We start from the raw sequence: 267,440 nt of genomic DNA on the forward strand, positions 1-267,440 counted from the left end.
CCAAAGCACTGATCTACTCCAGGCCCCCAGAGCAGCAAGCCCACCCCTGCAACCAGGAGGGCCACGCATGAAGGGAGAGAGGGTGAGAGAGGAGAAGCAGTTCTCCTCCAACCCCTTCTCTGAGCGCAGGGTGCCTGGGCCAGGACAGTGCCACGGCTAGAACTAGGCAATGCGTAGGAAGCAATCCTCCCTCCAGCTCAGTGTCTTCCAGGGAGTAAGAGCTCCCTCTAGAGTTCTCAGCTAGCATAGCCCCTTCCTTACCCTGTCCCCATGCAGTGCATCGGACAGAACATCCCCAACTTCATAAGCTCTGGAATAGTGAGATCCCGGGGGCACTTCCAGACATGCTGCTGCCATGCCTCCTCTCCACAGGCATCAGTGAGCTATGTTCTTTGCAGGGGAAAACACCCGGTGCGATCAGCTCACCCTAGCACAGAGCGGGAAATAACACATGATGCTGCCAGGCCTTGCGCATGGTACGAGAGGGAGCAGCCGTAGAGCAGGGGCCTCGCTCTGCTCGGGGCTGCACAGGTCCCTCTGCGCTCCCCACCTGCTCAGCACCTTCAGCCAGGTTCAACGCCCCACCCAGGCACACTGCAGCATCGAGCCCTGAATGCCACCGCTGCAAAAATTGCACATAGCCCCAAGGCAGCTTCCCATTGTTCGGAGGAGGCTGGCCATGCAGGGTCTGGAATCTGCAGGCTGTGGGCAGGTGCTGCTCGCTGTGGTTGTGAGCGAGGGCACGTGCCTCATTCAGAGCCCAGGGTGCAGCGATGCCAACCCTACAAGGGCAATAGGCCACCGGGGAGTTAAACAATGGGCAAATCGCCGGGGCTTGGCTCTGCCTTCTGATATTTTAACTTTTCCAGGAATGCTTCCTGCCCTCAATTGACACATGATCTTTGCAACTTACACACCAAGCACAGTCTCTCTGCCTGCTGGTGCAAGGGGGCTCTTCCCATGAGCGGGATAGCTGCCGTTCTACCCCTCTTCTTCCCTTGCGGCCTCCTGCCCCTGCACTGTCCCCTGCTCTCCCTCTCTTCTCAGTTTGGGGCACCTAGCTTTTGAATCTGTTGGCTTTGCTGCACTGAGATTCTCAGATGTTAATGTTCTCAGGATATCAGCAGGAAAAGGACATTTCCTGAAAGCACCGTGGCTGGTGGGTGTGCTGAGAAACCGTGAATGCATCAGGGCACTGCCTATGTAGCTACCCTCTGGCCCTCTTTGCTGTAGTATCTGAGAGCACTTGCTTGGTATGTCCCTGAACCCCAGCAGCACCAAAGAAAGGGACCAGCTAGTGCAATGAGCCGTGTCTCGGGGCAGTTCTAGTGTGTCAGATGATCTCTAAGCCTGTGTCCTTTCAGACCGGGACAAAGGACATCATTGTGGTGACCTGGGTGCTATTCCCTTACAGGAAAAGAAGCACTTCACATGGGTGGAAGGTTCTTCCCAGTCACCTAGAATTCTTTATTGGTTAACCACTTCCCTCCACCCGTGGTTCAGCCATGCCTCTCGCTCAGGGTGATGGGTCCAGGCCAAATTGGGGATCTCAAGCCACAGCCGTTTTTCATTATCTAAAGGACCCAATACATTTGACCCATGCGTATAATTGAGAAATGGGTGAACAGAATTTGGGTCAAGACAGAGCAGGTGCCATTTCAACCCCAGAGGAAAATGCAGTAAGAAATGGCTGCATATGGAGTTCTCGGGGCGCTGGCTCTTTGAATATATCTAGCTATATGGTGACATAGGCACTAGCAATCCCCATGGGGATGGGTGACCAGCAGAGGTCAAGGTTCTTGCCACCCTCAAGAGATTTTACAAGTATTCGCTGAACTAGCAGAATGAGGTTGGGCCGAGTACGCGATCCCATGGCTTTCAGTGGTGATGTGATTAAAAACCCCAGGGAAACAGCACAGCAAGACCGTTGAAGGCTGCATGCACATTACTGCCATACCCAGTGCTGCAGTACGGCGGGGCAGTTCCAAAACAGCTGAAGAGAGCTGGGCTAATTGCCATCCAAAGAGAATCTGCTGGTTGCCCACTTCTGCACTCGGAAGCGAGGAAAGGCCATCACTCAGACAGCACTAGCGCTGCCCCATGTGCATTGCAATCGTCATTGATTACAGGATCATCCACTAGTTATCAAGCAATGCAATGCAACCTCCGAGAATTCCTTCCATTGGCTTCGCTATGCATGTGCAGCCTCCCACCTTACCGGTCTGATTCTTCTTTATTGAAAGGAAGTTTGCTGTCAGAAGCCTGGCCTGTAAGATGGGAGGCGGGCTTGTGGTTAAAAGACTCCAGCCATCTGGGTTCGGCACCTAGCTCTGTCACAGATTCACTGGCGAAGTTCCTCCAGCTCTCAGGCACGGCTGTGAAACGAGGGGGGATATTTCATTCCTTTTCCCCACCCTGTGTGGATTGTGAGGTCTCCGCCAGCTCTCACTGACTGTAGGTATAGCACCTAGCACACGGGGCCCTGCAAGGAGACCCTCCGGGAGATTTCCTGCCATTTAGCCCCTCCCGTGTCTTTATAGTAAGATGCCTGAATGAAGCGCCCCTGAGGGTGCTGAGCCTGTAGGGACTGAAAGAATTCCCGCTGTCCTTTGATCCCAAGCCCCTCCAAGTAGCAGCACGTGGCCACGGTTGCTCTTGGGGGTGTGAGGCAACACACCTCTTTCCTCATGCCAGAACTCAGTGTTTCTCCCTCTGTCGATGGTGGGGGGACGGGCTGGAGTAAATCCGTCCTTTGCCAGAGGTTTAGTTCATAAGGTTGGTCTATTTACAGGGTAGGCCCAAAGGTTGGCCAAAGAGATTTCTTCAGACAACAGCAAACAACAAAGATTTCTGAACTCCCACTGCCAGCCCCCGGCTCTAATCCACTCTGGGCCCAGCCACGCTGGGAACCAAGGCCCCCAAACAGATGTAAACACTAGCTGTCCCCTTGATAGAAAAGGGGAGTTCTTAACCCAGAGAGGCCTTTCCCCCTGGCTGCACACAACCCTTCTGCACCTTGCTTCTCATCCCTCCTCTCCCGTCTCGCTCACTGGCAGAGGTATTGCAAGGTCACAAGCAGCCCTGAATTGGACTCAGGTGCCCATATTAACCCAAGGTTACCTCTTGCAGTTCACAGGAAAACGGGCTTTCACCATTCTACGATGGACGTACCGGCCTTCGACCGCCCCGCCAGAACTGTCAGGTCTGACTTTGTCATACGGCCCTTGCAGCGTCTTGTCCAAGCACCGCAGTGGGTGAATTTCTCCTAGGATTCCCTTCCCTGGGGCGCTTGTCTGGTGAGCCCAGCGCCCACTGTGTGTGTGTGTCTCAAAGGCCTCACCCAGTGCCCCGCAGCACCACCCAGGCCGAATCAGATGGAATATAAAATCCTTCCAGCCTCTGATGGGGTTGCTCAGTGAAAAATAATCTCCACGAGAGCATCAGTGATTCCCAGATGAGAGCAAAGCAAACGCCCTCTCTCTGGACCGCACGCAAAGCCCCAGCACTAGGTGCCAGATTCTGCCACTGCCGCGCTAGCTGAACCTTCCCGCACAGGTGGCAGCTTCTGACCCTACGTGAATTGCCTGAGTGACGCCTCTGTGCCCAGTGCCACACGGCTACAGGCGGGATCTGTGGAGACCCCTGAGCTGGAGCAGCCCTGGTGTAGACGGAAGGGGACCAACACAGGGTGGTTTCCATGAAGGCACGTGGAATGTGCTTCCCTCCCTTGGCCCAGCCCAGATCTATGAACAGGCTTCAAGACTTGCTTTGGCCGTGGGGGGAGGGGCAAGATGGGTTATTTTACTGCGGGTGAATGTGGTGGGTTAGAGATATCTGGGCAGGCTATTGGTATGTTATTGTACTGTGTCTTAAGTGCTGATGGTTATAGTTTAATTATGGTGCATATGAATTGTTAAGGCGCCGAGAGCTTTGGATGGGCACTTTGATTCGTTGTATAGTTAAATGCATACAAGTAATTAAAAGACAGAACACACAACATACGACAGGTTCAGAGTAGCAGCCGTGTTAGTCTGTTTCCACAAAAAGACCAGGAGGACTTATGGCACCTTAGAGACTAACAAATTTATTAGAGCATCAGCTTTCGTGGGCTACAGCCCACTTCATCGGATGCATAGAATGGAACATATAGTAAGAAGATATATATATATATATACATACAGAGAAGGTGGAAGTTGCCATAGAAACTGTAAGAGGCTAATTAATTAAGATGAGATTATTTGGTTATTAACACTTTAATTCATTGTCACTAGGTGGCAGCATTGTCCCCTAGAAGAGTGACCCAGAACACAGGAGCCTTTGGCCGCCAATCTTCCTCCACGTTTCGTGGTCTTCACGCAGCCTCAAGAAGCGCTGTAGAGCATCCTGTCCAGTCAGCCACCTCCTGGACCCACGCTCATCGCGAGTGTCCCCTGCTCCTGGCATGTGGCACCAGTCCCTGCAAAACTAGCTTCAGCAAACTTCCTCCGCTCATCCACCCGCCTGGCCCACAAACTCAATTTTCCTTCGTCCACTCGTCCTGACGATGTCAGGTCTCCCTCTGGGTATGCTGTAAAATCGGGCGATTGCGTGTGTGAGGTAGAGCTAACGCGCAGCAACCACCTGCAGCATTTCAGTCACTTTCTAAGTGACGTTCAGCGTCCCTCGTAGTCACGCTGCCCAGATATTCCACGTGCTCAGCGCACCCAGTGCCTCCTCAGATTTGGGTAAGAATATCTTCGCCTTAGATGTGACCATTGTCTTTGTCTATTTGTGGGATATCATTAGATCTAACTTCTCTGCTTCCACTGCTAATCCTTCTTGCAGTTTTTGCACCTAATGACTAATGTCATGCATAGGTGACTAATTTCCCCCGCAACAATGGGTACACCCTCCTGCAGGTTTCCATCTCTGGCTCTCCTGTCTGACACCTGCCCTCGATTCCGACCGACTACGAAGCTCACACCCCACAAACACTGAAACATCATGTTCCATAAAGATTTTGTATATGCCTTATTGCATTGGACCAGCTCCACCCAGACATAGGATTGCCCCACCAGGTTTGTGCCATATGCTGTCAAACGCCTTAGCAAAATTCCCCCAAACAGGGACCGCCTTCCCATCATTCCCCAATGTTTTCTCACTGCACATGCAGATGGAATATTTGCTCTGCCATACCGCTTTTGGGTCTAACCCCAGCTTGCCCTTCAGCCAGGACGTTCTCTCTCCTGGGTGCCATTCTCTTCCAGCTGACGCACAGCACTGTGTTGCTGGGGAGTGGCAATAACGAGACTGTTTGGTAATTGTCACAAACAGCGAGCTCCCCCTTTTTGTAAACAGGAATCATCAGGGCCTGTGTCCAAGGCTGGGGCATCTTCCAGACTTCACAGGGATTGGGAGCTCGTCCCCAACCCCAGCCTGGACATACCAGCTCTTTGGGAGGTGAATCAAGATTGGAGGGCTCTCCAAGATAGGCTCCAGCTCAGCCAGACATGGGCTTCATGCTGGGCTTCCTGGGTGGGGCTCTCTGGCATGTGCAACGCAGGACTCAAGAGTAGATGATCACACAGGTCCCTCCCGACCTTACACTCTATGAATTAAGACCCTGGGAGCTGTGCATGGTGGGGCACATGCATCAACAGCTCCTCCAACAGCTGGGGTCTAACAGCAGAGGAGCAAAGGCCAGGGAAGCAGTCAGGGTCAGGACCGCGCGCCCATGTTCTGACTGAAGGAAATACTCCAGCCCATGTTTTCAGAAGTGGGCAGTGCCATAAGTGCCATAAGTGGGTTCCCCGCTTATGACAGACTTGGGCCTGACTGTCTGAAAACCAGGCCAGCGGCAACTCGGGAAAGGGAGCTGTTCTGTCTCCACCAAGGGATACTCATCAACACACATGTCATGAGGTTCTCTGTTCTCAGTCAATCTGTCTCCGTGCGATGACTGGGCAAGGGACACCACCTCATGGCTTTATCCAGGCGAAGTGCCACCCTCTGGGAGGCTGCCAGGCCTAGGAGGTCTGTGGAAGTCTCCTTGGCTTTCCTGTGGGGGAACAAATAACATATTTCAGTCTCACCAGCTGGCCTGAGAATCCAGGGCAGTCAGCACCCTGGAGTCATGCTGGGGTTGGGGGCAGCCACCCCTGGCCAGCCCATCTTGTGGTGTCCACAGTGCAGTGAGGATGCTGATAAACGGAAGAGGGCTCAGAGCTGAGCCACGAGGATGACTGCGGGATTGGAATGCTCCCCCTGCAGTGAGAGGCCCCAGGAGTTTGGTCTCAGTTCAGGAGCTGACAGCTAAGGGGTTTATGCCCATACGTGTAAGGACAGGCAGGGAGGCTGTCTCAGAGCAGGGACTTGAATGGGGCTCTCCTGAGTTCTAGGCCACGTCTTTAACCACAAACCCACCCTACCCCTCTGGCAGCGCCGGGGGCGGATGCTGTATCCATGCTAAATCTAGTAGATCCATCAGCAGCCTTGGCATAAGCTGTGGCTCTCAGGCCTATGGGCTGGGTCTGCACCTGCAGAGGACCGAAAAGACAATCTTTTCTTCTTCCTCTGCAGTGTCCTCCAGAGTCAGAGATGGGCCCTTGTTTTTCCCCATAAAGATGACCTGAAAGGCTTTGTTAAAAAATCTCGCCCGTTTTAACCCTTAGACGTATCAGGAATGCCGAGTTTGGGGCTCCCTGGTTTTCTGGGGACACGCCGGGCTCTCACAGGGACCCTTTCCCCACTAGCTCAGGTTGTGCTGCCTTTCCTCCTCTTTCCCTTGGGCTTCCTTCTCTTTCAGTTCCACGTTTTGGTGGTGTGCTTCCTCCTGCTGTTGTTTTTCTGCCCCTCTCTGTCCGTCCCTGAGTCAGCTTCCCAGTTTTGGTGTTCACGTCCTTTTTCTCTTTGTGCAGCTTCCCAGCTCAGCCGCTTGCTTGGCTTCTTGTGCTATATCTTTTCGAGCAGCCTCTAATCTGGCCAGTTCTAACTTTGTGGTTGCTTCGCTCTTGCTCATTTTATAGGTTTGTTTGTTCTGTTTCCTCACCTGAAATAACCAGACAACCACAAACTGTAACCTTTTCTGTTTCCAGCCCGTCACATTGAATTACGTAAGGATTTAGTTTAGCAGTGCTTGAAGTGTGAACCTCCCTCGACCAGCAAGCTGTGTGTAAATTCTGCTGACTATGCCACTGTGACATCATGCTCAGGGCACCCAGAACCAAGAGTCACCATGTTACAGTCATGGGTGTAGTTTGACTTCTGTATTTGCGGGGACAGCTCCAGTCAGGCCACAAGGGCTGTTTGTGGGGGGAGGAGGGGAATTCCGCACCTGCCTGAGGCTTGCAGTTTGAGGGGGCAACACCCCCCTAACACCCTCCAAACTATGCCCACGGTTACCATTCTGCCTTAGCTTCTAAGCTGCATATCAGCTCCCTTACACACCAGCCTGTCTGCTTTGCCAGCCAACTCCTCGGGACACTGCCCGTCCAAACCTTGCCTTGCCAGTGACAATCAGTGAACCCCAGTTCCTGAGTTCCCCCGAGATGTCTCCCTGCAGTGTCCAGCCCCTCTCCCTGCAGCACTCACAGGAATGATCAAGTTCACTGCCTCCAAAGAGACAGAGCACTCCCCAGCCTCTTAGGGTCACTGAAAACTCGCACTCCACTTCAGTACAGCAGCACTGAGATGGTTTACAGTAAAACTAAGAAAATGTTTATTAATGAAGAACAGAGATTTAAACGATACAAAGCAAGAACAAAAAAGGCGTGTCTGGTTACAAACAAAACAAAATGCTTTCTAGCAAGTGAAACATAATTTTAGCAAGTTACAATCTTTGCCTAACCAGTTTCCTTACTCACATCAAGTTACCAGCATCCCTAGACTGCTAGACTAGGGGATCCAACTTTCACAGGCTCAGAAGGTGCTGTACCCTGTGTGCCCTCCGATGGATAACTAAAGGGTTTTTTGCTCCCTTTTTATTACCCAAAGTCCATTGTCTCCATCTCAAGAGGCAGGAGGCCTTCCTGGGGTGCAGATTCTGTCCTCCGGTGTGATTGTTAAACAGTCTTCTCTCACACTCATTCAGCCTGATGGCTTTGTTTACCTTATATGTAAATGGACTTTCATTGTCTTCTACATGCAGCCATGCCAGTCAGACAGGTAAATACACATTCCTTTGTTTAAGGCAGGCGGGGTTCATACTCTGCCTCCCACACTCATTTCAAGAACATATTTCTAGCACAACACGAAGAATAAATAAAAATGATAATAACCGATTATAATACACAAGAAAGAACTTGGGTAAGAACCAGCAAGCATAGAGCGATTACTTCTGGAAGCACACAAGCATGAGATGACCTTTCAGCTGCAGATAGCATGTTAACTAGGAATTGCAGGTGCAGTATCAAAAATGTGATGTGCTCCACTTGATGAAACTCAACCCGAGGATCTGGAACAAGCAGTGACAATAAAGGTAAGCATGATAAAGGCATTGCGAGGAATAGGCGATGATAAATAGCTATGAATGAAATGCTAAAGCAATAAACAAGCTCTAACTGATGTACACGTCCCATCTGCCCAATCTCACTACAACAGTGAGCTTTCAGTGATTTAAGGGGTTGTGATGGGGTGTACTGGCCAGAAGGGAGTAACGAAGGTCTGTAGGCCCTATTAACCCTGCCCTGCTACATCTGCCATACATGTAGGTCAGACAGGAAGGAGAACAGAACATATCTCTGCCTGATTACAGCCAGGAACCTAAGTCCACTCGCCAGCTAGACACACGTCTCTCGGGCCCAAGAAACTGGGCCCAGGGAGACTGACTGGGTGACTGTTTGTCCAAAGACAGGCACTGAAGGGAAGCGTGGTGTCCTACTCTGATGAAGTAGGAATTTTCTGCGATATTTTTATAAATCCTTGGTTTGCCTCAGTTTCCCTCTGCACATTGCATTGTTACCCAGTGGGTGCAAAAGTGTTAACACTGCTTCTGGACCAGCACAAGAGACAGAGGGTTGTGTATGTGTGTGTGAGACCTCGCTGTCTGGGCGGAAAGAAGAGAGTTATTAAATAACTGGCTGAAACCAACCCAAACCAACAGAAGGTCCAACAAGACCAAGGGACACCCCAATGACTAAACAATCAGCACATAAAGACTGCAAGCAGGGCTTGGGAACCAAGCGGAAAAACAAGGTGTCAGGGGACTGGAATGAGGACTGCCCGTCTGGAGGGTCTCAGGAGCCTGCGGCCTTGGGGAGATGGAGAGGATGGAGAGAGAGCCAGAGACGGACTCCATCACAGCTTGGCTGGCTCCTCATGACACTGGCTTGACCAGGATGGTCTCTGGCATAACTCTGCCTCTCTGTGCTAACCTCAGGATGTTCAGAGTCTGTAGCCAGGTGACTAAGAAATGGTCCCCTTGTTTGGAAAAGGCTGCCTGTAAATACTCAGTGAGAGCACTGCACCCTGGAGGGGCCCAAAACAAGCGTCTGGCTGTGCTGCATTCATCACAGGGAGAGACAGGGATGGCTGGGGCTGAAGGCCCCGTCTTGGAGTTGTGGAGGCCACAGGCCTGCCTCGGTGGGACTGTGTGGGTCCTCGGGATCTGGCACATGAAAGGGGTCACTCCCAAGAGACTTGTCAGAGCTGGGCTATAGACCGGACCTAGGACCCCATGACACCCTCTGAAGACTCACCAGGCATTTCTCTTTGGAGACCCTTGTTGTAACTTGGCTTTGGACTTGGCTACCCTGGAAAGACTGGAACTGCCGTGTGTCTTAGCCAGAGGGCTACAGCTCCACAGCCCTGCTCCTGGCACGTCATGGTGACCAGGCATTGGAGTCCCGTGTGAGTAGCACCATGTTGGTCCCCAAGGGACTGCCTTTAAAGCAGACCCTGCTACAGGCCTATTTGGGAAAGGAACAATAACCGCGTTCCCTCAGTGCTAAGAAGGGAAGTGGTGGTGAGAACACAGGAAGGGCACCTTGGAATGAGCCAATCCAAAGGAAGATCGGGATAAATCGGATTTTGGCCACAGATGAACAGTGATATTGATAAAAATGGCGAGCAAGAGTGGAACCCACCTGAGGTTCAGGCATGCCCAACGGAATGAGTTTGTGGCACAGCATAGACAACCTAGAATTTCTTCCCTGGGTCAGAATCTGAATTGATTTGTTTGCTCTAGGAAAATAGCCTATCTGGTCATAATGGACTATAAGCCCTGGTCTATACTAGGACTTTAGGTCGAATTTAGCAGCGTTAAATCGATGTAAACCTGCACCCGTCCACATGATGAAGCCCTTTATTTCGTCTTAAAGGGCTCTTAAAATCGATTTCCTTACTCCACCCCTGACAAGTGGATTAGCGCTTAAATCAGCCTTGCCGGGTCGAATTTGGGGTACTGTGGACACAATTCGACGGTATTAGCCTCCGGGAGCTATCCCAGAGTGCTCCATTGTGACCGCTCTGGACAGCACTCTCAACTCAGATGCACTGGCCAGGTAGACAGGAAAAGAACCGCGAACTTTTGAATCTCATTTCCTGTTTGGCCAGCGTGGCAAGCTGCAGGTGACCATGCAGAGCTCATCAGCAGAGGTGACCATGATGGAGTCCCAGAATCGCAAAAGAGCTCCAGCATGGACTGAACGGGAGGTACAGGATCTGATCGCTGTATGGGGAGAGGAATCCGTGCTATCAGAACTCCATTCCAGTTTTCGAAATGCCAAAACCTTTGTCAAAATCTCCCAGGGCATGAAGGACAGAAGCCATAACAGGGACCCGAAGCAATGCCGCATGAAACTTAAGGAGCTGAGGCAAGCCTACCAGAAAACCAGAGAGGCGAACGGCCGCTCCGGGTCAGAGCCCCAAACATGCCGCTTCTATGAGCTGCATGCCATTTTAGGGGGTTCAGCCACCACTACCCCAGCCGTGTTGTTTGACTCCTTCGATGGAGATGGAGGCAATATGGAAGCAGGTTTTGGGGATGAAGAAGATGATGATGATGATAAGGTTCTAGATAGCTCACAGCAAGCAAGCGGAGAAACCGGTTTTCCCGACAGCCAGGAACTGTTTCTCACCCTGGACCTGGAGCCAGTACCCCCCGAACCCACCCAAGGCTGCCTCCTGGACCCGGCAGGCGGAGAAGGGACCTCCGGTGAGTATACCTTTTAAAATACTATACATGGTTTAAAAGCAAGCATGTGAAAGGATTAATTTGCCCTGGCATTCACGGCTCTCCTGGATGTACTCCCAAAGCCTTTGCAAAAGGTTTCTGGGGAGGGCAACCTTATTCCGTCCTCCATAGTAGGACACTTTACCACTCCAGGCCAGTAATACGTACTCGGGAATCACTGTACAACAAAACATTGCAGTGTATGTTTGCTGGCATTCAAACAACATCCGTTCTTTATCTCTCTGTGTTATCCTCAGGAGAGTGAGATATCATTCATAGTCATCTGGTTGAAATAGGGTGCTTTTCTTCAGGGACACTCAGAGGAGCCCGTTCCTGCTGGGCTGTTTGCCTGTGGCTGAACAGAAATGTTCCCCGCTGTTAGCCACGGGGCGGGGGGGAGGGTTGAGGGGGTAGCCACGCGGTGGGGGGAGGCAAAATGCGACCTTGTAACGAAAGCACATGTGCTATGTATGTAATGTTAACAGCAAGGTTTACCCTGAAAGAGTGTAGCCACTGTTTTATAAAATGTGTCTTTTTAAATACCGCTGTCCCTTTTTTTTTCTCCACCAGCTGCATGTGTTTCAATGATCACAGGATCTTCTCCTTCCCAGAGGCTAGTGAAGATTAGAAAGAAAAAAAAACGCACTCGAGATGAAATGTTCTCCGAGCTCATGCTGTCCTCCCACACTGACAGAGCACAGACAAATGCGTGGAGGCAAATAATGTCAGAGTGCAGGAAAGCACAAAATGACCAGGAGGAGAGGTGGCGGGCTGAAGAGAGTAAGTGGCGGGCTGAAGAGAGGACTGAAGCTCGAATGTGGCGGCAGCGTGATGAGAGGAGGCAGGATTCAATGCTGAGGCTGCTGGAGGATCAAACCAATATGCTCCAGTGTATGGTTGAGCTGCAGCAAAGGCAGCTGGAGCACAGACTGCCACTACAGCCCCTGTGTAACCAACCGCCCTCCTCCCCAAGTTCCATAGCCTCCACACCCAGACGCCCAAGAACACGGTGGGGGGGCCACCGGCCAACCAGCCACTCCGCCACAGAGGATTGCCCCCAAAAAAGAAGGCTGGCATTCAATAAATTTTAAAGTTGTAAACTTTTAAAGTGCTGTGTGGCATTTTCCTTCCCTCCTCCACCACCCCTCCTGGGCTACCTTGGTAGTCATCCCCCTATTTGTGTGATGAATGAATAAAGAATGCATGAATGTGAAGCAACAATGACTTTATTGCCTCTGCAAGCGGTGATCGAAGGGAGGAGGGGAGGGTGGTTAGCTTACAGGGAAGCAGAGTGAACCAAGGGGCGGGGGGTTTCATCAAGGAGAAACAAACAGAACTTTCACACAGTAGCCTGGCCAGTCATAAAACTGGTTTTCAAAGCTTCTCTGATGCGTACCGCGCCCTCCTGTGCTCTTCTAACCGCCCTGGTGTCTGGCTGCGCGTAACCAGCAGCGAGGCGATTTGCCTCCACCTCCTACCCCGCCATAAACGTCTCCCCCTTACTCTCACAGATATTGTGGAGCACAGAGCAAGCAGTAATAACAGTGGGAATATTGGTTTCACTGAGGTCTAAGCGAGTCAGTAAACTGCGCCAGCGCGCCTTTAAACATCCAAATGCACATTCTACCACCATTCTGCACTTGCTCAGCCCGTAGTTGAACAGCTCCTGACTACTGTCCAGGCTGCCTGTGTACGGCTTCATGAGCCATGGCATTAAGGGGTAGGCTGGGTCCCCAAGGATAACTATAGGCATTTCAACATCCCCAACATTATCTTCTGGTCTGGGAATAAAGTCCCTTCCTGCACCTTTTGAAACAGACCAGAGTTCCTGAAGATGCGAGCGTCATGTACCTTTCCCGGCCATCCCACGTTGATGTTGGTGAAACGTCCCTTGTGATCCACCAGAACTTGCAGCACTATTGAAAAGTACCCCTTGTGGTTTATGGTGGTGGTGGGAGTTAAGGAGAGCTTTGAGCCACTTTTGCCCTCCCCCTATTCTCGTGCCATGCAAAGGTCTGTCTGGACCAAGTTGTAATAATAGATACTCTGCAGAGGAAGGGATGCTTGAAAGTACCAAAGTTTCAGCTTGTGATGGGTTCCCCAGGGTGCAACCTGGAACTGGGGTAGTGCTGAGCCCTCTGGCATACCAACCTGGGCTCCCTCTCACACTGTGATGCTGTGACAAGCTGCAATCCTCTCCAGGTAATTCACTTACACAGCCATCCATAGGCAGGGACAAACCCACTGCATTACATGAATTCTTCTCCTAGCCACTCATGAACTATCAATAGAGAGGCTCAAGCCAATTCCCCCGAGCTCCCCAACCTCGGACCCCAGAGCTGTACTGTCTTGCCTTGTTCAGAAGCCTGACCAGTGTACGTTTCTTACCCAGTCTGCCCCTCCCTCAATGTGGAGAGGACAATGCACCAGCCCCTGTTCCTGAGCAGATTTCCCTTTGCACTTCAAACAACACACTGTTTTAGATAAAATATATAACAGATTTATTAACTACAGAAAGATAGATTTTAAGTGATTATAAGTAAGAGCAAACAGATCAAAATTGATCACCTAAGAAATAAAAGTAAAAATTCAATCTGAGTTCTAAAAACTAGACAGGATTCAATCAAGCAGTGTCTCACCCTGATGGTATAGTCCCTTAATACATAAGCTGGGATTCTCCTTTCCAGCCTGGGACCACCTCCCCAGCTCAGTCTTTGTTCTCTAGACATGTTTCCAGGTGTTGAGTTTTGGCGGGGGTAATGCCAAGCAATGATGTCACTTTCCCGTTTTATAGCTTCTTCCAGCTTGCTGGAAAGATCCTTTGCTATGACATGAGTCAAACAGTCTCCATTGCCTACGTACTCTCTCTGAGACGTCTCCATTGTATAGGGTAGCTCGGACAGTCCTTGTTAGTGCGTATTTCCCTTAATGGGCCACCATCAGTTTCTGGCTGCCCCATTGTTGTACCTGAAAGGCTGGTTGTGGGTGTTCCCAACCTCACAACATATTTCAGTAACATACACATAGCAAAACGTCATCACTTCACATACAAGGACAGCACATACAATCCAACAGGATATTAATGTTCAACAGATGAAGACTTTTAAAATGATACCTCAGAAGGCATACGTTGTACAAAGCATATCATAATTATATGACGGTGTCGAATAGGGGGTGCCAGGGTGTTGCTTTCGGGTACAGAGCATCACACAGCTATGGTCAGGCCTACTAAATATATGTTTGTCCATCATGGAATTTTAGGAACTGTAATAAGAAACAATGGACCACAGTTCCATAGTAGGGAATCCATGGACTTTGCTAAAATTTATGTAATTCAGCAGAAGACATCTAGTTCTAGGAATGGAAAGGAATTAGCAGGATGTGGAGTCTATCTTGCTTAAAAAAAACAACTGATGCAAAGGAAAAGTAATATTTAGCTCAGTTACAGAACACCACTGCAATGTGGAAATTCACTGATATGAAGTCACCAAAGAGTGACAAATAACTGTGATTTGGCAAAGAGATTAGCCAAATCAAAGCAGATACAACATTATACCAGAGATACAAGACCTTTAACACAGTAAAACAACAAGAACAAAAAACCCCACTGTTAGAGTTTGGTCAGAGCATGGCTGGCAAGAACAAGCTACACTGGATAAAGAAATGCCGCCTTGTTCATATTCAGTGACATTTGTGGATCAGACACATTTTACGAAGGAACCAGAAACAACTGAGAATGGGACTGAGAAAGAAAATGGGCAGCTAGCAGAGAAGGGGGAAGCGAGAGCAGATGCACCAGAAGAGCAAAAGGGCCATGTCTGGGACTATGTGAAAGAGATGGAACAGATGTGGGAAGGAGCAGACACGCCTCAAGCTGTTTTAGGGTAAATCCAGACGATTCCCATCAAGTAAGACTGGATACGGCCTGTTGTGTTGGTACTGTACTAATACCATAAAAGATGGCGGTAAGTTGAATCACTGTATTTGTTAGCATTTGTTCAGCCATGGGATTTAGAAGAAGCATTGTGAGGGAATGTGTGAGCGACAGAGCCATGCTTTTGGGGGAGGTTTAAAAATGCCCTGTGCCCTGCAGGACACTGTGCAGTGCCCTCTCACCCAGTGACAGAGAACACAGCCAGGTTGATCCCAGCAGGTCAGCACTGTGATTGCTTTGGCAGGTGTTTCTCTTTGTTAGTTAAACACCCTACTTTTCCAAGAAGCCCCATCAGTCTGACTGAAATGTTAGCCTCTCACTCCACTGTGAATGCCCTGGGACCAATTAAAATGCTGGTGGACAGGTTGCCTCCCTCCATTCTCCTCCAGCTTGGTTTTGATATTGCTGAAGCTTATTTCACTGGGTAACTTTGATAGGGTCTCAGAAAAGGCCTACAAGAATGATCTGAGGCCTGAAAAACCTGTATTGTAATGGGAGACTTTAAAAAGCTCAGTCTATTTAGCTTATCATAGACAAGGTTAAGAGGGAAGTGATCGTGGTAGGTAAATACCTCCATGGGAAGAAGAAGATCCCTACAGACAAATACATAACACGATCCAGTGGCTGGAAGCTGAAGCCAGACAGATTCAGCTGAGAATAAGGTGCAGAGGTTTAACACTGATGGGAAATAACTTGTGGAACAACTTACCAAGGGTTGCAGTGGATTTTGCCCCAATTGAAGGCTTTAAATCTAAACTGGGTATGTTTCTAAAAGATCTGTTTTAGCCCGGCCAGAAATTATGGGCTTAATGCAGGAATCACTGGCTGACATTTTAAGGCCTATGTTTAGCCAGGAGGTCAAACTCGGTGAACACAATGCTCCGTTAAGGCCTTAAACTCCATGAATCTATTAATTCTGGAGTCACAGGACCAGCCACTTGCCCTGGGTCTGGAAGAGTGGTGGTAGGAACTCTGTAGCGAACACTGATTTTGAAACCTTTCATAACTCAAGTCAGAAAAACTGTTCCTCATGTTTTCAGATGTCCAAGGTTAAGGCTCATTGGCAACTGGGTCATGGTCTGATAATGTTGAATCAGAGCCGGCACTAGTCATAAGCAGAAGCATCAGTTGCTTTTTATTATGATTATTATTTTCACAAGAACTTGTGTTGTGGAGGTGGGGGGAATATTCCTGCGTAGGGCCCCCAGTGGGTTAGCACCACCTCTGCTGAACACATTAATTACTTTTTGAGATTAAAAAGATTTCAACATTGAAAAAGTTTCAGAAAGGAGCCAAATGTCTAACTTTCTCCGTGGCCTGCTGCTTACCCAATGAAATTGTATTACAGCACAGCATTTGAATCACACCTGGAATTTGACAACAGGTGACACAAGAGGCAGTTTTGAAGGGCAGAACAGTAATATTTTCTAAATTGACATCATTTGAAAACTAGACCTGATTCTCCATCATTCAAGCTGAGGAGAAATAATAAAGCCAGTGGAAGCCCCCGTCATCTGTGAATTCTTCCAACAACCAAAGCAAAGAGACTGAGGGAAACCCTGACTGTATCCAGTGCATTGTCAAGGATCAGTTATTTTCACAATAATTTCAAGGTTGCCGCGGTACACAGATATAGGTTTCCAGTCACACTTTGCTTGGCCAACTCCACTTGCTCTTTAAAGGTGCCCTTTTTGAGTTTGGGGCAGGGTGAGAGAGGAACAATCTTATGAGTCTCCTCCTGGTCCATGAAGATCCATTTCTGTTTGCTTTACTTTTGTCAAAACCTCTATTTTCATGATTTTTTAAATTTAAAATAGTGGCTCTGACAGCCCCTTCCCTGCCCAAAAAAGAAAATGAAAGAGATTTAGTGATGTCACCTCTATTTGTATGCCAAGCAGATACAAATAAAATTCCACTCTACCTCTGTCTGTCATATTCTCACACATTGCTAGATTGCTGCTTTCTAGCATAGTGTGTGTGAGGAGGGAGGAAATGCCCAGATTACGAGGAATTCACATTACTGCCCTGATTAACATGTCCATAGAGTTTGTGAGGTTTCTTCCCAACACAGAAAACAAAGCTACATAAGTTACTGAGGCCAAAGGCAAACTTCAAGGAGAAATAAAAGACAGATGAAAAATTGCTGTTCTTGTTTTTAAAGAATTAGTGGGATTTACAAAGACAGATGCTAACGGATGAGTGTGGCAAGACAAAAAAAACCACCTGACCTTTGCAACAATATACCCATCTGCAGAGCCCTTCACTCCATGTATGTAAAATATTACACCCAAAAAGCTACACTAAAGGAATGGTCTTAGGTTGCAAATCAAGCCCTTGAAAGTTAGGAAATGCCAGATTTATAGTTGCCAGTGCAATGTTAGTTCTACCCCTTATGTGTCCACCCTGAATGCGACTGGGGATCTGATCATGTCATTAATGATTGTATCACAATGCATAGGCACCAGGGAGCAGGTCTGGCATTGCTCAGGCAACCTAAACTCTGCTTTAACCTAACTTTTGAGTGCTTCATCTTGCAACTTAAATAATTTTGTTAGTGTTTCAATGGAATGTTTACCCCCCCCCCCGAAAAAAAGGTTAAAAACACATTCTATGATGTGCAACTGCAACAACTTCCCCACACTATCAACAGGGCTTCAACCCCGAACTGTCAGCAGTGCAGCATAGACTATTACTCTTGAATTGCAGGACATTAGCTAGCAGCTGCAGAAGGCCCCAATCCTGAGGTCAGGGTGTAGGGTTGCCACTCATCTGGTTTTCGACCAGAACGCCTGGTCGAAAAGGGACCCTGGCGGCTCCGGTCAGCACTGCTGAAAGTCACTGAAAGTCTGGTTTGCCGCCCGCAGCGGGGCAGGCAGGCTCCCTACCAGGCTCTGCGTGAAAGTGGCTGGCATGTCCTCTGGCTCCTAGGACAGTAACGGGGGCTCCCCTCCCCAAGCGCTGGCTCTGCAGCTCCCATTGCCCAGGAACCGCGCCCAATGGGAGCTGCAGGGCGGCGCCCGCAGACAGGGGCAGCGCACGGAGCCAAGACATCCAGTGCCTGCAACCTGAACCCCCTGCCCTGAGCCTCCTCCCGCACCCAAACTCCCTCCCGGAGCCCACGCTCCCCACCCACTCCCGCACCCAAACTCCCACCCACTCCCGCACCTCACCCCCCTGCCGCAGCCCCGAGCCACCTCCTGCCCTCCGACAGGCTCACCCCCAGCCCCTTCCTGCCCCCCAACTCCTCATCCCTGGCCCACCCCCCAGAAGGGGAATTGACAGGCCAGGGGCGGGGCCTCGGAGAAGGGGCGGGGCGGGGGCGGGGCCTCATAGAAGGGGCGGGGTAGGGGCGGTTTTGGGGTGCCCCGCCCCTTCTCTGAGGGTTTTGGGGTGCCCCGCCTGGAGGCGCGACGCTGGTCTCAGGTTCGCTTTTACACGGGCGCAGGGAGCGGGCGCAGCCAACCCCAAAGAACGCCCCCCCCCCCCGCGGCCCTGGGGCCCCGCCCCGCGGACAGGCAGCCCCGCCCCGCCCTGTCCTCGAGCGCCCCGCGAGCGCGCGCACCCGCTCCCCAGCCCACGGCACGTGCTTCCCGCGCGCGCGCGCTCCCCCTCCCTTCTCCCGCCTTCCTCCCCTCTGCCGGAAGCCCCTCCCCCGGGCGCGCGTCATCTCCGCCCGCTCGGCTCCGCAGCTCCAATATGGCGGCGCCCTGTGGCTCCTCGCAGCTCCCGGCCGCCGAGTCGCCGCTGAAGATCCCCAAGATGGAGGTCCTGTCGCCGGGCTCGCCGGGGGCGCTCAGCGACGGCAACCCCAGCCTCTCCGACCCCTCCACGCCCAGCGGCGCCTCCCCGCTGGGGCCGGGCGGGCCGGGCTCTGCCAGCGCCGCGGGGGCCGGGGCGGGGGGCGCCGGGGCGGGGGGCCGCGGCGGCGGCGGCGGCGCGTCGCCATCCGTCTCCTTCTCTCCCGGCGGCGGCGGCGGTGCGGCGGCGGCCGCGGCCGCGGCCGCTTGCCGGGGCATGTCGTGGACGCCGGCCGAGACCAACGCGCTGATCGCGGTGTGGGGCAACGAGCGGCTGGTGGAGGCGCGGTACCAGCAGCTGGAGGGCGCCGGCACCGTCTTCGGCAGCAAGGCCCCCGGGCCCGCCATGTACGAGCGCGTCTCCCGCGCCCTGGCCGAGCTGGGCTACGAGCGGACCCCGTCCCAGTGCCGCGAGCGCATCAAGGTACCCGCCGGGCGGGTGGGGGGCGCCCCGCGGCCGGGAGGGGCTGGGCAGCGCGGCCTCGCCCCGCCCCGCCGGCCGGCCGGGGCAGGGGCCCGCGCCCTGCGCGTCCCGGCCTGACCCCGTGGACAGCTCCCGGGGCCGGCGCCGGCAGCTCGGTCACGGGGCTCGGAGGGGGGTCCGTCAGGCGGGGCCGTCCCGCAGGCGGCTGCTTCCGGTGGGCCCCGCGGCGTGACACCGGGGAGCCCTGGTGCCGGGCTGCGAGCCGGCCGCTACGCAGACGGCGGAGTCATGTCTGGTTTGTGGCCGTCTGAGCGATGGATGGAGGGACGGACGGACGGACGGATTTTTGCTTGGCGGGGAGGCAGTGTTCCCTCCTTAGGGCTTTTCTCCCCTTGTCTGGGACTCTGGGGCAGACAGGGGAATGGGCATGCACATGTAGCGATGAGCGAGACTCCAGAGGCAGGCTGGGTGTCTTGCTTCGGAGCATCCTGAACTTCAGATAACCATCCTATTCTCATGGGGCGGGAAATCTCTTGCAGGCTACTTTTCTTGAAAGACTTTTAGTCAGGTCATAAATATGGTGAAAATAGCTGTGTTTCTTGAAGCAGGTGCTAGTTTTATGCTTCTACTTGGTCATTTGATGCACTGTAAAACTTCTTTAAGTCCCTTGTCCTTGGGCATCTTCCAAGGATTTGCTGTGTAAATCAACTGGACTTCCCTGAAACATGTGCATTTCTAGTTTTACTGTAGTTACTAGACGTGGTGAAAAATTAATTAAAACTACTCCTCGCTAGGGCTTCATTGTTTGTTCAGCTTTCTTTCATGACAGTCTTCCACTGTGTCTAAACTTAAAACGCTACAGCGTTAAGTATAAACACTTCCTATAGCAATGGGAGGGATTCTCCCATTGCTGTAGGTAGTCCACCTACTTGAGAGGCAGTAGCTAGGTCAAAACAAGAATTCTTCAGTCGGCCTAGCACTGTTTACACAGGCGTTGGATTGTCTTAAATACATCTGTGAGGTGTGGATTTTTCAGATCCCTACAAGACATAGCTATGTCAACATAATTTTTCAGTGTAGACCAGGCCTTGGTTGCTACAGGATGTGGAGGGAACCTTAGGCAGTGACTGCGGAAGACTGTTGGATTAATTCAGCTGTACTAGTTACACACTCTGGAGTAAATGTAATGTTTCCCAAGAGCATTACGTAGTAGGTTCTGTGGTGAAAGGCTGTCACATTTAGTGGCATTTGGGGCATTTGGTTTGGGTGAGCCTGTTGGTTTGAACAGGTCAAAAGATTGCCCAAAAAAAGTGTCTGTGTACCAGAGTGAACATTTTAATGATTAAGTCCATTCATGTACACTGTTCTAAGCTTATTTCTAGGAAGAGTCTCCGCCGCCCCTTCCAATTAGACTGAAAGTTTTGAACAGAATTTTGTTAGCCTGAAATGATCAAAGTTAGCAAAGTCAATGAATTAGCTACATTATTTCACGCTTACGTATCACAGTGATAAGCAGTTGAGAAAAACTAAAGGTTTTCTGGTATCAGGCTTGGACTTGTCATGTAGCGATATCTCCAGCAGCATCACTTAGCATTTTTGTCAGATACTTGTCTACAGACCCTTCTGGATCAATCTGATACATTTATAATGAACTGTGTAGGCTATTCTAAGCATTAGAAAGTATCACTTAAGGCCCTGTCTACACTGCCACTTTACAGCGCTGAAACTTGCATCGCTCAGAGGTGTGAAAAAACACCTCCCTGAGCGATGCAAGTTTCAGCGCTGTAAAGTGGCAGTGTAGACAGTGCACAAGCGCTGGGAGCTACTCCCCTCATGGGGGTGGGTTGTTCTTCGTTTTTTTACAGTGGTGGGAAACCTCTCCCACCGCTGGTGTCGCGACTACACAGTCATGTTAAAGAGCTGCCGCGGCAGCACTTTCACGTTGGCAGTGAAGATATACCCTTAGTATCTGTTAAAACCATTTGATTTATCCTTTTTGTGAGAATGGTTCCCATTGATACACTTTCTGTGAGAGGCTAAGCCTAAGGCTTGCTGCCAAAATGGACAGGTGAAGAACAGCAGTTAAGTGTTGCTGCTGTCCAGTAATGTGACTCAGCTGCTGCCCCTTACTCCACGACTATGACTTTTTTTGGTGCATTCTTATTACATCTTGAACACATTCCATAACGGCGCTTAATGCGTGACAGTGAGATCATGCCGATACCTAATCTTCTGCATATCCTGGAACCCTGCTGTTACGATGCTCTTCAGTACAGTCATCTGGGAGGATGAGAGTCTCATATGGAAAACCTGTTCAGAGGACCGTTCAGGATAGTGCTGGGGTGCTCAAAACCAGAATTTTCTCACTAATTATCCAGTATCAGCCAAGGCTGGCATTTTTTTTTTCCAAAGGAGCCAAGTGTTGGTCTTGATGCAGAAATTACGGGGTGAAATTCTCTGGACTGTTTATGCACAACACCAGGGTAGATGATCACAGGGATTCTAGTTTTCCATGACATAATATTAAAAAAAAAAATTTCTGATGGAAAAAACAGTCTGAACTTTAGTTTTCCTAGCCACGCTATATTAGTTGAACATAATGTTTTATTGATACGGTGGAACCCCATTTATCTGATCTAATTGGAACCAGGCCCAGCTCAGACAATCAAAAATTCAGATAACCCGGAGAGCTAAGACCCAGGTGACGGGACTCGGGCTCTCGGCCCCAGTTCAGTTAATACAGAGAGCTGAATAATGGAGGCTCAGATAAACAGTGTTCTACTGTATGGATTTTTTTCCCCCACAAAATGTAAAAACTAAAGATTCTCCGTAAAAACACACATTCTGTGTTTCGTGTCGTCACCCCCCCCCCCCCCGCCCCCGGGGCAGTCCAATTTCTAGGATCCCTGATTATCACAATTGTACTTTCTGGCTTTAAAATACCAACTCCCATGGAATTCCAGTGAGATGTGGATGCCTGGCTCCTTTGGAAATGTCGGCCTAAATTAATTAAATGAAGTTATAGCTGAACCTCCACATTGATTTTTATAATCTATTTTGACTGGTATCCCTTGACATGCATTAAACAAAAAAACTAAAATTAATGATGTTGCAACTATAGTGTATAAACATAAAATATTTGGGATGCCACTTTTCTTAAGTCAAGATTTATGTTTAGTGTTTTTAAACAGGTTTCAGAGTAGCAGCTGTGTTAGTCTGTATTCGCAAAAAGAAAAGGAGTACTTGTGGCACCTTAGAGACTAACCAATTTATTTGAGCATAAGCTTTCATGAGCTACATGCATCCGATGAAGTGAGCTGTAGCTCACGAAAGCTTATGCTCAAATAAATTGGTTAGTCTCTAAGGTGCCACAAGTACTTTTTCTTTTTGTTTTTAAACAATAACTTTATTTTGGTTTTCCTCAAACACTTAAATTCCATGGAATCTATAGAATCTTGATTCACCTCCACCCACGAACTCATTTAGCCCACTCTTCTGAAGAATAGTGTTTTCCATTTTTCAGTTGTATCAGATACATGCATCATGTTTGAATTAGGGTAAAATGCAAAGCATGATCACAGTTCAAATCGCCTGTCTTTTAACATCTGCATATACTTTTCTCCACATATGCACATGTGGCCTGCAGTCTAGGAAGTTCTCTGGACCAATCAGCTTGGTAACCACGAAGCACAGAAAATTCAGATCTTAGTTTCCAGATCAATGATATCCCAAAAGATTTTTTTTGAGCACGTATTTTCCCTATTCTATAAATGTTAAATGATATCCTTAATTTTATCATTTCTTGGTTATTGATACTTTCTACTGATTGTTCAATTCAAATTGCCTGTGGTCTCATAGTTCATGTTAACAGAAGAACTATTTGCTAAAATACATGTGGTTGTTGCCCTGTACTACCGTTACTCTTCACTTGTATGTGAACAAAAATTATTCAGTAGAGAAACCAGGCAAAGTGGTTTACATGGCGTTGGCCTAGCTACCCTGGTGCAGTAATGTGAAGAGAGAGTCTCTGTTTGATTTTGATTCAGAATTTAAAAAAAACTTTCTCCAGAATATAGCTATCACAAAACATCCCACATCCTGCATGAAGTACAAATTCATTTTTTAAGACTATGTATCTTCCCTTCACCTAAAACTCTCTCTGCTTTAGAGAGTGAACAAGAGCTTAGTTCTTAACCTGAATCGCAAAGCACAGAGATTAACTACATAAAAACTGAGCTTTTATACAGTGCTCTGCATTGTCAGACTGATGTATGTCCAATAATGTGCAGATCAAAAGCTGATGTGTTCGTGAACGTGGTGTTCCTCAGGATTAGTTATAACTGAGTTACAATACTTGGGTTATGTGGTCTCATCCCAGTCCTAACATTTAAGTGCATCACTGAAAACAATACATATAGATGCACTGTGACAGTGGGCACAGTGTGTGAAATCTTAGATCAGTCAATCTCCTCTGGCCAAAACAGCAGAAACGTTCAAAGGTTCTGCTTTTAGACGTCTTTAGAAGGGAAAAAGAGTACTGTTAAATAGTATACCTATATCAGTTTAAAAAAAATACTTGCAGTAATCTTATACATCTTAAAATCCTTTTAAACAATTTCTCCTCCAGTAACATTTACACTCTTCAGCAAAGGAAAAATTGTTTATCTTGTGCATTTGACAGCACTGTGTTTATAAGTTTGACTCGGACAGAATTTTCATGTTAAGTTGTGTCAGTTTATCTGTACCTACTGTAGCGACAACTGTCACCATCTTTCAGATTAATGTGCCTTTCCAGGTGGACAGTACCCTTCAGAGTTGCAACTTAACATTGTATTGATGCTGGTAATTTGTTTGAATTTGTCTCAGTTTTTTAATAAATGGACTATTTATCTGCCATTATTGTATTCAGTGTTGCCATGTTGGTCCCGGATATTAGAGCAGGGGTGGGCAAACTTTCTGGCCTCAGGGCCACATTGGGGTTCCAAAGCTGTTTGGAGGGCTGGGTAGGGAAGGCTGTGCCTCCCCTAACCCTATCCACCCCCTTCCACTTCCTGCCCCCTGACTGCCCCCCTCAGAAATCCCGACCCATCCAATCCCCCTCTACTCCTTGTCCCCTGACCACCCCCTCCTGAGACCCCTGTCCCCTATCCAATCCCCCCTGCTCCCTGGCTCACTCGTCCCCTATCCACACCCCTGCCCCCTGACAGGCCTCCCATGACCCCACTCCTTATCCAAACCCCCGCCCCCAAAGCCCCTTTCAGAATGGGGCCCTGCGAACATGGGCGGAGGACTCGGGAGGAGAAGGGGCAGCTGCGCAGCCGGAGAGAAGCGGTGGCTTCCCCTTCAAAGCGCTGCTTCTCTCCGGCTGGCTGTGCGGCCGCCCGATGCTCCTCCTGAGTCCTCCGCCTGTGTTCGCCGCACTCCCACCGCCTGCCTGCTCCCCTGTGGCTGCAGGTGAGCCTCCCTTCCTGCTCTCCCCTGCCCCCGCAGTGCAGCCCCCTCCGCGCTGGCGCACAGCAAGCTGAGGCTGCAGGGAAGGAGGGATAGCAGGAGAGGGGCAGGAGGATAGCCTCCCCAGCTGGGAGCTCAAGGGCTGGGCAGGATGGTCCCGCGGGCCAGATGTGGCCCACCTCTGTATTCGAGCGACATGGTAGGTGAGGTAACGTCTTTTATTGGACCAACTTCTGTGGGTGAGAGAGACAAGCTTTTGAGCTACACAGAGCTCTTCTTCAGGTCAGAAGAAAGCTCAAAAACTTCTCTCTCACTCACAGAAGTTGGTCCAATAAGATGTTACTTCACACTGTTTGGCTTCAGCTAGGGTGTGAATCCATTACAAAATACTGACGCTATATCTATCCACTGTTGTGACTGAGCCCTGCGTGGCCAACCTAGTGTTGATCTCTAGCTGTATAATGCTGATCTGAAGGAAGAGAACTTATGACCTAATCATCACTTGAGTTGTATTACAGAGTAACTACCTCCACTGATCTGTCCACATGATTCCCATGATCTTAGCTGAATACTTGTGTCTAGCAATCATACCTCGCACTCCAAACTGTTTGGTGGATTTCTGCTGGTCTTTAGATATTCTCAGCAGACATTTTATTTTTTAATTGTAAGAGTATCTTTTAAACAGTTTTCCTATGATTGATCTATTTAATCTCCAGATGTGGTTTAAATCACAGAAGAAAAAAACGCCCAGTCTGGCGTTGGAAAGTCTTCTGCTAGATGACAGAGAGACACAAGTAAGGGGGAAACAACAATCTGTATTTGAATATTAACCTGAAGTGACCAACACTAACTCTAGAACACATCTCTTGGGCATCCCATTTTAAATTAAAGATTTCAAATCATGATCCTGCACATCTACTATTGAGCTGTTCCAGTGGCGAGTTATTCACTTTTAAAAAATTTGAAACTTGTTTTCTGTTTTTCTAGCTTCAACTTCCAGTCACTGGCTCTTACCCCTTTTGTCTGATAGATAAGAGCCCTGTATCGTATCCTCCCTGGGCTGATACTTATAGACCATGTTCAAGTTACCTCTTAACCTTTTCTTCAATAAGCTGAATAGATTTAAATGCCTTAAGTCGCTCAGTGTGAGACATGTTTTCCGGGACTTGATTGTTCTTGTAGCTCTCCTCTGAATAATCACCAATTTCTAAACCTCCTGTATCTCTGAATATATGAGAATAGTTCTTCCTGGTGGCACCTGTAAGGTGGGGGGAAATTACAATAGACAAATACAACAATGATTGGGATGAGTTTTGGAACTTCCTTATGAACATCTTTTTGAACTATGTTGGAGGAGCAGCTCCTGGAGATTGCAGTGGGCTATTGCTGATAATTGTTGTATGTCCTCAAACTGAGTAGATCCTGTTTTTCAGAACTCTTAATATTAAGGTTTTCAAAGTATAAACTTCTCCAAGGTGACTGAGCCGTGTCTGTTTACCCAAATATACAATGGAGGAATCTTTCTTCTGGAAATTGACTACAAGAATATTGAAATATACAGGGTAATATGCACTAGTCACTTCCAAGTGGATAGTATAGTCTGTCCCAGGTGGCAAAAATCACATGAATAATTCCATAAGTGTTGGTCTATTGGCACTTAGTTCACTTTTTTAATTGTGTGCTTAACTGATTAAGGCAGACTATTATTTGGGCCTCCTGTCTTTGACAATGATGTTCCGGATTACTTTGTTGGTAGGTAAAAATCTGAATGGCCAAGATGCAATAGTTGCTGCTGGAAGATTGAATGTTTCTGTTCTGTCATCTTCTACATTCTGTTAAGTGTTTCAGAATTTACTGGATGCACCTGAAACTAATGAAACCCACAAATTCAGAGCAAAGTTAACTGTGGTACACTGGAATTCTGGGTTTCTGTTTATATGGCTAAATGTACATCTACATTAGTTTCTTGAGCAAGGATGGCTAAGACTGTGGTCTTGCCTGTTACCTTTTCCTGTCTAACTTTTTGGTTTGGGGCAAGATTGAGAAGGTGGTATTGGTGTAATTTCTTTCATTAACTGAATTCCCCACATTTCCATGATCTCGGACAATCTGGTTTCAGATGTGTATGTTCTCAATGGAGGCTAATAGCTCTCTAGTGATGCCTAAGGTCAAAGTGTCAGTGCTCATCCCAGTATGTCAGCAGCTCTTGATGGTGTTGACTAAATTCTAGGTTCTTCTAAAGGTGGATGAAAGAGCCTCATGCTGGAGTGAGGCCTTCTTTCAGAGGTTAACGCTGGTCTACTTACTTCCAAGAGCCATGAAATGCATGGGTTCTATTACATCTGCTCTCTTTGGCTTCCTGTGAAGCTACACGTGAGACACAACAGGATGTAGTGTCACCTAGGCATTAATATTGAACAATGTCACCTCCCCATCATTCCTGCTCTCAGCAGTCTCTTTGCTCTCCAGTGCTTCATGGACTGTGATCTGGATGATGAACCAGCTGTGATTCAACCCAGGTCAGAAACAGCTGATCTCATGTTAGAGAGAAGCACTTAGAGGAATGGATGGAAGCAACATCTGCAGAGGATTTCAGCTTTTTGCCAAAGTGGCTTCTGCTCTCATGGTTCTATTTGATCCACCACTTCTCAATTCTTAGACGATGCTGGCCCTTACTGCCATATATTCTGCTGCTAGCCAAGAGGCTTGACCTATCAGCAGTGCTTTTTGTCACTTCTGTACTGGGAGCTGCCCTAAATCTGCCTGCATGACCAGACCGAAGGAATTTGATAGGAAGGTATAAAGGAGGCCCTAATACAGTCTAGGATGAGGAATGCATCTGAAAAAGTAATCCTTGATGGCCCTTGAACAGTATGGAGGGTGTTTTCCTTGAAGGCAAGCAAATCCACTCTGGGATGCCCTTATTCATTAAAGATCACCATTAGTGCTTTTTAAGGACTGTTAAGTAGTCTGCAAAATGTCTTGGTCAGCAGGTGAGAGTGCAGTAGCAAAGATCTGGTGAAGAAAGTAATTGTCCCCTCCAGCTCGCCCCAAATGCATGAGCGAATGCACCATGGCTTTGTTTTTGCTCAAGGAGCTGTATCTTGAGATCTTGACGCAAGGAAGGAATGCTTTTAATAGTAGCTGTGTTGAAGTTCAAGTAATTCATTGATATGGAGTCTAGTTTTTTCCCTTCCTTTTACAGTCACATGCTCAGATCTAGATCTGTTTAGTGCTTGTTGCCATGATATTGGTGCCTAGATGGGTTCCTCATACCAAGTTTGAAGTATTTGTACTCATTAATGCCTCCATTAGTACCAGTAAGACTTTCTGTTGTCTGTCTTCAACTGTAGCAGGAATCCTTCCCCTGTTACTCCACTTCAGGCTTTGCCACCAGAGCCTTAGCACTTAGGAACCCTGATGGTTGTGTTGCCATGAGGGGTGGCACTGACAGTCCATGCCAGACTTCTTTGGTGCCTTGACTAAGTTGGGACTTATTCTACTTGCTCCACTGGGCTGGATAACAAGCAAGGGTCTCTTCCCTGAATATGCATCTGCCCCATCTTTGCCCTTTTTTTTTTTTTCTAAAGCCTTCTGTACTTGTGGAGATCTTCCAAACTGCCTCGTCCTTATGGAGCCATGGGTCCTCAACTTTTGTGGAAATGGACTAGACAGAGGTCTCTGTAGATCTCCATCCTCAAAGGAGATGAGGTCTAGCTGCTATTCTGCTGCTTCCAATTTGGCTTCTCCGGAGCTGTCATCTCAGACATGACAGGTTAGTAAGTAGACACTTCAAAACTTCCTATCATTCTAATTTTCTTCAGGCATTACTGTGGACTTCTCATTGCTCCTTAGCTGACAATGTCTCCACTAATAATATCAAGTCCCTCAGAGGATAGGAATGGTTTTACTCCGCAGCGGCTCTGGCTACTGCTGCTGCCACTAATGGAAAAAATCAAGCCAGTTGGATCTCCTTGGGGTCTAAAGCATGTGCCTCAGCCATTGCAGATGAGAATCACTAACAAACTACTGCTTTAGTTAAATGAACTGAGGATGGAAGAAAAGTTCAGCATGTCTGAGGGCTAGCTGGTGGCCAAATAAGTCCTAAGAGCAAATCAAGAAGTGGTGGATCTGAGGTGGTCCAAAATATGTCAGAGCTGTCTCAGTTTTCTATCTTCTTGTGTGCGGGTTGTTAGTCTTAACTTACCATACAAATGACCATTTTTGATGGGTTTGAGCTGTGTTCCCATGGACTGCATAAAGTTCAGATCTCAGGACAGAGGCAAATGGAGCTCATGAGGTCATTTTCCCCTTATCTCTTCTATCTCTGTAAAGACAGCATCCTCTCCGCTATTGTAGTAGATAGCGGACATCCCTTACACTGTTACATTGGATAGAGTGGTCCCGTTTCCTCACCCCAAATTCCTGTCTCAAGTGATCTCTGGTGCTGGACATCAACCTGCTGGTTTTGTTCTCCAAGCCTTAGTAGCATTGAGGGAAGTGTTTTTTCACATCAGGGTCCCTAGTGTGGACAGAAGACTCTTAGCTATTTAAATGAGACCAAAACAATCCAAACATCCTTGGTCACTCTGGCTCATAGGGATAAGAGATAGGGTCAGTCCTGCTCAACCCAAAGGGTGATTTATTTTCACAGTCTGTGTATACTTGACTGTTCCGACTTGGCACATGTTCAGCCACCTCTGGGGATTGGATCACATTCAGATAGGTGTAAGGCAGCCTCTGTTACTTGCTTTTTTCAAAATCTTTCTTGCTGAACTATGCAAGGCTGCTCTGGTCCTTTGGAACTCTGGTCCTTTACTCAGCATTATAACTTGGACTTGGTGGTCTTATGGCAAGTTCAGGACACTCTTAACTAAGCCCTGCTTGCCTGCAGAAGGTTGACTACTGCTTATTTATTTGCTGAGAGAGAGTCATATGGCTAGCTCTCAAAGGGTCAGCAAGGATTCCTGAATTAATAGATGGAACTGATGGTGGTTTTGGCATCTGTCCCTTTTGTGCCTTATAACTCCAGAGCAATGGGGAGGAGGCAAGTGTCCCCAATAGACACTGCTTGCTTGAAGCTTCTGAGCTGAGCGCACACTTCTATCAAGAATGTAGATCTAGATGAACAATTTGAAGAATCAGTGTTACAACTTCTTGTTCTGCCAGGATGGTTTTCAACTGGATTTTGGTATTTGCTCCCTATAGGCTCTAGTGACAATTTTGAGTAAGCATGTTGGACTCTGACACTAATTCCAGTCTCTTGAATCATCCTCTCATTAAAAAGTTCTTCAGGGCACTAGTTACTGAAAGCATTTCTAGTAAAGAGATGTTAAACTCCAAACCCTTTCAGTCCCCTCTGTGTTGCTTTGCTTGTATCTGCTGCCATGGCAAGAGGACTTCTGAGATGGGAACTTTAGTAATATAAAGATGTTTAATGTACCATTCATTCTACCCACCGTTCCGAACTTTATACCAGAAGTAGAGTTTACTGGTCTCAGAAAACAATTCCATTCTTTCAACCAAACTGTCTTTTATTAAAAAAAAATAAAATAAAAACCTGCTTGCACAACCCGCCTGAGCAGAACAAAAATTCAGATCATCCATGTTTTTCATCCAGTATGTAGATTTTTTTCAGGCCTAAAGGGACCATTATGATCATCTAGACTGACCACCTGCTTAACGGAAGCCAGAGAATTTCACCCAGAAATTCTTGCATCAAGCCTGTAATTTCTGCTTGGGCTAGCACATATCTATGGCCCTTTGTTTTCAGTTGGGTGTTTTGTTTGTTATTACAAAATTAAAGGGAGTTTTCTGGATAAATATTCTTCTCCTGTATCTTTTGTTTGAAGTTGTTGTTGTTTGTTTTAAACTTCCATGTTCTGAAATGTAACTGGATAGCTTTTCATTTTGAACCCATTTTAGCACGGAAAGTAGTTCACTAACATTTCATTTGCTCTGAATGCTGATAGCACGGATAACCATCTCCAACAGTGGTAACATGTATGTGCTGAGCACTGGTGTATGTATTGTTTTCAATCCAATGCTCAAGTCATTCTGATACTTCTGAATTGGCTCCCCCAAAGTCTGGACTGGCTCCTGGCTCCAGAAGGAGAGAGACCAGTTAATGAGCTACCATCCCTCCTTCCAAAGTGGGAAGCTGTGTTCAGAGAGTTCTGGCACTTCCAAAATATGGGTGAAAATCAGTAAAAACTGAATAATAGCTCTGGTAAAATCTGGGAAATTTTCAGTAAAAATCAATAAACTGAAAACAAAGGGTCATAAATCTATTTTTGATCAAGATCTGGAGTATTTCACAGCAAAGATTTGTAAGACCATTTCCTGGTCATACATAGACTTTTAGTAAGCACTACAAAAGACCTTCCCTTTGAATTTTTTCCCTTTAATTGGAGACGGTTGTTTGCTGTTGGAGAAATAAACAAGAAGCTGAGGATCACCGACTTGTATGAGATTTTATCTGTTAACACTTTGAGCATGTGTGGCAGCTCCTCAGCCCATTGCCCTTTCAGTCTTTTCCATGGAACTTGTCACTTTTGCTTAGCTACGCTGGTGATTCATAACGAGGTCAGGTGAGTCAGGTATACAGCTTCAGAAAACATAGCTGCAGTGGGAAACTGACTGGTGGGGATAAGGACATCAGTGCCCATATTGACTGGTTGGAAGCTGTAGCTGCTGAGGAGGGCTTGGTTCCAGCGTTGGTGGGTAAACTACGGGAGGTACCTGTATGCTACAGCAGCGGCGAGGGGTGACCTGTTTCCAGTGTGGCTGAGCATGTAGTAGAAGCGTCTCTGGATTTCCTAGTGTCACATTTTCTGTGTATGGCTTTTAAGTTATAAATGTTGAGCAGAGATGGTCTTTATTTTCTGAGCATAGGGCCCCCAGTATTTGTTTAGTAATAAAATCTGAGAAGGCATCTGATGGTTAGCACCAGACATTGAATAGTTATCTTTTTTCCCTTCTGAAAAGACTTATGATGATATAAAGGTGCTGATAGGACGCTATATGGAGATGCATTGTTAATGCCCTTGAGCAGGAGTCCAGTTGCATTCTGGGAGGGACAGAGGGACTACAACGCTTGAAAAAGCCACTCTCCAGTGATAACACAGGAATTCTTATAGATGTAGGGAGAGTTAAGGCTTCATTTTCAAAAACACCCCCCCCCCCCGCTTCTCGTTATAATAATTATGCAGAAAATCTGCAGAATGTCTTGATGTTGTGCTGCATTCTTGAGCCTGCAAACACCTGCAGAGTGAAATGAATAACTCTTGTTAGCGTCAAGGTGGTCATGCAGAATCACGTGGGGCAGCAGTGAACCAGACCAGAATATGCCAGTTTTAGTTCAATGCTGTTAAAGCCATGTGCTGTAGAGGCACAGAGATATCCATGATGAAGAGAATGGAAAATGCCTGTGTGGAGCAGAAAATAGTGGAAGTCCCCTCTCTCCAGGGAAAGAAAATAGAGGTCCCACCAACCGTTTTTAGCTATGGGTTGTTGGCAGGAGGAGGGAACCTTTTCTTTCAGAAGCTAGTGGGGTTGTAGAAAGCTTTGAATTTATCAGACCTCTACTAACCAGAGGTGGATATGAAAGATGGAATCATCCAAGCAAGGTCCTGGGTCCTTTTGGCAGTAATCTCAGCATATGCTTTCCATCCTACCAGAGTATCTGGAGATGTCTTCTAACCAGGGCACTGCCTCCTTCATCTTTTGCATTGGTCTCTGCTGAGTAGGTGCTTGGTGAACTTCTGCCATGGTCTTAGCAAAATAACATTAGAGTGAGGGCTGAATGAAATAAATGGCTGCTAATAAGATTGCCTCTGCTCAAGTCTTAAATGGATAATTTGGTAACATCCGTGCAAGGGAGAACTCTTTTGAAACATAAAATTGAGTTTTAAGCATTTGAGCCAATGTTTGCAGATGTTGAGGGCTCCCAAAGGACCTAATCAGAGAATATGGACGCTTCTCAGTTAACTTTGCTGGAGACAACACTGTTTATTTAGATTGGCTATTAATAAAGCAGTTAGAATCTCTTGGGCCTTAAAATTGAGACAGCTGTAACATTGTGGCTCAGTTGGATAAGGAAATATTGTAAGGCTTGTAAGAACATAAAATTGTTAGGAAAACTGTTTTAAAATTTGAGTACACTGATTTCTAAGAATGATATGCAGCGGTGGAGTAGCTGTGTCAGTTGTAGGATCTTAGAGAGACAAGGTGGGTGAGGTAACATCCTTTATTGGACCAACTTCTGTTGATGAAAAGAACAAGCTTTTGATCTTACACAGAGCTCTTCTTCAGGTTACAAATGATATAGTAGTTTACATTTTACCCTGTGAAACTGTAATAAATGAGGTGGAACATTAGTCTAGAGTGAGACAAAGTATCTATCTGAAAGTGTACTTCTGCTCTGCAAAGTGACTGTTTAAAACTGGTACTTCCTACTCACGTATTCTCCTTGTACCTGGGTATTACCTGCTTGGTCTAAACACTGACCTGTTTAGTGTTTACTTCTTTAGCCTTGCAGTGCCTTCTTGCCCTGCCGTGCCCCTCAAAAAAAAAAAAAAGAGGGATGCAGTTCTCTCATGGATCATCAACAGATTTAAGCATCAAATGCAGGGTCTAGTTCTACCCACAATTACTCATCCAGCCCCACTGAACACAGAGTTGTTAGACAGGTAGAAAGTGATGATCAACACTTGAAAAATTTACGAAATGGAGGACTCTGCTTAGTAACCAGCAGTAGATATGAAAGACACAGGTGGAAGGGGGACAGTAATCCTGCGATCAGTACCCCATTGAGAGGCCCAATGCCTCTGCCACCTTTGCTCGTATTTCAACTAGAATATTGTCCTACAACCTTGCTTGGGAGAGAGGGGGGTTATAGCTCTGACACTTTAAAGCACCTCTTTCCATTTATGGAAGAAAAGGAGTTTCTCTTCCAGTCAGGTCTCCGGGCTGTTGCATCTTGGGTGGGATGCACTCTGCACTGTCACAGTTTCCATTTTTTGACTCTTCACCATTGAATAATGGTGTGCCTGCTGTTGGTGCTGTTTGTAGCTTTCCCAAGCCGCAGCATGGAACTAGCATGAGTTTTTGATAGCTGCACTCCTTCCCTCCAGATTTCTGAATATCAGCCCTGGAACTGATCAGAGTTATTCGTTTCCCACTGCTGTGGCTAGAGCAAGCTAAGAGCCACACTGGAGCTGTCTTGAGAATCAGGAAGAGACATCAGTTTACATTCTTAGCTTGGAAGGTTGTTTTTGCAACCAAAGGTGCTAGAAACTTGGTGGCTCTGTAGAAGGTGACATAGTAGGGCCTGTCCTCTGCCCAGGAGTGCATCTTTCAAGCCCTAATGGTTGCTTTTGTGAGAGAGAACACAGCTTGATTTTCTTATTCAAGGTTCAGTTTGAAGTGATGGCAGTTACAAGAAAAATGTTTTGTAAATTGAGTACATCTGATAGGAAGTCCTTGAAATACAGTAAATATGGAATCCTACAAAGCAATTTTTAGTCACTTTTCAAAGTAGAACCACACTTTGAATTAAAAACATTAAGGGATATGAATAAAGACTTTCTAAACAGCTCCTCCTTGACTTGGAAAATTGGAAGCAGATGCAGAAGAGTTAGATTTCATACTGTATTTTATAATAATGCATAGTACTTAGCCACTAGAATAAGAAATCAAATAGGTACAAAAAACCTGGTCTAAACTTGGTGATATGTCTTTATTGGAGGCTTCAGAATCTAGACTGGACTCTGTTGTAATGGATTATTAGATGTGGCCATCTTAGTATTGTTTCTTGATGATTTGATGTTTGAGTCTGGGAATTTGGAGCATTATTGATTTGACCTCTTTTAAATTTCAGCAGCTTCCCAAGAGACAGAGTGAGTTAGTAAGGAATGCAAAATATGTAAGTAATAAATTTTACTAGCTAAATAGTTTAGGCAAACATTTTTTACCTTGTATCTTCTTACTAGAATAAGGAAGGTTGGACTGTCTTTGCTTTTGGGGACTCTTCTTTCTTTCTCTCCCTCCCCCACCTTCTCCAAACTGTGGGCACAACAACAGCTGTACTCTCTCCTTCCTGTAGAAGGTGTGCATTCTACGGGCTGGCTGGTATATTGGATGGGATTTGTGTGTGTTTTCCTGTAATATGTAGCAGATTTATGTATTCTCTCCCCTGCCCTCAAAATCCCCAACTTTGAAACTGGTGAACCTGTAGATGCTATACAACTTTGTTCTTTGTAATTGATATTCAAGCTAAAGCATCGTGTGTCAGGAACATCAAAGTTGTGATGCTTCCTGTCTTACAAAGGTTAATTTGGCAGTTTGGTGATTGGATTATAGTACTTGAACACATGTGACACAGATTGAGCAGTATAAGTAAAAATAAACAGATTGTCTAGCATTCTTATTCTGTCTGCACGTGAGTGTGTGCCGTTCTGGAAAGCTAGCACCACTTGAGTAACACAAGGTTTTGTGTCTTAGACCCTTCGCAGGTGTTACAGTCGAGTGAAAGAACATGGTGTGGGGAAAAGGAAAAGCAGCTACACATTTGAACAATTGGAACAGGTGTTTGGTCAGGGAGGATGGGACTCGCAGCCCTGCCAACCTGTACTCATTAATAGTAGCGGCTTGTACCAGGAGCTGGAATCGGATGGCAGCACTATGGAGGAATATTCACAGGAGGATTGGGGGAACCACAGTCAGGATCTTCACTGCTACCAGGGAGGAGACCCGGAATTGGGTAAGAAATTGATTATTGATCCTTCTGTATGTTTTGGTTCTGCCTGTGCTTGTAGCCACCCTAGTCCATAATACTAGTCCATCCTGTGCCATGATGCTGCTGTACCTACTTCTGTGTCTGTCTTATACCTGCTGGCTTAAGACTTGTCACAAGCCAGAACGGTTATTGGGAAGTAGGGGAAACGAATTCTTATAACTTGTATAAATCTAAGGTGCATAATTTGCAGGGCTCCCTAAAGCTGTCAAACACCTTCTCTGTGTAACTGTAAATTGTGGACTGAACTGATTTACTGCTTGTAAATTCTACCAAGTAGAATATTTGAAATAAGGAGACTTTAACTTGTTTGCATTGTTTTATTTTAAAACAGGTACAGTAGCTCTTTTGTTCCTGACAAGATGCTAGAGTGGCCCTTTGTTTAAAGTTTGAGATTTGAGTTTTAATTTGAATGAGGGGTGGGAGGGAAGAAAATATGAACTGCTGAACTTGATGTTAATTGATCTGTACTGCTGATGCTCATGGTCACACAACAACAAAAATCTTGCAGGTAGATCTCGGTATAAACTCATAATTCGTTAGGAGACATAAAAAGCTAGCAAGCCACATGCCACAACTACTTTTATGCTGTGCAAGCAAAATTGCCAAATTTTTACCTTTTCCAAAAAAAAAAAACCTCCCTAGTCTTCCAAATGTTGTTGTTGCCCAACCGTGACAGATAGATATTACAGAAAGATCTACTTTCCTGAAAATATGCTTACATTTAACATCTGAGTGAGTATTTTATACAGAGGTACATTCTTGCCTACAATAAATAGGAGGGAAAAAGGTTTATGTATTGACTGAGTCTATGGAAGCTTATCAAAGTTAATTTAAAAAATGATTCCAGTGGGATTGTAAGAGTGAGGCAACATTTACAGGGGAAGATGAATAAAGGCACTGTTCTTGCTTTTTCTATCCTATGTGTAGGTTAAATTGGGGGGTGAGGGGAAAGGCACACAAATATACCTCCATCTGTAGCTGTATTCAGCCGACTGGTAAATTCTGACTTTCACCAAGAGATGGATTAAACTGTATTTTCAAATGAAAATAGCAGACCTCCTCAAACGAACTGAAGTATGAGAAAACTAGGAATGTTAGCTCTTTATTTAAAGAGGATCAGAATGTATGGGGGACTTGGGGAGAAGAACGCATAAAAGGGAGCTACTTGAGATAAAAGGGAAGGAGTTTCTTAAACCATGTATTTTAAAATGTACATAAATGAGGACTGTAATTCCATATAGGGGTTCTGGTGACTCAGGCTTTGCTCTGATGGTTTGTCACCATTATCCTTCAGAGGAATTACGGCAACAGTTACATGCAGTTGGGGCTCACAATATTCTTTATGTTCAGTGAATGGTTATGAGAAAGGTACTTAGCGTGCACACAGTCTAAATGGAATACAGATACATTTGTTCTGGTGCTTGCTCTTCAGATGTGCTATTGAAAGCAGAATGCCCTTTTTCAGAATGTAGTTTACAATGAAATCAACTTGTGACTTAATAGCAGGAATTACTCTTGTCCTTGAACGATCTTGCACATGTGAAGCCAGGTTTTGATCCTGTAGCTAAAAATTCAGTCATGGTGATGTAGCTTACGTAGTAGCTGGTTTTAAGAGCTGAAGCAGTGTTCTCAGAGTGTGACGTCAGAATTTTACTGGAAAGCACGAAGTGAACAACTTATTACCTTTCAAAGGAAAAAGCTTTGGGAAAGTTTTAAATATATAACTGTCTGAACTTTGCTTTTCAGATGAAATGCCTGCCACAAAGAGAACATTAAAGATAAAACAGGAATCTTCAGAAGAAGCACAGTAAGTAACTTATGAATGCTTTACTATTGAGTGCATTTCCCTAGGGGTGCTGCGCGGGAGGAGAGATGTTTGAAACTTCTGACTATAATTATAAATACATTGTGCAAGACTATTGAAGAATCTGCTTTTTGCATCATTCCAGTTACCTCAAAACATGTGGAAAGCTTCACAACTCAAGTCTCTTTTGGCTCTGTTATACAGCACATGAAACAGAACTCTCTTTACATGAATGCAAGAATTTGAACTGTGTAAAAGACACATCCTAACCTTTGGGGATGTGGGCGGGCAGGTCTTGGGGTGCGCTGGCAAAAATCATGACTCTTGGAACTATTTGTAATTTGGTTTCCATCTGCCTAAAGTTTTGTCTCTTTGGGCATGTAGGAAAAGGAGCATTTTAAATGTAGGTTTCAGAGTAGCAGCCGTGTTAGTCTGTATTCGCAAAAAGAACAGGCGGACTTGTGGCACCTTAGAGACTAACACATTTATTTGAGCATAAGCTGCATCCGATGAAGTGAGCTGTAGCTCATGAAAGCTTATGCTCAAATAAATGTGTTAGTCTCTAAGGTGCCACAAGTCCGCCTGTTCTTTTTATTTGAAATGTAGATGTTCATTAAAGTGTGTGGGTATTCCCACTAATGAGTATAACTATAGTAGCTTAAAATTAGTACCCAGACATCTATCTAATACCAGCATAACACTGGAGAATACAGAAAATAGCTTAGAAGAGAGGGAAAAATCAAGAAAAGGAGGAGAGGGGTATTGCTAGTTGAGCAATGTACATTTCTGTTGGCCTTGAGCCTTACTTGCCTTATACTTGAGAACAGGCAAGTAAAACATTTAGCATTATAAGGGATGGGCAAGTTTACTCTGTGCCTAGATGGTAACTTTTTCTGCAGTTTTGCAAAGCTAGATTGTAATCTTTTGCTGCATTGGTTTAACCTGGCAAATGGTGGGACGTTTAATGTGTCTTTGCTCTTGCGGGAAACACATGAATCTCACTTTCTCCACCACCCCTATTTTGGGGGGCAGGGCGCACATGCTATGTGTGGATATTCTTTGCTGGAGAATGGGCCAGTGTGGAATAATAGTTTAATCTTATTTTGGGGCAGCATTTTTATGTAATGGCACGGTGCCTAAGTGATAACTGCCTTACATATTTCTCTACACACTTAACTGTAGAGGTCAATGCCCGTCCTATTAAAGTAAGTACCATGATTTTCATTCTACTACCCTGTTTTCAGTCTCTAATTTTTCAAGCTTTCAGGCTGGGATTTTCCAGACTTGGTCTATGCCTCAAAGTGAACTTCAAATCTGATCAGAATCATTTTAGCAGATTGAGCGTGAATTAGGAATTTTCATTTTTCCCCATGTAAACATTTGTGGCCTCTTTTTGAGCCGCTCTGCAGCTGGAGGTCAAAATTTATATTTAAATAGTCCCAAGAAGTGTCATTTCCTTAGAAAATGGACTTTCATTTTACTATGCTCAGACTTTGAAGGACATGTTCTGCATGATAACAGTACACTTGACACTGTTCATACAAGGCTGGGAAGATTGATTTGTTCACAGATGCATGGCTAAATTACACAGTGGCTTTACATCCTTCATATCTTAAGATACCTTTTTATAAAAAGCAGAGGAGCTTTCTCTGAAGCCCTGCAAACTTTGCAAAGTGCATAGGAAGTAGACCTGCACTGAAGCACTTCAGGAGCTCCACAACTGAGAGGTGTAAAGCATCTTCCATAGCCAGACTTTTCCTGAGATTGTGGGGGAGTTTGTTTTTTTTCCTCTCGCCAAGAGGCCTTTTAATTATGCTTTAATTCTTTATTTAAAACAGGTTTAAATAAATACAGAGTTAACAGGATTTGCAACCTTCGCTGGAATTTTGATAGCATTGCATTAAGCAATCAAATTCTGAATGAACATCCTTCACTCTGTCCTTTGTACATATGAATACGATGTAGGCTGTAATTGGGTTGCTAGAGATGATCATAAATGGGTGTGCATGTAGAGTTGTAGAAAAACAGGGTCTGAACTAGAGGCTGTAGCATAATGCTCACAGCTACACTAGGGCAGCATGTACATTGTCCATTTAGCCTTAACTTCCACATTCCTTTTCTCCTGAGGGCTAATTAGTGCTATATTAGAATTGGAAAAGGTACAGAGAAGGGCAACAAAAACAATAAGGGAATAGAATAGCTTCCATATGAGGGGAGATTTAAAAGGCTGGGACTGCTTGGCTTGAAAAAGAGACGACTAAAGGGAATATGATAAAGGTCTATAAAATCATGAATGGTGTGGAGAAAATGACAACTAAGAGAAAGTGTTTGTTTATCTCTTCGCATAACACAAGATCCAGAGTATCCAATGAAATTAATAAGCAGCAGATTTAAAATAAACATAAGGTAGTACTTTACACAATGCAAAACCAACATGTGGAACTTGTTGCCTTGTTGTGACAGCCAAACTACACTGGTGTTCAAAAAAGAACTGGATAAGTTAATGGAGGCTAGGTCCATCAATGGCTATTAGCCAAGAGGGTCTGGAATGCAACCCTATGCTCTGGGTGCCCCAGCCTCTGACTGCCGAAGCTGGGAGTGGACAACAGGGGATGGATCCACTTGATTGCCTGTTCTGTTCGTTTCCTCTGAACCACCTGGCATTGGGCATTGTCAGAAGAAAGGATATTGGGCTAGATGGACCCAATATGGCCATTCTTATGTTCTAATTTTACAGCAGTTGCAGTTCAAACATATTTCATATAAAATAATGCAGAACTGTGAGATAGCTTGTCTACTTGTAAAGCTACTAGCTAACAAAGTTAAATTGCATATCTGCAGTTTCCACTGTAACTGTTGCACGGCTTTCTCATGATCACACACGCTAACCTTTTTTGTATTTGCTTATGTATCAAACAGTGTCTCCGCTTTCTTTTTGGAAATAAGACAATAAGATAAGCTTTCCAGTTGGAATGGTTAGAGCAGAGTCTGGGCAAATTTGGCCTAACATGTAGAAATGCCAGGTTTCAGAGTAGCAGCCGTGTTAGTCTGTATTTGCAAAAAGAACAGGAGGACTTGTGGCACCTTAGAGACTAACCAATTTATTTGAGCACAAGCTTTCGTGAGCTACAGCCTGACACTTATCTAAAAACGTGTATAATATTAAAGTGTACAGTGTGTTAAACTCTTCTCTGCAATGTTAGCAATGCTGTGCTAATGCATGAGAATTTGTGAAACTGACTAGAAACACAAATGAGATTAGTTTTATTTGCATGGTCCAAAATGAGATTGCACAAAACAAGCTACATAAATAGAAAACTAGAGAATGTTATTTTTAATCATGTATTAGGAATAGCCAGTGTTCTTAAGCTGTATGGTTGGTAGAGCATTGGGGCCCTGAGTCAGCAAGGTACTTAGGCTCATGCCTGATTTAAGCAGGAGTAATTCCATTGAAATCATTGGACTTAATCACATGTTTAAAGATAGGCATATACTTAAGTACTTTGCTGAATCAGGACATAGCTCAAACCTTTTTTTAAAAAAATGGGTGAAATAGGGTCCTTGGGCCACTTACTTAGTACCTAAGTATATGTTTAGGAGCCTAATTCTTGGCCCTAGCCTCTCTTCCATTCCACAGGTCAGCTTAAAGTACCCAGGTAAGGAAGGGAGCAAAGCCAGTGTAGTATGCTCCTTTTTCCCCCTAGCTCAGAGAAGACCTGTGTCTACTCTGCTCCTCTGGGATTGCCCTGATTTTAGGAAAGTGGGACTGGGGGGATGTTCCCCTGCAGACCCTGGAGGTTGAGCTTGAATTTCAGGTACATGTTAATTCTATGATTGCTGCTTTTATCAGAGACAGGTAGGACAGGGTAGGCATCCAGCAGTAGCATACTTCCATGGCCAAAGGCAGCTGTAAGAGTAGCGTGGAGGAGCTGATTCTTTGCTCTGCAGATCTAGAGGGCTGTGCCATATCTATGCACTTTTCCTTTAGGGAAGCTTGGGGGAAAATTCCACAGGGTATACCTTGTGTGGTGTCCTAGGGCCTTTATACCCCTTCTGCAGTCCTACAGTGAAAGGACATACCATACCACATGTGGTGAGGTTTTTCCGACAATGGCCCTTTGAAGTGGAGGAAATCAGTGCAGCTAGCGAGGGGCAACTTTCTAGGAGACTTGTCACTGAACCATGCATTGGAATTAGTATGGCATTTTCTGGACACTGGTGGTTCTGACTCAGCCTTTGTGGCTGCACACGTACATACATGAAAACACCATTCCCATCAACCGCCTGCAGAAGCAAGGAAAATGGTACATCGCTTCTACCCTGTTCTGTGAATTAATGGAACAGCTCCACTTTGGGCACTGTTCCCATAGAGGGACCCGGTGCATAGGTTTAATACATAGTCTCTCTTCACTAAACCAGTTGTGTAAATACACGACTCATCACACTGACTCTGCTGCCTCTCTTGACTTAAGAACGGCCAGACTGGGTCAGACCAAAGGTCCATCTAGCCCAGTATCCTGTCTGTCGACAGTGCCAATACCAGGTGCCCCAGAAGGAGTGAACAGAACAGGATCAAATGATCCATCCACTGTCACCCATTCCCAGCTTCTGGCGACCAAAGGCTAGGGACACCATCCCTGCCCATCCGGCGAATAGCCATTGATGGACCTGTCCTCCGTGAATTTATCCAGTTCTTTTTGAACTGTTATAGTCTTGGCCTTGACAACATCCTCTGGCAAAGAGTTCCACAGGTTGTCTGTGTTGTGTGGAAAAAATACCTCCTTTTGTTTTTAAACCTGCTGCCCGTTAATTTCATTTGGTGACCCCTAGTTCTTGTGTTATGAGAAGGAGTAAATAACACTTATTTACTTTCTCCACATCAGTCATGATTTTATAGACCTCTGTCTTGTCCCCCGCAGTCGTCTCTTTTCCAAGCTGAAAAGTCCGAGTCTTACTAATCTCCACAGCCATTCCAGACCCCGATTCATTTTTGTTGTCCTTTTCTGAACCTTTTCCAATTCCAATCTTTTTTTTTTTTTGAGACGGCGCGACCACATCTGCACGCAGTATTCAAGATGTGGGCGTACCATGGATTTATATAGAGACCATACATTTTCTGTATTATTGTCTATCCCTTTCTTAATGATTCCCAACATTGTTTGCTTTTTTGACTGCCACTGAGTGGATGTTTTCAGAGAACTATCTACAGTGACTCCAAGATCTTTCTTAAGTGGAAACAGCTAATTTAGACTATCTTTTGATATGTTAGGATGTCAAACAGTAAATGCCTCCAAGCTCTTATGTGAGATAGGTAATGATAATTTTCCCCCTTTTATAGAGGTGGGAAGTAGGGAAGTGAAGTGGCTTGTCCAAGGTTACACAGCTAAGTTAAGAACATCTATGATAGAATTCAGGAGTCCTCCCATAGTCCCTTGCTCTGTCAGTAAGCCATTTTCTGTCTCTTCCAAACTTAGCTTTGACAGTTGGGCCTATAATATCTTTACCCCAAAATGTACTGAATTTATGGCATAGCGTGCTTGTGCTTCTCTTGCTAGACCAGTATAGTGCCTAGGACTGGCTTCCTAAATTTTTCTGCAGTACCTACAACAGGATCACAGGGTAGGAAGTGCACATGTGATCGTGCAGCGTTAGCTTTCTGCTGTGCTGCTTGGAACTCTGTATGTGAAGTCTGACGTGCAGTGAGACCCTTTCTTAGTTGATATGGGCCCAACCATCATAGGAATTGGAACTTATTAACTCCATAAGCTACTGTCTCAGAATAAAATGAAGGGGGAAAATATTTAAGAATTTGTTCTGCTATTTTTATTCTCTTGTGAGACAAAATAAAGAGCTTTGAAACATGTTGGCTCCTTCACTGAAACAGCTGTGCTAGCCTCTGCTGCTTGGAGTCTGATTTGTACAGAAATGGTTTAAAATTCCCACCAAGCTTTGAATCACCACTCATTTGAATCATGTAAGATTTCAGCAAGACCAAGGGAGCCATTCCATCATCAGTGGTCAGTGTCCTAGCTGCAGCCATGCAGTTGGGAATTCCAGCTCTACCGGTAACTTGCTGCGTGGCCTTGGGAAAGTTTACTGAACTCCTATCTGTCACTGAGTGGCCTACCTCACTGGCTGTTCGGAGGGTTAATTCATGGTTATAAAGTGGTTGGGGAAGCAGTTGCAGTGTAGCATACTTTTCTCTGTTTTGTGTGCACATGTGGTCACTGTTACAGTATCTGAAATTCACAGGTAGTTGGTACAGTACAGCCTTTTAAATTGCATGATCCCTATTTATAACTTCCCTATTGGTTTGAAGACTTCAAGTCAGACTGAGATGCTGGATATAATCGTAGAAACCCTGAGTTAGAAGGAACCGCTGCTGAACCATCTGAGCCTCAGGGAGATGTCAAACTTTAGATGTCAAAATAGTTTCCGTCATCCTTGTAGCTTTCAGAGTGCTTGGGTTGGTGATTCTGTCCTTGGCAATCCTTGCGTCTTCTCTAAAGCTCCTCTTTACCTATCACTATCCTAAGTGAAGTCACGCCGGTGCCTGCCAGCACTGGCCTATTACAAGAGATGTTGTTGTTGTTGTTTGTTGTTTTTCACCAGGAGTCTCCGTTTGAATTCATCTGAAGTTAGTTTATTAATCACCTTGTGTAGTACTATTTTACAAGAGACTTTATTCTAAGCTGTCTCTTCCACTGTTCAGTTGAAAATTACAAGTTCTGGTTTATCAGGTTTTGAACAGAACTGTTTCTCTAAGAGAAAATTGAGGCTGTCAGCTGCCTTTTAACAAACAAATGTATAAATGCTGCTGCCAGCATAACTCTGTACTCAGACAGCAATGTACTTAATAAGACAGCCAATTATAATGTCACCTTGTCTGTCTTGTCCCTAGAAGATGATGAACTTACAGTCCCAAATGTCTAAAGTGAAAGTTTGAGATGGCATATTCCAAGCTGTAAGTGACACAGTGCTGCTCAGCATCTCTGAGGCTTGGAATCTGAAGAACCAACAGCAAAGCCATATATAGAAGGCTGTCTTTCCATCTTTATCCATTGCAAAAGTACAGGCTTGTATGCTATAGTCTTTCATGTGTAAATGTAAATGTGTATCTTGTATAAATACTTAGGAATATTGTAAAGGTGCATATCTTTATCCTCCTGTTCCATGCTGCTAAACCTGAGCAGTTCCAGGTACTCCCCCAGCCGGTTTAAATAAGAAGCCACCATTAACAGTGCTTCTAGCCTGAGAATGGGAGCACTGGCACAACAGGTGTTCTTAGCAAACGGCTGGCTGAGTCATAACTCTGCTCCTGTGGGTTCTCAGCCGGTTCTTTCAATGGCTTTCGAGTAATTAAGTGCAGCTGAGTAAAATGTTGATTAAAAAAACTGTCCAGAAATCATAGTGCGTTTATGGTATAATTACTCTTGATGTGTGGCTGAGACGCACTGGATGTTAATGACAAAGCCACTGCTGTGCTGGCTATTAAGTGCTCTGTGAAGTGAGTGATCTGACTACTCTTAGTAGAGCTATTGCATCATTAAATCCTCCACCAAAATTACACCATCACCCTCTTGTTCATAGTCTCGTCAAGGCTCCAAGGCTTGAATGGAGCTGGGCACACATTACCCTCTCACCTGGAATTGGCCCCCGTAGGTCAGGGGTGGATACTGTGGGGAAAGCGCCACTCCCGTTCACTAGAGTGTGAACTAATGCTTGACCTCCAGGGCTATCAGCCAGGCACCATTCACTATTCTAAAAGTGCAAGTGGCAGAATCAGCTGTTGCACCCATTCCCAGCTTACATCCCCTGTGGAAGGAGTCCTGGCTGACTTGTGCAGCTTTAAGGCTCACATTTACAAATGCTTACTATGACATCCATGAACAGTGGTTATATAATGTCTTTCCTGTGTATAACCTGAGCATTGCAACTATTTGAGATCTTCAGTAGAGGCGTGTGCATTGTGTTTGGTAAAACATTCAATGAGTGCCTATCCAAGGCTCCAGTTTAGGTTAAATGTCAGTGTCCCACTCTTACCTAATGGAGTTAGTTCTCCAACACCCTCTAGCAAACTAAGGGAAGCCTGTCTCCTCATTGCCATGTCATCACTCCCACCAGTGCAAAGTGCCATAAATGCATTTGCTTTGCACTGGTGTAAATGACACAAGGTGTAGGCCAATGGTGAATTGGGTTCCCACTACCCTTCATCTTGGGCATCGTGCTACCCCTTCAGCCTGTGACTCATCCTGTCCCCAAACGTCTGGAGAAAAATATGGCCTCTGTAGCTCGGGCAGACGTTGGCAAATCTGGGCTCTGGTGGTGCAGAAGAGGAGAATTCCAGAGCTGCAAGGTTCCATGGAGATTGGCTTCCTCTTGGTTGTATAAGGCGGGCTATAGGTCAAGCACCGCTGCTGATTCACCTGTGGCAGTGTGCCATTGGGTGAAAAGGGGGGCCTCAAGTAACCTGGGCCCAGTCCACGTAGGTCTTTAAATGTTAGAAGCACCACCTTGAGTTTCACCCAGCTGCACTTGTCTGCGGCTTGTGGAGTAATGCTCTCTTGGCGTGTAGGCCTACTTAATAACAGGCTGCTGCTTGTCACCTTCATTTCCACTTCTAAGCGATCTTGAAACAGCCCCAAATTACAGATGTTATGAGAATCTGATCTTGAGGAGTGTAGTCTTCAGTGGAGTGATCTCCATCCTGGAGAAGAAAATAATAAATCATTGCGGAGTTGGCCCAGGCTCAGAATAAAGAGCCTGGACCAGCTCCGCAATTGGTGTAAATTGGCATAGCGCCACTGATTTCACTGGAGCTATGCTGTGGTTTCTGACAGCTGTACTCTAACCCTGAATTTCCATGCCAGTTACCTTGGTGGACACAGCCTGCATATATGGTATTTTTCTTTTTCAACAGAGTACGTATGAAGCTTTCAGGGAGGCAGCAGTAGCTCTTTAAATTCTGAAATCTGTGGGATACACGAGGAAGAAACTGCAAAATAAATGAGTTTTCTGGTTTTTATGTAACTAGTGGCCAAATGTGGAAAATAGCAACATTTTAAAATGTACTGCTGGAGGAAATGATTGATCGGGGACTCTGCCGTCTCCTTTTGAGAGCTCTCCTGAGCTCAGGGTAGCCCTTTCCCACTGCTGAAATACCAGCTTCAGCTATAGAAACATTACTGATCCGCAGCCAGAAAACACCACCTAGTCCTGTTAGTCTATGCAATATGGAATGTCTGTAGTCAGAGACGGCCTGGGTGAGGACGGAGTACAGAGCATGTTACTAGGTGTACATGCTGAGTTTGAAATTCAAAACAAAGTGGTTAGCAAGTTATCTAAATACAAAAGATTCTTTGTGTTTAAATTCTCAGATATTTTTTTAAATGAAAAAGTACAATTGCATAGTGCATGTCCAAAGGACTGCCTAAGGCGAGGATTTGGTTTCCTCCCCATGTCCCCTTTCTCTGTCTATCTCAGGCACTTACCTGGCCCTGTTGTTGTTGTATTTGGATGCCCCACAATTTTCAGCATCGTCTTAGAGAAATGCTCTTACCCCCATTGTATAGATATGGAGCTGAGGCTGCCTCATTTCACCATAGCTCCTCCACCACCCAAGTTGGTACAGGGAATCTGTAGCAGAGGGGGAATTGAACCCAGAGCTGCTAGGGCGTAGCCTAGTGCTCTAGCCACTGGCCTGTCAAGAGTCTCCCTTGCTAATTCCTCTCCATGACACTTCACAGCACCAGGTTGGCTTTTCCAGAGTCGGTGCTGCTTCTCTTAGATGCAGGGGCATAGTTTCATAGAGTATCAGGGTTGGAAGGGACCTCAGGAGGTCATCTAGTCCAACCCCCAGCTCAAAGCAGGACCAACCCCAGCTAAATCATCCCAGTCAAGGCTTTGTCAAGCCAGGCCTCTAAGGATGGAGATTCTACCACCTCCCTAGGTAACCCATTCCAGTGCTTCACCACCCTCCTAGTAAAATAGTGTTTCCTGATATCCAACCTAGACCTCCCCCACCGCAACTTGAGACCATTGCTCCTTGTTCTGTCATCTGCCATCACTGAGAACAGCCGAGCTCCATCCTCTTTGGAACCCCCCTTCAGGTAGGTGAAGGCTGATATCATATCCCCCCCCCCCCCCACTCTTCTGCAGACTAAATAACCCGTTGCCTCAGCCTCTCTTCATAAATCGTGCCCCAGCCTCCTAATCATTTTCGTTGCCCTCAGCTGGACTCTCTCCAATTTGTCCACATCCCTTCTGTAGTGGGGGGATCAAAACTGGATGCAGTACTCCAGGAGTGGCCTCACCAGTGTCGAATAGAGGGGAATAATCACTTCCCTCGATCTGCTGGCAATGCTCCTACTAATACAGCCCAATATGCCGTTGGCCTTCTTGGCAACGAGGGCACACTGCTGACTCTCATCCAGCTTCTCATCCACTGAAATCCCCAGTTCCTTTTCTGCAGAACTGCTGCTTAGCCAGTCGGTCTAAGTTTTTTCTGATCAGATTTTGCTGTCTCCTTCCCTTCTAATGCTACTTTGTTTCATTTCTCCCCTTCATTTCTTATTCTCACCTTTCTCTGCACCTGTTTCCAAGAGGTCCTTTCCCCTTATCCCCAGCTCTGTAGTAACTAAGGGACACGTGTGCAAGGCCTGCACACCAGAACGCATTGTTGCAGTGCCTCCCTTCTCCATAGGAGGTGGGGCAGAGACTCCGTGCTTTGTAGGAGAAGGGAGAGCACTTCTGGGCGAGCACTCTTGGGCCCTCCAGAAAGAGCACTTATTCTCTGCAAGTTTGAAGATTCAGAAGAGAATTTCCCCATGGTGGCGGAGAAAGGAGATGGCCACTAGATCCAAAACACACACTCTCCTGCTTGTGCCCAATTGTAGGGGACCAAATACAAATTCACTACAGCTGATCAAAGCATGAGAAGAGTTAAAATGGCATGTGTTTTGCAAATGGGATTTAGCGGACTGAGATGGATTTCTCAATTACTAAAAGAGCAGTAATACCTACTTGTGGCTCTGATATGTTAGCTTGTTCTTTACTACTGATACAAATAGAGTGCCTACCCTGTGTGAAGCTGCTTACGCTTGCATCAGATGTGTGCAAATAGACTTGGCTAATTAGTTATAAAAGTACAAATTCTCTTATTGGTATTTGCTTTGATGTTGTTAGCTAACAGGGTGGATTGATTTTAATCAAATTGATTTAAATCACCAATTGTAACCATGATTTTGATCAGTAAGCAGGAAACATTGATTTTAATCATGGTTTGCATTTGTATTTTGTAGTTTTTCTACAGAAAGTTTGATAACCATTAAAACATGATGATTTCCAACTAAATATAGTCTTTACGGTAAATTTGGTGTTTCTTTTTACTAATGAGGAGGACACGGTATATCTATATACACATTTATTTAAGCAATTATATAATTTAATTTACATTGATTTAGATGGTTAATTTTTATTATTTTTAGAGGATGGTGAATGATGCATTTCTTAGATTACTTTTTTACTTGTGATTTGTGAGAGACTATTCGGAAATTCAAAATCAATCCACAGAAACCGCATGTAAAATTACCTGAAGTGTGCTGGAAACATAAGAAAAAAGTTTATAAAAGTGTTGCAAAACATGTTTTGTATTTAAAACTAATGTTAATTAAACAAAGTAGTTATCTGTAGCAAAATTTAATTGATTACATCTGGTCACTGTGTTGTTCAAGATTTTAGTACCAATAGAGCTTGTCTTCTTGCATCTAAGTTTTGTGTGGGAGAGGAAGAGGAAAACTAGCTATCCTGCTTTTAAGGGTTCCAATTGGTTTCTTAACTGAATGAAGTAGTCACTGAATTGAACTAGTTGAATAAACTGAAATGAAGATTTCATATTTAAATCATTTACATTAAATAAAAAAAATTTGAAAATTGGTAGCAAATATGTACTAAGAAAGTCAAACCACTGAACCAGAGTTTGTTGAAGCGTTAAACCAGCTTTTGACAAAACAGTAGCGTCTTCTACAGGGCAGAGAAAATATTTTCTTCATTTCAGTTTATTCATCTAGCTCAGTTCAGTGACTAGTTCATTCAAAGTCAAGAAACCAACTGGGAGTTGCAGAAGTAAAAAGATATTTGTTCTTTTTAGAAATGATTGATAGAAAAATATATCCAAGTACAATCACTGAGAAGTAAGAACCTAAGATAATAGGAAAGGCAGTGTATTTATGGTAAGACAGGCATTTGAAAATTTTCTTTAATCCTGGTTATTTGGAATATTCTCAAGCTTTCCATTTTGGCTGAAATGTCCCACATGCTTAGTCTTGGCCCAGAAATAAACGCTCTTTGGAACACTTGCGCAAAATTCATTGTTCCTTTTGAATTATGGGAGCATGAAAAAAATCTTTTGGTTTAAGAAAAAGTTCTGTTTGCTTTTATAAGATGAAGTCAAATTGTTGAACCTTCACAATTCCATACATATGGACCTCAGTGAAGAAGTTAGAAGGCTAAATTTGGGGAAAGCTTTGTACCTTTGAAATTACTGTGTTTAAAATTACATAATTGAGCATGCGCAAATAAGTAAAATCTTAGTAGACTGTGGTGTTGAGTGCGTAACTCCCGGGCCATAGCAGCAGAGGAATGTTTGCTCAAAAGCACTGTTAGTCAGTAAAGTTAAACTGTGTTCTTGCACTGCCCATTTGCATTGTTGTCATGAGAATATGATGGGGGGTGGGGGGAGATGAAGTTTTGCGTAAAAGTGGAACTTGAAATACATCAGTAAGGGGAAAATGCACTTTTTTCTCTACCGATTTAACTACCGTTCAGCTTTTGCAGAAAATTATGCTTGTCAGCAGAGACTCTAGTTTGCTTTTAAAAAAAAAAATTCTGGGGTCTTGGCTTGTGTGGTGTTTTGGTTTGTGTTTTGGGGGAAAGGGAGGACACATTAATCTTAACACTGCAGTAAATTTATCATTTAAACAGATACAAAAGTAATATTCATACTGCAACATTAACTTGGCCTTTTCGCACAGAATGTGTATATGATGTGTCACGGGGCTACATTTTTAAAGGTAGTTAGATGCCTATCTCCCATTGGGTTGGGTTTTTTTTCCCCATAGATTCTAAGGCCAGCTGGGGCCATTATGATCATCTAGTCTGAGCTCCTGTATGACACAGGCCAGAGAATTTCCCCCAATAATTAATAGAATCATAGACCATCAGGGTTGGAAGGGACCTCAGGAGGTCATCTAGTCCAACCCCCTGCTCAAAGCAGGACTAATCCCCAACCAATTCTAGAGCAGATCTTATAGAAGAAGATTTTAATGGGAGTTAGGTATCTAACTGATGAAAGAGCATTCTAGAACACATGTATGTTGTGTGTAATATGTGTAGGTTAAATGTTCCTGTAGGCTTCTGAATTTTAGGAAACTATAAATGCCCATTCTTGTCCTTGTATTAACATAGAATAATACTTATCTGCTTCACAAAGCTCTTGAAGACATTTCTAAAGCATTTTGAAAGAGTTAAATGCTAATGATGAATTCTATAAATTAGGGCTAACTATGACATTTTTGATGGCTACCTTTTCTCAGTTGGCTACCAGTATCTCAGATCATAGATGCTCTTGCTTTGGTTAATGTTTTCTGAAAGTTGATGTGCTCTTTCAAACTTAAGCAAAACTTTAAAAAAAAATCTCCAGTCTGAGCTGAGCTCCATCTTATGGTTTACATTTGTGTTAATTTTTCTAGGAAGCAAGACGTCATGCAGAACATTGTGCAAATCTTGGAATCCGTCCAGTTAAAATGGGAGCTGTTTCAGAGCTGGACAGATTTCTCCAGGCTACATCTTTCTAACAAACTAGCCATTTTTGGCATTGGTTATAACACACGCTGGAAGGAGGATATTCGCTACCACTACGCTGAGATCAGTTCCCAGGTGCCTCTTGGCAAACGGCTTAGGGAATATTTCAATTCGGAGAAGCCAGAGGGCAGGATCATCATGACGCGAGTACAGAAAATGAACTGGAAAAACGTTTACTATAAATTCCTAGAGATTACTATTAGTGAAGCAAGATGCCTGGAGCTGCATATGGAAGTTGACTGGATACCTATAGCTCATTCTAAGCCAACTGGAGGAAATGTTGTTCAGTATTTATTACCAGGGGGGATTCCCAAAAGCCCTGGCCTGTATGCCATTGGTTATGAAGATTGCCAGGAGAAACCCCACTCACCTCATGTAGACCGCAGAGGCCCAGATCCTGGGAAAGAGACTCAGGGGGAGGTAGATGTCCCTTCACCACAGGCCTCTCTCAGGGTGGAGATGGAGTCTGCCAGAATTATCTATTGTTACCTTGGCATTGCTGAGGTTAGAACTCTCCAGCAGTGCTTGTTTTTACATTTTCAGGCCAATACCAAAACCTTCAGCAAAGAGTGGGTTGGAATCAATGGGTTTTTATCTCAGAACTGCATCGTAGAGCCAGGGGTGTCGCCTAAATCCATCTACATCAAATTTGTGGAAGTGGAGAGGGATTTTCTTTCTGCTGGCTCTTTGGTAGAGTGCCTGGAAAAAGCCATTGGATACCCATTGAAGTTTAACAACTGAATCTCGTCCTTCATAAGGATTAGGGCTTCTGCCTCCTTTCCATGTTGCTAGCAGACGCTTACAGATCCTGTCTGTTCACAGTGGGGCAAGTAAGACTTTCAGAGTGAAAATGAACTTCAGAGTGAAAGATGCTTGCAAATGATTCAAAACAACTTGTCCTGAGCAAGTGAAATGTACAGCTAACTTGCTTGGCAGGTCAACTGGTTTTATAAAGAGAAGAAGGCGAGCCTTGTAAAAATGACTGTAGGTACATTCCACATTGGACAGAGCTTATACTTTGCATTTCATATGAAAAGCTGTTTTTTCCACAATGTTTCATTTTTACACATCTGTCTCTATATAAAGTGTTATTACCGATCTGAATAAATAAGCAATAGATAATGGCAAGTTAAACCTTGGGTCACATTAAATGAGACTGTTTTTCAATGCCACCCTTAGCTACTATTGTATATAATTTAGAGTTTCACTTTTTTCACCCATCAAGTGTTTTACTATTTCCAACCAGTGTTGCCTGCGAAGACTTTTGTTTCTGTGATGTATCCCACTTCACTAGTAGTGTTGGCATATCAGCTCTTTTTTACCATTAAAGTAATTCCTGGCCTTTTTGAGTTCTAGTTAGCCTCTTTGTGGCAGTGAGAATAACCTGACAGCTGGGAAACATTTTGTCAAACCATGCTTATCAATACAATCAAAGCTGTGAGAATTTTGGGGGGGAGGGAAGGGCGGGATGAGGGGAGGGGAGGGTTATGGATGGAGGGGGAGTAAACATTTAATGCCTTTTCAGAACTGTTACTATATAAGCCCCATCCTCCTGCTGGCTGGTGCTGGCATTTTGATTTTTCTAAGACTCATTGATCAGTGGAAGTTGTGACATACAATGAATGTGTCAGTCCTAATAAAAAAACCAAACGCCTATGGACTTCTAGAAATGTGTTTCTCTTACTAACCCTGATTCCCCTGGACGGGTTTGTAGTAGAGATGTGCATGTTGAGTTCATTTGAGGTCACAAATCTTACCTGTGGAACCTTGCACCTGGGCTTCGTTCCATGGGCTGGAGCGGTCCTTCCGTCCTGGGTGCTGGTTTTCTTTTATCTGTGGGGAGGAGGAGGTAAGATTATAAATCTGTCTGTACGTGATGCTGTAGAAAGCTGGGCATGTGTAAATCTTACGTACGCCAGCAGGGCACTTGCAATTGTGTTGTTGAACTGCTAAATCTAATCTGGACCATAATGGTCCATTTAGCTACTGGATCTTGATTCAGAATTACCACTCATTCTCTTTCAAATGTGTGTGTAGGAGGGAATTTACTGTGATTCTACTAGGCCAGTGCCCATGAAGGCAACAACATAGCAGTGTGTGTGAGTAAGCAGGGGTGATGGTTTTATTCAGCACTATTAAGAGACTGAGTTTTTGATAAGTACATTCACCAGTTGTTGTGAGTTTGAGTGCATCTTTCATTAATCTTGAGGTCACTGGGGTTTGAGGTGTGAATTCAGATGCTGGAGGAGCCCAGGTGAAATGAGACAGTGTGGTAAGAGGCCAGGTCAGCCTCTGAAGCCCTGTCTGCATTAGAATATTGGTGGCCCCCATCCTGGTTGAGGCACGTGGAACATTGTACAGCACTTGGTGCACCGAGCATCGCGCAGATATTCCACGTACTGGTGCTACGGCACCATCTCAGTGCTAATCTTGGAGACGCCTCTGCCCGCATCACTTCAATTCAGACGGTTCTGGCAGACTGGAGAACAGCCAATGGCAGCACTGAGGCCCAGCTCTCTACCTGGCCCCTTCAATTAGTGTCCCTAAGCAGTACTCGGGTGCTTTTAAGTTCCACTCAAATCCTACCTTGCTGCCCTGTCGTCTGCACACACACCCCTCCCTCCCCCCAGCCTTGTTGCAGCAGTCCAGCTAAGACAAGAGGTTGTGTGTTTGCATGGTCTCTCCTTCCCCCAGCGTTGCCCCTTATGAACAATAAGCAAAATGTATTGATTCAATCTATTTTAGTTTTAAAATAATATGACGCTTGCTATGAAATGTTTGTGTAGCTGGAGAGCTTGTAACCAACTGTTTTTAGTAACACTTGCCTTTTTATTGACGGATTCTCCTGCCCTGTGTGTTTAGGTATGTATACATCAGCCGTGTGGAAATCACGTAAACTTGCATGTGGCCCATGTGCCGAGCATCTCTTAGGAGTGGGCCTTTCCACTGCATCTGACTGACAGAAGAAAAAAAAACTTACCTTCCTGCAATGCAGGGTTGGTGTTGCAGCTGGCAGAAGAATCTGCAAAGTGCCAGATGCCACAGAGATGTAAGATAACAGTAGCAGGCTACGCTGAAGCACCAGGTAACCGAAGTCACGCCCCAGTAAATCTGAAACCTCAAACTAGGTTTATCAATCATGGCTTTCCAGCCGCTAATATGTCTCCCACATGTGCAGGAGTGGTAAAGCTGCAGTTGTCGTTGGCAGCTGAGGATGTTGACTGGGGCAGAGAGTTGCTCATCTGGACCTGCTTACTTCAATCCCTAGTCTAGGAATTAGGGAGGAAACACATGAGTAGAAAGCCGTGCAATGTGAAAATGGGTAAAGTCTTAAGGGGGAAAAAAATGTGAACTACCTAGCAATTCATTTGCATGCCCCTCCTCCAGTTTGTGGAGGTAGATTCTTGCATGCGAGGCCCAGAGTTGGAAATAGACCCATAGGGATCCCTGCCATCATGCTGTTGGCTTGTGAGCGCATAGCACCTTGGATGTATGAGCAAGTTCTCGGGCCACAACAAATCAGTTCACTAAACCAGGGTTCCCAAACTTTATCATTTGTGAGACCCACTTCTGAGTGTCTCATTGACACCTGTCCTCCCACTCACCACCATACAGACCCAGCTCCACCCCCCAAAGGCAACAGAATAACATCCCTGTGGCAACTAAATCACTTGCTTACATGGAAAGGTAATGTTAGGGAATTATGGTGGTTTTAGCTCCTTTTAGTGCACTTTTAGGACATGGAAATGAGGTGAGTTAGCATCCTGTGACCAGCAAGCTCTCTGGACTTCTGTGGGAACCACTGGCCTAAACCGTTGGGACTACAAACCACTAGAAACCAATACAATGCATTTTAAATATGGGATTAAAAGATGTGTGTTATAGGCTTGCCATTGTGCACCTTTTCAGGGGAGCTTTGTGGGGATGGAATAGAAGCGTCCATGTACCCTTTTCTATGTTCACAGCTTTCAAGGTCAGCAGGGGCTATTAGGTCAGCTGGTCTGGCCCCCTGTATAGCACAGGCCACTGAATTTCACCAGTTATCCCTGTGTTGAGGCCAGTAATTTGCATAAGTTGTGTTTTGGCTAAAGCCTCTTCCAGCAGGGCTGCCAGGCTCTGTCTGAAGACTTCCGGAGATGGTGACGGCACCACCAAAGGCTTGGTTCAGCAGTTAATCACCCTCGCTGTTAAAAATGGACCTAATTTCTAATTTGCATTTGTCTGGGACTTCAGCTCCCAGCCATTGGTTCTTATTCTGCATTTCTCTGAAAGATTAAAGAGACCATTAGTACCTGGTACAGTAACTCCTTGCTTAACGTTGTAGTTTATGTTCCTGAAAAATGCTATGTTAAGAAAAATGTTAAGTGAATCTAATTTCCCCATAAGAATTAATGTAAATGGGGGGGGTTAGGTTCCAGGGAAAAAATTTTTTGCCAGACAAAAGACATTATATACATATACAGTATACGTTTTTAAATTTTAAACTATTTAATACTGTACTCACCAATGATTGTGAAGCTTGGTTGATGCGGGGCATAGTGGGGTCGGGGCGCAGGGCCTTGCCCCACTCCGTCCGTCCGGCGCTCCTGTCCGGGAACGGGGTCGGGGGCTTGCCCGCTCCCCAGCTGGAATGCCAGTGGGCGGAGCGGGGCAAGCCCCCGTGCCCTGACCCCTCTCTCTGGCAGGAGCAACGGGTGGAGCGGGGCGAGCCAAACAACTTTATAACAGAACGTTGCGTGACTTTAAATGAGTACGTTCTCTAATAGATCAGCAACCTAATAACAAAACAATGTTAACCGGGATGACTTTAAGTGAGGAGTTACTGTATTTAATCAAATCACCTCTCAAACGTCTTTTTGATAAACAGCTTGAGCTTGCACTACCTATGCCAACGGGAGGGGTTCTCCTGTCATGATGGGTAATCCACCTCCCCGAGAGGCAATAGCTTATGGAAGAATTCTTCCGTCGACCTAGCACTGTCTACACAGGGTCTTATGTTGGCTTAGCTACGCCACTCAAGGATGTGGATTTTTTTTAAGCCCCTGAGTGATGTAGTTAACCTAATTTTCTGGTGTAGACCAGGCCTTGGTGTCTCACTGTAAGGTATTTTCCCCAGCCCATAAATCATTTTTGTGGCGCTCTGCTGCACCCTCTCCAGTTTTTCAACATCCTTTTTAAAATGTGGACACCAGAACTGAGCTCAGGGTTCCAGTATTTGTCTCACCAATACCATGTACCGAGATGAAAATCACCTCCGTATGGCTACTCACCCTCTTTGTATGTCCAAGGGTCTTATCAGCCCTTTGTGGCATGGCATTGTACTGGGCACTCACTTGTCCCCTGTGTCCCCTAAATCCTTTTCAGAGTCACTGCTTTCTAGGATACGGCCCCCTCCCCCATTCTGTGTTCCTTGTTCCTAGATGTGCAACTTTGCTTTTGGCTGTATTAAAATACATTTGTTTGAATGGGCCCAGCTTGCCAAGCGCTTCAGATCCCTCTGTCGTCTTCATTATTACAGTCCACCAATAGAAAGCTGCAGTTTCAATGCAAAAGCCTGGCAAGGTTCAGTCCTCCAGCATCTACTAGGTGGATTCTGCAGACAGACGTTCTTGAGGAAGCCACGTGGCTTGATGCTGGCAGGTTCCAACAGGAAGAAACATCCTTGAAGGGAAACGCAGAGGCTGGGCTGGAGCATGGTTATGGAAGGGCCCACAAGTTGCACTTGGAGTGCGTACAGCATAATTGTAGGGCTGCGTATTTCTGAGTGCTAGCTGGTCCTAGTTGCGGACCAGTTGTAGGCACTGGAATTACAGCCAAAGCTTTAGAGACAAGCCTGAGAAACCAAATTGGATAAGGGCATGGGGGGAGGGGGAGACTGCAGATGGGGTTGATGTAGAGGAGGAAGAATGTGAGAATGAAGACTAGAAATACTAGGGGGTCATACACATCGCAGCTCGTGTTGGCTGATCTCATTGCACCCACCAGGGGGCGTGTGCACGCAACCCTCCATTCCCGCCTCTCTGGGTCCCGCCCCCCTATCCCCCCTGTACTGCACGGGCTCTCTCTTACTCCCACCACTCCCTCCTTCCCTCATGCCTGGGGCTGTGTACCCATTCTCCCTTCCCCTGCCATGGCAGAGTCTCGCTGTGCCCTCCACTCTTCCCACTGTCACATGCCAGGGTCCCCCAATCGCCCCTTGCCAGGGGTTCTGTGTGCCCTCCTATTCCCCCTTCCTCCCATAAGTCATCCATTCTCCTCCCCCGTGTGCCAAAGACTGCGTGCACCCATACCAGGGTCCCTCAATTTCCCCTTGCCCCCCCCCCCCCGGCCTGCCAGGGGCAGGGCACATGTCTCCCTTCCCCACCCAACATTATTTGTCTCCTTTCTCTTTAGGAGCTCAGACACTCAGTGTGTCCATGTATAATAACTCTTGGGAAGCTGGACAGAGCTGAGATTGGGGTGGAGGTGGGGGTAATTTTTATGCTGGAAGGCAGTAAAGGGTGCCATCAACTGCTCTTTATAGGCAATTGCAGAGCTTCTTGAAGCTCTGGCCATGTTAAACAGAGGCCGAGGCGCTGTGCGTACCCCATTTCCCCCTTTCCATTTTCAGATTTCCTCCTGAATCAATAGGGGTCTGCCCACTGATGCCTAGAACATTCCCTGAAATTCTGAATTGATGGGGTGCAGTGTTTGAAAAGTGATGGCATGACAGACGGGCCACAAGTTGGGCGTAAGGCCTTGCAAGCTTGGCCTGCTAAGAGCAGAAGGGGAAAGTGGAGCTATACAGCCCTGCAAGAGCTAGTCTGACCTTGCCAGGATAGAGGAGGACAGAGAGAGGTCCAAGTGGGGGCGGGGGTGGTGGTGGTAAGTAGCCAAACCGAAGAGGCAGTCATAGATCATAGATCTAGTCATAGTGATCCTGAGCGGCACCTCCTGCATGGATGGGGAAGCTGACCTGAGAGATCTGACGCAGATAAAGAACACCATAAAATCTGGCCTCCTGGGAGCCTGGCTAGATGTGATGAGACGGGCGGAGTGTACCGGAGACGCTTGCACCATCCGTCTCTGCAAGGACAAGTGATGTGAGTATTGTCGGTTACCAGCAATTTGTTCAGCTCATGTTCAGTGTTGCGGGTGATTGGGCTCCTGCTCTTTCCCTGAGCTTTTCCTAATATCCAGCCTGAACAATCCCTTTTCTCTGCCTCTCATTACCCCAGTTCGAACTCTTTCCCTTCCGCTAAACAGTTCCTCTCCTCCTTGGCTTTTGCCCTTTCCCCTCCCCATCCTTGGCTAGCTCATGTCCAATCCACACTGATTTAGTTCTTACGTTTCCTCATCCTTCCCCCCACAATCACTTGTGGTGTTGCCCTTAGTCTGTCAGCCTCTTCAGTGAGGCGCTGAGAACTTAAGGGCTCAGTTCGGCAAAGTTCTTGCGCCTGGAGACCCAATGTCTGTTCTGCCTAAGGTCTGCCAGCCGCAGTGTTCCCACTGGTTGCAGCTATCGTAGTGGCCTGGAGAGGGGGAGAGAAACTATCTCACGCCAGCCCTTGTCTGTTAAGGGTTTGAAAGGCCCCTGAGACTGGTGCGGTATCGATATGGAACCAGGGCAAAGAAATGGTGCCATGTGCTCCCGCCAGGCCAAAAGGCAGCTGCAGGGTGTTCACCCAGCTGTTTCCTAGTGCCCTGCCCAGCTAACCCAAGGCTCTGCTGTTGCAGGAGACAGCTTGGAGCAGGGAGGTGCCAGTATCACCATGGAAGATCAGTCTTCTGAAGGGAGCGTGTTTCTGGCCATTGTGTCTGTACGAGCAATGAGCTCAATGAGACCCAAACCTCTGTGCTTCCCCGAGGGCATCCTCCTCCTCCTCCAGCCTCCTGGGGTAAGATCACCACCAGTTACTCAAAACTGCCCTCATCTTCTGGCCAGCATCCTACGATATGTCCTGCTACAGGTACTGTGGGAAAGCATTCATTCTCTGTATCGTATCTGTTTCAGGCACCAGACACTACAATGCCAAGCAAGGCACAACTTTCCGAAAGGCTCTTGCAGGTCACAATTACCAACACACTGTGGCCTGGTTCTGTTTTGGGAGAAGTTTGGACGGTGTCTGTTCACATCTCACTTGCTGTACAACTTGTGTCCTCACAAGAGGGTTTTTGGATTGTTTGCTTTGCTCTTTAGACTAATCAGTTACATAATGTAGTGCCACAGAAGTGCTTCTGATTGGGGTGGAGAAGTGTCTAACCGTTGTGGCAAGCGGAACAGGACGAGTTTGGAGGAGAACAAAGAATGGAACGTGCCTTCACCGAGTGGCATTTAAATTAGGCAAGCAGCAAGGAGACTCATGTTCTGTACAAAATAACCATTTGCTTCGTAAGTGGGGAAATACCTCAGGGCTTGGAGTTCTGCAGAGATTCACTCCTGACCTTAGTCCTGCTGAAGATGATGCACTGAACCTGTGCAGTTTACCCTCTCTCTGCATCTGTTGGACAGGATCATAAATGAAAGGTCCTGTCTGCTCTCTAGGGACAGGAAAGATGCCGTATCACTTCTTGTAGGTCAGGGTTTGACCTAGTATCTTTGGCCAAATCGTCCCCCCACAGTACTGTCTGTCTGTCCAATGTACGCAACCTGCATCTCATAGTCCATTGCTCCTCCCTTACCCCACCCCTGCCAAAGTCAGAGGCACTGAATGCCAGAAGGGCTGTTACTTCTCTGAACTGCACTAGTGTTTGTGTAGGGGTGGATGTTCTGGGCCACATGCAGAGGTGATGTGTATCCGGGGGGCGGGAGAGAAATCAGCTAAGACCAAGCTGCTCTAATGTCCCATTTTCATTTCACAGACAGCAGGACTGGGCCCTTGGTTTGCAGAGACCTTAGTGGGGGGTTTCACATTGTAAAGTAAACAGAAGTTCAAACTAGCACCTTGAGAATCCATCTAGTACACAAGCCTCATCCAGAGGCTTTTCTAGCAGAGCCAATGGCCAATTGGCTCCTTTAGTTTCGTTGAACGCCATTGCTTCCCCTAAAGAAGAATCCTTGGTGGAGGCAAATTTGCATCCCCTTCTCTGCCCTGCCCCTGGCTGCACTTTGACAGGTCACAGCCCCCCACCATCAGCTCGCTGAGCCCAAAGAGGCTTAGACAGGGGTGTGGAGCTAAAAATCCTTTGAACTGGCTGGGTTCAGGCATCCTGTGTTGAGGTTAGGGTAGAATGGGGTTTGGAGAGCGAGTTGACAGCGGGAGCAGAGGCGTCAGTCCGCAACGGGATACTCTGGGGAGTGGAAGTGCCCATTCAGGGTCCACCAGGCAAGGCTGCATACACATCTGGGCACATCCAGCCCCTGCTCCTTGCGTATACAGAGCACCCACAGACAGTCGTCTGTGTGCATAGTGCCCCATCACACCCAGTTAGCACTCCCTACGCATACAGGGCACCTAGGGACTCTGCCCCATGTGCATGGAGCACCCATCACACCCAGGGACTGCTCCTGGGCCTACGGGGCACCCAGGGACTGAGCCATGTGTGCATGGAGCACCCGTCACACCCAGAGACTGCAACATAAGCACAGCGCCTAGCAAACATTTATGCTGCTGTAAACCAGCCCTTCCATGTGCAGATCCTGAACCCCTGCACTAATGACCTGTTGTGGTGTGTAATGAGCACTGGACTAGCTCTCCATGGCACTCAGGCTCCCAAATGAGTGCTGAGACTCCCAACCTTGCCCAGCAGTCCTCAGACCAAGTGATTCTGTTAAGCTACCATTATGGCCAGCAGCCTCTGTGCCCAGCATGCCACCTGTGCACCCTCCCCATGCACTGCCTCTCCTTACCCTTGCACATCTCCTTGGTGCTGGCACCAAGCACCCGTCTTCCCTAGGAACCACTCCATGGCACCCAACAGCCATGGCTGAGCACCCGCTGCACCATGTGAGCTGCATGGGTATGCTGAGCAAGCTCTCAGTGCATGCCAGGCTGACCAGTGACCCTTTCATGAGTGCAGCATGCCCTTAAGGGTCTGCACCCTCCATACACACTCAGCATCTCCTTTCCTTCGTGCTTAGAGGCTGAGTGATCCATTTCCATCAGGAGTGAAGTGTCTGCTCTGCCCAGAGACCTTCCCATGTGCACCCAGTGCATTCAGTGTACACAGACTTGGATCTCTGTGTGCATCACGCGACTGGCCCACCTTGCAACAAGCAATGCACACTGACCTCCTGTGTGCGCACCAAGAGACTGTCACATCAGTGACTCCTCCCCAGGCACCAAGACCTACAGTCAACCTCTCCATGAGCGTTGAGAGAAGCTACAGTAGCCACCGAATGACCTCTCAGGGCCCCAAGATTCACCACTCCAGCCAGTGGCCTCTGCCTGCACCTTCCATGCGTATCTGGCTTGGCTTGTTTATGCATCCCGGATGTGGGTGAGCGCATTCTCCTGCTCCTCCATCATGAAAATGTCTCAAATTTGGGAACTAGCCAGTGGGAGGAGTCACACCCAAAATTCTGAGACCAAGTCATTGCTCCATAGATGGGCAGCTGCTTGGAAATCAGCTATTCCATGTGTCACTCACCAGTGTGGCCTCATTAATATTCTGCCGTTATTACACTCATATTTAAAATGGCTATAGCCCATTTAACTCAAAAGATCCCAGCATGCCTGACAAGCCACCTAGAGCAGTGGTGAGTAAAACTTTAACACTGAGGGCTGAAATGGCAACTTGTCAGGAGCCTGAGTGTCACAACTCTGGAATATATTTACATACATTTGCATGATTTTATGTCTAGCCACGTTCCCCCTTGATGCATTTAGAATAAAGGAGCTCAATCTGTTTAGCTTAACCTTCTCTTTGTTAAGGGGTGACTTGATCAGTCTGTAATTATCTACATGGGGAACAGATATTTGATAATAGGTTCTTCAAACTAGCAGATAAAGGTATACCAAGATCAGGTGGCTGGAGGTGGAAGCCAGACAAATTCAGCCTGCAAATAAGGTGCACATCTTTATGTGAGGGTAATTTAGCCATTGGAACAACTCACCAAGGGCTGGGGTGGATTCTCCATCCCTGGCAATTTTAAAATCAAGACTGGTTGTTTTTTCTCCCTAAATGATCTGCTCTAGTTCAAATAAACAATTGAGGGAAATCCTTTGGCCTCTGTTTTAGAGGAGATCAGACTAGATGATCCCAGTGGTCTCTTCTGACCACCTAAGCCATGAATCTAGATTTTAAAGCCAGAAATGATTGCAATGATCATTTAGTCTGACCTGCACCACGCAGGCCAGAGAGTTCCATCCAAGCACAGGAGCCAGAAGAGATGAGTGTAGCAAGGAAAACCAGCTGATAGGAGCTGGTGTTCCAGTAGTCCCCACCCAGCTTTAAACTCACCGGCTCTTCCAGCTCATCACTATACAAGGCTTTCTGCTGGGCCTGGGAGGTGCTGAGGGCCTCTGCCTGGCAACCTCCGCTCCTGCTGAGCTCAATGGAAGGGGTAGGCAGCCAGACTGGATCCTGCATGATTTGTGCTGGCTCCAGCAGAGGGAGCCCGGCTGCAAAGAATGATCTGTCTCTGCCTCTCACAAAGCTTAGGGGAGCCAGTGCCGGATCTCGTTCAGGTTTAAACAAGCACCCAGCTGTGCTACAGGCTTACGTTGGGCCAGAGCCTGGTCTCAGCTGCACCAGAAGAAATCCATTGACTTCAGGAGTTAATCTGGATTCACATCCGTAGACCAGACCAGATTCCAGCCCTGTGCAGCTCATCAACTGTTACCTTGCTGGAGGCCAGCAGCATGGGGGGCACTGCACAAGTGAGATGGCTAGCACTCTAGTGAGATGGCTGGCAACCACTAAAAAACACACTTTGTCTGTTCAAATATTCCAGGACAACTTGTTCATCTGGTGTTTTGTACCTAGTTATCACAGGGCCAGTGTGGAATGAGGTCAGCAGAGGCTCCGGTTTGAACGGTCACCCTCTGTGCGGGTGTAAATCACATCTGTTGGGGAAAGGCCTATGGCTCTAAGGAAGTTGGTTTCCCATTTCCCATCCCTTATCCCTGCGCCTGCATGCATGCACACGTCTGTCCTAGCAGCTGTCTGTCCTCTCCGTACAACTCCCCGCAGAGTAGCTGCTCCGGTGCCTTGATGCTCCGGCCCTGGGGAATACAGCTCCCTTGGCAGGGCACCCTTCTTCAGGGTGTTGGCTCCTAAATACCGTCAGCTGCACTAAATCCCTCCCAGCTGGCAGTGCCTCCCTGAGTTCCAGATGAGAACCCTCCAAAACCCAGGCCACTGGCTGGCTTGGTGGAGCCACTTCCTGTGGACAGTGCTGGGGTGGGGTCCCTTCCAGGGTGTGCCCAAACACCCCATCTCGCTAGAACACTCGATTACCTGGTTTCTTCCATTGCCCAGGCGTTATCAGACCGATCCAGGTACTGACGGGGGAGCATTGTGCCTCCTGCTGAAGGAAGGCCCAGGGCCATGAAGGCTGCAAGGTAGGCTGTGCCCATGATGTCTGGCGTAAAGCTGCACTGAGTTTGTTGTGTTCCTTGGCTGTGCAGAAACGGGGTGGGGCGTGACCTGAAATCGCCCAGACCAGGGTGGGCTGTCTGACTCCACCTTCCCCTGGGTTCTCTGGTTCAGCTGGAATGATCTCTGGCTAACTGGGGCCAGAGACATGGATGGGTGCAGGAGGACAGGAAATAGATTTCTCTGCAGGTATAAAATAGATTAATCTAATCTACTGCTGGGGCCCCCACACAAATCTAATCGGTTTGTTCATATTTAGGGCTTTGGTTAAGTCCTGATTTGATTTAAGAACATGTTAAAGTTGTTACTTTGCAGTTCTAATCTGATTAAGCATCAAGCTAACATTGCCCATGTTCATCTGGAGGTTTATTTTCCTAACTAGTAATTATTTGGGGCATATTCATTCTCCCAGTGGTAGGGAAGCTGCAAAGCGATTACTTTAGAGAGCTCCCTAGACCAGTTCACATGGGGTGAAATTCACCCATCCGTGCCTAGGCCTTCTGCTAGCCCCGGGCACAGATGGATGTCTGCTCATCTCGAGCTAGCACGGGCGCTCTGGATGCGGGTGTTAAACCCCAACGGTGATGGGGGTGGGATCTGGGGGTCCTGCCCACCAGTCGTATTTCTTGGCAAAACGTGGCTTGGGGCAGTCGGTATCTAGACAGCGAGGGAGACTCCCAGAGCGGTCAGAGAAATGTATCCTTTTTCCTCTGTAGCTCAGCTGAGAAGTGCCTTCTCTAGTTTACTCCGAGGCGTATAAATCTACACTTGTTAATATCATAGAATAACAGAGTTGGAAGGGACCTCTGGAGGCCATCTAGTCCAACCCCCTGCCCAGAGCAGGACCAATCCCAACTAAATCATCCCAGCCAGGGCTTTGTCAAGCCTGACCTTAAAAACTTCTAAGGAAGGGGATTCCACCACCTCCCTAGGTAACGCATTCCAGTGTTTCACCACCCTCCTAGTGAAAAAGTTTTTCCTTATATCCAACCTAAACCTCCCCCACTGCAACTTGAGACCATTACTCCTTGTCCTGTCATCTGCTATCACTGAGAATAGTCTAGATCCATCCTCTTTGGATCCACCTCTCAGGTAGTTGAAAGCAGCTATCAAATCCCCCCTCATTCTTCTCTTCCGTAGACTAAACAATCCCAGTTCCCTCAGCCTCTCCTCATAAGTCATGTGTTCCAGTCCCCTAATCATTTTTGTTGCCCTTCGCTGGACTCTCTCCAATTTCTCCACATCCTTCTTGTAGTGCGGGGCCCAAAACTGGACACAGTACTCCAGATGAGGCCTCACCAATGTCGAATAGAGGGGAACGATCACGTCCCTCGATCTGCTGGCAATGCCCCTACTTATACAGCCCAAAATGCCATTGGCCTTCTTGGCAACAAGGGCACACTGTTGACTCATATCCAGCTTCTCATCCACTGTCACCCCTAGGTCCTTCTCTGCAGAACTGCTGCCTAGCCATTCGGTCCCTAGTCTGTAGCGGTGCATTGGATTCTTCCGTCCTAAGTGCAGGACTCTGCACTTGTCCTTGTTGAACCTCATCAGATTTCTTTTGGCCCAATCCTCCAATTTGTCTGGGTCCCTCTGTATCCTTTCCCTACCCTCCAGCGTATCTACCACTCCTCCTAGTTTAGTGTCATCCGCAAACTTGCTGAGGGTGCAATCCACACCATCCTCCAGATCATTAATGAAGACATATATAACCCAGGCTTCCACGGTGTGGCGCGCGCGCTCCCCCCCACCTCCCATGGCTCAACCCCTCGGCCTGTGAGTGGGTGTGAGCCACAGGGGCTGGGTCTCTGCTCAGGCAGCAGAAATTCACACTTGGTGATCCAAAGGTCCCAGGTTCCATCCCCTGCAGTCTTGGGTACATTAAGCAAATGGTTTCTTTTCTTTTTAATTCCATTGTCTGTTTGTAATAGCTCTTCTTTTTGTTAAGATTTCTTGTGTCTGGATAACTTTGCACAGACATCCCCAAGGAGAAGAGAACCCTGCAGCCTTTAGGAGAGGTGCTGAAAGGCGGAGAGTCTTTGTAAGCTACAACCCCTGTCCATTTCAGGGCTTGTCCACCCAGGGGCGTTGTCCGCACTAACTCTAGTTAGTCGGTGTGAAAATGCCTGTGTGCACACAATGTAATTCCTTAGAGCGCTGTGTGTAGCATGAATAAGGCTGCGTGTCTGTCATGGAAGTTACGCATTCCGTGACTTTCCGTGACTTCTGCAGCAGCTGGTGCGGGCTGCCCAAGTCGGCCAGCCCCTGGGGCAGCCGCAGTTTGGGTGTGGGAGGGGGCTCAGGGAAAGGGGTTGGGGTGCGGGGCAGTGCTTATCTTTGGAGGGGGGGGCTCCCTAGCTCCCATCGGCATGTCCCTGCTGCTCCTAGGTGGAGGGGCCAGAGGTCTCTGCACGCTGCCCATGACCACAGGCGCTGCCCCCACAGCTCCCATGGGCTGCGTTCCCGACCAATGGGAGCTGCGAAGCGGACACTTGTGGCGGGAGCAGCGTGCGGCGCCCCCCTGGCTGCCCCTCCCGCTAGGAGCTGCAGGGGCATACCAGTTGGAGCCGGGTAAGGAGCCTTCGAGCCCCACCAACCCTCCCTCCCAGCACCAGCAGGGGTCCTGGACCGCCCTCGCAGAGCACCCTCAGCCCCCCAGCCCAAGTTTGTTAGGGATATATAGTAAAAGTCATTGGCAGATCACGGGTTGTGAATTTTTGTTTACTTCCCATGACCCGTCCATGGCTTTTACTAAAAATACCCGTGACTAAAACGTAGCCTGAACCATGAGTACACGCTGATGGACATTGAAAGAGGGCACAGCAACCCCATGCACACAGTACTGCACGCCAACCAGCTAAGCCCTCTGTGTGGACAAGGTCTCAGTCAAGGACCCTGGACAGAGGAGTGCTGAGTTGCCATGAAGCCAGGGATGGGGGAGCCAAAGGCCTGAGGTGGAGGGGATACAGGTCACCACTCCCATCACCGTCAGAGGGGTCCTTGGAGGGGCGGGCGACAGAAGTGGCTTCAGGACTCTGGATTCTGTCGCAGTTGCTGGGAGGAGCCAGCCGATGGATTTCCTGCCAATGCTGCTGCTGCCTATTGCTGAGAAGGGAACGCATGGTGCAAGAATGTGTTTGTCACCATAACCCCTGCCCCATCTTGCATGGCAAAATGAATCACTGACTGCAAACTTCTGCCCGCTGAGCCCAGTCTGTGCAGCTGATGCGAAGATAGGCCCCGCTCCTGCTACTGAATCCACACTTGCAAACCTTTGTGCCTCTATGGAGTCTGGGTGAAATCAATGGAGTGTGCCTGTGTGTGGCTCCAAGTGCAGGATTGGGCCCCAAAGGAGACCACCTGGGAGATGAGCGGGGTTATGCTGCACTCCTCACCATTGCTGGTGAAATGAAGAAAAATGCCCTGTGGGTGGGAGAAGAAGCCTGCCTGCACCTGGAGCTCCCATAGTCCTTGATTCCACAGCCTGGAACTTGCCACAGAATCTACCATTTCATATTTTTAAAAAGTACACTTCTAATCCTCGTGTGGCTATTGAGTAACTAGTGTGATTGAGTGTAACCAGGGCTGGAGTCTGAGGCAGCCTGAAATGATATAATGTGGACACAAGAACAAATGGATATAAACCGGCCACCAGGAAGTTTAGACTTGCAATTAGCTGAAGTTTCTAACCATCAGAGGCGTGAAGTTCTGTAACAGCCTTTCAAGGGAAGCAGTGGGGGCAAACAACTTATCTGGCTTCAGAACAAAGCTTGATAAGTTTATGGAGGAGATGATATGATGGGATAGCCTAATTTTGGCAATTGATTGATCTTCAACTACTAGCGGTAGATATGCCCAGTGGCCTGTGATGGGATGTTAGATGGGGTGGGATCTGAGTTACTACAGAGAATTCTTTCCTGGGTGTCTGGCTGGTGAGTCTTGCCCACATGCTCAGGGTTCAGCTGCTCGCCACATTTGGGGTCGGGAAGGAATTTTCCCCCAGGGCAGATTGGCAGAGGCCCTGGGGGGTTTTCACCTTCCTCTGCAGTGTGGGACACTGGTCACTTGCTGGAGGATTCTCTGCACCTTGAAGTCTTTAAACCACGATTTGAGGACTTCAATAGCTCAGACATAAGTGAGAGGTTTTTCGCAGGAGTGGGTGGGTGAGATTCTGTGGCCTGCGTTGCGCAGGAGGTCAGACGAGATGATTAAAATTGTCCCTTCTGACCTTAAAGTCTATGAAAGTCTATGATAGCAGGGAGAGGTATGTGAACATACCAGTTCAGCTCATTAGGGAGACAAGGTGGGGGAGGTAATCTCTCTCATTGGACCAACTTCTGTTGGGGAGAGACACAAGCTTTTGAGCTACACAGAGCTCTTCTTAAGAGTGGAACAGATTATTTAGCACAAGCAGTTAGCACATCTTATAAGGGATCGTTCAAGGCAGAGGGGCCTTTTAATACCTCTGCAGTCATAAGGCAATCTGTTCCACCTTGCAGTTTGAAGTACCTGTCTCAGCCCTGAAGAAGAGCTCTCTGGAGCTCGAAAACTTGTCTCTCACCAACCGAAGTGGGTTCAGTGAAAGCTGTTCCCTCATCCACCTGGTCTTTCTAATATCCTGGGACCAACATGACTACAGCAACACTGCATGCGGTTGAGATCACTGTATTGCAACTTCTGGATCAAGGCATGTTTCTGCTTTGGCAGCAGCTGGGGGAGTTGCCATAGATGCAGAAGGTGTAACGTCTTCACTGGGGATCAGGGACTTGATTTGCTTTTTCATGCTAAAGTTGTGGTGTTTATGAGCGAGACAGATCCCTGTGTGCTGAGTAGGTCAGTGTTAAGGGGAAGCTGGGCCAGACTCTGAAGTGCTCGTAGGTCCTGCGTGGAGGCATTGCAGAAGCACTAAGCTTTATTCTGGCTGGCTCTATTTAGCTGTTTCCCCTTCTCTGTGCTGTTGAGTTTAGTCTCAGGTTGTTTTGTTTTGTTTTTAATTTAGAGTAAAACTTGCCAGACTGAGAACACAGCTCCAAGCAGCGTGTCTACAAATGAGGTGGGAATGCGAGGCTGGTGTGAGGACAGCTGCTCACACCTTGGAGCTACGTACACTATGTGTCAGTCACTAAGGAGAAATTGCATGCACAGCAACTCCAGGTGGGATGGGCAAAAGTTGGAGCCCTTTGTGTAAACCTCCCCCTTAGGAACATAGGACTGAATTGGACCTTCTGGCTCCTCACATCCAGCCCCATGTATTGCAGGCAGCTCAGTCATATAGTTCTCTTCCTAAATTGACCAAGCTCCACCTTAAAATTAGCTAGGTTGTGTGCCCAGGACTGAGAGTCATCTTGTTACCGCCTGCCTCCAGGATGCTCCTGTGTAACACAGGGCACTGGTACTGAAACAAACGAAGGGTTAGTTAAGGAAAGACCGAGATTCCTCTAGAAACAGGAGAGTGTGCTGGAAACAAATGGCTACACTACAAACCAAAATCATAAAATGTGAACTAGGACTGACACTTATTAACAGTTCCCTTTCCTAGCTTGAACTTTGGGGCAAAACCTCCCTTTTAATCTGTTGCAGAGCTGGCTGGCTTCACTGGAACCAGGATCCAATCTTCCATGAAACACCCCTCACAACACGATCTCTCAGTTCCCCTGAGCATCCTTGCAGCCCTTCTTTGGAGTCCTCTTTCTTGAACACGGGTGCCCAGAACGGTGCATACTGATCCAGCTGAGCTGCCCCCACGGCCTGGTACAATGGCAGCAGGCTCAAGAACCCTTCAGCTGCCAGCACCTGAAGGCTACTGACTATTGACTCTGATCCTACAATAGGATCTCACAGGGTGTTTGTGGCAGGACCAGGGCCTAGGCCAGCTAGGGGTGAGTGAATTGTTGTTCTCCAGATGGGGACAAGGAGAGGCTTGAACGTTTGGGCTGGGGAAAGGATAGGGGCAGCTGGTGTGGGTGAAAGAGAAGGGACAGTTGTGGTGGGGGGAGGGGAGTTAATGTTTCACACTCGCCCTCCCACTCCTGTAAGTCACAAAGTTCAGGCCTGCCAGGCCCAGTCCCTCAGCTCACCTGCTATACCCCTCCCCTGTCTCTCTGGGGTTGTATTGTGTGGGGCAGGGTTTCCCGAGAAGGGCAGCCATCAGCCAGGACGGGGGAGCCAAGCCCCTGAGCTAGTGTGGCTGGGGGTGAGGGGTTACCTCCCAGCCAGCATCCTGCAGCAGGTACATTATTAGGACCAGGTGTATAATGTGGGGGTGCCAGCGGTGCTTCGGGCTGAGCAGGGAGGCAGTGTGCCAAGCCCTGCACCCACGCTGAGACCCCCCTTGCCCTGAAGAGCTCCCCCGCCCCCCAAGAAGGGGAGAGGGAATGGAAAGTTGTTCTCTGCGTTTTGCAGCTGGGAACTGCTGGGGCTGCAGTGACTGGCCCAGGGACCCACAGAGGACTAGAGCCCGGCTCGATCTGAGTCCCAGCCCGGGGCCTCCTCTCAGCTTGTGTCTGATGGCGGGGAGGGGGGACAAAACCAGGAGACGATCGAGCAGGCTCCGGCTCCCGGGCGCTGCTGGCTGGGCAGTGCCAGAGCGGGGACCCCCTCCAGCGCCGGGATCAGCGCTTCCCCCCTCCCATGGGCTCCCCCGGGACACAGGACCAGCCCCTCCCCCGCCTGGGGAGCCGCCCCCCGACCTGATCGGCTTGCCCCGCCCCCACCGCTCCCCCCCACCTGCTGGAGCCGCCCCACCTGGGTAGCGGGCCCCGCCCCCGACTCCTCCTCCCGCCCCGGGCTGCGCGCCGGCACCTGCCGCGCTCGGCTCTGCTCCGCTCCGCTCCGCCGCGGGATGAGCGCGGCGCTGCAGCCGCCCGTGCTGGGAGCCGGCGGGATGGAGCCGCTGCCGCTGGCCCTGGGGCTGGCCGCGCTGCTGGGTGAGTGAGCCGAGCCGAGCCGGGCGCGGAGCGGGGGCAGCCCGAGGGGTGGGGATCGCGAGCGGCCGGGCGGCCGGACTCTGCCCTGGGGCAGGGACAGGAGCGGTCTCGGGAGGGGAGCCTCTAGCGCCGAGCTCGCCCGGCACCCCAGCAGGTGCGAGGCGCGGGGAGGGGGCGGGCGTGGCTCAGCCCCCGGCCCCCCCCCCAGATCGCGGGGCTCCGCGCCTCCGTGGGGTGTCTTGGCGCTTCCCCCCACCCCCGGCACGGGCTGGCTCCGGGCGCAGCCCCCCTCCGGGCTGGGGGTGACCGCTCCCCACCGGGAGCCCCGCAATCGGCCCGGGCAGAACCGACCCATTTCGCAAGTTTCCAGCCCCTGGGCAGCTGGAGGCGCTTCGCCAGGCTGCCGGCTCAGAGCCGGCCGCGGAGGGCCCCGGACCCCCTGGGCGGCGGGGAGAGGGGTCTGCGCCTGGAGGAGCCAGCCCCGGACACTGCCGCTCTGGGCCAGCCTGGGCGCCCTCTCGTCTCATGGCTCTGAGCGGGGCCAGCCCCGGGCGCTTCAGCTGCAGGGCAAAAACCCGTGAGGGCGCCAGGGGTGGAATAATGGATCCCCAGGGCAGTGCCTCCCTGCCCCCAGGCTGCCCGTGGGTTTTGGAGCCCCAGAAATATCAACCAGAAAGGAGAATGTTTTGGAAAGTTACAAGCAACTGAAAACAGGGTTTGAATGAGAACCATTAGGGAACCTTAACTGTCTTAGTCCTAGAGACCCTTCCTGAATGAGAGATTGATTCCAAGCAGGACAGTGGGTGTCCTTGGCGTTTTCAACACCTGGTCTAAAGGTGGCTGTGGATGTTCGCCTTGCCTGGGCCGGAGGACCCAAAATACAGGGGGTAAGGGAAGGGCTGGGTAGCCAAGCGGCTTCCTTACTGAGCATCACTTGTGTGCACAGCATAGCCTGCCTTTACCACCCGCCGCCCTGGAAAGGGTTAAACACTCTACCCCTGTGCGCTGCACACAAGAAGTACACTGGCCCTGGACCCCTACCTGGGTCCAATTGAGCCGAGCTTTCATCAAACACGCCACAGTGTTTCTCTGCACAGGCTGTCACCCTGGCCAAGTTGAGCTTTCTACTCCCAGCTGTGGGTCAAACTTTTCTATTTAAGTCTCCGTTGTTTGTAGTGCGGTGAGTGTGCGTTGTCCCTGTTTGTTCCCTGAACTGGGTTTGTTCAGACCTTCCAAACGGAAAGTCAGCTTTATGGAAAGAGACCGAGCCCCAGAAATATCAAGCAGAAATGAGAATGTTTTGGAAAGTTACAAGCAACTGAAAACAGGGTTTGAATGAGAACCATTAGGGAACCTTAACTGTCGTAGTCCTAGAGACCCTCCCTGAATGAGAGATTGATTCCAAGCACTGTTAGGATCTGGTCTGATCTCCTGCCTAACCCACAAAAGTTCACCCAGAGTTTCCTGCATCAAGCCTGTTACGTCCTGTCTGATTTAGCATGGGGTTCGGTGTGCTCTGTACCTGGTGTATCTCTGAGGTCCAGTCATGGAGTTGTCAAAATGCTTTTCTGGGTTTGACTGCCAAAGCAGCCTAGGTCTTCCAAATCAATCTGCTTCGGCCGCTGTCTCAAGCAGCGGGTGAGATTTGGAAGAATGAGCTGCATTCTAGGCTCGTTCGACACGAGCAAATTGCAGTGGTGTAACCGCGTCCGCCAGCCGTATGAAAAAGCGACCCCCCTGCACGGCGTAGTGACGCCGCCCTCGGTCCCTGTGTAGACAGTGCTATGGATGGTGACGGGAGGCCCCCGTCCATCAGCATAGGAAGCATACACTGAAGCGCTGCGGCACCGCGATTCTGCTGCTGTTGTGTGTTAAGCGTAGACAAGCCCCTAGTCTGCCTGGGCAGCCCACAGCAGACGTGCAGTGTGTGCCCCTGGATATATCTTCTTGCTGGCGAGGACAGGCGGACAGAGACCTTGTCTGCACTGCAAATGTATGTCGACCTAAGTTACATCCGCATACAGCCGCTGCGGTTATTACATGGCTGGTGCATGTGCACACTGGACTCCTGGTGTTGGTGGTGCCCGTCCTCACCAGGAGCGCTTGCACCGATGCAGTCTGCTTTACTGACATCCGTGTGAGCTGGTCAGGCATGATGCTCACCTCTTTAAGATGCAGGACGGTTCAGAAACCTGCAAGCAGGGACATTCTTTCCTATTGGTGAATTACCTTTGGGAATGTTGAAATGCTAATAGCCATCGTGGGAAAGCCAGCCTGTCCCTTGATCCCCTGGTTCACGAAGCCGTACACCGGTCACTTCGACAGCACCAAGGAACAATTCACATACAGATTCAGCGGTGCAGAATGACAGTCAAATGTGCCTTTGAGTATTTGAAGGGTTGCTGACCGTGGGCGGCAGGTATTGTAGGCAGGGGGAGGCTGTGCCTCCCCAAACAGCCTAGTGTAGTCATGCTTTGCCCCCTCCTGCACATCCCAGTGCTCTCCCCTGGCTGGCCTGCCTCCCACTCCCTCAGGGACTTAAAGCAGCTGGGGCCGGGCCCACGCCGCCTGGAACACTGGGGCTGGGGATGGCCTGGCTGCCCGGAGCACTGTGAGCACTGCGGCCGCACCGCCCGGCCTCCCAGAGCACCGGGGCTGGGGGCACGACTGCACGGCACTCCTGGGCTGGCCGCCCAATGCACCAAAGCTGGCCGCTGCTGCTGGGGTTGCGGTGGGGGTGCTACTGCGAGGGAGGGGGGCAAAAGAGAAGGATGGGCAGAACAGGAGGGGCCAGAGGCTAGCCTCCCCCAACAGCTGTGTCACTGGCTGCCCATGTTGCTGGCGTTGTTTGCTTACAAGATTGGCCTTCAGTGAGAAAAATATCCCAATGGTTATAGCTGCCAGCTGTGTTCTGCATAATATCTGTGAAGCTACAGGGGAAAAGGGTGGCGGTGGAGTGGCTGTTTGCTGAATGTGAACAGCCAGATACCAGGGCTATTAGAAGAGCTCATGAAGCTATATGGTTCAGGGAGGCTTGAAAGACAATTTTAATAGTGTTCCAGAGTAGTGTGTGTTGCTGCAGGGTGCTCTGCCTGGCCCTGCTCATTTGCAGCCCGGTATGAATCTTGTAGTGAGTGCTGTGTACGTAGGACTGTAACATTGTCAATGCACCTATAAATAATGTCTGTGGATGATGTTATGGGTTCTGTGACAAAGTGAAGTAACAGGAAATTGGTGAGTGTCAGACCTGCTCAGCACCAGACAGCAAATGTTGTGAACTAACAAAGGTTAATTTTGTTCCAAAAATATAATTTTATTCTGTAACATGAACCAGGAAATTAAAAAAAAATACAAAACTTAATCAATTAAGGGAACAGAACTTTTGAAGGGGAAAGAACACTCATTTCCATTTCAGGTACATATAAACCAACTGTGGCTTTCACAGGTCAGTGTATGTGATGCTGTGAATGTCTTTAATGTCTCCCAAGGTGGAGTGGCAACGGTAGTGCACTGACCCCTGCTGCCACCTGGGATGTTGGGGGCAGGGAGGTATAGGGCGGTCCCGATATTGAATTCTCAATGGGCTGCAGGCGGACGCGAGCATGGGATTGTTGAATCTGCAAGTCTGCCAGAGTCTACAGCATCTCAGTTTGCACAAGCACCTCCTCTTGCTCATTCCTCTCCTTTACCTGCACCTTTCTCCTCTCCGCTCCGTCCTTCTGCAGGCTGTCTGCAGTGGTGATCCTCCAGGCCCTGTGCTCCTTCCCTGATGCAGCATTGGCTTGCAGAATCTCCTGGAACATGTCACCCCGAGTCCTCTTCCTCCTCCTCTGTCAGCACCATGTCGCTTGTTGGCCTCCCTGGCCTTCTGGTACTCCTGCTGCAGCTCCTTGGCTTTCACTCAGTGCTGCTGCGGGCCCCTGTGGTAGCCGTTCTCCTGCCTCCCCCAAGCAATCTGCTCGTAGATGTCCATGTTTCTGTGGCTGGGTCAGAGCTCTTTTTGCACAGCCTCTTCTCCCCACAGGCCCAGGAGATGCAGTATCTTCTGTCCGCTCCAGGCAGGAGCGCGTCTGCAGCGTGTAGCTGGCATGGTCAGCTGGGCGGTTACACTCAACAATGGAGAAGTGCCAGGTGCTTACCACACTAGGCAACCAAAGATTTCAAAAATACTCAGGGCTTCAACGGGGAGGGCAGTGGAGTTCACAGCTGTGACCAGTGTGGTCACTGCGGGGCATTGTGGGACAGCTCGTGGAGGCCAATAGCAGCCAGTGTAAGTAACACTGTGTCTACACTATCCCTGTTGACCAAACTACATTGATCGTGACTCTCCGCTGCTCTGGGTGGTGATGTTATTAAGTCAGCGTACCTGGGCACTTACGTCTGTGGGAGCCAAATGTAAGTGAAGACTAGAGGTGGGCAAACTACGGCTCGCGGGCCACCTCCGGCCTGCGGGACCCTCCTGCCCAGCCCCTGAGCTCCTGGCCCGGGAGGCCCACCCCCGGCCCCTCCCCCGCAGCCTCAGCTCACTGTGCCGCTGGCACGATGCTCTGGGCGGCGGGGCTGCGAGCTCTTGCCGGGCAGCGCAGCTGCAGAGCCGCGGCCTGACCCGATGCTCTGGGCTGCGCGGTGCGTGGCTGGCTCCATCCGGGCGGCACGGCTGTAGGACGCCAGCCACCAGCGCTCCAGGCAGGGGGCGGGGGGCGGGAGGCGGGGGGTTGGATAGAGGGCAGGGGAATTCAGGGTGGTGGTCGGGGCGGGGAACGGGGGTTGAATGGGGGCAGGGGTCCTGAGGGGAGGGAAGGCAGGAAGGAGAGGGGCGGTGGGTCCGGGGGGCAGTCAGGGACAGGGAGGGATGGATGGGGCAGGGGTCCCGGGGAGGCCGTCAGGGAACAGGAGGGTTGGATGGGGCAGGGGTCTCGGGGGGGGGGGCAAGAAGCGGGGGGGGGTGTCGGATGGGGGTGGGGGCCAGGCCACGCCTGGCTGTTTGGGGAGGCACAGCCTCCCCTAACTAGCCCTCCATACAATTTCAGAAACCTGATGTGGCCCTCAGGCCAAAAAGTTTGCCCACCCCTGGTGTAGACACATGCACAGCTAGGTTGACTTACACTGCCTTGTGTCGACCTAACCGTATAGTGTAGACCAGGCCGCCTGGAGAGCAGATGGAGGCTGCAGTGATAGACGCCATTTCTGCTCTGCCGCTTTTTACTATGCTTTGCCTTTTGCCATTGTGGTTCCCACAATCCTCCCTTGCCTGAAATGTTCTCTTGTCTTGGTTTGGCTTGATCTAATTTAGATGGCAATCTGCAGGACGTAGCATGTGGTTAATCTGTTTGTAGGGCACTGTGTAAGTGTGTCTGGGCCTTTATAAATGATTTGTGACGATATAGCTTATAGAGTCCGTGACAGCGCTAAGCCCATTAAAAATGCTACCCTACAGATTCCCACCCTTGAATTGCTGAAATCACCGAGAGCTGGGAAAGGAAGTTACTTATTAGTAACTGAAAAGTTTTGAAGCTAATTTTGAATTAACCGCGCTCACATGTGTGATGATCACAGCATTGGCAATCTTATTCCGTGTGGGCTCGCTGGGGAAACGTGAAGTCTGTCGCTTTCCTTCATTTGGCACGGCTGGTGAAATCTGTGCGTGTACTGGAGTGGGGTTTCTATCTCGCTAGTGTAAAGAGGTGAGTTCTCAGGCAGCCCTACCTCCTGCTGGCTTCTTTCCTTCACCCCTGGCCCTCGACACCAGGCCTGTCCCACCAGCTCTCCAGTGTTGCAGGGCCCGGGAGGCAGGCTATGTCCTGGACCCAGGCTGATGATTGGTTGCCGTAATCTTTCCAGTAACGGTCTGGACCATTGCAATGATCTGACTGTAAAACAGGAGCCAGCCTTCTGAGGCTGGGGTGGGTATGCAGTGTAACCCTCCCACGAGGTTTAACGCCATGTGACTGGCCCGTGGTAACTGATGCTGAGCTACCCTACTTTAGCTATCGCAGGAAGGACCTTTCGGAGCCTCTCTGGCGCTGGAGGGGGGGTTCTGCTCTCCGGAAGGGACTGCCTGGTTCGATGCATTGTTGCAACACAGGAGAATTGAACAAGAGAATCAGGAAACTCCTCCTGAGAGCCAGCTGCACCAGGCTGTGGAGTCCCCCCTCCCCCAAAGGACGTGGCAGTAGCTTAGGATGTTAACAAGATTGTGCTGTAAGGAACAGTCCTGCACTGGGCCCCGGGGAATGGGAGTGACTGTCTATTTCCAGTTCTAATTTCCATGATCCTGTTGTAACGCTCTGAGGCACGTCCAGAGCCATTGCGCAAAGAGCGTGTAAAGTTCCAAGGTTACAAGGTTTAACCCGGGGGGGGGGGGGACAGAGAGGGGGGACAGAGAGGGGGGTGGTTGTGACAAGGCAGACTCCATAGCCAGAGCCCTCCGTGGGTTGGGGGTCTAAAATTTCAATGAGTTTTCTCCCTGGCGAAGCCTGATCCATACTTTCTAGCAAAGGGGCAAGACCCGCACGAGATGAAACTTCAAAAACAGACTCTGACGAGAGACCACTGAATTGGAATTAATTTGCAAACTGGATACAATTAATTTAGGCTTGAATAGAGACTGGGAGTGGATGTGTCATTACACAAAGTAAAACTATTTCCCCATGTTTATTTCCCACCCCCCCACTGCTCCTCAGACATTCCTGTTAACTGCAGGCAATGGCCCACCTTGATTATCACTACAAAAGGTTTTCTCCCCACCCCCCACCCGCTGGTAATAGCTCACCTTACCTGATCACTCTTGTTACAGTGTGTATGGTAACACCCATTGTTTCATGTTCTCTGTGTATAAAAAATCTCCCCACTGTATTTTCCACTGAATGCATCCAATGAAGTGAGCTGTAGCTCACGAAAGCTTATGCTCAAATAAATTTGTTAGTCTCTAAGGTGCCACAAGTCCTCCTTTTCTTTTTGGGGATACAGACTAACACGGCTGCTACTCTGAAACCTGTTTGGAGTTATTTCCTTGTGGCACTGTTTCTGGACCCTTCCTGCAGCTAGCACTGCACTAAGGACAGAAGCTGGCAGGTGCATCATCGATGTAATGGGTTTTCAGCTTCAAATATAAGTCTCTCTAAATGACTCTAAAAGCTCTTTTCAGTCATCTCTAATGTACATGCAGTCAGATCCCAGGGACACCCAGACCCTCACCAGAGGCTGCTGTTTCTTCCAAGAGCCCCTCTCTTCATGGTCTTATTTGCAAATTGAAGTCAGTTACCTGGAAACCAGATTGACACTGGTTGTAGTACCTGCAAGGCCTGGGATGGGGGCTAGGCATTGCATTATATCTGCAGCGTATCTGTGCTTAACTGGAGCCTAAATTCCACCCCAATGTAAAAATATTGAGCTAAACCAGCTCCCTGTGCAATGAATGCCTAGCATAAAGTCATTCCCCGCTCCGCCCCCCACCCCTGGCTGGGGCGCTAGGTGCCATCGTAACAAGGGACAGTTCTTTATTGTTTGAGAACCCCATCACCCCATCCTGTAGACTTGTGAATGCTGATTCAAAAGCCTGGTCTGTAGAAATGTTTTCATTTTTCTTTTAAATTCCCTGGAATAGAGAGAGATTGTGAATTCATCCATCTGCAAAGGGGGAGGGACCAACGCAAAAGTGGAGTAAGGGAAACGGGCATCTCTTCTGAAGCTGGCCTGCCTGAGAGCCTAGATTCCAGATGAAATCGTCCCAGTGCTTCACCAATTTCCTCGTTCTGGAAATACAAGGAAAACGCAACAACAGAATTAAACTTTGTGTCAAACTAATTGTCTCTTTCTTCCATTCGGCGCAGCAAGAGTTAACGCAAGTCAGCCAACTTCTATCTAGAGTAGAGAAGTCACATTTTTCATGAATTTTACTCTCTTGAGTATAAAGCTCCTTCTGCCCCAGGGTCGTGAGAAATGCAGTGGGGGACTTTCTCAACATGCACTGCTCCTAAGGCCAGCTCCTCATATCTTCATTTATAAATAGTCACTGCCCACAAACAGCCAAACTTTCTACGCCCCTGAGTCAGGGAAGGGAGGTTCCTGTTAGTGCATATTCCTCTTCTTAAAGGCTAATAACGGGGTCCGTTCCAGCAAAACATCACTTTGGCCTCCCTCGAAGTCCCTTTTTTTTAGGATTTTCCCCCACTTCGGTCTCCCGTGATGCTCGCTCCTGAGCAAGGGTCCATCATGCTAATACCGGTGCTTCTAGGAGAGCGCTTGTCTCTTGGTTTAATTTCTGTCTCGGTTTCACATCGCGTAATCATCTTAATCCTATAGAGCGAGGTCATCAAAAGAAATCCGTCTTCATCCTTTAATTCCCAAATGTTTAATAGCTTATAGGGTGGAAATCTGATTGGGGGGAGTGCACTCCGGAATTAGGAAGCACTGCAAAATGTCGGAAGTCTCATTTCTGTGACCTTTCCAGTTTTATGGGGTGAGGTTTTTGTTGGACCTTGAAATATCCCGACTGGTCTCAGGACCAGAAATTCAAAGCACGATGTCCCCGTTTAAATCTTGGAGGAGGCTTGCTCCTACCGTTCAGCCAGATGGGGTCAGAGCTGGTTTGTTAACTAATCCTAGTTTCACTTGCAACTAAATGATACGCCTAGTGTGATACGTTATATAATCCACACACACGCATCAGTGCAGTTCCTCTTATGGATACTGGTAACTAACCCGGCTAAAGGGCATTGATCACTACTGCACTGGCCACTCAAACCCAGACCCTGTAAAGCAGGAGTCAGTATCGTCGGGCTGTAATGAAACTAGTACCCCAATAGCTCACCCTCTCCCCTGGCTTTTATTTAATTCTGCTTAACTTGGTAGATCATGCACTTTGTCTTTAAGGCTGTTTCTGGCTCTGTGGAGGAGGAGCGCTTTGCCCTGGGCTCCTGAGATTCTCCATATTTACCGGAGCATCGTCAGTAGCGTGTGATGCCAGGGGCCGTGGCCACAGCCTGATGCTATGCTGTGTTTTGGGTTTACACGTCCTTCTCTCTGTCATTTCCTGCCTGCCCTGCAAATGCCCATTTCCATTGGCTGGTGGCATCTACCCTCTGTGCCCTCCCAAGCCTGCTGATGCCCTACAGCGGCCATAGCATGAGCTGGAGAGCATGTGCCTTTCTTCTGGGCATGTCGCAGCTTGTGCCAGACAGGTGTCCTCAGTGCTGGGGGCCTGGATGCTGTCTGTGAGGGAGGAGGGAGTGACACTTTTGTCTGAAATGCCAGTGGCTGCCTGGGGCTCTGTTTGACTTCCCCCGCATGCTCACCCCAGGCCAGCTGCAAACTCTGCCACACGCCCAGACCCTGAGCGGGGTTTGCCCTGCAATGGCAGCTCGTGCCCCTGGCGGCTGCTGTGGCACCGAGGGCAGGGAGAGTGACTCCTCCGTTCTCAGCACTGGGCCAGGCAGCATGGAGCTGGCAGGGGATGGGAGAGGGAGTAGGCTGGGGAGGTTGCTACCTAGAGTCTCATTCTCTCCCTCCCTGTTTGACCTTAGAGGGCCTCAGAGGCCACTGCGCCCCTGGATGAATTTGTGTTTGTGCACAGCGACTAGGAGCTCTGTCCTATTGAAACACCTGGGGCCCTGGACAGCTACTTGCTGTCAGTATATGTGGTTATCAGCTGATCTCTGTGGATACGACCCCAGGGCACAAGGAATGCAAGAGGCTGAGGTTTTTGGGGACCTGGCGGTGAGAAGTCTAACCATAGAGAGTTCAGTCTTAATTCTAGCTTCTCCTGTGGCATTACGTGCAGTCTCTCCTCTTGTAAGTGTGTCCTAGAGCAATGGCCGGAGCTTCGCTCTGTGCTGTGTGACAGAACTGGCCCTGGCCCTGGCCCCGAGACGCTTTCCTGGCACATTGAGAAGTGTGACAGCTGCCACGTTGGCTGACACTGGGGACTGAACCAGGGACCTCCAGAGCTGAAAGAAGGAGCCTCTCCAGCTTTATTTAAAGAGCCAGGCTCTGTAGCTGCAGCACTGCATCCCGTGTGGATTGGTTCTTGGGGGCGGGGGGGGGGGGAAACACTTGCTGACCAACAAGGTACCTTGCACCACCCAGGGGCTGACAGATGCCTGGAGTTCTCATCACGTCTGTAATTCTGACTTTTAAGGAAAATAAACCCAGCAGAGAGAGACTGAACAGAATCTAGCCCGTGTTAACTGCTGTAAAAACGCTGCAGTCCAGTCCAATCCCAGCAAAGCAAATGCACACTGCGGGCAGGGGAGGCCCCTGGGGTGAGTGCCTGGGAAGGAAGGAGACCAAGCTGTGCATCGTTTGTATAGACCTGTATTTTCCAAAGCATTCAGTGATTTGGGGGCTCCAACTTGAAACCCCTGAAAGGGGCCTGATGTGCAGAGCAGAGGTGCTCAGCACTTCTGGAAAATCAGGTGCAATTAAGGTGTAAAATTGGGCTCCCAGAATCTCTGGTCACTTGAAAACTTGGGCCATTTGCCTCTTGCGGGTAGAGGCAAGTAATATAGCGGTGGGGATTCCCCATCTGTCTTCACTGCATGCAGTTCAGGCCAGGGGTGCCCCGTATCGCCAGGCACTAATATTGGGTAAATCTGTATCCGTGGGTTCTGTTGTTTTGATTGGACTAGGCCTGGCTGAATCCAGCAGGGATTGGAGTTGGCCATCCAAGATGGTACCAGCGCTGCAGCTGGTCTGAGAGAGGGACCTCAGCAGGGCTTTGCCTGCAGGCAGCCCCCAGCTGCGACCTTAGGGCTGCCACTCCAGAGGCATTCCTGCCTCTACTGACCTCGCTGCCCCCGCTGGGGTTACCCTGTTCTGGCTGGTTCCAGGCCCTCCGAGGGAGGGCAGAAAGGTCTTGCGCACAGAGGCTCTGCTCAGGCAGCTTGGAGGCCAGGTGCCCGAAGAACCATGGCTGGGAAGGAAGGGTTTGAGGCAAGGTGGAGTGGGATGGGGATTTCTCCTCCCCCTGGCTGTAGGTGAATCTGACCTGGGCACTCGAGGTGAAGTTGGTGCTTGGGAGAGAGTATCTGGGGCTCCCAGCAACAGCCTCTGAGTGGGGAAAAGGTGCCACAGCTGGGAATCTCCTGTCCTCTACAGGCAGACCTGTCTTCCTGTCAGGCCCCCCTTCCCTCCGGGGAGAGGGGGAGACACCCTGCAGAGAGAAGTGGCATAGGAGCTCCTGGGTGCTGAGCACTTGTGAAAATCTGGGGTGACTCTCTGGGCTTCATCTGTGAAATGGGGGTGATGGCTCTTCCCCCGCTCCACCTAGGCCAGGTCTGTTTAGAGCGCCAGTGCCCAGCCCGGTTCCCTGGCAGGGTGGCCACGTGCTGCTGTAGGGCCCAATAGCACAATGAAAAGGGGATGTGCCGAATCCATGAAGGAAACGGGGCTAGAAGGACATCAGCCTGGCTTTAAAAACCAAGGTGTCTGATCTCTGTGCTGTCTGCTCGCGGTGCAGAGAAGGTACCTGTCTGCTGTCTGTCTGTCCAGCCTTCGCTAAAGGTTTCCCATGGGCCAGGCAGATGCTTGATTGGTAAGGTTTGCCTACCCAGAGAAGTTAATTCAGACTGAGATAGTGTGTGCATTTAAAGCAGAATTCTGTGTGGACGCTCTTATTCCAGAAGGAGAGCGTCCACACAGGGACGTCGTCAGGAATAACTCCCCTGGCAACAAGCCCTACCTCTCTGGGTCTGGAGTACAAGTCGCACCAGGGAGCAAGGGCCGGGCACGCGTGTTGTTCTGACTGCCTTGACTTCGCTGAAGTCAGCAGTCCAAAGTGTGCTCTGCTGCACCTCGGACATAATTCACACTGTGAACTTTTTAAAGCTGTATTAGTTTATATGGGCATAAGCAAATAACCCCTGCAAAGAGCTGCCAGAAGTCCCCTATGGGCGGCATCACCAGCCCCAAGGGTTCAGACATTGAGTAAGCTCCTCAAAATCACAAGGCTTCAGAAATAACCCTTGAGCGCTGCTTGTCTCTGTGTTGAAGCCTTTAGGGTCATTCACACTTGAAACTTTTCTCTGCAACCGTGATATTCCTGTTTGATTAAGGAAAGCCAAGAGTCTCCCCTAATCCCCTGACTCCAGGAGCTGGGGCTCCAAGGAAAAGGCCAGATGTGGCGAGGCTCCTGATGAAATGGGGAGAGTTGCTGAGGCTGTGGGGTGCCAGGGCTGCCGCTGCCCCACTGGTTTGGCTGTGTTTGCAGTGACCCCTGTTGCTGACACTGTGAAACTGAAACTCTGACCCCTTCCCAGCAGTGCCAGTGCCAGGAAGAGGGCTTTAAACCAGCAGATGGGCTGGGATGTCAGCAAGGTCAGTGACTTGTCTGGGACATACAGCTCCCGAGGCCGGATGTGAATCAACCCTGGGTTCTCCCCAGGCCCTCAGCAGAGTGTGCAGCTAGGGGCTGGACGGTTAGCTCTGCTACTCCCCTTCCTGCCCAGCACTTACAGCCACGGTCAGGCACAGGGAAGGGGAGAGTCCATTGTTGTCCCCTCTCCTGGGAGAGAGTAACACAGTCCTCTGCCCCTCTGCAGAGAGAGAACCACAAGGGTCATCGAAACTATCCCCCTGCCAAGGTGCAGGATTTGTTGTGTCTAAAAAGCTAGCCCATGGATGGAGTAAGTCCATCTTTCCAGGCCCCCTCTGAACCCTGAGATGTGAGGGGCAGGGCTGATGGCGGGGGAGAGGGGACCCGGGGGAGGTATTTCGCAGAAAGGAGAGGTTGGCTAGAAAGGAGTGGGGATCTCCAGAACAAAGGGGGTGAAATAGTCCGGCTAGTATCCAGGGCTATTCCTCCTGCCCTGAGAGGTTTAATAATTCTTCATCGTATTTAGATAGTCAGATGTGCATCCTAGTTAGTGACTGGGTCTATTTCTACCAGTGCCTCATCCGTACAGTGCAGGCAAGGCCTGTGTTATCATTAAACTCATTCAGACTGCAAGCTCTTTGGAGCAGAGATCATCTCACTGTGTTTGTACAGCCCCTAGCACAATGGGGCACTGTGCTTTGTCGGGGGAACTTCTACCCACTACTGCGATACAATACCCTGGAGCTGGGGACACGACGTGTTATCTACAGTCGTATGCAAAATTGTATGAGAAGTAGCATGTGAGCTGTACTGTACGTGCAAGCTCACAAGGGGCAGAATTACGGCTGACGACTGGTAAAAGCTGGATGAAACCTTGGTATGGGTTGAGTGAAAACCTCATTCAAACTGATGTGTGAACGAGACCACTGAAGAGAGTTGTTGGAAGGCAGGTAAGGGGCCACACCTAAAACAAACCTTCGAAGCCTGCCCAGAAACTAGCTCCGGGTGGGCAGAGAGTTGGGCTGGGTATTGAGTGCCCAGGAGAACGGACAAAAGAGAAGTGACAAGAACACAGGGAGAGGCAAGAAAGCCGAGCAGGAGCCTGGGAGCACAGTGCAGCCCTGGAACAAGCTAGAGAGCTCTTGGCTCTGGTGTTGGCTCAAGAGCCTTGGGGCTGAAGCTAAGAAACGGGTCCTCTTGTTCCTGGTTCCTTCTGCATTTGGAGGCCCAGGACTTTGTACGTTCCTTGTAAATAAACAAGCTTGCGTAAAAGAGAATACCAGACTCTTTCAGTTTCTCCTACCAATGGGAACGTTCGGGGCCCTGAACTTCAATTAGCCGCTTGGGTCACAAAGGGGCCAACAATTGGACTAGTGAATACTGTGTTTCCTGGCTTTTGAGTGGCTAACGTTCCATTCAAGTCTCTCTTGGCCTGGATTTAATAAGATTTTTTTCCAGCATATCCGAGGCAGGAGTGGAGGTGAGGGATTCTTTGCAGATGTGACTGTGGCAGGAGCTCTGAGGGGAGCGTGAGATCAGTACAAGGTTTCAGTTGGTTTTTGTTAGATGCGCAAACCTTGGTGGGGGAGCGTGTGAGCGGCAGCCTGGGAGTTCTTTGCTTGTCACTGCTTCCTGCCCTGCGCCGGTCTGGAAACGTGACGCTGTAGCCAGTAGAATGAGTGTCTCTAGTCCCTCCCTCCAGAGGGACTGCCACCACCACCACAGACTGAGATGAGGGGCTGGGGACTCCTGGTGGAATTGGTGGGGATGCAAAGCGTTTCTTAACCTACATCCATGGAACGCCCTGTGAGGTTCACCCTCAGTGAGGCTGGGAGGAGCTGGGCTCAGCAGAGTGGGGCTGCAGTCCTGGGAACTGCCCTGCCCCCCAAATTCCTCTTCCACCCAAGTATGGTGGGCAGCCCACCAGAAAGATGAGGAGGGTGAGATGGGAAGGAGAGGCAGGCTGGGGGAGTGGAGGGAACTCGGGAGAGTTGGGGCACATGAGCCATAGGAGCAGAGAAGGCTGTGACTCTGGTGAGGGGACCCAGGGACTGGTCGGTCTCAGGGTAGCTGGAGTTTTTTGCATTGCTTTTTGAGCAGATAGGTCTTGGAACTAGGCCTGCTCTTTTTGAAGTCTTTGGCAAAATTCCTGTTGCCTTTGCTGGGAGAAGGGTTGGCCCCTAGGAGTCCATGGAGAAAGGAAAAAAATCCTGCCCTGCCCTTGTGTGGCCCTCTCCAGCATGCAAAGCTACTCCTGAGCATCAGCATTCTGCCCGGGTAGCGTTGGGAACCCGCCGTACACAGGTGCGAACAACAGGAGGGGATGGCAACCTTCTGGTTCTGGAGCTGCTAGATTCCTCTCAGGGCATTGTTCCTGGCTTTTCTGTGAAACCAGGATGGCTAAAAACTTACACTTTTTTGAAAACAAAAACCAAGAGTCTTTCATCATCCCCTGACTCCAGGAGCTGGAGCTTGGGGAAAACCTTGGCTATTGTGAGACAAGGCACCCCTGAAAGGCAAGGGAGAATCTCTTGACAAGTAGCTCACTGTCACTCGACAAGACTGTCCCTCTTTGAAATAGAGAGAAAGAGGGAGAGAACAATCTTCAGCAGCTGACCTGGCCCCTTTAACACTGAGGCAGTTTGGGGACTTGCAGTCTGCTTCCTTCTTGTGAAGGATAAAGTGTCCATATGGTCACAAGGAAAAACAAAGTGAGATCAGGGTGGTCAACTGAGGCTAATGCGAGGCTAATGTCATCTTACTGTGTCAGGCGAGAAGCAGTGTCCGGGCAGCACCTGTTCCTGCTTTCAGGGAGAGCCGTTTCCCCAGTGGTGCTCTGGAGCCCAGCAAGATGCCCGCAGTAGCTGCGGTTGAGGTCCCCGGCTGGCTAGCTCTGCAATCCCCCCTGGATTTATTCTGGATGCTGGAATGAGTTTTTAGCGACTCTAATATCCTTAACGACAAAACCTCTGCTAAAACCCCCGTGCTCAGAAAGGCACAACACGCAGCTGGGGAACAGCATGTGACCTGCTTGGCAGCTGTCTCCCACAAAGAAATCATTAATCCGGTGTACCTGCTTCCCTCCGCCAAAGTAATGAGAAATGCTGGGGTCAGAGGGCAGGGGACAGTGGGGCTGAGGGGCACGTGCATTTGGGCGCCTCTGTGTAAATCAGGAATTCAGGGGGCAACTGTTTAAAGAAAAAGCGTTTTCCATCTGGCGGATGGGGCCGAGGCAGGAGTTTCCCTTAGCTGGCCAGGTGCTTAGAGCCCATACATCTGGATAAAAACCGTGCTGCTCCTGAGCACATCAGCGCAAAGACCACACAGGTGGTGAAAGAATTAGCTCTGCCGGCGGTGGTTGTTGCTGCTTATATTTGCCCACTAAATCTGCGTCTGACTGGGGTGGTTTCCAGCAGCAGGGTGGAGCAGGTTTCCGATGGGTTTGATAGTTAATGTTTTGTACCGTCCGCCTTCCTGCGTCAGTCCTAGAGCCCTCTAAGCCGGAAGGGGCCCCAGTGGCTCAGCGGTTCCTGCCCTCTCCCCTGGAATTACGGCAGGGGTGAGTTTTCATTCTCCCTCAACCAGGCGAGTTCGGCTGGGTGACGTGCTGTGCCCTCTGCCCAAAGCTCAGCGTGTGAGCAGTTGGATCAGATCCCGGGAACGGAAATCATATTGGGCAGGGCCAAGCTCTGGTCGGAAAGTGCCCTGGGCAAGCCAGGGGGTACCCCATGTAAGTCACGTCGCAAATCAGGCCGCCTGCATCTCAGCCCAACCTTCACCAGCGAACAGCCTGTTCCTGCAAGCCCCGCAGGCCAACCCGGCTGCCTGGGGACCTGGGTCTGGGTCTCACCAGCTGTTGTTGTGTCCTATGTAAATGCACCAGCAATGCCAAAGCTCCATGGCTGCAGGGCCAGGGCTCGGCTTTTCTCAGATGCATCAAACTCTTTCCTGGGCTCCCCCCGTCTAGCGAGGCCGCCCCCTGCCGGGGGAGGGGGTGATCAATCCAGGTCAGCAATGTGGGGATGTGCTCTGGGTCAGAGGCCTTGGAGCAGTCCCTGCGTGCAGGCTCTTGCCATCATGTCACTGGTACTTCAGCATCCCCAACCTGACTGAGAAACAAGCGGGTGATTCTGGCTCTTTGGAGGTGGGAGGTGGCCTTTCCTCAGCCCTACCCGCAAGCGTCCTCCCAGAAAAGCAGTGGACACTCCAGTTCCTGCCCAGTGCAGGACTGCTCTCTGAGGTTTGGTCTCCAGAGCTTTGGCTGTTGTTTAATGTCGAGCAGTGAAGGGTCATTGATTTCCTGCTGGGTTTCCCAGAGCTTCCCCGATACCTACCCCACGTTGTCTTGTATTTTATTTCATCTCTGGATACCTTGTTATATCACACACAATTCCTCTCCCCCTGGGGCATAGGGGATTACTGTCTGGAGGTGAGCTGCGGGCAGCCCACTCTTGATGTGAGGGTCAGGAGGGCAATTTACCAAGGAAGGTCAGGCGGCTGATACACGAGACTCTTTAGTCAGATGTGATGTTACTGAAATAGCCCAGCATCGCAAGTTACCAGCAGAGGCATAGGGATGTTTGCTACACAGGGCTAAAGTCTCTCTGCAAATACCCTCTGTGATTTCCCTTGGCTGTAAGGTGTGATTCACCCTTCTGGGGCAGGGTTGCTCCTGGTCACCACCTATAAGAATTTACTTATTATTCTGAGCCGCAGTACAGACTAGGGGTGTGTGGATTGTAGAGTGCGCTAGCGTGTTACAATCTAACTGCCCCACGTGGTGCGGGCTAAAAGGGCCCCAGTTTGCATGAAGCTGAGAGAGGTCGCATTAACGCAGTCCTGGGTACCTTTCGGTTTGTGCCAGCAGCATCCACGCAGGGCGGTTCGAGTGCCACATTTCGGTGTGCTCTGTGTCACGGAGTCCCTGGGTGATGCTCTGGAACTGCTCCCCATGAAGCCAGTCAGGACTCTGGGGCAGTCGCCTTTCCGTGAGCAGCCTGTCTGCAGGACACACAGCTCACACAGCTTCCACCTTCCTGGGTCTGACCTCGGAGCATTCAGCCTCCTCTGCCCCTCCGTGTGCTTCCCACAGCGAGTCCGCCCAGGCGGGGCTCCTGGGGGAGCCAGAGGGTCCTGCACCCCAACTTCGCAGACAGACGTGACTCTCAGCCAGCCAGTAAAACAGAGGTTTATTAGATGACAGGAACATGGTCTAAAACAGAGCTTGCAGGTGCAGAGAACAGGACCCCTCAGCTGGGTCCATTTTGGGGGGCAGTGAGCCAGACAACCACGTCTGCCCTTCACTCCATGTCCCAGCCAGCCCCAAACTGAAACTCCCTCCAGCCCCTCCTCCTCTGGGCTTTGTTCCTTTCCCGGGCCAGGAGGTCACCTGATTCCTTTGTTCTCCAACCCTTTAGCTCTCACCTTGCAGGGGGGAAGGGCCAGGCCATCAGTGGCCAGGAAACAGGGTGTCGGCCATTCTCTGTGTCCAGACTCCTGCACACACCTGCCCTCTAGGGCTCTGCAATGATCATACACCCTTATCCCACCCCCTAGATACTTAAGAACTGCCTAGGGGAAACTGAGGCACCCCCACACTATTCAGAGGAAACATTAAGAACAGTCCCACTTCGTCACACTCTGTAATTGACACCCCTGCTGTCGGGCAGTGGCGTAGTATAGACTGGCCCTGTGTTTATGGGAAGCAATTTCATCACAAGGCCTTAATTAAAAGGGGGGGTGGGGTGGGGATAGCTCAGTGGTTTGAGCATTGGCCTGCTAAACCCTGGGTTGTGAGTTCAATCCTTGAGGGGGCCATTTAGGGATCTGGGGCAAAAATTGGGGATTGGTCCTGCTTTGAGCAGGGGGTTGGACTAGATGACCTCCTGAGGGTCCCTTCCAACCCTGATATTCTATGATTCTATGAAAAGATCAAAAACCAAAGTGGGGATTCTGATGGAAGGAGGAAGAACACGTCTCTTATTGAAAGGACAACAGGCAGGTGCCAGAGGATGGAGTGGGTAGCAGTCCTGGACACTGTGTGCTCGCTTAACCGTAGTTTGTTCTTGTGTGCAGCTTTGTTGCACTGCTTTAAAGTAAACACAGACGTAGTTTTTTAAAGCCACCATGCTTTTGATCAGGAGCCTCGAGTCGGAGGAGATCGGGCATGTCCTGCCCTCCTCTGGAATCCCCCTGCTTCTGTCCTAGGATCAGTTCTGCTGTCAGATGATCGGTGATCCTAAGGGCACACTGCTGAGCATGGTCCAGCCCTTCCCTGCTCCCTCTTCACTTGCTGTTCACACCCTACACACCAGCCTCCTCCAGTTTAGTTGTTAACTTCTCCCTTCCCCTGAATATCTGTCCTGGCTGATTTTCTCCTCCAATATGTTAGCTTGACTGACTCTATCTGGAATTTCTCTGGTGCCTCCCCAGGTTTCCAACCTGTCTAGGTCCCTCGGTGTTCTTCCTGTCCTGCACTGGCACCCCAGTGGAGCGTTGGGTGTGGACTTCATTATTATGCACTCTCCTCCGTGCCCTTCCAGTCTCTGAATAAACATGTTAAAAATAGAGAGCTGGATGTTGCCAAGTGACCACCTTCATCACATTATTATTTAATAACGATTCTAATACCACTTTCTGTAAGCAGATCTCCAAGTGCTCAACAATTCTTGACTGCCTTGTAGTGCGGTAACTCCTTGGAGAGCCAGGCACGGGTCAGGCACTAGGCGCTGTACAAACCGAACGAAAAGCTGCTCCCTGCCCCAGCGAGCTCGCAGCCCAGCTGCATTTGTGAGTTTTCCTTCCGCCTTGTCTCACTAAGGGCTGTTCTGCAACCACAAGGCAGGTGTTTTGTCAAGGCTGGGGGAGAGCTTTGAGAATCGGACGGTACAGCCTCTTCCTCGTAACGCTTATTTGTGATTTTCAATAGATATTGAAATGTCCATTGATAATTGTGACCCTATGTTTTTTTTTTGGGGGGGGGGGGGAGGGATGGGTGTCCGCCCCACACAAGGCCTGAAGGGGCTAAGGGGGCCAGGTGGGCCAATTAACCGCCTCGGCTGCACCTGGAGGAGGAACCAGGGAGCAATGAGGACTAACTAAAGAGGAGGCTCAGCTGCCCAGGGACAGGAGGGGCCTGTAGAAAGCCCAGTAGCAAAGAGCAAAGGGAGGCTGCAGAGAGAGAGAGGCTGCAGGGACACTCAGGGTGAGCGAAGGCAAGGTGGGAAGTAGCCCAGGGATACAGCAGTAAGGGTCAGGACTGTGCAGACCTTGACTGCTTGTTGTAGGGTCCCTGGGCTGGAAAAGGACTGGGTTCCCCTTCCAGCCACTGGACTGCGGGGCGATTAAGGGGCAGGGCAAGGAAAACCTGCCTGGGACAGTGGGTCCCGAGAGACTTGACACCCCGAAAGGAGAGGACTACAGTGACCAGGCCAGAGGGCCAAGCCCCCAAGCGGGAGCAACTGAGTCCCGAGAGAACGAGACTGAGGGTGACAGAGTGCAACTGCAGGAAGGGGCGTCAGCCTGGCAGAGCTAATCCCCAAACTTGGCCAGAAGGAGGCGCTGTAGTGGTGAGTAGAGAACCCTGTGATAGGAGGGTAAATCAGACGGCTAAACGTCACTAGCCTCTGCAGAGTACAGCATATTTGCTAAGGCTCCAGGACGCTGGACTGGAAGTAGCCAAGTTCTAAACATCTGATCTGGGCATGCACAGTTATCGTCAAACACTCGTACAGATTTCTTGGCTCTTCAAGGCAGCCTTATAGGGAGACAAGCTCTCCGCCTCCAAGCGGCGCCGGTCGTAATGGCACATGCAGTTAGATGTGGGGAGGGGGCGGTGAAAGGCGGCAGGAGTTAAACATAAAGCACAGGTGAGGCCAGCAATGAGCTGACTGTGACCGGTGGTGTCTCAGTGGGGCTGAGGCAGAGTAGGAAGGGAGGGCTGCTTGTGGCCCATTGCTGGGTAACTGTAGCATTGCACTTCCCAGCGTGGCTGGTGAGTAGAGAGACCGTGGCAGTTGCACCCCGCACTTGATCTGCGTCGTAGGAGGACTGAAGCTGGATTAGCCATCCCGGTTCTTCGGGAAGGTTCCAGGTGTGTGTGTAAGTGCCCTAAGGGGATTAAGGCACCTACGGAAGCTTGAATTTGGAAGCGCGAGGTGCCCGTGCCAGTCTGTGGAGGGAGGCGGCTTAGAGAACCTGGGGCTGTAGGTCACCTGTGTGCACGGAGCACTCTCACGAGGGCGGGGGTGACGCGGCTGCATATGAATTGGAGCACAGTGGCGCTGGGCTGGGGACACCCTGAGACCATGACATCAGGGTAGAGAGGGAGAGCAGCAGCTCAGCGCCATTGTGTGCTGAAATCTAACCCAGCCTGCTGCGTGGCAGCTGAGCAGAGGGCCAGGTGGGCTGTGAACTTTGCACGGCAGAGAGGATGTGTTGGGTGGTTAGGCTGCTCTCGGGGGGTGGCGTTATGCTTATGGAGTATTGCAGTGAGTTGCCTGCTACGGCCGGGGGGACGTGGGCGTTCGTCACGTGAGATGAGAGCAGTGATGCAGTGCTAGTTGCAGCTGGCTTGGCTCGGGTTCGAAGGTGTGTGGCTGGAGGGTGCTGGCTGACGCCTTCCAAAGCGTTCGTGCAGACTCGAACAGGGCCCCTCGCTGGTTGAACTGAAATCTCAATTCAACCAGTTTAGCCCAGTGTTCGAGGTTACTAGGCTTTTAGGAGGTGTTAGTTAGAATGTGTTAGCCAACGCCTCTCACCTGCACACCTGTAAATTTCCATAAGACAAGGCCTTAGAGCTTTGTGTCACATTAGCTGATTAACCAATTGGAAGATGACTTGCGTGGCTATTACTTGTGGCGCGAACTGCTTCCATGCTCAGGTTGCTCTAAGAAGCGATGATGGATCTGTTAAGCGGGGGTCTACAACTCCCATCAGAGCCCCTCTCTCCCACGGCGCAACCCCTTCATCCTAGCTAGGTAGGGGAAAGGCCATGAACCGGGGAGAGGCCAGTCAGGCTTTGGGGGACGTTGTGGCTGCATGGCGAGCCAGGAGCTGGAGAGAAGCCTTGGGCTGAGTGGAAGGGCAGGAACTGTGCACGGAGCCATATGTGGAACTGCCGGACATCACAGCTGGGTGACGGTCTGAGTGGGACTTTTGGGGGAGCAGCAGCAGCTGGGCTAGGAGCCAATGCAGAGGGGCTCCAATGAGAGACAGTAAGTGAGCCTCGCCTGGGAACCTGCAAAATTTGCTTGAATAGAGACTGGGCTAAAGGGGGCACCCCCGGCACTGGGCCAGAAAAGCCCTGACTCTTGATGGGACTGCCCCAGGGCCCGAACAGAAACCGCTGTGGTTCACTTTGAACTGTGACTGTCTACACCTCTGTACCCAGCGTATCTGCTGCTTTCCCCTTTCCTGCCAGCCGTAGGGAAACCTTTCCCTTCACCATGTGTCTGAGTGGTTACTGGGGCCACCAGGGCTAGTCCCTACAAGGCCTAGCTGCTGGAGCACCCGCAGTGCTTGTGTCCGAGTTACGGTGCAACCTGGCATGCTACTGGCACCTGCGGGGTTCGTTATGCTCAAGCACTGAGCAGCCCCAATAAACACAGCATGTTAGACTGCGTGAGTGAATAATTCATGCTCTGCAGATGGATGGGATTGTGTTATAATAGCCCAGATCATTCACACTGCTGGTAAGGGCCTCACCTGGAGTCCCTGTTGCTCCCTGACTGGCTGGCCGGGATTGCTAACAGCACAGTGTGACCCAGGAATTTCACAGTTGCGTAATCAGTTCTGGGAATACTTGGGCACATGAGTTAAAATCTCCCTCACTGGGGTATTCGTGCCGCTGCAGTGCAAAAGTTCCTGCGAAGGGAACACGCGAGTGCAGACCTGGTCAAATCACAACTTGATTTTGAATTTGAATCCCTCGTGAAAACCAACCCCGCTCCTCGGCTGTACCCAGGCTGAGCTCAGCCATGTGCACTGAGCCAGCGTCGCATGGCCGCCATGGGGCAGTCATAGGTTCCAAGGCCAGAAGGGACCTCCGTGGTCATCTAGCCTGAGCTCCTGGATAGCACAGGCCAGAAACCTGCCCCCAGGTAGTTCTTTTAGAATAACTTCCAGTCCTGATTTAACAATGGTAGTGAACAGGACTGGCTGTTTTATTTAAAGATCTATTCTCGTTCAAAGGGAATGATTGTGGGGCAGGTCTCTGCCAGAGGTCAGGCTCTGATCGCAATGGTCCCTTCCAGCCTTGGGATCTGGGACTGTCCCATGGCTGCCATGAGACCGTTGCTCAGTGCACATCTCGTCAGCAGCTGGAACATGGTGACTCCACCACCACCATGGAAGTCGGCCAGGGGCTGGGCCATGAGCGAGGCAATCTGTTCATAAACACACGTCCCGTTTTAACGCCACCCTGGGAGTCTCATGCCGGGTGGGGACATGTGCACCGAGGGTAGCTATAAAATATATGCACTCGTGCTCTTATAGCGTCCAGAGGGCCCAGCAAAGATCTGAGCCCCGGTGTGTTAGGTGCACTATACAAGAAAACAGCTCTTTGTTAACCCTGTTTCCCTCCACCTCCCCACACAGACACATCTCTGGGCAGTACTGTAGTGCCTCTAAAGGGTGTTTCGCAAAGTTTCACTAGTTTCTGTTGAGGGTTTTGTTTGGTGCGGTGACACAGGGCCCGGCAAGGGATAAGGTGTTAATAAAACCGCCGTTCGCTGTTCCAATGCTCCATAGTTCTGTGTGATTTGGGGGTTTCACATCGTATTATCAGTGGCAGCTCTGGCTGTAACAACCACCGTGAAAAGTCGTCGTAACCTTTTATTAAACACACAGAAGGAAAAGCAGTTAGAGCTTCTGAAATGTAAAGTATTACGTCAGGTTATCACTTAACAGGACCGCTTATTTCCTTTCCCTGTGGCAGCAGAGTCTCTTGTAGGAAGAAACCCTGTTTGGCAGCCTGTTGTCAGAATTAGGAATGGTACTTTTGGGGAAGAGATGCCGTTAGCTGGGCGGCAGCTGGTGCTCTTGCTGTTCTGGTACTTTCAATCCGATCCCGTTTTCTTTAAGACAAAACAAGAGAAACACGCAAAAGGGGAGAGAAAAGAACAGCCCAGAGAAAAGGCAGCTTCTGTCTCTGGTGCTGACTTCCCTTGCAGCCTCGCTGCTGCAGAGAAGCACAGGCCCAGCCCACGGTTGGCTCAGCCGCTCTGAGACCTGGCAAACCTGTACCATCGTCGGGCTGTTTAAGGTTGTTGCTTTTAGCTGCCTCTCTGGTCTCAGGCTCACCGTGGTAGCCATGATGGGAAAGCTCACTCCTTCCATCCATCCATCGCCAGCCCACCATCCGTCCCCTGCCTTGCTGTTCAGTGGTGCCTAGTTCACGTCCAGTCACAGCACATTCTGGTGATTTCTATTCTAACAGTTCGTCGTGTTTCTAGACTCTTTCAGCTCGTTGCCATGCCAACCTGTGACTGTACCCGGAGCCTTGCAGACCCCTTACCACAGTTCTTGTAACTTAAACCAGTTGAAACACTTCAGCCAGCTTAAACGGTCTGTTTTAGTCAGCAAGGGCTGGAGACCATGTTCTGTCCCAGGCAGACAGCTTTGAACAACTTGCCTTTCATCACCTCGGACAATGCAGAGTGTAGGCCTCTGGACAGCTTCCCCCATACTCCTTCCTCAGCTGTCCTATCCCTGAGTGACAGTAGCCATTAACCTTCTCGAATGTGCTTCATTCAAACTGTTTCTCTAATTTCCTGAGCGTGTGTGTCCAGGATCGATCTGAAAGAGACATAGCTCTTCCTTCACAAGTCAAATGAAAGCTAACTTTTCTCTGAGATGATGTAATTGTGGCTTCCCAAATGCAAAATCTATAATCAACTTAAACAGCACCAGTGTATTGACAGTGGGCTAATCCTGCCCGCCATTCCAAGGCAAAACCCCTTCAAAGTCATTGCAAATCTTGCTGAAGTGAGAATTGCAGGGTTTGGGCTAATTGTTCCGTGAAATTGGTTAGTCTCTAAGGTGCCACAAGTCCTCCTTTTCTTTTTACGGATACAGACTAACACAGCTGCTCCTCTGAAACCTGTCACTATTTAGAGTTCATGATTCATAATTAACCCTTATATGGGTCAACACATCACACTACACGCTATTACTCTACTGTCTTATAATGACACTGTAGCATGTTGCGTACGTGGGTCAGACAAGATGATCGGAGCAGTCCATGAATTCTGTTTGGGGCTACTCTTTAGCGACATACAGCCGTCCGATAGTACTGTGAGATGCCGCACTTGTGCGTATCTAAAGTTGTGTGATGCATAGGCGCCAACCCTGTGTGTACCCCGGGGCTGGAGCACCCATCAGCAGCACCCCATCCGCTCTCCCCCTCACCCCCCAGTGCCTCCTGCTCACCAGCAGGCCCTGCCGATCAGCGCCTTCCCCTCCCTCCCCACACCTTCTGCCTGCAGCGATCAGTTGTTTCGTGGCGTGCAGGAGGTGCTGGGGGGGGGCGGGGATAAGAGGAGGGGCAAGGGCACAGCATGCTCGGGGCGGGGTGGAGCGGGGGAGGGAAGAGGCAGGGCGGACCCATGGAGGAAGGGCTGGAGTAGGGGCAGAGCTGGAGGTCAAGTACTCTCCGGCACATTGGAAGGGCGGCGCCTGTGATGTGACGGGTCAAATTGGGCATTTTAAGGCATAAGAGAGCATCCTGTAATTAAGGCCATACAGTGGGGTGTGTACGGGGGTCAGAGTTAAAGTTGCACATTCCGTGTTGTCAGCTGCTGATTTCTGTGTGATTAAACGTTCATCCAGAGCGTTCCGAGAGCATAGGGCAGCCATTCGGGGGCGCTAAGTTTGGAGGTGCTAGGTGAGAGCTGTCGCAGACAGCTGGGAAGTATGCTCCATGATTAAAACGTGAATGCCCTTAACCCTGGAAAAGAGAACTTGGAATACAGGAGTTTTTTCCTTTCCACTTAGGGGAGGCCGCTCCCTTTGGCCCTCAGAAGTTCTGGGTGTCACACACAGAGAGACACACAGAGTAAGGATGGAGATCTGCTTGTCCCAGCCCGCTGCTTTTGGACAGAGGGCCCAGCTGATGATTGCCACAATCCCATGAGCTCTTTCTTCTTCTTAGCCGTCTGTTACTCTGCACGATGGCCTCTCCGAGGGCAGTCTCTGGTCAAGCTACCATCAAGCTGTGTAGCTGCAGAGTACTGCAGGGTCTAATAAACTGTGACTGCCTCGTGGTGAATGAACAGAACAGGGCAATGACTGAGTGATCCACCCCACACAATGCAATACTGTAAGTATTCAGATGACAGAATGAGGAGTAATGGTCTCAAGTTGCAGTGGGGGAGGTCTAGGTTGGATATTAGGAAACACTATTTCACGAGGAGGGTGGTGAAGCACTGGAACGGGTTACCTAGGGAGGTGGTGGTTTTTAAGGTCAGGCTTGACAAAGCCCTGGCTGGGATGATTTAGTTGGGGATTGCTCCTGCTTTGAGCAGGGGGTGGGACTAGATGACCTCCTGAGGTCCCTTCCAACCCTGATATTCTATGATCCCCTGCTGTCCACTCCCCACATCTGGCAATCAGAGGTATAGGGACACTCAGAGCATGGGGTTGTATCCCTGACTGTCTTGGCTAATAGCCATCTGATCTTCCATGAATTTATCTGTTGAACCCGGTTATACTTTTGGCCTTCACAACATTCCTTGGCAACAAGTTCCGAAGGTTGACTGCGCTTTGTGTGAAGAAATACTTCCTTTTGTTTGTTTTAAACCTGCTGCCTCTGAATTTCATTGAGTGTCCCCTGCTACCTGTGTTATCTGAAGGGTTGAAGAGCACTTTCACTTTCCCCACACCATTCGTGATTTTATAGACCGCTATCATATCCCCCCCTTAGTCGTCTCTTTTCTAAGATGGACAGTCCCGGTCTTATTAATCTCGCCCCGTACGGAAGCTGTCCCATACCCTTAATCATCTTTGTTGCCTTTCTCTGCCCCTTTTCCAATTTTAATGTGTCTTTTTGGAGATGCGGCGACCAGAACTGCACACGCTATGCAAGGTGTGTCCATACCATGGATTTAGTAAGTGCTGAGCTACACCTGAACTTGCAGTGAAATAGCGAACGCCGCTTTAATTCCCTCCTCTTGATTTTGGTGCGGACACTCTGGCAGGTGTCCTAATTTGATTTTGCTAAGATTCAAGCAGCTGTCCCCATGCAGATTTGCATTGAAATAACAGCTCTTTCGTTATTTCAGTGCACACTTGTGACTGGTCCAGCCCTACAGCCTAGTTACACCTGTGCACACCCACTGAAGAGATTCCACCGGTGTTAGGCATGCTGTGAATTGAAGAACCTCTGTTTCTTGGGATGAAGCATGAGAAGGAGACACACCAGCATAACTCCTGTTCCAGGGAAGTTTGCGGGGCTGGGAGTTGGAATAAAATAATACCTTTACTTGTAAACGTGACGGATTTGATACCAAGATCACTGAGTCACAGCTATGGAATCTCATGATGCCTTTTTTAGTCACTTTCTTTAGTAGAGCCACATTTGAAGCCAAAAGGACGCAAACCCCACAAACAGAATTCTGTTGCATGTCAGTCGGCTTTAGTAGGCACAAACTCCCATTGAGTTAGTGAGGAGTCTGTGAGCAGTTACAGGGTACTTGGAATAGTCGAGTGTCTGAGGATAGAGATCAGATTTGAAATGGGCCGTTTACTGACAGCCTTGGCAACAGCAGACTTCTCCCTTGTGCCTTGATGAAACAGTCAGTGGTGTGTGTGTGTGTGTGTGTGTGTGTTGGGGGAGGGGTACAGTTTTCGTCACCAGCTCCAGTTTAGGTTTGTGCCGAGTAATGTACAAATAAATATTCTTGCTCCAGCCTGTGTGTCTGATAGGGCTGGCTCACTCACTCGCCATGTTTAGGCATATGCACGCCTGTAGTAAATTAATTTTTTGATCTGATTAAGATATTCACCACCTAACTGTTTCAAATCCTTTAAGTCTGTAGCAAATGCCCGTGACCCCGAGAGCTCAGAGAACAATTCCAGAACCAGACAAGGGGGAGAAATTAGGAACATCTTTGCAATTCACCAAGGGATGCATTAAAGTACATTTTCATAGATTCATAATTTTTAAGGCCATCGATGTGTGAGGCAGTGGGGATGCTGTCTCCTCTCCGCCAGGCATCTTCTCTGCAGTCGGTCTGAGTGCTTGCTGGTCCAGACTGACTCCAGCCATCCTCGATGCTACGAACCGGGTGAGGTGCTGTCCTCTCCCTAGGCCTGCGCCGGTTTGTTTGGAAACCTCCACTGAGAAGCACTGATGTCAGCACAGGAATAATACAGGACCGGCAGAGATTGCAAATGTTGCTAGCCATCCTCTAGTCAAAGGAATACACCTACTGGTTAGAGATGAATCAGGATGGAGGAATCTCACTAGCAAAATCCAAAGGCAGTATTGCGTACTTACATGGTATCACGTACTTACATGGTCCCCCTCACCTCCCAATCTTTACTCTGTTTATCTTTGCACGTCCCAGTGAGGCAGGGGAGAACCATTATTCTGGGGCACAGAGACGCTAAGTGACTTGCCCAAGAGCAGGGCAGGGATTTGAACCCGGGTCTCCCAAGTTGGGGGCTAGTGCCCTAACCACTGGACTGGCCTTCCTCTCCTGGGAAGAGCGCTGGTGTGGAGCCCAACTGCCCTGGAAGGGATGGGAGGGGGAGGCCGATTGCAGCGTGAAATGCAGGGCTCTGCGGTGTCCCAAACCTGGATAGGAATGGCCAGGGCCGGCTCTACAGGTTTTGCGCCCCCAAGCAGTGAAAAAAACCTGCCACCACGGCTGGTGGAACGGAGAAGCTGCCGCCGAATTGCCGCGGCGGCGGAAATGCTGCCGCCCCTTGCGAACCGCCGGCAGTGCCTGGAGCTGGCCCCGGGGATGGCCACCCCTTTCTGCGGGCTCAGGAGAAAACACTGAGCGTTGGGCGCCCTGGCTGTTTCTGCTCCTGTCCACTGGTTTGCAGGTGATTTCTGCCCCAGAACCTGGGCGATCGGTGCTGATGGGGAGGAGCAGGGGGGTTGTGACGGTGAAAAGGTGCACAATCTCCGCTCCATTCGGGCCGTACCAATGAGCCGGGTGGGTTACCAATGCCACTGTCTCTTTGCAACAAGCCGTTAAGGGCGGCACCTTGCAGACTCCTAGCAAACGCGTCTGGGTCCAACTTCCTGCTCAGCTCCGAGTGTGGCATGCTGCAGAAATGAATTTTCTGCCTCCGGTTTGCTGGGGAGACAATTACGCATGAAAAGGTCTGTGGTCATTTCCTGCATTCTGTGAGCTCTGCAGTGGGAAGGGTGTCCAGTCTGTCTCCCACCCATATCAGGGTGTGGGGCTCTCAGATAAGTGGCAGCTGCTCTAGCCCCTGGAGATAGGAATGTTGTCCATCTGATTAGCGGCTTTAAATATCCTGCATCCCTCCTGGGGAAGCAAGTAATCTTGGTTGTACCCAGGGTGTGTTTTCCTCCACTGGACAATCTCAGCAGGTTCTGCAGAGGTCTTAAGACGTCTTTGCTGTTCCTTGTGGACCAGAGCTGTGGTGGTGGAAATCATGGCACTCATACTCTGCCTGCAGTCCAAGAATAACTGGGCAGCTCGACTAAAATGACCAGCGGTGCAAAAGTTGGTGGTGACATTTCAAATTGTTGTTGTCAGGCTTCAGATTTAATGATCTGCTGAGATGGACGAGGGGAGTTCGTGCCGGTCTTCAAACTGGTCCTTCCTGCTACTTGCAGACTCCTACAGCTCTGCCTCTGATTCCCACAGGAAAGTTTATTTCCACAACCTTCAGTGACAGCTGGTTAATTCCCATTTTAAAAGAGAGTTTATAGCATGCAGGCCCTGATGGGGCAGCCTGTGAATGCGGCTACTGAGCCCCACTGAGTACTGGCTCAAGGCAGAGCCTGTTGGGAAATGGGCAAATCTGTCCCTTCCACGCTTGCTGTAGTCTGGGAGATAAATGAAGATGTTAGTAATGGGGATTGCAATAGGCACTCCCGGAGCAAGAAGTGATCGGGGGAACTGTGTGGCGCGAGACCGAGAAACAGTGCAGTCGGATAAGAATGACGTTTCCTTGGAATGCGCAGCATGGCTGCTCAGGTTGGTCCCTGGAGCACTAGAAAAAGCTGGTTAAACATACAGACACTCATTTATCTTCCTGGTACCCCTTCCTGAAACAGAGCCACGGTTCGGAGAACTTCCCTTCTAGCACATATGGTCAAACCCCTCCCATCTTGTGACTGGCAGAATCCCCTTAATAGGCATGGAGAATAAATGGACAAACCCCAGCAGCGCCTTGGGGTGTGGCTGGGCTTAGGTGATGAACCCTGGGCAAGTGGGCAAAAGTGCTTGTGGACAAACAGTGGACGGACTCTCCATCGCTGACCATGTTTAAATCAAACTGGATGCTTTTCTCAAAGTTCTGTTCTAGGAATCCTTGTGGGGCAGGTCTCTGGCCTGTGTTAGGCAGGAGGCCAGACGAGATGATTACAATGGTCACTTCTGCCTTGTAATCAGTGAAGAACTGATCTCCAAACCTGGAGCTGGGAGAGAGCTTCCCTGGGGTATGCTGGCAGGGGCGTGGCCATACTGTCCCCTTCTCTGGGAGCACTGAGCTGGGATTGCATGTTAGGCTCCATGGCTTTTATCCTGCGGCTGTGTGGGGGGGTGGCCTAGGCACTGGTTGGCGTTGGACCCATCATGGCGGTCTTTTCCATATTCCGTACTTTGTCATCTGCCCTGGGAGCCGGCTGTTTGTTAAATGCCAGAGCAGCTGCTCACTTCTCGAGAGCAAATAGAGCTGAGCCCTGAACTAGCCTGTTTTGGACTCTTGATCAGCTGTTATCTGCTGGTGGGGAAGGGTGGCCTCCCTGGCACTGATTGGAAGTCAAGAGGTGTGGTTTCAGTTCCCGCCCTAGCCACAGACTCCATGTGCACTTGGATAAGTCACTTTATCTCTCTGGCCTCAGTTCCTCCTGTGTACAGTGGGGATGATAATCCTTCCTTTCACCCTTCGTTTGGTCCATTTAAACCGTCAGTTCTGTGGCACAGGGTGATCTTTCGCCATGTGGCTGTACGGTGCGTTGGACCAGGCTTCCAGGGACTGTCGTCATAAAAATAACTGTCTGAAAGGTTGATACAACTTGTAGCTTACCACTGGAGCTGTGAACGAGTGTCCTAACTAGAGTAACACGGCAGAGAGAGATTTCAGCTTAGGGATTTTCCTATGCTGAAACATTTGCGGACTCCAGCCTGTGCATGGGGAGCCAGGCGTCACTGCAGAAAACAAGACAGCACTGATCAGGACTGAAAGAGCCCCTTAGCTTTCTCTCGTTCCTTCATGTAACGAGGATTTTAAAATGGAGATGCGCACGCTCCTCCTGTGGTTGCCGTGGTTATTCTTGCGAAGCCAGGAAGTGCAGCCTTTCCACTTTTCCTCCGCTCTCCTGTGCACATTTTTTATTCCTCCTGTAAGTGTCAATGTGCAGGTTAATGCTGTGAAATGTGGCCCACGAAGATACAAGATGGGCCCTATTGCAGATTTGCCAGAACCTTCCCTTTGTATTTCCTGACTTGCATTTGCCATGATATTAGATGAATATACGTTTTTTGGGGTCTAATACATTGAATGTGCCTGTCATGGGGCATGCCTGCTCTACAGGGGCTGGGGCACATGACTTATGAGGAGAGGCTGAGGGAACTGGGATTGTTTAGTCTGCGGAAGAGAAGAGTGAGGGGGGATTTGATAGCTGCTTTCAACTACCTGAAAGGGGGTTCCAAAGAAGATGGATCTAGACTGTTCTCAGTGGTGGCAGATGACAGAACAAGGAGCAATGGTCTCAAGTTGCAGTGGGGGCGGTCTAGGTTGGATATTAGGAAAACCTTTTTCACTAGGAGGGTGGTGAAGCACTGGAATGGGTTCCCTAGGGAGGTGGTGGAATCTCCATCCTTAGAGGTTTTTAAAGCCCGGCTTGACCAAGCCTTGGCTGGGATGATTTAGTTGGGGATCGTTCCTGCTTTGAGCAGGGGATGGGTCTAGATGGCCTCCTGAGGTCCCTTCCAACCCTGATAGTCTATGATACAGTGCCCCCTGCTGGCCGAGTGTGGCACTGCAGGCACTCCCTGCCTCAGTTTTCTCTCACCCAGGTTTTGTCTGTCCTGGAGATTCACACAGCTCAGTTCCCAAGCTCCAGCCGCTCTGAGTTCAATCCCCTCTCACGGTCACAAGTCCAAACACCAAGTACTTTCTCCCCACATGGGCTCTTTCCACTCCTTTCTGGGTTATCTTTCAGGCTCTGGCTCTGGAATACAGCCCTGGCTCCCAGGTTCCTTCCCTGGAGTCCCCTCAGCCTCCTGCAGAGCCTAGCACAGGGCCTTTGACAACTGCCTGCCCACTCTCCAGGTTTCCACTCTGAGTTCAAGCCCTTTTAAAGAAATCACCCAGCTGATCAGGACTGGATGGGGATGGGGGTTGGGGTTGCGGGGGGCGAGAAGGGGTGGAGGGGTCAGTTCATCCAGCACAGCAGGTGTGGCTAAACTCAGCTACCCTTAAAGGGACATGGCCTCATCCTCAGATTTAGGCAATTTACTTGCTCTGATCTAGAGTGAATAAGTCACTGAGAAGATTTCTGCTAAACTCCTTTTAAATCAGACCTATAAATATTCACTGACAAAACAAAACTATAAGAGAGAAATGCAGGTAGCAAAGAATTTCCCATGCAAAGCAGGTGAGTTATGAAGCAGCAGCCAGACAAACTGCCCGGAGCAGCAGCAGCTCCTCTGTTCCCAGCGCTTCTGGTTGGACTGGCGGAGAGCATGCAGCGAGCTCCTGGAGCCAAGCATTAGCAGGGTGATGCCATCTTTCCAGTGCACGAAGCTAGGATGGGAAAGTGACTTCTTAGGGTACAATAGAATCATAGAATATCAGGGTTGGAAGGGACCTCAGGAGGTCATCTAGTCCAACCCCCTGCTCAAAGCAGGACCAATCCCCAATTTTTGCCCCAGATCCCTAAAAGGGTCCCTCAAGGATTGAACTCACAACCCTGGGTTTAGCAGGCCAATGCTCAAACCACTGAGCTATCCCTCCCCCCAGAGACGACAAGCTGCAAGACGGGAGGGAACGCTAGAAGGGCGCTTGTTCTTTTAGCTTTCCCTCATCCGAGACACACACAACGTGGCAGAAAGCGATGAGTGTTGGCTCGATTGCCCCGTTCTGTTGCACCCATTGAGCTCTAATGTGTTGATACTGATCCGTTCCAAGAGTGCAAATGCCACATACAAGGACCTGAAAACTGGCCACACGGAGCTTCCCTGTGCATGGCCCTGGTGCTGCGGGGACAGGTTGGTAATGGGATCCTGGTCCAGCTTTTTTCTGCTGGAGTCACTGTACCTGTGTGCACTGTCGCCAAGGCCGGACATCATAAAAATCCCCAGTTCCTCATCCGAGCACAGAAATGGGAGATTTCAGCCCTCCTGATTCACAGCACGAGCCAATGACTAACTGCTGGCTGGGTTAGAAAGACCCTTCCCCTGTAGGTGGGTTACTGTGTAACTGTCCTTTCCAGGGGTTTGACACGTTCCTCTGAAGCAGCTGGGGCTGGCCACTGCTGGAGACAGGATACTGGGCTAGACGGACCACGGGGGGGATGTGCGCTAGGGCAATTCCTCTCGCCTATTCTGCGGGGTCTCTAGCATTGGTGGGTCCCGACTGCAATTTGGCTTCTGAGCCTGTGGCCCTGCCTTTTCTTCGCACTCCATGTAACGCTGTTCCAGCCAAGAGAGTGCCCATGAACAGATCACTGCTGCTGCTGACTTCTGCCTGCTAACGCACCAGAGCCGCTGGTTTTAAATGCAGTTTGGCGTCTATTAGAGCTCTTAGTCTGAGGGCTTGTCGACTCTAGAAGCGCTGCAGTGTAGACGCTACCTGCACCAACGGGATGGGTTCTCCCCCCGGCGTAGGTAATCCTTCGCCCTAGCGATCCCCTCTTGGGGAGGTGGAAGAATTCTGTCTATACCAGGGGTTGTGTTGGCTTAACTGTGCTGCTTCGTGTCGACAAGACTTGAGTGCGCGTTAGCAAAGACTGACTGTCCATCACCAAGTGTGTGAAATCGCCCCGAATTAGTACTGCAAATTGTATTATTCAAATTGATCTCCCTCCGAACGCATTTCCGCAGCCCACGCCCATAAAACTACATTCTAGTTAATCGCTTTGAGTCACCGAAACTGTTAGGTGAGAGGTGAAACTTCTCTTCAGAGCGGAGCACGGCCTCTCGGTGCTGTGCTCTCACGTACACAGGCCTGCAGCATTAGGGGTCTGCCTGCAGCTGACGCGGGCTTGTGGGGCTTGGGTTGCCCGGCTGTTTCACTGCAGTGTAGATTTCCCGGCTCAGGCTGCCACCCGAGTTCTGGGGCCCTCCCACCTTGCAGGGCCCTAGAGCCTGGGTGCCAGCCTGGGCCCAGAGGTCTACATTGCAATGAAACGGCCCCGCAAGCCTGAGTCAGCTGTGGGTGTCTAACTGCGGTGTAGACATACCCTAAAGGGACAAGCTGAGTGGATGGCTGCTGCCTCTCCGGCCCCCTCCCCTGGCTCAGCCACGGGTGGCCGGGGGGGGGGGGGGGAACTGATCCACAGGGAGACTCAGGCCTGCAGCTTAGTGGCCTGAGGCCAAATTTTTAACTGAGCCAGTAGCAGCCCTGTACTTTGACCAGGCCAGGGAGCATCTGGAATCAGTTTGAAAACACGATGCCAAAGTGGGATAATCGGAAGATACCTTGGAGCAAGGGGCTGAGCTGCAGAGGAAGGGCAGTGGCACAAGTCAATGGCGTTTGCGAGTCTGGGATACGATGAATGCACTGACTAGTTGTGGCCCCCCAAGCAGAGAAACTGCTGGCTCTGCCGCAGGCATTAGTGTCTGACTGTGCTGAGCGTGTGCTGTAGAAAATACCTAAATCTTGGCCACATGTCCTGGTTACAGACCAACACACGGTGCTGAGAGTCTCGGGTTAGAGGCTCATTTCACAACCTGCATAGGAGACTGCCTAGCCCCAGCACCCTCGTTCTTCCTTCATCCATGCCCCAAAGGTACACTTTCACCTTGTATTGATCCAAGGTGTGATCGCCCCAGCCCTGTGGCTGCCCATACTCAGACACCCAGGGCCTGGGCTGTACGAACGCTCTGCTAGCTGGCCTGGTGGTCCCTGAGTCTGCACTCGAATGCATGCTTTGTCGTATCGGTTGTGGACTCTCTCCCTCCCCAGGCGTCAAGGATCCGCAGGATGCCAGGCTCTGCTTGAGGGATCCTGGCACAGGGGCTGGTGGGGGAGAAAGGATTGTAGATTCTGACCTGCACTCTGAAGAGGAGGGAATAATTGAAGGGGGCATTTTTGAGTCCTCCCCCATCCTCGGTGTCATAGAATCAATCATAGAATCATAGAATAACAGAGTTGGAAGGGACCTCTGGAGGCCATCTAGTCCAACCCCCTGCCCAGAGCAGGACCAATCCCAACTAATTCATCCCAGCCAGGGCTTTGTCAAGCCTGACCTTAAAAACTCCTAAGGAAGGGGATTCCACCACCTCCCTAAGTAACGCATTCCAGTGTTTCACCACCCTCCTAGTGAAAAAGTTTTTCCTAATATCCAACCTAAACCTCCCCCACTGCAACTTGAGACCATTACTCCTTGTCCTGTCATCTGCTATCACTGAGAATAGTCTAGATCCATCCTCTTTGGATCCACCTTTCAGGTAGTTAAAAGCAGCTATCAAATCCCCCCTCATTCTTCTCTTCCGTAGACTTAAACAATCCCAGTTCCCTCAGCCTCTCCTCATAACTCATGTGTTCCAGTCCCCTAATCATTTTTGTTACCCTTCTCTGGACTCTCTCCAATTTCTCCACATCCTTCTTGTAGTGTGGGGCCCAAAACTGGACACAGTACTCCAGATGAGGCCTCACCAATGTCGAATAGAGGGGAACGATCACGTCCCTCGATCTGCTGGCAATGCCCCTACTTATGCACCCCAAAATGCCGTTGGCCTTCTTGGCAACAAGGGCACACTGTTGACTCATATCCAGCTTCTCGTCCACTGTCACCCCTAGGTCCTTCTCTGCAGAACTGCTGCCTAGCCATTCGGTCCCTAGTCTGTAGCGGTGAATTGGATTCTTCCATCCTAAGTGCAGGACTCTGCACTTGTCCTTGTTGAACCTCATCAGATTTCTTTTGGCCCAATCCTCCAATTTGTCTAGGTCCCTCTGTATCCTATCCCTACCCTCCAGCGTATCCACCACTCCTCCCAGTTTAGTGTCATCTGCAAACTTGCTGAGGGTGCAATCCACACCATCCTCCAGATCATTAATGAAGATATTGAACAAAACCAGCCCCAGGACCGACCCTTGGGGCACTCCACTTGATACCGGCTGCCAACTAGACATGGAGCCATTGATCACTACCCGTTGAGCCCAACAATCTAGCTAACTTTCTACCCACCTTGTAGTGCATCCATCCAGCCCATACTTCTTCCTGACAAGAATACTGTGGGCGACCGTGTCAAAAGCTTTGCTAAAGTCAAGGAACAATACATCCACTGCTTACCCTTCATCCACAGAACCAGTTATCTCATCATAGAAGGCAATTAGATTAGTCAGGCATGACTTTCCCTTGGTGAATCCATGCTGACTGTTCCTGATTACTTTCCTCTCGTCTAAGTGCTTCAGAATTGATTCCTTGAGGACCTGCTCCATGATTTTTCCGGAGACTGAGGTGAGGCTGACCGGCCTGTAGTTCCCAGGATCCTCCTCCTTCCCTTTTTTAAAGATGGGCACTACATTAGCCTTTTTCCAGTCTTCCGGGACTTCCCCCGATTGCCATGAGTTTTCAAAGATAATGGCCAATGGCTCTGCAATCACATCCGCCAATTCCTTTAGCACTCTCGGATGCAACGCATCCAGCCCCATGAACGTGTGCACGTCCAGTTTTTCTAAATAGTCCCGAACCACTTCTTCCTTCACAGAGGGCTGGCCACCTCCTCCCCATGCTGTGCTGCCCAGTGCAGTAGTCTGGGAGCTGACCTTGTTCATGAAGACAGAGGCAAAAAAAGCATTGAGTAAGTTAGCTTTTTCCACATCCTCTGTCACTAGGTTGCCTCCTCATTCAGTAAGGAGCCCACACTTTCCTTGACTTTCTTCTTGTTGCTAACATACCTGAAGAAACCCTTCTTGTTACTCTTAACATCTCTTGCTAGCTGCAACTCCAGCTGTGATTTGGCCTTCCTGATTTCACTCCTGCATGCCCGAGCAATATTTTTATACTCATCCCTGGTCATTTGTCCAATCTTCCACTTCTTGTAAGCTTCTTTTTTGTATTTAAGTTCAGCAAGGATTTCACTGTTAAGCCAAGCTGGTCGCCTGCCATATTTACTATTCTTTCTACACATCGGGATGGTTTGTCCCTGTAACCTCAATAAGGATTCTTTAAAATACAGCCAGCTTTCCTGGACTCCTTTCCCCCTCATGTTATTCTCCCAGGGGATCTTGCCCATCAGTTCCCTGAGAGAGTCAAAGTCTGCTTTTCTGAAGTCCAGGGTCCGTATTCTGCTGCTTTCCTTTCTTCCTTGTGTCAGGATCCTGAACTCAACCATCTCATGGTCACTGCCTCCCAGGTTCCCATCCACTTTTGCTTCCCCTGGGCTGGAATTCTACATTGCCAAGTGAGGGGGGTGAAGCCATTTGGTTAATGAAAACCAGTGCTCCAGGTGAGGCTTGAACTCACAACCTCAGCATAGCTCCTCTCAGCACTGCCCTATAAGTACTGTGCGCTAACCAATTGCGCCACTGGGGCACCTGTTCATTGCTCTTCTCCCAGGCCCCTAGGTTGATAAAGGCAAGGAGTGACCCCCCAAAATTCTCAGTGGAGTTGAACGAGGGTAGAGACAAGTGTTGATACTTGGTGGGGTGGATGTTATTTCTCAGTGCAACAGTAAATAATGCATGAAAGTCACTCAGATGAGCACTAAAAAGTGAAATGCAGTGAAATCCAAACATCAGAAGGGTACATTTGAAAGGAGAAGGGTTTGCAGTTGAACAAGAAATCTCTTAACACCTCTGTGTCGTGCTTTCTTCATACGATTCACTGAAAATGTTTCTATTTAGGACAAATGCCATTTTTGCAGCGTATGGGACAAATCAGTAGTCCTGTGTTCAGGAAGAAAGGCCCTCCCAAAGCTCCATCACATGAGGGGCTAATGTAGACATTGTCTGTGACCCTGGTGATCGAAGGGGACTATAAAGCAGAGCAGATCAAAATTTGGAATTTCCATCCCAGAGGAAACTTCAATATTTGTTTCTGTCCCAAATTGGGATGAAAAGCTGAAGTATCGAAATCTTTCGTGGAACAAAAAATTCTGAAAAGTTTTGATTTGGGAGTGTTCAAATGTTTTGTTTTTCCCCTTTGGCTCGGTTCACCATTAAGCTGTCTGCCTGAGCCACCAGGGAACCTTATGGGATTGTAGTTGGGGTGCTTCATTTCCCCCATTCTTGCCTATGGCCAGGCTCCCCAACCAGACTACATCTCCCATGATGTACTCTGGTCACAAGATTTCCATGATGCATCACTGCAGCTCAGCCAGAAAGGCAACCATGAGGCATCATGGGAGATGGCACTGCAGTAGCTCAGGTGAACACAGATTAATGCTGGGCTGAAACTAAACGTTTTGATTTGATTGAACAAACCCCGCTGTTTCAATTCAGGATGACCTGACCCCGCATGAAATACGTTGTTTTGATTTTCCTGGTGGAACATCAACATTTTCCACAAAATCAACTTTTTCAGGCAGAAAGTCTTGACTTATGGAAACCACATTTTCCACTGAGCACATATTTTGATGGAAAATTCCCACCCAACTCATATATGAAGGTGGAGGGGAAGTGGTTGTGGCAACAGCTACCTAGTAAGGGTGTTCTTTATCACACCCAGCTGGTTAGTAAGTTGGAATGGTCTTTGGCAATTTGGTCCCAGTGGCTTGATTTTGTCTGGAATCCTTTGTCTGTAAATCAGTAAGAGACTCCCGAGGGAAGGGCCTGGGATTGTGCTGTGGGTGAGGGTGTTGTCCATTTCTCCCAGCTGGTGACTGCCCACTGGTCTTTTAGATTGAGTTGTGAATATCTTTTTTTCCATTTCAAGTAAGCTACGTGCGAGTATAAGTTTTGCCCATGACATTCTCACATGATTAGAAAGGAGCAGTTCTACAATGCTTTTTGAAAAAGCGCCTCTGAGTCTCTGTGCTGGCTATCTTGGGACAACTTGAAGTTATATCCCAGGGGAAATACAAACTAGCTCACTAAATAGCTCCATGATGCTATGCAGCGCTTATTCCAAAAATGTTAGCTAATGCCGCAGTGAACTCTCTGGGTTATAAAACATTTCGGATTCACTGATCTATCTCTAGCATCAGAAAGAGATTTCTGGGTCATGCTTTAGGACAAAATCAATACAGAGCCTAATAGAAAAGGTAACGTAATATAAAATGTCTAATGCCTTAATACTCTAAAGATAAAGGGCCACGGTGTAATGAGAATCAAGCCCGATATGTCAAAAATATATTGCCAGGTGATACACACAGATCAACTCTTTTCTATTCGTTTGGATTTAACTGCCTGTGCTCACCCGCGCTCTGTACGTCGACGCTACGAGGGGCGACTGCAGCAAATGTCGCTAAACCCACGCTAGCTTTGGTCCAACTAGCTCGAATAACAATAGCAGTGACGCTGTGACCGCGTGAACTAGTCACTCGAGTACACAGCCAGGGTCCGGGACAGCCTCGTACAGCCCGTGCTGCTATGGCTTCACTAACAGCATTATTCAAGCTGGCGCGGGTCTGTCTACACCTGCTGCAGTCACACCTCTGTTTGCAGTGTAGACTCACCCAACAGTGTAATGCTTGCTTCCAAAAAGGAGTGACGGTTGCACATGCAAACTCAAATTTGCTGGCTTTGGGGGACTTTAACTCTGCAGTCTTAACGTTGCGTTAATGTAGGGATTGATTATTTATTTAGTTATTTATTGCAATATTAAGACTTCATTTACCAACCTTTCTAATGATTGCTTTCCCATGCAGTACTTTCAAATGTCATGGACGTGTGTACTGCCCTCTTGCGGGGTAGCTGACATGCCCTCGCTAAGAGTTTAGGAATTCCCTCCTGGATGCGGTCAGGGCTGGAGCATTAAACTCTTCTCAGACTGATCTGAAATCTCTCCTTCTCGCAGGACTAGGCACTGGTGAAGTTTGAGTTTTGAGCCAACAGTGTGGCTGAATTCTTTCTTTTTCTAAAGCTCCAGTATGTCTCTACCGCCTTTCCTACTGTCCAATAATCCTCAAGGCTGCATGGATTTCCCTTCCCTTCTTCCAGTAACAAAAAGTTCATTCTCTGGTTAAGACACATCTAGTAAAGCTTCACTTCAGAGCATGGCAGAGTTTTGAGCAAGTGAAAGGGCTACAGTGGCAGTGATAAATTTGGGACAGGCCATCTGGAGTAGCGGTGGGGCTGCTCTGGATCCTGCATGAAGCCACAGTCCGACTCAAACAGACCATTCCTGGTATGGAGTCCCACAGCCAAGGTGCCACAGACAGGAGCGTTGCCCTTGGCCTGGTCCTGACCGGACCTACAATTCAACTGCTACATCCTAAAATATTTACGTGCTTGCTGTCCCTACCAGATATGCACCGTGATAGGATGTCCCTATAAGCGAGGCGACGTAACACTGCGTGTGTAAATGTAAACGGCTCTATAAGCAGAGGTAAGATGAACCAGACTGATGGGTGCCATCAGACTACTCTGCTACACTTGGTCCAAAAGGCTGTCAAACCAAATGATCAAGCTGTGTGTGCTATTCTGCACCCCACTTGCGTTCTGTAACCTCTTCCTGACCTGCCATCTTGGACTCCCTGCTGGGAGAAACCTCCAAAAGAGAGAGACTCCTGGTGAAGAGAGAGAGAGACTGCTGTACAGTACTGCGTCCAAAATATCCATCAGTGGGAGAAATAGAGAGAGAACCAACCCTCTGGTGGTCTGCGAGCAACATGAAAGGGAGACCGGCTCAGAGCAAGGCTTGCACAAATGGAAGCTAGGTGTTTTCATCACAAATATTCCCCAGCTTAATCTTCTCAACGATGAAGTGTTTTAGTCCTTTCCTAATCCGGCAGCAAGAGCCTACCTACCCAAGTCACCTACCCAAGCTGCACCTTCATAGCGCTGTCTATGCAGCTCTTTTTAGAGCACTGGCGAGCGCCCCACTAGCCCAAATCAGTCAGCCAGGGCTGGGAGCTTCGCTCCCATGGGCTCCAAAACGCTTATAGCCATACCCAGTACAAATAGCCCTCAGCACTGAGAACACAGGCTCTTTCTTCCTCTGCCCCATATCTGCGACCTGTGTAAGCTCTCCAGAAAAGGACTAAGGCCCTTGGAAACTGCGTAACAGACAATAACCACAGAGCTTGTCAGTGGAGAAATAATTTCAACAGCTACGGACTGCGAAAGGTTGAGCTGATGCATGCGGTGGGTTTTCTCTCTGCCTGCGTGTGTCCAGTCTGCCAGTCACCCTGGTATCTCAGTTGTGCAGAAGTCTGTAGGCCAGTCTCTGTGAGTTCTGATGGGATGCTCAGGAAGTGGGTGGGGGCCGTGCCACCAATTTTTTCTAAGTCCTGTAATTCAAAAACTGCTTTTCCAAGAACCTTAATTAAAAACCAACCGAAGCACTGGTGCAGGACCAGTTCCCAGCTGGCGTGATGCTCTTGCATTAGGGCTGGGGTGAGTGGGTGTTTTCGAATCGGCGTTAGACTGGTAATTTGTCTTTATATCCTTAACGACAGAGTTACTGCTTGGGGTCCCTAACCCCAGTATGGGTGATGTAGCGAGTTCCTCTGAGAACCGGAACGGCCTCAGTTGTCCACACATGCAGCCTTAGCATCGCATTAACGTAGGCCTTTGCTTTTAGCACTTTGTTCGCATTGCTTTGTCTTACCTGTGCTGCTGGTTGCCAGTGGTTACCATTCCAGCCTGCACCTTGTGGGGAGTCCAAGCCCAGGCAGGAGTGGTGCGCTACTAACAAAGAGAGAGAGTCACAAGGTCCAGCCTAAGCCTTCGCCCCAGGCTGGGCTTTCCCGGGGGTTCCTGCCTCAGAACTGCTCAGCCCACATCCTCAGTCCTCTGTCTGGGCTCTAAAGCGTTTTGGCTAGAGGGTTACTCCCACCTCCCTTTATCTCCATGAGTAGAACTAGCTGCACCTGCCTCAGGGAGGCTCACTTAGACCTCGTCTTTTGTAGAAAAGGTTTGATGGGGTAGTTGTCCCAGTACAACTCTACTGGCAACCCTCCTAGTGTAGACACAGATTATACTGACAAGGGTGCTTTTGCCAGGATAGCTTGTGCCAGCTCCCAGAATGAAAGAATCTAGGCCAGTGAAAACACTCTTTTACTGGTATATCTGAGGCTATGTTAGGGCTTTTGCTGGTGTAGAAATGTTGTTTTTTAAAAAAAATCACTCCCCAGCCGACACGGCAAGTGTCAAGTGTAGGGTTGGGCTCCGTCTCTTTCAGGAGGATCCTCAACAGCAGCTCACAGGAGAGGATGGCCAGCCTTGTACGCTGTCCTAGAAAAGTCAGCCAGCGCTCTGGTGAGATGGGAGAAGAGGCTGAGTCCCAGGAGACGAAGGTCCTGGTGGTGTTCGTTAAAAAGCCCCTTGCTAATTGAGTTTCTCTCTCTCTTGGGTATTTTCTGTGCAAACTCCCCAGGATTCTGTGTCTCTTTGCTGTACATTCTTCAAGAGGGTGAGGTGCCATGGAACTGCTGATAATACATGTAGAAGGGCCCTAGTCAGATCCATCCGGAGGTTCCTCTGTGTCAGGCGAGTTCCAGCTCTGCCCTGCCCGGAGATTGTGCTGGCTAGAATACGGCTGGCTCTTTGGAACCTTAAACACAGCCTGGAATGTGGGGGAGCTCCTGAAACTGACCCTTCCAGTTTATTTCAGTGAGTGGCTTCCCACGCTGCCAAGAGAGATGGGGGAGAACCTGTTTGTGGAGCTCTTTCCCCGTTCTCTCTAGTGCTCCCCTGCGATTGTTTGTGGTGGGGATCCACACACTTGGCACACGAGCCTGTACCCCAGCTGGCATCATGCAGGAAGCTGACTGCTAAGAGCAGTGGTCCTGGGTGACGGATGCTCACCACTAAGCAGCGCTCACAAAATAACAAGGACCATCGTGGTATCCTAGGAATGTAGCTAAAATGCAAGAGAAGGCAGGGTGTAGCAGATGGTCTGGGTGGGCACTTAGAATGCACAGGTATTTAGCTACATATACTGGAGTATGGTTTTTCAATGTCTGTATCAAAATTTGGTATGAACTGAGTAACAAGTTGTGATCTATGGTATTGTTTCCAAAAGGCAAGAAATAGAATATGCTCCCAAAGTATCCGACCACCTTCCCCCAAGTCTTACAAGCTTACACAACCCATTTTTATTGCCATTTCATTTAAAATTTAAAAAAAATCTCAGGTATGTTTGGCTGGTCCCATGGAAACAGCATTCTTCTAGCTCCTAAGAGCAGATTGTGCAAACTGACAAGTGGAAAAAGCCATGCATCCTGGAAGTTTTGTGGCATGCAAAGAAGTTAGCAAAAACTAGTGAATATTTCACCAACATTTCCCCCTCCTCCCTCCTCAACCTCTAGTTTTATCCCACTGTTTTGCCAGCTGTCATGTGGGACTTAACAACCCTGTCACATCTCATTCCAGCAAGAAGCTTCTAAACATGGCAGTTTTAATAACCCCAGGTGATGGCCTATCATCACATGATGAGTTGTAATCAATAAATCATGTGTGAGATGTGGCTATGTAGGCCAACTCATATCTACGTTTCAATGTCCAGACTGTAAGAACATTTCTGAGCTGGTTGCTGAACTGTTCCCCCTCCTCAGTGCCTACTTAAGAGTTGTTCTTGGCTCACAGCAACTGCAAGAAAAATCTAATTCCATTTGTTTCAGGCAATAGAAGGCAATGGAATGAAGGAATTAACTGAAATCCCCTCTTGCCAAATAGCCCTTGCTGCCATCTATGGCTTTGCTAAGCAAGTGTGGAACTTAAACCGTTTGCAAAACAAACTGCCTGTCTGGTTTAAAAAACAAAAAAATCCACATGGCCTGTGGGAGGCGATTTCAGTGTTTATCGTGCGCCTCGCAAGATTTGATATTTTATTTCAAAGCCCCCACTCCTGGAGTCCCCTGAATGCATGAGAATTTCAGCTTTTTTTTTCTTTTCTTTTCTTTTCTTTTTTTTAAATGAAAGTTTGGAGCCTTCCTGTGGGCAGAGAGCTGGGAAATGTGAATCTTGACTTTTCAAGCACCAGAGGAAAAATCAAAAGTCGTTAATCTTAAAAAAAAAAAAAAAAAAAAAAAAAAAAAAAAAAAGCAATCTTTGTGATTGTTAAGCCAAAATCTTCTGATTCCTTTTGCCGGGGGGGGGGGGGGGGGAGTTGACTCGTGATTTTTTGGGCGCTTGGGGTTGGCAACCTTGCGACCAGGTTTGGGAGCAAGGGCGGGGAGCACAACATTTCAGATCTACAGTTGAATATTATTTGGAGCCAAAGTGACCAGAAGCACAATCCTGATTTGCAGCCGCCCTTGGGTAAACTGTACAAATGCACACAGATGTTCAGATTCTCAAGGAGCTCCTGCGGCCTCCAGGTAAAGCCCCAGATGCTCACTGGATGCAACTTACATCAACCACTGAAGTCACTCAATTTCTAAAAAGATTCCTTGATTTAAAACAAGTTGAGGCTTTGTAAAACTAATGTGAAAACTTGCAGCTTTAGATTAAATGTATAAAGAACTAAATGTTGCTTTTCAAAGTCTCTCCTGATAGGGTGTTGTCTTTGAATTTTATATAACTGCTACAGGTAAAAACAAAATATTAAAGATGAAGGCCGTGAGCCCGCAAACATTTAACCAGCTGCGTTCCTTTACTTACATGAATAGTCCTCTTGACGTCACTGGAATTAATCTCATGTGCTTAAAGTTTAGCATGTGCATAAGTATTGGTCAAAATTGTATTTTTAGTGGCATGAAATCTTTGTAACTTCAAAACAACATTGCTCCAGTGCTAACAATGAAAAGTGATCTAGACTCTGCAATAACTGTGTTAATGTACTGAAACTTTTTTATAGAGCCCAAAGTTTCCAGAAGTAGGAGCCTGAAGTCCTAAACTCATATTTAGGCACCTAAGGGTAGGGATTTCTCAAAAGTGCCTAAGAGTATGTCTGTACTGCAAAGAAAAACCCTTGGCACCAAGCCTCAGAGCCCAGGTCAATTGACTTGGGTTTGTGGGGCCAGGCTGTGGTGCCTAAAATATCAGTGTAGACATTCCCACTTGGTGGGAGCCTAGGCACTGAGATCCTCCACCATCACTGGGTTTCAGAGCCCAGACTCCAGCCCAAAGGGGAATGTCTATACTGCTAATCTTAGACCTGCAGACCATGCCCTGCTAGCTCAAGTCAGTTGACCCAGGCTCTGAGCCTCGGCACTGCCGGAGTTCTTTGCAGTGTAGATATATTCTCAGTGACTTAGGAGCACAAATCCTTTTGACTTTGAACTGCAAACGCTGATGGAGGAGTATAGCCTGGTGAAAGCATTTCAGGTGTTTTGGCTCGTGGAAGATCAATCAATTGGAAAGTGATGCTGGTTGCAGATACAGCGTGGGCTCTTTGTTCTCCTTCTTGTTTTGGGTTTGTGGAGGTCTCTCAGTAAGGAAATGAACAAGGCCCTGGACATTGAGTGGCGTGGGGTGTTTTGGTAGAGTTAAGCATTTTAAGTGTGAAACTTTAGGGGAAAAAACTCTATATAAATCTGAAATTCTGCTAGGAATTAGGAAACTAATTAAAGCAACAAGTACAAACCTCCAAGTTAGCAGTTTGACTCTCAAACGGGAAAAAAGTAAAGAACCAGTGACACGTATATAAAGATAGAATTATAGAATCGTAGGACCGAAAGGGACCTTGAGAGGTCATCTAGTCCAGTCCCCTGCACTCAAGGCAGGATTAAGTATTATCTAGACCATCCCTGATAGGTGTTCGTCTAACCTGCTCTTAAACATCTCCAACAATGGGGATTCCACAACCTCCCTGGGCAATTTATTCCAATGCTTAACCACCCTGACGGGAAGTTTTTCCTAATGTCCAACCTAAACTGCCCTTGCTGCAGTTTAAGCCCATTGCTTCCTGTCCTATCCTCAGAGGTTAAGGAGAACAATTTTTCTCCCTCCTCTTTGTAACAACCTGTTGTGTACTTAAACTGTTATGTTTTGTCTGAGTCTTCTTTTCTCCACACTAAACAAACTCAATTTTTTTTCAAACTTCCCTCATAGGTCACGTTTTCTAGACCTTTAATCCTTTTTGTTGCTCTTCTCTGAACTTTCTCCAATTTGTCCATATCTTTCATGTAATGTGGCGCCCAGAACTGGACACGATACTCCTGCCGTAATCCACGCTGATTAGGTCTCAGCTGAAGAATTACTTCTCATGCCTTGCTTACAACACTTCTGCTAATACATTCCAGAACAAAGATTGCTTTTTTTGCAACTACATTACACTGTTGACTCATATTTAGCTTGTGATCCACTTTGACCCCCAGATCCCTTTCCATAGTACTCCTTCCTAGGATTTCACATTTTGTACATGTGCAACTGATTGTTCCTTCCTAAGTGGAGTACTTTGCAATTGTCCTCATTGAATTTCACCCTATTTACTTCAGACCATTTCTCCAGTTTGTCAAGATCATTTTGAATTTTAATCCTGTCCTACAAATCACTTGCAAGTCCTCCCAGCTTGGTATCATCTGCATACTTTCTAAGTGTACTCTCTACGCCATTATCTAAATCATTGATGAAGATGTTGAACAGAACTGGGCCCAGACCTGACCCCTGCAGGACCCCACTCAATATGTCCTCCTAGCGTGACTGTGAACCACTGATGATTACTCTCTGGTGATGGTTTTTCCAACCAGTTTTGCACCCACCAGATAGTAGCTAGGTTGTATCAGATTTATATTTTTAAAATGTATTTTACGTTTTTTAAAACAGTTAATTTTTAAAAGTTGTGTTTTTTTTCCCCCTTCACCCTCCTGCTCAAAACCACTGAAAACCAGGGTTGTTGGGCCTGACCCCAGCAGCCTTTGATAGATCTAGAACCCCAGGACTCCTTCAGAATGGTTCAGGAGGGTGCAAGGTTATTCTATGGAAAGCAGCACAAGGCTACAGTAGGATCGTAGGGTGTGCTGAAACTTCCTAGGTGAGACTCTGCCTGACGATGTGGTTCTGTTGAAGGTAGATCTCCAAAGGCTTTAATGACTCCAGTGTTGTTTCAAGCAAGCCTGGTGAATAGCACCCAGGAATGCAGTGTCCTGGAAGATCAATGACTCAGTCACTTAGGACTGTAAGGGTTGCATGTTCCGGCTGGTTTCTTATGAAAGTTCCGAGGTGCTTCTGGATGTGGGTGCATCTGGTCCAGGTGCTGCAGTGACCCATTCTGCGTTCGTTAGTTTAGATAAAGAGCATTTCACTGGGGAGTATTGGCAGGCTTCTAGGGAGTTTGAGGCAAGTCAGCTGCCTGTTGGAGCTAGTGTCAGACACTGGCACAGCGGTTTACAGGAATCACAAGAGACTATCACCAGTATGGGAAAACAAACAGGAGCTGGTGTTCTGCATGGTGACCACATGGCCAGGGCAGCTTTGCTCCTCCTTCATCCTCTGAGACTTTGGGTACATCTACAGTGCAATAAAAGATCCATGTCTGGCCTGCGTCAGCTTATTCAGGCTCGTGGGGCTCAGGCTGCAGGGCTGGGAATAGCCGTGTAGAAGTCCGGATTGGAGCCCAGGCTATGAAACTCTGTGTGAGGAGTGGGTCTCAGAGCCCGGGTTCCAGCCGAAGCCCAAACGAAGCCCAACTGCGGCTGTTAGCCCACAACCCAAGCCCCATGAACCTGAGTCAATTGTTCTGGGCTCTGAGACTTGAGGCCCTGGGTTTTGTATTCCAGTGTAGACAGACCCTTTGTGTCATGTTGGCCTTGACGGCAGATCTTTGCCTGAGGGTGTTAAGAAGCATTTGGAGTAGTTTTCAGTTTGCCGGCCATTATCGTAGAATATCAGGGTTGGAAGGGACCTCAGGAGGCATCTAGTCCAACCCCCTGCTCAAAGCAGGACCAATCCCCAATTTTTGCCCCAGATCCCTAAATGGCCCCCTCAAGGATTGAACTCAATAACCCTGGGTTTAGCAGGCCAATGCTCAAACTACTGAGCTATCCATCCCCGCCCCCCCATATTCAAAATATAGTTGTCATAAGTCATTTGGGGGTGAACCAAAACCATTCATTTTTTAAATTTTTTTGGCAAATTGAAAAGCTGAAAACAAATCGTTTCAGACTGAACAACACGTTTGCTTTTAAAAACTCAAAATGTTTTGTTTCCGTTTCAACCCTATTTTAAACCTTTTTAAAATAAAATTAAGTGACACACCCAGTCCTTTGGAAACGAGAAATTGAAACATTTAGAAAATGACCAAATGAAATGTTTCTGGTGTTTCAGAAGTGTGTTAGGTTGTTTTTTCCTCAAACCATTTGGTGAAATCGACACGAATTCAAAACATTTTGATGTTGCTGAATCTGCATGTTTCCCCCGGAAAGAACTTTGCCTGAAATTTTAGCTCCTCTCTGGGTGGGGATCTTGTAAACAATGAGGACTGGCTGCTGTAATCCTTCCACCCCAGTGTGGGGACTTGTTGCCACGCTCCTTGTTCTGCTCTTCACAGCTAGTGCCGCACCAAGGTGGCTTGTGGGGGAGGATGGGGCCAGGGCACTGCCCGCTCCACAGAGTACTGACATTGGCGGAGCACGCACAGGGTCCTCGCACGTCTTGTGCGGGGTCACGCTGCAGGGAGATGACCTGTACCTTTCCTCCCCTGCTCCCCATGCACCTGCATGAGCACCATACGCCCCTGCCTGTCAGCCTGGAGACTGGGGGTTTCTTCCACCCTAGTGATGCCTTTATGCATTCAGGAGAAGGTGTTGTATGCGACCCTGGCTGCTTCTGCAGTGGCACGGCTGGGTCTCCAGCTCCTGCACCATAACCCTTGGGCCAGCGGGGAAATCCTCTCTAGTAGTAGGAACGCTGTCCGCATCGCAGGGAGGGCTCCACCGGGCAGCACCCGCCAGTATCACTGCATGGGCTAGCGGGTGGAGCAGTGAAGATGTGCAGAAGCCACTGCCCTCGGGCAAAGGTCTCCCCTCTGGAGAAGCAGTGATCTCCACCCCGCTTGCCTTGGCCTGGTTCCTCTTGTGTAGGGAGCTCTTTTTGTTTCTGCCCCTTATTCCACGTGACGAGTCGTCAGGCTGGGCCTATCTGGGTGCGCTCCTGCGAGAGTTCTTGGGGAGGGGCAGGGCTCTTGCTATGCCCAGCGAAGGGAGAAGGTGCGCAGTGTGAAGAGAGCCCCTTGGCTCCTTGTTGCGCTGTTCCAGGGTGTTGCTGGGGTGTCGGATCCTTGGCCGCAGAACTACTGAAGGTGCAATGCCCGTCCAAGGAGTGAGTCTGTTGAAGAGAGTCCGGTTACTTTGGCAACGGCCTTGTATTCCAGCTGGGAGATTCAGTGCAACTCTAGGGAGAGCCACCAGCCCAATGGCATCGCCCAAACTGTCCATATCTGCGAACTGTCCTAGCGTTGGCCTGGTGATGTATTGAGTTCATTAGAGTTTGTTACAGACCGTCAAGTGCTCATCAAACAGCCAAGTGAATCCAAGGAATTGTCACTCTTTTGCCAACATTTCTCAAGCAGGAGGAGAATGCGTTCAGAGTGTGTTTTCTGCCAGTTATTCACCGAGTTTTAGTTCCAATAAGTGTGGTAAGAGCAGGAAACTGGGAATCAAAGAGCTGGAGACTCAAGCTTTGACCTTGGGCATCTGGACTAGAAATTAGAGATGGGAAAGAACTTTCCAGTCCCATCTAGCCTGTCCCATCAGGGCCTGAGCAGGACTGTTCTACACACCTTGCTGGAGGAAGCCTGAAAAGCAACATCTCTTGCCCTGAGGGGGTCTGGCCTCTTTCCACCCCATCCACAGGAGGATTCTCCAAGCCCGTGGTAGACCAGTTTTGGGAACAGGGTCTCCTGTTTCCCTGGGATCTAGATTTGCAGGGAATCCTCTCCTGTCTTTGCTCCTACCCTGCCAGACACATCACATCAGTTAGGGCTGCTGGCCACACAGCAGGGATGACCAGGCAAGGCGCTGGGTCTCTGAATACTGTGATCTGTAGGCTGAAGGGAGACGCTCTCTCATCCCCCACCCATAACATGACAGCTCTGGTTGTGCATCCCAAAATCAGATTGGCTTCCATTTCCACCATATTGCTTTGCTAAGCTGACGTCCAGCATGTTCATGGTCACCTCTGTGTCTTTCAGCATAGCTGCTTTGGAAGTGAGTGACTGAAACCTGCTCGTGTAAGACTGGAGGACTGTTCTGCCCCTTCAGCTTGTGCATCCAAAGAACATCTGACCGTGCTTGTTCTCACTGGCAAGTAGGAAGAGTATTCCAAACCCAGTGTGTTGGTGAGAACTTAAAACAAGCAAACCCAAATTCTGTCATTAGCCCGATTGCCAGTTTAGTTACAAAGCATCTGTTTTCAGATGGTGAATTTCCTTGAATGATGTGACCCTCTTCACATAACATGAGAACCAAGGGTCACCCAACGAAATTAATAGGCAGCAGGTTTAAAACAAACAAAAAGAAGCACTTCTTCACACAACGCACAGTCAATCTGTGGAACTCCTTGCCAGAGGATGTTGTGAAGGCCGAAGGTATAACTGGGTTCAAGAAAGCATTAGATGAGTTCATGGAGGATAGGTCGATAATGGCTATTAGTCAAGAGGGTCAGGGACACAACCCCAGGCTCTAGATGTCTCTAAGCCTCTAACTGCCAGAAATCTGGGACTGAACGACAGGAGATGGATCACTCAATAATTGCTCTGTTCTGTTCATTCCCTCTGGGTCAGCTGGCATTGGTCACGGTCAGAAGACAGGATACTGGGCTAGATGGACTATAGGTCTGACCCAGTATGGCCATTCTTATGTTATGCTCGTTTGAGTTCTCTCCCTGGTGAATGATACATATGGAGACTCCTATGTTGAGACATCAGAGATGGCCACAGCTGGAGATGGGACAGTGGATGGGGTGATACGGAGAATCCTGCCTTAGATGCCTGGCTGGTGTCTTGCGCACATGTTCAGGGTCAAATTGGTTACCAGATTTGGGGTCATGAAGGACTTTCCCTCCCAGGTCAGCTTGGCAGGGACATATGTGTGTTTTTCACCTTCCTCTTCAGCATGGGACTGGGATCACTTGCCGGGCTCATCTGAGCCTAAAATTATAGAACCACAGGGCTAGAAGGGTCATCTAGTCTAACCCTCTGCCAAGCTGCAGGATTTGTTGTGTCTGAACCATCCAAGACAGATGGCTCCAGCCTCCTTTTGAAAACCTCCAACAACTTCCCTAGGCGCCTGTTAATTGTCCTACTCTGCTTACCGTTAGGAAGTTTTTCCTAAGATTTGTGTCTCACCTGATCAGGTCCTCGCCATGCAGGGGCCTCAGGCGTTGGTGTCACATTGGTGTTTCTGGTTCTCTGCCTGGGAACTGTAGTGCTTTGGTCTAACTGAAGTTATTGGGTCAGTGCCGGGGTAACTGGGTGAAATGCAATGGCCTGGGCCATTAGACTAGATGGTTTGATGGTCTCTTCTGCCATTAAACTCTGTGAAACTCAAATGGTGGCAGCTTAAGGGAATGAACTTGCCCTGTGGTGTGCTTTCATCCCAGCTGTTCTGTGGAGAGCGAGCACAGCTGGGGCTCCTGTTCGCAGGGAAGGTTGAACCTTGCTGCTTCGCTGTAGGGGATGTGACTTTCAGACAGTCAGTCCCCCGCTCCTAGGGCAGGGGCGTTTGGAGTGGTCCGTGTGGCCAGGAGATGCTCGCCTCCAGGCAGTGCGGGCTGCTTGTGTGCAGGGAGGGGATTCTCCATCCCCCTCAGGGAACTGCTTCAGGAGTCAGTCGTTTCTCTCTCCATGTAAAGCCATCTGGTATGTTAGCCCCACGCTGCTGGGGAGTTTCAGTATTTAACTTGAAATCCAGCCAGCAAACTGGGAGCTGCTTCCCTTCTTTTCCTGAGGGAGTAAATAAATAAAAGGGCTGGGAACAATAATGGGAAAAACCTCACTTCCCAGGCTGCCTACCGTGGAGCAGCTGAGCTCGCTCGCCGGTTTATTTACAAAGCCTCTGTTCGGAGATGATTAATCTCCGGTGCGCGAGTGAGTGATATGGAGACTCCAGCGGTGAATTATCACTCTAGCAGGGAGGCAGTGGCTGGGTTTCCATGTCAGCCAGGAGCATAACTGGCTCTGGTAAGTGACATGATGAGAGCTACCTCCGTGATCCCAGCCATTATATTCTAGCCCCACTGTGACTCTTGGCAAACTGCCAGCACAGGAGCTGCCAGGGAATGGCCATTTACTAAGAATACCATCAACCTGGGTCCATCGTGAAGCTGAAAGCGGATCGCTTCCTTGCCAAACGCCCGCTGAAGGCTAGCTTCAGACACTTGCCTGCCCACACGATTGTAAAGAGCCCGCCTTGTTAGCCTAGTGGCCTTTTCCTCTTGCTGGGATTTCTTAAGTTCTTATGTTCTTACAATGGAGTTAGCTATTCTTAGGCTATGAGTCGTCCACCCTAACGTGCCCAGTGATGTTAGGCTAATTTCTCTCAGCCATACATGGAGCAGGTGAAACCCGCAGCTTTCCCCAGGGGAGCCATAGTTAATGAGAGCCGTGTGGACTGGAATTGTGTTGAACCTTGAATTCAACATGCAGCTCGGTCTGTTTAGGTGGAGACGATTCCCTTTACATTGTTCAAATTGCCTTGTAGAAATCTTGGAATCTATTGTCTTCCTGAGAAACTAAGTTATCGCCCAGCAGCAGTACTTCCTGCCTAGGAGCTGCAAGGAATGGTCAGGAAATGTTACTTGTGTCTGGGGAAAAACAGATATCTTAAGAAGTCTAAAAATATCCAAGCACGTGCTCATGTTTATGTCCTGTGAAATATGAAGAAATTTGCAGTAAATTCCGAAGTCATCGCCGGATGTTGTACGCTTATTTGGAGGGACAGTCGGCGCTTACAGCACTGTTATCAGCTCCTTGATGCTGGGTTTAGTGGGTTGTGATCCCCTCTCTGTGGAATCACCAGCTTCTTTCTGTGTCGTGGAGCATCGGGATGCCCTGGTGAAATTGCAGGGGCAGAGAAACAGGTTCCATTGTGTAACTTTACTGCGTTTTCCCCCGAACGTTTTAACCCCACCCACTCTCTTGGAATAGTGGCTGTGTCTGCAAGCCAGGCTGTGTGTTTACGTTGTCATCAAATTTAGTTCATAGAGCTTAAGGGAAGAAGGGACCATGAGATCATCAAGTCGGACCTCACAAGCCCTTACATTTCACCTGGTTACTGCTGAACTGAGCTCAGCAGCTTGTGTCAGCTAGTTATAGTTAGTCCAGATCAATGCTAGCCCCCTCCCTAGGGGCTTACTTGGACTTGTTACACTGACAATGCCGTGTCTCTACAGGGTTTACATTTAGCTTGGTGGCGGAGTGTACAAACACTGCTTTTTTGTCGTGAAGACCTAGGCTAACGGGTGCCTTTGGCATGTGCTCTGCAAGCCAATAACGGGGAAAACCAAACCCCAAAGCAACAGAACAAAGCCAAGCCCCTTCTATTTCATTGACTGGCTAAAAGCCCAGGTTACTGTGGCTGAATGATCTCTCCTGCCTGGCGCAGTGCTGAATTTCCTTTATAAACCCAACCAAACAAAACCCGTAACCGTGCTCTTCGCTATGGGCCAAGAGCTGCCCTGACGTGGCCAGAGCTGGGCGGAGGGGCTGATGTTCCCTCATTTCGGCTGCCCGAGCCAAGCCCGGTTTGACTTAGCTGCGATTAGAACGATACATTGTTCTCTGGGGCACTGAAAGTGAAATCTCCTCTCTCTGTGGGGGAAGAGCCCTTCCTCCATTTCCCTGTCACCCTTTCCCAGACGACCAGGGACTAGAACAGAGGTGGGCAAATTACGGCCCGCAGGCCACATCCGGCCCGCAGGACTGTCCTGCCCGGCCCTTGAGCTCCCGGCCGAGGAGGCTAGCCCCCGGCCCCTCCCCTGCTGTCTCCCCTACCCCGCAGCCTGAGCTCGCCATGCCGCCAGCGCTCTGGGCGGTGGGGCTGTGAGCTCCTGCCGGATAGCGTGACTGGCTCCTGCCGGGCGGCGCGGCTGCCAGACATGCTACTATAAGCAGCATGGTGGGGCGGGGGGGGTTGGATAACGGGCAGGGAGTTCCAGGGGGCAGTCAGGGGGCGGGAAACAGAGGGGATTGGATAGGGGGTGGAGTCCTGGGGGGCAGTTAGGGATGGGGGTGTGGACAGGGGTTGGGGCAGTCAGTGAGCGGGGTGGTTGGATAGGGGGTGGGGTCTGGGAGAGGGGTTGTTATGGGTGGGGGGTCCTGGGAGGGGGCGGTCAGGGGACAAGGAGCAGGAGGGGTTGGATGGGTCGGGAGTTCTGAGGGGGGCAGTCAGGGGGCGGGGGCCAGGCTGTCTGGGGAGGCACAGTCTTCCTTACCCGGCCCTCCATACTGTTTTGGAACCCCGATGTGGCCCTTGGGCCAAAAAGTTTGCCCACCCCGGACTAGAGTGAGCCCTCCTCCCAAGGCCCATCCTGGGTTGGGTCTCTCTTCTCTGCACGGAGCAATCTGCGCTTTGGTGAAAGGCCGTGTGCTGCAGTTCCCCCCCGTTGTCCGTGGGAGTGAAGAGCTCCCCAGTGATGAGAGCTTGCACTCCGACCTCTAGGATGCCTCTTCCTGACAAAACAGCAAAGCCCTGCTCAGAGCCCTGACTGACTGAGGGACATCACTCGAATTGCCCACAATCTGACCGTCTTTCACCAAAGCTGCCATTTCCAGCCGGTGGAGCTGGTGCGGCTGGCAGATGCTGGCAGTGTTCCTGGGCCTTGTGTAACTCCTATTCCTCCTGGTTGTGGTGCTCTGTCCTGTATAGTGGCACCGAGACCACTTCGAAATGAATGAGTCTGCTCTATAGCCGTAGCTAAGTGTCATGTGGCTTTTAGCTCATGCAGTAGAGGCTCCTGCAGTGAGCTCCAGAGGTCCCAGGTTCGATCCCGCCCGACAACGACCGGGGTCTACTGGTGTTACACTTGTATCATCTTCCTCTGTGTTATGTCAGACAGAGCCCCGCTGTCAATGCATGCAGATAGTAACCCCCCAGGGGGGCCAGCTCCCCATTGCCCTCTGGGAGGGCCCTCTTTGCCATAGACCCTCCTCCCAGCTCTCTGTGCTGCTCTCTTGGCAGTCCCCTTGTCTGGGGTTCTCTGGATAAAGGAGCCCTGTGTTCATGGTCACTGTCCCGGGCTATCTTTAATAGGACCGGCTGAGATATGGAGGGTGATGCATGCACATCCAGTTTAGGTTTCTTAGACTTTAGGATGAGCTAGATTTATTGCTACCATTTCTCCATTCATGTGTCATAAAATATCATGCTTGAAATTACTCTAAGCCCCAGAGGTTTTATGAAGACTAATGGTTATGCCCAGACTGTGCAAACCTGGAGCCTGGTAGCTGCACTTAGAACAAGAGGCTGTGATGAAATTGCTAGACACCACCTGCCTAGGTATTGGCTCTGGGTGAAACTGCACCAGTGGAGAGGGCCTGCCCCAGGCCTCGTAAGAGGGACCTGAGGGATGCATAGGACTGGAAGTGGCCCTCTGCACAAGGGGAAATTTCACTCTGTTCACCCCTAGCGCCCTGGCAGTGACTGAGAACTTGTCTATATGGGAGAGCCTGCCCCATTGGACTGGTCTAGTGATCCCAGGCTAACCCAACCCCCAGTCCGGTAGGAGAGAAGCTTTTCCCCATTTTGCTTAAACCTCTTCTCAAGCAACGGACACTAGGCCACAGAAGGCCCTCTCCCACCAGACTCCTAGGCCATGCCTACGCTACAAAATTACGTCAACTCAAGTTACATGGGCATACAGCCGCCACAGTTAATACATCACTTGTGCGCATGCATACTTGGCTTCTTGTGTCAGCGGTGTGCGAACTCACCAGGCGTGCTTGTACCGATGTGAAGTATGGTGCACCAGGGGTAGGTATCCCAGTGTGCAACTCAACATCATCCAGCACATTGTCTTTTGGGAAGTGTTGGCAATGCACGATGGGGCTGAAACAGGTCACGCAGGGGTGACTGGGAGCAAGGGACCAGCTTAACAGTTTGCAACTGTCTCCATCACGTAATGTCATCTGCATCAATCATTCTCGCTCCATTTTTTTTTCAAAACCCCACGAACCCGTGTGCCCCCCCATTGCTGTCTGTCATCTCTGACAGACGCCTGGAGCCTGCCCAGCTCTGCACTGTTATGAGCGTTGCAAGCACAGGGCGCATGATCTTGAAGCATTTGCAGAGCTATGAGAAGAAGCGAATCAGTGGGGGGCATGACGCTTCCTTGGAGACAGATTGCTGTGGGACATAGCGAGAACCGACTCAAGTTGTTGGTGGCTGTCACAGAGCAGCTGCAGGTGGTGGAATCCTTGTTCTGGGCTCGAGAAACAAGCACTGACCGGTGGGATCGCGTCGTCATGCAGGTCTGGGATGATGAGCAGTGGCTGCCGAACTTTCGGATGCGCAAGACCACGTCCCTGGACCTACGTGCAGAGCTCGCCCCAGCATAGTGAGGCCAGACTGAAAGCTGCACTGAAGAAGCAAGATGGACAGATGTAGCAGATGGAACAGGTCCTGACTTGCTGCACAGCTGGATCATGGTCATCCACCATAGTCCTCCTTCCTCGTCCATCATCACCTCCCCCTGCTCCTCCCTGAGGGTGCAGAGGTGGGTACAAGCAGATAATGGGTGAGGAGCCGGGAGCATATGTTAATGTGCAGATGTCACAGCCAATGGAAGAGTGAATGCCCTGTTCCTAGGGCACGCTAGGATGCATGAAATAATGGAGCTATTAATTTATGGCTTAGTGCCATGACCTGACCTGCCGGAGCAGTCACATAACTGATCCATAGTGGTGGCAGGTAATCAATGCCCTTATTAGAGCCCTTTATGTAAATGGGAATGGGCTTTGGAAACGTATTGGAAACCCAGTGCAGAGAGAGCACATGGGCTGTTGCTAGAAAGCCAGCTGCTCGCTGTCACGGCGGATCTGACAGGGTCAGCCTGTTTTAACTCTTGTTTGGAAGCAGGCAGAAGGGCAGGGCAGGGATTGGACTCTAACAAGGGGTTCCTGGTATGCTCAGCTCGAGATCAGCCCCAGGGAGAGCCTGTTTGGATCTGGCAGCGCAGCCCAGAAACATTTTAGATGTGACTGAGTGACCCAGCCCCTCTCAGATGCTAGAGGAAGCAGAGGCAAGTATCTCTTCAGCTGTAGCTCTCTGCCTCTCCCCTTCCAACAGTGCACTGTTGACCTCTCTAGTAGATTACTTTCCAGCTGATCCTCCTTCTGCAGTGTTGGAAAATAATCTCCTGGGTTGTAACTCCAGCAATTAAAGCAGCTCTCATCAGTGATGGGGGCTTGGGGGGCAGCAGCGTTCTCCCTGGGATGCCTTTAAGTTCCGAGTGTGACTCAAGGATGCGCTTCCATCCCATTAATATTCCCCAATGCTTTGCTTCTTGGTTGTGTCGTCGCCCGTGCCTAATCCGGTGAGCATGGCCTGTGTTTGCTGCAGCCGTGAACGTGGCAGGGACAAGCCGCCTTTTGCTTTGGGCGTTCTCCCTGGAAACCAGCTGTCTGTTTGCAGCGTCAAAATGGGGGGCGAGGGGTCTCAGTAACGGAGCCCTCCATAAATAACCCCAACTGGAGGGAGTCTAACAAGGGGAAACTGGATGAATTTTAATAAACTCCAGAGAGGAAGGCGGGCCTGCATGGTTAAGGCCAGACTGGGATTGAGGAGACCCCCGTTCAATTCCCTGCTCTGCCTGTGTGACCTTAACAAGTCATTTAATCTCCATGCACCTTGGCTGCACAGTCCATTTTCTCCCACCCTTGGATTGTCAGCCCTGCGGGGCAGGGACACCGTCTCTTATGGACCCCAAGCTCAGCTGGGGCCTCTCGGTGCTGCATAGTAATAAGTGAGTCTAGAAAATAACAATCCAATGAGATGGAAAGCCTGAACGTGCTGAGAAATTGGCCCTAGAGGGCCCGATTCACATCCTCTGCATAGGTATGACACAGATCACAGACCAGTGTACGTCTGAGCCTCTCTGGGCAATGTTTCTATTCCAGGCCATGAGAGCTAATGAGAGAGAGAGATTGAGCCTCGCACCGGAGAGATCTCTAGCACTTGCACTGGAGATCAGATTAAGCTAATTTTAGAAGGCTACTAATTGCCGCTGTTCTGACAGGCAGCACCTTGGAGGACGGAGCGGGGAGGATTAAAACTACAAAATGACTATTTATGACTTGTCCCCACGCTGGAAACCCTGCAAGTGGAGTCGGGTCCCCTGCTGGATCCCTGTTATCGGCACAGATCATTTGGAAGCCTCTGTCCAAACAATGGGTCTGGCTGGGCTGTGGCCTGAAACACTGAAGTGAAATTTAACACCTGACAAATGGCAGCAGAGCGAATGGAGAGATTTCACCCAGTCCTATTATGGTCTCGCTAGACTGGTCCCATATAACTCGGTGCTGGGACCGGGGCAAGTTTGGGAGCCTTAGACAGGAAGGACCTTTGGAAGAACTTATTTCCTGCCATTTGAGAAGGTGTCTGTGCCTTGACGTGCCATCTACACTCTCCCAGGTTCATAGGCATGTGGTAGAGGCACTAATATGCCATCAAGGAGAGTGGGCCCTGCTGCCTGGATCGGGCATGTCTAAGCATGTGGACAACTAATAACTGAAAAGTGGCTCAAGCGAGGGCTGTCAAGCTGGGGCTCAAGGAATGTTTATTTCTAGACCTTCTTCTGCCACTCAACCAATTTTTCACACGATTAGGTTGCTCTTGTAACAGCCAGAAAATTGGTGTGAGATAAGGTGGGTGAGGTAATATCGTTTATTGGAGCAACTTCTGTTTGGGGGAGAGATGCTTTCGAGTCACACAGAACTCTTCTTGAGATCTGAAGGCAAGCTCCGTGTAGCTCGAAAGCGTGTCTCTCGCATCAACAGAAGTTGCTCCAATGAAAGATGTTACCTCACCTGCCTTGTCTCTAATATCCTGGGACCGACACGGCTACAACTTAGCAAACCGAAAATTCAGGGGTATTTTTGCTCACTCCAGTCACCATATTGAGGGGCCATGTTTAGACCTCGTAATCCCCCTCCCTGGCCCACTTTCCCCTTTAAGAACTCTTCTGCAGGAGGTGTTTAATCTTCTGATTGCCTCAATGCAATGTTAATCTGCCTGTTCTCCAGCTTTTCTCTCTGGCTGTCCGCTGTCTGGAGGAGGGAAATCTGGCTGAGCTGGGCACTGAGCTGCTCCATCCTCTGTCAGTTCAGGGGGTGCATCTTACTCCGCGTTTCCCTTGTGAAGAGCATTGTAAATTCTGTGATGCAGAGTCCTCGTGCACATGTACCCAAGCTCCCCTCTGCAGCCCAGAATGAAGACTACGTCGGCTGGGTCAGTTTCTCACATGCTGCCCAATGTCACCTAGTCCCTCCCTCCAAGGAAAGAGGCCATTAGGCGCATGCTAAGGTGGACAGTCATATGAATGGTCCTGGAGCTGGCTCTTCTGTTAGTCCCCTCTGATGGGGTGCTGTCGTCAAACCTTTGGTCCCCTGCTGTGAATAGCCTTGTACTCATTTCAGAGGTCACCCCACCGAGTCCCCAGCCATGAGTACCAGGAGCGTGTGCAGAGGAATTGAGGGGGTTTGAACCAGCTGCCTAGGACTCTTTGCGCTCTTATCAGCGGGAGGAAGAGGCCAGGGTAAGGCAGGAACAACCAGCCGGAGGAGCCTGCGGGATGCCAGTAGATGGGAACGAGACTCAAACAAATCTAGATGCTTTATCAAACAGGCCATAAGTGCAACTTCCTGTTGTTGTCGTGAGCATTTCCAGGGCTTTGTTTTTTGGCGGGGTCCTGTGGAAATGGCCGGTCCTGATGTCAGAGCTGTTCCTGTATGCAGGGAAATGTCTTATTCCCATTGTCTTGCATCCTCTTACCGAATGCTCGACCTCGAGAGCCCGGAAATCCTTCCCTTCTGAAGACAGATGGCACATCCTTCGGCGCTCCTGAGGAGCACAAACATGTAGCAAAGACCCCTTGTGCTGTTCTGGGGTGCGGGAGCCCCAAGAGGGAGGAGCCGTCATCGCTCTTGTTGCGATGATCAGATCCAGTCTGGAAGCAAATTTGGTTTTGCTGAATTTATCGGGGGAAATGGCTCAGCCATTGGTTAAGTGGGAAGGGGACTGAGCACTGAATGTGCCAGTTCCAGATCTGTGCGCCTCTGGTCCGGACCAGCGTTCCAGCCACATGCATTGTTTGATGTGTAACCCGTACGTGTTTGAGGCCCCAGTTCTGCAGGGTGCTTAAGTGCATGCCAAATTACCTGCAGAATCAGGGCCTTGCACTGGCTGGTAACTAATGAGACCTGCTGACTTTGGGTACGAATATTTCTCTTGGAAAAGCAGCAAATATTGAGCCAGCAGCAGAAGGGGATTAGAGAGGGGTCAATCCCTGGAGACTTGCTCATGGAGCTAGGTGAGAGCACTGTTTGCAAACTGTCAATGCCATTTGGCCCATTGCATGCTGGCCAGCTAACCAATCTGCTCAGTTGGCCCCATTCAGGTTCAAATATCTTGTGAAACGGGGCTTCCAAAGACACCTGGAGGCTTCATTCCAGGGTCTATCTAGCCCACAATCCTGTCTGTCAGTGGCCAGGACTAGCTGCTTCAGAGGCAAGTGCATGAGCTCCCTGGTGGACAATTATGGGATAACCTGCCCATATAGGATGTTTCTGTCTCCAGGCCACTGGTGGTGCGTTGTGCCTTGAACCATGAGGCTTTATGTCCCATGTAACTTTTGTCCTGTCAGTTTATAACTATGGATGTTCTTAGATATAGATAGATATGGTTCTGCATATGAGCTGCCTTTCTGATATTCTGTGGTCAGGGAGTTTCACCAGCTAATTATACACCGTGTTAAAAGTGATCAGGTTTGAATGTTGCCTTTCATTTTCAGTGACTGTTCTCTTGCGTTTGCATTGTATCGGGGGCTACATAAGGGTGCCAGTTTTCTATCAGCTGTCACTTTTTTTGTATGTATCTCTCATGTTCGCTTAATCTCTAAATTAAACAGTTCCAATCTTTTCCATTTCATCACATGGAATTTTTATGGCCCCTATAAATTCCAGTGTTCACACACATCCAACTGGAGCACGTGACATTACGCAAACCACCTTGCCAGGTGCCAAGAGGATGGGCAGGAACGAATCGGCTTCCTCTGCCCCCTGCAGCGTAATTGACATACAGCAGAAGGCAGCCAGAAGGGTGTAGGACTGACTGTAAAACACCAATTTTCAGTCACAAACACGGTGACTATTTTCCCCTGAGCCCAAGTGCTGTACTTGATGCTGTACAAAATGCCATCCCCTGCCCTGAAGAGCCTATAGCTCGGAAATCTATTGCATCTAGCTGGCAGCCCTGCCTGCATGTATGTTGTGGATGGAAGAGCCCGGGTTGATTGCAGAGACACAGCCCCAAGAATCCACTCATCCAGCTTCATCATTGCTGGCACAAATGTAAACACACATGATCAACATTTCTAAATAAATCCCAAGGGAGCTGGTGCATTAAAATTCATCGGACAACTTGTTTCTGGTCACTAGCCCCTCTATACAAGGCCTCCTGCTAATAGATTGTATTTCTGATGCTAACAAACATTGCAGTCAGGTTATTTATGGAATTTAGTCAACGGAAATGGCAGGGGGCAAAGTCCAAGGGCTTTATGATGATTTCCCTTCCCTTGTGGGCAAGTCGCCTCTCTCTTTGGCATGTTCGTGGTATTGGAATGTCAGAAAGATGCAGCATAATCTCAGCCAGTCAGATCTCAGCTGATGCATCACCCTGTAGCTGCTGTATACAAATCGGAACAGTTAGAATCGGGCTCATCGCTATCAGGAGCCATTAGTTTCTATTTGAAATGTTTCCGTGAGAGCCACTACAATTAAAACATTAAGAAGCCAGAAGAGCTGAAGCAGCCAGTGCCTATCTGCAGTGAGAGTACAAACAGAAATGTTTCCAGTGTCTTTACAGAAGGACGGGTCCATTGGCCACAGCCCTCATCCAAAAAACACAAACTGTCCTGCAAACCGTTTCACTTTCACTGTCTTGGGAGTTTCCCCTCCTCAGCTGTGACAGAAGACTACAAACGCTATGGATCAGGGCTGCCAAACCCCGCCCAACTCCAGGGAGGTGTTCAGCCGGCTCCAGTGTTGCCAACTCTCTGTTTTCTCTCTGGTCTCACTGCAGTTATTTTTTCTTAAAACTTCGCCTTCTGGAGTCAGGAGATTAGGTGAGAATCTTCTGCTTTCAATTAAAAATAAGTTGGTCTCTCAGTTGTAGAGAAAAGGTCGAAATGTGACACAAGCGCCCCCTAAAGACTCCGAAAATCGCATGTATTTTTAAACCAATCTCTTGATTTGGGAGGAGCCACACTCATGACTTTTGAACCCTCCAGACTGGCAACGATGCAGCCCCCCAAGACTTGTTCAGATTCTGGAGAAGCTAAGCTTTCATCTAAAGATAACCAGGGTTTCCAGCCCTTGTGGTTGTGAGGGGAACCTTAGTTTGACGTTATCTAGCATTGTCACTGTTGCATTTACTGCATGCTAAGTCGTAACGTGAGAGGGCTCCAGATTGTCAAACTCAAGTGGCTCTTTACTAAGAGAACTATTTACAGAGGGGCTGCCGCTAGCATTCAGGCCGTGTGCACACAGACTGACTTCCTAGTGCCTCCTCCAAACTCTTCCGTCCTATAGCCTGTTCTCACCCTGCAAATCCCATACAGGTTGGTACAGTCAGAGCTGTAAAGAGAGCTGAATTCCCCTGTTCATCTCAAAAGGGCTGTTAACTCTGAAGCCCAATAAAGATACAGTACTTTAAAGGTTAGATAGTTTAAACAGTTTGGGCATCCACCTGAGTGCCTGATTTGTTCTGCTGTTGCTCCAGCTGAGCTGGTATGAAAACACCACCTTGCTCCCTGCCAACTTCCCTGCCCCACCCATCCCCTGTGCCAGCTCAACCCTTGAACTTCTGCCTGTAACTGCACCAGGCAGCCTCAAATACATCTCTGCAGCTTTCCTAGGAGGTGTGGGAGGGGGAGCCCTGCTGGATTATGAAGCAGCACTACAGGGGAAGCTCCCTCCCTGCATTGCTCTTCAATACCGTGGGAGCAGGGACCCAGCTGCTGCTGAGCTCAGTGTCCTGCAGCTCTCCCATCTTGCTGTGGAATCTTGTTGCTGTGAAGCTGGAGACAGTGCAGGAGTGCCTGTTTGGAACAGCTAATGTAGAAACCCTTTGACAGGAGCTTTGGCATCAAGAATGTTATGTACCCAGAGTTCATAGAAAGCATCTTTTAAGGCATTTTTATTCATGAGATGCTGTGATCAGAATAAAAACATCAGATTAGAGGCAGGATGGTCCAGTGGTTAGTGGACTTGCCTGGGACTCCGGAGACATGGGTTCAGTCTCCTGTTGTGCCATAAACTCCCTACACTGCAGCTGGGAGCTGGAAGTCCCAGCTCGGGTGGATGTACACACGCCAGCTCTGCTCGAGCTCGGGCTGAGGCTGGCCTCCCGAGTACGTGCCCTTGGGGTTGGGCGTGACTCTACTCGGGCAGCTAGCCCAGGCTGTCACGACCACACTGCTATTTTTTAGCGCACTCGAGCAGAGGAAGTGCGTGTACCTCTACCCGCATGGGAGACGAGCTCCCTGCTGCAGTGGGGATAGATGCCAAGGCCAGAAGGGACCACTGTGACCATCTTGTCTGACCCCGTGCATAGCACCTGCCAGAGACCTGCCCCATAATAATTCCCGGAGCAGAGCTTTTAGAAAAACATCCAGTCTGGATTTAAACATTGTCAGTGACGGAGAATCCACCACAACCCTTGGTGAGTTGTTCCAATGGTTAGTGACTCTCACTGTCAAAAATGCACACCTTATTTCCTCTCTGAATTTGTCTAGCTTCAACTCCCAGCCACCGGATCGTGTTAGACCTTTCCCTGCGAGACTGAAGAGCCTATTATTAAATATTTGTTCCCCATGCAGGTACTTACAGACTGTGATCGTCACCCCTTCACCTTCTCTTTGTTAAGATAAACAGATTGAGCTCTTTGAGCGTATCACTCTAAGGCAGATTTTCCAATCCTTTATCATTCTCATGGCTCTTCTCTGAACCCTCTCCAATTTATCACCAGCCTAGATTCATAGATATTAAGGTCAGAAGGGACAATTTTGATCATCTCATCTGACCTCCTGCACAACACAGGCCACAGAATCTCACCCACCCACTCCTGCAATAAACCTCTCACCTATGTCTGAGCTATTGAAGTCCTCAAATCGTGGTTTAAAGACTTCAAGGAGCAGAGAATCCTCCAGCAAGTGACCCGTGCCCCATGCTACAGAGGAAGGCGAAAAACCCCCAGGACCTCTTCCAATCTGCCCTGGAGGAAAATTCCTTCCCGACCCCAAATATGGCGATCAGCTGAACCCTGAGCATATGGGCAAGATTCACCAGCCAGACACCCAGGGAAGAATTTTCTGTAGTAACTCAGATCCTACCCCATCCTTCTTGAACTGTGGACACCAGAACTGGACACAGGATTCCAGCCATGGTTGTGCCACTGCCAGATTCAGAGGTAAAATAATCTCTCCTCTCCTACTCGAGACTCCCCTGTTTATGCATCCCAGGGTCGCATTAGGTCTTTGGCCACAGCTTCGCACTGGGAGCTCACGTTCAGCTGATTGTCCACCAACACCCCAAAATCTTTCTCAGACTCACTGCTTCCTGCAAGTATGGCCTAGAGCTTTTGTTCCTAGATATATACATTTACATTTAGCTGTATTAAAACGCGTATTGTTTGCTTGTGCCTGGCTCACTAAGAGATCCAGATTGCTCTGTATCAGTGACCTGTCCTCTTCAGTATGTACCGCTCTGCCAATTTTTGTGTCATCTGCCAACTTTAGCTATCAATTAATATTTTGTTTTCTTCCAGGTCACTGATAAATTTTAAATAGCTTTAGGGTCAACACCTTGCACCCCCTGTTGGACCCCACTAGAAATACACCTGCTTTATGATGATTCCCTGTTTACAGTTCCATTTTGAGGTCTGCCAGTTAGGTAGTTTTTAACCCCTTTAATGTGTACCGTGTTAATTTGATATCATTCTAGCTTTTTAATCAAAATGTCATGCAGTACCAAGTCAAACACCTTGCAGAAATCGAAGTATATTACCTCAGCATTGTTACCTTTATCAGCCAAATTTGTAATCTCATCCAAAAAAAAAAGATATCAAGTTAATCTGACAGGATCTATTTTTCATAAATTCATATTGATTTGCTTTAATTATATTACTCTCCTTTAATTCTTTATTAATTAAGTCCCATGTCAGATGTTCCATTATCTTGCCTGGGATCGATGTCAAATTGATCAGTTATAATTACCTGTGTCATCCTGTTTCCCCTTTTTAAATAACGGCACAACATTAGCCTTCTTTCAGTTTTCTGGAACTTGCGCAGTGCTCTAAGATTTGTTGAAAATCAACATTCATAGTCCAATCAACTCCTCAGCCAGCTCTTTGAAAACTCTTGCATGCAAGTTATCTGGACCTGCTGATTTTAAAATGTCTAACTTTACTAGCTTCTGTTTAAGTTCCTCCAGAGATTCCAGTGGAATGAAAAGAGTGTTGTTATATGATATGACTACAGCGTCTGTGTTTTCCCAAAATACAGAACAAAAATATTTATTGAACAATTCTGTCTTCTCTGAATTATTATTTATAATTTTGCCATTTCCATCTAGTAATGGACAAATATTGTTGGCAGGATTATTTTTGTTCCTAATATACTTAAACTCCTTCATATCATCCATAACTCTGCTGACCATAGATTTCTCCTTGTGTCCTTTGCTTCCCTTATCAATTTTCTACAATTCCTAGCTTCTGATTTATATTAATTACCGTTGACTTCCCCTTGCGTCTGTTTATTATATATTTTATTTTTATAGCTGTCGTCACTTCTCCCTCTCAACCAGCTCAGTTTTTAAACTAATATGGCCTCCTTCCTTGATTGTGGCTTTTGGGGCTTCTAGTAAAGTGTTCTTAAACAATTCCCAATTATCATTCATGTGTCTCTGATTAAATTCTTCCCTCGGTGGATCTGGCGCATAATTGTTTTCAGCTTTGTGAAATTGCTTGTTTTAAATTGCTTGTTTTATTGCTATATCCCTGGTTTGGCCTTCATTCTGTTTCCACGTTATAAATGTGATTGATGAAAACAGACCCTTTGCCTCTTCATTCTTCTGTTTGCCATCTGTACAATGAGGACAGCAGCACTGTCCTGCCTCACAGGGGCGATTGGAGGGTAAATACACTGACGACTGTGAGGCACTCAGCTACTACAGTGATGGATACACACAAGATAGATCACGACCGATGCTCACGGCTTCCTTGTTTCTGATGGTTTTTATAAAGCTAGTCCATGCATAAACTAGGTTTGGGGTTTATTGTTCAGAGGAGTCACCCGTCCACAGTTTCATGTGTTTAAAAACAAAATCTGTGTGTAAATTAGTGAGGCGCAAAATAATGTTGGGCTCCAGCTCTGAAATGTCAGGTGCAGGTCGTAGACTCCTGCACGGATTTGCTTGTAACTTTCCAGACAACGAAATCGTTACCCTGAGAGGAAGTGCCAGGAGGGTAGGAGACGACCTGTGTCTGCCAATAGTGGGGGAGCGGAGTGAGGGCAGCCCGCTTCAGCAGTGTTACTGAGCATGCTCAGTCCAAGCCAAGCAGCAAACCTGGGGGGGACACAGGACCCTACATGCCACCCTCGTCCCCTTAACGCTTGTTTTCAAGCCTGACAAAGGATTCATACTGCACAAACTCGGTGCAGCCTTTAAGCATGGCACCCCGGTGATGGCTGCCTAGGGTCAGTACTGTGCTTTGAGAGCCTCCGATTACACGTGCTATGGCAGTGCGAGGTATCATTTGTGGTACCTGTTTCACGTCGTTCTGAGTGGTCAGTGTTGTCGGCTGTGGAGCGTCCCCTTCTCTTGCGCCTGGTGCACCGCAAGATCCTGGGATCTCAGTGGGTGCCCGGGGGCTGTGGGGTTTGATGCTCAGTTTTGGATGTAGTAGGGCTGGTTCCTGGGAGTCAGGATGCACCCTTAGTACTGAATTTCTCTCTCTCTGTCTCTGCAGGTCTCTCTTCGGCGCTACTGGAAGTCAGAGTGGGACAAGCCTCTATCTCTACGATCCAAGGGCAGAGGGTGGTGTTGCCGATCTGGTACACGAGCGACTCTCAGAGGAGTCCCTATGTCTCGTGGGTCCTTGAGAGACCTGGAGCCAATCGTTTGCAGGTAAAAGGCATGGGGGCCAGAGAGGCGGACACCGCCCAGGGGAGCCCAGGGCTCCGGCTGTGCCTGACTGGGGCGCTCTGGGGGCTTGGCGAGGAGCCTCACAGCGAGAGGAGATGCTTCACTGGTGACCACAGGGTGAGAGTGTCAGCTGCTGGCTGCACCTCAGCTACCAGCTCCCCTCCCTTGGCTCCTCCGTGCTCCTGTTCGGTTGGGAGGGGGAGCTGGGAGCTAAGGGAGCTGCAGTCAGTGATGGTAACCCGCACCTCGTTGGGGGGCAAGTGTGACAGTGAATGAGTGCGTCCAGTGTGGGCTCCCTTGATAGCTGCTGTGGCATAGGTCATGGAGTCCTGCCTAGCTGCGTCCTCTAGTGCCCACAAGCCCTCGGGGAAGCTAGGTGTTTGCCTGGAAAGTGGCCTAGGAGCTTAGACACGGGCCTGGCTTCTCCTCTTGTCTCTGTGTCAACTTAGACTGACGAGGTGGGGGAGGGAATATCTTTTATTGGACCGACTTCTGTTGGGGAGAGAGACGAGCTTTGGAGCCACACAGAGCTCTTCTTCAGGGCTGGGACAGGTACTCTCAGCGTCGCAGCTAAATAAATCTGTTCCACCTGGTATTTAGCTGTGATGCTCCCCGATTTGGAGCGGAGCTCTGTGGAGCTCAAAACCGTCTCTCTCCCCAACAAAAGTTGTTCCGATAGAAGATGTTACCTCCCCCACCTCGTCTCTCTAAGATCCTGGGACTGACACGGCTACACCAGCTCTGCTCATCTTAGACAGGTCATTCGGTCTGGGCATAGGCGCTGGAAGTAGGAGTGCAGGGGGAGCTGCCGCACCCCCTGGCTTGAAGTGGTTTCCATCACATACGTGGTTTACAGTTTGGTTCAATGGCTCTCAGCACCCCCCACTATACAAATTATTCCCACGCCCCTGAGTCTGGGACCCTGTCTGTCAAACGGAGTTGGCCACGTATGTCACTGGGGCTGTGGGAGGCAAGGAAATATTTGCCAAGTTCTGTAGAAGGCTAGTCGGCAGCAGAGGTGGGGATAAAACTCAGGGTCTTCCAGCTTCCTGTCCTGGGTTCAATTCCAGGACTGGACAATGTGGATTCTGGAGGCACCAGCTCCTCCCATTCAGAAACTTTTCCAAAATGTCCATGCAAGAACGGTGAGATTTGCTCACGGAACCGCTCTGGCTCCTCCTAGGTAAACGCGACCCAGGTTCACGCATGTTTCTGATGAAACCCTTGTACTTTTCTTTGCCCAGTCCTAGAAAACAGGGCTCCCGCCATCCCAAAAGATGTCCTGGGTGCATCTGCAATACCTGGGCCTCCCCTACACCCTGGGGATAAACCACTGTGGAGGAGAAGCCTGTTCAGTGAGACAAAAGGCCTTGTCCCAGGCATTGCAACACAGGTGTGAGCAGGGCTTTCCAAATGCCGAGGAAAGTGTGTGTGTGAGGGTGGGGGGGAGGGTGGCATTTTTCAAGTGCTGCCGACTCCTGGTGTTGCACCGCCCAGTTTCGACAGAGCCAGTTTGTTACTTGACTAGTTTTATTTCCATCTGCTTGTTCTGACTCCAAGCACAAAGGAGTGTCTGTTGGGGGAATCTCCACGGGGAGCTCACCAGATCGCTGACACAGACAATAGTGTATTACGTCGCAAGGAGGAGCCGGGGGGCAGAGATTCCTGGGGCCGGAGAGGGATGGGAGGGACCCATTGCAGCCTCACCAGGCCTGTGAGAAGTGAGAGGAGCCCATAGGAAGGGTTCTGCGCAGGGACAGCTGGAGCTGGGCCAGGCTAGTGCATGCACTAAGGGGCCAGGAGAGCCCAGGGAAGGGACCTCCCTGTGCTGTACCAGACCTGCTCTGCCACTGCCCTTTCAAAGTGCTCCCTTCCCTCACCCCGCAGTTGTCGTGGGTACCTGGCCTGACTGAAAGCTGCCCTGGGCTCTAGGCTCTGAGGCTGTCTCGTCCTCCTCCCCTGTGCTGCATGCAGGCCGCCCTCCTGTCTCCGATCTCCTGCCCTCAGGCCATGCTGCTCCGCCCTGCCCACCCTTTGCTGCCTGCTGGGGGTGACTCTGCCTGCGCAAACAGACATCGCTCCGCCGCGGTCCCTGTCATGACGCTGGCTTGCACCAAGGGAGGAGCCGGCCCGCTGATTCCATTGCAGCATTGACGGCGTGCTGAGGGTTCCTGGTGTTGTCCAAGGGTTCGCCCTCTAGAGAGTCAACCTCCCTCACTCCCAGAACTGCCAGGTCGCCGGGCTGTGCCAGTCCTAGAGCGGAGACAATACGTTAGTCTCTGTTTGGGCACAGTCCCTGGCAGCCGGAGAGCTGCTGTGACCTGTGTCGCCAGGTTTGTCCCACTGACGTCTCTGAATTTTGTAATCTGTGGATTCCTGGTGCATGTTCAGAATTTGAAGGGTTGCCCCATTGTGTGTGGGCAGCCTTCGTTCTGGCATTTCCCAACTCCTGGGCTCTTGACTTTGCAACTGAAATGTTCTTTTAACATATGTCTTGTGTGTATTAAGTAAAGAAAGCGTGGCTGAGAGACAGGGGATGCTCTTTGCCTCTGATGTGTCACCAGTGTGACTGATGCAGAGATGTCTACCTGAGTCCGCAGAGAACCAAGGGCGATCGCTTGTAGAGATGTGAATTGTCCCCTTGTTCCCAGTGAAGGGTTAACTCAGTGCCCAGCAATGGAGATTTAATGGTCACCATTGTTAACTATTTCATTCCTCATGTAGGAAAGGAGAGGAAGGGTCAGAGATCATCACTATCTTGGGAGCTCATTTGTGAGGACTCGGTCATCAGCAGTGACTCAGTGGGGGCTGATATTGAATAAAGTGGGTGGAGCTTGGCAGAGTTTTACCACTTTTTTTTTCCAGTTTGCCCCCTATCCTCACGTGGGTTTCTCCCATAACGAGGGGGAGGGATGGTGTCAGAACCGCCGTGTTTCACTAAAAACTCATGAGAACAGCGGTTATGAGAACGATAAAGCAGCACTGGGTCTTTATGAACCAGGAGCCGGAAAAGTAAACCAGCTCAGAAGCTAGGAAGGTCCCCTAAGCCGAGAAATATACGGATGCTTCCAAAGTTTGATGGCTGCCCTTTTTTTAATGAAATCTTGGTTCGGCACCAACCCCACAGAGCGTTTCAAGGCTAAGTCACCAGCCCCGAGAACAGAACCTGCCACACGTTGTAGTGTAGCTTGACTTGTGGACAACAGTAGTCAAATATTAGCGTTCTGGCTGGTTAAATATGTGCTGACCCAACGGTACCTGCACAGTGAGTCGCACATCGGTCCAGAGCAGCATCCTCACCTTGGGACTGTTGGAGGAACAGCCGTGACGTTATGGTGCCAGTGTCTAGGCCGCTATTCTGCTTTTGTTTGGATTCAAGAGCCCATCAGGTCTCGGCGCCTGCTCCCCCGTCCGTGTGATGGTCCTGCCACCCCCACAGCAACCCAGCGTCATCGCTGTGAGGTGCCAGACTGTTACCGCGTCAGGTGGGGAACAGGCTGCAGGAACTGATGAACTGCTGAGCCTGGATCGTGACTCCTTCCCACGCGCTGAGAGAGGAGAGCTCTCGCTCGTCCAGCGGGACGGTTTGGTTGAAATGGCTCGGTCCCGTGAGTGGCGTTGGTAGCTCTGGGCTCTCCGGATCCTGGCCGCCATGGATCTGAGCCCTTTGAAGTCCAGCAGAAACTGCTTTGTCCCCCAGCTTCTCTCTACTCTCATTTTCCTTCTGCCCTCACCTAAGCTCAGGCCTCGCTTGACCTTTGTTAGAGGTGTAGCTCCTGCTCCGTCCTGCACTCTGCCATGCTGCTCACCAGCCGTGCTTGCTCGTGGCCCTGCAGCGATGGTGGCTCAGCCGCTGGTGCCTCCTTTAGGGAGTCTGTGCTTTTGCTGTGCTTGTCATGGCTGTTAAATTTACTCCACTGTCTACCATCACCTCTGGGCGTCTGCCTCAGCCCCACCTCTGTTGTGTCCTCCTGCTGGCTTTCCTCTCCCAGGAGCTCCTTTCACTGGCCTTCCCAGCTCTCCATTGGGCAGCATGTGCAAAATGCTTCTGCTGTGCCCACCTTCTGTCGTGTGAAAGACGTGTGACCCCATCCTCGGTGGCACTACACGGTCATGGCGAGATCCAGCCCCTCCTTGATTTAAAGCCCAGGTGACCTACTAGATCTTCTCACTCACTCCCTGCCTCACTCCCTCCTCTGACCTAGCCCTGGGCTTCCCCCGACTGGTGCGGGAGTCTTCTTCCCTGCAGCTCCTACCACTCTCTGGAACAGCCTCCCGAAATCTCTGCACCGCTCCTGTTTCCAGAAGCCATCTGAGCACTGGGCGTTTTCTCCCTGGCCCACTTCTCTCTCCCTCTCGTGTTCTATTTCACTGGAGCACAGCACTTTGGGGAGCGTCGGGATGTTCAGCTGCATAGTCTTGGCTTCCCCGTGTTTACTCTTTGTCCTGCCCTCTCTCAGCGATGCTGATCCCTGGAAAGTATTTGTCCTCATCAGCCCCATCCCAGAGTCTCCTCTTTCCTAGCTCCCTTAGTCCCTCCACCATTCCTTACCCTCACCTCCGTGGGTCATGCTTGTTGCTCTCTTTTGCTTCCCTCGTGTTTTGTGTGCTTCCCAAGCCCTAATCCACAGTGGGATTGATCATGAGGATTGACTGCCGTGAAGCTGCCTCTTCACGCCCACTGGCCCAGGTGATTAGTGGTTCGGATGCAATCTGGAGATGTGCCTCTTGAAGCCAAAGCAACTCCCTTGCACCACTCCTTTGCCCCCTGACGGCTTCAGGACTCCCAGGTGCATTGTATTCTCTTCTCTCCCTTTTCAGATACTGACGTACATGGACGGGACGGTGAAAGTGCAGGAGACATACCTGAAGAACCGGACTGGCTTTGCGCACCCCATGCCTTCCTTCAATATTTCCATTGCCATTAACAACACCCAGGAAATGGATTCTGGCGAATACATGTGCACGGTCAACATTCTGGACGAAGATGCCATCAACGGAAAAAATATTGGACTCATCAACCTCACCGTTCTGGGTAAGTTCTGGGTCCTCGCGCTCTCCCTCCCAGCCCTAGATGTGCCCTTTTGGGGCTGTGGGGGCTGATGCAGGGCACCAGGGTGGCCCCAAATGGGACATGCAGCTCCATGCTGGGCAGTCTGTGATAGCATCACCTGCAGTGGGCATCTTGGCTGGTTGCTGTTGGGGGAGAGAGATGAAAGATTAAAAACTGTTCCTGAAACTGACTTGAGTTTAATTGTCTAGAAACGGAGAGTTGTGGTCCGGAACACTAAGACAGTCGGTTACCACGGTGATGAGCGCAATGTAGAAAGGAGAATTGGATAGGGTCTCTTGTCATGATCACACCCCATAGCCCGGTGCACTAACATAAAACCTCATGGCTGAAAGTAAAGAGCAAGTGCCTCAAGGTGATATGTCCCGAATCGATTACTGATGATCCAGAAAGCGAAGGTGCGGGGGAGCAGTAAGGTAGCAAAATTTGCAGATGAGACAAAATTATTTGGGTTGTTCAGGACCATAAATGATTGTGAGACATCTCAGAGACACAAACCAAGCTTAGGGGAAGGGGTAACATGAAGTCCAATTAAATTTAATGGTACTAAATTTGAGGGAGAAATGTAAGCTATTCGTACACCTTACAGAGAATCTATAAAGAAAATCTAAAGTTTGGGATTGTTATGTTAAAAGGGAGATGAATAAGGGAGGGACACAGAAAGTGTATTGAATAATGAATAGTTTAGAGAAGGTACATTGGGAGCTTCTGTTCTACACAAACAAAGGGACAGTAACTGTAATTTAAAGGTGGCAAATTCAAAGCCAATAAAAGCAAATACTTTTTCACTCAGTGCATAGTTAGCCATTGGAACTTGCTGCCCCAGCATGGCATTGACACCAAAAATTGAACAAGAATCAAAGAGGGATTGGCCATTTATATGGACACCTAGAATACCCAAGGTTACCATAGTTAATGCCAAGAAGTTTTTTGGGAAGGTATTAAAACTCCTGCTTCAGGTCTTGGGCTGGTCTCTGACTGCTAGCGATCCGGATGAGACCTAATGTGGGGGCAGATCACAACACAGCATCATGCTGTGAGGTTCTTACACCACCCTCTGCCACTGTCAGAGACAGGATACTGGGCTAACTAGACCTTGGGTCTGATCCGGTCTGGCAATGCCTGTGTTCTGATGTTGTAACTGAGACTTTCCAAACAGCCTAGGAGATTTAGAAGCATGTCTCTCATTCTAGTTAACTGCGGGGCTTGTTGCACTGTGTGGCACCAGGGCCTGGCATAAATCTTGAACTGTAGCAATATTGAATGTGTGGGAAGTCTTGAAAGTTCAGAAATAAACATTTAAACAGAACCTCAGCACCACTCCATCCCCTGCTGTTGTCTGTGGACAGCTCGCAGGATCTGGCTGTTGCTGCCCTTTGGCCTGGCACAGTGAGGCACCTCTCACCTGACCAGATAAGAGGTTGGTTTCACTGCAGTAAACCTGCCATTGGAACATGGGATACCGCTGATGCTGTGCTGTGTGGTTGCTTTGGTGCTTTAGGGAAATGAACTAATTACTGGGCATTGCAGATCCCTCTGGAGCCAGAGTGCTTTTCTGGGTTGTTCACAATAACAGACGGTGACAGCAGAGCCAGGGCTAGGATAGTGGGGCCTGGGGGCACAGGCTTCAAGCTTACGTGACTGCTCTGGATTAGACGTTCTTGTTAAATCCTGGATTTGTGCTGGAGATGGCCCACCTTGATTATCACACACATTGTAAGGAGAGTGATCACTTTACATAAGCTATTACCAACAGAAAAGGAGGACTTGTGGCACCTTAGAGACTAACCAATTTATTTGAGCATCCGATGAAGTGAGCTGTAGCTCACGAAAGCTTATGCTCAAATAAATTGGTTAGTCTCTAAGGTGCCACAAGTCCTCCTTTTCTTTTTGCGAATACAGACTAACACGGCTGTTACTCTGAAACCTGTCATATTACCAACAGGAGATTGGGTTTGTTGGGGAGGGTGGGGAGAAAACCTGAATTTGTGCTGGAAATGGCCCATCTTGATTATCATACACATTGCAAGGAGAGTGATCACTTTAGATAAGCTATTACCAGCAGGAGAGTGGGGTGGGGGGAGAGAAAACTTAAGAAGTATGGGCTGGATGAATGCACTATAAGGTGGGTAGAAAGTTGGCTAGATTGTCGGGCTCAACGGGTAGTGATCAATGGCTCCATGTCTAGTTGGCAGCCGGTGTCAAGTGGAGTGCCCCAGGGGTTGGTCCTGGGGCTGGTTTTGTTCAATATCTTCATAAATGATCTGGAGGATGGTGTGGATTGCACTCTCAGCAAATTTGCGGATGATACTAAACTGGGAGGAGTGGTAGATACGATGGAGGGCAGAGATAGGATACAGAGGGACCTGGACAAATTGGAGGATTGCGCCAAAAGAAATCTGATGAGATTCAATAAGGATAAGTGCAGGGTCCTGCACTTAGGACGGAAGAACCCAATGCACAGCTACAGACTAGGGACCGAATGGCTAGGCAGCAGTTCTGCGGAAAAGGACCTAGGGGTTACAGTGGACGAGAAGCTGGATATGAGTCAGCAGTGTGCCCTTGTTGCCAAGAAGGCCAATGGCATTTTGGGATGTATAAGTAGGGGCATAGCGAGCAGATCGAGGGACGTGATCGTTCCCCTCTATTCGACATTGGTGAGGCCTCATCTGGAGTACTGTGTCCAGTTTTGGGCCCCACACTACAAGAAGGATGTGGATAAATTGGAGAGAGTCCAGCGAAGGGCAACAAAAATGATTAGGGGTCTGGAACACATGACTTATGAGGAGAGGCTGAGGGAACTGGGATTGTTTAGTCTGCAGAAGAGAAGAATGAGGGGGGATTTGATAGCTGCTTTCAACTACCTGAGAGGTGGTTCCAGAGAGGATGGTTCTAGACTGTTCTCAGTGGTAGCAGATGACAGAACAAGGAGTAATGGTCTCAAGTTGCAGTGGGGGAGGTTTAGGTTGGATATTAGGAAAAACTTTTTCACTAGGAGGGTGGTGAAACACTGGAATGCGTTACCTAGGGAGGTGGTGGAATCTCCTTCCTTAGAAGTTTTTAAGGTCAGGCTTGACAAAGCCCTGGCTGGGATGATTTGATTGGGGATTGGTCCTGCTTTGAGCAGGGGGTGGGACTAGATGACCTCCTGAGGTCCCTTCCAACCCTGATATTCTATGATTCTATGAAAACCTTTTGTAGAGATAAACACCCATTTTTTCATGGTTTGTGTGTATAAGAACATCTTCTGTATTTTCCACAGTATGCATCCGATGAAGTGAGCTGTAGCTCACGAAAGCTTAGGCTCAAATAAATTGGTTAGTCTCTAAGGTGCCACAAGTACTCCTTTTCTTTTTGCGAATACAGACTAACACGGCTGCTACTCTGAAACCTGTCAGTATGGATTTGTTCGTGCTGCCTGTGGCCAATAGATGGCACTGTTTCATTTTGCAAGTTACAGCTGGAAATAGGCCCTGTAATGATGTCCACATTCGGAAGGCACTAACCCGTCTTCTCCTCCTGCTCTCCCCAGTTCCTCCATCCCCCCCGACGTGCCAGATCCAGGGGAAACCCTACCTTGGGGGCAACGTCACCATGAGCTGCAAGTCATCCTTCAGCAAGCCCAGCCCCAAGTACAGCTGGCAGCGCACTGCCCCCAACACCCAGGTCTTCTTCGCACCAGCCCAAGGTAGGAATCCCCACCCTGAGTGCACCAGGATCGTGGCACTGCCGGGGTGCAGGCAGGAAACCCTGTTGCTCTCACCAAGGCGTCTGAGAGGCTGGGGCAATGTGGGAGAAGGGGAGGAGGATCATTATCACCAGGCGCTGGCTTCCCTGTGGCATTTGCCTGGCTTGTGGCCAGCTTGGAGCAGGTCCATGGACTAGGCGTTCTGTGCTATCAAACAGCTGCACACGTGTACCAGGCACGGGGGGTAGCATTGCAGCATTAAACTAACGGGTGTGTTCTACTGTGTGTGTGCACCTGGCTCCATTCCTACCCAGCTGGGCCAGTCACCTGGGGGAATGTGCATCTCTGGGCTCTGCAGTTTAACGTCCCCACCACTTGGGGAGAATGCTGTGTTCACTCTGACTTCCCTCCCAGCTCTGAAACGGCTGGACCTCACTGGGCTGAATTCTCAAGCTAAAAAAGTCCCCATTTGGGCAGAGCCCGAGCACGGAAAACGGCAGCCCAGGAAGTGACTGTTCTGAGCACACGCAGACAGGGGATTTGCTTGGGAACTTCACGAGCTGCCACATCCAGAGCTGCAGAGGGGTGGAGAAAAGGTCAGGGAGTCCTCACTCAGTAACAGATGGAATCTTTCAAACTCCCTTTTTTGATCTGATTCTCCCTTCTCTCTCTGCCTTCTCGGAAGTCACGTGTGTTCCTTACAGGGACCCTGATTCAGAAGGGTAGTGACTGTATAACAGAGGGGAAGGGTGGCATTGTGGTTAAGTCAGGGACTGGGAGGAGGGAGATCTGGGTTGAATTCCCAGCTCTGTCACCGACGCCCTGAGTGGCCGTGGGCAAGTCATTGAATGTCTCTGGCCTCAGCTCCCAACCCTTCCTTTCCCCCACCCTTTGTCCTGTCTGTGTAGATTGCAAGCTCTACGATGAATGTGTACGTATCCCGCACCTAGCATGATGGGTCTCTGATCTAAGTTGACGCTGCAGTGATACCGATCCTCCCAACACCGAGTGGGGCTTTCGGGGGGAAGAGACGTCAGATGAGTGAATTTAGCATTTGAACTAGTCAGATTTCTCTCAAGCACACAGCATAGCATAGCGGGCATTCCTCTTCCACTGCCTGGGGATTTACACAGGCTGGACCTCTTCGGGAGTGGAGTTCTGTTAGTCATTGTCATTCCTTCTAATTCGCATTGTCCCCCCCGCTCCTGATGTCGGCTCTTGTGTTTAATTAAATACTGGACGACTGTTTTATAAAGGGAAGAAGTCAGGAAATGTAAAAGGGCAGGTTCTCACAGCAACGTGCCCTCCCCTGGTGGCGCGCGCTCACCCACCTGGCATGCAGCACACCCTTGCTCGCTTGTCAGGCGGTTGCATACCGTTGCCATGCTTGGTTCTCGGCATGCAGCGGCTTCCCGGACTTCTCTGCCTTTCTCTGATCTCACTTCTTGATTGGCTCTAGAGCAGAGATCACAGTCAGCCTTGGATGTTTAGTATGCCCAACCCCCACTAGGAAAGGTTTGGGGTTGTTGGATCGGGGGGGTTAGCTTGGGCCTCTCTAACAAATTATTTTAATATGCTCATGGAAACGTACAGGTACAGGTGTGACTCCTGAGGCAGCCTGGGAGGAGAATACAACATGCACTCAATAGCTCGTTTCACCGAAGGATCTCCAAGCATTTCCATATCCGTTAAGCTAATACCTCTGTGAAGTGGGGCAGGGATTCTCTCCTTTCATAGGGAAGTTGCTGAACCTCCGAGAGGTGAAAGGACACCCCAGGGTCTCACAGTAGATGGCAAAGCTGTGAATGGACCCCAGGAGTCCTGACTCCCAGCCAGGTTCTTGAAGAGTCACTGCCCTACATGGTGGTTGTAGGTGTGTCAGTCCCAGGATATTACAGAGACCAGGTGGGTGAGGTCATAGCTTTTCTTGGACCAAGCGCGTGTCTCACCAGCAGAAGTTGGTCCAGTAAAAAAAAATGACCTCGCCCACCTTGTGTCTCTACATAGTTTTCAGCACAGTAACAATTCTGGCAGGTAACATAATTCGTCACAACCCCACGCAAGCGTCAGTGCGGGCTCATGGTCTCTGGCTGTCCCCCCCACCATCAACCTTACACTAACCGCTTGTCCAAAGTGACACTAATTATGCTTCTCTTGTTACGATGGAAGAGCGGGTTGGGGGCGCTTTGCCTGACCTCCGGGATGAGTGTCATTCCAGTTGACAACAGAACTTCTGACATTTCACAGCCGTCTTGAAATACACTCGTTCCTTCATTGCTGCTTCACACGGAGCCCTGGCTCCCTAAAACCTGCTCTGTTTATTTTTACTAGTGTCCCGCTTTACAGCCACGGCACGTTAGCTGTTTCTCGGCTTTCCTTTTCCTTTACTACCTCCTGACTTGTAGCATCTCAGCCCTCCAGGCAATAACCCTGTAGATGGGCCCTGATCCTCGGGGCCTCCGTTTGGATCAGAGCCTGTGGCGCTAGGTGCTGTATGAACAGAGGAGACACGGGCACAGCTTTTTAACGGGCGAAGTGTGACGAGAGGAGGGGATATGCCAGGGGGGTGGGGAAGGTGTGAAATTTTCAAGTCACTCCGGGTCCATCTGCCCTGCGCAGGGGGTTGTGATTGTTGCGTGGGTTGGCATACCTGTGCCAGCTGTAATCTAGCTAGCACGAATAACCATGGGTAGTGCTGGTTCAGTGGCACAGGCTTCAGCGTGGGCTATCTGCCCCCATGTAAACCCACTCTGTGGATCTACTCGGGTCGCTAGCCTGGTGCAGGGTCCATGCCGCTCTGGTTACTTGCGCTCGCTAGATTCAAGCGGACACGGGTGTGCCGACCACATGACAGTCACACCTGAATTTGCGTTGTAGCCGTACCCTTCAGCTCTTTGTGCCCCGTGTGTACGTAGCCTGTGGGCTGCTCTACAGTCGGCAGAGCCCCAGTCAGCACAGGTGTGAGGCGGGGACACAGGTGTAATCTCTTGCTGCCAGCACCACCCGTGGCGATTGTGCAGCTGGTTTTATGTGGTTCCTTTTTTGTCCTCCCTCCCACTCAGACCCCTGCCCCTTCTCCTCTTTGAAATGCATTAGTTACTATGGAAACAGTGTCGCTGGTGTAAGCGTAGCTTAATAACGTGCTGAGTGCAGTGTAAAGCGAGGGGGGTGGAGTGGGGGGTGTCCCACGGCGCGGCCTTTGTGCCTCCTGCTAGTCACTGCAAGCCGGGCCTTTGCTACTCCCTAAGGTTTCTACATGGGGGAGTGTGGCACGGTCTGCCTTTGTGGGCCCCAGGATGGTTGGCGCTGCTCAGACTCCCCTAGGTTTCTGATTGCATAACTCCACACGGCACTGAGATTAGCCAAAGAGACCTTAGGAGCCCGTCTTCACTGCAGTCAGTGTAGATGGACCCAGTCTAGCTTTGATCCAGTGTAGCTGTGGCAGCATGGGCTCGCCACTCGAGTACATACCCAGGTTTCGGGTGGGCTGGGACAGCCCGCATGGCCACCTGTGCTTTATGCTTCCCTAGCTAGCGAGATCAAAGCTAGCTCCAGTGCGTCTCCGTCCTTTAATTGCGGTGTGGACATGGCGAGACCTGGACAGCTGGAGGCTGCTGGTGGGGCTCCGATCTCGTGGCCCTGGCTAGAGTCTGAGTTTAACCATGGTGCCAAACCCATCTGGCTACCGCAGTCTGCGGCTTAAGGCACACGCAGAAATCTAAATAAACCCTGCAGCTGCCACATGTGTACAATAAACTTAATACAAAGCCAACCTAAGGAGGCCAACAGAAATGTATTCCTGTGCCTTTCCGTTAATCGAGTAATTCACCCCCTGAGAAATCACTATGCCCCTGGAGTATTACTCCCCACCCCAGACTGATACCTCCTTTCTGCCCCTCCCGTCTTCCCCTGAAAAGCCTGGCAGAATAAATAGGCTTGATTGCAAGTGCTAAAGGCCAACAGGCTTGGGCTGTGTCAGACAGAGGAAGCAAACTGTAGAGCGAAGGGCCCTGGTTCGGTCTCCCTTGATGCTGGCAGGGAGGGTCTTGCCTTGGCAGCTGGCTCTGGTTACTGACTGGGGATGTTGCCTCTCCCGATCGTGCTCTGTACTGGAGCAGATGGGAAGCTGAGGAGTGCCCTGCGTGCAGCCATGTGCTGGAAAGTTTGTTCTGTGTGAATGGCTGTTCGCCAGGCTGGCACTTGCTGCTGTGGCCTGTTTCCAGCGGCAGACGATCGCTGCCATCTTGCAGCTCCTTTCCAAAGCTCTGAGGAGGGCCAACCCCCCCCCCCCCCGAGCCTGTGGTCCCCGGTGCAGGGTTCCGAGGCTGCCCCGAGGCTTACACCGATACGTAGCGTGTCAGACGGGCTCTGTCGGGAACGCAGCTGCCGCTTTGGGTGCCGCTGCAGGGACGGAAAGGCGACACGGGCTCTGCAAGCGCTGCCTCCTCTTAGGCCAGCTGGCAATGGGCAGGATTCGTGCAAAACATCCCCCCCCCCGCAGTGTCTGCATGGTTTAGAGAACATCTCTTTTAAAAGAAACCCAGCAGTGTGGGACACTGGACGCTTTCACTGGTCTGCTAGCAGAGCTGCAAGCTCCTGCACCTGTGGATAAAGTGGCTAAACATCCCTTCTGCACCAGGAAGGGACACAGCGCGCGCTCTGCCCTTTCGAAGGGGGATTAAATTTCTGACATTTCCTGCCACAAGCTCCGTCCCCACGAGCCTCAGTTCACATAGAAGCACCTACGCCTCTCGCTGTGGTACCGGTGGCCTCTTTCTCATGCCCTGAGCTCTGGGTCAGGGAATACTGCAGTCGTCAGAGATGCAACAGCACTGGGGATGAACCTTCAAGCAGCACCTCGTTGCCAAGCACTCCTTCGCGATGCAGCAGCGTGGTCCTCTCTGCTCTGTTAGGAGCCGGGCTCTCGAAGCAGGGGCAGAGGTGTTTAGCTTTAACTATTGTGCGCTCCCCTAATAAACGGGGGTTGTTTTGGTCCGTGAACCAGAGTGCTGGGCAAATGGGGCGTTTATTTGATTGCGCTGTTCAATAATGTCGCTTTATGAAAATGGCTAAGCTCCGATATAGTACATTTACACACACCGCTTCCGTGTGAAGCGGCGAAGGATGCCCCATACCTATCAGACCCACAAAAGCAAAGCACTGTAATGTTAAGCCACTGAACAGTCCATCCCCTTTCCTCCTTCACCCACACGCGTGCGCTACCACCGCCACAGCTCCTGCACACCACATCACTAGATCAGGGCTAGATCGTCGGGCTCAACGGGTAGTGATCAATGGCTCCATGTCTAATTGGCAGCCGGTGTCAAGTGGAGTGCCCCAGGGGTCGGTCCTGGGGCCGGTTTTGTTCAATATCTTCATTAATGATCTGGAGGATGGTGTGGATTGCACCCTCAGCAAGTTTTCAGATGACACTAAACTGGGAGGAGGTAGATACACTGGAGGGTAGGGATAGGATACAGAGGGCCCTAGACAAATTGGAGGATTGGGCCAAAAGAAATCTGATGAGGTTCAACAAGGACAAGTGCAGAGTCCTGCACTTAGGATGGAAGAATCCCATGCACCGCTACAGGCTGGGGACCGAATGGCTAGGCAGCAGTTCTGCAGAAAAGGACCTAGGGGTGACAGTGGACGAGAAGCTGGATATGAGTCAACAGTGTGCCCTTGTTGCCAAGAAGGCCAATGGCATTTTGGGATGTATAAGTAGGGGCATTGCCAGCAGATCGAGGGACGTGATCGTTCCCCTCTATTGGACATTGGTGAGGCCTCCTCTGCAGTACTGTGTTCGGTTTTGGGCCCCACACTCCAAGAAAGATGTGGAAAAATTGGAAAGCGTCCAGCGGAGGGCAACAAAAATGATTAGGGGACTGGAACACATGACTTATGAGGAGAGGCTGAGGGAACTGGGATTGTTTACTCTGCAGAAGAGAAGAATGAGGGGATTTGATAGCTGCTTTCAACTACCTGAAGGGGGGTTCCGAAGAGGATGGATCTAGACTGTTCTCAGTGGTAGCAGATGACAGGACAAGGAGTAATGGTCTCAAGTTGCCGTGGGGGAGGTTTAGGTTGGATATAAGGAAAAACTTTTTCACGAGGAGGGTGGCGAAGCACTGGAATGCGTTACCTAGAGAGGTGGTGGAATCTCCTTCCTTAGAGGTTTTTAAGGTCAGGCTTGACAAAGCCCTGGCTGGGATGATTTGGTTGAGGATTGGTCCTGCTTTGAGCAGGAGTTGGACTAGATGACCTCCTGAGGTCCCTTCCAACCCTGATATTCTATGATCACAACCTTAACTCTGCCCCCTTAGAGATGCCGGCCTCCCAGCTGATAGCTTTAATACATCTGCGCCCCTTGCACGCCATTGGCAGGTGGGATGAAATGTCATTGAGCAGTGATTTAGGCTCTCTGGATCTCTTGTTCGTTCTTCTGAATTTTGCAGACCTCACAAGAGGGACCCTGATGCTAACTAATCTCTCCAAGGAGATGTCTGGGATGTACGTCTGTACGGCAGCAAATGTGGCCGGCAGCTCCAAGTGCAACGTCACCCTGGAGGTGAATTCACGTGAGTATGCTCCTGAGCACTGGCTCTGCAATCCTGGAGCCTCGGAGCGGAGGAGACGTGGCCATTAGACCTGCCATTAATGCTTGAAGTGACCTAGATCCTTGGAAGGGAGAGTTAGCCCCAGGAGGGGAGGAGCCTGGGAACGGCTGAGGGATGCCAGCCTGCTCAAAAGGGATGTGATGTACTTGTGACCTGGGAGATGTTGCTGCAGACCTGGAGTGTGTGAACCATGCACAAGATTGGGGAATTATTCATAAGGCTAAGATCTTTTTCACGGTTATTTTTAGTAAAAATCACAAACAGGTCATGGGTAATAAAAATTCATGGAGGCCATGACTTGTCCTTTACTTTACTACAAATAACCGGGGGCAGGGCTAGATATGGGGGAGGAATGGAGTCCCATGGAGGGGGGGACTGACAGGCCGAGCCTGGCATAGCCTTGACTTCAGTGGCTGCAGCGGTGGGCGCAGCCACGGGGGGGGCACACAGCCCCTGCTCCAGAGCTGGCCCAGCTGCGGGACAGGGGTGCACGGCCGCGGGGGCGGGGAGGCAATGGCCCTTGGAAGCCACACGCTGCAGCCCCTGGTGAAAGCCGCAGGGCTGGGGCGCATGGTCCTGGCTGCAGTCCCGCCAAGCCTGGGACACTGCAGGGCTGGGGCGCACGGCCCGGCTGCAGCCACTGGCGGAAGCCGCGGGGCTGGGGCTGCAGGGTCCTGGTTCCAGCCAGCCCCAGGTGCAGGGCAGGGGCGCACAGTCCCGCCTCCTCCTCCTGAAGCGTAGAAGTCACAGAGGGCCGGTAAAGTCACGGAATCCGTGACCAAATCGTAACTTTAATGAACACTGGCTGAGTGTTACCGCCAGCACACCCTGCTCAGATGGCAGCAAAGGCCAGTAGGATCCTGGAGGACGTCAAAGAAGGGGACTTCTGTACTGTGGGACGGCCCCACTCCTGAAGCAATGGGCTGTTCCCACCACTTCCCCTTGCCCCATTTCGAGACAAGTGGGAGAAGCCCAGCTTTGCCGTGCAGCAGCCAGCCAGGCCGGCCCCTCTCACGCTGGCTTGGTGCTGCATTGCTCTGGCCCTGGCGTTCCTCTCTCTACGCTCTCTCTCTCTCTCTCTCTCTGTAGCGCTCAGTGCAGCCGTGATCGCTGGAGCCGTGGTGGGGTCTCTCATTGGAGTCGGCTTAATTATCTTGTTTGTTCTCCAAATGTTCGTCTATCGAAAGAAAAAGAAAGACCCGCAGGAGGAAATGGCCAATGAGATCAAGTGAGAATCCCCGCATTGCTTGGCAAAGCCCATGTGAAACGTCCCAGACACAGTCCCTCCGTGGCCCCTTGGCAGCGGGTCACAGAGCTGCATGCGCAGACCCGCCTGCTGGAAGGGAAGATGAGTGTTAACTGCCGGAAAGGCATCACGGGCACAAAACCACCATTTGCTTTGAGGCTGGGGATGCTGTTACAGAGTTGCCAACTCTCAGGAGCCCTGTGCTATTTGGTGTTTGTAATAAAGTCCCAGCTCCCAGAGTCATGCAGTTATTGTGAGACTCTCAGCTTTCATGTAAAAAACGTTTCTAGCCCTCTGGAGTGAGGAGAAAAGCTTGAAAACAGACACCTAAAGGTTAAACAGATGACAATTTTTTTTAAAACCCAGATTTATTTATTTTTGAATCCTGTGTCCAATTCTGATGTCCACAGGTCAAGAAAGATGTTGATACATTGGAGAGGGCTCAGAGAAGAGCCAAAAGAATGATTAAAGGATGCCTTATAGTGATAGACTCCAGGAGCTCAATCTATTTAGCCTAACAAAGATGACTAAGGGGTGAATTGATTACAGTCTATAAGTACCTACAAAGGGAACGAATATTTAATAATAGGCTCTTCTGTCTAACAAAGAAGCTAGACAAGTTTCAGATTGGAAATAAAGTGTAAATTTTTAACCATGAGGGTAATTAACCATTGGAACAATTTACTAAGGGTCGTGGTGGAGTCTCCATCACTGACAATGTTTAAATCAAGATGGGATGTTTCTCTATGAACTCTGCTCTAGAAATTATTTGGGGGCAGTTCTCTGGCCGGTGCTATCCAGGAGGTCAGACTAGATGATCACAAAGGTTCCTTCTGGCCTTGGAATCTATGAATACCTCTAGTAGCACTGCCTGTAGTTAAGGTTACCTGACACTTTCCATTATAAGACCCTGTTTTCAGTTGCATGTAACTGTGGGAAACTTAAATCATGTGGGCTGAAATTTTCCAGGACAGGTGTTTGCCTCAGACTGAATTGTGTTCCAACCAAAATAATTCAGCCATTTCTGAGAATGAGATTTGGGAAAAATACATTGTTTTGGCCATGTTAAAAAAAAAATTCATACAACCTTTCAGTTGAAAAGCTCCAGTGCCTCCATGCTTTAGTGCAGGGGTCTGAAATTTGGCCTAGGGGTCACTCTGGTGTCAAGGATGTGCCTTTTGCTGTTCCTATGAAAATTTACCCAATTTTGGCCAACTGATGAGCCTTTGAAAAATCTCAATTCACACAATGCTTAGTAAAGTTCTTAGTTTACTAGCTAATGTCACTGAAGATTCCATCTGCACTGAGCATTAATGCTTGAAGTGACCTAGATCCTTGGAAGGGAGAGTTAGCCCCAGGAGGGGAGGAGCCTGCAGGGGGGGAGCCATCCCCTCACAGTTCCCACGTGTGAGCACATTTCACATACACCGTCCTATGTGCACAGTGTGACTCGCATGTTCCATCCTGGGGCTGCGGGGGCTGAGCAAGGTTTTCTTTGCAATTGCTCCTTCTTGCTGCCAGGGCCTGCAGCAGTCTGGGCACAGGAGCAGAGAGCAGACTGCCTGTCTCCCTGTGCAATCAGTCCCATCCTCCCTCACTGGCACCCAGGCACCAAGAAGGAAAGGGAGGAACCAGCTTGACTGGAATGCTGGGAGGAGGCAGGGGCAGGATATGGGGAGAGGAAGGTTGGAGGAGCCATGAGGAAAAAAGGGGCAAGAGCCCAGAGTGCGGAGGAAGCAGAGGGATTCAGGAGACAATGCGGGGCAACAGTGGGACACGGGGAAAGACAGGGTGGGGGTAGCTGGGTCTATAACCAATGGGGAACACTCCCTCCAGAGCTTGGAATTGAACCCACGAGTCCTGAGTCTCTACATTCCTCTGCTGCCAGAAAATAGCTGGGAAACCTGCTGGCAAAGTCTCTTTCATCACACTCTGGTGCTTGCTCTATGGAGGATAACAGCCAACTACTGCTACCGATTGCTCTGTGAGCCGGGGTGGTAGAGGTCTGTGCCATGGATCTCAAGGTTAACTTTTAGGTTGCACGGGCAGCTTTCAGTCGAACATTTCCCAACTTTGAGTGCTTTGACTTTGCAATTTTAATGTCCCTTTGATGTTTTTAATGTAAATTGTTAACAGAACCAAATATTCAGAGTCCAAACCCCCAGCAGTCCAGTCTACAGGCAGCCTGTGCTCAGGATCACTGGACCCAATGCTTGCCAATCATTTGTCATCTGCTTATACGTCCCCCCTTGGTGGAATGGCCCAACTGGAGCATTTTCTGGGAGGCATGTTGGTACTTTAAGTCTCAGGTCGAGTTTCCAGTAATGCTCGGCTCCTTCCATGGCTAGGAGCGAGGCCAGCAGGGAGTGTGACAACACAGAGACCTTGCCCGCCGTCGCTGGCTCCCGGCACTGACTCCATCTCTGCTTTCCTTTTCAGGGAAGATGCTGTTGCTCCAAAGACACCTTCTTGGGCTAAAAGTTCCGGTTCTGACATAGTCTCCAAAAATGGTACCTTGTCGTCTGTGCACACGACCCGGGACCACAAACTGTGCCCGTCCAAGCCCGCGTCAGACACAGCCTCCATCACCACCGCCGCCGGCAGCACAGTGGGCTACAAACCTCCCTGTAGCCACCCGAGAAGCAGAACCCTAACGCCCACTCCCAGCTTGTCCAGCCAGAGCCTGCCCCTCTATTTCCCACCAGGAATGAACGGCAGCCATTACCCCAGCATTGTGCCAAGCAATAGGAACACTCTGCACAGGACGAATGGGGCACAGCCGCAGGCCCCCCGGCAGGAACCCACTGTCCCTCAAGGGCTAACCACCTCTACCCTTACCAGAATGGGTGCGGTGCCAGTCATGGTGCCTGCCCAGAGCCAAGCAGGGTCCCTGGTGTAAGCGTCCAGCAGCTTGGGTGCCCTCTGTATGCTGGAGTGGCTGGGGAAATGGCTATTAATCCCAAGCAAAGCAGACTGGAAACATAGCGACCAAGCCACCTCCAAGCTCCTGTGCATCAGGGCTGAGCATGTGAGGGGGAGCCGTACGCACGGCATCACGCACAGACTGCAGGAGCGTCCCAGGGACAGGCTTCCTCAGATACGCACCCTGCCAGCTCCCGGGGTTATCCTTCCAAACGCCTTCCGGCCCCGGCCCACTCCCCCGAGAGCTAGGAGCCAGCCCGGGTCCCCTCCCTGTGGGGAGGCTGCTAGCCAGCAGACTGTTTATTGAAGGAATGCCGCTGCTTTTGGTGTTGCTAGTTCCTGCCGTGGACTTCAGCCCCTGCCGCTTCTTGTAGGACAGGGGTTTTCAACCTTTTTTCAGCTGCCGACCCCGAACAAATTTCGGATGGGGGCGCGGGCCCCTTTGGAAATTCAAACGGTGTTCTGCGGATATAGATATTGGAACAATTTGTACAGTGCGGGGGGCTGAGAGCCACTGAACCAAAGTGTAGCCCTGTCAATGATGGAAACCACTTCAAGCCAGGGGGTGCGGCAGCCCCCCTCGCCCCCGTAGCTCCAGCACCTATGTCCACAGACTCCTCCCATAGAAGTCTTGGACTGCAAAAGGCCCTGGGCTTGCGTGGTAACAGCAGCACGTCCGGGGTTTGACCTGTAGATGGGGGTATTCACATTCTTTTGGTTGGTCAGAAAAACAGAATGCCTTTTCTGGGGTCCGGAACCTTGTTTTCATCGTTACCTTTCGCGATAGTCTGTGGGCCCCCAGAGGGCCGCGGACCGCAGGTTGAAAACCACTGTTGTAGGAAAAGCCCTGCTGAGATCAGATGGTCTGAACCCATCCCAGGGATTTCAGCGTCAGGTAGAACTGGAACCTGTAGACACAGAGCTGTCCTTCCCTCGGGCTGGCGCAGGGCAGGGCAAGGCTGAGCTGACCCCAGTTTAGGCTGGGTTATTTCCAGCCTGAGGGAGCCATAACCACAGGGCTTGAAAGATCCACTTGCTAGCTGGGGGGAGATGGGACTGCGTGGCCAATGGCGTCTGTGGGATTTAAGCTTCTGCTTCTGCCCTTGTGGCTGGACAGGGACCTCCCGCGTGCGACCCCACATGGTGCCACTTTGGTAGTGCTTGGAGGGAGTTTACCTGTGGCTGGCGAATGGTATCCATGAGGGGCGCAGAGAGTGGCGATCGGCCTGCGCCTTGCTTGGAGCAGCAGCCATGGGGCTGAAGCGAGTTGCTGGGGGAGAGGTGACCTAGTGGAGAGTCCCCTTGGGCTATGGGGTCGGCGGGGGAGAGAGTGCCCCTTCCCTGTCACCAGCTGGTGGAGGTGCAGGGCCTTGAGGGAGGGCTGTGTGGACTCAAGGGCTTTGCCCTCCGGTCTTGCTGTGAAGACCTGCCCTCATTCTGGGTCTCCCCGGGCTTGTATCTGCAGCCTGGTGGCTGGTAGGTGTCGGGCTCTGCTTGCCCGGACTGACACCATAGACCTGTTCTGCCTAGGCCAAGGGACCCCGCCCCATCCCATCGCCTGCTCTCTGAGTCCTCCAGAGCCGCCTGTTCCTGGTGTTGGGAGGCAGGCCGGAGTCTCCCCTGGGGTCTGTTCTCCTCCGCTGGGACTCTCAGTGGAGCTGCACTTTGTAAAGATCCCCCAGGCTCCTGAACCCGAGGCCCGGCCCTGCCCTGGGTAACGGGGCCTCTGCGGCTTCCCTTCAGGAGATGGTTGTGAGCATGTGCTATTAACCTGCGTGTAACACTCTAGAATAACCTTATAGCCTAATATCCTAACAACTGATTTCTAAGGACGCCTTCAGCATTTGAAATCATACTGTGCAATTATTATTTTGATTTATTCAATGGACTTCTTAAATCTTGTGTATTCGCTTTATTTTTTGATAACATAATTTATTCCTGTAGATACTAACCACTCTTCCAGCCTGGACCCTCTAATCCATCTCATGCTGGCTGTTTCTAGATGTCCATCAGACCCTTCTGTTGGGTGCGATGGGGAGGCACTGAACGATTATTTTTCTGTACAATTTCAAAATGTAATATTTTTCATAAGTGATCATTAAAAGTGTTCCTGTTTTTGTATTTAAAATAGGGCCGAGCTAGCTGTGATTCTGGGAGGCGGGGCAAGCGGTAAACAGGAAGCGCTCAAGATCTTTGCCGCCTCCTCTCGCTGGCTCTCTTTGTAGGCAAACAAAGCTGTATGCAAACTTTGCGCCAGTAGCTGCCATGGAGCAGCATTGCCCATGTTAACAACACTGCTCCCCCCAGCCAGGTCAGACGCCCAGTGCAAATGAACTGCAGTCTGTCCTACTTCATCCCCAAACCAGTGTTGTCCGAACCAAAGAAAGAAAAGTTCAGAGATAAGGGGCTGGCAGGAAAGGAGGAATAGCTTGAACCAAATTATGGAAGCCGCAGAACCTGGAGAGTCGAAGCCGGGGATGGTCAACCTGAGCCTGAGAAGGAGCCAGGCCAGGCCCGGAAGCACCCAGGGATCCCACTCAGGATCATTCAGCTGCTTGCGGGCCGGGCCAGCCCCTTGGAGGTCATCCCCGCTCCTCCGCACGCCGCTGAGCAGGAGCCGAGCTCTGTCTGGAAAGCTGCATGTTACCGCCCAGCCGAGCATGTATTATTTAGTAACTCTGTTCCCAGCCCTCTGTTTCCTGGCTTATCTGGGCAGCGCTGTTTGCGCTGGTGGGGTTTGGGTGGAAGCGGCAGGCACGGTTTTTGGAGCACTGTTAATTATTAACCAGCCCAGCACAGTTCTTTCCTGGCTGTAGGAACCAGCTTTCCCTTTTCAGAACAACCCCAGTCTTCCAATGGCCATTCTCCCTTGGGCCCTCGATGCTGTATGGGAAGAAGGGGTCCCGTCCTTCGAACCAGGGCCTTCCTCTGGGACTCCTGCTTCCCCCTTCCCTCCACACGCGCATTGCCCCTTCCCCAGAAACCCCCTGTCAGTGCTGAGGGGTCCCTGGGCTGTGCCACGGGGCAGTCGGGGAGCTGAAGGCGTTGCTGAGGCGGGCCCACAAGAGCGTGGTCAGTGTGGTACAGCGTGCGATTAGCGGTGGCCGCCTCTTGCGTGAGTCAGAACTTCACACCACTTGTTTGCTTTAGCTGAGGTCTAAGATAAAGAGCTGTCTCACTCACTGGACCGTTTCAGCTCTAAGCAGAAAGGCGACATGGCCAGGACCCGGCTCCCCAGCCCTTCGCTCTGCTGCTTGGCTTTGACCTTCTCCGCACTCTTTGGTGAGGAATCAATGGCTTGTGGCCATTGGCTTTTCATGGGTGTGGGTGCTGCCCCAGGGTGCATTTAACCCAGGCAGGGACTCCTCTTGCAGGGATCTCAGTTGGGGCTATTCGTGGGGCTGGGTTTCAGCTCTGTTTGTTCCCGCTTGCCCAGAGCAGGCAGTAGAGTAGGGCTGCTGAGCCTGGCTGGTGTCTCTGGAAGCCTCGGCACTGGGGCAGAATGTGGAAATCCTCGGCACAGTCCCGCAGCTTCCTCCTCCTCCTGTCTTAACGGGAAGGCTTGCAGGGCTGGCAACCCTCGTGCTTCCCTGGGACACCTGCCTTGTGCCCTAGTTACGCTGACTATAGCAACCCACAGCTAACCCTGTATGTCCCGATACACTCCAGCCAGAGCAGGGACTTTTTCACATTCGGTCACATGCTGGGAAACGCTCTGTAGCTCACTCTACCTCCTCGTTTCAGGAACTTGTCATGTACAGTTACAGATTGTGCATCTTCCACCCTTTGTGAGAAGGCTGAAAATCTGGGAATCCAACAGCCCAGATCAGCCGGGGCCTAGCTGGCCTGAGCTAGGACCTTCCAAGCCCTCATAGTCCTGGAGTCTTTTACAATCCCCACATTGGAGGTGCCTGGAGTTGGCTGCCTTCCAGCTGCCAAGCCCTTATGGGCCAGCCACACCCAAGTCACCCAAGCAGGGCGGCGCAGACTTGGGAAAGCAGGAAGGGTCCTACCAGGCCTGTGGCTGTGGGGTGAGAGCAGGAAGGCACCAGCGAGATGCGGGGAGGATTGTGCCAGGGAAGCAGGAGTGTGTGCGGGTGTGCCCGGGTGGGGAGAGTGATTTGGTGAGGAGTGGGTGGGTGTGTGTGTGTGTGCAGGTGGGGGAGGGTGAGACTGCAGCAGTGAGTGTGGGGGAAAGAAGGGATATTTGCAACTCACCTCAGTTGCACCTTGTCTTCAATTAGATTGCAAGCTTTTGGGGCAGGGACTGAGCAGGAGCTGTGTGTGAAGTGCGGGCACCGGGAAATCAGGCTCAGATTGGCAAGTTCATTGCAACTGTAACCATGGCGAGCTGAGCCTCTCCCTAACAACAGAAGCGGGGTGGGAAGGGCAGCAAGAGAGACAAAGAGGGAACCAAAGTCAGGGATTAGAAAGTGAGCTATGTAAGGAAAGAGATGATGGGGGAAGGAAGCGAAGCCCAGGAGCGTGGGAAGCGGCTGGCTCATGTACCCCCATATGTGCAGCATCTGTGACGTTCTGTACCTCATGGGAACACTCTACACCCCCATGTTCATCCATATAAAATGATTGTCTGATATCCAATGCAAAGTTTGTCATGTTGGGTGTCCTTGGAAGGCTCACGATGCACTGAGCGTTGTTGTTGCATGAAATTATAACCTATAACATTACTGTACCTAGTTATGAGGCTGAAAATGTATCCTCGTGGCTTAAAATAAGCCCAGGCAAAAGCTCTCCAAGAGCAGAGAGGCAGTTCACACCTCATCAGGGCATGTATGGGACAAACCCAGCCCAGCCTCACAGGAACAAATGTCGCTGGCCTAGGCAGCAACAAAAGGATCTGTTCGAGTGAGGCACCCCCCTTCCTTTGGTCAGTTTGGGACTGCAATGAGGTAATGCTCACCTAACTCTGAAGAGGGTGGGGTAAAGCCAAGAGGGAAGAAAGAACATGATAAAAGGGAGAGACGTTTGCCATGCTCTTCCTCTCTCTTCCACCTCCATCTACAGACACCACCACCCAGCGACTGAAGCACTGATCAAAGGGGAGAGCCTGGCTGAAGGGCAACCAGCCAGCCTGTGGTGAGAAGCATCTAAGTTTGTAAGGGCGCTGAAACTGTTAAGATCAGCATAGAATGCGTTTTGCTTTGTTTCATTTGACCAAATCTGACTTCTTGTGCTTAGATTTTAAGTGATTATAAGTCCATCTTTGTAGTTAATAAATCTGTTTGTTTATTCTACCTGAAGCAGTGCATTTGGTTTGAAGTATGTCAGAGTCTCCCCTTGGGATAACAAGCCTGGTACATATCAATTTCTTTGTTAAATTGACAAACTCATGTAAGCTGGCAACGTCCAGCGGGCATAACTGGTTCCTAGGGTTGTGTCTGGGACCAGAGATATTGGCTAGTGTCATTCGCTTGTAAGTAGCTGGGAGCAGCTTACATGCCAGAGGCTGTGCGTGACCAGCCCAGGAGTGGGGGTTCTCCCAGAAGAGCAGGGTAAGGCTGGCTCCCAGAGTCAAGGATTGGAGTGACCTAGCAGATCACCAGTCCAGATAATACCAGAGGGGAACGTCACAGCATCCCAGGGCTTAAAGTTATTGATGAGTTGGTCCAAGCATGTTCCCTCATCACTCCCTTTCTGCCCTGCTGGACACCCATTCTCCATCCCCCTTTGACTTTCAGTCCATGCGCCACCGTCACTCCATGGTGCTGGACCTGGCTCACAGGCGCTGCAGATGTGCCTCGCCTTCCTTTCCTTTTTGCAGAAATACTCGTAAATGTGGTGGTGAAGCTCTTGATACATGTTTGCAAGCGACGAGTATTTGCTACGTGACACAGACCTAGCATGGGATGTACGGGAGCCTCCGTATACCAAAAATCAACAATGTGATGAGTAGAAAAGTCCAAAAGCTAGTTAATATAAAACATGATCAAAACAGCAGCACTGGGATTGCGCCCCCAGACCAGACTCCCAGCCCATCTAGTCCAGTATACTGTCTCTAGCAGCGGCCAGAGCCAGCGGCCTCAGAGGATGGAACAAGATTCTTGTCATGCATCTGAGCACCTCCTCCATGTCAGCTGTCTCCTTCTGGAGATGGGGTGACCAGAACTAGGCACAGTGGGCAGGGGCGCTGCTGAGAATGGCAGCATGATCTCAGTATTGTTTTACAGCACTCTTCATGCTTTTCTGACCACATGTGAATGGAGGTTCTCATTGTGCTCACCACAGTGAGTCACAGGTGTTAACGGCAGACGACGGCATCATTAGATCATTTAGCCTGGCCTCCTGCATGGCACAGGCCATTATCTGTCACCCATTTACCCCTGTATGGAGACCAAGAACTGGTGTTTGGCTAAAGCATCTTCCAGAAGGTGCCAGTCTGGATGAGAAGACAGCAAGAGACCGAGAATCCTCCCCTTCCCTGGGGAGTTTGTAGCAATGGTAAATCACCTGCACTGTTAAAAGTTTGGATCTTAATTTGAATTTGTCGGGCTTCAGTGTCTAGCCATTGTCTCTTGTTCTGCCTTTCTCTGCTGCATTAAAGAGCCATTTCGCACCTGCTGCTTTCTCTGTACACTGTAACAATTATACTGTAATGGTTTTAAAACTGATGTTTTATTAAACTTAATATAAAAACCAAAAACCAAACTCCAAAACCATGCAGCCTGCACAAGCCAGCTCAATTTCCCCGGGACACCACAACCTCTCTGGGACCAGCCCTCGCTTCTCGACTGCTCTTTCTCTCTTCAGTAGGGCTCCAGACTTTAGAGAGACAGGGCACAGGTCAATTAAAACCATTATTCCCCTGTGAGTGCTACATTTCCCCCTCATAAATATAGTGTCGGCCTGACATGTCAGCTAACAAAATAGGTACAGATCTAGTGCTATAACGTTTGATTTCCTCCTCAGTCGGTGGCCAGTAAAACCCATCTCTTGTGAGACTTATTACCCGCTCTGCTCCTGAGTGTCCCATCTCTCCAGGCAGTTCTCCCTATATCTGCCTTTTGTATTTTTCAGGTAATACCAGTTGATTTTGTAACTCGGTTTCGGATAAAGTATCAAAATGCAACCAATATCGCTCACACCTCAAAGCAAAGACCTTGCCACATCCTCCTGTGTTCTCTTGTTCTCTCTGGACTTACAATGGAGAATTTTAGCAATCACTGGGTCGTCTTTCTGAGCCACCAAAATGTCTTCTCATGGAATAGACTGGAGGGTGGATTTAATGCCCATGGAGAAGTCTCCTACAGCCAAAGAATTGGCAGTAATAGCTGCTAACCAAGCTACCTTGCCATCTCTTTGTACATCCAAGGGCTGTAATGAGCATTAATGACATTAGTTGTTTCTTCTGTGCAGCCCATCATATTGTTTTCCTGGGGGCGTTCTGGATAGAGCATTTGCCTCTACGTTAGATTTCCCTGAATGATATTTGATTTTGAAGTTAGTCAGCTAATTCTGCAACCCACTGGTGTGCTCTGGCATTCAGTCGGGCAGAAGTGAAGACATAGGTTAATGGGTTGTTATCGCTGTAAACTGTGAAGGATTGGTAATGAGACTAGGTGCTGGTGCTTCAGATGAATTGCAACAGTGGTGTTTGACTATCTCCTCAATAACAATGTTACCAGTGATCAGTTCTCCAGTTTTTGTGGACTGACCAGCACAGCAATAGTCAAGATGTCGTCATCTTTGCTTAATTGGAACTGGACTTGTAAGGGATTTCAGTTCCATAGCAAGCTCTAAGATCAAGCTCAACTTTTATTTCTAGTAACTCTTCAAGCTTCCTAAAATGGGTCACTGGGAGATTATCTTCCATCCAATACATAAGAACGGCCATACTGGGTCAGACCAGTGGTCCATCTAGCCCAGTACCCTGTCTTCTGACAGTGGCCAATGCCAGGTGCGTCAGAGGGAATGAACAGAACTGGGCAATTATCGAGTGATCCATGCCAGGTTGTCCACTCCCAGCTTCTGGCAGTCAGAGGCTAGGGATTGCATTCCTGACCATCTTGGCTAATAACCATTGATGGACCTATCCTCCATGAACTTCGCGAATTCTTTTTTGAAGCCACTTTTGGCCTTTACAAGATCCCCATGCAATGATCCACGGGTTGACTGTGTGTTGGGTGAAGAAGTACTTCCTTTCATTTGTTGTAAACTTGCTGCCTATTAATTTGATCAGGTTACCCCTGGTTCTTGTATTATGTGACGTGCTAAACACCACTTCCCTATTCACTTTCTCCACACCAATCATGGTTTGATAGACCTCTAACATATTCCCCCTTAGTTGTCTTTTTTCCAAACTGAACAGTCCCAGTCTTCTTAATCTTTCCTCAGATATAAATTGTTCCGTACCCTTAATTAATTTTGTTGCCCTTTTTCTTTACCTTTTCCAATCCTAATATATCTTTATGAGATGGGATGACCAGAACTGCAAGCAGTATTCAAGGTGTGGGCATACCAAGAATTTACATAGTAGCATTAAGATATTTACTGTCTTATTATCTGTCCCTTTACTAGTGGTTCCTAGCATTCTGTTAGTTTTTTTGACTGCCACTGTACATTGAGCCAATGTTTTCAGAGAACGATCCACAATGACTCCAAGATCTCTTTCTTGAGTGGTAACAGCTAATTTAGACCCCATCATTTTATATGTATAGTTGTGAATGTCTTCCAATGTGCATTACTTTGCATTTATCAACATAGAATTTCATCTGCCATTTTGTTGCTCAGTCAACCAATTTTGTAAGATCCATTTTTAACTCCTCACAGTCAGCTTTGAACTTAACTATCTTGAATAATTTTGTATCCTCTGCAAACTTTGCCACCTCACTGTTTACCCCTTTTTCTAGATCATTTATGAATTATGTTGAATAGCACTGGTCCCTGGGGACCCTTCAATTTACCTCTCTCAACTGAAAACATTTATTTCTACCGTTTGTTTCCTAACCAATTACAATTTAACCAATTACTGATCCATGAGAGGACCTTCCCTCTTATCCCATGACAGCTTACTTTGCTTAAGAGCATTTGGTGAGGGACCTTGTCAAAGACCTTCTGAAAATCCAAGTACACTATATCCACTGGATCACCCTTGTCTACATTTTCTTGATCCCCTCACAGAATTCAAATAGATTGGTGAGGCAGGATTTCCCTTTACAAAAGCCATGTTGACTCTTCACCAACAATCATGTCCATCTCTGTGTCTGATAATTGTCTTTACTACAATTTCAACCAATTTGCCTGGTCCTGAAGTTAGGTTTACTGGCCAGTAATTGCCAGGATCACCTATGGAGCCTTTTTTTAAAATTGGCATCACATTTAGCTGTCTTCCAGTCATCTGGTACAGCAGCTGATTTAAGGACTAGATTACATACCAGAGTTAGTAGGTCTACAGTTTCATATTTGAGTTCCTTCAGAACTCTTGGGTGAATACCATCTGGTGCTGGTGACTTATTATAGTTTAATTTATCAATTTGTTCCAAAACTTCCTCTATTGATAACTCAATCTGGGATAGCTCCTTTGATTGATAGAGGTCTATAAATTCATGAGTGGTGTGGAGAAAGTGAATAAGGAAAAGTTATTTACTTGTTCCCATAATATAAGAACTAGGGGGCCACCAAACGAAATTAATGGGCAGCAGGTTTAAAACAAATAAAAGGAAGTTCTTCTTCACACAGCGCACAGTCAACCTGTGGAACTCCTTGCCTGAGGAGGTTGTGAAGGCTAGGACTATAACAGGGTTTAAAAGAGAACTGGATAAATTCATGGAGATTAAGTCCATTAATGGCTATTAGCCAGGATGGGTAAGGAATGGCGTCCCTAGCCTCTGTATGTCAGAAGGTGGAGATGGATGGCAGGAGAGAAATCACTTGATCATTACCTGTTAGGTGCCCCAGAGGGAGTGAACCTGGCATTGGCCACTGTCGGTGACAGGATACTGGGCTGGATGGACTTTTGTTCTGACCCAGTATGGCCATTCTTATGTTCTTATATTATGTTCTTATTTGTCTCCTAACAAGAATGGCTCAGATATGGGAATCTCCCTCACATCCTGTTCAGTGAAGACCAATGCAAAGAATTCATTTAGCTTCTCCACAGTGGCCTTTTCTTCCGTAAGTGCTCCTTTAGCACCTCGATTGTCCAGTGGCCTCACTTCCCACTTCTGATGTACTTAAAACATTTTTTTTGCTGTTAGTTTTTGTGCCTTTTGCTAAGTTGCTCTTCACGTTCCTTTTTGGCCTCCTGCCTAATGATACTTTAACACTTGGCTGCCACAGTTTGTGCTCCTTTCTATTTTCCTCTATTTGACTTCCAATGTTCCACATGTTCACAGGGGTTTGGGTTGTAATTTCCTTCATTCTTTCCTGACGTGTTTCAAGCTCCTTTCATTTTGCAGTATGCTATTTCTGAACTGTTTCTACTTTAGGAACTTCAATCTGCTCTCTTCTTGCTGTAGCAATTAGTTGTAAAATCAGATCTCTTAATGCCAGTCATGTAGACAATCCCTGATCTTCCAACTCCCCCTGCTCTTCACTGTATAGGTGGCTTGTTGTATGTTTGGTTAAAACCAAATGGCTTTTTGATGCATTTTTACTGTGACCTGTCCCAGAAATGCCCAGAGAGTCACAAACTTCTCTTAAATGCTCATCTTTTCCTCCTCCCTTCCTAAGAATGTACTTTAATTCTCTCCTAGCCAGTCATAGTGCTTGCAAACAATTAAATCTTCCCCCTCTTACTTCCAGAGAAAACTTTCTTTATGCAAAATCACTTTTCTGTTGGCATTACCTTCTGGCAGCTTTTCCTGGAACAGCCCGCAACGGCTCTAGATAGCTGCCTCTCTGGTCAGCTCACTGCAGTTCAGCCTTTCCCGCCTGTGCTCACCAAGTGTCACACTCCCATCCAGGGATCATGGGTTTAAAACTGAGCTTTTCTTAAACTTGAAATATCTAGTGCAGCCAGCACAAGCCTCACACCAGCTCAGTCTGCAGCCAGCACAAGCCTCGCACCAGCTCAGTCTCTTTGGGACATAACAACAATAATCCTGATGGCACAACTGTGTTCTCCAAACTAAAGGGGCAGGGCACAGGTCATTGAACCCTGACATTCCCTTGTGAGTGCTACATAATCAAGTCGCCTCTCAATCTTTTCGATAAGCTAAATGGATTCAGCTCTTTTAAAGTCTCCCACTCTAAGGCATTTGCTCCAGCCCTTGAGCCATTTTGGTTCACACCAGGAGCTCATGCTGGCTTGCTTGTCCACTATGACCCCTACATCCTCTTCAGAGTCCCTGCTTTCCAGGAGACGGATTCCCATTCTTTAGGTGTGGCCTGCATTCCCTCTTCCTAGATGTAGAACTTTGAGTTGGCTGTATTCAAATGCAATTTGTTTGAATGCACCCAGGTGACACATGGGTCTTTTTCCTGAGAGCTTACAGTTATTTTCAGCCAGTAGGAGTACTCCCACTACTTTACATTTGCCAACATTGAATTGCACGAGCCGCCATGCTGCCCATTCACCTGCTGTGACACTGTATGGAATATGTGGGACACTTCATGATATTGTTGATTCCAACATTATAAAATTGCAAGGAATCAGACCTGATATGCCGTGCGACGCACCTGTGACAATGTTATAATTTGCCAAGTAGGATAATCTTGTTTATATGTTTGTGTCACCTTTGTATTGTGATTTAGAGATATGTACGGTTTATCTGTATTTCCAAACTTGTGCTGTGTTTCTGGGTGACACCCCCAGACAGATTGGCATCTGCACCGCCTAGCCTGTTTGATGGCCCATCAACGGTCATCAGTGGTACAATGAACCCAAGGTGTATCCGCTGGCTCCTTTCCATAAGAGTCAGCAAGACATGTAGGGGCTTGCCTGCGGGCAGAGAACTCGAAGGCCGTTCCATGCTCATTGTGCTGTGAAGCTTGTGTTTGGGACACAGGAAGTACGAGCCAGATGGCAAAAGGAATATAAAGGGCAGCTGCATCTTCTCTATTTTGTCTTCATTCCTGCTTCTTACCTCTGGAGTGACTTTTCTACAAACTGAAGCTCTGAACGAAGGACTGAATGACCTATCCAAGCTGCGGATGTTGTCCAGAGGGACTTTCAAGCCAGCAACCAACCAATACTGCTAAAAACCTCATATATGGACTTTGAAGTCTCTGTATGTACCTGATTGCTTTACTACTTAATAACTCTCTTCTTGTTCTTTCTGTTTTCTTTATAATAAACTTTAGTACTAGACATTAAAGGATTGGCTGGCAACATGGTATTTTGGGTGAGATCCAAACTAATATTGGCCTGGCAAGGTGGTTGGCTCTTTGGGGTTCGGAAGAACATGTTGTATAGTGAACAGAGTTTTTAAATAACTTCTCATTGTACTGAACCCAGGTGCAGATTGGGAGCCAGAGAACTGGAATGCAATAAAGGGGGCTGTGTGATTTCTTTTTTCAGCTTCCTGAAAACCAGTGTGGGGATCAGGAGCACAGTTTGTGAATGGTCGGTAAATCTAACTTCAGGTTAACCACTAGTTTTGGGAGAATCTTCTCTCCCTTTTACAGCCTGCCCTGACCTTGGCATTTTCAGTGAGGGCTGTCCCAGGCACCCAGTTCACACCTGCCATGGTGCGGTCTCTCTAGAATTCCTCCCACACTCCACAGAGATTCCTAAACTCACTTCACATCTTTCACAATTTGCTAAATAATGTTCTTGATAGTCAAGTTTCTTGGGCATGTCACACAAGTGTGGATCATTAGGGCTGGTCGGGGGTCTGGGTTCCCTACTTGTCATAAATATAAAGGGAAGGGTAACAACCCTTATGTATGCAGTAACATACAATCTCTCCTGGCCAGAGGTACAGAATCCCCTTACCTGTAAGGGGTTAATCAGTTCAATTAACCTAGTTGGCACCTGACCAGAAGGACCAATGGGAAAAGAAGATACTTTCAAATCTGGGGGGGTGGGAGGTTTTGTTTGTGCTCTCTTTGTTTGTTTGTTCCCTCTTGGACAGAGAGAGGGTCCAGGCAGGAAAAACATCTCCTAGAAACATACCTGAAATGAGCATCTAAAATTACAAAAATTGTAAGTAAGGCAAGGAAATGTTAGATTATTTTTTGTTTTAGCTTGTGAATTTTCCCTATGCTAAGAGGTCATTTCATTCCTGTTTTGTAACTTGGAAGCAGAGTCAGAGGGGAATCCTCTGTGTTTTAAATCTTTTTATCTACCCCGTAAAGTTACCTTCCATCCTGATTTTGCAGGTGTGATTCTTTTACTTTTTTTTTTTTTAAATAAAATTCTTCTTTTAAAAACCTTATTGATTTTCAGTGTCCTAAAAACTAGGGGTTTGGTCTGTGCTCACATTGTAAACAATTGGTTAGTATATTATTCTCAAGCCTCCCCAGGAAAGGGGGTGAAGGGGCTTGGGGGGATATTTTGGGGGGATAGGGCTCCAAGTGGCCCCTCCCTGAATGTTTGTTTAAATCACTTTGGCGGTGGCAGTGATACCGTCCAAGGACAAGGAAAGGAATTTGCGCCTTGGGGAATATTTTAATTTAAACTGGTGAAATATAAAATGAGGCAGTCTTTCATGCGGGTCCCCACATCTGTACCCCAGAGTTCAGATTGGGGAGGGAACCCTGACACCACTCCTGCTTTCTAAATATCCTCTTGGCTACTAAAAGCTGTCTTGTGGGCTCATGTTGGGCATTGTCTCTGAGATGGCTGGAGATTTGGGGAAATGGTCTCCAACCCCACAAGGAGCACAGGGTGGAGACTGACCGTCATTTCACCCCTGGAAGTCACCTCCACCCCTGTTTGTGCAGAGTCCCTCCATAGTGACTCTTGTGATGGACACCGAAGGCCACATCTCTCCACAATCCTTTCCACCCTCTCTTCCCTTAGGGCCTGATCCAAAGCCCATAGAAATCAGCATGACACTTTCAATTGACTGTAACAGAAGTTAGATCAGGTCCTTAGCAGGCATCTGGAAGGAGAAACTGCAGGATGAGAAACAGACTGACAGACACACAGGAGCTGAGAGCACCCTGTCACTCCATGAGCTCCCTTTGGTCTGGGGTATCTTTCCTGTCCACCCACCACACCCATCCCCTGCTAAGGGTCCATTTAACACTTGCCTGAAAGTTCAACAAAGTGGAAAATGAAAGGAAGGAAAAAACAGTGTCTGGGCAGTAAAAGATGTACCTGACATGTTGTTACTGATCATTCGTTTCTGTTCGGAGTCACGGTGTGTATTGGTACAACCATAGTGCCCAAAGTCCCCAGCCAGGACTGGGGCTCCTTGTACTGGGCGCTGTACAAACACAGGAAGAGATGATCCCTGCCCCACATGCTCTCCCAAGGACTATGTGGGGGACTTCGTCGTCCAAGGCTGCCATGCTTGGAGGAGCAAAGCCAGGGTTATGACAGTGTGATAGTGCAGAATGGGGGCGGGGGGGGGTGCTGTGTCCTGGAGGGCTTTGGGGGTTAGGATAAGAGGCTTGTGTCTGGGGTGGTGGTGGAAGAGGGGCAGGCAATGGAGGGGCTTGCAGAGGAGGGCAGGGTGAGACAGGCGAGCAAGGAAGCCGATCGTAGCCGCATAGGGTTTGTGCGATGAGACAGTTGGCAACCCTAACACCCTTGCGCCCCCGCCCCACCCTTTCTCCAAGGCCACGCCCCCACTCACTCCATCCCCCCTCCCTCTCTCACTTGCTCTCCACCACCCTCACTCACTTTCACCAGGCTGGGGTTTGGATGCAGGAGGGGGTGCGGGCTCTGGGCTGGGGGGCGGAACCAAGGGGTTCGGAGTGTGGGAGGGGGCTCAGGGCTGGGGCAGGGGGTTGGGATGCAGGAGGGGGCTCAGGGCTGAGGCAGGGGGTTGGGATGCAGGAGGGGGTGTGAGCTCTGGGCTGGGGGGTGGGACCAAGGGGTTCGGAGTGTGGGAGGGGGCTCAGGGCTGGGGCAGGGGGTTGGGATGCAGGAGGGGGTGTGAGCTCTGGGCTGGGGGGTGGGACCAAGGGGTTCGGAGTGTGGGAGGAGGCTCAGGGCTGGGGCAGGGGGTTGGGTTGAGGGCTCTGGGCTGGGGGGTGGGGCCGGGGTTGCGGTGCAGGAGAGGGTTCAGGATGCAGGCTTTGGCCAGGCGGCACTGATCTTGGTTGGCTCCTGGAAGCGATCGGCATATCCGGCTCCTAGGTCCAGGAGGGACTAGGGACTCTCCGTGCACTGCCCCTGCCTGCAGGCACCACCCCCGCAGCTCCCATTGGCTGTGGTTTACAGCCAATGGGAGCTGTGGAGTCGGTGCTCGGGGTGGGGGAAGCGTGCAGAGAGCCCTGGGCTAGGAGCCGGACATGCCGATCGCTTCCGGGAGCTGCGCAGAGCCAGTGCAGGCAGGGAGCCTGCCTTAGCCCCGCTGCACCACCAACCCGACTTTTGGCCTATTAAAATCTCCCCGATTGCTTTTAACAGTCACCAGGAGATTGAGGCTGTCTCTGGGAGACCGCCAGCCAGTCTGGGAGAGTTGGCAACCCTACTGAAGCCTCAGCGTTTTGCATGGCCTGGCGGGCAGGGAGGCTGCAGCTGCGGGGGCCGGGGAGCAGGATGCTGCAGTGGGGAAGAGGCAGCGACAGAGCTGAAGGACTCATTCACTCTCCTCCACAGGTGCTGGGCCGTGTGTGGAGGTGACGGTGCCACAGGACCACGTGATGCAGGAACGCGGCGCCAGCGTGGAACTTCCCTGCCACTATAAAACCTCGGTTAACAAAAACTTCATTCTGGAGTGGAGGTTTGCGCCAGGCTCTGCAGCGCCCGGGCAGGGCGAGCCGGTGAGGGGGGGACCAGGATCCCAAGGGGCTTGGGGGGGGGGGGCTTTCTTCAAAATGTGGCTGCTTCTGGCCCAGGGAAAGCCCGGGGGGGATCGTTCAAGCCTCTTGGGGACTGGATGAGGAGCTGATGCAGAAAGCGGGGGTGCAAGTTGTCAGCCCAGGCTGAGGGGCAAATCACCACCAAGGAACAAGAGTGAGGCCAAGGGAAAGCCCCTAAAGGCTGATGGGCTCATCGTTAGAGCAGGGGGCTCGGTGCAGGGGTGGCCAACCTGAGCTGGAGAAGGAGCCAGAGTTTACCAACGTGTGTTGCCAAAAAGCCACAGTAACACGTCAGCAGCTCCCCCCACCCCTGCCCACTCCTGCCCACAGGCAGCCCCCTCCCTCCCCGCACCTCCCGATCAGCTGTTTTCTGGCGTGCAGGAGGCTCTGGGAGGCAGGGAGAGGAGCGAGGGCATGGCAGGCTCAGGGGAGGGGGCAGGAAGGGGTGGAGTGGGGGCCGGGCCTGTGGCAGAGCCAGGGGTTGAGCAGTGAGCACCCCCCGGCACATTGGAAAGTTGGCACCTGTAGCTCCAGCCCCGGAGTCGGTGCCTAGACAAAGAGCCACACGTTAACTTCTGAAGAGCCGTATGTGGCTCCAGAGCCCCAGGTTGGCCACCCCTGGCCTAGGGGACAGGTCACTGGAGTGGGACTCGGGAGACCTGGACTCAACTCTCACCTTTGCCGTTAGTACCCTGGGTGCCTTGGGCAAGTCACTGGCCTCCCTGTGCCTCAGTTTCCCCATCTGTAAAATGGGGCTAATGCTGCTGCCTTCCTTTGTCCAGCACTTTGAGATCTGTGAAGGACACACTCTACCTAAGCGCTGGCTGTTGCTTTTTTCCCAACCAATATTTTTTGAGTCAAAAAATGAAGTTTTGTCTAAATGTTTCCTGAAAGCAGCTCAGGCTGGTCCAAATTTTTGATGGTTCCAGCAGCAACAAAAAGAATTTGAACCAACGCAAGGGGCGCTCGCTCCCGCTTCCGAAGCAATGCCAGCTGAATCCATTTCATTCCCAACTTTTGGTAGAAATTAAATTGGAGGTTTTTGAGTGGCTCTAACGTTACTGCAGAATGTGGAGGGAGCAGCCAGCCCAGAGGGGCCCTCAGATCCAAGTGATGTATGTCTGCCAGGGCTATTAGAAACACCAGTGAGGCCACGTATCCAAGAGCAGGGATGGGACCAGGGTCAACTGGGAGGCTGGGGAAGGACCCGTGGAGGCAATTGAATGAGAAGCTCAGAGGCATGTACAATCATGAGTGTCACTGCAGATACAACTCTTGTTTCCGACACCTAGTGGGAACAGCCAATGGGATGTTCTCATCCATCGAGGGGGAAGGATGGGCTTGTGGTTAAAGCCCTGGGCTGGGTGCAAGAGATCTGGGCTCTATTGCTAGCCCTGCCGCAGGCTTTCCGGCTGGGCCTGTGCGTTCCCCTGGGATACGCCGTGTATGGCCGGGTGGGACTGTGTGTTGTACCATAGAATCACAGACTATCAGGGTTGGAAGGGACCTCAGGAGGCCATCTAGTCCAACCCCCTGCTCAAAGCAGGACCAATCCCCAACTAAATTATCCCAGCCAGGGCTTTGTCAAGCCTGACCTTTAAAATATCTAAGGAAGGAGATTCCACCACCTCCCTAGGTAACGCATTCCAGTGTTTCACCACCCTCCTAGTGAAAAAGTTTTTCCTAATATCCAACCTAAACCTCCCCCACTGCAACTTGAGACCATTACTCCTTGTCCTGTCCTCTTCTACCACTGAGAACAGTCTAGATCCATCCTCTTTGGAACCACCTCTCAGGTAGTTGAAAGCAGCTATCAAATGCCCCCTCATTCTTCTCTTCCGCAGACTAAACAATCCCAGTTCCCTCAGCCTCTCCTCGTAAGTCATGTGTTCCAGTCCCCTAATCATTTTTGTTGCCCTCCGCTGGATGTTTTCCAATTTTTCCACATCCTTCTTGTAGTGTGGGGCCCAAAACTGGACACAGTACTCCAGATGAGGCCTCACCAATGTCAAATAGAGGGGAACGATCACATCCCTCGATCTGCTGGCAATGTCCCTACTTATACACCCCAAAATGCCATTGGCCTTCTTGGCAACAAGGGCACACTGCTGACTCATATCCAGCTTCTCATCCACTGTCACCCCTAGGTCCTTTTCCGCAGAACTGCTGCCTAGCCATTCGGTCCCTAGTCTGTAGCGGTGCATTGGATTCTTCCGTCCTAGGTGCAGGACTCTGCACTTGTCCTTGTTGAACCTAATCAGATTTCTTTTGGCCCAATCCTCCAATTTGTCTAGGGCCCTCTGTATCCTATCCCTGCCCTCCAGCATATCTACCTCTCCTCCCAGTTTAGTGTCAGACTGTACATTCTGGGTAAGTCCTCAGGCCATTTTGCAGCCTTTCTGTGTGCATGCGGTGTCCGCTCTCTCTGTCGCTCTTTTTGTGTTAAATTCTATAAGGGCTTTGGAAAGAGCTGAGACGGCTGCTCTGTCGGGGTACCTGCCTGGCTCCTCACTGCCGAGGCTTGAGCACCTGCGACAAGCTGGTCTGTATCTCTGCTGGCTCAGTATCCCCTTTGACTTCATGTCCCACGTTGTGTACTTTCAGCCCCTCCCTCTTTTGTGTTTCTGTTTCCTGGTGAATCTGTCAAACCCCTTGTCTCCCCCTCGCACGAGCCCTGAGCCCCGACCCGCGGCTGGCTGCTGGAGTCTCTGAAGTTTTTGCCGTAACCTACTCTCCCAAGCCACGTGCTTTGCAATGACAATGCAGAGCCAGCCAGAGGGCAGGTTTGCTCTTGGCGCTGCGTGACACTCCGGTGCCTCCCTCGTCCGATCCGCCTTCATTCACCGTGTCGGTATTGGACAAACCCCTGTCTGTGAGGGGACCCCAGCAAACGTTCTCCTCTCCCTGCAGATCCTCTACTTCACTAATGACAAGCTGTACAAGCCCAGCTCTCAGGCCAAACGGCTCAGCTTCCTGCACAACCCTCCCACCATGGGGGATGCGACCCTTCAGCTAGCTAACGTCCGCCCCTCGGACAACGGCACATACATCTGCGAGGTGAACAACCCTCCGGACTTCTATGGCAGTGGCTCGGGGCTCATCCACTTCACCGTGCTGAGTGAGTCTGGGTACTGCGATTCCATGGCCCGCCACGGAAGGGGGATCCCTGCTCTGAGCAGGGCCGGGCCCGAGAGCAGCTGGGATCCTGTCCGTCTGGCCTTGGAGCTGGGGCTGGGATATTGCAGGTCCCCTTGTATCGCATGTGTCAGTGTTCTCATCTGTACAAAGGGGTAATGACCGGGACCTTCTTGGAAAGTGCTTTGGGATCTCTGGGTGGGAAGTGGCAGAGAAGAGCAATTATTACAATAGCTTCCCATTCACTGGCCTTTGCGTGGCGCTCTGGTACCACAGCGAAGAGGCCCTGCAGAGAGCTAGACGGATGGCAGGGAGACGAGTGGGTGGAAGGAGAAGAAGAGGGGAGGGGCCGGTGGACGTGGGGAGCAGGAGAACAAACAGATGAGGCTCAGTTAAACAAGGTAGTGACACAGGAATGTCAGCAGTGAGCGGGTGCCGGCTGACAGCAGTGGCAGGGGAGACAGCCAGGTGCCATGCTACACAATGATAGTGCATGCTCCTAGTACAGAAATCCATTGTTTTCTCTTCTCGTTTCCCATTCAGTGCCTCCATCTACCCCTGTTTGTAAAGGGACAGAATATACCCGGATTGGGGGTGATGCCACACTGACCTGCAGCTCCGTGGAGGGGGTGCCTGCCCCAATTTACACCTGGTCACGGGTGGACTCCAAGACCTCATTGCCATTGGCCAATATGGTGCAAAGTAGGTGGAGAGTGCCATCCCTTATAGATCCTCCTGTGTAGAGATGTGTAAAGCAGCCATTGACGGATTCTGAGTGATCTGATAGAAACAGAATTGAAGGAATCCAGACACCAACATATGGTCCATCCCATCCAGTATCCCAGCTCTAGCAGTGACCTAGGCCTGATGCTTTGGAGGAAGGTGAAAAAAGGATCTGACCCATTGTACAAAGCTATCCAGGGTTGGGGAAGATTCTTTCCTCCCCTGTCAGATAAGCTTATATCTGAAGCATGGAGGTACACCCTGTTGTGATTTCGGGAATAACCAGTCCCTCTTAAAATCCAGGTATCAGATTTAACGTTGACCTCCTGTGATTGTATGAATTCCAGAGGCTCTTGTGGCCAGATGCTGTCTGGAGTAATCAGCTGTGAGTCTCAAGTAATTCTCTGGCTCAAAAGGGAATATTTTAGAAATTAGGAAAAAAGGTCAGGGCCCAGTCCTACAAACTCTCTCTCACATGCATCCTGACATATGGAGTCACAGACCCCATTAATCAGAAGGTACTCCATTTATTAAAGAAAACAGCTGTAAACTACAGACCCAATCAGAGAGCCACACAGCTCAAGGTCCAGCTTTGTCTGCCTTGTTCACCAAGAACCGCACGCTCTGGAACTCTGTACCCCACACAGAGACATCTGGTGGCTGAATAATATACTGCAAGTAAATACATTGCAACTGGCACAGTCCTGACACACAGGAGCAGTCTCATTGATTTAAATGAAAGCACTGACCGGAGTAGAGACTACTTATTTGAGTCTGAGTTTGCAGGATCAGACCCTTAATCTTAGCTGTATAAACTCATTTTTCAGTGCCATTTGGAGTTTCCTTTGCTACCAGTAGGTTGCACCTGTGGATCAGTTTCAGAGGCAAATACCATGTCCTTGTTTATTTGAATATATTTTAATGTCCCAGATAGAAGCTGGAGAGGAGTTGCTCCTCAGTTTCAGAGCAGTGGTTTTGCTCTTCACCAGGATTTCTTCCAGCGAGTTTGAACCAGACTAGATCTTTAAAATAGATCTTAAAGAAAAATCCCAAAGGACACAGCCTAGAAGCAAAACCTCCTCTTCAAAGGCCCCTTTGAGTCCTTTTCAACAGAGTCTGATCAGAGGCCTGAATCCTCCATCAGATGCTGGGACAGCAGCTGGGTGAGAGTTGCTGGTGAAGCTCTCAGTGGAAGTGGAGCCGACTGTTCCCTTTCCGGGGTTAAGGAGTCTCACCTTCCCGTATCTCTCCCCTTGATGTCTTGCAGTCTCCGCTCTGGGGCTGTCTCTCCTCTGGACTCAGGGCAGGAAACCAGCATCTTGCCCGTTAATGCACTTAGTGACTGAAATGACAATGTTTATTTCAAGGGCCGGTCTCTTTGCAGACTCACTCTAGGGCAGTTAAGCCCTGGGGCATAGAAGGCACATGGCCTGTTGAAGACAGCCTCCGGCTATCTGTCTTGATCTATGAGCATGAGCTTGTACGAGATACAGGGAGGGGCAAATCCAGGGCCCAGTTCCACAACCACGGATGAGCACTGGGTGGAGCTATTCACATTGGCTGTGTCTAGAGTGACTCACAACCATGTGTGCCAGCCTCAGGGCAGACTGTTAAGAAGCAGGGTCTTCTACACTTAGACTTCACCAACCACGTATCAAGTGTGAACTCCTCAAGCTCTAAAACAGCCTTACTGTAGAGCAGGGGTGGCCAAACTTACTGGCCCTCTAAGCCACATATGACAGTTCTGCAGTTTCTCGTTGGAGTCAGACATCAAGAATTATAACATTCAAAAACCAGTAGAAGAACACTTCAATCTCCCTGGACACCCAATAACACTGGCAATTAAAAGTGGCCATTCTTCAATAAAAAAACTTCAAAAAACAGACTCCAACGAGAAACTGCAGAACTGGAATTAATTTGCAAACTGGACACCGTCGAATTAGGCCTGAATAGAGACTGGGAGTGGATGGGTCACTACAAAAACCAATTTCCCTCTGCTGATACTCACACCTTCTTGTCAACTGTTTGAAATGGGCCACCTTGATTACATTGGCCTCATTAGCACTACAAAAGTGATTTTTTTCCCTCCCTTGGTATTCACCCCTTCTTGTCAACTGTTGAGAATAGCCCACTTCCACTTTAATTGAATTGGCTCATTAGCACTGACCCCTCCACTTGGTAAGGCAACTCCCATCTTTTCATATGCTGTGTATTTATACCTGCCTCTGTATTTTCCACTCCATGCATTTGATGAAGTGGGTTTTAGCCCACGAAAGCTTATGCCCAAATAAATGTTAGTCTAAGGTGCCACAAGGACTCCTAACACGGCTATCACTCTGAAACAAAGTCTTTGTTCTTCAGTGTTTCACAATGGCTCATCTGGTTTCAGTGGGCCTTCTTGGTGCAGGACCATTAATTTTTCATTAATTAATGCTTCTTTCCTGGTTGGTGAGGTACACAGGTTAACTATGCAAACACTCAGTATAAGTTTACCCTCTGGGATACAGATGTTATAAGGTGATCAATGCATGCAGCAACTCACAAGCATGTCAAAGTCCCAACACTGAACACATTATAACTCTAACATCTGTTGTAACAATGCTAACTCACAGGTGAGCCAGGCTGTTTCCAGCTGTGCATGTCAGTGTTCAGTGAGCCTTAGCATGAGCTGGCACCTGGTCTGCACGCATCACAGGCTGCTTCTGCCAAGTCATCTACAGAGCTTGAGCACCGAACCTTCCCCGATCCCCACACGCAGAAGGGCTGACTGCAAACTCTGGCCTTTCAGAAGTCCTTCCCAATCACTCACTCAGAGGGTCCCAGTGGCCAATATGGACTATTTATGACATGGTAGGGAATCGGGTTGCAAAGCTGCCTTGCTGGACAGGGTGCTAGGCACACATGCAATTGTGTGAACTACACTGGCCTAGCACGTGCCCATGTCTCCCTCTAGTACCTGACTCTAGAGAGGAGAACAGCCTGCTACTTGCTCGCAGCTAGTGGAGTTCTCCTCTAGCTCACCTGGCAGTGGCCTTGGGAGCTGAAAGTCCCAGCATCAGTCCCTGCTGCTGACCACAGTCATATCCATGCGCTCACGATCGGCTACTCCCTGTCTCTCCTTGTGTGGGGTAGAGCTCGTCTCACAATCCAGGGCATCCGCAGCCCTTCACCCTTTGGAAAGGCTGCCACAGCCCAGTGCTGAGTTGGGGGCTGCTATGCTCTCTCTACCCCACGCCCGCTCCCTCTGCTAGCACAGGGGGGGTTCCTCCAGGTGCCTCTGGCATTAATGATTGTCCTGCTGCTTTTCTCCTTACAGATGACCAAACCGGGAAGCTGCAGCGGACGAACCTCTCGCTGGCATTCTCAGGGACCTACCAGTGCGTGGCCTCCAACCAGTTCGGCCATGTCAGCTGCCAAGTGACAGTCAATGTGGCAGGTGAGATGTCCACCCTCGTTGTGTCTGTGCGCCCTATTCTGCCCATCGGGAGTGCTGCCTTCTGCCCACATGGCCCAACCCCTCCTCTGAAATATGCCTGCTGGTGCCTCCCTGCTATGCCAGGAGACTGGCACGCTGACAGACAGCAGTGATTGCAAGGGCAGAGGTCACATGGGACCAGCACAATCTTTACAGTCCTGCAAGGAGCCAGTGAGAAAACGGAGCAGCTTGGATGTCCAGGGAAGTAGCTGAAAGCCTACAGTCCCCCCCACAGGGAGAGAGCACGGTCCCCGCCAAAGCTATGCTGCTGTGGTGGCAAGGGTGCACTTGGAAGCAGGGAAGAGGCCACTGATTTCCATGCATGTTCTGAAATCTGTGTAGTCCTCAGGGTGGCAGTGGGCTTTGGGGGCTGGGCTCCACCCACCAACAATTCCACGTGGAGACAAACCCCACGCCCCGATGGAAAGACGGGGCAAACTTCCGAGGCTGGACTCCGTTTCTAAGTTTCTCTTTGTTGCTATGGGCAAGGTTTTTTTTTTTTTTTTTTCAAGCTGTTAGATTTCTGAGGCAGCTTTTCACCATGGCAACCTATTAATATCACATAGTGTTGGTTGATTCAATTAAGGTAAACGATCCAATCTGCTCCTGGGGTGTCCCTATTTCTGAGCCCAGATCTCAGAGTGCAGCCACAAATGAGCCATTCCCCGCTAACGAGGGCTGGGTTCCATGCATTGGCTTCTCCTACAAGACCCTCCAGTGGGCTATTTACAACTCTGCCTTGTCCTCCTCTCCTTCTGCCCTCTTCTCTCCACTGAAACTTACTGTCCTCAAGGTCCCCTGCAAGTGCCATGTCTCCCTGGCTATGTCTCCCTCCCCTTGGCTTTTATGCCACTGTCCTGACACCTCCCCAGCTACCCCTCTCTACTGCGTGCTATCTAGCCGGCACTATTGAGGGCTCTAGCTGCAACACTGGAGAATCGGCAGAAATTGCCACGGTTATTCCTAGCACTTGTGCTGCCCACAGCCACGGTAAGGTGGGGCTTGTCCTCGCCTGTCACTGTTTTCTCTGTGAATCCGGTGAAGGCATGAATAGCTGTTCTGTGCCCCTCCCCAGGAGAGAGACAGGCCAGCTCCATCCCAGGTGCAGCCAAGAAACTGGATTGATGGGCAGGTGGGGCGGGGATTGGAGGACTTCCCAGCTGCAGTGCCCCCAAAGGGAACATCTGGGATACGCAGTAACTGTTGGGACCGTCAGCATCGAGATGGTTTCTTGCTGACGGTTCAGTGTTGGGGTGTGGGGCTGCTCGCATTGTCCCATTCCCTCCTGGAGGTGGCGCAGGAGGTTGGGGAATCGGGGGCGGGGGGGGTTGCATTTATTGCTCCCTCTTCCCAGAGGGGCAGGACCTGTGTGCCCTGTCGATTGCAAAGCCCTGGGTCCTGACACAAGGCTCGGGAATGGGAGCTGGTTCTTCTCGCTCAGCCCCTCACCATGGGGCTTTGCTACCATCTAGTGGCCGACGTGCCGGCTGCTCTCTGAATTCCTAGAGCTGAGGCATTTTTGTTGCTCTGGCTGAGAGTTCGCTCCTACCCACCCTGGGGGAAGCTGCAGCTGCTTTATGCTGAGGCCTAGAGTCTGTCCATAGCCTGGGGCCACCACGCTCACCCATCTTCAGTCAGTAGGATTCACAGTGAGGGGTTTTTGGTGCATCTCTTGTCTCCTTCAGCCCTTCTCTTGAGGGCTCCTTTGCATTTCCTCTTCTTCCTCTTTCCTGTTGCAGGGAGCCCTGAGCTGAGGTTTTCAAGCAGTCTAGTGGGAGGCTAGACCCAGATTTCAACCCACTGGCCAGGAAAGTGACTGACACCAGCTGAGGATCTGGGCGTAGATCTTTAGAGATTCATCCAGGGCCCGGTCAGGAATGCCTGAGGGCTGGTCAGGAAACTCGAATGCCGCTTTGTGAAAAACGTGGAGGTTCCAACAGTCGCTTTCATTCCAGAACACACCTGAGCGTGCAACATGCTTGTGAAACAGAGAAAGCCCTGCCTTCCTAAATAGCCAACAGCACGGTGTTTGGGGCCTTTGCCTGCTATGTAGGAGACCCAAGTTCAAATCCCTGCTGTGCCTGGTTTAGAGCTCTCTTGGGAGTCGAGTTTTGACCTATCCATTGTCATGAGAAGTTTTGGTTTCAACAAACCTGCCTTTTGCAATGACAAACCGTGTTTGATGACAAATTCCCAAGCAGATCTCATATTCAGGCTCTGGAGTTAGTGTTCAAGGAAATCTTCTCCCTTGGTGATTGCTAGGGCCTTGGCCCCCGCCGGGCTAAGAATCCCCCCCCACCCCCCGGCGAACCTGCTCACTGCTAAGGACCGTATCCCAGGTGTTGCTTTTAACGCCGGCCTCCACTAGTCAAGTCCCATTTGGCACATGGATCCCGCTCAGGTCTGGCTCCCTGTGTTAATTAGTGCTTGCCTCTGTGACAGCTCCCCTCTTAGCTGGCTTCACAGCCTGACTGAGCGAGGCCTAAAGGGACAGGTTGAGAGCCATCTGCAAGTGGGAAGGGTGTAAATGCCTCGGCTGGAGATGCATTATGGTGCGCCAGGAGGGAGGGAGGAAATGAAGGAAAGATGATTTCAGCAAGGCAGTCCCCTGAGCGAAAGAGAGCAGCGTGTGACTGGGGAAGTCTCTCCCATAGGAGGGGTGGGAGTGCCTTCATGGGGACCTTTAAAAGGGCAGAGCCTTAGAAAATGCGCCAACAGGGAATGCTCCTAGCCCGGCCTGAAGTGACCTGAAAGGGTTTCTCAGTCTCAGAAATTGGACACAATCTTCCATCAAAACAAATCTGCTCTGTTGGAACGCAGAGAGCTCTCCCAGGGAGACCCCAGGCCTGGCTCATCTTCTAGAAATGTCTGGTGATAAAGGGCTGGAGGGATAATGCAGAGTTGGGAGGCCTCAAGTTCTAATCCTGACTCTGATTCACTCTGTGACCTCAGGCAAGTCACTGCCTCAGTTTCCCTCTCTGTAACCTGTGGATAGAAGAATGTGGCTGGAACTGACTCATGGGCCTACTGATCCAGGGGAGAGCAGTTGGTGCTGGTCCTTCTACTGATTAAGGGTGTTAAGGTTCCTGCACCGCCCTCTTTAAAAAGTGGTGTGCTGGGATAGGTGTAAACAGGCCTGGCTGAGAGGAGACCGAACAAACTCTAGAGCATCACAGAGAGTCGATTTAATTGTGTTTGTGGCACCTTAGAGACTAACCAATTTATTTGAGCATGAGCTTTCGTGAGCTACAGTTAGTCTCTAAGGTGCCACAAGTCCTCCTTTTCTTTTTGCGAATACAGACTAACACGGCTGCTACTCTGAAACCTTTAATTGTGTTATGACCAAGCAAAGGAGCCTGCAGCCTTTGCACCCATGACAGATCTATGTTGGTTAGGAATGTTTGACTGCTCTAGCTTCATCTCCTGGCCGTCCTTTCCCTGATCTTACTCAGTCACTCTGTTTTCCTTTGTCTCTTCCTAGTGCTTTTCTCTAGCTTTCCTTTCCGGGCTCTTCCACACCACAGTTGTTTCAAAAAGTCACCAAGGGCCAAATTTGGGGCTCATTACTGGCTGCCAATCACAAAAATCTAGCCAGAGGGGGTGGAAAGCCCAGAGTTACCTGCTAAGCCAACCTCCACCTCTTGGGTTTGTGTTCCCCATAGGCACTGGGGAAGCTGGAGTGATCGCAGGAGCTGTGATAGGAGTGTTGCTGGTGCTCTTACTGCTCGGGGCAGCTGCGATCTATCTGTTCTGGTACAGAAAGGAGGAGTCCCAGTCCACAGTCACTGGGAACGATATAAGGTTAGAACCTGTAACCGGGTGCAGACTCACCGGCAGCGCCTCCTGCTGGTGGTCTCAGGGAATTAGCGTTCCAGCCTCCGGAGCACCCTCTTCAGGGCAGTGTCTCGCCTTGCTGCTGGCTCCCATGTCCCTCCCAGGACCCCAGTGCCCCTTTCACTGGGTGCTGCCCCCTGGCAGTACCCCACAGTTCTGGGTCTCCCCCTCCCAGGGGAACCCCCTCACTCACTATCCCTACCTCACCTCAGTCATAGGCTCCTGCCAGTCCCCAGCTAGCCCCAACACCCTGGGACAGACTGTAGTGTGAGCCACTCATCACCGGCAAGGCTGGGTTTGGACCTGCTGCCCCTCCCTAACCTCGGGCTGCAACCCCAGTACCTGTTGGGCCTAATGCTTGGCCACAGCTGGGGCTCCCCAGGCCCTTCCCCAGCCCTGCTCCCATCTAGGTACTCTGCTTGGGTCTCTACAGCCAGGTCCCTCCCTCTCAGGAGAGAGAGAAAGTCTCTCTTCTGCTCCTGGCTTTTATGAGGCCCACTGGGTCTGTTTGGGGCGTGGCCCCCAGCTGCGGCTCCTCTGCCAATCAGCCCAGCTCTTCCCCTGCCCCAGCCCTCTCCCAGGGCTGCCTTAAACCCCTCTGGGCCCGAGCGGGTGTCCACCCCGCTACAGAACCCCTGAGCAAAGGCAGGCCCGCCCCAGGCAGCATCAGTGCAAACTTCCCCGTCCCCCACCCGCACGCTTCCTCCCTGACCTAGGGCGCAGAGGGGAGTTCAGTCTGTGCTTAGCTTCTCTGCCAAGGCTGCGGATGGAAGCTAGTCTCTGTTGTGGGGATGTGGACGCCAGTGACCCAGCAGCTCATTTCACATAGGCCGCTGAGCAGCCGCCAGTGGGGACGGCCGTAGGTCACTGCTGATCCGGGGCAGATTTAACCCAGTGAGCAAAGTTGAAAGGCTCTTGCTGACAACCCCCACCATTTCCATCCTGCTCCCCGGGGCTTGTCGTCTTTGGGCAAGAGACACAGCCACTGAAGCATGGACCCTCTACTTGATGCTAGACCGGAGAGCATGCTGCTCTGTGGGGCTGGCAGGAAGGATGGGGCAGGCGATGGGGTCATAGGTTTTCTCTGTCTCTAACTGATCTGATGGAGTGATTGTGGCTTCCCATAGGGAGGCTGGCAAGCCCCTCGGTACAAAGGTGTAACTCTGCACCAGTGTGCGGAGAGAGCTTTGTTAAAGGGACGGAGGGCCACATCCTTCGCTGGGGTCAGTCGTGTTCACGGATGCTGATGTAGCTCAGCCAGATGGTGCCAGATCTAGCTGATTCATTTCCTGTTTGTTTACAGGGAGGATGCCACTGCCCCGGGGATCTCAGACGCCTCCTTGCAGAGACATGGCAGCGACCCTGGGAGCCACTTCCTGAAGCAGCCGATGTCGAGGCCAGAGTCTGCCAGCACCACCAAGTCCAGACTCAACATGGTTGTGTGAGCGGGGGGCGGCGCTAGCTCCAGTTCCGCTCAGAAACCTCCGCTGGATTTTGATACGTGACCCTTTTTAAAAAAAATAAGGCTTTTACTGTCTCCCATTTACTGCATGGGGGGACCATGCAGGGACCCCTGTCGAACAGCCTAGTAAACACTTCCCCTGGGTGTACGCTTCCCCTGGGTTGGGACGCATCGATCAGTATGTCTGCGTAACCACTGAGTATGCAAATCCATATACCTTTGCACTTCCATTGCCTCCTCGGTGCAGCTGGGGCAGAGAGAGGGCAGCGGGACCGGAGTGGGGGGAAGATCGCAGCCAGCCGAGCTGCAGGGGGAGAGCAGTGAGGGACTTGGCTTCATTCCTTCCTTTGCGGCAGCTCCACGGAGCTCTTACCCCCAGGCACTCCCCTGCACCCGGCCCATGGCTGTCTGCCCCATGGCGGGCCGTCACCCCAGAGATGCCCTGCAGCTCTTCCCCCCGGGGAATGGCTGGGGGCTGTGGTGCTGTAGGGAGGGTGAAGTGCATGCTACACCCCACACAGCAACCCCTCGCTGCCACCCAGAGGGCTCCACTGGGCCGGGCAATGTGCGGGAGGCCCCTCTAGGCACGGGGCTCTGGGGGACTGAACTGAGCCTTGTGTGTGCTGGTAGAGCCTGGCCCAGCTTTGGCTCACAACGGAATTGGGGGTGCTGCCTATGGCAGCTGGTCCAGGGCCCCCGCTTTGCTGAGCCGTAGGGGAGAGGGGCGACGATCAGACAGGCAGGGGCGGGAAGTGGGGAGCGAGGACCAAGAGTCATTAACTCTTTAAACACTCCCACTCCAGCTGTGTCACGGAGCCCCCTCCGTTTGTCCTGCTCCTTCTTTCATCCCCTTGTGCCAAGTAAACGAGACGTTCTGGTGCAGCGAGGACGACCCGGCGGGGCCTCCTGCCAGTCGCTCGCAGGCCTGGCCCAGGCCTGCTGCCCTTAGCCCCACAAGGGCACTGCTCGTCCCTGAAACTCCCCCGAGTTGCTCCCAATAACGGGCCTAGAACCACAGGGAAAGCCCGAGGCGCAGCAGGGAGTCTGACCGTGGCCGCGATTTACTCCGAGTGAGCTCAGGTCAGCCGCCCCCCCCCCCCCCGTGCCCTGAGCTGTAAAATGCTTTGAGAGCCTTGGAGCAAAGGCCCCCGGTAGCGGTGCCCAGCACCCCCGGGCTATGTCTGGAGGGGAGACAGACCATCCTCTCTTCGCAGTACTGTGGTCAGTACCCACAGTGTACTGCCTCTCAAGAGCAGGGGCCTGGCCCCTTTCCAGGGGACAGACTGCCCGGCAGTGCCCCGCCAAGGGGAGGGTGTGCTGTAAGCCCCAGGAGCATCTGCTCAGGCTGCGCCCTGACTCCCCTGGCCAGGCCACAGCAGCTCGATGAAGGGTGCCCTATGGGCACTGGGGGTGTTCTCTCTGCAGAGGGAGTGAGAATGAGCCAGCTACGGGTAGGGGGCTATGGGATGAGGGGTCCTTGCTTGCAGGCGGGGGGAGAGAAGATTCAGCAATGAAACTGGGCTCTCCAGAGTGGGGTGTGCTCCCTGAGAATGGAAACACCATCCGGGCAAAGGACTACTCTGCACTCAGGCTTCATAGCAACATTCCTTTATTGACATTCCAACTTTGCTGGAGAAATCACATGCAAAACCGAAAAGAACTATAGAAAAACCACTGGGCGTCGGCACTAGCTCCTTCCAGCCGTGTCGAGGCTGGTGAGGCGTGCATAGGGGGAGGGAGTGAGGCACGCGCAAGCTGGGGGCAGGGGGGGTGCACGGCCAGAACATGGCAAACGGGCATGGAGGGCTATTTTCATATGCTGCTGCTTTGCAATCGCTCTCTTTCGTGGCCCTTCACCAGAAAGCTATTTTGTATGCAGCATGCAGTCAGGCTTCCAGGGGATTCTGTAGTAAACAAGATCAGCTTGGAGGAGCTAAGAGGGCTGATGATTGGTGGGGGGCCGGGTGGGAATAGCACGCACAGTCTGGAATATATGGGCAATAGGAATTCAAGTGAGGCCCTGGTTACTATTAAAAAGGGGGCTAAAAAACCCAAACCAAACCAAACTCTATGCTAGAAAAGCAGCTGAGACTTTTCAAAGCCAGAGTCCCAGCCCTGACTGGCAGTGGGGCGAAGAGTGGGGCTGGGTGGCGGAGGGAAATGTTACCTGGCCTAGGAAGGCGAGTGCAAAGAACGAAGTGTCATGCAGCATGCAAGGGGGCTAGGCGGACGCCAGGCTGCAGCTGACCGACTGGGCAGTCCACCTCTGTGACCGATTGGGGCTGGCGGGAGGAGCCCGCCGAGGGGGGCTATCAGAAATACAGGCTGCCCCTAAGGCTATGTCGACTGGGCAAAGACAAACCTGGGGCAGCCGACTCGGGCTCGTGGGGCTGCAGGGCTCTTTCATTGCTGTGTAGACTTCCAGAGCCCGAGCTCTGGGACCCTCCCACCCCACAGGGTCCTAGAGCCTGGGCTGCAGCCCGAGCCCGGAAGTCCACACAGCAATGAACCAGCCCCGCAGCCCGAGCCCCATGAGCCCGAGTTGGCTGCCCCAGGTTTTTCTTTGCTGTGTAGACATACCCTGAGAGAGCCTGGACTCTGCCAGAGCGGAATGGGAGTGAGGGTGGGGATGTGCACCCTCTGGGGGGTGATGGAGCTGTAGGGGAAGGAGGAGTGGGAGATGCAGGGGGGGCAGGGGTCTATACTCTGGGAGGAGGCAGGATGTCACATTGCCAGGCTAAGCGGAAGTGAAGGGGGACACTGAAATCCAAGGGGTTTCCTGGGGAGGCCGGAGAGTTGCATGTCTCCAAGCCCAGGCTCCATGGGACAATGTTTCTTCTGAATGGTGATGGGTGTCAGTCGGGGGGAATCAGGAACGGGGCTGGGCGGTGTCTTCTCTGCAAAGGGGATGCTCCATCCATCCCGTCTCAGCCACTGCAAGTAGAAACAAACCGTGAGGCCTGGGCACTGCGCTGCAGCCTCCCCCGTGGGGGAAGGAAACCCCAGCCAGCCTCCACTCCTTCTGCAGAGCCTGGCCAAGGCAGGGAGGTGGCCGCTTGCAACAAAAGGAGTTTAGGGCGAGCGTGTAGTCAGCCCAAGGAGCCATCTGTCCGTGAGGCCCAGCCAGGCTGTGCTGGAATGCCAGGGGTCAGAGGAGGGCAGAGCTGGCCTGGCATGGGGGCTGTACCCTGTCAAAGGCTGGCAGAGCTTCCACTGCAGCGGGTGCTGTCCTGGGAGTTAAATTCCCCCTAAGCTGCGTGGCCGTGCAGCAGCCTATTAAGTGCCACGCAGGCGCTCAGGGCTGTGGTGGGGAGACCTGTCACAGTGGGTAGAGGGGCCTCTCCCTGCTGGCCCCAGCCCAGCCCTGGACCTGCCGCGGCCGAAGGAGAGGCGCCCCTCCCCTGGCCCCAACCCGGCCCTGGCCCCAGACCTGCCACGGCCGGGGAGAGGAGCCCTCCCCTGGCCCCAACCCAGACCTGGCCCCAGACCTGCCACGGCCGGGGAGAGGAGCCCTCCCCTGGCCCCAAGCCAGCCCCGGCCCCAGACCTGCCACGGCCGGGGAGAGGCGCCCCTCCCCTGGCCCCAAGCCAGCCCCGGCCCCAGACCTGCCACGGCCGGGGGAGAGGCGCCCCTCCCCTGGCCCCAAGCCAGCCCCGGCCCCAGACCTGCCACGGCCGGGGAGAGGAGCCCTCCCCTGGCCCCAAGCCAGCCCCGGCCCCAGACCTGCCACGGCCGGGGAGAGGCGCCCCTCCCCTGGCCCCAAGCCAGCCCCGGCCCCAGACCTGCCACGGCCGGGGGAGAGGCGCCCCTCCCCTGGCCCCAAGCCAGCCCCGGCCCCAGACCTGCCACGGCCGGGGAGAGGAGCCCTCCCCTGGCCCCAAGCCAGCCCCGGCCCCAGACCTGCCACGGCCGGGGGAGAGGCGCCCCTCCCCTGGCCCCAAGCCAGCCCCGGCCCCAGACCTGCCACGGCCGGGGGAGAGGCGCCCCTCCCCTGGCCCCAACCCAGACCTGGCCCCAGACCTGCCACAGCCGGGGGAGAGGCGCCCCTCCCCTGGCCCCAAGCCAGCCCCGGCCCCAGACCTGCCACGGCCGGGGGAGAAGCACCTAACCTGCGGCCCCAGCCCCGGAGCTTCCGCAGTGGGGACAGGCACCTCTCCCTACCAGCCCAGGTGCTGCTGCGGGGAGAGAGAGCTGCGGGGAGTCCTCCCTTCCTGCCATAGCCCTGGGGCAGCCTGCACCCTAAACCCCTCATCCCCAGCCCCACCCCAGAGCCCGCACCCCCAGCCAGAGCCCTCACTCCCCATACATCCCAACCCTCTGCTGCAGCCCTGAGCCCCCTCCCACACTCCAAACCCCTCAGCCTCACTCTCACCCCATGGATTTTATGTGCCCCAAGATGAAGGTGATGTGTCACACGTAACAAAATTCATTGCACGCATGGGTGGGAAGAATTAGAGGGAACGCTGCCTGTGAGCCTCAAGGGCAAGTCTTTACCCCCCATCAGCCTCTCGCCAGGTGGCTTCCCTGCTGCTAGCCCAGCCATGGGAGAAGCGCGGCTTCCCACGGGATTTCCAGGGCTCCACATGGGTCCGACGGCTCCCAGCACTAACGCCCCCCTGGCCTGCCAGACCAGGGGAGGGGAGGCTGTTCTAGCCCCCTTCTCGAGGACCTGTCTGTGTCGCTTCCCTTCCCCAAAGGACTCTGCGACTTCGCCCCCTCCCCGTTCCTTTGCTGGCCTGTCTCGCTGGCTCAACTCTACCCTGCACTTGAGGCGACAGCTCCTCGCTGGGTTAGGAAAAGCTGGATTAGTTAGCAACAAGCGCCAGGCCCCCATCCACCACAGTGCCAAGGGGCTATTACAGCATAATCTGCCCGAATCCTCCCTAGCCAGGGGCAGCAGCAGGGCCTTACAGTAGTTTACCTAATGGCACTCAGCTGGAGCTAATCTCCCCTTATTAAAGAAGCCATGGCCGGGGGGGGGGGGACGGACTGCATCTTGCTAGGCCAGCGTGCAGGTGACATTTGCACACTCAGGCACGCAAGCGCGCGCGCGCGCACACACACACACAGCCCCCCCCCAGCACCCCCACCCACCCAGCGGCCCCTGGAGCTGTTGCTATTGGCAATCGCTGCACGTCCAGCCTGTTTGCCGTCTCCTCACCGACGCCAACGAAGCTGTTCTGAAATTAAAAAGCCGACATTCGGCAGAGAATAATGAAGTCCCCGGGGACCCAGCAGACTAGCAACAGGTTTTGAACACGCGCTGAGGGGCGGGGGGGAGCGTTTGCCCTAGAGACTGGCTGGGCCCGGGTTTGGTGTTGCATAAAGTCACTGAGTGGGCTGGCTTCTCCTTGCGTTTCCCCCTGGTTGCGCGGTGGTGTCCCCCTCCGCCCTTCCGTTGCTTTACCCCCCCCCCCGGCCCCCCACATACACACAGTTAAAATGGACAGAACCCCAAACGAAAACCCCACCAGGCTTTGGATTCCTTGCCCGAGGAAAAGGCCTGCAATACTGTTCCGGCAGGTGTTATACGGGATGGGGCGGCCAAGAAGCAACCATTGTAGGAATGAAGTGAGCTGGAGCTCACGAAAGCTGATGCTCTAATACATTTGTTAGTCTCTGAGGTGCCACAAGTCCGCCTGTTCTTTTTTCATTGTAGGAATGTCACTCCAGGAAAATGCAGGAGCAACGTGTGACCTGCGGCCAGCCAGGCAGCAAGGGACCCAGCATGAGCATAAGCCTGAGAGACAAGGGTCCTGAGTGGGGGCATGTGCCAGGGCAGGCACCAGCCAGAGGGGCTGCAGTAGCAGTGGCTAGGCAGCCCGCCTCTGACAGCTCGCCAGCCAGGGACAGCGGCCAGGTACAGCCACCCAAACATGACCGGCTGTTAACGCTGGGTCTTAGAAGAGGTCCCAGCCCCTTTGAGGTTCTGGGTGGAGCTACCGCACCTGGTGAGCACCATCCCTGGTGAGCAGAGCCTGGAGCTGCACCAGTGAGGTGTTGGGGCCACAGGCTGAGCCCTGTGGGTTGGGGCTGAGGCTGGGGAGAGGCAGGCCTGTGTTCCTCAGCGCTGGGAGGAGAGACTGGGTCGGGATGCAAGCGCCAAGGGGCTGAGCCGGCGGAAGCAGGTGTGCTCTAGGGGCTGAGTGTCGCTGTTTTTCCGTCACGAGCTGGAGTCACAGGGTGGACTGGGTTTCGTTCCCGCTGAGGCTGTGTGGGCAGAGAGGGACTCTGGCTCCAGATGGCTGCTGGCAGCTGCTCGGAGGCATGGTGCTGTTAGCTTTCAGACAACCACCTGCTGGCAGTGCTGCAGGGACGGACATGGGACGCTTTCCAGGAACAGGGCCAGATCCTCAGCTCCCTCTATGTCTGTGGAGCTGTGCTGATTTACACCAGCTGAGGTGCTGAATGAAGCACCCGCCTATGGACTCAGGCCTCAGGCCTCTGACCTACAGTGCTCTGAAGTGGCCGGATCGCTACCCTGTATTCAGCTCCGGGCACCTCACTGCTGTGACGAGCTGGAGAAATGAGCACCAAGCTGTCAGGCACTTAGATTGGTTAGGGAGCCCAATTGCCAAAGACTTTTTTTTTTTTGGGGGGGGGGGGTTGCAAAATGCCAATTCATCAACACTAAACCTTCCCAGAAACATAGCGGTTTTGCAGGGCTGGCTCCAGCGTTTTTGCCGCCCCAAGCGGCAAAAAAAAAACCCCCAAAACTTGCCGCCGAACGGGGAGGCAGAATCCTGCCCGCCGAACACGGAGGCGGAGTGATGGTGCGGCCACCGAATTGCTGCTGGCGACTGACTGATTGCCACCCCAGAGTCCAACAACCTGCCGCCCTTTTACATTTGCTGCCCTGGACACCTGCTTGGTTGGCTGGTGCCTAGAGCCAGCCCTGCGGTTTTGACAAAACTTTCCCTGGGGAGGATGCTCAAGCCAAGGATGGAATTTCTGGCCAAGATGAGAGTGGCCCACCCCAGAAAAGCTAAGAGCCTGTGAAGCATAGGCAGTGCAAGGACTTGAACCTCCTACGTCCCAGGTGAGCCACCCTGCGCTTGAGTCAGTCAGTGTCTCCTGTCAGAGCTGGTCCACTTTGTATAAATAATTAACTATTCATCGAATCCCAGAGAGATGCTGTAGCCTGGTCAGGCTCCATCTCTGGTGCAATGACTATTAATGATTTATACAAAGTGGACCAGCTCCAACAGGAGAGGGAGGTTGTGTCCATAACCTGTTTATTGGGGCAGAAGGGGACTTGACCTCGAGTCTGCCACAGCCCACGTGAGGGCCCTAATCAGCCAACGTTCGAGGCGGGGGTGTCCTCACCTGCTCGCACTCACTCTCTATTTCATTCCACAGCGAAAGAAAAACAGCTCGCAGAACCATGACGCTTTGCATGACCTGGAATGCTTGTTTCCTGGCCCTTGGAGAGATGCTCTGGGGCCGAGCCACCCTGCCACATTCCTTTCAGACTGGAGCATCCTCTCAGTGTCCCAGGTACTACACACCCCTGGCAGGGATGCAGGGCCTATTGCAGCACTCGGGGCAGGTGTGAGTGTGCCCACAGAGCAGAAATCCCACCAGGGCAGTTAGTGGGGACAGACGTTCCGAACAGGGCTGGGCTGAGTGAAAACAGTGCAAAGATTTCCCGGGTGAGTCCCCTGGCTCTGTGCAGTCTGAAAGGGGCTACCAGCCTGGCTCTGCCCTGCTGCAGCTGGCCTGGGTAAGGATTTGTTCCCTCCTTCAGCTCCTGCCTCCCCCACTTATAGAATGGGGGCTCTTTAGGGGCCAGCTTTTACTCCTGCCACTGGCCAAAGCCACAGACAGCTCCTCTGCCCAGTGTCAAGGGCCGCACAGCTCCGCATTGCCCACTCCACTCTCTGCTCCTTCACTGTGGCCCCGGGCATGAGCCTGCTCTCTCACCAGTACAAGTCAAGAGAAACTCCGCCGCCATCCCCGGCTCCCCCGGGAGTGAAGGGATCAAAACTGTTCTTAATGAGCAATTACCAGCGCCCCACACATGCAACTCCAGCACTGTACTCATGATCCTGACACACCGACTGGCTCATGAGCATAGCAGTTCCCCTTCCTTGTCACCCTACAAACTTCCCATAGCCCAGGCCCACCAGGGCAGGCCCTCCACAACGCTCCCGCCTGCCGCAGGGGAAGGGCATTGACTTAGCTGCTCAACTCCAGTTTCGAAACAACCTGCCTCATTCAGCATGATACCCAGCTGCAGCTTCGCCTTTCGTTGTTCATCTTTTATTCATTATCACACAACCCAAGGCCCTGCATTCGCATCACCCTGCACGCGCGCACAAACACACACACACTCTCTCTCTCTCAACCCTGCGCTCTTTCCCCAACTCGGCCGTTACCATGGCAAAGTCACCAGCTAGCATTGCTTAATTCAGTTGTGAAGCAAAAAAACACACCCAAGAAGAGGCAAACTCTTCATTATCAGCCAGGGTGCACTTGCCTAAAATTAGCCCCTGCTTCCCTAAGCGGCATAATAACGAAGTGAAGCAGAGTGTAGCAATCCAGGGGCAGTCAGTGACTACCCCTGCCTATGAAGGTGATATGCCCTACAATCAGCACCAGAGTCTGGTTGCCACTGTCTAGGTGTGCCATGAACTCCCCACTTCCTGCCCCCTTCCCACCCCCCACCCATCTGTATAGGGGTAGCCAGAGTCAGTGCTCACTTGTGGACTCCCATGGCACAGGGCTCCACCGCCAAGGGCCAGAGTCTGATCTCAGGGGCAGTGGTGTAAATCCAGGACAAGGCCATGGACAGCCAGGGAGTTACAGCAGTGAACAGCTCAGGATTTGGCCCGCCCCATTTACAAACTAAATCTAACCCTGAAACCAAAGCGGCACCGGGTCTGAGTCAGCGCCCCTCACGGGACCTCACTGAAGGCGGCAGGCTGCAGCCCGGGAAATCAGGGCAAGATTGAGCCCACTGCAGCCGGCTCTAATTGTCTCCATTATATTTACCTTTCCTGCCAGGAGACTGTAACCCGGCTTTTAAAAATAGCATGGGCTGATGTGAGGCAGTTAGGACGGCGTTGCTAAGGGAGAAATTAAATTCCAATCGAGGGCCTCTGCCACCTCTCGGGAGTTACTGCTGGTTTCCATGCGAACTGCTACTCTGCTGCAATGCAAAACTAGGGCGTACAGCTGCGCCTCCTCCTTGGTTTGACTTCAGGTGCAGCGGGCGAGAGCCTGCAGGACAGAAACCCTCCCACACCCACTAGCAGCAGGCAGCTGCCCCCGCTGCCTTTCCACCCCCCGCCCCCGCTAACTCAGTCAGGGAAGAGCAGGGAATGCAGCTCCGGCCTTTCTCGCATTCGGACCAGACCCGCTGGGCCCAATTCTGCTCTGATCTCTGGAGTACGGCAGGAGTTACAGTGGTGACAACAGGATTCAGGCCCTAGTGTACAAGCACCAGGTTGTACGGGGGCCTCCCCGGGCATACAAAGCTTGCTGCTGGCTGCACTGACGTTACTGCCGATTTACACTGGTGTGAGAGGAGAATCCGGCCAGGGAACCTCTTCCAGCATCAGAGCATGAAGGGGGTGCAGGACCCCAGCAGACCATGAGCCTGTCTCTCACAAGCAAGGGACACAGATCGGACACACTGGGGAGGATGAGACAGGAAGCCAGCGTCCTGCAAGCCAGAGAGGAGAGTGGCCTTTGCAAAGGGCAGCACTGAGGGTAGGAGGGCCTAGTTACCCTAGGCCATGGGAGAGCTGGGATCAATTCTCTGCTCTGCTACAGAGCCCCTCTGCCCCTGCGTGGCCCTGGGCCAGTCACTCAGTGCCTCAGTTTCCCACCTGTGCAATGGGGTAACTGCCCTGCCCTGGTGCACAGTGCACTGAAGATTGTGAAGTGCCCAGATGCAGGGGTACTAGAGGCCAGCTAAGTACCATGGATAGAATCTACAGCCAGCTGCCAGGAACCCAGCTGTGACCTGGGGTATGGCTGCGAAGGTGCGAACAGCTTTGGTAACTTGGCTGCACTAGGGCCCCAGAGGGAAGTGTATGAGGAAACCCTCTCTAGGCAAACCTTTGGCTTTGTGACTGAGCAGCTAGCCCCCCGTGGGTGCTGCTGAGAAACAGCCAGGTGGGGAGAATAAAAGTGAGACACCCCAAGAGAAACCTGCAGCCCAACCTGCTAGCAGGGCACGGAAATCTGCTTGTGCATACGGCCACCATGGAGGCTGTGTGTCACATGGAGGCTGGTCTAGCGCATCTCAGCAGTTCACAAACCCCGCGGCTCTGCTCCCTGGGAGACTGCGTGAAACCCAGCTGAAAGTGTTCTGGGAGCGGGATGAGTTTAACATCTCTAAAGTCCATGCCAAGGCCTCAGTCCTGAAACCTGCTGTGTATCCTCCCAAGGCAACAGTCCCACATCCCATGACGCGGCAGGAGGCTGGTCTGAATAGCGTTGTTTAACTTCTCCTGCCCCACACACCGTAACGTGAACTGCAAGCTCTTTGGGGCAGGGACTGTCTTTTTGTTCTGTGGTTGTACTGCGCCTGCCACAACGGGTCCCCCTCCATGACTGGGGCTCCCAGGTAACACAAGTAATAAAGAGGGGCGAAGCCGTTTTAGTAAGTGACTCGTATTTTATGTCCCCCTACAGCCGCTAAGTCTATTGTCTCTCTCTCAGGGCTGGAGTGTGTTCCCAGTTCAGAATAAGGAGATTTGGCCCAGGGACCAGAGACCAAAAAAGTGCTTTTACGTGAAATATTATTTACATTTGTCAGAAGCCAGAAAAAAGGGGCCCCCACTCAGGGGCGGCTCTACCAATTTTGGCGCCCCAAGCAGTCGCCGCTGAATTGCCGCCACCCCCGGAAGAGCGGCGGAGCTGCCGCACAAAAGCTGTCGTGGCGGGAAGAGCGGCGGAGCGGCCGCCGAATCGCCGCCACGGCACACGGCCTGCCGCCCCGTTCTGATTGCCGCCCCAAGCACCTGCTTGGAAAGCTGGTGCCTGGAGCCAGCCCTGCCCCCACCACCCCAGCCAGAGCTCTGCGCAGAAGTCATTTTGTTTGCAGACTCCATATCGGCGTACAACACTTGCAGGAGTGGGGTCATCTATTCCAGATGCCAATTCCCACGCGCACAAGCAGAGGTTATGTTCCCAGAATAACAGATCCAAACGCAGCTGGTCCTGAAGATCAGGCCCTGCCTGGGTAGGCACGGAGTGTCCTGCAGTCAATGTGGGATGAATAATCCCAGTTTCTAAACCCAAGAGAGAATTAAGTGACCAGTAGCCTGATCTGGTCACATCAGTCACCGGCTACTGCTCCTGCCCCTTCATAGAATCATAGAATATCAGGGTTGGAAGGGACCTCAGAAGGTCATCTAGTCCCACCCCCTGCTTGAAGCAGGACCAATCCCCAATTTTTGCCCCAGATCCCTAAATGGCCCCCTCAAGGATTGAACTCACAACCCTGGGTTTAGCAGGCCAATGCTCAAACCACTGAGCTATCCCTCCCCCCTTGATTAGACTGTTTCTCTTGGGGGGGGGGGCCAGCGGAAGCCACTAAGGGTTGAATCCCTCCAGGAGGAGCCGTTCAGGGAGGGGAAGCCAATCAGCTAGTTTTAGAAATTTTGAAACTTTCTTTGTGTGGGCGGGGGGGTGTACGCAGGCCTTGCCCAAGGCACCAGTCCCAGCAAAATGAAGCTGCTGTAAAATGTATTGGCAGGTGCAGAGTTAAGTTAATTTGTCTCAACACATTCGTACACTTGAGGGATCCTAGCTCACAAAGGCGCAGTCAGGGCCTCCGCAGGCTCTGCTAATTGCCTCGCTCCAGCAGCGGTGGGCGGAAGGGGGGCAGGAATGCTGCCTCCTGCAGCGTCAGTAACCGTGCACGCTGCACCGTTGCTGGTGCAAATACACTAGTGAGTCAGCTAAAAAGCTGCTTTCCACGCCCGCTTGTGCAAGCCAGCCTCAGCTGCTCAGCCACCCCATTGCCAACAGGCCAGCTTGTGTTTCTCGCTCTTTACACGAGTGTAACATGCAGGAATCATACGGCCACCATGAGCTCCAGATACCCTAACAACACACAACTGGCCTGGTCTAGTTACACACACAATGCTGTCCTGGCGGGCTTCCTGCTGAACAAACCCAGAGAGCACCGGTAGTGGGCTCACAAACTCTTTAAAGCTATACTACCCCATGCTATACCCGATAGGATTCTAAGGCCCAGGTCCTCAAAGATATTGGGGGGCGGGATCGCTCAGTGGTTTGAGCATTGGCCCGCAAAACCCAGGGTTGTGAGCTCAATCCTTGAGGGGGCCACTTAGGGATCCGGGGCAAAAATGGGGGTTTGGTCCTGCTTTGAGCAGGGGGTTGGACTAGATGACCTCCTGAGGTCCCTTCCAACCCTGATAGTCTATGGCTCAGATATTTAAGTATGACGTATCGTTATTGACCGCACGTGTTATCACACAGTCACTGTGATGCTTCTATCTCTGAGTGGAGGCACTGATGACAATCAAAGTTTTAGTTGATTAAGGACTAGAAGATTTGACCCTCCAACTTCCTTTCTAAAGGAAGAGCTGTCCGGAGCGCCTCTGCTTGTTTATTTTCCTTTCCTGCCTGCCGTGGCCCTCATATACCTCAGACGTCTCCGTTGTTTTCTCAGCTTTACAATATAGTATTTTCTTGGTGTTTGGTTTTAAATATTCTTCTGCGAGAACCGCAGTTCAGTCACTGTAGTGCTGTGCTTAAGAGCCTTCTGGAAAGTAACTAGCCTTTAAACAGAAGTAAAACGCAGCGTTGCCAACTCTCACGATTTTGTCACAAGTCTCATGATAATTGTTTTCCTTAAAGCCTCAGCTCCTGGAGTTAAGTGGATACGTGAAGATTTCAGCCTTCACTCTTAAAGAAAAATGAAGCTTCTCGTCCTCATGGTTGTGCAGAAAGCTTCAAAATGTGACCCCGGTGCACCCTAAAGGCTCAAAAAGCAGAAGGTAACTAAAAATAACCCCAAATCTGTTATTTTTACATAATCTTATGATTTTAAAGCCAATTTCATGAAGTTTGGTGAGCCTGATTTGCTGGAGACACAGGGAATCAGAATGGCCTTTATGGGAGCAGAAGTGCTCAGGTCAGGGGGGAGACTGGGAATTGAGGCAGAAGCAGCTAGCCCCTGCGGTGCTGTGTAGGCGGGTAGAACTGGCAGGAGGCAAGCAGGCAGAGCTGCGGGAAGGCTCCATATGAGGAGCTGGAGGGGGTGGCAGGTGCTCTGCAGAGGAAGGAAGTGGGCAGAGGGAGCCAGCTGCCAAACAGGTGGATGGCTCATTACCCTAATTCTGATACCCATCAAGGTTGGTCCCAGGGGCAGATACATGGTCTCCCTGCAGGGCCGGGCATGAAGTGGATAACTTGCCTAGTCCATATGCAGAATCAACAACAATCCCAGCTTGCATTTAGATCGCTCTTCAGACCCCATATGCTTAAAAACCACGTACTACAGTACAGGGATCCCGCCACCCCTCTGAAACGCAGCCTCCCATCAGCACCCACTGCAGGCAAGGGTTTTACATTAGAAACAGCAAAAGCACTGTGGTCCCCACAGCGAGTCTGAGTGACATAACACAACTGGGACAAGTGCCCAGGCAGGCTCAGGACAAACCAGGCCAGAAGGGGACAGCAAGGGGGTGGTCTGGGACCAGAGCCAGGAGCACACCTACGGGAGACATATAGTGAGCCACAGACATCCCTGCTGTAAGTCTGCTGGGTTCGGCGAGCTCCATGGTCACCTCGGGCCAAGTGCATTGGTGGCATAAGATGCAGACTGCCTAGGGAACAGGGAGCACGGTGGGGTTGTTTTCCATTATATTGGCATTTGGTAGGCGTGTGACACACACGGGCAATGCACGCCGAGAGCGCCAAGGGAGGGGTAGTATGAAAGGCAGCCCGCAGGAGGTGACAGTCAATCAGACCACATCACTTCCCTCCCTCTTGGAAGCCCTCCACCAAACCCCCCACTGCATCCCCCTTCAACACAGCCCATAGCTGGGATCTCCTTTCTCATTCTGCCCACCCTCACCCCAGCGACAGCAGCCTCAGCACCCCACTCACGTCCATCTCCCACTCTCTCCTCTGGGCCCCCACATGCAGGGCATGACTGCCCTCTGCCAGGGAACCCCCCTCCTCATTCAAACCCTCCTGACGCCCTACTGGCCCTGGGAGCCTGCAAAGTCCAGCCCGCCTCACTCAAGTCCCTTCTCCACCTAGCATAGAAGAGAAGAGGGAAGCAGCAGGCCAGGGGAAAAGGCGAAAACAGCACTGAGTGAACCCCAGCCGCTGGGCTTCCCCATGCCTCCCGCTGTCTCTGTGCCCCTCTGGCAGACAGCGAGCTCCCCAGAGCCTGGGCTGGCACACTGCACATGGCACGTCCCTGCACACACAGCCCCGTCCCATCCGCATTGGGCTGCACAGCCTGGGGCGGGGGCATCTGGGTGGCCACGTGCTGCAGCCATCCGGCCATTTTGTTAACGGGGCGCACGGCTGGCCCGATGTCGCTCAGTGTCCCCCTCGTGGTGGTCGGGCTGAGCTAACGACCCCTCTTGGCCTGGTTGCGTCGCTCTGGGTCTGCTTTAATTCGCCTCATTCTGCACCCCTCCCCCCAGCAACTGTTCTTTTCTTCCCATTGGTGAGAAGGGGGCCATGCCGCCCGGGTCTGGCCGTGCAATGGTGCCAGCAAACAGCACACGCTCCTGCAGAGGGAAGACAGGCGGCTACTGCAGCCTGCAGCCTGGGGAGCCCACGGCAATACCTGGCAGCCTGCAGAGAAGCACCTTGGGCCCCTCCCGGAAACACAGGAAACACCAGTCGCTCTTTCAATGAGGGGAGGGATACGCGAGCATGGGGGGACAAGGTGACACCCCAGTGGGCGGGAGGCCCTGGAGAACATGGCCTGAACATTGGCCTTGGCCCGTGATCACCTCCCTGCTCCGCAGCCACCCAGTCACTGGGTCCATTTTGCGGCTGGTGGGAAGGAAGCCAGAGCCTGGCCTGTGCAAATCCTGCTTGGAGAGAGGGACACCAGGGGAGGCGAGAATGCTTCTATTCAAGCTGCCTGGCTGGTTCTCACTTCACCAGCCAGTGCTGCCTCTCGATCCCCCGCTGCTCCCCCAAACCCCTCCGCGTGGAAAGCTGCTGTGGGGAAGAGGAGCCCTGGCAAAGGGAGATAATGGGGGTGGGGGAGCAGTGGGGGGCCCTGGGAAATAGAAAATCTTGCTTTTGGTGTGATCTCTAGCAAAACAGAAAAGAGAGAGGGTCAAACTTTTCCACCCTGCCAGGAGTGTCAATCTGTCTGCGTGGGTCAGGGATGGGGATTGTCAGCCTCAAGCCTATACTGCCTAGGCTCCCCCCGCCAAGTTCCCCACCTCCTGTCCCATGTTCATGTTCTGCCAGGCCAGCCAAGCAGGGGCACCTGCAGCCAGGGACGGGGCAGCAGAGGCTCCACGGATTCAACCAGGGCCCCCGCTCTGCTGATCTGACTGGAGCAGGAGGGGCTCCAATCTGTCCAAGAGAGAGAGAGCCAGGCTCCATAGCCTCCGCTAGAGACCCCTTATTCCTTCCCTTGGGGGCCACAACAGGTGTCCCTTCCAGCCCGGGTAGATAGACATGCGCTAGCTCCGCTCAGCCTCGTGTGCTAAAAATAACACTGTCAGCTTGGCGGCACGGTCTAGCCGCCCACACGGGGACCCAGGAGGTGGGGCAGGCATGTACGCAGGTGGCTAGCCCGTGCCGCCACGTCCACATTGCTATTTTTAGTGCACTAGCTCAAGCCGAGCAAGCGCTCGTCTGTCTACCCAGGCTGCAAGGCAGGCTCCCAGCTGCAGTGCAGACATCCCCAGCAAGCCCGACTATCAATGACCCCATTGGCTAGACACTAGCGTCTGTTATATTGAGATCAGCATGGGACAGTCTCAGGTCTCGAGGTACCTTTCAGATCAGCCCCCCGACATGTCCCGAACCAGAGGATTCTCTGCTCTACAAGCCTGAACTAGAAATTTCCCAGAACCCATGACTTTCTGGTACTTGCGGTTTTCAATCAGGTCAGAAATTCTATGGAAACTGTCTCTCTCTGACCCCTTCTGTGCCCAGGGTGGGACCAGTCAATGCTGTGGCAGCAGCGCAAAGCCAGAACCTCGTACAGAGAAAGTTTGCTGAACTTTCTCAAACTTTGGAAGGTTTGATACACGTTCAGGGTGGGGTGAAGGCTTCAGCCAGCTGATCTTACCCAAACAGACTTCTCCATCCCTAGTCTGGAGAGAATCTAGGCCCTATTCCCAGCTCTGCAACAGCCCCGGTTGGTGATCTTGGGCAAGTCACTGCCCGTGTGCCTCAGTTTCCCCTTCTCTGAAACAGGGATAATGATCCTGCCTCTCCTTTGGGGCCCTGGAGGGAAAGTGCTGTATGAGGGCTCAGGAAACCCCCATTTTTCATTTTGTCCTGGAGATCACCCCCATGCCGCTGCTCCCAAAGAGAACAGGCTGGTGGTGGGCGGGGAAGCTGTATACGTTTTCTGCTGGGTTACAGCAGCTTGCCTGGGGTTCGGTGCTGGGCACCCTTCAGTCCCAGTCAAGTCAATGGGCTGTTAAGTCCAGGAATCAGCTCAAAAAAGGATGTCAGGATTTGGCCCATTGGGAATCAAGGGGGCTCTGTGCCCTGAAGGTCACTGCCCCACAGCACACATGTGCAGGTCAGCGTTCCTGATGTACCCATTTCGGGGAGGATGGCAGGCCAAGCCGCTCCAGCCCCTGGGACAGCAGGCCAGCGTGGTCGGGAGCTCACCTGGCTGTCTAGTCTCCGTTGCGTAGGTCCCCTACACGGGTGCTGCTCGCACACTCAGGGTCCTTGCTTTTGCGGTCTATTTCTCCCCCTTTTATCTTCTTCCTAGTCATGTGACCACGGAAACTGGCCTGGATTTTGGCTGCTGCTGCATTGGCGTCCGGATCGTCTAGTGGGATATCCAAGATGTCTTCGTCCAGCTTGGTGCAGGCCCCTTCCTGGAACAGAGGCAGAGCCAGAGTCAACACAACACCCACGGGGGCTGTACGCCACCAGGCTGCGCTACCACAGGGGAGGGGATAGGAAGGTCCCGATAGCGGGGGAAGGGGGCTAGATCACAGAGAAGAGACAGAGGGGGTCGCAGTGTGGGGAGGCCTGGGTTAGGGTGCGGGTTCTCACACCCATGAGCAAAACAGGAGACCCCTGCCCTGTGGTATACCACCCGGTCACACGTCTGCATGGAGGCCCGAGGACTCCCTCTGTCCAGCTGGGGAGCTCCCTGGAGCACCTGGGCTGGACTCTGTACAGGCTCCTTGCTTGCCATGGCTTGCGACATGGGCTCCAGCCAATGCTAGACACGTTCGCAATGCATCCCCTTGAGAGGCAGCTCGTGATGAACAGTGACTCGGGAAGCATGGCGTCACTGGCTTCCACCTTTATCGTCTCTCAGTTCACACAAAGCAGCTTGTAACCTTGTAAGTGCCTGCCCTGCAAATTCCCCCTGCAAATTCCCCTCAGCCTCACGCCTCCTCGCACAGCACGAGCCCTACAGGGTCTGTAGGCGAGGCTCTTCCCTTCGAGACAGCTGTGCGACTCCTCTTGCCTTCCCATGTCTGTAGGGCCCACAGGACCGGTACAGTCCCATTGCCTTCAGGGGGCCTGCACACGTGTGACGAACTGGAATGGAGTAGACCGGCGATTCTCAAACTGTGGGGTCGTGACCCTGATTTAACGGGGTTGCCCAGGCTGGCATTAGACTTGCTGGGGCCTGGGGCTGAGGCTGACGCCCGAGCCCCACCACCTGGGGCAGTGAGGGTCAGGCAAGGACTTCAGCTTTCCCCCGCCCCTGCCCCGCCCAGCCCAGGGCGGCAGGACTGGTGCGGGTTTAGCCTTCGGTCCCCCCTCCTGCGGTTGTGTACTTAGGCGCTGACTCCATGAGTGCTCTGGGGCTGGAGCACCCCTCATCCCCCCGGCCCATCTCCTCCTCCTCCGCCTCCCCTGAGCATGCTGCGTCCCCGCTCCTCTGCCTACCTCCCAAGCGTTTCCTGCCCGGCTGCCGCCAAACAGCTGTTTGGCGGCATTAGTACGCTCCAGGAGGGAGGGGGAGGAGCGGGAATGTGGCACGCTCGGGAGGAGGCGGGGAAGAGGCGGGGCCAGGGCCTCATGGAAGGGGTGAAGTGGGAGTGGCGCCGAGGGCAGAGGGGGGTTGAGCACCCAGGGGACAGAGGGGAAGTCAGCGCCTATGGTTGTGTAGTAATTTTTGTTGTCAGAAGGGGGCTGCAGTGCAATGAAATTTGAGAAACGCTGGAGTAGACAACCAGCTGATGTTCCAGAAGTGCCCCAGTCCTAGACCTGCCCCAGCTCACTCTCTCATCGCCAGGCTGGCATTGCAGGCTGGCTCCAGCAGACAGCCATTCGCCTGATTCTGAGCCCAGTTATACTAACAGAGAACTGGCATGACTGTACTGAAATCGGCAGAGTTACTTCAGCTTTACACTGGCACTGAGATTAGAATCGGGGCCAAGATTACCACATTGCAACTGAAAAACAGGAAACAAAACAGAAATGAACAATTGTTTTCTGAATCTTCCATAAGGTGTTGAGTTGTGCTAAGTTAATTACAGTTTGACTAATGTCAGCCCACCGTCTCTTCAAACTGCAATTAGCAATAGGTTCATTACACTTGATTGTTTTGTTTTGCCAGAGAAGTGTGGAAAAATTCTTTGGTTTCGGGGAGGAAGAAAGAACAGCCAGAATATTTTAAAAGGTAGCGATTGGTGGGTGGCGAGGGAGAGAGAAGGAAATAAATGCACTGCAATGCTGCCATGGTCCCAATTACAGTGAATCAGACCCAAATGCCTGTGCTGAGCGTCTCACCTTCTATTATTTAACGTTTCTATTGTGGTTTAAACCAGGTCAGGCCCCACTGTACTAGGTGCTGCACAAATACATAGTAACGGACAGCCCCGCCCCAAAGAAGTTATAAATACAAAGTGAAAAGGTGCTAAAAAGTGGCATTATAAAAATAAACTTTGAGTTAAACAAATCTCACTACAGTACCCATTATTGTTGGCGACAATAAACAGTGTTCAGGTGGCTACATTAGATAGGGGACAAAACCTGTACTGGGTAAACCCCTCATGTTCCAGGGCATAGCCAAACACTAACTGCCTGGGTTAGGAAGGAACTTCTTGAATGGGAAGGTTAAACTATCAGTGCCCATTAGGGGGTTTCTTGCACTTTCACCTGAACCATCTGGCTGGCCACCATCAGAGACAGGATATTGGACTAGGAACACAGTGACTGCCAGACTGGATCAGACCCATGGCCCATCTAGCTCTGTCTCCTAAGTACCAGCTGCTCCAAAGGAAGCAGTAAGCAGACATAAGAACGGCCATACTGGGTCAGATCAAAGGTCCATCTAGCCCAGTGTCCTGTCTTCCCACAGTGGCCAATGCCAGGTTCCCCAGAGGGAATGAAGAGAACAGGGAATTGTCAAGTGATCCATCCCCTGTTGCTCATTCCCAGCTTCTGGCAAAGAAAGGCTACGGACACCATCCCTGCCCATCCTGGCTAATAGCCATTGATGGATCTATCCTCCATGAATTTATCAAGTTATTTTTTAAACCCTGTTATAGTCTTGGCCTTCACAACATCCTCTGGCAAGGAGTTCCACAGGTTGACTGTGCGTTGTGTGAAGAAATATTTCTTTCTGTTTGTTTTAAACCTGCTGCCTATTAATTTAATTGGGTGACCCCTAGTTCTTGTGTTATGAGAAGGAGTAAACACTTCCTTATTCACTTTCTCCACTCCAGTCATGATTTTATATACCTCTATCATATCCCCCCTTAGTCATCTCTTTTCCAAGCTGAAAAGTTCAGTCTTATTAATTTCTCCTCATATGGAAGCCATTCCATACCCCTGATTATTTTTGTTGCCCTTCTCTGAACCTTTTCCAATTCCAATATATCTTTTTTGAGATGGGGCAACCACATCTGCACGCAGTATTCAAGATGTGGGCGTACCGGGGATTTATATAGAGGCAATAGGATATTTTCTGTTTTATTCTCCATCCCTTTCTTAATGATGCCCAACATTCTTTTCACTTTTTTGACTGCCGCTGCACATTGAGTGGATGTTTTCAGAGAACTCTCCACAGTGACTCCTAGATCTCTTTCTTGAGTGGTAACAGATAATTTAGACCCCATCACTCTGTATGTATAGTTGGGATTGTTTTCCAATGTCCATTACTTTGCAGTTATCAACACTGAATTTCATCTGCCATTTTGTTGCCCATTCACCCGGCTTTGTGAAATCCTTTTGTAGCTCTTCACAGTCAGCTTTGGACTTAACTATTTTGAGTAGTTTTGTATCATCTGCAAATTTTGCCACCTCACTGTTTACTTCCTTTCCCAGAGGCGGGGCAATCTTCCCCTACATTAGGGATCATGCTGGTCTAGGGAGGCCACCCATCTGGTTTCATACCAGGCGGTCCTATTTTTGGCTGGTTTGTCCCCCATCCACTACTGGGACAAAACCTGACATGGCATTGTCCTGTATTGGACAGGGAACACCATTTTGAAGAGCATGCTGCTCCGCCCCTGCTGGCGTGACCTCACTGGGGCACTCCTGAAAATGGCATTCCCCCACGTGGCATGACATTGCCCATGCTGTGCATACAAGGTCAAGCTGGCGGGGGAGGGTGGGGCACTCCTGAAAATGTGTCCCCTCCGTACTGTACCATCACACCAGCTAGGGCAGCGGGGTCATGCCATTCCCAGATGTGATGGAATGTCCAGTATTCCAGGAACACATGAGTGGCCACCTTCTCCTGGTCTCTAATAGGCTTAAACCCTGAAGCAGGAGGTTTAATAGCCCTTCCACAACTGTATCATAATTAATGATGATACTTTACATATTCTTGGTAACCCACCTAAATGTCCAATCTCTTTTTGAATCTTGCTAAATTCTTGGCCTGAATGACTTCCTGTGGCAATGAGTTCCACAGATGGCCCATTGGTCTGATCTGGTCTGGAAATTCCTATGATATTACAGCTCCAAATAGTCTCCAGCTCCAATTAATTGGTCAAATATTCCTAATATAGTAACTGGTCAAAACAAATTCCTATAGCCGCTCATGTTAAAAACAAAGTGTAATTAGACCCTATCCTTACCGATGCACAAGCCAGCATTGATTAACTAATTTATTATTTGTATTGTGATAGCACCTAGGAGCACAAGCACTGGACCACACCCCATTATGCATTTATACAAAGAACAAGAACATGGTCCCTGCCCAAAGAGCTTATGGGGCCAGCATCCCGGCAGGTATAGCCTAATGGTTTGACACCAGCTGAGAAACTGTCTGGTGGTTGAATCTGATCCAATTTACCTTGGTTTAAACCTCATTTGAATGTGGATGGGGCCTAAATTCTCTTAATGAAAGTCACAGTTTGTATCAGATTAGAAGGTGTTGCAAACACAATTGAAGGCAGAAATAACACAAAGGGACCTAGAGTGGTTAGTCATATGGGATGGAAAGAAACAGAATCACCCTGGACAAATGCAAACAAGCACAGCTGTTGCAATCCTATACTAGGGGAAATCCTAGAAAGTAGGGAGGTTACGAGAGACCCAGGGTGACAGAGCTTGGCAAGTTAAGCATGAATTTTAATGTGATGCATCTCAGCCACTAGTAGAAGGGAATATATGATAAATACATATGAGCATTTGAAAGGCGTGTGTGAAAGAATTGGGGAGTGAGGGTGCAATTACAACTAATGGGATGAAATTAAGAAGGGGGAAAATGTGGGAATCCTTTGAATATCTGCAAAAAAAACCCTTTCCTTATAGTGAGCTGTATTAAGCTTGTAATATTAGTGGGAGATGCCAGATTGCTGCTTATTGTCAACTGTGGTGCAGGTCTGTTTACATGCCAAGTATATCAGCAGCAAGTTCTGTTCAGCCTGAGTCTCTTGCTGACCAGTTTATTTCCTAGGTGTTGCTCCTGTCTACAGGTTATGCCCAGGAAAAAAAAAAAAAAAAACATGACCAGGGTCATGTGGAAAAGCCTCTCGCAACCTTCAGTTCCTCTTCAATAACATTCACTCTCCTCCTACCACCCAGCTTGGTCTGTCTAAAGTTATCAAGCTAGAGGAACAAGGCTAGGAAATACCAGTGATCTTTTCATTGGCATCACAAAGCTGAGCAGAGTTATTCAGTTGTTTTGTTCCAAACCTGTACAATCCTGGCTATCTGCATGACATAATGGAGGATGCTCCCCTTCCCGGCAAGCTGAGAATCTGTGAAAACAGAGCTAGCAAGAGCCTAGAGCTGCCAGGATTAACTGGGTCTCTCTCATGTAACCATTTAACTGTTGTGGCAGGGCCTCGGGCCTGGCGTGCCTTGGTCCCTCCAATTCTCTGCGTGTGGCACAGAACAGTCCAGTCTCCTGGGGGGGCAGGTGGTCTCATTTCAGTCGCTAGGGTTAGTGTGCGGGTGTTGGGTGATGCTGGGGGCCTGTTATATACAGGAAGTCAGACTAGATGGTCTGATGGTCCCTTCTGGCCTTAAACTCTGTGACCTCTGAAACCAACGGCATCAAGAGGATGTAAGCAAAGACAACAGAAAAGAGAAGACAGAGGAGAGAAGCATCAGTAACTTGAAAGCACCAGCATCACTACAGCATCTGGTTACAGGGACAAGGGAACTAAATTATATATATACACCAGGCTCTCATAATAAATGCTCAGGGAGCTTGACTGGCTACAACTTAACTGCATGAACTTAACTGCAGGCTTTCTAAGCATTAAAGAAACTACTCGACTGACAGCCTCTGATAAAACAGCTGCTAAAGCGGTATAATTCAATCCTTTCTACCACATGGGAAGGAAATCTGGGGGCCAACCTTAACAGCCATCTTCACTAGCTGGGATGACACGCCACATCTGCAGGCCTTCAGCAGCTATTCCGTGGTCACAGGAACTCCAGCAACAGTGGCTGGGAGAGCAGAACAGAGGATACATATGGCTTCTGGTGCCCCATCAGCCAATACAGCAAACCCTCCCTCTCCTGCACAGCAGTAAAGGATCCAGGATGCCACTCAAATGAAAGGGCCACCTGATCCCAGGTAACATCACTCCCAGGCTGCAATAGTACCAGCCTGACGAGGGGGGCAAGCGAGCGATCTCGCCCCAAACCAGAGCCAGCTGAAACACAGAAATATTCTTATCAAAAGACATTAGTTTGGAGCTGGGATTTTTTTCCAGTGAAACTCAAACAATGCCCAAGACACCCCTCGGCAAGTCACCCAGAAGAACAAACTGGACTGCTCTGGATCCCCTTAGGACAATAAGCAGGGCCGGATTTAGGGGCAGGCCCCTCAGGCAACCGCCTGGCATGCCAGGCTTGGGGGCGCTGGTTCGGGGGGCTGTTTTTGTTGTTCGGGACAAAAGAGAAAATAGAAGGTTTGAAGTAAAATCTTTCAGGTATTCTGTATGTGGAGTTGTTTTCCACTAACGTCTTAGAATGTTCTGGGCCTTTGTAGAATCACATGGAACCTTCCAGACTTTCTGAGAACGACATTCTCCTCCAACCTCCTAGGATGTTGTCAGCCATGCCCTCACAGATATACGGCATGAATAAATACAGATTTACAGATCCTAGTGTGCAAATTTATTGTCTTATAGGACAGGGATAAATCATGCAGGCAAATCTTGCATCCAAGTTGTGAAATGAGCTACAAATGCAATAGAAAATGAGGTATTCAAAAGTTTAACAAGTGGAGGGGGTGCGCTGAAGACGCTTCTCGCCTGGGGAGCCACTGGGTCTAGGGCCAGCCCTGACACTAAGCAGACTCCGTACAATGACATAGGCAAAGCTAAGGCAGACTCATCATGTACAGACCCAGTAAACAAGAGATGCAAATGAGGAGACACAAAGCACAGCACAAACTGGGAGAGGAACTGGAGCAGCAAAAGAGATATTTACGAGGCAGATGCTCTTTGCTCCAATGGCCAAAATAGGAGGGGGGACAAGAAATGAAACATCTTTTTTAATTTCTGGTTATTTAAAAAAAAATAATCAAAAAGCTCTGAGGAAAACCCACGCTTGACCCATACATCACACTATGGAGCAACTGCTACTGCGCTATAAAGAGGCTAAAACAGCCTCCAAGGTTGCACCCATCTTGGACAGAGACCTGAAGGCCTCAGTCCGTCTCATCGTGGGGGTCGAGGGGGGTTATAAACACTTCACTGACACTAATATAGCTCCTCGGAAGGCTTTGAACTGAAATTGTAACAACTAGCAGCAGTAACTCTGGTGTGTTGAGGAAGTTCTACCAAAGGTACCAGTTCAGCTGGGAAAGGCAGAGAAGTACAATCTTTGTGACTTATGGAAAACAGCTTTCAGCAAGAAGGGAGCCCTAGAAGTCCTTCCTAGTGACCGATAACTAAGAGGGTCTGGAAACTGTTATTTGAATAACAGAGAGAGACAGAACTGTTCTCTCCAGAACTGCAAAGGGTTTATTATTACCCTAGGAGGAGAGGGGGCTCAAATAACTGATTCCTGAAGAGTCAAAGACCAGCTGTGACCAGCAAGAGGCTCTGAGATGCCATGTACCTGAGAAGGATGCTGCACCTGAGAAACCAGCTACATTGGAGAAGCAAGCCTTTGATGTACAGACTATGGGCAGTGCGTGCACCCCCGTTCGGGGAGGCTAGCACCCTGCCCCACATCTTCAGCCCAAGGCCCAGCCCCGCTTCACCCCTTCAGCCCCCTGTTCTCGCTGGCCAGCCCAACGGTGCAGCCCTGAACCCCAGCTGGTGCCCGGAGCAGCCCTGAACCTTGGTTGGCCCACTGGCGCCCGGAGCAACCTCGAGCCCAGGCCAGCTTGCCAGCGCCCAGAGTAGCCCCGAATGCCCAGCCTTCCAGCACCCAGAGCAGTCCATAGGAGCCCCGAACCACAGCCAGCTGGCCAGGGCCAAGCCCTGAGCCTGGGTTCCAGGGCTGTGGCAGGGAACATTAGTGGAGGTTTGGGGAGGCTTAGCCTCGCCCAGCCTCCATTACCCGCCATCCATTGTCCAGACTAACAGACCGAAGAAGAACTTCACCACCAAAGCAGGAACATCACTGAGAAAAGACCAGACCTGAGGGATGGTGGAGCTAGTCATGGGTCTATCCATCACCCACCTTAGCCTGCTCACTGGACATAAGCCATATCCAGAGACTACCAACCCAAGCTGGGGTATACTCAATACACACCTGCACAACCCAGACCGAACCCAAACTTTACCTCGGATTCTTATTCACTCCGAGTCTTAGCTGAATGAGAGTAAAGACAAGACTAAACTGAAGTTTCTTAAACACCATAATGTGATAATTGGTTATCTGCCAGCATGACTTGCCAACAGAGCTGTTAACCAATACTTATTCATAAGGATGTATGTGACATTCATTCCTGAAATTTTATCACATACATGCTCTGCTCAAAGTTACTTTTAAAATGACACATCCTTTCCTTCAGTTCCTAGAGACCTTCGTGCTATGAATGGACTATTTGCTTTAGCATCTGCCTGGTCACAAACATTTAATTGATTTTAAAGGCATTTATCATTTTAATCTCTACATTCACGTTTCAGATGTTCATGCCTACCTGCACATAAAACTTCAGCACGGTTTTGCAATGCTGAAAGACCAGTTTACCATCATGCCTTCACACTGCAAATGCCAGCTGTGGACCTTTTCTGTACAGACCAGCACTGCTGGATGCTATTTGGGTTATTTACCATTTTAGTTATTTGGTCTATGAGAGCTCATTCAATAGGAGCCCACAGAGTTCACTAGACTTCACAGCTTCCAGAACTCCACGTTGTCATAAACATGTTGCCCACCGCTACCACAGCTGAGCACCTAAAGTGTATCACTAGGCATCTGAGGTTCATCAGATACAAATAAACCACCTTTGTGACCTCTTCTTAGAAAAGCTCCTTCCTAAAGTGAAAAGAAAAGGAGGACTTGTGGCACCTTAGAGACTAACCAATTTATTTGAGCATGAGCTTTCGTGAGCTACAGCTCACTTCATCGGATGTAGCTCACGAAAGCTCCTTTTCTTTTTGCGAATACAGACTAACACGGCTGTTACTCTGAAACCTTCCTAAAGTGCTGATTCTGCATTGCCAACACAACGGGCTGGCCTCTGTCCGGAAGGAAAAGGCCCTGCTCTAGCCTGATCTATATTTGAATGGTTGACTTGTGCGCTGAGCATTCCTCCGTGTTTTCCGCTGCTGTTGTGTGGAAAGAGGCCAGTTTTCCTGATGAAGATGGTGAGAAAAGGAAATCAGGAAGAGTCTTGAAGGATGGAATTCCAGGACCTGAGGTCCCCCGCTGAGAATGTTGTTCATCCATCTCCCGCAGGTTAACAGCTGAGCTCTGTGCGTTAGCAAGGCTGGCACGGTGGGTCATGGAAGGAAACGCTCAGACGTCCCAAATGTCAAGTATTAGCCTGTTAGAAGCAGATCAGGGAGCTTAACCTAGGATAGCTCCGTGATTAAGTTATGCAGCAGGGACTCAGGAAATCAGAGTTCAGTGCTAAGCTAGGGAGGCTGCACGATCCTGGGCAAGTCATGCTGGACCTCAATTCTGGATCAATAAAATAGAGAGATACAAATCTTTCCTTTTCTCTCATGCCTGTATAGCTGGTGAGCAGTTTGAGGCATGTCTCTAGGTGTGTATTTGTACAGAGCCCTGATTTCAGCTGGCATATCTAAGGGCTGAACGCATACAGGGAGGACCTCTCTGGATCTGAATACCTGGGGGTGCCAGGCAGCCACCTTAGCAGAGGACCCTTGTCTCTAATTCACTTCTTGATGTGAGACAGGGTGTGTGCAGGGTGCACTGAGGGTCAGATGGGATGTGGCCACTGCAGTGAGCACAGGAAGGGGTAAAAGGGTGTTGATCCCACGCAGAAGCCCCAGTCACAGTCTCTGCACTCCCCGCAGGGAGGCCTGGGAGAAGTGGGGCTATGGCACACAGCACTGGCTGGGTGTGCTGGGCAGAGGCCCCACCACAGCTCACGATAAGGTGCAGCATTCACACTGGGAGCCTAGAGAAGTGGGGGAAAGGATTAAACCTCAGAATCTGGCTGTTTAACCCTAGCCATAGCTACCACATTTAGAGGGGGTTCTCCCCTGCGCGGAGCATCCTGTTAATGACCTTCTTCAGGGGTATTACAGCCGTCTCTCAACACCCCAATCCATGGGCCCTGGAGTGTCTTCTTCACCACACCCCCACCACTTGGAGCTGCTGCTCTGCATCTCCCCATCTCAGCTCCTCTCATCATTGTCAAATCTCATCTTAAATCATCCCTCTCCACCCTTACCTATGCCTCTTAACGTCTCCTTGTCAGTGATCTTCTGGCTGCAGCATCCTTTCCTTTAAATGTCACAAGATACTCTATCAGTTACACCACAGCAGGCTCTAGACGCTATTTTGGGGTCTGGTTTGAATGGAGGGTTCTTTACAAAATCAGGGTGCTCTAACATGAGCTATGCAATGTGTGATGTTACAGCAGTCAGAGATGGCTCAGTGTCCAGAGGGCTGGGTGTTATAGACTCGCCTAGTGTTTGACCTCATGTCTCCTTCTAGCGGCTGGCCCCAGTCCCTGGGGAAGTCTGCTGCTTACACCCAGAGTTCTCGCTGAGCTCAGGGGAGAGTAGCTTTTGGGACTGAAGGTTCCAAATCCAACCTTAGCGAATAACTGTGGGACATCAGAACGTGTCTGTGGCCATAGTTTATCATATCAGCACAGAACTAGATCTCAGGGATTCCTGCACTCCGATCTGGATCCCACACAACTCCCTCCCTGGTCTTGGGTAAGTCACTTAACCTCCGACCTCAGTTTCAGCATCTATCAACTAGTAATAAGGCTTGGCACAGAAAGGAGTTGGGAGGATTCGAGGGAACTCTTTTATGTTCTGGCCAGTTGAGCTCTTCTGAGGACTCACCATTCAAAACTCACAAGCCTGAATTGGTTGTGAACTAGTATTTTATTCCAGATCCATCCTTCACGCTGCACAGCAGACATGGGCTGCTCTCCCATAGGTGCCTTGGGGGGCTTCTTCTCCCACAGGAGCCAGCCAAAAGCCCTTTTTACTTATCCCACTGTAAATCAGGAGTAACTCCACTAGAGTTCTTAGAGTTACTCTGGTGTATGTGAGAGCAGAACCTGTCCCTTAGTGTCCAAGATCCTAGTGGAGACAAGCACCCCATATGGAGAAGGGGAGGGGCCAGGACCCTACTCACTTTACACCAGCTGTGTGACCAGCACACATATTACACTCTCAAAGAGGTGTAGCAGTTACTACTCCTGCCTGTGGACCCCCAAAGGCATTCCATGCTCTCCGTAGGCACAAAGACTCTAGGAAATGTCCCTCTACTCAGCATCCCCGTCTCCAAAAGGGGCTGTGGCTTTAGAAGGAACAACCAGGCCCTTGATACACCAGGGTGGTGTGAAGTGCTGCTCTGATGCAAGTGCATTGAGTTTTGATCCCATTTAGTCCATTAAAAGAGGAATCTGCCTTCTCCTAACTGAAGCTGCTGAAAACAACCTAGTCCTATGGGAAGCGGTAACATGTCAAATACCAACATCTCCCAGCTTTGCAAATAGGATAATGGGATAATTCCACTTTACCACTGTACTACAGCACGGAGCGAGCATTGCAAACCCAGCACCAGCCAGCTACACAGATTGCTGGGGCTTCCTGTTACATTTCAAAGATACATAGATGCAAAGGCCAGAAGGGACCAGTGTGATCATCTAGACTGAGCTCCTGTGGAGCACAGGCCAGGGAACTGCCCCAATCAATTCCTAGAGCAGAGCTTCTAGAAAAACATCCAGTCTAGATTTCAACATTGCCACTGATGGAGAAATCACCACAACCCATGGTAAAGTGGTCCAAAGGTTAAGGACTCTCACTGTTAAAAATGTGTGCCCTACCTCCAGTCTGAATTTGTCTAGCTTCAGCTTCCTCCCACCCGCACTAGATCATGAAGAGCCCATGGTTAAATATTTGTTCCCATCAAGTCACCTCTTAACCTTCTCTTTGTTAAGCTAAACAGATTGAGCTCCTGGAGTCTATCACAACAAGGTAGGTTTTTTAATCCTTTAATCATTCTAGTGGCTCCTCTCTGTATCCTCTCCAATTTATCACCATCCTTCTTGAATGAACCCCATCTCCGTCTAAATGCTGATCTAACTGCAGACGGCTTCAATTAATTAGTTGCTTTTGTCATTAGAAAGTGCAATTCTCCTAAGTGCTCAGAAGGAGAAGGTGTCTGGTTGCCCAAAGTTCAGAGTTTCAGGTTTGGGCTGGTGGCTTTCCTTTCAAAAAACAAACACATAAATAAATAAATAAAAGGCCGCTTAAGTGGCACTTGCTGTTTCCCCCCAGCACCATGGGAAAGGACTTTGTTTTCCCAGCTCTCTTCCTCTCCTGAGTGCCGGAACAGAAATAAGCAGAGAGACTCCCACACACAAACTAGCTTTTCAGCTGGTACCATTATTATTTCATGTTCAAAAACCCCGCAACAAAAACTACCTGCCATGCAGTGGAACAGATTTAAGAGTCTAGAGCTGGTTGCTAAAACAACTCGTTTGAAAATGAAATAGACACATTTCAGTCTACAGCCTCATGCTTTTTACAAATCAACCTGCTTCCATGCCACTAGTCACAGCATGTGCATGTAAGAATGTAACATGCCTTGGTTAGAACTCCCCACCGCCTGCCCACAAACACCTCAGTGCCTAGAGAAAGGAAGGTGTGTCTGCACCCTTAGATTGCTGAGAACAGTTCAGCAATGGCAACAGACCATGCACCCCTTCTACCAGGGCACCTTGATTTCAGCCCTTTGCAACAGGGACTAGTAACCTGCCTTTTTATTGTTGTTGGATTAAAAAGCAAACAGGCTTGTACATACATTGCAGCAGTCCATCCCTGGTGCCAATCCGATTAGGAGCTTTCCAATCAACTGGAGGTTTAAGCAATGGGACGGCAAGGATCTGCCTTTCTGCTCCACTTGTAACTTGGCTTTGCCCTGCTCTCTCCGGATCAGCTCCTTCTGCAGGTGCTCAAGTTGAACAGAGTCTCTTGCCTACGTAACCCAGTTCCTCCTGGCTGCCGAGCCTATCAGACCTACTCACACAGCTCCAGTTCTCTTCGTGCTTTTCTTTTTTTTTTTTTTCCTCCTCTCCAGTTTATTTCACAGCAACTCCCCTTGCTTCTAACACACTTTAAATACTTAAAGGGACAGGCAGCCTGGAATACACTATAAATACAACCGCAGACCAAATAGTATCAAATATTTAATGGTACATGGAAAGTTCTATGATTCTCTGTCATTAGGGCATGTAAATGCGTGCCCTTCTGCTTCTCTGCTTTCAGTTTGTTCCAGTCTGATCCAATCTGCTGTAAAACTAGATCTGGAAGAGACGAGTAGACAGAGCTGGATTCTTCTCTCTTACACTGAATTTATGTCAGTGTAACTACTACAGTGGCCAGGTAGCAAATGTGAAAAATCGGGACTGGAGTTTGGGGCAATAAGCGCCACTATAAGACAAAGCCCCGAATATTGGGACTGGCCCTATAAAATCAGAACATCTGGTCACCCTAGTAACTACATGTACTTTAGTGGACTTACTCCTGCCTGACCTCAGGGTGAGTGGAAAAGCAGCCCCATAGATTAGACTGATATACAGTTGTGAAACCTAACAGCAACAGGGGGAGAAATGTACATTTACACGACATAGCTTCCCATATATCACCTCAAGGTCACAGGAATCACCATTTCAGATCAAAGCTATGGTCCAAGCAGCCCCATTCCTGTCCCTAACAGGGCGGGGGCCAGATGCTTCAAATCCCATGAGGGGAGTTACTTCCCATCCATAGGCTTAATGCCTGGAAACATTAAGGGTCATCTCTCTTATTTCACGCGGATATTGGCTAGATCATCATTGTGACACTGCACCTTATATTCTTCACAGGGATATTAGGATATGATCATGACATAATTGTAATGTAGGTTATGCAAGATAAGTCATGTGAGGGGTCATTGGAAGGGTTATGATTTGCTAAATATGATCGTCCTATTTGTAGGCATGTATCGTTTTTGTATCCGAAGTTATGAATATTGACTATGTATCTGTATTTCAGATGTAATTACATCTGGATAACGCCCATTAGACAAGATGCTTTCAATCTGGATAGCGGGTGGGGAAGGGCCTATTCAGGGCAATGGGCCACTAGGACAAAACAATAGGAGAAGCTTAAGAAAAATTAGGAGAAGCTTATCTCCCACCTGGGGAGCCTTCCTGAAATTCTACAGACAGCCTCCAACTAATGGCTGCTAGGACTCTACAAAGACATGATGTGACCATATGTCTCTAGCCTCCATCTTGGGATGACGGTATTTTTCCACAGACTGGTCTGGGAACAAGCTTTGAAAGAAAGGGTTCCTGCCATATGCAAAAGCTACATAAGGCAGGGAATGACATCATCTGGTGTTCTTCACTCCCTACAAGAAAACTCCTGGAAACACCTGAGGAAAAAAGACTGAACTGGGGGAAGTGCTGGACCCAGGCTAAAGGGATTTTTAGCCTGTGAATGGAACACCTAGGGATTCTGTAAAGCAAGTGCAGCTTGCCCCTTAAGAATCTGCAGCCTGCTTGTATAATCTCTTAGGGTGAGAATCTGCTATTCATATCCAATCTATTTAGTATATTAAGCTTGGTTTGCATTTTTTTCTTTATTTCCTAGGTAATTGGCTTTGATCTGTTGGCTATTACTTATAATCACGTAAAATCTATCTTTTTTAATTAATCAACTTGATTTTGCTTTATCTAAACCTGTGAGTTGGAGTGAAATGTGTGGGAATCATAACTCAGGGGCAAAGGCTGTTGCATTTCCTCTTCACATTGAGGGAGGGGGTGAATTTTATGAGCTTACACTGTACAGTTCCCTGTGCAGCGCAAGATGGTATAATTTTGGTTTTATTCTCCGGGGTGGGGGAGTGTGCATGGGGATTTGGGAGTTGCCTTAGCTGTAGCCTTTCCATTGTTGGTTCTTTGCAGGGGCTGGTCAGAGAGCCTGCATGTAACTGCAGCTGGGTGTGTCCCTTCCTGTATGCGTGCTGGTGAAATTGCAGGCTGGAGGGCTTTGCAGCTTGTCACAGCAGTACAGTGTGAGAGGGAACACAGGCTGGTAGGTGAGGGTGCACAGTGGTACCCTAGTTCCAGGTGGCACCCCAGGGGGAACCCGTCACAATCCTATCACCTGTGTTCTTCCTGCTCTGGTCAGAGCTTCTGACGCTTCTTGGCTGTTGCGACACATCTAGCTATCTGGCAATCACCAAAGTTTCAAGCCACAAGACAGGCTGTTCTTGAGGGTTCACCAACAGAACTGTGAAAGAAGAGCTGAGCAGGAGTAAGCTGGAGGTGTAAAACCTGCCCTAACTGCTGGGCTCTTAGGAGAGGGACACAGCCCTTTTCCAGAACTGTTTTTTTAAACTAAATTGAGCATTAAATCCTTTGGTGGGTTGAAACCACAAAATCAGGACAAACACACCCACCCATTCAACGGGCCTTGTGAAGCTGAACCTTGCCCACACAATGAAGCACAGCAAACTGCATCTGACCTACTTACACAGACACCCACACACAGCACAGAGATACCCAGGGAGGCTTGAACAATTTGTGTAGTAGGGGTGCCGAGAGCCATTAATTCCTGGATCTGATGGAAACCACTTCAAACCAGGGGGTGCGGCCACACCCCCAGCACCCCTAGTTCCAGCACCTATGGCTATACCATACCCCCAATGCAGAATTATCCCCACCTAGAGCACTAGTCACACAGACATCGTTACCCTCAATACACACAGCCCTCCCCACAACTAACAGTACACCCCCACCAGGGTCACAAACACACTGGGAGACACACAAGCAGGCCCAGATTAACTAATGTGCACTCGATACATTTGAACAGAGCCCCCATCTCGAGGGGGCCCCCAAAGACCTCCCTCCCAACAAAAACAACCCAAGGCCAGGAAGGGGGCAGGGCAAGGCATCGCAGGGGAAGGGCCCCCGCTGCACACTGTGGCAAGGGCCAATGGGCTGGAGTGGGGAACCAAGCCAGCCCTGCCACAGGACATGAATCGCAGCCTCACTCTCCGACAGACCCCTCCCCCCGCGGGGCCTCCTACCCCTGGGACAGGTCCCCAGCCCCATGCCTCCCAGCCCCCAGGAGGCAGGACCTGGTAGAGAAGGTGGGTGTCTCCCTCAATTGCCATAGTGAACAGGGCCCCAAAATTCTTTAATCCAGCACTTCACCCAAGGATGCATTGCTACAGACACACCTGCTCACAGACCCCCGAGACACGGATCCCCACTAGATTCCCACCCGGGGACGTGAATTCAGAGAGATACAGAAAGAGTGATATACAGATGCGCATGTACTCTGTGTGTCTGCACTGAAACAAGGAAGCCATCGCAAGGCTGCTCACTGCATAAATGGATGGCGCCCTCATGCAACCTTGCAACGTTCAGCACGTCCCATGCAGCAGTGCGGTTTGTGTCAGAACTAAAAGCAGAAATGGCTGCAGGAAAAATAAAGATAAAACGCGTTCTAACCGTAACACACTAGACTTGGTTCAAAGTTAAGTCCTCTTACCACATTTCCAGTGCTACTGCTAACCAAACTCTCAGGCCAGGATCTGCTCCCAAAGTCCAACGTCTGTTTCTTTTGTCTTCTGAGACAAAAAGGGAGATCTGGAGAGGGAAGAGAAAACTTGGGGTGTTTTGTCCCTCACTTTTATAGTTCAGTCCCCCTTTGAAGTGGTGAAGAAGGGGTGTCAGACAGGGGAGAGGAGGCTGTGCGCTAGGGAAGGGGTATAGGATGGGGGGGAGGCTGCGTGCTGGGGAAGGGGTGTCAGATGTGGGAGGGGAGGCTGCGTGGTGGGAAGAGGTGGCTGATGGAGGAGTGGGCAGGGGGGTTCTGCTGGGGGACGGTGAGGCCGGGGCATGGGGGGGAGGTCTGGGAGACCCCCTGCAGGGAGTGTGTGATGAGGAGGGATGTCAGAGAGGTGCAGAGTGGGTGGGGGGCAGAGTGTGAGGGGGGGAGCAGGTGAAGAGACTGGGGGAAGGGATTGGGGAGCAGTCGGGAGTAGGTAGGGGAGGGACGTGTAATAGGGAGATTGCACTTTGGGCTAGCAGGTCCTTAACGAGGGAGGGCCATTGGTGTCACTGCAGCTGGCTATGGCATCCAGTCTTCTGTCACCTGGCACTTTCACTGATGAAATGCTCGCCTCTGAGATCGCCACACTCCTGCTGCCCACATCTCAACCCAGTGTCAGAACTGGCTGGACCCCCACTCCAGAGAGAGGAGGGCACAGCCGACTGCCCTGCAGGGAGATGGCAGGGTTTGTTTTCCTCCCTCGGCCCAGGCTGGAGCAGCTCTCACAACAGGCGGTGCTGCTAGGAGTGCCCAACATGGCAGAGAAAGGAGCTGAAGGCTCTGAACAGACCGAGGGAAAGGAAGCCACTTTCAAAGCAGTTGCTGCAGGCAAAAAGCAGAGCACCCAAAGGAACTAGCTCCTCAAAGGCATGCGGGTGCCTAGCTCCCATTGGTGTGCGGACTGATTGAGAACTTGTGCCTAGAGCAGCACAGAGGTTAATAGAGAGGCGGAGTCACCTGCTCAGCCGGCTCAGGGAGCAGAGGCAGTGTTGCCAACCCCTTTAAAGTTTGATCTTTTGCTTAAAGCGCCAGCTCCTGGAGTCATGTGATTCCATAAAAAGAACCCCAAACTGATTATTATCGTTATTTAATCTCGGGATTTTTAAGCCTGGTTCATGATTTTTGAATGCTGGGGTTGGAAATCCCAGCGGTGGCCTATCCTATCCTATTAACGTGTGCAGTGAGGCCTGGATGGGTTTTCAGTATGAGTGTTTCTGACACTAAAAGAGGGGAGCTGTGCTGGAAGGCGCTGAAGGGGTTCCTAGTGTAGCTCCCACTATTGGATATAGGGCTGCCTCTCTCTGTGAGCCACTTCTTGGGGTTTACTAGTAGAGAACTTACCACTGTTGCAACAACACTGCACTCTGTGCCCTTGGCTGCTCTCTGCACTGCAAACTGGGAGGTGGGATGGGGGGGGTACTGGAGGGAGGACTGGAAGAGAGCAAATGTGGGAGCTCAGAGGCAAGCTCAGGGAGTGGGGGGTGTGCTTGGATGGAAGGAAATGTAAGGAAGTTTCTATGTGGTGAAAACTAGACCTGTAAGGAAATGAGACCTCCAGGTTCCCAAACCTGCTCTTCTATTGCATTGATGTTGTTTGCACGGCTGAGGACTCCATTCATCCTCGCTAAGCGGCTCTCCTTCGGTTGATGAGCCGCCAATGAATTAGAAACTCTCTCAAACCCTCTCGCATGTCCCAATGTGAACGGCGAGTAAGTGATTCTTTATTGCTATAGCAGATTCCTAAATATGGCTATTGTTCAGAGCACGTGCGCTGACTCACAGGTGTCTGCTAGACTCGACACTAAAAAGTAGTTCTGTGCTGAAGAATGACTGTGCAAAAATGGCACCATCTGACTCAGCAAATCTGCTCTCTGTATGTATTCAGATTCCTATTTTTGGTTCGGCTTTGTACTCCTGCTGTCCCTGTCGAGGGGAGCTGGCATCTCTTCCTTTTGTGCATCATAATGGAGCGGTTCACCATTCCCAGTCATTTACACATAAACAAACCCACAGAAGGTCATTGGGTTCAACAGGTATTAGGCATAGTTTGGTTTGCAAACTCTTGACTGCTGGTGAGAATGCATGAGAAAGGAAGACCCCAGTATGACTCTTGGATCCCTGGGGGAGTTTGCTGGGCTGGGGGAGTTAGAAACAACAGCCTGATTCATCATTCTGCTACAACAGATTGAGGCTGGTATAATTCCATTCACAGAGTAGAAAGCCAGGCCAAACATCACTTTACTTGTGACTGACTATATTTGCTCAGGAGTCACAATAAACATGGAGATCCATGGTGCCATTTTTATAACATAGAGTTGCACCAAAATGCTGTCAGATTATATTACAATAAAAACAATGAATGCTATTATTTTTTTGGCCACATGGAAGGAAACTTATTATTGTTTTACAATAGCACCTTGAGTCCCCGTATGAGAGCAGGGCCTTGTTGTCCTAGGTACCGTACATACACATAACAGACAATCCCTGCCCTGAAGAGCTCACAGTCTAAATAGGCAAGACAGACAAAGGGGAGAAGTAGAGAAAGATTCTAGATTCCAAGGCCAGAAGGGACCATTGTGATCATCTAGTCTGACCTGCTGCACAACACAGGCCAGAGACCTGCCCCAAAATAATTCCTAGAGCAGAGCTTTTAGAAAAACATCCAGTCTGGATTTAAACATGGTCAGGAAAGAAGAATTCACCACAACACTGGGTAAATTGTCCAATAGTTCATTACCCCCACTGTTAAAAATATATACCTTATTTCCAGTCTGAATTTGTCTAGCTTCAAATTCCAGCCACTGGATCATGTTATAAATTTCTCTGGTAGACTGAAGAGCCCATTAGTAAATATTTGTTCCCCATATGGGTACTTATAGACAGTGATCAAATCACCATTTCACCTTCTCTTTATTAAGCTAAATAGATTGAGCTCTTTGAGTCTATCACTATAAAGCAGGTTTTTTAATCCTTTAATCATTCTCATGGCTCTTCTCTGAACTCTTTGGAATTTTTCAACATCCTTCTTGTATTGTAGGCATCAGAACTGGACACAGGTTCCAGCAGAGGTCACACCAGTATCAAATACAGAGGTAAAATAACCTCTCTACTCCTACTTGAGATTCCCCTGTTTATGCATCCCAGGATCTCATCAGCTCTTTCGGCCACCACTTCACATTGGGAGAGGGAGCTCATATTCAGCTGGTTATCCACCATAACCCCCAGATTTTTGTCAGAGTCACTGCTTCCCAGGATAGAGTCCCCCATCCTGTACGTATGGCCTACCTCATATATTGATATAGAGTGATCGCTTTGTGAGTGAACTCTTGAATGAACTCACACAGGAAAATGACAAAAGAACCCTATCACCTGTGGGTGACCACTTTTCACAGAGCGATTGCATATCTGACCTCTCAGTCCTTACCCTCAAAGGAAACCTGCACAATCCTTTCAAAAGACAAGCCTGGGACTTTAAATGTATCATTCTGATAGACACTAAGAATCATGGACTGAACAGAGACACTGGATTTCTGGTTTATTACAACAATCCGTAACCTACTAACCCCCCTGTTTGTCCTATGACTGCAGAGATGACAATGGGCTACTCTACCAACCTTGAACGGTCCCTTAGAATATGTGCTAACTACTTATGCTAACCAATATGTTCCACCTTGCATTTAGCTGGGACGCGCGAAGTATCTTTCCCAGACCTCAAGAGCTCTGAGTAGCTCGAAAGCTTGTCTCTCTCCCCAACAGAAGTTGGTTCAATAGAAGATGTTACCTCCCGCACCTTGTCTCTCTAATATCCTGGGACCAACACAGCTACAATGACACTGCATACATATCTTTAGTTGCTTCTGTTTAATATCCTCCAGAGCAGTGGTTCTCAACCCACGGCCAGCAGGCCCCTTGTGATTCAATCAGCATACATCTGTAGCCCATGTGATATCCTCAGGGCTGTATGGGTAGCATATATATGGTGTGGATGCGGCCCACATAACGTGTAGAGAGCTGCATATGCGGCCCACAGTGGTAAATAGGTTGAGAACCACTGCTCCAGAGATACTAGTTGAATGAGACTTTACCATCTATGTTTTCCCCCCAAATATAGAACAGAAATGTGTATTGCACGCTTCTGCCTTTCCTGTATTATTATTGATAATTCTACCCTTTCTGTCTAGTAATGGACTAATACCATTGTCAGGATTCTTTTTATTCCTAATACATTTCTAAAAACTCCTCCTTATTGCCCTTAATTCTGCTGGACATAGATTTCTTCTTGTGTAACACTGCTTACCTTATCAATTTTCTACACTTCCTAACTTCTGACATATTCATTACTATCAGCTTCCCTTTTCTTCCACTTGTTGTATATTTTAAGACTATTTTTTATAGCTGCCGTCACTTCCCCTCTAAAACCAGGACAGTTTTTTTTAACCAGCACGGCCTTCCTCAATTGTGGCTTTTGGGGCATCTAGTGTCGTGTTCTTAAAGGATTCCCAATTATCATTTATATTTTTCTGATTAAATTCTTCCTCCCTGCTGATTTGGCTCATAATTGGTTTTGGCTTTGTGAAACTGGCCCTATTAAAGCTCCAAGTAGAGACATTACTGGTCTGACTTTATTCTGCTTGCACGTTATAAATGTAGTCAAGTCGCGATCCCTTGTCCCGAAGCTCCCATTACATTTTAGTCCTGTGATCATTCCTTTTTATCCGTTAGGACATTGTCCTATATAGAATTTCCTTGTGTTGGCTGCAACACTTTTTGAGTTAGGAAATTGTCATCTATAACATATAGAAATTCCAAAGAAGTTTTAGGACTGGCAGCATGGGACCTCCATTATAGGTCACTCAGATTGAAGTCACCCACAATCACACACTGTTTTTTCCTTACACATTATAGATGGGTGCGTAAGGAGGCGGCATCCTTTTCCCTAGTGTGATTTAGTGGTCTGTAGCAGACACCAATACTCCATCTCGTGCTTTATCTGTTAGGATGTTGATCCATAAGCATTCAAGACCATTTTCTTCTGTGTTATCAGTGACTCGGAAGCAGGTCATGCTATTTTAGACAGAGTGCCACGGCCTGTCCCCATTTGCCGATTCAATCATTTCTAAATCGGCTATAACCATTGTTTTTAATGTTCCAGTCATGGATCATCCCACCAGTAATACCAACTACATCGAATTTATGCTCCTAAATGAGCAATTCCAATTTGTCTGGTTTGTTACCCAGGCTCCCAGCATTGATGTACGGGCAATTCAAGATTTTTTTTTCTTTTCATATCCTTTGGTTCCCTAATGAATTTTGTTCTGAACATCTCAATTTTACACTGAGTGCTTAGATCTTCCCTCTCTTTCGCTATTAGTTGAACTCCTTCCTGACTACTCTAGCCAGCCTGCCCCCAGGGAGATTGGTCCCCCTTCTACTGAGGTGACGACCCTCTGAACTATAGGAAGTGTTATGTGCATTTTACATAGGGGAATTGAGGCACAGAGAGGAGAGTGGTCAGATTTCTAACAACCAACAGCTCCCAAAGTCTAGCCCTAAGTGACTTCCCTGTGTAATAATGTATTTGCACAATAGGGCAGAGTTAAGGTTACACTGGTGTTTGCTGCCGGCAGGGTGCTTTGCTTTGCAACCTTAACATGTTTTGAACATCACTTGTTGTATGGAATGTTTATATAAAGTCACAATACCTTAGTCACATGAGACCTTACTGCAGTGTTGTCCCTGCTATTAGATCTGTGCAGAGGGAGTGGGGTGAGGCTTCTGGATTTGTGTCTGAGAACTAAGTAAGGGGGTGAAAATTAGCCAGGCTTTACTATGTGTTTTCTATGCAGAGCTCCCCTCCCAGCTCCCAGCTTGCATTAGCTTTCTCTTCCATAAAATACAGTTTGGAAGTTGCTAGGCAACCTTCCTATTCTCCTTCTCCATGTGCTGCTGTTTTTTGGCCCTTCTTGTACACAGCCCAGGGATACATGGGACTAGTTTTTCGGGAATCCCTTGGGCCCAGGTATCAGAGTCACCACCATTATGCATTATTTATATTTCTGTAGCAGCTGGAGCCCCCAGCTGAGATCAAGGCCCTTTTGGGTACTTACCCAGAGCAGGAGACAGGCCCTGCACCAAAGGGCCTGCCCCATAGAGAAGACGGACAAAGGTGTGAAATAAGGGAATCTAATCTCCATTTTGCAGAGAACTGAGGCAGAGAGAGATTAAATGACCTGCCCAGGGACACACAAGGAGTCTGTGGGAGTTGAACCCAAGGCTTCTGAATGCCAGTTAAGGTCCTTAACCACAAGACACTCACCTGGTTTATATGCTGGCCTCTGGGGGATGCCACATGGCCTCTTGCCTGAGGGCTGCTGTTCCTTCATCATTCTTTGATGACAGCCTCTGTTAGAGTTATTTCCATTCTGCCATGGGTGCCCGCAGGGTCACCTTTGCAAACATATACCTGCCCCCTCACACCTCTGTCATCAGATGCTGCTCATCCTCTCCTTTCTTTAGTATTGTCCCACCCACCGTGCAATGCTTCCAGCAGAGGGTGGGACTGTGCCTATCTGACCGATTAAGAACTCTGAGATGGAAGGAAATCATTGCTAGTGAAGCGAGATAAGAACATAAGAGCGGCCAGACTGGGTCAGACCAATGGTCCATCCAGCCCAGGATCCCAACAGTGGCCAATGCCAGGTGCCCCAGAAGGAATGAACAGAACAGGGCAATTATCAAGTTGTTATTCCCAGCTTCTGGCAGCCAGAGGTTTAGGAACGTACAGAGTATGGGGTTGTGTCCCTGACCCTCGTGGCTAATAGCCATTGATGGACCTGTCCTCCATGCACTTATCTAGCTCTTTTTTTAACCCATTTATACATTTGACTGTCACAGCATCCCCGGCAACAAGTCCCACAGCTTGACTGTGCATTGTGGGAAGTACTTCTGGATGTTAGCTGTAAACCTGCTTCCTATTCATTTCATTGGGTGACCCCTGCTTCTAATGTTACGTGAAGGGATAAAAACCTTTCCCTATTCACTTTCTTCCACCAGTCATGATTTTATAGACCTCTGTTCTATCCCCCCTTAGTCGTCTCTTTTCTAAGCTGACCATTCCCAGTCTCTTTAATCTCTTCCCATACGGAAGCTGTTTTATAGCCCTAATCATTTGTGTTGCCCTGCTCTGTACCTTTTCCAGTTCTAATATAGCTTTTTTGAGATGGGGTGACCAGAACTGCACAAAGTATTCATGGTGTAGGCGCACCAGGGATTTATACAGAGGCATTATGATATTTTCTGTCTTATTACCTATCCCTTTCCTAATGGTTCCTAATATTCTGTTCACTTTTTTGACTGCTGCTGAACAGATATTTTCAGAGAACTATCCACAAGGTCTCTTCTTGAGTGGTAACTGCTAATTGAGACCATATGATTTGTATATATAGTTGGGATTATGTTTTCCAAAGTGCATTACTTTGCATTTGCCAACATTGAATTTCATCTGCCATTTTATTACACAATTACCTAGTTTTGTGAGATCCCTTTGTAACTTCCCAACCTGCTTTGGATTTAATATTTTGAGCAATTTAGTGTCACCTGGAAATTTTGCCACCTCACTGTTCACCCCCTTTTCCAGATCATTTGTGAATATATTGAACAGCACAGATCCCAGGACAGATTCTTGGGGGACCCCGCTATTTACCTCTCTCCATTGTGAAAATGGACCATTTAGTCCTACCCTTTGTTTCCTATCTTTTAACCAGTTACTGATCCAGGAGAGGACTTCCCCTCTTATCCCATGACTGCTTACTTTTAAGAGTCTTTGGTGTGGGACCTTGTCAAAGGCTTTCTGAAAGTCCATCCACTGGATCACCCTTGTCCACATGCTTGTTGATACCCTCAAAGAATTCTAATAGATTGGTGAAGCATGATTTCCCTTTACAAAAGCTGTTTGACTCTTCCCCAACGTATCGTGTTCGTCTATGTGTCTGATAATTCTATTCTTTACTACAGTTTCAAGCAGCTTTCCTGGTACTGAAATTAGGCTTACCGGCCTGTAACTGCCAGGATCACCTTCTATGAGCAGCCATGCTAGATGTTTCCCTCCTGCAGGCTCTGCTCCTTGTCTAGCACATCCTGACATATCAGTGCTGCATTTTCTCCTGGGAGAATTGATCTGTGCAGTACTGTATCTGCTGGAAGAGACAGGAGTGATCTCTGGGTGAGATGGATTCAGTCATAGCTTTTTGGAAGCTGCAGAGAAGTGGTATCAACAGGCCATCCAATCCCAAATAGAAGAGATCTCTTAAGCCAGTCTGTCCATCTCCTCAGGGCCAGGTCAGGGTTGCACTAGAGCACACCTTCTAGTGCGTTGAGCAGTCTGAATTTACAAGTCCTAACGGATGGTGCATTTCCCCCTTCCCTTGAGAAGGCAATTCCACAGCCTGATCTATCGCACAGTAAGGACAACTTTTCTAACATTCAACCCAGATGCTTCCTTTCCTAATTTTAGCTCAGAACTACTAGTTCTGCCCTCATGTGCCATCCTATATATTTCTGCTCCTTTAGCACGAACGTTATTCCTCTCCTACAATACAACCATTTCAGGGAACCTCCGTGCCACACAGGATTCCTGTGTAGTGAAGACTAGACCTCAGGTCAGACCAAGTGTGACAGGTCCAGCACCGCAGCACCCCTTTGTGGCAGGGGTGGATGGGGTGTCGGAGCCTCGCCACTCTTAAGTTCCCACGCCCGTCCCTTAAGGGCATCCCGATGTAGCCCAATGGCCGGTTTCTCCGTGCTCGCCCCTCGGTTGGGGTAAAGGGCCCTAACAGTCAGAGTCCATGTGTCACGTCCCAAGTATCAGGGCAGGGTGGCCCAGCGGCCAGAGTCCATACAACTTGCCCCACGTCTCAGGGCAGCGTGGCCCAGCGGCCAGAGTCCATACAACTCGCCCCACGTCTCAGGGCAGCGTGGCCCAGCGGCCAGAGTCCATACAACTCGCCCCACGTCTCAGACGGGGAAGTGTATCCTAATGGCTGGAGTGGTAGGGGGACCCGGGCCCACCCTCTCCACCGGGTCCCGACCCAGGGCTCACCTATTGGCAGGGTTCCCCCCTGCGCTTAGCTTGGCAGGGATCTGTCTGCAACATGCTGAGCGTCAGTGCAGCTTTAACACCGCTTGTCGCTAAAGTTCCCCTGGGTCACTTTCTACCCTCAACGTTGTGTTCTCCCCTCTGGGGGGTGGGGTCCTCTGGTCGAGACCTCTGTCTGGGAGGCCGGGTGCGTCCCGGCTTGGCTGGCCCCCGGCGCGTTGGCTGTCCCTCCGTGGGAGCTGGTGGTGCGCCTCCTTCTCCTCCAGTGGTCAGCCCAGACTCAGCAGCTCTTCAGGCTTTTATACCTCGTCTCCAGTTGGAGCATGCCCAGCAGGGCTTCTGGGGCGGGGCTTCCTCTGCCAGGCAGGAAGGGTTAACCCCTGCGGTACCAGTGCGGGGCCACTCTGCTCCGTCACACCAAGTCCTTAGCTTGGTTATGAACCATTGCTGAGTGCTACCTAGCTCAGGATTTTTAAATAAAGCATTTATCACCATGATATCTACACACTAGAATTGAAGAGCCAAGGTTCAAATGACAAAGGCCCAGTTTACACTACAGATTGGCCCCATGGTTGTAATGGGCTTAGTGAGCAACAGTGGTGTAACCAGGTTCCCTGACATAGCTGCATTTGTAATGTAGACTGGAGCTAAGAGGGGACATATGTCGACAAATATGCATAGATTTTAAGGCCATTATTACCAAAATTAAAGGAGCCATAGGTGTTATCTCCAACTGTCAGGGCACGCTCGTGATTTGAACCCAGGATTGCTAGCATCCGAAGCCGGCGCCAATCCCCAGGGCCCAGAGTTGCTTGTATTCAAAGACTATTAAGGTCACCAAAATAGCAGGTAGTGGAAAGCTTTTCTTTAGAGTAGACATTTTGTGACATCCTCTCCACCCACGTGGTTTCTGTCCTGGAACTTCAGCAGAAAGTTTGTTTCTGGAACATACTGTTTTTGAAGCACCTCTTGAGTCCTTACACTCCATCGCACCAGCTTCCTCTGGCAGGCATAAGCTTCTGAGTACTGCAAATGTCACTCTTCCCACCAGTGTTAGGAAAAAATAGCTCTTCTCTTACCACTGCCTCCAATAGCATTTACATTAAAATCCTCTTCCAGCCTCTAAATAAAGGCTTGATCGCCTTCCTCTTTCACTAAGCGGGAAGCCATGTTTCCTTTCTCTTTTGATTCTCTTTAGCCAGAAAGCTGCTCCACCTCTTCTGAGCTCTTTGTTCTTTACAATATCTGCCTCTGTTGCTCAAATGGCTTTTACATCAGGTTAAGGGAAACAAAGAACAAAGGTAAAGTCTCCATGAGAGAGAGCACAAACGTGTGACTCACCCTGTGACATTATGAACTGGAACACAAAATGGCCACTGCCTCCCAGCTGTCTCCAGAGCAGACAGCAAGAATTTACAGGAGCAGGCCCCTGGGAACAGAATGACAACTCTGCCTTTCAATAGCATACAATCACAATGTACACTGAACATTTAAAGGGCTCCTCCGTTGCAAATAAGAGTCCCGTGATGGTGCAAAATGTGAGTAGGGTTCACTGGTGTTAAATAAGTGTGTTCCTGGTTGTGGGGAGGCTGGTTTGCACAATTTGTTCAAACAGCAAATCCCACTGTGGGGCTATTCCTCAGGGTGAGATAGCAATTGTGATACATGGGGTCCCATGTTTATTGTCTAGTAGGGACTCCAGATCACTTCTTCCCTATGTATGCATAAAAAGTTTGTTTTTCCTACTCACTCTGGGCTCTCTTTTTCTCACACATCAGCACCTGTAATTAACATTCTGCAGGACAAACTATTCCCATGCGACCCCCTTGCCTTCAAGGATGGGCAGACTAAGGCCCTGAAATTGGCCCTTAGTTCACTGTTCTGTTGCTCATGCATATGCCCGAATGGATCCCAGCTCTCTCCCCCAGGCTGGCTCTGCAATGCACACAAGAGTAAAAAGCAGAAAAACCTTATTTGTGTCATTAGGGGCAGGAGATCAGCCCCTGAATACACGGGCGTGCCCCCCGTGGAGTGAGATGATGCTATTGCAACACAGTCACTTTACAGAGTCGAACTGCGCCATAATTAGACTATATCCTGCCTCTGTAATAGATGCTCCATACCCGCCTGCTGCAAACGGCAGTGTCTGAGCTGGGCTGGACCCTGGACCCTGCCTGGGAGACAGCAGCTCACCAGAGTCAAACTGGGAGTGGGGCTATTTTCTTCTAGACACTATACACACTACATGATTGCTACTACCTGACAGGGTGACCACCACTTATTTGAATAAGCCCCACCCCTTTTTCTGATGTCATCCCTCCCCTCTCCTTCCCCCAGGGAATTATTACGCTAGCTGGCAAATTACACTTCTCACTTACAAAATCCACGTGATTATTGTGCCTGTGTCTAAATTACACAAGCCAATGAGTCAAACTCAGGACGTGTGCCTGATCCTCCTCTCACAGTCACCAGTTTTAGTGGGGGAAGTAGAACAGACTCAGGCCCAGCATGTCTATCCTACTTTACGGCTTGTGCAGTGGGAAGGAAAAAATTCATACTCTATTAAGTGAAGATGCTTTCATCTCCTCCAGGTCTGCCGGGGCTGCTTTTCAGTGTTAATCTTGAGGGTCATGACCATTTTAAACCCTTAGATGTAGCATTGTTTGATCTGCCAAGCGCTGGATTGATTCACCAGAAAAATTCCCCTTGGTAGCGGTTATAATCCTGAAGTGGGGCCAGTTTGAAGTTCAGCTTGACTCACAGGTATCTATGTTAAAACTGAACTTCCTTCTCAGCTGATTTGCTCCCTGTATCAGAGTCACAGTTCTTTGTTCTAGTAACAAAGATACGTTTTAACTGCTTTTTCCTCCTGTTGGCCCTGCAGAACTAGCACAGGTAAGAGGGAAAGAGCTGGATTCTGTTCCAGCTCATGCATCATCAACAGGATTGTGAACCAAATTCTGGTCGCAGATTTTCCATGTTGGCAAGCCAGAAAGGAGCCAGCTTGACTCTCATTCCCTGTCTGAGTTTGCAGGCCAGCAGTCAGTAAAAACACAGGGCAGTCAGATCTCATTTACACCAATGGAAGTTACTCTGGATTTACACTAGTGTAACTGAGATCAGAATTTAGTTGTACTTGTAAACTGAGCACATTTGAGCTGGAATCTCTGGGCCACAACCATGAGGATCATTTGGCATAGTTCAGTGCATCGGAGCTGCCGGTCCCTTTTCTTCTACAAACTCCCTTAAACTACAATATACGATTATCTGGGTTTGCTCTGCCACAAACACAGTGTTTACATGAGTAGGTATCATGGCCCCACTGGAGGCAGAGGAAGAGGCCAAGGCCTTGTCTTCACTAGGAAAAAAAGGTGGTTTTTTTGCTACACTAGCTAACACATGGTAACATCCTAGTGTGGACAAGGTAGTATGTAGTTATCACGCAGCAGGTCAAAGTGAGCACTTGCCCTTCTAATGTGTGTAAAAACTACAACCTGCCTTGTCCACGATGGGATGTTACCATGTGTTAGTTACTAAAAGGACAGACTGGTCAGCTTAGAAAAGAGACTACTGCTAGGACAGAGGTCTATAAAATCATGACTGGTGTGGACAAAGTGAATAGGGAAGGGTTTTTTTATCCCTTCGCATAACACAAGAGCAAGGGGTCACCCAATGAAATGAATAGGCAGCAGGATTACAATTAACTTACGGAAGTAGTTCTTGACACAACGCACAGTCAACCTGCGGAACTCCTTGCCAGAGGATGTTGTGAAGGCCAAAAGTATAACTGGGTCCAAAAAAATGTTAGATGAGTTCATTGAGGATACATCAATAAGGGCTATTAGCCAAAATAGTCATGGACATAGCCCCATGCACTGGGTGTTCCTAAACCTCTGATTGCCAGAAGCTGGGACTAGACAACAGGGGATGGATCACTCAAAATTGCCCTGTTCTGTTCATTCCCTCTGAAGCATCCGGCATTGGCCACTGTCAGAAGATAGGATACTGGCCTAGAAGGACCATTGGTACCGAGTATGGCTGTTCTTATGTTCTATATGTTAGCTAGCACTTGATTTAAAAAAATTCCACCCTTTTTCCTGATGCAGACACCTGCTGAGGATACGTCTACACTGGCGCTGGAGGTGTAATTTCCAGCTTGAGGAGACCTACCTGTGTTACCTCAATAGTGTAAAGCAACAATGGGATGGACTAGCTGCTGGAGTACATCTCTAGGGTTTCAGACTGGTTCATAGTCAGGGCAGCTAGCCCGACCTGCTGCTTGCATCATCACAGCTACGCTGCTCTTTTAAGAACACTCACTCGGTCAGAGGTAGGGCGGGTGTGGCTTCCCAAACTGGAAATGATGCCTCCCATTGTGGTGTAAACATACCCTGAGTGACATAGCTGAGCCACCAAATCCTGCATGGCCTGCAAGGATGCCGATGGCACTGTTTGTTAGCAGAGGAGGAACATCAAATGCCAGAACATTGCTAATACTTAATATAATGATGATCCTGTTCCCGGAAATGCATTTTATTCCTACTGCATTACTCATGGTGACTGTGTGAACAATCACTTCCCGTTGATCCCAATATTGCTGTTCTGTTTGAAATAATCTGTTGAAACCTGAGGAACCTTCCTCTACATATTTTCATAGATTCATAGATACTAAGGTCAGAAGGGACCATTATGATCATCTAGTCCGACCTCCTGCACAACGCAGGCCACAGAATCTCACCCACCCACTCCTGTAACAAACCCCTAACCTATGTCTGAGCTACTGAAGTTCTCAAATCATGGTTTAAAGACTTCAAGGAGCAGAGAATCCTCCAGCAAGTGACCCGTGCCCCATGCTACAGAGGAAGGTGAAAAACCTCCAGGGCCTCTTCCAATCTGTCCTGGAGGAAAATTCCTTCCCGACCCCAAATATAGCGATCAGCTAAACCCTGAGCATATGGGCAAGATTCACCACCAGATACTACAGAAAATTCTTTCCTGGGTAACTCAGATCCCACCCCATCTAACATCCCATCACAGGCCATTAGGTCTATTTACCATGAATATTTAAAGATCAATTAATTACCAAAATCATGTTATTCCATCAGACCATCTCCTCCATAAACTTATCGAGTTTAATCTTAAAGCCAGATAGATCTTTTGCCCCCACTGCTTCCCTTGGAAGGCTATTCCAAAACTTCACTCCTCTGATGGTTAGAAACCTTCGTCTAATTTCAAGTCTAAACTTCCTGGTGGCCAGTTTATATCCATTTGTTCTTGTGTCCACATTGGTACTGAGCTTAAATAATTCTTCTCTCTCCCTGGTATTTATCCCTCTGATATATTTATAGAGAGCAATCCTATCTCCCCTCAACCTTCTTTTAGTTAGGCTAAACAAGCCAAGCTCCTTGAGTCTCCTTTCATAAGACAAGTTTTCCATTCCTCAGATCATCCTAGTAGCTCTTCTCTGTACCTGTTCCAGTTTGAATTCATCCTTCTTAAACATGGGAGACCAGAACTGCACACAGTATTCCAGGTGAGGTCTCACCAGTGCCTTGTATAACGGTACTAAAACCTCCTTATCCCTACTGGAAATACCTCTCCTGATGCATCCCAAGACCGCATTAGCTTTTTTCACAGCCATATCACATTGGGCAGCTCATAGTCATCCTATGATCAACCAATACTCCAAGGTCCTTCTCCTCCTCCGTTACTTCTAATTGATGCGACCTCAGCTTATAACTAAAATTCTTGTTATTAATCCCTAAATGCATAACCTTACACTTCTCACTATTAAATTTCATCCTATTACTATTACTCCAGTTTACAAGGTCATCCAGATCCTCCTGTATGATATCCCGGTCCTTCTCTAAATTGCCAATACCTTCCAGCTTTGTATCATCCGCAAACTTTATTAGCACACTCCCACTTTTTGTGCCGAGGTCAGTAATAAAAAGATTAAATAAGATTGGTCCCAAAACTGATCCCTGAGGAACTCCACTGGTAACCTCCCTCCAGCCTGACAGTTCACCTTTCAGTAGGACCCATTGTAGTCTCCCCTTTAACCAATTCCTTATCCACCTTCCAATTTTCATATTGATCCCCATCTTTTCCAATTTAACTAATAATTCCCCATGTGGCACGGTATCAAACGCCTTACTGAAATCTAGGTAAATTAGATCCACTGCATTTCCTTTGTCTAAAAAATCTGTTACTTTCTCAAAGAAGGAGATCAGGTTGGTTTGGCACGATCTACCTTTTGTAAAACCATGTTGTATTTTGTCCCATTTACCATTGACCTCAATGTCCTTAACTACTTTCTCCTTCAAAATTTTTTCCAAGACCTTGCATATCCCTAGAATATCGGGTTTCACTTCCTGCACCAGTAGCTCTAGTTCCTCCATTTTGTTACCTAGGCTCCTCGCATTGGTGTACAAACATCTTCATTTTTGCTATTTGGCCTCGCTCACATTCTGTACCCTATTAGGCACAGTCATTCTCCAGCCAGTATAACCTATTAGACTGGTATCCACACTGCCCTTCCTCCTTATAAACATTCTCCTACCCACGGCTGTATCCTTTCTTACTTTTTTTTAACTGGCTATTAATCCCATTATCTTCCCCTGCCCTCCCAACCTTCTCTGTCCCTGCCAGGAAGCAGGAAAGGACCAACAAACTAACAGTGACTAAAGGGAATGGTCTAATGCAGGTAGAGGCAGTAACAGAGCCAGGTAATCTCCCTCTCAATCTGAACTCAACACGCAGTATAACTAACACGTGCATGCACCGTCACCGCTCTCTGCCATCCCCGTGGACATCAAAGTACCATTGCTAACAGCAACGGGGGGACATTTGGGGCTGCAGTGTCACCAGTTAATGTGGATGAAACTTAGCTCACCATCACCTTTGTGTGGACCCCAAACCCTAGAGCCTGCACTGTCCCAGTGGCTGACAGAGATGAGGAGACTCGCCGATGCTCTGCCTGGCCAAAATGGAAATGGTGCTAGTTGGAGGGGAGCATCAGGAGGAAGGCGTAGGGATTATGGGACCTCTGCCTGCCCTTGCTACTAGGGGTGCATGTCTGCCTTTGGCCAGCAGTCTTCTATTTCCTCTCCTCTTATGCAGGAGTGGCTATTAGCGAGACACTGTCCTCCTCCCACCCCACCAGTTGCTTTTACAGGCATCCAGGCTCTTCTGTGCATTCATGAACCAGAGTCAAGGTGGAGTCAGCAACCTGTGATCAGTCTGCAATGCACCAGCAAGTGCTCCAGGGCCCCGCTGGGGAATGAGCAGTCTAGCACCCAATGGGCTGAGAGACTGTCTCTTCCTCTGGGTCTTTTCTGGGGATGAAGCTCTGCTGGGCTGGCTTTGCTGCCCACTCTTGAAGGTTATGGTGCAGAACCAGCTGCAAAGCATGCTCAAGTGAGAGCCTCTGCCTTGCAACATTTGCTGTCCAGTAGTCTACCAGCGCCCATGCTGGGTGAGCACAGGGAAAGCTGTTTAACGGGGCTTTCAGACAGCTAGCAGGGCAGAACTCACACCTTAGTCATTTAAAATGGCAAGTCTCTAACTGACGGACTAATCATGCTGTTTTGATGTATTTAAAGAGCCCAGAAGCAACAGCAAACAAATGTATAAATAAAAGAACAGTGACCTCATCCTGGCCTGCACTGGGGGAGGAAGTTCCCATGCATCCAGCCAGCAACAGGATTCAGGCTCCTTTCTAGGGCAGAGACAAAGCTAGCAGCAGCAAATTCCACTGCTAGTCCTCCCTTCTGTTCCCAGACTAAATCTGTGTTAGGGGGACTTAAACACAAAGCGGGAATTTAAGGGAGGAAAAGCTTAGAATAATGTAGATTGGGGGGGAGGCTCAGGGAGATACTGGAGAGGGAGGAAATCCTAAATTGCAGTAAATCATGCCAGTGCTGGGGCGGTTGTAAGGGCCGAGTTCAAGTGGTTGAGGCGGTGCTAATGCCAAGCTGCTCAGCAATTCACTCGTGCACAGACTGGAGAATGCTGCTAACTGAAGGTGACACTAAACTGGGAGGAGAGGTAGATACACTGGAGGGTAGGGATTCGATACAGAGGGACCTAGACAAATTGGAGGATTGGGCCAAAAGAAATCTGATGAGGTTCAACAAGGACAAGTGCAGAGTCCTGCACTTAGAACAGAAGAATCCCATGCACCGCTACAGACTAGGGACCGAATGGTTCGGCAGCAGTTCTGCAGAAAAGGACCTAGGGGTTACAGTGGACGAGAAGCTGGATATGAGTCAACAGTGTGGCCTTGTTGCCAAGAAGGCCAATGGCATTTTGGGATGTATAAGTAGGGGCATTGCCAGCACATAGAGGGACGTGATCGTTCCCCTCTATTGGACATTGGTGAGGCCTCATCTGGAGTACTGTGTCCAGTTTTGGGCCCCACACTACAAGAAGGATGTGGAAAAATACCTGAAAGGGGGTTCCAAAGAGGATGGCTCTAGACTGTTCTCAGCGGTAGCAGATGACAGAACAAGGAGTAATGGTCTCAAGTTGCAGTGGGGGAGGTTTAGGTTGGATATTAGGAAAAACTTTTTCACTAGGAGGGTGGTGAAACACTGGAATGCGTTACCTAGGGAGGTGGTGGAATCTCCTTCCTTAGATATTTTTAAGGTCAGGCTTGACAAAACCCTGGCTGGGATGATTTAGTTGGGGATTGGTCCTGCTTTGAGCAGGGGGTTGGACTAGATGACCTCCTGAGGTCCCTTCCAACCCTGATATTCTATGATTCTAAGTCAGCAGCATTGGAAGAAGCTGGGGAGAGCCCTTCAGAAACAGCTTGCTCACCGCCCAGCAAATAACATGACAGCAGGCAAACCTAGCAGGCCAAAGTCAGAGTTGTTAGCGGGAGCATTGCCTGTGCTGGAAGAAAGGGAGGGTTACGCCAACTCAGTTCTTCCTCCCTGCTTTTATCGTTTTCCCCCTGCCATCAGCAATGACAGCTGGGGGCTGACAAGCCCTGGCCGTGGGTGTAGCTCCCGTTTAGTTTTCTGTGTTTGGCACCTTTAAATAGTAGGAGGCCTGATTCTCTACCAGATCCTACCAGTTCTGCGGCAGTGTAACCCACTGAAGGAAAACTAAGGCTGATTAAGTCTGTCGATCTGCTTGTGGGAGGGTGGGGGTTGGGAGGGGATGCAGGATGGAGGCTTGGGGCCTGTTGGGCCCGTCTCTGATACTGTTACATCCACTCACCTCAGTGACAGGAAAGGATTTGCAGTGGAGAGAAGAGACGTCTCAGTGATTCTTTGCTTATATCTACAATAAATTAGACCGTGTGTGCATGCTGTGCCTTTCATGGGCTGTCGGAGGAAGGACGGGCCAGTGGTTAGAGCACTAACCTGGTACTTGGGAGAACAGCCACAGGCTTTAGCCTAGAGCTGCAAAGACATAGACTCAGCATTACAAAGCCTAACTTTAGGCAACCTGCCTTCTAGTAGAAGTCACAGCCCCAAGATAGGCACCCACGCTCCCTCTGCAATGTACCGGGAGTGAGGCATCGAAGAATGGGATCCACAAGAGCCAGCAAGCTGAGCGTATCGCTGCCTAAACCAGCGAGTAGAAAATGCCAGCGGGAGGAGGGAGGTCTACCTCTGCGCTGGGTTTGCTAGGGGCTTGTGCCCCTTCTTGAAAAAATCAGACGTAGCGATGGAAGAGCAGGCTGTGCAGTTCTCCCTGAAAAGGCCTTTAGCACGGAGGTTAGAACACTCCCCTCGTCCAGGTGGGCGACCCAGGTTCAATCCCTGCTGATGGCGTTGGAAAAGAGATTTGAACCCACATCTCAGGAGAGTGCCCTGGTCCCTGTGTAATGGGATGTTCTGATGGGGGGCGCCCTCAATCTCTCTTGTTGAAAGAATTCCATCATGGGTGGCGGGTGGAGCCACCCTTAGGGGAGGCTAGCCCCTGCCACTCCCCTGCAGCCAGAGCTACGAGTCCTCTCCCCATCCCCACCTGGAGGAGCCCTGAACACACACCCCCAGGGCTGGAGGAGCCCCGGGCCAGCCAAAGCCCCAAGTTTCCCCACCCCACCTGCCCAGAGGTGCCCCGAGCCACCCCCCAACTAGCCTGAAGAAGCCCCATGCCAACCGCAGCCATGCCCCAGACCCCAAGCCACTGCGGGGAAAAGTCTCTCACTCTCGTCCAAAGAAGCTTTTGCTATGCCCCATGCAGGTTCCGGGGCAGCTGAGGCAGCCGTATTTGCTACTCAGCTTCCTGGGTTCATCAGTAATCTCTCTGGAGTTCAAGGAGATTACTGATGAACCCAGGAAGTGGAGTAGCATATACGGCCTCTTCAGCCACCCCAAAACCTGCAGGGGCATAATAAAGTAAAAACTTCCCCCCAAAACCCCGCAACCAGGGGTCCGGCAGCAGCAGCAGAGCCAGGGGAGGTAGAGTGTCCCCTGGCCTATTATACCTGCCACCCACGAGTTCCATTTCATATGAATAATTATGTCCCTGGGGCAGAGACAGCATGCGCCTGACTCTGTAACTGACTGGTCAGGACACTCACCTGGCATGGGGAGACCCAACGTCAAGACCCTGTTCTAGTAACAGCTTCAGCAGGAGAGACTAGGAGAGACCCCCACCTCAGAATATCCCATAGCCCAGTGGCTAGGGCATTCTCCTAAGGTGGGGGATCTGAAACAGGCATCTCCCACGTACCAGGTGAGTGCTTTGACCACTGGGCAAGAAGTAATAAAGGGGCTGCTGCTGAGGCCTCCTCCAGTGGTGTTTTGTGCAGGGCCCAATCGGTTAGGTGACCTCTGACAACGCCTACCAGATCAGGCAAGGTGGGCAGGGCCATGCTTTGTTTGAGCACCCCACAGGGGCTTAGCTGTGAGATAGGTTCCAGGCATCAGGACTTAGGCACCTGTGCATATGCTCACTGACAGAAACTCTTCAGGTTAGGGGGAAGCTGAGCATAGACTTAGGCACCTAAATCCCTTTGTAGATCTAGCCCTTCCTGTGGAACTTTGAGTTAGGCCCAGATCCCCAAAGGTACTTGGGCACCTAATTCCTACTGATTCCAATGGAAGTTAGGAGCCCATGTAGCTTTGAGGATCCAGGCCATGGTCCCTCTGTGCCTTAGTTCTCCATCTGTACAATGGGAATAATAGCACTTCCCTGCCTCAAAGGGCTGTGGGAGGATAAATACATTAGAGTTTGTGAGGTGCTCAAATACTACGGGAATGGAGAGCATTTATGTACCAGAGAGAGATTTTCCACAGCCTTGCATGAGTGAGGAATCCTGGGTTGGTAGCATTTTACACCAGTGAATGACTACCCAAGGAGCAAGGCAAGAGGAATCAGGCCTGCTCATTCTACTTGCACATACACTAGTGAAAACCAGGAGTGATCCCATTGAATTCAATGCAGTTTTGTTCACCATCTCCTGTACTGAAGCCTTAGACCTAAAGACTCAATGCTACGGCTTAATTTTCAGTGGTTGGGGTATGTTTTTTCCAGTATTCATGTCGAGTGGTACAATCATTAAGGTTGAACTTAGTTTAGTACATTGAAACATTTAATTTTATCAATCAAGTGCTAAGTTCACTCACATGAATGGAAGCCCCTTTGGCATTTCACTGAAACAAAGCAGCCATGTGTTACTCAGCACATTCAAACAAGGTGGCTAGAAGTTACTTTGAGATTGTAAAATATGTTAACTGCAGCACCACAGTGCCTTGCCCCTCGCCCCCCCCCAGCATATTGATGGGGTTTGTAATGATAGCAGATGTCACATCCCTCGTTCAAGCAGGGATCTGTACTAAATTGTGACAACCTCAAGGGATACAAGAAAACTAAAAATAGATCATTAAATATAATCTAGAGATGTGCACATTTACATATCTTTTCTTCCTCCTTCAGACGCTCCGGCAGGGACTTTCAAGACAATCGCACGAGCATTCTTATCCTAAAAAGTTGAGCAATGAGTAAGAAGTCTCAGGTGAGCCATTATAATAACTGCAGGGACCTTGGGAAATAACACCCAATTATTGGGGCCAATTTATTAAGTTTTCATTAAAAAGTGTCTTGATCCCAACTGATGAGATAATCCTCCACCCCAGGAAGGGGGGAGGCTGGCAGGGAGCTTTTGTTCTTCAATCACTACTTTCCGTTTTGTGTTACAATATTTCTAAACTATTGATTCCAGACAAAGTGACAGCCTCAGTGCTGAATTCTGTCAGGTTCTGTCCCAACAGAAGAGTTGCCTTAAAAAAATAAATAAACCTAAGTTTAGTGCTTAAGAAGAATACTAGAATAAACAGAATTTAGCCATCAGCCTAGCATGCCAGTTAAACCTCTAATACCTGGACTGAGATTGACCCAATCAGTTCACAAAGGGACCCAAAGAGCTATACATTATCAGCTGTGCTCACCTGGCCTGGATTCAGACTAGTGAGCTAGAACAGAAAGGACGTTGACCTGACCCCTGCTTCTCACACGCTGGGCAGGTGCCATGCAAACTGGGTGCAAAATGCCAACATTCCACTGGGTAACATTTCATACCCGCTTTGTACACAGGTTAAGTGACAACACAAGGGCTAAGAAGTGCAGAATCAAGCCTGTGTATGGCATTACCAGTCTTGAATCTTCCCAGTCCTCACAAATATTGAATACAGTCGTTTGTTCTTGATTTTCTTCGTTGTTTTCCCAGGCATAAAAGTAATAATATGTTGTACTTTTAAAGCATCTTTTCAACCAGGAATATCGAGCTACTTTACAAATAGAGTTTAATTGCCTAGAGCCCCCCACTACGAAGGTGGCAAAATTATCCCTAGTTTACCAATGTGGGATCCATGAAGGTACTTAGGTGCCTAAACCTCACATTTAGGCTCCTAAATCCAGTTTTAGCTTCACTGCAATCCACAACACTCCCCTGAACCCCTGAAGATGCCTAAACTCACTCAGCACCTAACTTTGCAGAGTCAAAGCTCCTTGGGAGCCTGTGTTTCTCCCCATGAACATGGGCACTGCTGCCTCTCTCTAGGTTTCATGGACACCTACCTCATGCCTAAGCCCCAGAGCGATTCACAAAGAACAAGAAGATAGGCATCCAGCCACCTAAGTCACGTGTGGGGTCCAATCCAGTAGGCGTATTCAGAGGCCACCTACTGGATCAGTCCCATTCAAAATCTGGCCGAGGGAGGAGCAGCAGCCCCCCTTGTCACTCTGAACCCACTGGTTCAGGCACTCACTTGGGATGTGGGAGACTGAGGTTCTGCCAGAGGGAGAGAAGGGAGACCTCTGTTCAAATCCTGCCTCTCAGGAGAGTGCTCTAACCCAGTGGTCTCCAAACTTTTTGGATTGCGCACCCCCAGGGCCAGCCCTAAGGAAGCCAAAAAAAAAAAAAAAAAAAAAAAAAGACCTGTCACCGCCGTGCCGCTGAAGACGGAGCAGGGAGAGCTGAGCTGCCATCGGCATGCCGCCGAAGAATCAAAGGTCCAGGAGCACTGCTGCCGCCATTCCAGCAGCGGTCCTTCGGCGGCGCTCCTCCTGCCACGCACCCCCAGGGATGGTCTTGCGCACCCCACTTTGGAGACCACTGCTCTAACCACTGAGCTATGGGATATTCGGATGCGGGGCTCCCCCACTCTCTCCTGTTGAAGCTGTTGCACTCTGGATAAATAATGAAAGAGTGAGTACAGCAGGGGGACTGGACTTGGAATCTCCCACCTCCCAGGTAGAAGCCCAAATCACTGGATTACAGTCATTCCCACTCAGTCTCTCTTGCCCAATGACTGTTCTGCTGTGGACAAATACTGAGTCATCAGGCCAGAGGGAGACCGACTCCATTGTCCAGCCCAGTCTTTGGAGGCGGCAGACCCCAGGTCTAGTCCCTGTGCTCTAGACCTGAGGACGGAGAGCAAGAGCACACCTGGAGAAGGTGGAGCAGAGCAGAAGTGACGGGATGCAGAACACATCTTTGGTGTTTGCTCCCCTAGCCCCCTTCCCATTCTGTCGTCCTGTGGGGACAGTTTGGAAACAGTGACCCTGACACGCAGCCAATAAATGACATGTTTCAGGCAATGGACTTTTTGCTTTTAGAACTAACATTTGCAGAAAGTCAGTTCTCTGTGGCTTACCAGATCACAGCCAACTTGCTAGAGAACTTCAATGTTTACCCATCCAAACGAGTCTGTGCCAATGACAGACTGAGCGAGCAGCTCTGCAAACAGACTCAAAAATATTAATCACACAGTGCTCAGGTGCATTTTGAAAATGTGATGTTTATTAAACAAAAATAAACCTACTGACAAACAAGGCATTCATTCACCTGCATCTAGTCTGGAAATCATGACACTGGCAGGTCTAATGACATTAGATTTCTTCCTTGGGGTTCGTTGCATCCTGACCTAGTTCTTTCAGTCTCCTCACTGTCTCTCTTACCCTGTATCCCTTGTAGACAGCCTGGATTTTTGTGGCAGCTTTATCTTCTATTTCTTGGGTGGTTGTTTCATAGAGGCCAAGTTTGTCAAGCTCCTTCATTAAAAAAATAGAACCACAGAGGAAATGGCTTCGTAAACAGCTGACAGGCTGATCATTTTCTTGTAGTAAAAATGAATGCCTAAATTACAGTAAATCTGCATAATGTGCAGCCACTGAAAACTGCTGCTTCCCAAAGGCATTTTGGAAGCTGTGTGTGAACCAAAGGTTGAGAGGAAAACTAAATGTGTTTTGTCATCTTTATGTTTTTTTTTTTAACAACAGATCTAATCATTGGTGGGGTTGTTTTTAGGGCCAAATCTTGAAGCCCTTACTCAGGCAGAACTTTCTGTGACTCATTGGGAGTCTTGTCTGGGTAAGAACATCGTGATTTGGTCCTTATTTAAATACCAACTGCTCATCTCAGAGTTTCCAGAACACGAAGCTCCCTTCTGTGGGAGACTAACAGTGCCATTAAACTATCAGCATTTGCCAAGAGTTACTACTTGGTGGTGTGTGATACGATAGTTATTTCCTGTTAAGTAGGGGGGGAAATGGTGGCCTTTCATTCCCAGGGAGTGATAACTGTTGGCAAATGTTGATTTTTAAAAATGATGAGCACTGGAAGCCTGCGCCATAGTATCAAGCATGAAAGAGACTGAGTTACTAGGCAGAGAGAGAGAGAGAGAAAAAGAGAGACCCATTTCCAGTGGAAGATACAAATCAGGCTCCCCTACCTCCAACAAGGTGCCCCAGCTGGGAATGATGGAGAGGAGGAAGTCAAATACGACACCAAGTTGCAGTCAGAGCATCATATTAGCTAATTAGCTGGGGGAAATGATTTCATTAGCTCAGTGATCTAGAAACTAAAATCCAAAATGGGGAACGAGGGACACAGAGCCTCACAACAAAGGCAAATTCTCTGCAGATACGAATGAACTGCTTTATAAATGCTAATGGAACAAACGCATCCGGGGTGAAACTCTACTGAAAAGTCACCCCAGGGCTGAATCTGACTCCACACTCTTTGGGAAATCACACTGAACAATAGAAAGGGGAGGATCCTAAGCCAGCTGGGACAAAAGGCCTTGATTTTCTCTCTTCAGATTATTTGGCGAGAGATGCCCTGGAACTGATGGAGCACTTCCAGCTCCTGCTTAGCCATCTGGACATGGACACAAGGTGCAGCTCCAGCAGAGTCAAAATCCAGGCAGGCCTTGGGAGATTACTTACGGGCTCCATGGCTGAATCTTTCATCGACTCCTTCACCTCTTCTTGCAAAGATGCAGCCTCCTGTAAGAAGAACAGAAAAAAAATAAAGGTTCAACCAACCTTTACTTCACAATAGGAAAGAGCTCCAGTCCGAGCCCTGGGCTACGCCGTGGGGGGAGGGAGGGCAAAGCGATTGAAGTGATGCAACTTCAGCTATGTGAATAACATAGCTGAAGTCAATGTTCTTAGATCGACTTACCGTGGTGTCTCCACCGCGGTGAGTCGGCTGCTGCCGCTCCCCCGTCCACTCTGCCTGCACCTCTTGCGACGCTGGAGTACAGCAGTCGACAGGAGTGCGCTCGGGGATCGATTTATCATGTCTAGACTGGACGCGATAAATCAATCCCCGCTGGATCGATCGCTGCCCAGAGTCGACAGGGGAGCGGCAGCAGCCGACTCACCATGGTGGAGACACCATGGTAAGTCGATCTAAGTACGTCAACTTCAGCTACGTTATTCACATAGCTGAAGTTGTGTAACTTAGATCGATTCCCCCCCACAGTGTCGACCAGGGCTAAGTCTCCTTGGAGACTGCTCCAGAACATGGATCCCAAATGGAAATTCAGTTTCTCCCCATCTGTGTGAGTCTGTAATTCCCCTGGTCCCATTTCTCAGTTTAAGCACCAGCTCAACTTCCATGAATGGGGATGCGCAGAGCTGAAGACTGGATTTCAAAAGGCATCTGGTTACCATTATTGTTAACTGTTTTAACAGCACCCAGGAGTGGGTAAAACACCCACCAGCACAGATAAGAGAAGACCCCTGCTCTGAGGAGTTTAGTGACTTAATTTTTAAGTTAGCAGTGAGTGCAAGTGAAGCTAAAACCTTGAACCCTATCTCCCCTGTTCAACATATACATTAGGTCCCGTGTCCAGATCATTTCTAGACACAGGATAGGGCATCACCACTATGTACAACATAGCGGAATATTACTTGTATCATGGTCACCGCTTAGCTCAGTCTCTGCCCTGGAGGGGAGCTTGGGTGATATACGTTGCATCAGAACTGCCTTGTTCAGAGCCCTGAGAAGACAGAAGTCACGTCGCTGGATACGGCTCATCAGCGTGGGGGGCATCTTTCTTACTTTGTGCTCCTGTTTATTCAGAGGACAAACTTAGAAGTGGCGAGCCAGGTTAAGAACCTTGGCATTGTTTCTCACCAAGCCCGTTCCATGGAAGCCACATCTTGTCCATAGCATATAAGTACCTTATCCTACCACGCTCCTCAGATGTGCAGAATAATCACGACGGCAACATTCTAACTGAGTTTCAAAAGCATTTGGTGAGATTTTTCTTTTTAGTCCTGTGCACTGCAGGAAGACGAGACCCCTTAGAGCAGCAATCCCAGCCTACCTCAAAAGCTTTGTTGTTGTAGAATCTGTCATCTAGTTTAGCCCCCCATTCTGCTGGGTCAGACTTGGTTTCTGAAAATAAATACCAACATTTATCATATCAATGTCAAGCTATTAATTAAGACAGGAAGTTCCCCAGTCAAGTTACACGCACTCAGCAGGGTGGCAGCAGGATGACAGAAGAATGAAGATGATAGATTGAAAATAGAGGCAGCCTTGGCTGTGAGAAAAAGAAATGTTATTTTCTGCACTGCCACTAGGGGAGGGTAAAGGCCATGCCGGTTAAGGAATATCATGCAACCATGGTTCTAGGAACAGTCCCATGACAGCAGGGGAGCAAAAAGCCACTGTAGCATCTAACATCTAGGGACAGAGCCACAATTAAATCCACATAGGAGACTCAACAGGCTGGCAAGGCTGTGATCAGAGAGGTGTGTGCATGGCATGCAGCAGCTTGAACAATTCACTAGTGCCTGTCATGGCCATGCTTCCTCTCACGAGGAAATGCGAGGTGACCCAAGAAAATGGCATCACTGCACGTCCAAGTGGGACCAACATGCCCAGGAACAGCTATACCTGCAGCAGCAAGCCAATTAATCTCAGGGCCAGTGGGGGACCCCCATCCCAAGTTCATGGGGATCTCCTTACAGCCCTGAGGTGTGGATCTGACCTCCCAAATGGGAGGAGGAAGTTGATTACCTTACACTGAGGGATGTGCATTCCCTGCTGTCAAGCTTTTCTTGTGCGATAACCACACAAAAGCCTCTTACTCCTGTACTGTAATTTATTCTACATTAAAAAACTATTAGGTGGAAACCATAGTGAGACTGAGTAGTTTTGAGCCTGAATGTTCATCATCCCGTAACCCAACATATTCAGAAAATTAGATCGCTTCCTCAAGCCTACCATTTTCTAAAGGGTTACAGAGAATGTCAGTTATAAGCTAATGAGTTAAGAAAGGCTGTGTAGCAGGAAGAAAAAGGAATTATGAAGGAGGGAGAGAAATACAACAAGCTTTAAATGGGAAAATGCAATAAAGAAAATGGATTCAGAGATCTAAGATGCACAAAGAGTAGGGAAACCTATGAAACAGTCATTCACATTTGTGTAGTAATTAATATTAACAGCCATTAAGGGAGCCATGTCATCCATAGGGAGATCTGACATTCCATCCAGCTGAGAGCAATATGTACACACAGAAGAGGAGATACAAATACAGCAGTTCTCAATGACATTACCAGCTCAGAGAACCTTGTCATTTTAGCACTGTAACACCCATTAGGAAGGAATTTTTAAATCTCCATTTTAGGAGCTGGGAAAACAGAGATGTTGAACTTAAGTACCCCAAGTCACACAGTGAGAACAGAATTCAATTCTCTGGACTTAGCCCTGTGCTAGAACTTTCTTTTATAAGCAAAATTGCTCATTTACTTTACACTCACTTTCTCTTTTATCCAGCAGCTCTTCAAAATAGTTGGCTGCAAAGGCTGGTATATCTTCAGGCTGCTCCCTCAAAACTTCTCTGGCTAGTCCTTCTAGCAGATTTGCAAATCCCGGTGGAATGCGGTGATGGGTGTTTGAGAATGGTATAGACATGGTGTCGGAACAGGCCTTCTATGGCACCTGCAGTTCCATTTAAAGAGCATGGGCTAGTTACTTCTCGCCTGGGTCCAGCATTCATAATTCATTGCTATTTGCTCAAATACAATGTAGTGTTCAGAGAGCTAGCAAATGGTGTAGTTAAGGTTATGGAACTCACACCTCCCCCAGCGTATGCCCCTCAATAAAGTGTGAATATGAATGCCCACACAGGCTCTTTATTTCTAACGTTATTAAACACAGGCAGTTTATTTTTTTACCCTCTTAAAAATAACAATTTTGGGGGTTTAAATTTGTAGAACTCACCATTATGCTCACGACTTTAATTACCAGGCAAGTCAGGGAATGAAGGAGTTAAGGTTTCAGTTCAATCTCATTGCATATACATATTTTCAGACATGCTAGATTCTGCTTTCCCTTTTCACGGGCACAATTTGTATTTGCAGTGGGATTGTAGGAGCAAAGCTGATTTTTAACCTCTAATTACCGAATTAGCACAGTCAGGCAGCTGGATGTATAAGTACTCAGCGTTGCATTTAACGGTGCAAATTCTGTGGGTGCAACTTGTGCCTGGCACAACAAATCCTAGATCTTGGCAGGGGGTTAGACTAGATGACCCTTGCGGTCCCTCCTAACCCTATGGCTGTAGGAGGAGTCTATGAGTGTGGCCACCCTTCCGAAAGTGCACCCAGACTAGCTGGAAGGCAGAAGTGGGTCAGTGCCAGCACCTCCCACTCTCTTCCTTTCGGGAAACGGGGTTTCAGTTCAGGCAGCTGGATCAGGTTTCCCAGCTGGGCTAGCAGGGGAGCTGGTTCTGAGCTGCTCTTCGTAGCCGAGTGCCTCTGGGGTAGCTGCCTGCGGGCATGGGGCCCATGGCTCCCAGATTTCCAGCCAGCTTCGGGCAGCCGCAGTGGGGCCCTTTTAGCAGTGATGCTGTGGCTGGCAAAGGGCAGGGAGCCCCGGGGAGAAGAGGAGAAAGTTCCTGCCAGGAAGGTGCTGGCTGCACCCAGCCCGAAGTGTGTGTGGGGGGGAGTCCTGGGGTCCCCAGCTGCACCCCACGCCCGGCCCGGTGGGGGGGGAGGAGTCCCGGGGTGGGTCCCGAGCTGCACCCCACGCCCAGCCCGAAGTGTGTGTGGGGGGGAGTCCTGGGGTCCCCAGCTGCACCCCACGCCCGGCCCGGTGGGGGGGGAGGAGTCCCGGGGGGGGTCCCGAGCTGCACCCCACGCCCGGCCCGGTGGGGGGGGAGGAGCCCCGGGGGGGTCCCGAACTGCACCCCACGCCCGGCCCGGTGGAGGGGGGGAGGAGTCCGGGGGGGGCCCCGCCCCGGGGCACTAACGGCCGCGGCCCCCGGGCGGGCTCTTACCCCTCCGCCGCTGCGCTCGGCCGCTTCGTGGACGCTCCTGTTGCCTGGCAACAAGACCCCGCCCCTCCCGCCGGCTTGGGCGGGTGCCGGGAAGGGACAAACGCGAAGCCTCACGCTGGCCCCGCCCATCTCCCTGTAGGCTCCGCCCCCGGCCCCAGCTGGGGCCCGCTGTGCCCGTGCCGGGCCGCGGGCAGTGGAGAGCCCGGGGGCGCCCGGCTGCAGCGACCCACCCGGGCGGGGGAGCGCGTTTGGCTCCCGCTCGGAGCATGAAGCGTCGGCCCAGAACCAGCCAGGCAGGGCCCGAGCCCGGTCTCCAGCCTCTGTCTAGGAGCGGCGCGCCCCCGCCCCCTCCCGCGGGCACAAGCCGCCCGCCCCCGCCTCGGCTCCCTCCCGCGGGCACGAGCCGCCCGCCCCCGCCCCCCTCCCGCGGGCACGAGCCGCCCGCCCCGCCCCGCCCCGCCGGGGTTGCCAGTCCTGGTGGGATGTATTCCTGGAGAGTTCATGACGTGACACTCGTTTAATTCAAGATGAATGTTTAATTCCTGGAGACTCCAGGTCAGTCCTGGAGGTTGGCAGCCCCAGGCCTCGCCTGGCTCTTTGGGCCCTGGGCTGGCGTCAGAGCTAGGGGCGCCCGGCCCGGCTGCTTGGAGGGGCTAGTCGCCCACGGGGCTGACCCCAGGCGGAGCCTGACGGCAGCGATCGGGCTGAGGCCTCCTGGGGTGCAGAAAGGCCCCAAACACGGGGCGGCTGCTGGGGCGCGCCCGGCGGAGGAGTCCCGCGTGTGGTGGCTAGTGGCCAAGCTCATTCGGGCCGGAAAGCGGCTCCGCAGCTGCTCTGTGCCAAGCCCCTGGCTTTGAGGCTCAGGAGATTTTTACTCTAAACTCACGTGTACCCATTGGCTTCGGCTCTGTGCCTGGTGTGATCTGTCCCTGTTCCCCTGGGGGCTTTGGCAAGAAAGGGCTGTGTCTATGCGAGACACTCCCCCCCGATGTCCCACTATTGCTGTCACGGCGTCTGTCCACTGGCGTGTCCCCCCCTTCCCGCTAACATTCCCCTCTGGCCTCCTTTTGACTCAGTGACAGGAGGAGGAAGGTTGTCTCTTTAAAACTCACTCTAGAATACTGGCCTAACCATGTGATTTGACTTCTTGGCAGCTGTCCCCTGTTATCTTGGAGAGGAAATGGCTGCTTGCCTGCTGCTTGTGCTTACGCTGGCTTCTGCAGAAGGTGAGGGCTTAATTCCCGTCCGGCCACCAGGTCGCCCCGGCGGTAAGGGGCTGGGCGGACCCTCCTCCGCCGAGGGTCGCCCTGCCTGCCTCCGGGCCCCGGGCGCCGGGCTTAATTCCCGTCCGGCCACCAGGTCAACCCGGAGTTCGCCCTGGCGGTAAGGGGCTGAGCGGACCCTCCTCCGCCGAGGGTCGCCCTGCCCGCCTCCGGGCCCCAGGTTTAATTCCCGTCCGGCCACCAGGTCAACCCGGAGCTTGCCCCGGTGGTAAGGGGCTGGGCGGACCCTCCTCCGCCGAGGGTCACCCTACAGCCAAGGGAACGGGCTTGGCAGAATCAGCGGGGAAAGAAGACCCTGTTGAGCTTGACTCTAGTCTGGCACTGTGAAGACACATGAGAGGTGTAGAATAAGTGGGAGGCCTCCGGGCCGCCGGTGAAATACCACTACTCTTATCGTTTTTTTCACTTACCCGGTAAGGTGGGGGGTAGGAAGAGCCGACATCGAAGGATCAAAAAGCGACGTCGCTATGAATGCTTGGCTGCCACAAGCCAGTTATCCCTGTGATAACTTTTCTGACACCTCCGGCTTAAAACCCAAAAAGTCAGAAGGATCGTGAGGCCCCGCTTTCACGGTCTGTATTCATACTGAAAATCAAGATCAAGCGAGCTTTTGCCCTTCTGCTCCACGGGAGGTTTCTGTCCTCCCTGAGCTCGCCTTAGGACACCTGCGTTACAGTTTGACAGGTGTACTGCCCCAGTCAAACTCCCCAGCTGACACTGTCCGAGGGTCATATCATGTGCATGAAAAGTGTTGTCTGGAAAGCGAGAGAACATGAGAAGCAAAACTGATTTTCTAGTGACAAATCAGAGGGGTCCAGTAGCGGAGAACTTTCCTTCTCTCTGTCCAGACTTTCCTGCTTCCAGGGAACACCTGAGAGAGGCAAGTTGGTTAGGCTTCTGTGGTTGCACTAAAAATCTCACTGAGATATTCCGCCCCTTTGGAAGCCTTCTGGATGGGGACTTTTGTCTCAATCTAACAAGAAAAAAAGTTAGCGTGTAGAATACCCCTGAGAGGTCAGATTTGGGGACCCCTCCCCCCCTTCCTTCATCACCATTTTCAGCTTTTTTGTTTGGTTGGTTGGTTTTGAGTTTGCCTCCCTCATTAAATGAGACAAAATTTTATAGGAGGCAAAATTTCTGTAAAAACCCCTGTCTGTTCCCGTGGATTTCCCCCTTCTTCCCATTCTCCCTTCATCCTGCTAGACCCTCATGTGTTGCTCCTTCAGTAACTCTTTTTCCTTCAGACTTGTTTTTCTGTAACATGTCCTTTTAAGAGTCTGTTTGCTTCTGTTGCTCTGAATTATGCAGGGCTTTGGTGTGCCAAACTGGAAATAATGGTAGTTTCATTTAAATGAAAAATGAAGGGTTGTTATCGAATTAATTATGAAAGTGACTAATCCCATTAACGCAATCTCCTCTGTGCTATTAAATTCCATTTGTTTTATGCTGTTTCTGCATTGTCAGTTGGCAGTATGCACAGATTCTTGTGTTGGCCAATAGGCACATCACGGAAGTAAGCGGGTGGTACTTGGATGTGTGGCCATCTGGGGCTTTGGACCCCTGGGATGGTAAGGGAGGTGGATTGGGATCGTGAGGTAAGTACATTATCTAGATATTGAAATTTTAGATGGTCATCTTGAGGATTCTAGAGTTAACATTCCACTGAGAGTTGGGGCTGGTTACACTTCTCCGAGTCCCCGCTGCAGATTCTGGAAGACAGCATTGCGTTGGTTACATGCAGTTCATGTTTTCAGGGTTATCATCACAATCATGAGAAAAAGAGAAACACAATTATTTTTATATGGAAGTTCAGTTTCTAGAAATGGCGGATTCCGTGACAGATGGGCAGAGTGTGAATTCTGTGGTAAATTCAGCAGGAGCCGAATAAACAGGGCCCTGGTAATACACATCTGAACTACTATGACTATTGTCACAAGTTGGTCCCAATTATTTATTAGATTCCGACCATCATCATATTTACAGCATTGGTACAATATTGTGATTTCTTCGAGTACTGGATCAGTGGAGAAAGAATTTTATTTTTCCAATTCTGTGGAGTTAACTTTTGATGACTCCAGCAATTAAAGATCTTCAGTTCCCAACTCCCGGACCTATTTATCCTCCTCAATATCTTGCTCATTTAATTGTTACATGCTAGAAGCAGTGTTTACAATTGACATGTGGCTTTTTAACAGAGTAGCTTAAAGTACACAATGTTTTTCCAATTTCTCCTTATCTGTCTTGATATTTGTATCATGCTGATATTTGAGCATCTTGCAAGACAATATATAATAATATGTATTTATTAGCAGTTTATGCTGTCAGAAGATGATCAATTTTTGTTGGTTTGTTTCCTTTATTTGAAGGATTTTTGGCTCAAACATGCTGTATTATCTCAACATCAATATTGTAGGTGTCACAACAAAATCAATAGCCACTGTGTGCTGCCATCTCCAGACTTATTTTGTTTTTTTCCTTTTTCTAAAGTAAGAAAGAACAAAAGGAAAGTTGTCATGGGAGAGCACTGTGTGTTTGTTTCCCCATAATAGGCTTCATTAACTCTGTCTCACAAAATGACAGCTATAGACAGAAATTCCTAACAGTTACCTACCTACCTCCCAGTGCATACCCCGTAGAGGATAAGGGGTTTGGCATTTCTATGAGGAGTAAAATATTGACAGGCTGATCATGACATTTTTGTGGATCCTAGGTGTGACGTTTCGCTTTGCATCCTATTATGGTGACCACATGGTATTACAGAAGAAACCAGCCGGCGCAGTGGTATGGGGCTACGGGGAATCTGGCGCTAATGTTACCCTGTCACTTTCCAAAGACAGCAAAGTAATAATGAAGAAAATGGCACAAGTTGAAGGTAATAAAATAAATCTCAGATTCCTACTGCTTTGCACTTCCCCATGACCACACAGCTTCCAGGGCCTCTCTGCCCCCACTCCCTGCCTCTGATGAGGGCCAGGAAACATCCCCCAAACAATAACACGTATCCACTTCCCCAGCCAAGTGGATGTCCTACAGACGAGCTCCCAGGCAGTGGGAGAACGTGGCACCGAACCCTGTGTCCTCTATGATTTGTTGGCTTTGTGTTGTTGCCATCTGACCTTCAGAGAGGATAGGGAGCTGTGCTAGTTAGAGGGCTTCTCCAGTGGCTCAAGTGGTACAAGGAATTGAAGGAGGCATGTTCTAGTCCCAAATTCCCAAGTACCTGTTTACTTTCTGCAATAACTGACAATTGTCTGGAGCACACATGCGTGGTGATGATGAGTCTCTAGTTACAGTTACACTTTGAGACCCATCAGCAGGTTTTAAATCCATTTAATGTGTGCCATGTTAATTTTATATCGTTTGACTTTTTTAATCAAAATGTCATGTTGTACCAAGTCAAATGCCTTGCAGAAGTCTAAGTATATTACGTCAGTGCTATTACCTTGATCAACTAAACATGCAATCTCATAAAAAAAGTCAAATTTGTTTGACCAGATCTATTTTCCTTAAACCCATGTCGATTTGCATGAATTGCATTACCTTCCAATAGTTTATTAATCCATTATCTTGACTGAGATCAAAGTCCGGCTGACAGGCCTATAATTACCTAGGTCGACCTGTTTACCCTTTATAAAAATTGGCACGTTAGCTTTCTGCCAGTCTTCTGGAAGTTCCCTGGTGCTCCAAGACGAATTACAAACCCACATCAATGGCCCAGTCTGCTGCTCAGCCAGCTCTTTGAAAACTTTTGGACGTAGGTTATCTGTACCAACTGATTTTAAAATATCGAACTGCAGTAGCCTCTGTTTAATACCCTCCAGCGACACTAGTGAAATGGAGCATGTTATCCTCCTCCTATGATGAGATTATATTAGGGCTGTCAAGCGATTAAAAAAATTAATTGTGATTAATTGCACTGTTAATAATAGAATACTATTTATTTCAATATTTTTGGATGTTTTCTACATTTTCAAATATATTGATTTCAGTTACCACACAGAATACAAAGTCCGCAGGGCTCACTTTATATTTATTTTTGATTACAAATATTTGTGCTGTAAAAAACAAAAGAAATGGTATTTTTCAATTCACCTCATACAAGTACTGTCGTGCAATCTCTTCATCATGAAAGTTGAACTTACTGTACAAAAAATAACTGCATTAAAAAATAAAACAAAGTAAAACTTTAGAGCCTACATGTCCACTCAGTCCTACTTCTTATTCAGCCAATCGCTCAGACAAACAAGTTTGTTTACACTTGCAGGAGATAATGCTGCCCGTGTTTTGTTTACGATGTCACCTGAAAGTGAGAACAGGCTTTCATATGGCACTGTTATAGCTGGCATTGCAAGATATTTACGTGCCAGATGCGCTAAAGATTCATATGTCCCTTCATATTTCAACCACCATTCCAGAGGTGATGCTGGTGACAACCATGCTGATGACAGGTTCTGCTCGATAATGATGCAAAGCAGGATATAGAAGCTCTTTATACCCTGTCAGTCCAGTATGGGGGTGGCCCACTCCACCACTCGGTCGTGGGCTTCCCCGTGGGTGATTTCTGTCAACTGTGGCCCGGCCCCCGGCATGGGGTCACCTAAACAGGTAATCCTTGGATTCTGAGCCGCCAAAAAATCAAACAGTCTGTGGAATTAGCCCCCTGGGCAGGGCGAAGCAGCAAGCAGGCTGCAACCCCGGGGCAGGGTAAGGCAAGCGAGCAATCAGTCTGTAGGCCTCACAGCCCTCGGGGCTGGGGCGTAGTTTAGGCAACGTCCTCAACGGGCAGTGGTTCGGCTTCCACGGCGGTCTCCGCAGCTGGCGGGTCGTCTGGTGGGTAGTCCCAGTCCCCAGGCTTTACCACCAGGGGCGCTGCAGGTACCTCTGCAGGAGCCAGCAGTGTACTCCCTTCCTCCTTCGCCCCCGCCTCCCCTTGACTGGCCTGGGCTGCCTCCTTTTATCTGAGTTCTCCACTTGGAGCATGTGCATCAGGGAAGAGGGGGCGTGGCCTCCTGGGCCCACAATGATTGGTCCGCACTTGGCAGCCCAGTGTGGGGCTGGTACACCCCGTCACAGCATGCTCCACACCTCGTCCCTCTCCAATTTTGGAAGGCACTTCTGATTCTTAAACCTTGGGTCGAGCGCTGAAGCTATCTTTAGAAATCTCACACTGGTACAATGTTTGTGTTTTGTCAAATCTGCCGTGAAAGTGTTCTTAAAACGAACGTGTTCTGGGTCATCATCCAAGATTGCTATAATATGAAATACATGGCAGAAAGCGGGTAAAACGGAGCAGGAGACATACAATTGTCCCCCAAGGAGTTCAGTCAAAATTTAATTAACATGTTATTTTTTTAACAAGCATTATCAGCACGGAAGCATGTCCGCTGGAATGTTGGCCGAAGCACAAAGGGGCATACGAATATTTAGTGTATCTGGCATGTAAAGACCTTGCGGTGCCGGCTACAGAAGTGCCATGCGAACGCCTGTTCTCATTTTCAGGTGAAATAGTAAACAAGAGAGGGCAGCATTATCTCCCGTAAATGTAAACAAACTTGTTCGTCTTAGTGATGGGCTGAACAGCCCTAGATTATATCATCTGTTTTCCCCACCAAATACAGAAAGGAAATCTTTATTGACCACTTCTGTCTTTCCAGCATTGTCACTGATAATTCTGCCATTTCCATCTAGTAATGGACCAATACCATTGTCAGGATTTTTTTTGTTCCTAATACGTTTTAAAAACTCCTTCTTTTTCTCCTTGACGCTGCTGGCCATAGATGTCTGCTTGCGTCCATTTGCTTCCCTTATCAATTTTCTGCAATTCCTAACTTCTGATTTATATTAATTATTCTCAACTTCACCTTTCTTCTATTTGTTATATGTTTTTTTTTAGTTTTTATAGTTGTCTTCACTTCCCCTCTAGACCTGTTTGGTTTTTTAATGGGCCCAGCCTTCTTCCTCATTTGTGGGATTGTGGCTTTTGTGGCATCGAGTAAGATGTTCTTAAATGATTCCTAATTATTGCACATATTTTTCTAATTAAATTCTTCCTCCGAGCTGCTTTGGCTCATAATTGTTTTCAGCTTTGTACAATTAGCCCTATTAAACCCCATAATATGAAATGTCCCTTTTCATTTAATAAAAACCTCTGTTTGTTTCGCTGGATTGATACCAATCAGGGATCTGTGCTTGCTGCTATCAAGTCAGGGTCCTTTGCTTCATGTTTCAGAGCACTCGGAGACCTGGAAAGTTGTACTGGCTCCTATGGACCATGGTGGCCCTTATAGTGTGATGGCAGAGCAGCATTCTAGGGAAGAGCCAAAGAATCTGACGCTGCGGGATATCTACTTTGGAGACATCTGGCTTTGCAGTGGGCAAAGTAACATGGAGATGACAGTTTCCCAGGTAATCTCCAGTCCTCCAGTAGGTAATGAGGCATCAGCCTTTGCAGGGGTTGGGACAGGCCTGGTAACTATCTCCAAAGGAAAAGAAAGTTGTTCCCTTTTGATCTGTCCGTGTCAGACATTAAGCTTGCTCAGTGAGCTACAAGGAATCATAGAAATCCAGTTCAGTTTTCCTAGTGTTTTGTCCAGTCTAGTTTTAAATCTCTCCCATGCTGGCTGGAGCTTCCGCAACTTCCCAGCCTCTTGCACTCCTAAGTGACCTCACCCTCCAGAGTATTTGTCACTGGGAGCTGCAGGGTTTCAGGTCTGCAGACTGTATGTTAACCACACAGTTAGCAGCCAGGACTGCTGTGGGAAAGGCCATGTTGATTCACCACCCTGCCTGTTTCCTAGATAATCAATGCCAGTAAGGAGCTCTCCGAGGCATCTCTCTATCCATATATCCGTGTGTTCACGGCCGCTCTTATTCAGTCTGAAGTGGAATTGCAGGACCTGGCTAAGATTGACTTGGAGTGGTCTATACCGACAGCTGGTGAGTACAAAGTGGGTCTGTACAAATCCCCCTTAAAAAGAGCCTGTTTAACTCCAGAACCTACTGTAGAGGCAAGAAGGTCAACACACGTTCTCTGAGACTTTCAAGAACCCTGTTGTTTAACCAGGCGAGACCAGATGCCTGTAGCTAAGGTAAAAAAACAAGCAGAAAGAACCTTTCAGGCCTTCTTCATCCAGCATAAAGAAGCAAAAGAGAGCAAACCCTATGTATAAATTTAAAATCCTGTAGGTGTTCTCTTCCAGCTCTGATTTCTAGCATGCTTGTTCTAGTGTGTATAGGTTAGGGATGTTCAGATGTCCAGATTTTATAGGGACAGTCTTGATATTTGGGGCATTGTCTTATGTAGGTGTCTGTTATCCCCCACCCCTTTCCCAATTTTTCACACTTGCTATCTGGTCACCCTAGTATAGGTTCTTCTCCCACCCTCACAAATATCTGAGCGCCTTCCAGTTGTACATTTAGCAACAGTCATGAGCAGCTGATTCTTTCTCTCATCCTCTCCCAGGGCAGGATCGTGCACGCAGTGCAGCCGTTTGCTTTGGGAGTGGTTTTGTTGTTGTTTGTACGTGGCCATGCTGCTCTGTGTCTTAGCAATGACTGGTTGGAGAATGTACCTGGCCCTTGGAGTGGAAGGTGGGGAGGTTTGTGATGGTCCTGAGGGAGTTCAGTCCAGAGTCTGGACCCAGCCCCCGAGAAAGCTCTGTCTCCTGGACAGACCAGCTTTACCATGGTGCTAGAAAGTTCCATTGTGCCTGAGGAATGGAGTTGTCAACCACACCTTCATCCTGGACTTTGGGGCTCTTAGATACGCTGGGCCTCGGCCATTGCATGCCTTGAAGATAAGGACCGAGACCTTGAAATGGGTGGGAAGCCGGTGTAGGGAGCAGCAATGTTCCCTCCAGGCAGCCCCTGGGATCAATGCACGCTGTTCTCTCCAGCATGTTTTACAGTGTCTACTTCTAACGGAAAAAGAACAGGAGGACTTGTGGCAACTTAGAGACTAACAAATTTATTTGAGCATCAGCTTTTGTGAGCTACAGCTCACCTCATCGGATGCAACTTATGCTCAAATAAATTTGTTAGTCTCTAAGGTGCCACAAGTCCTCCTGTTCTTTTTGCGAATACAGACTAACACGGCTGCTACTCTGAAACCTGTCATTATGCAAGGTACTTCACACGGGAATCTCTCCCGTCTCTTGAGAGGTGGTGCCCATTTCTGGAAGGCTTCCCTGATATTCAGCCTAACACTTCCCCTCCCCTTGGAACCGCTCCTCTGGATCAGACAGGACACTGGCCAGGTGGACGCTCTCCTTGCACTGGCCCTCCCACAGGGTGGATTTCCCCGGCGGGGGGGTGTCCCCCAGCACGTGCAACTCTGCCTCTGGCAGCCCCCCCGATGTTTGCATCGCCTGCAGTTTTCTGATATTTGCCTCTCGATTCTCTTTTTCCTGAACAGAAAACTTGGGTCACGGGAACTTCAGCTACTTCTCAGCTGTGTGTTGGCTGTTTGGCCGTCACTTGTATGAGATGCTCCAGTACCCCATAGGATTGGTGGAGTCCTCCTGGGGAGGGACCTGCATTGAGGCCTGGTCCTCAAGAAGGGCGCTGCAGGAGTGCGGGCTCAAAGGCGACGCCAGACGGTGAGGACATTGAGAGCAAGTTCAGGGCTGTGAAAAACACGTCATGGACTGTGAAATCTGATCTCCCCCGTGAAATCTGGCACCCAGCTGGGGGCTCCTACCCTGCACAGGTTCCAGCTGCTAGTCCTGGCTGGGGATGGGGAAGGACAAGGACCAGACTTCCTCCTCCCTTGCAGGGGCCACTCCCAGGGCAGGTCCGAGCCATCTCCAGGAACCTACCCCAGCTGCAAGAAGCTCTGCAGCTCCAGCTGTCAGCCTCCCACCGGGGTGGGAGACTGCTGGGAAAACTGGACAGAAACGGACCTGGGGACTACAGTGAACGAGAAGCCTGACAAAGCCCTGGCTGGAATGATTTAGTTGGGGTTGGTCCTGCTTTGAGCAGGGGGTTGGACTAGATGACCTCCTGAGGTCCCTTCCAACCCTGAGATTCTGTGACTCTATGACATATGGTAGCCCACCCCTTCCCCATAGCCTGCGACCCTCACTTCAGCATTGCTGATGGTGGTGGTGCTGGCTTTAGAACTGGGTGCCTGGCCAGCAGCCTTCCTCTCTGGCTGCCCACTGAAAGCAGTGCGCCTGCCAGCTGCAGGGCAGAAGGGAGGGTGGCAATCCCATGACCACCTTTTGGGTCAGGACCCCCACCATGAAATTTCCGATGTAAACATCTGAAACTGTGAAATTGACTAATTTTAAAAAACCTTGGCCATGAAATTGACCAAAATGGACTGTGAATTTGAATTTGGTAGGGCCCTAAGTATATGCCTTCCCGCTTCAGTGCCCACTCCGTACCCATTCCATCTGAATGAACTGCTCCCACTCCCCTGAAGCTCCCCTGGCCACTGCCTCCAGCCCTTGCTGGGCCAGCCTGAACCCGATTTCATTCTGTGCCGGAGTAATTCAAGCCCTGACATTCCACTCTGAAAAGCCTCCCCTGTGGGTTGGTACAGAGCTTGGCAGCTTTCTGCCCTGGGGGGAGTGTGACACAGCTATGGCAATGACACAGGTAGGGCTGGGGCGGGGACGTGCTGGAATAACCCCAGACGGAGTTGGTAACTGCATCTCGTTAGTGACCATTTAACCCCTTCCCTAGAGGCTGTTTTTCCAGCACATCTCCCTCGGGCTGAGCTCGTCTTTGTCCAGTGCTTTTAGCTCTGTCAGTCTGACCCCAAACGGTTCACCTCCTCTGGTCCTGTGTATCCAGTCCCCGAGGAACAGGTCCAGTGATTGCCCAACATAGGGGATCAATGCCACCTGGAGTCGGCCGGTCACCTTGTGTGGCGTGAGCCGCTGCCCCCCACCAATCAGTGCTTGTCTCGTGTCGTAGGTTTCTTCTTCCCACGCTACTTTCTGGCCCTAACATGCCCTCTGTACTCTGGAATGCGATGATCCACCCGCTCCTCAACATGTCCCTCACGGGCGTTATCTGGTACCAGGGTAAGTCTGGCAGCGTATCACAGCACCAGCCATGCCACTTTGGGTGCTGGACCCAGCTCTCACTTGTCCCATGTGCTCATTGCAGGTGAAACAAACACCTTCATAAACACAGATCTGTACAACTGCACATTCCCGGCTCTTATCACGGACTGGCGCAAGGCCTTCCACGCCGGGTCTGATGGGCAAACGCAGCCGCTCTTCCCCTTCGGGTTTGTCCAGGTGAGTGGTAGCCAGGGTACTGACCGCGCCATGGAGACAGTAATTGCTGCTCAGATCCAGCTCCTGCTTGCTGCTCGTTTCTTTCACTTCACTGCAGAGCATTCCCTGGTGCTGCGCTGGACCGGCAGGGAGGGCTGGGCTGAGTCAGTTTGATCACAGTTTTCCTGCTGACTCCTTGATACTAATGGACCCAGGAGTGGTTTTGCCATAGGCCCCAAGTCCTGGCACAGAGGCTTTGTAGGGGGAGAGTGAGTTGTGCTGAAGGGATGATATACCCCTCTTGCCCCTGGGGCGCAGTCAGGCACTGCTGCCTGTCCCCTTTTCATTCTGGCTGGGGTCTTTGCCCTGCTGGCTCCTCTGCTCCTGTCTCTATCTCACAGCAGAACGGGGATGGGGGAAGACAGGGCCCCCACATCTCAGACCCTGTCACTTCCCCTCTTGACGCACTGGGAGGGGAAAGGGGGAAGAGACGCCATCCCTGCTCTGTCCCCTCCTCTGCCTCACCCCCAGACTCTCCTGGCTTCAGGTGAGTTGGGGAGGAGGAGGAAAGAGGGAACATATGGGTGGAGGGAGAGGACTGGCAGGGAAGGGGAGGAAGGAGGCGAGTGCTGGGGTAGAGCAGCGTCAGAGGCGCACTCTGAGGAGAAGGACTGAGCCCAGCAGGGCTGCGGAGGGAAAGGGCGTGAGGGGACGAAGTAAGAGAGTCCAGCTGACCTTCGAGTTAGTGCCCTGCCCGCAGTCCCGCCGATAGGCCTCGCCCAGTGCCCTTCCTATCGGTCGCCCCCCGTCTGTCCCAGCCCACCACACCTCCTCTGCCTGCCTGCCACCCTCTGTGCCCGGGGGTCTCAACCTGTTTCTTTCTGAGCCCCCCGCATGCGATAAAGACTCCACGGCCCCCCTGTGCCGCAACGGTTGTTCTGCCTATAAAAGCGAAGGTGCTGGGTCTAGGGGAGCTGTGGGTACAGCAGCACCCCCTGGCTTGAAGTGGTTTCCGTCCTATGTAGGGTTTACAGTTTGGTTCAATGGCTCTCAGCTCCTCCCCCCCCCCCCCCCGCTGTACCCATTGTTCCAGCCCCCCTGTAAAAAAGCCCCTGGGGGTAACAAGCAGGGCAATTGCCTGGGGCCCTGCGAAGCTCAGGCTTCGGCTTGAACTTCAGGGCGGTGGGGAGTCGGCTTTCTGCCCTGGGCGCTAGTGAGTCTGATGCTGGCCCTGCTTGGTGGGCCCCCTGAAACCAGACCCCTGATTGAGAACTGCTGCTCTATGCCATGGTGACCCTGCTCTGCCTGGCTGGGGCGTCCCCTGGCCCCCATGTCTCATGGTCTGGGGTGGAGCAGAAGCTCCACTCTCCACATGGGGAGTTAGTACGGGGCTGCTGGCGCAAGTCAGGGCCTCCTGGGCCGCCCTCTGCTGGGGCGGGTTGGTGTGTGGGACACTGGGAAGCAGGGCTGGCTGGGGGGCTCTGGCCCCGGTGGGGGATCAGCTCTTTCCCAGCTCTCCCTGTCTTTGCAGCTATCCACATTCCGCCGCCAGGACTGGGATGACCGTTTCCCCCGCATTCGGTGGCACCAGACCGCTGACTACGGCTATGCGCCCAACAAGAGAATGCCCAACACCTTCATGGCCGTGGCAGTGGATCTGTGCGACGAGCTCTCGCCCTACGGCAGGTAACTGCCCACTCCCTGCACAGCAGCCTGCAGTGCGCCCAGGGGATGTTCTGTAGCGCCTGGCCTGGAGGTGCCAGGGCCTTTCCGCACGCCCGAGGGGCGGGGCTGAAGCAGGGAGGAGTGTGGGAGGAGAGTGGGGCAGGGCTGGGAGAGAGGAGGAGGACAGGGAGTGCCGAAAGGGGAGAAGAAATCCCCTAACGCACAGTGCTCCAGGGCCACTCCCCACCCCCGTGTCACTGGCCTCCCAGATCTGTTCACTGTGCTTTCCCCAGCTGCATCCCGCTGAGTTCTTCCCCGCCTGTGAGAGGCGGGGAGATGTATAGGTCGCTAGCCCTGTCAAGTACCGGGCGGCACAGCGGGCTTGGGTGCACTGCTGTGATAGCCAGTAAAGGACACAGGTACTGGGGACAGGCGCTCGGAGCCAGCGACCAGCCCACCGCGAGTGGGCAGAGGGCTTTGTGGAGAGGCCGGTCCAGCCGTGTTTCGCACACAGGTGCATGCAGCGTCGGTGTACTCAGCGTACATGGAAGAGGCGACAGACAGCACCGCAGAGCCTGGTGCCAGATCTCTGGGGCCCGTTGCCCCCCAGAGCAGCCTGGGGAGCTGAGCTGGGATCTGTTCGGTAGCCTGGTCTCTTCAAATGGGTGCCCCCTTTCCATTCGGTGCGGGGGGGTGGGGGGGGTCTGCCCAGGAGTCCTTTCCCTGCCCCCGGAACTAGACTGCCTCCCGTTGTCTTCGTGCCCTCCCCTTCCACGGCTGACTTCTTTACCTCCAGGGTTGGCCGCTGTCTCAGTCAGTCCCCCTCCCTGGCAGACCTGCTCCCTCTGGCACCTGCTCCCCCATCAACCTCCCCAGCCAGCTGCTGCTCTCTGCAGGGTCCCGTTGACTCATCCTGCGGTTAGATGAAGCTCTTTGCTGCTGGGGTGGGGTGAGGGCACCCTGGAGCTACACGGCACCCTCTCCTGGCAGAGGTGGAGTTTCAGGAGCCACTGCCTTTGGCTGCACCACTGGGAAGTGGCTCCCTGCCCTCTCCCCATCATTTCCCCCGTGCTTCCCTTTTGGCAGCATTCACCCCCGGGATAAACAGACCGTGGCATATCGGCTGCACCTGGGAGCCCGAGCTGTGGCATATGGAGAGAAAGACCTGGTCTTCCAAGGCCCATATCCTACAAAAGTCGTGGTGGATGGAGCCAGGGGCCTCATTAACGTCACGTATGGCCAGGAACTCCAGCTGCTTCTAATGCACGACCGCATCTTTGAGGTGAGGAGCATGTGCGTAGGGGTCCCGGCATGGCTCAAGGCAAGAGCCCAGGGCAGAGGGGCTGCACTCTTACTGGGCTAGCCTGAGTGGTGTCCGTGGGGCACGTGACCCCTCCAGCACCATCAGCTGGAATAGCTGGCCAGATGTCAGCGGGGCAGGCAGCTCTCACCACATGCTGGCTAGCTGTCGAAATAAAAGTTTGCAGTGGACAGAGCCCAGGGCAAGAGGGGCGATCTAGCAAATGCTGCCTCTCCTGCTGTAGAAGTGGGGGGAGCTGCGTTCCCCTGCTGTCCGAGGGGGAGACGAGGCTGAGCTGGGAGGCGCGTGGGGCCCTGAGCAGCCACACTGCAGAGCAGCCCTGCAATCTCCACCCCAGAGCGCAGCGCCGCAGCCGCCCAAGCCAGAAAACAACAGAGCTACAGCCCCGTGCTGCCGAGCAAGGTCACGTGACTGGTCTGCGCTTCTTCCCGCAGGTGTGCTGCTCTCACGGGCCCCAGCTCTTGGTGCAGGAGCCGTGCCAGTGGCTTCCAGCACCCATGCTGTCTGCATCTTCCCACACAGTGACGCTGTCCGGCCCTGGCTGCAGGGACGCTGCCACCCGCCTGCGCTATGCATGGGCAGAGTGGCCGTGTGAATACAGACAGTGTCCCATTTACAACAAGCACCTGCTGCCAGCACCTCCCTTTCTTATCGACACTCTGCATTAGGAACAGGCTGGACCAACGGCTAGGCGGCTGTAGGCACACAGCCAGGGCCTGAGCAAATTCATGCTCCATTTTGGTAAATTTCATGCTCACAGGATTTTTAAAATCTTAAATTTCACAAAAAGAACAGGAGGACGTGTGGCACCTTAGAGACTAACCAATTTATTTGAGCATCAGCTTTCGTGAGCTCCAGCTCACTTCATCGGATGTGTCACGAAAAGCTCACGAAAGCTTGTGCTCAGATAAATTGGTTAGTCTCTAAGGTGCCACAAGTCCTCCTTTTCCTTTTGCGGATACAGACTAACACGGGTTAGTGGGTTCCAGGAAGCAGCTGGCACGTCCAGCTCCTTGGCACAGGGGCGACTAGGTGGCTCTGTGCAGTGCCTGCGCCTGCAGGTGCCGCCCCTGCACTTCCCATTGGCCACGGTTCCCAGCCAGAGGGAGCTGTGAAGCCAGCACTCGGGGCAGGGGCAGCGTGTGGAGCCCCATGGCCCCTGTGCCTAGGAGCCGGACGTGCTGGCCGCTTCCAGGAGCCACATGGAGCCAGGGCAGGGAGGGAGCCTGCCTTAGCCCCTCTGTGCCTCTGACTGGACTTTTAGCGGCTCGGTCAGCACTGCTGCCTGGAGCTGCCAGGGTCCCTTTTCGACCGGAACGCCCGGCAACCCTAGTTTGGGGGGGGGGGGGGTGTCTGCCCTACTTCTTAGCAGTTTGTCCTGAATTTGGTATTCTCAGTTGTGACCCCCGAGGCACGGTGACATCTGCACCAGTGGGTCCGGTGGGCAGCTGCAAAGGCTGATGGCTCGCTTGGGGCTGCAGGGTGCAATAGTCTGTTGCTTGTGCTCAAGCCAGGTCTAGATTCCATTGGACCGAACAGCGGTTCTGCTTTGCCCAGTGGCACTGGGAGGGTCTGTTTGTGTCCCTGACTCCACCTCCGATGTGCTCTGCTGACCAGTAAAATGAAGCACGGTAAACTCCAGGGAGCTCATGCTGGGCTCTCTCCTTCAGCACCAGTAAAATAGCTGCCCCAGACTAGAGCTAGTCCTCACGCCCCCTCTGCCACTGCCTCGCACCTTGGGGAGCGAGCGTCTGCCCTTCCACAAGGACAGGTAGTAGCTCGTGCTCAGCGCTGGGTTGCCTCAGCTCTGCGAACAAGCTGAGAATATTTCTGTCCCGACGTCAGCTGGGTTTGAAGGGGCTAAGATGCAGTGACTTTACAGAGCAGAACCACGTGTTCATGTCACAGAAGATGATGTGGAAAGCCTTATTTACTCCGCTTCTGTATTCTTCTGAGTTGTCAGTCTGTGGTGTAATTAACAGCCCCTCTAGATGGAGGGTTTCTGGACTGGGAGGTTTGATTAAGATGTATACTTTTCCTCCTCTTTAACTAGGGATTCCTGTGTAATGATTAAAGTTAATTCTATTATGAAATAAATTCTGTGCCTTTGTCTAGTGCAGGGGTGGGCAAACTTTTGGCCACATTGAGGTTGCAAAACTGTATGGAGGGCCGGGTAGGGAAGGCTGTGCCTCCCCTGACCCCCCCACTCCCTGACTGCCCCACCCTCTATCCACACCCCTGCCCCCTGACAAGACCGCAGGACCGTCCTGGATGTGGCCCGCGGGCCGTAGTTTGCCCACCTCTTGTCTGGTGTGATGTTTCTCTTCCTGTAAATTATGAAAACTACAAATAATAAAGAGTTGGAGTTGACTGTGCTTTTGTAACAGTTGATCTCTTATTTCCTTACGGATGATTCCTTTTCTCGCTGGCTCTTTTGAGCTGGTTATATCCAGAGCTTGTACATGCAGGTCTTTTGGGGACAGCATTTGCACTGACTTGGGTGAAAGCGAATATTAGTTCTTTGCATTGCAGTGAGGTGGAGAGGCCCCAGCCGAGAGCAGCACCCCCTGGTGTTGGACACTATGCACGCTCACAGAAAGACAGCCTCAGTCCAACAAGCTTCCAATCTAAGCAGAGAAGCAGACCAATGGGGGAAGAAAGTATCATCCTTATTTTATAGCTGGAGAACTGGGGCACAGAGATTAAGGGCCACGTTCTCCACTGGTCAGGGGCCAGCATATACAGCTCTTGGGAAACTACCCACTTACTTAGGGGCATCAACGGGAGCTGAAATATTCTGGAAATCTGGCCCCATGTAGTGCCCACAGTCACTCAGGGTGTCTGTGCCAGGCCTTGGACCCAGCTCTCCTGAGTCCTAGTCTAGTGCCTTACCCACCAGCCCTTGCCCCTGCTGGATCCTGTGACTTTAAGAGCAACGTCCACCAGGCTCGATACAAGAAGCTACATGTCACTCTTCAGTTCTGTCTCTTCCCCACCAAGCGCTGACCCCAGTACTGCCATTTTATTCTCTAGGTTCGCAAACCGAAATACTTTAAAGCAAGAACTTCTGAGTGCAAAGAGAGGGCAGCAAACTACTGCCTGCTAAAACCCAACTGCCGAGAGCTGTGAACACCAGCCCCTGCCACCGGAGAGCCTAGCCCAGCCGGGTGGGGATGTTAGAACCTCAAGGGCTCCTACTCTATTGGGCCGAGCGGCCTGCTTTTAGCGGCATCCCCTGGCCCTGTGGGCCCCTGTCTCCCGCCTTTTCCTCAGCCCTGGCTGCCCGGCCAGCTCTCTCCCGCTGGTAACTAGCTATCTACGGTACTTATATGGCCCCTCTTGCTCAAGTACTTGAGCACCTCACACCTGGGGTTATCCTCCCACCACCCCTGCATGGCAGGGCAGTGCTGTTAACTCCACTGTAAGCTGCACAGACAGTGGCAAAGCAGGGACCTGCAAATCACTGGCTAGTACATTAACCCCTGGCCCATCTTCCCTCACTAGCAGCACCTGCCCGCGGAGGGACGGGTCCCTTGGAGCAGGTGCTGTTTCCTCTCCCCCTTCCCAGACATCATTCTGGGATGTATCAGCAGGAGTGTTGTAAGCAAGACACGAGAAGTAATTCTTCCTCTCTACTCCACACTGATTAGGCCTCAATTGAGTATTGTGTCCAGTTCTGGGCACCACATTTCAGGAAAGGTGGATAAATTGAAGAGATGTGGACAAACTGCAGAGAAGAGCAACCAAAATGATGAAAGGTCTAGAAAACATGACCTATGAGGGAAGATTGAAAAAACTGGGTTTGTTTAGTCTGGAGCAGAGAAGACTGAGAGGGGACATGATAACAGTTAAGTACATAAAAGGTTGTTACAAGAAGGAGGGAGAAGAATTGTTCTTCTTAACCTCTGAGGATAGGACAAGAAGCAAGGGGCTTAAATTGCAGCAAGGGCAGTTTAGGTTGGACATTAGGAAAAACTTCCCATCAGGGTGGTTAAGCACTGGAATAAATTGCCTAGGGAGGTGATGGAATCTCTATCATTGGAGATTTATAAAAGCAGGTTAGACAAACACCTGTCAGGGATGGTCTAGATCATACTTAGTCCTTCCACGAGTGCAGGGGACTGGACTAGATGACCTTTTGAGGTCCCTTCCAGTCCTATGATTCTATGAC

General features: G+C 50.1%; 5 protein-coding genes, 1 long non-coding RNA gene and 1 other non-coding gene across 10 annotated transcripts; 5 read left to right on the forward strand and 2 right to left on the reverse strand.

The window, feature by feature from the left end:
- Positions 1-18,779: 18,779 nt before the first annotated feature.
- Positions 18,780-52,666, forward strand: MSANTD2 (Myb/SANT DNA binding domain containing 2). Its single transcript, XM_074936563.1, has 4 exons — positions 18,780-19,304; positions 35,259-35,517; positions 37,300-37,360; positions 51,106-52,666. The coding sequence occupies exons 1-4, from the start codon at positions 18,780-18,782 to the stop codon at positions 51,956-51,958; spliced, it is 1,698 nt and encodes a 565-aa protein (XP_074792664.1). The 3' UTR covers positions 51,959-52,666.
- A 17,880-nt stretch (positions 52,667-70,546) lies between these two features.
- Positions 70,547-160,478, forward strand: ESAM (endothelial cell adhesion molecule). 2 transcript variants are annotated; one of them, XM_074936886.1, is made up of 7 exons: positions 70,547-70,665; positions 137,587-137,744; positions 142,584-142,797; positions 146,366-146,521; positions 152,977-153,099; positions 154,228-154,366; positions 156,824-160,477. In XM_074936886.1, exons 1-7 carry the CDS (start codon positions 70,581-70,583, stop codon positions 157,281-157,283), a joined length of 1,335 nt encoding a protein of 444 aa, XP_074792987.1. In that variant the 5' UTR covers positions 70,547-70,580; the 3' UTR covers positions 157,284-160,477. The 2 variants fall into 2 exon arrangements, with proteins under 2 accessions (XP_074792987.1, XP_074792988.1); XM_074936887.1 differs by lacking the exon at positions 70,547-70,665 and adding an exon at positions 122,483-122,525 and having other exon boundaries at positions 156,824-160,478.
- Positions 107,798-107,891, reverse strand: TRNAI-UAU (transfer RNA isoleucine (anticodon UAU)). Its single transcript has 2 exons — positions 107,854-107,891; positions 107,798-107,833 (listed from the first exon to the last, which is right to left on the reverse strand). It is a non-coding gene; the product is annotated as a tRNA-Ile (tRNA).
- Positions 160,479-160,512: 34 nt separating the features above from the next.
- On the forward strand, positions 160,513-185,797 carry VSIG2 (V-set and immunoglobulin domain containing 2). The gene is made up of 7 exons (XM_074936888.1): positions 160,513-160,588; positions 172,983-173,146; positions 176,096-176,303; positions 176,864-177,022; positions 180,360-180,479; positions 184,181-184,319; positions 185,656-185,797. Exons 1-7 carry the CDS (start codon positions 160,522-160,524, stop codon positions 185,795-185,797), a joined length of 999 nt encoding a protein of 332 aa, XP_074792989.1. The 5' UTR covers positions 160,513-160,521.
- A 5,124-nt stretch (positions 185,798-190,921) lies between these two features.
- LOC141975966 (uncharacterized) lies at positions 190,922-199,000 on the forward strand. Its single transcript, XR_012636037.1, has 4 exons — positions 190,922-191,063; positions 191,474-191,674; positions 193,174-193,311; positions 198,655-199,000. It is a non-coding gene; the product is annotated as an uncharacterized LOC141975966 (long non-coding RNA).
- A 44,024-nt stretch (positions 199,001-243,024) lies between these two features.
- SPA17 (sperm autoantigenic protein 17) lies at positions 243,025-249,124 on the reverse strand. 2 transcript variants are annotated; one of them, XM_074936893.1, is made up of 5 exons: positions 249,002-249,124; positions 247,252-247,432; positions 245,811-245,881; positions 244,420-244,479; positions 243,025-243,243 (listed from the first exon to the last, which is right to left on the reverse strand). In XM_074936893.1, the coding sequence occupies exons 2-5, from the start codon at positions 247,403-247,405 to the stop codon at positions 243,082-243,084; spliced, it is 447 nt and encodes a 148-aa protein (XP_074792994.1). In that variant the 5' UTR covers positions 247,406-247,432; positions 249,002-249,124; the 3' UTR covers positions 243,025-243,081. The 2 variants fall into 2 exon arrangements, with proteins under 2 accessions (XP_074792994.1, XP_074792993.1); XM_074936892.1 differs by lacking the exon at positions 249,002-249,124 and adding an exon at positions 248,772-248,904 and having other exon boundaries at positions 243,027-243,243.
- Positions 249,125-249,190: 66 nt separating this feature from the next.
- On the forward strand, positions 249,191-264,123 carry SIAE (sialic acid acetylesterase). 2 transcript variants are annotated; one of them, XM_074936890.1, is made up of 11 exons: positions 249,191-249,326; positions 249,926-249,997; positions 252,765-252,926; positions 256,284-256,459; positions 256,852-256,990; positions 258,468-258,651; positions 259,976-260,085; positions 260,171-260,304; positions 261,815-261,969; positions 263,035-263,230; positions 263,704-264,120. In XM_074936890.1, exons 2-11 carry the CDS (start codon positions 249,952-249,954, stop codon positions 263,935-263,937), a joined length of 1,536 nt encoding a protein of 511 aa, XP_074792991.1. In that variant the 5' UTR covers positions 249,191-249,326; positions 249,926-249,951; the 3' UTR covers positions 263,938-264,120. The 2 variants fall into 2 exon arrangements, with proteins under 2 accessions (XP_074792991.1, XP_074792992.1); XM_074936891.1 differs by lacking the exons at positions 249,191-249,326; positions 249,926-249,997 and adding an exon at positions 251,511-251,649 and having other exon boundaries at positions 263,704-264,123.
- The last annotated feature ends 3,317 nt before the right edge of the window (positions 264,124-267,440 follow it).

Source organism: Natator depressus, chromosome 22 (genome assembly GCF_965152275.1).
Source record: "Natator depressus isolate rNatDep1 chromosome 22, rNatDep2.hap1, whole genome shotgun sequence".
NCBI lineage: Eukaryota > Metazoa > Chordata > Testudines > Cheloniidae > Natator > Natator depressus.

Excerpts from the sequence above, each read along its gene's own strand:
- MSANTD2 (XM_074936563.1), top strand. The coding sequence starts at position 18,780 with ATGGCGGCGCCCTGTGGCTCCTCGCAGCTCCCGGCCGCCGAGTCGCCG. Across the intron at positions 35,518-37,299 it reads GGGAGGAGACCCGGAATTGG|ATGAAATGCCTGCCACAAAG; the intron begins GTAAGAAATTGA and ends TTTGCTTTTCAG. Across the intron at positions 37,361-51,105 it reads GAATCTTCAGAAGAAGCACA|GAAGCAAGACGTCATGCAGA; the intron begins GTAAGTAACTTA and ends TAATTTTTCTAG.
- ESAM (XM_074936886.1), top strand. The coding sequence starts at position 70,581 with ATGAGCGCGGCGCTGCAGCCGCCCGTGCTGGGAGCCGGCGGGATGGAG. Across the intron at positions 142,798-146,365 it reads CATCAACCTCACCGTTCTGG|TTCCTCCATCCCCCCCGACG; the intron begins GTAAGTTCTGGG and ends TGCTCTCCCCAG. Across the intron at positions 146,522-152,976 it reads CTTCTTCGCACCAGCCCAAG|ACCTCACAAGAGGGACCCTG; the intron begins GTAGGAATCCCC and ends TGAATTTTGCAG.
- VSIG2 (XM_074936888.1), top strand. The coding sequence starts at position 160,522 with ATGGCCAGGACCCGGCTCCCCAGCCCTTCGCTCTGCTGCTTGGCTTTG. Across the intron at positions 160,589-172,982 it reads GACCTTCTCCGCACTCTTTG|GTGCTGGGCCGTGTGTGGAG; the intron begins GTGAGGAATCAA and ends TCTCCTCCACAG. Across the intron at positions 184,320-185,655 it reads GTCACTGGGAACGATATAAG|GGAGGATGCCACTGCCCCGG; the intron begins GTTAGAACCTGT and ends GTTTGTTTACAG.
- SPA17 (XM_074936893.1), bottom strand. The coding sequence starts at position 247,405 with ATGTCTATACCATTCTCAAACACCCATCACCGCATTCCACCGGGATTT. Across the intron at positions 245,882-247,251 it reads GCTGCTGGATAAAAGAGAAA|AAACCAAGTCTGACCCAGCA; the intron begins GTGAGTGTAAAG and ends ATTTATTTTCAG. Across the intron at positions 243,244-244,419 it reads AAGATTCAGCCATGGAGCCC|GAGCTTGACAAACTTGGCCT; the intron begins GTAAGTAATCTC and ends TTTTTAATGAAG.
- SIAE (XM_074936890.1), top strand. The coding sequence starts at position 249,952 with ATGGCTGCTTGCCTGCTGCTTGTGCTTACGCTGGCTTCTGCAGAAG. Across the intron at positions 256,991-258,467 it reads GTGGTCTATACCGACAGCTG|AAAACTTGGGTCACGGGAAC; the intron begins GTGAGTACAAAG and ends TTTCCTGAACAG. Across the intron at positions 263,231-263,703 it reads TGCACGACCGCATCTTTGAG|GTGTGCTGCTCTCACGGGCC; the intron begins GTGAGGAGCATG and ends TTCTTCCCGCAG.